We start from the raw sequence: 212,337 nt of genomic DNA, 5'->3' as shown, positions 1-212,337 counted from the left end.
ATTTATTATAATGTATATATGCTGAACAAATGAATGAGTCAGGAGACACCACGTGCTAGCTCTGACTCTAACACTGGTGCCTTGGGTCTCCTTTGCCATTTTCTATAAATGAAGCTTCCAGGCTGATATGTAATGCAAAGACTTAGATTAAGACATAGAATCTTCAAATTTTAGAACTAGAAAAGACTTTGGCAGGCAAGTGATGTGAAATTTTAGAAGGAAAGTGATCCCTTTGAAAATCAAATGAGATATGGACTCCTTTATCTAAATGCACAAAACACTGTGCATACAAATGCTGGGGATTCCTAGAACATTTGAAGCCTATTTGTGGACTTCCTAGCAATCCATATGCCAAGAACCTCACATCTGGGCTAACCTCCCATTATTTGGGTGAGAAATCTGAGACTCAGAGGAGGGAAGAGAAGTCTTACATCTCACAGCAAATCAGTAGCAAAGTCCATGCCTGAGATCTGGTCCCGTGCTCTCCCGCCACAGACCCCTGACTTGAAGCACATGGAATATGAGGAAACCAGTGCTGGCTCCCAGGAACACAGAACTTCAGGATGTCACATGCTGATATTTATTTTGTGTGAATATCTCTCAGGGACAGACAGAGTGGTTCAGACAGCCAACTCTGTCTCCAGTGCGAGGCTATATAGCACCTCTGGATGCTTCCTAAAATTGGGCAGTTGGAACTCTCCGGAGATGGACTGGCAGAGCTGGTGAGTCAAGGGTGGAGGGAAGCGGGAAGCAGAGGAGAGTCTGGTGGTCTGGGTACTCAACAGCGAGGCCTCAAGGACAGTCGGCTTCCCTCTGTCCACTGGCTGGTCCCCGGAGTTCAGGGGGCTTTTCTGCCACGGGGTAGTGGTGCACAGTAAGGCAGAGCCTGGTCTCTGGCTATCATGGAAAGAACTAACTTAGCATAGTGCCTGAGAGCAGGGGCACTGGTGCCTCACTGCCAGGGTTTAGAGTCATGTTGTTCTACTTCCTTGCTGTGCCACCTTGGGCCTCTAGCTAACCTCTCTTCCTGATCTGTAAAGTGGGGTCCGTGATGCCATTACACTATAAGCTTGTGAGAATTACATGTGTTCGTTTTTGCAAAATGCATAGAACAGAGCCTGACATATAATACATGCCATACAAATGTATGATAATTCAGGGAATAAAATCCATACTTCTTCAGGCATTAGTTTTCCTCTGCTGGATTCTTCACAACAGGCCACTACACTTGAAAACAATGTTACATTTAAAAAAATCAACTTTATCAAATTATAAAGTATATGCAATCATATGTAATAATATGTACCTGTTGTAATTGTACATTCAGACAAATTAGTTTTGGTAAATGTATGTATTTATGTAACCACCACCGCAATCAGGATACAGAATGTTTTCATCACCCCCAAAGCTTATTTCCTGTCCCTTATCTCAGTCAATCCACCCTTATCCGTAGCTCCAGGTGATCATGACATTTGCCACCAAAGGTTACGGTGGCATATCTCTATCGATGTGCATTTGCTGGGCTGCCAAAATATATGGATGTCTCCCAATATATGTATTCAGTTGTTATATAATATATATTATATATGCCCTGCTATCAGTCTGTATCATACTCACTAGGAAAGCTTACTTCATGGCTTTTTTTTCAGATAAAAATAAATACGAGAAAATTATTAAGCAAATGGTTAAGATGAGAACCGTTGGGGGACTGGTGTAAAGGGAACACGAGAGTTCTTTGTACAGTTCTTGAAAGTTTTCTGTAAGATTAACATTGTACCAAAATGAAAACTTACAGCAAATTGACCTAAGCGGCAGCCAGTAGAGCTATTGTTGGGCACTTTGCACACTGTCCTTTCTCAGAACCCCCTGGAAAGTTTCTGAACCCTGCCGAAGCCCAGGCCTCGCCCCAGCTCACAAGAATCAGAAGCTCCAGTGGTGGAGCTTTGGGCATCCACTTGGCTCACAGTGATGAAGTCAGGGTTCCTCAGGGCCATGGGCCTTGGCGGGAGAGGACTCCCTTCATCTGGCTGAGTCCACACTGGCCTTCAGAGGAAAATCGGCCAGGCTTGAGTTTGGCTAGAGAAGAACTGGCTCAAGTCGTGGGGCAGATGTGTTTGTGAACATGCTTTGTATCTGTAAAGCACTGTATATGTCTAAGGGCAAAATCATCCCACTCTGGAAATGAGGTAGCTTAAAAGTGAATAAACGCATACACAGAATAGATGTAGAATATAAAGCGTCGGCTAATTATTAGATCAACTCCACTGCTGCAATTACTACTACTACTAACTGGCCATCCTGGTTTTCCTGGAACTGTCCTGATTTTAACACTGAAAGCCTTGCATTCCAGGAAAACCCTCCATTCCAGATAAACTGGGATGGCTGGTCACCCCAGAGCCTGTTAATACCCTTTCAATTACCATGATAACTTTGACTACCACTGTATTAGTCAGCTCAGGCTGCCATTAAAAATACCATCGACTGGAGGGCCTAAACATCAGAAATTCATTTTCCCACAGTTCTGGAGACCGGGAAACTCAAGATCAAGGTTCTGGCTGATTCAGTTCCTGGTGGGGGCTCTCTTCCTGCTGTGCCCTCACATGGCCTTTCCTCTTGCTCACAAAGGATAAAAGGACCCCTGGTATCCCCTCCTCTAATAAGGCAGATCAGGGCCTCAGCCTTATGACCTCATTTAACTACAGCTCCTTTTGTAAAGGGCTTCTCTCCAGTCACATTGGGGGTTAGGGCTTCAACATGTGAATTTTGGGGGAGACACATTCAGTCCACAACAACCACCACCCACTCTGCCCACCACCATTACAACCATAACTGTGTAGCCAGTCTCTGGGGCTCTCTGCTTGGCTGCACCTGCCCCTCTTAGGATAGCTCCCACCTTCATGAGCATTCCCTGCCTTTGCTCTCTTACCCTCTTCCTTGAGCTCTTAGCATGTTGCTGCTCCCTGGGAATGTTGTATGTCTTTGAACATGCCTTCCCCAGGCTGCTTGCCTAGCCAAAGGAAAGCCAGGTACCTGGCATGACCAAGGAAAAGCCAGGCTTTCAAAGGAGCTGGATCTGCCTGTCCAGAAAAGGAATCCCCTTGAACCCTCTCTTACAGCTTCTCCCCCTGAAATTACTCCCCCACCTACCTGTTCTCCTGGATTTGCCACAACAATGTCCATCTCAGCAGTGGGCAGCCCACTGGCTGCATGGGTGTGGGGGGCTCCTGAAAGTTAATGAGGTTCAGGCTGCTGGTCCTCATGGAGGTCACTGTCACCCCCAGTTATGTCCCGGAGCCCTGTGCTGGCCTCTTCCTGTCGCCACGACATCATTAGAAATGTTAATTATTAATTATCACTAAAAGCCCTTTTTGCTGCATTGCTGTTCTCAATTGCTCTCACTATCTCTCTTTCTCCCTTTTTCTTTCTGTAACTGGATCCTGGTTCCTGGGTCTTCTGTTTTTCTTTGGGTCCTTTTCTCTGCTTGCCTCTCACCTGCAGGCTGGGGAGCTGGGGTGTCCTGGGGCAAGGAGTAGCCAGGGATACACACCTGGACACATCCTTTTGCAGAGTCATTCTGACCAGAGTACCCATTTCCTTCTTTCAAAGCACTGGGGACTCAAGGGCATAGAAACTGTGCAGAATCTGGGTGAGAAGTGGGTTCTAACGTTCTGAAGTATTTTTGGTGAAATCCAAATAACCCCCATTCTTTCCACTCTCTCTCTATTTTCAGCTCAGGTGCTAAGACCCATTTTTATTGGCAGACAAGGAGAGCCACCCAAAGAGATGTCATTTGAAGGCATCCTGGAAGGGTCTGCCTACCAAAAATGTTCTCTTCGTCCTGTTATGGTGTCATACTTCCACCTTAGGGAGGAGGCTTGCAGAGGGGAAGAGCGCTGGAAGAGTCAGGTGGTGACTCAAGGCCCAGAGTTGTCGCTATTTTCTGTGAGACCTTAGATCACTTCTTTTCATCTCAGACTACATAGTTCAGCGAAATAACATGGTCTGGGGGTCGGGAGACCTGGGTTTGAATCCTTGCTCTGCCACACCTACTGTGCAGACTTGGACAAGTTAGACAACCTCTCTGAGCCTCATCACTTAAAACATGGCAATAATCTTTCCCTCTTTGGGATATTGGAGAATTTAATGAGATCATATCTCTGGCTCCAAGCATGATACATTGTAGGTGCTTAATAAATGTTCATATCTTATCCATAAAAAAGAGATGAAAACTCCTGCCCTTTGTATGTAACAGAGCTGAGGGGGTTGAATTTCTGAACAATTGCTATGTGCCAGCCACTATTTTAAATACTTTATACATATTAACTCATTTAACTCCCATAACAACTTTACGATGGAGACATTATTATTATCATCACTATTTATGAAGGAGGAGAATCAGATAAAGAAAAGTTAAATAACATGACTGAGGCCACGGGCTAGTAAGTAGGAAAGGTAGGACATTTTTAGGGTCTTTTAGGGTCCAGAACTGTCTTGTCCAATAATGTGGCTCTTTCCCAGATATGGTTATTGACCCCTTGAAATGTGGCTGAATTGGGATATGCTTTAAGTGCAAATTATACATCCAGTTTCAAAGACTTATTTCAAAAAGAAAGAGAGAATGTGAAATAGCTCAGTAATAACTTTTATATTGACTGCATGTTAAATAGGTAATATTTTGGATATGTAGTGAGTTAGATAAAATATATTATTAAAATTAACTTCACCTGTTTCTTTGTCTGATTTTTTTAGCATGGCTACTAGAAAATTTAAAATGACAGGTGGCTTGTATTATCTTTTCTTTGGGTCACAAGGCCCAGAGCCCCCGCTCATAGCTACCTACTATACTGTGGCCAGCAGTGAGGATGTGTAGATACTGAAGTGCTAGGTTATATGAGAGTAAAGTCACCACCAGCTCCTAAATGGGGGTTCTTGGGGTTTTGTAAAGTCACCACCAGCTCCCAAATGGGGGTTCTTGGGGTTTTGTCAATATCAGGGGTTCACTTCCTAAAGTGTAGACACCTCTGAGAGAATGATATTCCAAGCCGTCTCTAGACCAGTCTAGGAAGAGCTTCACAAAGACTAAGTCTTTGACCTTGAGTCTTTACTCACCTTCCTGCTGCCCAAACTTGGAAGAGGCAGTGAAAGGGAAGAGAGTTTGTCCAAGACACATTTTTGCTTCTCAGTTCTGACCCTGGGTAGGATGAGGGCTCACATTTAGTAGAACCGACATCCCGACCAGCTGCTCAGAGATCCCCACGGTGGGAGAGGGAGGCAAGCTCTCAGCCTGGGACTGGCTTTCCTCGGGATAGCATGATCTGCTCTGCCCAAGGGTTCTCTGGTAGATTCCTGTATGAGTGTGCCTTCAATAACAGGGAGCTCAATGCCCCTGTCTGCCCCACCGCTGGACAGTTCTACTTTTTAGAAAACTCTTCTTTTTATTGAGCCACCCTTTATAGAATGCTTAGATTCTAAAAATAACTCTGTGTTCTATTTTCTGGAACTGTGCTTTTTCAAAATTCTAGAAAAAAAATGGCAAGGAGCTTAGTACTCCCTAAGACCTGCTGAATTATAATTTCCTGGAGTGAAAGTCTAGGAATTTGCATCTTTCCCTCTCTCAGCCTGTTTCTCTCTCTCTCTCTCTCTCTCTCTCTCTCTCTCTCTCTCTCTCACACACACACACACACACACACACACACACACAAAAGCAGGGGCTCTCGGTCTTGGTGTCACAGTGCCTAATACTGTGATCAGTTGTAACATGTGCTGCCAGTAATTTTTCCTATAATAAAGTGACTAAATTTTAAAATTATTTATCTCTTAAATTAACTTGCACAGACTCCGGATTATTCCTCTAGTAGTACTGCTTTTACTCACTTGCCTTCTGGGACACCTTCCTGATTAGAAGAGAAGGGTGTGGTGTTACTGCCATGATGAGCACTGTGCATACCCACATCTTATCACTGCCTAGGGATGTCAGCAATCAAGGAGGGATGGATGGGTCAGCAATTTACTAATATTGAGGCTGACTTTGTAACCAGCAATGTGCTAAGAACTTTATGTATATTATTTCATGTAACTCTCCCACTAATCCTTGGAGGGGGAACCAATATTGGCTTCATTTTCCAAGGAAGGAAACTGAGAAGAGAGGTTAGGTAACTTGCTTAACCCAGCTGGGAAACAAACAAACGAAACAGAATAAGACCCTGGTAGCTAAGTAGATCTGTCTGTCTTGTTAGACCTTAGTTGTTCCATGACAATTAGAGATGGCTGGGAGATTTATATAATCCTTGTCCAGGACCTTGATAAGGGAATGCTGCCATCTCTCCCTAAGAGGACCCCAGGGACATAAAACGGGACCAAGGTGAGGCAAAGGAACACATTATAATTCTGGGGACCCAGTGCAGGGTGCTGGGGAGCTGTCCTGGACCCCTTGGGGAGCTCTTACTTCAATGAGGACAGCCTAGAATCAAGGCCAGCTGAAAGGGCTGCTCTGCTGACGTCCATGCCAAAGTGTCTAGCCAATTATTGGCTTTTAACATTTCAATGTGAGGAAAGGCCACACTCACCAGAAAGAAGTAGACGAAAGCACCAAAGACCAAGAGAATGCTATATGTGTGCTGTGTAGATTTACTTATCCCCACCCCAGTCAGGCTCTGCCCTTCCTAGGATGCCAGATGGGGCGGCAGGCAGAGAAGCTGTGACATTTTCTCAGCCACCAGGCCCCTGCTGGAGACCACCAAGTCTCCACAACTAATGTGACTTTGTTGTGACAATGACACATTACTGTAAGTTCTTTACTTTCCTGCAACTATGCTGTGGCAAGGGTGTCTAAAATCAGGAGTCTGTCATGGGAATGTGTTGAGTATGTGAACATTATCTGTCACATGGATTCCAGTGAATAAATGTGGTTGGGAACGGCTGGTCTAGAGAAATCCTCTGAGGAAGTCCACTCTAGTTCCCACACAACAGCCCTTCACATGTTTGCAGAAGCACTCATATTCCCCTGAATTGCGTCCCCCTGGACCCAAGTTTCCCAGCCCCCTCACACTTTCTATGGGCATGGCTTTCAGCTCCTGCATCATCTGGCTGCCATTCTCAGAACATGCTCCAATTTCTCAGGGTTAAGCATGGTGTTCCAGACAGGACTAACCAGTTTTGGGCACACCGAGGCCATGCTGTAGTCTAGACCAGAGATATTTGCTTCTCTTAATTGTGGGCCAAGATTGTGTTCGCTTTATGTATCATGTATGAACCACATAACACAGTTGAATTGGACCAAGCTGAGCTAGTGGCCAACTTACAGAATAACAAACAAATAGGTCATTTTCACATGGACTGCTGCCAAACCAGGCCTACCCCATCTGGTACTCGTGCAATTAATTTTTAACCTAAATGTAAGACTTTGCATTTCTCTTTGTTTCATTCCATCATGTTGGTTTCAGCCCTGTGTTCCTTCCTGTTGAGGTCATTTCTTATTTCCATTCTGTCATCTGTAGTGGTAACTATACTTCCCAGCTGCAGACTTGATTAGAACACCTTGTACGTCGTCTTCTGAGTCACAGGTAACAATGCCAATGAGGTCAGCACCAAGGACAGAGCTCGATGGCATGCCCCTACAAACCTCTTTTGGGTTGACACAGAAAAACTAATCAACGTGCTTTGACTGTGGTGCTCATCCAGCTATGACTCCACTTCCTGTCCTCTGACCCAATTCTCATTTTCCCATCATGTTCTCAAGGGCACCAGGTAAAGCATTTGTCAAATGTCATGCTGGAATCAAGATACATTAGGTCCATATCACTGCTTTGATCTTCTGCGTGAATGAATTGCTGCTGACATGCAATGGGCAAAATATTTGCCTGGCTGGAGGGGGGAACGGAGAAAAAAAATAAATGTGTAAATGACTGAGAAGATAGGGATTCATTATGAAAATAGAAACTCATTTAAAGTTGAAGGATTGGTACATAAACCTGTCCTAGAAAGTATCATTTTACTTCCCCAAATATGCATATTGTTTTCTTATAATAGCCTATCATGTGTTGTGATTATTGCATACATTTTTATCTCCCCCATGAACCTTTAAATCTTTTCTCTTTTTTCTTAAACCAGCTCTATATCTCTTGTTACCAAACATTTTTAAAAATACCATCCTTAAGTCAAAGACTGCATCTTAATAATTGAATAAGAATATATGAAAAGTATCCAGTCCAGAGCTTGGACCAATGTAGGAGTCTAAAAAGTATTAGTTTCCTTTGTGTGCTCACAGCATTGCTCAGGGCCTTATACTCAGCACATGCTCAGTAAATGGGTGAATGGATGCACACGTGCTTGAAGGACCACAGTGGATGTGGACGTCTCATATCTCCTTGGCATTCAGACTGAAATAGTAAAGGCATGGGAATGATTACATGAGGAGACCTGGTACATGGATTTATAGTTGAACTGAGTTCAATCAGTTTATGTCTGATTCATGTCAACCAAACCAACTTCACAAGAGGTCAATTGTCAAACCAGAATATGACGTATTAATTTGCTCTGAGAACTATTATCTGACCGTAACTCAAGGGGAGATAGCGCACATCTGGCTAGAGGATGTAGATCAATTGAATAGGTGTTGGGAGAGGGACAGGGGATCCCAGAGAGGGCAAGAGCAGGATCAGAGATGACCCCAAAGAACAGTTGATAGAGAGGCCGGGGCTCCAAATGAAATAAAGTTCTGTTGGTCTTAGGTCCAAGAAGTGGGCATGGGATCGAAGTGGGAGACAATCCAAGAAAGCAGGTGCCAAGTAAGTGCTAGAAAAAGCAAGGAGCGAAAGTGCGCATGCTCTGAGATGGACCAGGACTTTTATTAATTAATAAATTAATTAATTAATAGGTCCATTAATGTGGTCCATTAATGTGGCTGATATGCCCAGATCTTGCTCTTATTGGGGCCAGCTGCATGCAGCCTGGGGTGGTTTGGCTAGGTTGGAAGACCTGGATCTGGGTAGGCTGTTATGACAGTTAGATGTATCTAAATAAACATTTCCCCCACTCATGTGTTGGAGAAATGCTGACACATTTGCATTATCCAAATTCTCCTTTTAAACAGAATCCTTTCCTTTGTTAACTGATCAGCCTGTTATTACAAAAATACTTTTTTTATATTCCAAGCCAGGATGGGCTTTGCACTAAGGCAGTACTGGGTTCAAATCTCAGGTCTGACACTTGTGACTGTTTGATCTTGGGGAAGTTACTTAGCTTTTCCAAGCCTTAGCTTCCCCACCTGCAGACTGGAAGTAATAATTTCTACCTCATGGTACTGCCGGGAAATTAGATTTAACATATCTAAAATGCTTGGCAGGTAGTTGTCATAAACTGTAGCCATCATTATTAACTGTGTGACTTTGGACAAAAGTCACTTAACTCCTCTGAGCCTCATTTCATCATGAACAGAATGGCTATAAGAATTGTGAGGATATGGGATGGAAAACATTTTGCAAAGTATGAAGTACTCAATAAACATAAAAAATTATTATTACTTACAGGTTGCTTAGATAGCGTAGGAAAGTCTCGCTATTTTATATACTCACCAAAGCCAAAGATGTGCCCTGAGTCAGAGATCCAGGGACAGCCTTCACGGAGCTCTGTGATGCTTTCAAAAGTGTTTGCAAAGTGTTGTGAATATTCACACACAACATGTTCTCCTGGTGAGAGAATTTATAGCTTTAATTCTATTTTCAAAGGGGTCCATCTTCCCTAAAAGGTCAGGAAACATGGCCCTGGGACAATGAAAATATAGGAAAGCTATAGTTTTCCAATATTGTTGTTAAATCTGGGTATGGGAAGTCCCTCAGAATGAATAGTCAGTACTGTGACCATCTGGGACAATTCCACATCCGGGTTCATTTCCCTTGGGTCTTTCTCTAGCACGCAGGAATTCAAGGTCCTACCCTGTTGGTCTGCTTGTTTCTGAAGCACTGTACATGAGCCTGAACTAGCTATTCATTCACTGTTAATAGTTCTGCCCATTTGCAAAGGCCTTTCATGCCATTCCTGAGTAATTGCAAACGAGCCTGTGAGTTCATTTAGAATTATGACCCTTACTTTGTCAACAGTGAAAAGGGTTCAGCAATGCTTGGGACAGTGGCCAGCAGAGTTTATGTGCAGAGCAGAATTAGCACGTGGGCAGTCAGGACAAGAGCTGGAGGATCTGAGTTAGAGACCAAGTTCTTTTCCCCCTACCCAACCCCCAGCCATGTGATTAATAGAACAGGCAAATTCGAGGACTCTTGTTTGCCACTGCGGGGTATTGGTGAGGAGGCTGGGGGCAGTTAGGGGTCCCTTGTCAGATGATAGTATCTCATCCTGGTCACCTCACTTCTTCACTCACCCCTGAGGATAATGAAGTGAAGAATGGTCCAGCAGCAGACGATGCCATTATCTCTTCCCCATCTTCACTTCTCCATGAAGCAGTCACACATGGATTACTCCCCATGCTTAAGGAGCCTTGGGGAGGAGGCTTAGACCAGCTTCACTCTAGGCATTAGGACAAGCTCCCTCTCTTGCTGTCTCATCCTTCATTTGATGTGAGGTGGCCTTGTATCCCATAGGAGCATCATGTTCTTACACCTGAGTTTGGATGTTAAGAAGAATAGATGGTTTCCTTTTGTACAAAGAAGGAGTATTCCTGCACAGTCCAGCATACTGGGATATAAGTTCAAACCCCAGCTAGTCATGGCAGTTATAGCTAACATTTATATAGTAATGTAGCATGGTGCCAAGTGTTTTGCCAGCATTAAATGCATTTAATTCTCCCAAACAACCTATCAAATAAATACTATTAAAACTCCTTCCTAAGAGAGAAGAGAATTGAGGCATGAGAAGAGGAAGCAAATGACTTGCCCAAGGTCACACAGTGAGTACTGGTAGTGTCAGGATTCAAACTCAGTTGGTTCAGTAAATCCACAGGCTTAATCACTACACACATTGCCTCTCTAAGAGGAAATCACCATTTCCTTGGCCCTGCCACATTTCTGCATATATCTATGCCAGGGTCTTGCTAGGAAAGGAGGTTCCTGGACCGAGGCAGAATTTATGTATTGCTAGTTTGAATGGTAAATGTGGCCTGTTTCCTCATTTGTAAAGCAGAGACTATTCATACGCTACTTTCTTACAGAATTATTGTGTAGATCAAATGAGTCCTTGGGTGTAAAGGCCTTGTAAACACTGAGTATTGCCCAATACGAGGCATCACCATTATTATGACTGGTTGAGCAGCTCTAAGAGTCTCAGCTGCTTGGGGTGACCTATGACTCTGCTAGAGCTGTGATTAGAGACCTCTTCACCTGCTTTTCCAAGGCCCAGATCCCCTTCATTCCTAGTTTTCCCTGAGAATAGTCAAGAGAAGGGGCCGGGCATGGTGACTCACACCTGTAATCCCAGCAGATTAGGAGGCCGAGGTGGGTGGATCATGAGATCAGGAGTTCGAGACCAGCCTGGCCAACGTGGTGAAACCCTATCTCTACTGAAAATACAAAAATTAGCCAGCACGGTGGTATGTGCCTGTAATACCAGCTAATCAGGAGACTGAGGCAGGGGAAATCACTTGAACCTGGGAGGTGGAGGTTGCAGTGAGCCAAGATCACACTACTGCACTCCAGCCTGGGTGACAGAACAAAACTCGGTCTCGAAAGACTAAAAAGAAGAGTCAAGAGAAGGCATTTTATCTTCCAGCCCAGAACATGACCCAAATCCCAGGAGGAAAAGATGTGCCAAGACACTGAGTTGTTTTGCCAACACATTTGCCCAGGTGCCCTGGGCAGCTCCTAACACTGGCAATCAATCATCGCCAGCCTCTACTAGCCACTTGCTGCCGTTTCCCCATCTCTGTTTTCACTTGCCCTCTACCCCGTCCTGCCACACAGTCGAAGTGTCTGTCATAAATGGATGCTGCACTGCACTTATGAGAAGTCCAAAATCCAGATCCTGGGACACAGGGTACAAGAAAAAGGAATGAAGAAGAAAGAAAATGGTTAGCTCTCCGATGTTGTGTTTCTAAGATTATCCCTTTCTGCCCTCCTCCCACTCTTTGGAGTGGCGGGTTCAACTGAGCATCTGCTTATTTGGCCAACAGCTCTAATGGAAGGACAAAAGAAAGCTCTGGCACTTGAGGAGGCCCAGCTTCCGCCAGGCATTTCACTCACTGAGGTGTGAGGCTTCTAGAGGGAGAAGGGGCTCCTAGTTGGTTGGGTTTTAAAAGATGGAGAGGGGAAGTAGTTTCAGTGAAGAAGGGGTGTGTAGAAGAGGAAACTCATGGTGGGGCAGTAGTTCTAGGAGTTGGGTGAGCAGGGATTGGAAAAGGCCATGTTGAGATCGCTGGACTCACTGTTTGCTAGCTGGGGTTCCAAGCTGCAGAGAGATGTGGGGTATCCAGGCAGCAGAAAGAGGACTGATGGGAGCCTGCCTGGATTGAAAGATAGATCTGGAAGTGGGGCTATACTGGGTGGGTAGTCTGTGAGTTTCCCATTTTACAGATGGGAAAACCGAGACCCAAGTAAGTAAAATGGCTTAGCCAAGGTCACATGGGTAGCGGCGGAGCTAAAACTAGAACTTGATTTCAAGTCAGGCTTGGAATAACTAGGAATTTGGATGCTTATTGATTGTGTGGCCTTGGACAGCTTCCTTAATGCTCAGAGCCTCAATTTTTCCCATAAGTATATTGGAGATGATAATATTTACCCTGTAGAGATGTTTTGAGGACTGAATGAGCACTGGGTGATGCTCCATCTGTGTCCTTTCCACTACGTTCATCAGTCTTCCAGGCTGGGCAGCCTTACCATGCAAGGGATCCAGAAATGCAAAATATTCATAATCTGGGTTGTTTTGAGGGTGGATTTTGTCAAGCATTTGGGTAGCAGAGCCTATCCAGTGAACAGAGAACACGGATGGGTCAGAGAAGCAGGAAAGGAATATGGACCTTTCCCCATTGCTGGTGCACTTTGCTCTCCCATTTTAGTGTCTCCTTCTCACTGTCTTGATGACTTTCCTTCCCGCATCTCCTCCCATGACCACTCTTACTTAGCCATAAATAAAAGTACATTCACCATGACTTTCTGTTTTTAATGAATAATATACTATAGCCTCTGATCTGAATTTTAAAATTAGCCACACCCTTCATCAATTTATTCAATACTCATTCATTCAACAAGTATTTATTGAGCATCTGCTATGTGCCAGTCATTGTGCCAGGAGTTGGGGATATAGCAGTGAACAGAGCAGTCTAAATTCCCTGTCCATGTGGAACTTATCCTCTAGTGGGATAATTACCCGCCTCCACCCACATCCCTCACTGAATATATTTAGTTTCTATTTTTATTGCTTTCTTCCTTGGCTGGTGTGTGTGTGTGTGCACGCGCGCATGTGTGTATCAGTGGTCCTCCACATAGAATCATCCCTACCATGGCTCAAATCTATTGTCTGGTGTAGTAAGACTTGGTTGACACTCAAAAGAAAGCAGAATAAGTGGCAAAGCCAATGACTCTCCTCCCCAGGTCCCAGACCGACCATGCTGTTTTCCAGGACTTGATCATTTCAGTTTAGATAAAGAGTGGTGGCAATCAGCTGTCTACATGGCCCTCTCCTCTGTTGTTCTATGGAGTCACTGGGGGCAGGGCCATGTGTGCTCTCTGGGGAATAGGGTTGGGTATACAGTAGGGGCTGAAAAAGATTAGTTGAATAAATATGTGTAAATGGATAAACTGACACTCAGAACCTCTTGGTACTGTTTGGGTGAGGACAGGACCAGGTAGTCTAGTGGTGTGCTTTGATCTGGGAGGTCTGGCCATGGCAGAGCTTATGCTAGAGCAGATCTAATCCTGAGCCCTCACATGAGGGGACAAAGCATGGCCCTTTTCTTCTTACTGGGTCTCTTCTTCCCAGAAGCCTATTTGTTAGCCTCCTCTGCAGCTGCTGGGAGTGTCTGTGAGTGAGGGAAGGTCGTGCTAAACCCAGAAATGCTTTCTGAAGAGCAGGGACAGACCAGAGAAAGGAAAGCTGGCTGTTGCTTGCACAGTAAGTGCCTATAATCTGCTCAGGGAGGTGAACCTGGGGCCTTATCCCTCTGAGCAAGAGATTAAAGGTCTGAACTTGTGATTGCTGCTCGGCTGGAGATCTCTGCCATACACCAACAGGGAGCCCCAAGAGCACAGCTGCCGCTGGAGGAAGTCAGCGTGGGGACCACCAGTGGCAGGCTGTTGAAAACAAATGGGGCAAAGAAACGATTCCGATGCTATCGATTGGAGCTGATGTTTGCAGAACAGCCGGAAATGACTTACTTGACTTCAAAACCAATAGGGAAACTGAAGTCAGTGAGCCTAGGACAGACCTTGCTAAGCCCTGCAAAGGGTTTCCATGACCCCTGCCCTTCTCCCCTCCCTCCCAGAAATACCAATTACACATTAGCCCAGCCATCTCAACACCATTGAAACCCCGGTCTGGAGGATGGATGGGATAGGTACTCCCAGCCGCCCCTGCTTCTCCCTCCCCACTCCTTACCTTGGATAGCCTCCAGCGTTAATGGCTTCCTCAGCCTCCCACCGGGCTGGCTGCTGCTGCCAGCACCATCTGATCTCAATTCCCCCTTGCAGCTGTCATCAAGGCCTCCACTGTGTGTCAGGATGTGGATGAACGCCTTCACCCCCTTGGGTTAGTGGAGACACACTGCAGCTTTTGTTGTTGTTGTCGCTTACTTAAAAGGAACTCCACTAGTAAATTATAAAAACAAATCAGGAAAACAAAGTATGAAACCCTAGAAATTGATGCATTTGCAGAGCAGGGATTCTTCTATCCGAGATAACTCAAGATTAGCTCAGTGAGCAGGGCCTACTAGAAACCTAGGCTCTTATACGTAAGCCTTGTGAAATGATTATTCAGTAATAAAAAGGAAGACAAATTTTTTAAAATTAAAAATTTTTTAAAGTAGCCCTTTTAAAGGGCTCTTAATTTTCTCTCTCTCTCTTTCTTTCTTTCTCTCTTTCTTTCTCTTTCTTTCTTTCTTTTTCTTTCTCTCCTTCCTTCCTTCCTCTTTCTTTCTTTTCTTTTTTTCTTTCTCTCTTTCCTTCCTTCTTTCCTCCCTCTTTCTTTCCTTCCTTCCTTCTTTCCTCCCTCTCTTTCCTTCCTTCCTTCCTTTCTTCCTCCCTCCCTCCCTCCTTGCCTCCCTCTTTCTTTCTTTCTCTCTTTCTCTCTTCTCTCTCTTTCTCCTGTTCTTGCTTTGTTCTTGGTCTCGATCTTCCTGCTCTTTGTATTGTCTTTTCTGTCTTCTGTCTTTTTTCCTTCTTTCTCTTCCATGCCTTCCGCCGTCTTCCTTCCTTCTTTCCTGCCTTCCTCCTTCCGCCTTCCCTACCTCCCTACCTTCCTCGCTATCTCTCTCTCTTTCTCTCTCTCTCTTATTCTTTTCTCCTCTCTCTTTCTTTCTCCTGCCTACTTCCTTATTACTTCCTTCCTTCTCCCTCCCTCCCTCCCTCCTTCCCTTCTTTCTTTCTTTCTTTCTCTCTCTCTCTCTCTCTCTCTCTCTCTCTCTCTCTCTCTCTTTCTGTCTTTCTTTCGCCTCCACTCTGTGTTAGCCTGGGTCTGCCAAGAAGCAGATGCCAAGATGGGATTAAAGGAGCGTGGATTTTACTAGGGGAAATACCTATGAGAGAGAAAATGGGGAGGGAACTATAAAAGGCTGGAAGAAGCAATGCAAGTCCAATCTCGAGTGAAGAAGAGGAAGAAAACAGGTCCAGTAGGGGCATGCTTGGCCGCCTTGCAGTCTGAGGAAGGCTCAGCAAGGCGATTGTAGAGTTCTCAAGCCAAAGTTGGCTATCAGAGGAGTCCGATGTCTCCAAGGAAGGGGCCTGCTTTCGTATCCCTGTTGTGCTTAGTCTTCTGGAAGGAACAGAACCTAGGAAGTATGGCTTCGGCAAAACCTAGGTGATGGATTTCAGAGTCCAGCACTGAGAGTGTTGGTCAGTTCTGCTCCCTGCAGTTGGAGGTCTGCCAGGCACATTCATAACCCTGTCTGCACTGGGAAGACTGAAACCAGTAGACAGATGAATTCTACCCTTTGTCAATGGACTCTGACTCTTTATCTGGTCTTCTTCTAGATAGCCACATGACTTACTTCCACCATCCCCTTTTCCACACAGTCTCCCCTGGCTACTTCTATAATCCCAGCACTTTGGGAGGCCAGAGTGGGCAGATCACACGGGGCAGGAGTTCGAGACCAGCCTGGCCAACATAGTGAAATTCTATCTCTACTAAAAATACAAAAAAATTAGCCGGGTGTGGTCATGCATGCCTGTAATCCCAGCTACTCGGGAGGCTGAGGCATGAGAATCACTTGAACCTGGGAGGCAGAGGTTGCAGTGAGTGGAGATCATGCGACTGCATTCCAGCATGGGCGATAGAACAAGACTCCACCTCAAAAAAAAAGAAAAAAACAAACAAACCAAAACTATGGTTTTCTGTCCAATGAAATATACATGCCTCCTTCCCTGTGTATATTTGCCCCAGCTCTTATCACTATCTAACCTACCATATGTTTTTATTTATTGTGTTTATTGTCTCTCTTTCCTACTAAGGTAGCATTCCATGAGGGCAGGGATTTTTGTCTATCCTGGTCAACGTTGTATTCCCAAAGCCAAACAGTGCCTGGCACGTGATAGCTATTTGTTGAATGAATAAAGAGTGGCTCTTGTTCAGAGTAATCTTTGGGCTCAGTGTCTCCAGCAGCTGTGTGGACCTCAGGAAAAGGGCTCCCTTCTTTAGAGCTTGAGAAATTCACACCCCCTTCCAGGAGCTATAGAGTAGGTGCTATGGTGCAAGGATTAATAGCATAGGATTTGGCATTAGACAGACTCAAGTATTGGTTCCAGCTCCATCACTTACAAGTTGTGTGACCTCAAGCAAAGCACTTAACCTCTCTGTGCCAGGGCTCCCTCATCGGTGAAATGAGGACAAAAAATCTACCACTCAGAATGGTTTTAAGGTTGAGAGGCTTCTGATTACCCCAAGTAAGCCTTATTGAAGACTTTTCCTTACTTAAGAGTCAGCACTCACTAATTGTTTATTGACGAACAATTTTTTCAATTGAGAGAGAACTTCAGCTCTGCCTACTTCCCAGGGTCCTCTGGGGCTTCTCCTACGCTTCCTCAGTACCAGTCATTCCCCCTGCCCAAATAGCAGTAAGGTTTTGGAATTCCTTAACTCTAGGTCTCCATCATAATGATAACTATCATTTTTCTGTGGGATAATTGCTTTGCATACACTGTTATACAACTTAAATAATTAGAGCTATATGATGATGGGGACTGTGTATCTGGTCCCCTGCTATGCCCCCAGGGTCTGATGCTAAGTAGGTACCCGGTCAACATTGTGAAGTCATCACAGTCAACTGGAAGGTTGGTATCATTCCTATTTTACAGATGTGGAGACTGAGACTTGCCCATAGTCACAGATTAAATAAGTGGTAGAGCCAAGACTGAAACCCAGACCTGTCTGATCCCCAAACCTGAGAGTTTTCTATTCTAGGAAGCTTCCTGAGGAAGGTGGCTCTTTCACATTATCCTCACGCAAAAGGAGAGCCCAGGTGCAGGCACAAACTCATGGTGGTCTCAGGACTCATCTGGTACCCTGGTTATAGAAAGTATCAGGGTATTCAGATTCAGTGGTGGGGAAGGGAGTATGGCTTCACAAACATTGTGCCTTTAGCCCATTGACTTTTATTGCCAGTACGTTCTTTTCCAGATTGGGTGAATCATCCTTGGCTGGCAGGTAGAACCTCTTTTAATTTTTTTTAGCTGCTCCTGAATTCTTGAATGTTGAGTCATTCCTTGGCAGGGCATTGCCAATGTTGTGGCAATTGGGACAATTGGTGTAAGCCAAATGGCTTAGTTTTCTAACCTATAGGTTTTCTTTAAACACAGCACAGAGTTTAACTCTGTTCTAGGGAGTGTTTGAAAGAGCAGTGGCAGTTCTTTAATCCTTGCAGAATGCTTTCAAAATCTCAAGGGTGGGTGGAGGTAGGTGGAAGACAGAGGGGGTATATTTGTAAACTGCAAAGAATGTCTTTTAACAATCCAAGCTGGGCTGTTTGTGCTTGAAATAAGACTCAGGCATGCACACAAATACACAAACACCCTGTGATGAAAAAACCTCAGTCTTTATTGTACAAACAGCTGTGTTTGCCTTTAAATGATGCAATTAAAATAATGTTAAGGATAAGTAGAGTGTGGCCTTAGCTAGGGTCCTATTTGAGAATCAGAAGAAGAGCTGCTGATGAGGCATGGTTTTTGAGAGACACCTCAAAGGCTGTTCTTTCTCAAAAACCTCTCACCCTAATTCTGCTCAGGGGGCTGTGACTTTTCACCATTGGTCACTAGTAGAAGATATAACATTGGACCTTTTATCGGGGGTACATATAGGTGATGAGTAAGTGGTAGCATATTAATGCACTCGTGCACAATGACACTCAGTCATTTTAGGTGTCAAGTTAGCCAGCTGATGCCCTGGGAAAGCTTGGGGAATACAGGTGATAAGCTACCGTCTGGATGTGGAGCGATGTCTTGTTTTTGTCCACCCAGCATATTTTTTCTTTTTTTGAGACAGAGTTTCACTCTTGTTGCCCAGGCTGAAGTGCAATGGCACAATCTCACCTCACTGCAACTTCTGCCTCCCAGGTTCAAGCAATTCTCTTGCCTCAGCCTCCTGAGTAGCTGGGATTATAGGCACCTGCCACCACGCCAGGCTAATTTTTTATATTTTTAGTAAAGAAGGGGTTTCACCATATTGGCCAGGGTGGTCTTGAACTCATGACCTTAGGTGATCCGCCCGCCTCAGCTTCCCAAAGTGCTGGGATTACAAGCTTGAACCACTGCACCAGGCAGCATATTTTTTTTCTAGACATAGGATCTTGATTTTAATTTGGGGAACCGTCCCTCCTCTAAGCTTAGTCCATGGAGTTTCAGTGGGCATGTGACCCAGGCTTAGCCAGTCAGAGCTCTGCATTCTCTTGGGCACTGTAATTGGATCAAGAATAGGCATGCTACCTGATTCAAGCCAATAGGAGGCCTTATCTAGAATTATGCTGGCGCTATTGGGACAGAGCTGTATTCCTGCAGGTTGCTAAGCTGGTGGAATGTAAGGCTGGAACACCTGGGTGGGAGTGAAGGCCATAATGGAGCAAGAGTCTGCCTGAGAGTAAAGCCAAGGCAGAGAAAAGGGGACTGGAAAGAGGAGAGGGACACGGTCCTTAGGACATTAGAAACCCTGGATCTTGTCATGCCTAAAAACATTTACTTTTCAACTTTTAAGTTATATGATATAATGAACTAATAACTTCATCTCTCTTAACACCCTTTCTTTTCTTTTTTACCTAAGCTTGTCACCTGAAACTGAATCTTGATTGATATATTTTACTTATTTGCTGCTTTCTCTCTCCCACCAGATTGTAAGCTTCCTAAAAGCAGGTATTTTTGTCTCATTCGTCTGTATATACTTAGTATCTAGCATAGTAGAACTTCAGTACTGAACTGTAGCAGCCAAAGAGAAAAGATGCCAAGAGTGTTCACTTTAAGCAAGCTGGTCTTGAACAACAAGATGGCCTGTTCTGCTTCCCTAGTGCAGAAGCAAACTGAAGAGATACGCATCTTTTCAGAGCCATCGTGCAAAGGGCTTGAGGGGAAAAGATCAGGATGGACTATCTGGAAGAGAGTGGTGCTTGATCCAGGGAAAAAGACCCACAGTGATTATCAACAAAGAGTGGGTGAGTGCTGATATAAGTACCCGGAGATCAGATGCAGAACTAAATGAGGGTTGGAAAACCAGAAAAAGCAAGAATGCATGCCCAGAGGTCAAAACCAGCAAATGGGAGGTAACTGGATGGATTTTGGAGACAGAAGTCATTATCTTCAGCTTAGCATTTGATAGAGAGGTCAAGCCCATTCAAAGGGAGATGTCTTAGTTCATTTTATGTTGCTATGACAGAATATCACAGACTAGGCAATTTAAAAAGAAAAGAAATTTACTTGGCTCATAGGTTTGGATGCTAGGAAGTCCAAGAGCATGTCATCAGCATCTGGTGAGAGCCTTCTTGCTGTGTCATCCCATGGCAGAAGACAAGATGGCATGAGAGAGTAGAGAGAAGTGCTTTTGTGATGAACTCAGTCTCACAATAACTCATCCACTCCTGAAATGATGAGAGACAGAGTCCTTATGACCTAACCACTTTTTATTAGGTTCCATCTCCCAATAGAGGGGATTTTCTGATTCGTGAACTTTAGGGCACACATGAAACCATAACGGGGAAAAGACAAGATGAGGAGGGATGAAAATTTGGGGTGCCTTCCCAGGAGGCTGGACTCAGAATGTGTAACAGAGACAACATTCCCCATTTTCATCATTTTTCTAAAATCTTTAAATTTAGTGAGAAAACTTGTTGGTACCCTTCTTCCAACTCTGCCTTTTATGGAGGTGAATTAACTTGGTGCGAGAGATGAGTAGTGGGCTTTATAAGCATATCAGTATATCCTGGATTATCCCATAATTATACATGACCTCATGGAGCAGCCCTGCCTGGGTACCCTGTCTTCCAAAGTAAATCCAACTGTTTGAGTCATTGAGTCGTTCCCATATACTGACCAGAAGAGACCACGTTCCATTTCAAACAAGCTCAGGACACCTAGTATTTAAAAACTTAAGAGCCAGGAGCCACTTCTTCTTCCATCGTTAAATTTATTGAATCTGTTCTCTAGTGTCTATATCTGGATATCTGGATGCCGTGCTCCTGTATAAAGGAAGGAGAAGGATGTCTCCAAGGCTGAAATAAGTTGAACATTTAATAAACCTGAGCCTTAAGTATTGCTGGGGGTGATGGAACAGGAACCAGCAATCAATAGTTGCTCTTTTTAGGGTTCCTAACTGCATCCCATAGGAAACTTGTTTAGTCTCCTTCCTTTTCCATCTTATGACTCCCCCCAGTCTTCACTCTGGCACCAATCAGGAGATTCATGGGAAAAGGTGAGTCAGCATAGCTTTTGCTCCCTACATGACTGAGTGAGAGAGTTTAATTGATAAGCCAGGAGATTTGGATCTAATCCTAACTCTTTAAGACTTTCATTCCTTGGCCTTGGGAAAGAGTCAGTCCTCTCTAAACTTCAGTGGCTTGTTGATTCTGTAAATAAAGCAATCCCCTCGCGCGTGTGTGTGTGTGTGTGTATGGAATGAAGTACTGTCCAGGGCTTGGAAGGCTGAGCACTTGGCCTCAGTGTCTGGGTCTTGCCTTGTGAGATATCTACAATCTCTTTGGGCTAACCCCCGCTTTCTATACATGTCCTCTCAGCCATACCTCCCAATAGATGCCTGGATTTTTTAGTTGGGAAATCTAAAGTTGGCAAACTTTAGAGGAGACCAAAATGTTGTGCCACCAGAGACCAACAGGGATTTCAATAAATGAAACTTTAGCATTTAAAAGGTTCAAGTCCAATTCCCTCAGAAAAGTTACTGAAAATAAAGATTATTCACTTAAACACCCAAAGATAGCATTTACAAAAAAGGCACTTTGCAGAGAAATCAATCTTAATGCTGCCTTTCATGATTCCAAATCCCTATGTGCTGTTAAGAAGTGGCCCTTAACATTTCCTTGGGTCTCTGTTCACCAGGACCCTCCCCAGATAGACCTGTTTTTGCCTTGGGGCTTTCTCTTCTTTTTTCTAATAAAGTTATGAGAAAACTGGAGGATTGGCAGTGGGACAGCCACCCTGTGATGAGCGCTGATATCAAGAAGGGTTCTTGTCATTTGGTTCCCATCTGGAAGTCATTATAAGGAAAGGAAAGGTAGTGATAGAAAGTCACAAGCTTCGGCTCAAATCCTTAACTTTGGGATTTTCTGACAAAACTCTTATGCTGAGAATGGTCTTTTAGAGTCTTTTGCTCACTACTCATGCACAAGTGTCTGAGTTTCCAAGGGAAAAATAAGCAAAACCTTCATGCTGTCTTTGGATTAATTTTTTGTAGCTTAGAAGTTGGCACAATATCAAGTGATTAAGTGAAGGATGACATTCTTTTCTCACCTTAGATCAGTTTTGTTTTTCTCATGACAATCTGAAAATAGATATCTGAATTATCTCTGTTTTATAGATGAGGAAACATAGGCTTAGAGAAGTAAAAGAATTCATTCAAGTTCACATAGAGAGTCAGTGGCAGAGTCAGGATTTAGACCCACATATTTCTGATTTCAAAACTCATGTTCTTTATCCCAGAACTGGCATTTGGCATGTATTGCTACATATCCTGTGTAACTTGCTACTTTGAATTTTGCTCTTTGCATTTTCTGCAGATCTTGGCATGTAGAAAAAGCTCAATAAATGCCTCTGAATTAGTTGATTAGTGGTAAGGGTTTTTTCTTAATTTGATTCCTATGATTTTATTATTTATTTCCAACTAGTAACATTTTAGCCTTCCTGAGTATAAATCATTAAAGATCTGGGATGGCCTTTGTTGACAAGTATCATTTTAAGTTCTGGGTTCCAAATGAGGAATTAATAGATAGATGTCAGAAAAGGAGCTCCTGACTCTTGATCTAATTACGGAGCTTGATGATGATTTTGTTTATAGATTATGAATCATTCGTTTCATTTCCCAGGACATTCAGCTAAGCTTCTTCATTACTACTACCACCACCACCATCATCATCATCACCACCAGTATATAGGTATAGAGATCCTTATGCTTGCAAGATATGTTTCTGGATTCTGGAATAGATATAAAGCAGTACAATATAGTTCCTATCTTTGAAGAGTTTTCAATCCAATTGGGAAAGCAGGGAAGGCTTCAATGTGGAAGTTTAGCCTGGGCTTTCAAAGTACAGTTGTTTGGAAGAGAAGAGGAGTTTTGTTAGAACTTATAATATTCCACATAGAGGGAAAAATATAAGCAAAGGCAGAGAGATGTGGAAGTATATGTTCTACGAAAATCCATATTTAAAGATGTGTAAGCACTAGAATGGAGTGTATTTAAAAGTTGCAATCCATCTGTAATACATTTTATGTGGTGTGAGGTAGGGATATGACTTTATACTTTCTCCCCTCAGCACCATTTAATGAATTGTCAATCGTTTCCCAACTAATTAAAAATAAGACCTTTTTCATACATCAAACTCCTTAAAGACTTGGGTCTATTTCTGAATTCTGTTTCTCTTTCATTGACCTCTTTGTATCTGAGCCAGTACCACATTATTTAAATTCATAGAGTTTTGTAATATGTCTTGACACTTGGTAGGACAAGACCCTCTCTTTGTTCTTTTTCAAAATAGTTATGGCTATTCTTGTACATTGATTTCTCCATATGAATTTTAGAGGTTGCTAATTAAATTCCCTGAAAAATCACAGGGGGCATGAAAGGAATGCCGTGAGGCATGGAGGAGTGTAATGGACCATGAGGCTGGTAAAGTAGTTTGAAGGTCAGATGATGGAGACTTCGATTGTCCAGCCAAGACATGCAGAGCCCACAGCACTTTCTGGGTATTTCTAAAGGAGCTGAGATAACTGTTGGCATCCAGGCCCCTCCCTTAAGAAACTTGTCTGTAATGCCTTGCATGTAGACTGCTACAGACTGGCCAGAACACCCATGTCTCCAGAGCTCTGCATGGCAGGCTGAAGAGAGATCTCAACCTGTCAGAGAAGCAAAGAAAAACTTGTCCACCTTGCCTATTCAGAATGCAGAAGTGACCTGATTCTAGTCTGGTGCAGTGGCTCACGCCTGCAATCCTAGCACTTTGGGAGGCTGAGGTGGGTAGATCACCTGAGGTCAGGAGTTTGAGACCAGCCTGGCCAACATGGTGAAACCCCATCTCTACTAAAAATACAAAAATTGACCAGGTGTGATGGCATACACCTGTAGTCCCAGCTACTCAGGAGGCTGAGACAGGAGAATTGCTTGAACACCTGGGGGCAGAAGTTGCAGTGAGCTGAGATGGTGTCACTACACTCTAGCCTGGGCAACAGAGTGAGACTCCATTTCAAATAAATAAATAAATAAATAAATAAATAAATAAATAACATTTTAAAAAGTAACCTGATTCTGAAGTCCCAAGGCAGTTCCTTTCTCTGCCTTGGTCTTTTGACTGCCTATGCTTTCCCTGGCCACCATCTGTCACAGTTACAGATGATTGGACAAAGCTAAGGAGAAAGAGTCAGCTGCACATTGTGTCTTCCTTGAGGACTAATGTCAGCTTTGGATCAGAAATCACAGGGAGAAACCCTGGCCTTTGGGTTTTGTGGAGAGCATGTGAGCCCCTTGAACAAGTCTCCAGGGAGAGGCTTCCCTCTCATTCACCCCATTGCATTAGCTACAAGACAGAGGCATGAGAGCTGGAAAATGCCTCTTCTCTGCTTGCCTCTCTGGTTTCTCTCTTCTTTTTTGTGTGTGTGTGTTTGTCTTCATTCAACATGTATTAAATGAACACTTGCTATGTGTCAGGTGCCGAGTAAACAATGTGAGCAAAACAGGCTTAGCTTCTGTCCTCATGGAGTTTACTGTTTGGAGGAGGAGACAGCCAACCATAAGTTAACTAACAAACATACACATACTTCCCGTCTTCTCCAAGGACAGCTCTCCTTCAGGAAGACTTTGCCAAAAATGGACGGAGGAATGTGGGCTGATGTATTTATTAAAAAGAGAGGGCTCTAGGCATACCTGGGGGTGCCCGAGTGAAGAATTATGGGTGGTTTCTATGTGTAGGAGGCAGTCTTGAAAGTTTCTATGTGTAGGAGGCAGACTTGGATTCCCATTTGTTTAATCCCACCAGGTAATTCCTGTCTCCCTTTCTGAGGGTCAGATAAAAGTCCCATGTCTGAATAACATCCCTCACTGGATGACATGAACTATAGGAGGATGGACGTGTTATTCTGTTCTAAGCAAGGAGGAGGAGAATGGTGAACACATTCTATATCCAAAGATGATGGGAAGGAGGACAGAATATTCTGGCAGGTGAATCCTGACTTATCAGAGGCAATCTGTAAAATGTCCTCCCCAGAGGGGTACCTGGAGCTGGTGACTACGATGTGATGTGTATGATTGAAATTCTGAGCCAGTTCTGCAGCCAGATGAATCTGAGAGACCAGGAGAGCAAGGAATATATGAAAAGGAGAAATGGGTGGTGGCATGACCTTGAACCCAGCCACAGGCCATCTCAGGAGAAGATGGAGGAGCAAGAGCATGTAGATCCGTGGAAGAGGTGCAGGGGGCTCTTGATGAGAGGGAAAATCAGGAAGGACTTTTATCCACTCTCAGAACTCCAAGGACAGAAATTTAATACTGAATATAGGCACATGGAATTTGTTAAAAAACAAATAGGAGTGTGGGAGATAGGGAGAAATTTGTTAAAGGATACACAATTACAGCTAGAGAGGAGAAATCTGTTCTAGTGTTCCATACTACTATAGAATAACTATAGTTAGCAATAATATATTATATAGTTTTGAATAGTTAGAAGGAGGATTTTGAAGGTTCCCAATACAAAGAAATCATAAGTGTTTGAGATGACAGATATGCTAATTGCCCTGATCTGATCATGACATATTATATATAATGAAATCTCACTACATACCCTATGCATAAAATGCAATTATTATTTGTTGATTAAAAATAAAAAATGAAAATAAGATAAAGTGGAAAATAACAAACTAGAGCTATGGCTTTGAGAAAGGCACAAGGCATCAGTTTCTGCATCTATATACAAATATATTGTGGGGAAGGTGGAATGAGGTGCTGAGTGTGGTATTTAATTATTTACAATGGTTTTCCCACCTTTAATATCATGTGTTTCTGTTTCCATGGGGTGGTCACTATATACCTAGAAATGTGCTAGGATCTTTAATTTTAGTTTTACTTTTGGAAATCTATAGACTCTGAGGATAATAGATATATTCTTAGCATAAAGTTGCATAAAGTTTTGTTGATGAAAAAATAAATGAGTGAGGAATGAATAAAACATATGAAAAGAGCCTACTTCTAGGTTAGAGCAATCAGAAAATACTTTTGAAGTAGTTTTTTTTTTTTTAAGTCTGCTAGACAATCCATATTTAAGTTGAAATTCTGACGGTACTGTCCAGTTCCAGAGAGTGCTGTGGACAGCTCAGTGGTGCTGAAGGTAGAGCTGTAATGAGGTGAATGCAATGTAGTTTCCAATTCAGTGTCCGTCAATTCACTCATCCCACAAACATTCTCCGAGGGCCCATTACATGCAGGCAGCATCTAGATATAATAGGGAAGAAGCAGTCTTTGAGTATTTTAAAGTTGAAGATAACCTTAGAGGAAATGACCAGAAACTATTACAACACAGGTTTCCAAGGAAAACAGGAAAGGAAACACAAAAGAAAGACTATTTAAGTTTAAAAAGTTGTATTTAGAAAGATTAGGAAAATCATAATAGATACAATTTGTTGAGTTCCTACTATAAACCAGGCTCTGTACATACATTATTTCTAAATAGCTCCATAAGATAGGGACACAGAGAGAGTATGAGTTCAGAATCACATGGCTTGTAAGTAGTGAAACAGGATTAAGACCATGCCTGTGTTCCTTCAAAGTTCGGATTCTTCCTATATCATTATGATTCCCCCCTTAGGGGACTATGGGAGAAAGAAACATACTAGTCTGTACAGTTTGCTTGTGGAGCTTATAGAGAGAACAGTCAGCTCCTTTGCTCCTTTTCCTCCTCTGAGTGTCTTCTTACCATCTTGGCCTTGGGATGGCACTAGCTTGGGGTGAGAGGGAGTGAAGAGACTCCAGAGCTATTTGAAATGTGTGAGGTGCATTAGTCAGAGATCTTTCAGTAAGATAATAGTTTCCTCAACTCAAATAAGCCTAATAAATGAAAGTCTATTGGTTCATAAGACTAAGAAATCTGGGTGTAGATCTAGCTTCAGAGATGCTGGATTTGTGTATGTGTGTGTGGGGAGGGTGTGTTATTATATGCTGTCATCATAACTCTGTCCCTTTCTCCAGTCCTTGTTCTCCACTTTGCTTTTCTGAAGATCAGCTTCCATCATGGGAGACAAAGTGGTTGCCATGAGATCCAGAATCCCACCATCCCTGATTTGCAGCACAAGCAGAAAGGTACCATCTCCCTTCCAATTTCCATTCATCAGTCACAGCAGAGATTCTGAGTGACTCTGCCTAGGTCCTGTGCATGTACTCTGATTGATCAGCCTCAGTGGCATGGCCTCACCTGAGGAGAGAAAAGAGCACACAGGGAACAAGAATGAGAACTCTGACCACATCCCCAAAGTGAGGGAGGAGCTCCCTAAAGAACCAGAAGAAAGACAATGGGGAATCCAGCTGGACAAACAAAAGTAAATACCCTGGCCCCCTGTGTAGAAATGCAGAGCCCAGCCAGTTAGGTCAGATAGGTCCCTCTCCCTATCTGCGGAGAGGGAAGTGCGAAGGCTGTGAAAAGCAGCTTGTGGGAAAGGTGAGTGGCCCTGTTCAGTGAACTTTTGGGGACAGAAGCAGTTGTGGTTCCTGGTTTTACCTGCAGAGTTCACCTTTATAAGCATATCCACAAAAGCAATAGCCTCTCTATTCTCTGCAGTTTAGTACAGACTGTCTGACCATCTTCTCAGAGCTTCATAACAACTGGCAGGTAGCAGGCAAGTGTCACTTCCCTATTTTACAGGTAAAGAAACTGAGGCTCTGAGATGCTAAGTGACCTGCCCAAGGTCACGGAGTTGGGTAAGTTGCAGAGCTGTGACTATCAATCCACTCTCTAGCACAATGAATTAATTAAAGTCCTATAAAAAAAAACTCCAACATGAACAAGATTGGAAAAGTGAGAAAGGGAGAAGTCTCATTGGCCAGACAAAAAGCTGCAGAGGGAACAGATCTGCCAGTTGGAAAGGCAAAAACAGGAAGCTTGGCCAGGTTGCCCAAGAAGAGAACAAAGAAATAGCCAGAATTTATAGGCATGAGAAGAGAAAAATCAAAGAAAGAAATGAGATGCAACCTGCAAAACACATAAAAGGAAATGGAAAAACATTCTTTAAAATACACTGGGAACAAGAGAAAGATAAGGGGGAATGTTTCTTCCTAATAGATGATGAGGGAAAGCTGATAATGGATGACAACAGAAATGCATAGGTTTTTAATGCTCTATTCCCTTGGTAGCTGGAACAAACTGCGTACAGACTAGAAGGCAAGGAAAACAACTAGAGTGCAGAGTGTGAAGGCACGGCACCTATAAGGAGCAAAAGGTCTGGGGTCACATTTAGGGTCTGGAGGGACCCTAGATGTCATGTGGCCCCATGCTCACTTTACAGACAATGAGAGTGAATATCAGTGACGGAGGGCGGGGGCAGGGTGAGCCGACCAAGGTCACTCTTAGTATTGGCAGAGCTGGGACTAGACCCTAGGCTTCTGGCTCTCAGTGCAGTGTGTCTTTCTGGCACACATGGAAGATGGGGAGAAGGGGAGAAACAGTGATGGATAAACTGAGGTGTAAAATCCAGTGTGAGTACACAAATAACTTTGGCTGAAGCCAGGGTAGAAGGCAGGACTTAGGGAGGGTTGGAGATTCAAGGTTAAGAGGAATCTGCCTTGACATCAGGGTTTGAGTCTTGCTGTGGCTTTGGCCTCCATTACTCTATCAGTCTGATTTTCCAGGGTCTTAGGGTCTCAGACTCCCTCAGATCCCAGAGTCTTTGGATCATATAGAGTATGGTCTAACACTTGAATTCTTCGTGTCTTGCATTGTATCTTACATTAGTTTTCTATTGCCACAATAATGCTGTCTAACAAACTGCCCCAATGCTCAGAGGCTTAAACCAATACTCATTTATTTAGCTTGCTGTAGGTCAGTTATTGAGACTGAACTCAGCTAGGAGGGTTTCCTATAATGGCTGGAGTATTTCACATTCATGGGGAGGTTGGCTTGCTATTGGCTGATCTAGGAAGCCTTTACTGGATGGCTTGGATGACTGGAATAAATGAGATGACTCAGTCCCTTACCAAGGGTCCAGCAGGCTAGACCAGGCATATTCTCATGGCATGGCAGTGGGGCATGACAAACAAGCTCAACTGTGCAAGGAATGGAAACATACCAGCACTTTTCAAGTTTCTGCTTGCAAACATGTTTGCTAACATGTCATAGCCAAAGCAAATAACATGGCCAAGTCTAGAATCAGAGTGGGCAGAACAACCAAATTATAGGATAAAGGACATAATTCAGTGAAACCATTAACTGGAGCCATGAGCTCAACTAGTCTACCACTGCACCTGTCTTCCCAGGGTCTTCAGTTCCGGTGTCTTGCTCTACTTCCCACCATCTTGGTCCTCCTGAGTGAACTGCTTCTCCGGCCCTCAACCATCATGCTTTGAGTGCTCTCTGCTGCTTAGGGTCCATCCAGGCTGGGTTTGCCTTTCCAAGGACACTCCCAGAAGCAGTACCCTCTAAAACCCTTGAGCTGGGAACTCCTAAACCCATGAGCATTGATCAATTGCCATTCACTTCCAAGTCCTCTCTGTCCATGGGTGTATGTCAAGGAGAAACCAGGTAGGATGTCCTCTGTAGCCTCTATCCTGTGTCCATACCACCTGACTCTGTCCTCTGAAAGGGTGTTATGGGCTGAATTGTGTCCCTCTGCCCCACCCTACCAATTCATATGTTGAAATCCTAAGCACCAGTACCTCATAATATGACTGTCTTTGGAGCAGCGTTTTTAAAGAGATAATAAAGTTAAAATGAGGTAAGTAGGGTGAACCTTAATCCAGTTAAACTGGTGTCCTTATGAGAAGAGGAAGTTTGGAAACAGACAAGTACAGAGCAAAGACCATGTGAAGACACTGGGAGGAGATGGCCATCTGCAAGCTGAAGAAAGAGGCCTCAGGAGAGACCAGCTCTTCCGACACCTTGGCCACAGGCTTCTGACCTCCAGGACTGTGAGAAAATAGATTTCTGTTGATGGTTTGTTATGACAGTCCTAGAAAACAAATACTGAGGGATAGGTCCAGTGTTGGATATTCCACTAAAGACACCAGAATGCTCGGAGATAGTCTTCCCTTCAGCCCAGAGCTCCAGACCCTGAGGTAGGAAAGAATACAGGGAGACACCAATCTGTGTGAATCCACCTCCTGGTTTCCATTCTGAAGGCTGAGTACACCCTGACCTTCCTTCTTGATGCATCCCTGGACAGAGCTTACTAAGTGTGGGGTAGATCCTGACCCTTGACCCCTGCTTCCCCAGACAAGGCTAAGGTTCTGTCAGTTCTGAGTCCTCTACCCTCTACTGCCTGGCCCTGCACCCCCTTCTATACCTCCCTTTTCATCCCCATCAGGCCAGTTCAAGTAGTTCCACATTTCCCAGCGGGGAATTCTCTTGCCAGGAGATGAGATCTGGGTTTTCATGAATTCAGGATGTCAAAGCCCATTCTTTTCTTCCCATCACCCTCAATAATATATACTATTCAGTCATTTTTCAGAAAAAAAATTAATGTCCATATAATTTGAAAAAGAAGGGAAAGTATGTTTCATTACCAGGAAATGAATAAGAACCCATTTTAAGTTCTGAGGCAGGAGATTAGCCTGTCAAAGGAAGCATCTGTTGGATGTTGAAGCATAGTTTAGATTGCAAAAGGATGGGCTGGTGGCTGGGAGATGAGCCAGGCAGGCACTGTGCTGGCAGGTGGAAAGAGCCCTGGACCAGGAGTCAGAAGCCCCAGCCATGAACCTGCTCTGTCAATTGAGCCCTGTGCATATTGAGTATGACGCTGTGTGCCACTTTGCCAAATGCTGGGGATAGAATTGCATATGGCTGACAAGGACACTGCCCTCGTGGGGTGTCCACTGTCTCTGGGTGACACAGTTCACTCAAGCCTCAGTTTCCCCATCTTTAAAGCACAAAGTTTGGGCTATGATTTCTTCTAATGTCATTTCTTCCTCTAGCATTCCATAGGGGCTGTCCCTTAGGTGTGAAGTAAGAAGAACCTAGGTCATAACAGTGCAACATTAAAAATGGAAAGGAAGGGATGAATCCAGAAACATCCTCAAGAAGGAATTGATTGACCAGCTATCAGGAAGGAGTGAATTAGAAGCAGCAAAAATGCCTGAGGTTTTTAACCTGAAGGTGTCATTGACAAGGAAAAGGAAATTAGGAAAGGAAAAAAGATGAATACTAGAACAAATTATTTCTTAGTAATTATACAAGAAGGTGTATTTTTCTCCAAAGAAGGAAAAATAAACTATACAAATTAAAAGGTGTATGTTCATGTGTCTGTATAGAGTTTGGGGTGGGAGATGCTCACTGACTATATATGCATATGGATGAAAAAGATCCAGAGGTCCTAGTAGAAGATAAATTGACTCCACACCAGAAATGAGTACTGCTGGGAGAAGACACTGGTAATATGGAGGTACAATGAGCAGTGGAAATTGCACATACAGGGCCGTTCTCCCATGTGCCCCGGAGGGTGCAGGGCTGGAGAGGAAAATTGCCAGGTCATTTTTCCATCCCTGAGGGATTGTGAACCTGAAATGCTGTCCTTCTCCATAAACACAGTTTTTCATCTTCTAAAGGAGCCGAGTGCGTGGTAACCTAGCCAAACCTTAAGTGCCCACCATTTAGTCAACTTGATAAACACTATTTTAGTTCTCTCCATGTTCCAGTCAATAGGCTAGGTGCCAAAGATGCAGAGATGAATAGGAGAGGGTCTCTGTTCATAAAATTAGAGTAGGCGTGGGGAGGCAGACATACAACTGACTCATGCAGGAAGCCTGTGACATAAAACAGTGTTAACACATCATGCTGGTGAGTAATTCTGATGGCCAGGCTCTCTGAGGGCCTCATGGAGGAGGCGATGTTTAAGCTGGGCCCTATGGGCAATCTGTATTGGAAGAGGTAAGCAAAATGTAGGGGCTTGCAGAAGTATCATCTACAGGCTTTGACAGGAGGAGAATGGCAGAGGGTGGCATAAGGCTTGGAGAATGTTACAGGCCAAGGACATAATTAAATTTGGAGGTGGCTTGGGTGGGGAGGCTTGTGGGTAGGGATCTTCTAGCACAACCCTGGGTGTCCAAGTGCTCACATAGGACAGAAACTCTGATTTAATTCAAAACTAAGCGGTGCCACATCCAGAGGATAGGAGAAGCTACTCTTGGTGATGGTGGGGAGTGGGTGTCAGCCCTAGGAAGAGGCAAGGGAAGAGGCAGTTACAAGCAGCAGGCGGGCGTGGGAGGCTTTGGACGGCGCAGCTGTTTGAGAAGGTGAAGCAGGCCAACACCACAAAGGCGTGGAAGGCTCCGGAGCCTGAGGGACAGCGCACTGATGAGCTGCTTGGGCAGTGAAGCAAGGAAAGGAGCTGGGATGGCAGCTGAAAAGACACATGGGGTCAGAGGAGGGAGGCAGTAAGCGGCCCGGGAGTTCTTAGCTCCTACCTATGCTGCCCTGCCTGGGGCCTGAGGCTGGAGGTGAGGGGGCCGTGGGGCTTGCCAGAATCTGCACAGCTGGGTTGTGGGACAGCTGTAGGCCCCTGAGCAACACGGGGGCTGAGCAGACTATAACACATACAGCCAGGCTGCAGCAGTGAGGCTGGCCAGATGCAGCTTGCCTACCTGGCAGGTACTGACCAGGTGCAGAGCCCAGACCTCGCGCTGCTCCCACTGGCTGCCTCCCTGAGTGACTGACTTCTTTTTCCTGCCCTACTCCCTTCCTCTTCCCTCTCATTCTCCCTATCACCCTTCCTTCCATTCAACAAAATTTTCTTAGGCACTGATTACATTGGTACTAGGCTTTCTTTTGCACAGAGGCTTAGAGATCGATTAAAGAGGAAAATCTCAGACCCAGTTCCAGTCACACTTAGCCTGTCAGAGTCTTTGCAAGCCCCTGCTCGCCCCACAGAGGCTGAGCAGGATGAATCTTGCCGCTGCTCTCGTCCTACACCCAGTCCTCTCATGGATGGCTGCCCAAAGGGGATTTGAGGGAGGGAGGGCGCTCAAGTTCTTGGGTAAAGTCTGCTCCTCACACAAGCCTATTTTCCTCTTAGTCATAATTATCTTGCTAATGCCAATCTTACCTTCTTTGTCCCAGTTTGCTTAACTTTGGTTAGTGGGCTTCTCTCATGGCTCTGAGAGAAAGCAAGAGGGTTCAACAGGGAGGGCAATAACAATAGGAGTAAGAATAGTCATGACTACTACTTACTGAGCAGTTACTAAAATGCCAGCACCGTGTTAAACAAGCCACTTAATGCTTACAGTAACTCTGTAAGGCGGATATTATTTCCCCAAGTTTCAGAATGGTACACTGAGGCTCAGAGAGATTAAGTTAACTTGCCCAAGGTCATACAGCTACTCGGTAGCAGAACTCATATCTGACCCCAGGCTGACCTGGTTCTGAACCTGGGCCAATGAACACATTAGACTGACTCCCTTTAGTCTTTAAACAAAGAGTCATAGGTTGTCTCTCCCCAGGGATGACTCTCGACCAGATGGGCCCCTTCCCCTCAGACCCATCTCTCCTCCCCTGTGCATCCAGCCACCTTCAGTTCCAGCCCCATCCACATCCTTAATACATTGAGGCATAACTGTGTTACCAACATAGGGGGATCATTCACCACCAGCTTTTCAGAGAGAGGGGAGGCAAAGGTAATTTGACAGCAAAAAGGACAGAGCTCAGACACATAGAACACCTGAGGACAAGGGCAAGGGAGGGAGTCGCTTCCATTTTTCAATCCTGGTGACTTTATTGGCAGGACAAGGTAACCAAGCGTTGCCAAGCTAGTTCATCAACCTCCTGCACTCTCCTCTCTAGCAGGAGTTGAAGCTCCCATCCTGATCCAAGCAGGATGATGTCCCAGGAGCAGCTGCTGGCTCCTGTTATGAGTCTGTGTCTGCCACCTTCTCTCTCTCCAAAGCCCCTAATTTCCTTCCTTGATAACCCAGAGATGAAGATGGCCGTGATATGTACAGCAGTCTAACAGTTATAATGTATTTTCACAGGCATCCTCTCATCTGGTATGTTTAGTCCATGTCACGTTAGTAATGAGACCCTGTTCCGGTGCGAGTTTCATGGTCCTTGCAGGGCCTGGATCACATTCTGAAGTGCTGTTCCCCGCCTCCTTGCCTGGATTCACCTTATCCATCACCTTAGCTGGTTTCAACCTCAAGTCCCAGCTCATTGGCAAAATAGGTAGACTCCACAGCTACCAGGAGAAAAATGTTGGGACCCTCATCTAAGATATGGAGAGACTGGGGCTCTGAGAGGTTGTCCTGAGTAAGGTTACCCAGCTACTAAGTAGAGAAGCAGAGATTCAAGCCCAGGGCTATCTCTGCTACACTGTGTTTTCCCTTTCTCTGCAGAGCAGTCATGGGGGTAATGTTTGAACTGAGCCACGATGCACAAGCAGCGTTCTGATGGTGAGGGAGGGGTGTGAGAAAGACTTGAAAGTGGGACAGTGTGTGGCAGCAGGTCCTGCTGGAGGATAAGCAAGGCAGGGGACGTGGAAGGAGGCTGGAGTCCCATTTCCAGGGCTTTCTCTGCCAGGTTAATGACTTTGAACCTCGTCACAGTCATGGCCAATGGGAAGTTTTAAGAGGAAAATGGGTTCATCTCATCTAAGATTTAAGGTAGGTGGAATTTCTGAGGGAAATATCTGACATTTCAGTCTCTGAAGAATCAGAAAGAATTAAAGTTGAATCTAGTGGTTTTGTCCAGTGAGAATGCTGTTGGTGCTGGGGCAAGTCTGAGGCTTCTTGGTCAACACTAGGGGACATATCATAAAATCTGTGTGTTCCAAGAGGCACTGGAAGTGGACTCTGGGTGATGTGGCTCTTGCCTGGAGGAGATAGGGGGCTTAGGGACTGTCTCATGGGGACAGGGACAGGAGGAGTTCACAGGGTTCGTCACAGCTGAAACAGCAAGTGTCAGGACTTCAGGAATGAGCCATGTGGTGCAGGGAGGGCTGGGAAAAGTTACTTACAGGCCTTGGGCTCCAAGGAGGCAGACTCCCATGGAAATAGAGAAAGGGTTCCCGGAGGCAGGGCTGAGTGGGCTTAATGGAACTCAGGGAACCTGGGATCTGGTCTTGGTCTCCTGTGATCTTCCAGGGAGAAGGGGAGGGAGCTCTGTCTTTCAACATTAGATCCTTTCAAGGAGGAGATCCAACAGATACCAGGGTTCCAGCCCATTGGAAGAAGATGTGGCTGTCTCCCAGGCCAGAGCTATGCCCCTAGGGTCAGGCTCCTGGGCTTCAGCAAGACAATTGTCAAAAAGCAGGTGGATTCTCAGGCATGGAGCTGAAGGTGGTTTTGGATTCTCTCCAAAAGCTGACCCATGCATACCCCCCACCTCGCTTCAAATCACAGCCCCCTGGCTTTCTGCACCCAGCCACACCGGCCTGCTATGGTCCCTGAACGCCTCTGCTCTTCCCTCCAGGGATTCACACAGCCTATCCTGTCTATCCCTTTCCCTACAGCCCTGCTTTAGTCACTGAGGCTGCTGTAACACAACACCACAGAGTGAGGGGCTTGTAAACAACAGAAATTTATTTCGCACAGTTCTGAAGGTGGGAAGTTCAAGATCAAGGGGCTGGTAGATTTGGTGTCTAAGGGTTGCTTCCTGGTTCACACATGGCCCCTTCTTGCTGTCTATTCAGGTGGGGGAAGGGGCAAAGAAGCTCTCTGGGGACCCTTTGATGACAGCACTAATCCCATTGATGAGGGCCCTGCCCTCATGACCTAACCACCTCCCAAAGGCCCCACCTCCAGATACCCTCAATTAGGCATTAGGTTTCAATATATGACTTCTGGAGAGACACAAACATTCAAACCATAGCAAACCTTACTTGTTCTTTGGTCTTTTATGTCTTGGCCTTGACTCACTTCCTCGTGGGAGACTGACCTGACTCCCTAGCCTTCAGCCAGTCCCCTGCCTGGATCTCACAGCTTCCTGTACTTCTTCACCATAGGTTCTTCTCAGTTTGCAATTTACGTGTATGTTTCATATCTGTCTCCTCAACTAGACTGTAGGCTCCCCAAGCATCAGCCTCTGAGCTTGGTTTGCTCACTAGCATCCCCTGTGCCTGGCATGTAGCAGACACTTTGTTAAGGACCCACCTCTCCAGGGTCAGCATTTCCCACTACAGCTCCAAGTCAGACACAAGAGTGCCCTGTGCTATCACATTGGCCTCACAGCTGTGAGTCTGTGGGTCCAGAACACAGGCATCACTGGACCAGCAGGGCCATCACAGCCCCTGGTGAAGTGTGAAGAAGCCACGGAAGGCTTTGGGGCCATTTCAGGGCATTCTAGGGGCATTCACTCAATCATTAAAGAGACTGATTCTTCTTAAGTTTGGACTTCTGTTGCGGTTGCCCTCCAAGTGACCCAAATTTTTTTGTGTGTGTGCCAATTTTCTCCTATAACAATATCCAGTAAGAGGTGCTATAGGATGTGGTGATTGTTATTAAGATTGTCCTCCTTTCATTGGATACAAGAACCCGTGAGATAGGCAAGGCAAGTGTTATCATCCCCATTCGACAGGAGGGGAAAGTGAGACTCAGAGAGGAAAGTGACTTGCCCTGGTCACAGGTTTTTTTTCCATAAGTTATTGGGGTATGGGTGGTATTTGGTTACATTTGGTCATTGGGGTACAGGTGGTATTTGTGAGGGTATTTGGAGGTGGGGCCTTTGGGAGGTGGTTAGGTCATGAGTATGTTCTTACTTGAGTAAGTTCTTTAGTGGTGATTTGTGAGATTTTGGTGTGTCCATCACCCGAGCAGTGCCCACTACACCATATTTGTAGTCCTTTACTCCTTGCCCCCCTCCCACTCTTCCCCGCAAATCCCCAAAGTCCACCATATTATTCTTATGCCTTTGGGTCCTCATAACTTAGCTCCCACATATCAGTGAGAATGTACGATGTTTGGTTTTCCATTCCTGAGCTACTTCACTTAGAATAATAGTTTCCAATCTCATCCAGGTAGCTGCAAATGCTGTTAATTCACTTATTTTTACAGCTGAGTAGTATTCCATCACATAAATATACCATGGTTTCTTTATCCACTCATTGATTGGTGGGCATTTGGGTTGGTTCCATGATTTTGCAATTGTGAATTGTGCTCCTATAATATGCGTGTGCAAGTATCTTTTTCGAATAATGACTTATTTTCCTCTGGGTAGATACCCAGTAGTGGGATTGCTGGATGAAATGGTAGTTCTACTTTCAGTTCTTTAAGGAATCTTCACATTGTTTTCTATAGTGGCTGTACTAGTTTACATTCCCACCAGCAGTATAGAAGTGTTCCCTGATCACCACATTCTTGCCAACATCTACTGTTTTTTGATGTTTTGATTGTGGCCATTGATATGGTTTGGCTGTGTCTTGCTCTGGACTTGCCCTGGTCACAGCTTCTTAAGGGAGGTAGGTCTATAATCCTTGTTTTCTGAATCCTTGAGTGGTTTCCTTTCCCCTTTGCCCATGGTGCCTTCAGTGGAAGTGGTCATCATTGGGACATACTTCTCCCTTATCCTCAGAACCCAGTTTGCATCCTCCTAATGTCCAGGGCAGCTGTGTTGCCTGCAGAGGAGAGGAGTGAGAGACAGGAAGAGGAACATTCCACTTGCAATCTTATGCCCACCCAAATGAAACTAACATGTCAGGGGCACTGCCTGTGTGCCAGGCACAGCACTGGGGCTGTCATCCTTGTTATTCCTTTAGACCTTCCACAATCCCATGAGCTAGAGCTGATGCTGAAAACCCATTTTGCAGATGTAGAACCTGAGGCCCAGAGAGCACCAGTGACTTGCCCAAGGTCACACCATTGGCAGCATAGCTAGGATTCAGCTTCCTGTCTCTTTGACTCCAAAACCTGAGGGCTTTCCACATCATCACATTGCTTCTCATGACCATGTTCTCTGGGAAGAGCCCAAAAGACAGAATGCAGGTGCTGGATAATGACTGTCTTGCTGGAGGCTGGGGTCAGCTGCTCTGAGAAATGTGACTCAGTTCGTCATCCTCTCAACAGGTTTGCAGAGGAACTGAACCAAGAGGAATTCTTCCCCAATCTGTTACCTAACTCTTCCCTGTACAGGACAGGCTATGCCCAGAGACCAGAAAGTTTATTTAGAAGTTCCAAGAGCATCTTCCCCCCAAAAAAGAGATACGAGCAAGCAGTGGGGGCATTTGTCAAAGGTAAAAAACAGAAAAAAAAGAACAAAGAGAAGTCAGTGGGAATTGGGGAGAGGAAACAGGAGTCAAGGGGATGGTGGACGACAGAAAAAGACAGAATGACTCAGGAAGAGGGATGGGTGCCCTGTGGGGAGGGGCTGGGAACAGGGCTGGAATGGCGAGCAGCAATTTGTGAAGTTTACAGATAAATCTTGGTCCTTTCAGCAAAGCTTATCTGTAATGGGCTCGGCTCGCTGAGGCCCCGTCTCCTGTAGACATAAATCATTTTCTAATTTATAACATGAATAATTGATTTTGCCTCTGTAGCCTCAACAATAAATCTCCCGATCACACATGCATAAGAAAATAATAATAATGAAAGCGATCAGGATATGCTGCCATCGATTAACTGTGAGAGGGGCCACTTGATTCGCAATTCATGTTTTAAGTATTCCAGGTGGCACTGTGCCCACAAGCCACTTCTGCCCCCTGCCCCTGAGCTCAGCCTGTCACAGTAGTAGGGCAGGGCAGAGGGAGGAGAGGGCTGTGAGAGGACGGAAAGCCAGGTCTGGCTATGACTGGCTGCCCTTGGGATCAATGCAAATGCTTCCTCAATAGCTGTCATTCATTTGTTTACTGAGCATCTCTTAGCTGGAAGGTCTTGGGAGTGGCGCTGTCCAAGGTAAAGTGAGACCTGGTATTTTGCTTCAAGATGTTTATGATCCAGTTAAAGAGCAAAACTCGGAACACATGTTTGGGTGCTCAGATGGGACTAAAGGAAAAAGAGGCTTTCACTCTTCTATTGTAGTCACCTCCAAGCCAGGGACCCTGGAGTCCTCCCTGACTCTTTCCTCTCCCTCTCCACAGGGTCCTGCAGATTCTGTCTCCCCTAGGGCCCTAGAATCCAGCCACTCTGGCCCGTAGCTGCAGCCTAGTTCAGGCCTTCATCACTTTTCTCTCAGTATTGCAATGTCCCCCTAAAGGGCTACCCTGCACCCCAACACCTTCCATTCTCCTGTAGCCAGAGTGACCTTTAAAACCATAGGTGGGCTTTCCCACAGGTCCTTGGATTCAAGTCTCCCGCGAACTCCAAGTCTGGATAAAATTTCCCTGATAAGTACCTCTGTTACATATGACACTGCCCCTTCGTATCACTCATCTCATTGGTAATTTCCTGTTCAGTAGTTTTTCTTTCTGTTGAGAATGAAGTTCAGAAAGCCTAGATCCAAACCATCTTTGCTGCTGCTTCCTTGGAGCCCAGCACAGTGCCTGACACACAGCAGGTGCTCCATAAGTGTTCGTCGAACGAATAAGTCTTGCTGCCACTAGCCTCTTATCTCTCTGGATCGTCCTACACGGGGTAGTTTGTGTGTTTTTTTTTAACTCCTCAGCCAGGTTATCTTTTGTTCAGGAATCATCACTAGCTGCCAGTGCCGTACATGAAGCCCAAACATTCTACCCTGGTCCTGGTTCTGGGAACCTATGCTGCTCAGTCATTCCAACTTCCTATCCCACGAGTCCTCTCAGCGGGTTCTCTGCTCACTTCCTGAAATCCTACTCATCCTTTGAGACTTGCCTCAAATGCCAGCTCTATTATAGTACTCATTCCTTGCTTAAAATCTACTGATGCTTCCCCTTTGCTACAAGATATAAAGGGACATTGAAGAATTTTAAGGAGAAGAGTGATTTGCCCTGATTTGGGTTTGGGCTGAGTGTTCCTAAAGCTCCATAGGGATGAATCAGAGGTGGCAGGTGCTGGAGGGAAGCAAACCTCTTGCTCTGAACATGACGCTCACCCAGTGCCTACAAGTCTGTGGAACCGGGGGCTTGCTCAAGGCCTCACAGTGATTCATCATCAGGCTTAGAGATTTACACCCAGTTGGTGCCAAGGCCGCTGCCATTTTATCCACTCAGTTCTGCTGCTGATCTGGCCCCTGGGAGTGTGGTTTCCCAACTCCCTGGATCCCTGGCCTGAATCCCAGGGTCTCCCTCACAATGGGACCTAAAAATAGAAGCCACTTTTATAGTGTAGGGGAAAAGGCAAAGGACCCAGGCAAGGTTTAAATGGAAGTGGTCCCTGGAGGGCTCTCTGGGGAACACGGGGACTGTCTCAGGAGGCTCTGAACATAAGGGACAGGCCTTTTGGCAGGGTCAAAGTGGCCCTGTTTGCTTTTGGGAAGGCCCAGCTCCACTTCCCTCACCTACTCACAATCTCTCTTCTTATGCCTTTCCTGGCTCTGAACCCATGCCTTACCCAGCGCTCTGTCCCTATCCCCAGGAAGGGCCTTTGTAGCCATCATGAAGCATTAGAGTGAAGCATTAGAGACAGCTAAGGAGCCATCAAACCAGAGTCAAAGAGGGGAGAAGAGGATGGGGCCACAGCGAGGGGAGGGCCAGGTGAAGACACCCAGAGTGTCTGAAGTGAACATCACCATCTCGAACAGCACAGGTCTCTCTGGCTGACAGTCCTGGGCATTCCTGCTTCCACCCACACATCACTGAAAATGCCCCAGATGGGCCCACGTGCCAGGAGACCACATCACACCCTCCCTAGCAGGTTCCATTACTGACAGTACGATCCTGGGTTACCTTCCTGAACCATCATCTTTCCATATTAACAATGAAAAACTCTAAAAAATTGTTTTTGAGATGGAGTCTTGCTTTGTCACTCAGGCTGGAGTGCAGTGGCACAATCTTGGCTCACTGCAACCTCCACTTCCCAAGTTCAAGGGATTCTCCTGCCTCAGCCTCTCAAGTAGCTGGGACTACAGGTGTGTGCCATCACGCCCAGCTAATTTTTGTATTTTTAGTAGAGATGGGGTTTCACCATGTTGGGCAGGCTGGTCTCGAACTCTTGACCTCAGGTGATCTGCCTGCATCAGCCTCCCAAAGTGCTGAGATTATAGGCATGAGCCACTACACACGACCTAAAAATATTAATAGTAGGATTTAAAAATAAAGATAAACAAACGGAGGCATAACTTCACATAATAAATCACAGAAATCATAAGTGTACAGCTCGCTGAATTTTTGCATATGTATGCACCTGCAGAACCATCACCCATACCAAGACACAAACGTTGCCAGCATGCCACAGGGCTTCCTCTGGCTCCCTCCCGGTCAGTACCACCCCCACTCCAGCCCCACCCCACCAAGGGTAACCACCATTTCTTTCTTTCTTTTTTTTTTTTTTTTGAGATGGAGATTCACTCTCGTTGCCCAGGCTAGAATGCAATGGCATGATCTCGACTCACTGCAACTTCTGCCTCCGGGGTTCAAGCGATTCTCTTGCCTCAGTCTCCTAAGTAGCTGGGATTACAGGTGGCCACCACAACGCCTGGCTAATTTTTGCATTTTTAGTAGAGGCAGAATTTCACCACGTTGGCCAGGTTGGTCTCGAACTCCTGACCTCAGGTGATCCATCCACCTCAGCCTCCCAAAGTTCTGGGACTACAGGCATGAGCCACTGCGCCCGGCTGGTAACCACTATTTCTGATTAGGTTGATGTATTTTTGAAATTTGCATGAAATCATATAATGTGTGCTGTTTGGTGTCTGGATTCTTTCCCTTGCAGGGTTTTGTAAGGATCAAATGAAATAGTCCACACTAAAACACCTAGTGCAGGACCTGGGATACAGTAGAAACTTGGTGAGTATTTACGGAGGTATGGGGTGGTTTGAATGAGAAAGACCTGGCTTCCAAACCAGCTCTATGACTTGCCAGCTGTGTGACATTCTGAGCCTCCATCTTCCTATCTGTAAAACGGGACAATTGCTACCTCATGGGGTTGTCATGGGGATTAAATGAGATAAAGAATATATTGCCCCTGGCAATAAGTGCTCAATAAATGTTCATTCTGTGCCCCTCCCAACTATGGGGCTGAGGCCAAGACCCCAGACTTTGTCCTAGAGAGCCAGTTACTTTGCTATATTCCAGTGGTTTTCAAATTGCATTTCCTGGAGCCTCAGGATTCTGGTCCTGAATCAGAGGCTGAGAGGAAGGGGCAAGTAACAGAAGAAGGAGAAAGCTTTGCAGATGGGATCTGAGTTTCTTCCCAGGTCAACCAGAGCAGTTCTGCTTTCATCCCTTTGGTAAGTTGTTCGGCGGGGCACAGGGGTGGGGGGCACTTGCAAAAAGAGTTCTGCTTCTAAAAATAATGTGAAAACCACCATTCCATTCCATAACCACAGAGTGTTGCCCAACAGGCCAATCAGATATTTCATAAGGGGGAAAACAAGTGAAAATATACCCATGTTAATTGGTTAGAACTTCCTGAAAACCTCTCCAGACAAACGCCCTACACTTCAGGCCAAGGACATCATAAGATGCATCAAATGAATGAAACAGTTTTTTTCTTTTCTTTTTAACTTTGCTCAAGTTATAGACTGCTTTTTAGGGACATCTACATTTCTATTTATTTAATGAACTGTAATACAGAAATAAAGTAAAAATTTAAAAGAAAACCTTTCAAGATTCTATCACTTTAATGTGGCAACTATGAAACTCATTTTTTAAAAAAGAGCCATAGTGGATGTCTGTTGTACTTGTCTGCCAACCATGCCTTTGTTTCTCCCCTGGCTCCAGAACCTCATTTCTTCCTCTGTGGAGTCACCCCTTTCCTATTCTTGGTACACGTCGGGTCAATCTGATTCCGAGAATGCACAGGTGTGCACCTGCATGGTTTAACTGTGGATGTTAAATCAGACTTCAAACTTTGAAGTTCAGTTTCTACTAAACACATGCCACTTTTGTACCACTATAAAGTCAATCTGGTTCCAAGAATGCATACGATGCCTGAAATAAGATTTAACTGTGGATGTTTCAGTCACTGGGCCAGTACTTTTTTTTTTTTAATCTTTAAGCCAGTTTGAGTTGGATTTCTCTCACCTTCCACCAAAAAAGTTCTGCTTAATTTACAAGTAGATCAAGGCTTTATCATGTAAGTGCATTTCCCTTCAAAATTGTCACCTTGGGAAGCAACACTTATTTCAAATGACCCAGTCGTGGTCACTCAGAGTATTCCATCTTCTTGGCCAAGGTGATTGCTCAGGGAAAGGCATCGCACCAGTCAGGCCAATGAGATTCTATCGCGGAACTTTTTTTTTTTTTTTATTTGAGATGGAGTCTTGCTCTGTTGCCCAGGCTGGAGTTCAGTGGTGCAATCTCAGCTCACTGCAATCTCCACCTCCTGGGTTCATGCCATTCTCCTGCCTCAGCCTCCCAAGTAGCTGGGACTATGGGCGCCCGCCACCACACCCAGCTAATTTTTTTGTATTTTTAGTAGAGATGGAGTTTCACCGTGTTAGCCAGGATGGTCTCCATCACCTGACCTTGTGATCCGCCCGCCTCAGCCTCCCAAAGTGCTGGGATTACAGGCGTGAGCCACCGCACCTGGCCCCTCTATCACAGAACTTCTGTTGAAATTGGTGGGAAAGTGGAACTCTCTTTCCATCGCATTCGAAGATTGAGCGGCTGGGGCCATCATGTTCAGAGGGCTTGCTTGAGAGTGAAAAGAAAGCACAGGGAAAACAGCTAAGAGATTAAGAACCGCTAGGTCCTGATGGCATTATTTTAGCTCCTGGGTCCAGCTATGCCTGAAACAAAATTTAACTGTGGATGTTTCAGTCACTGAGCCAATAAATTATTATTATTTTTTTAATCTTTAAGCTAGTTTGAGTTGGATTTCTCTCACCTTCCATAAAAAAAGTTCTGCTTAATTTACAATTAGATCAAAGCTACATCGTGTAAGTACGTTTCCCTTCAAAGTTGTCACCTTGGGAAGCAACACTTATTTCAAAGTATTTTTTAGAACTCCTCATTGAGCTAACCCTTGGTACCAATTTAACAATAAAGTCATCTGCTTACTTTGTATCACTGAGAGGGAGGAGAGGATTACAGATGCTCCTCAACTTACCATGGAGTTACATCTGGATAAACCTATTGTAAATTGAAAATACTGTAATTTGAAAATTCATTTAATACACCTAACCTGTGGAACATCATAGCTTAGCCTAGCCTACAACATGCTCAAAACACTTATATTAGCCTAAAGTTGGGCAAAGTCATCTAACATAAATCCTGTCTTATGATAAAGTGTTGAATTTCTCATGTAATTTATTGAACACAGTATACTGTAGAGTACTGGTTGTTTAACTTGTGACTGCATGCCTGGCTGGGGGCCCAGCATCACAATTGAGTATCATACCACATATTGTTATCCTGGGAAAAAGTCAGACTTCAAAATTTGAAGTTCAGTTTCTACTAAACGCATACCACTTTTGTACCACTATGAAGCCAAAAAACCATAAGTTAAACCGTGATAAACTGAGGACCATCTGTAGTCTATCTGAGTGCTTAGATTGTTCATCAGGCTCAACTCTAATTGACAATGTCCCAAAATCAAATCTACCCATGGAGGATGGAGACTTGCTGACCAGGACACCAGCTGAGAATGGGTTGGATCTTTGAATTGCTGTTTTGCTTTTCAAGGTGAACAGGAGAAAATTAATTTGTGCAGGTGAATTGTAGTGTGAAAGATCAACCTCATTGTTTTTGGTCATACTTCAAAACAACAACAACAAAACAACAGTGCTTCTTCCCCTGGCCTCGTTTGCTCAGAGAAACATATGGACTTCATCTCCCTCTTGTCTCAATGAGAGGACTCATATTCCCATTTCGCAAATAAGAAAATCAAGGCAAACTTGAGTTCTTCTTAGTGAAGCCACATATGTACTGGGATCCAGAATATTAAATTGAATCACTGAATAAAGAGAGCAGCCAGGAGGTCAGGCTGGAGGATAAATCTTGGGATCTGAGTAGAGACATACAGGGCCAACAGGAAGCAAGATGAAAGACAGGGGAGAGAGGACCAAGCAAAGGCAGTTACTAGCCAGGAGCAGGCTGAGACCAGCTAAGTTCAGAAGATGCGCCTAGCAGAGGGGTAAGGACCTGGCTCTGCTGGGATCTCCTTCTCCAGCTGACAATGGGTTGTGAGTTGGCCCCAGGTGCACAGTCTGTGCTCCCTGCAGGGTTCTTATCAGGGTATGCCTGAACCTGAGGAGCACGGTAGGAGGGCTTCCAAGGCTCCTGGCTCCAAAATCTGCTCAAGAAGAGGTGTCTCACAAGGTGGAGAGGTTTACTGCAGCCGGGGAATTTAATCCTACCAAGCATTTGGGCAGGCCCTGGAGATAATAAAGAAAGAAGGCAACAGAGTGAATCTGCAAAGCCTTTAATACGCAGCATTAAAGGGTAATGGGAAAATCGATGGGACTATACAACAGGGTCACCCCAACTGCCAGCAGTGCTGTCATTAATGGGACAGTTGGTGCTCCCGCTACTGCAAGACTGCTGGGCAGGACCCTATCACTGGGGATCCAGCCTGGCCTCTTCAGAGCTCAAATGGCTCCATGGACTCTGGGGCTTCCTACTTGGATAGGAACACAAGGGGATGGCCTTCTTCTCTCCCTTGGGTACATTGCACTCTCCTAACTGTGGCCAAGTGGCTTAATAACAGCTACCATTTATTGATCACTTTCTATGGGCCAGCTGTAGGCTGAGAGCGCTCTGAATTGTTGCATTTAATCCTTACAACAACTCTATAAATTAGTTACTATTACTGTAGTTTCCATTTCACATGTAAGTAAGGTGAGATCCAGGGAGATATGTGTGCCCTTGATCATTGGCTAGGACAGAGAGTGGATGGATTCGCTCAGATCATAGAATGTGGAGAAGTTGGGAAGAGTCTCATGGCACATCTGGCCTGACTCCTCAGGATAGAGAAGTGGAGTGACTTGCCCCAGATCATACAGCTGTACAGTAGAAAATGTGAGGTTATAAAGCAGGTGTTCTACCTTTAAGTCCTGTGTTCTTTGTCCCCATTATATCATCCTATCATTTCCATCCACAAAGCACACACTCCACTGGCTTTGGACTTCAGAGTCATTCATTGTAATTAAAGGGATGGTCATTTAGGAATTGTTTTAATTCAATGCAAAGTTACTAAAGCCACTTACTGTGTTCTGGGAGAGTAGGTGTTGAAGTGCAGGAAGGTCTGGTATTGTTCTTAAACACCTATAGCATCTGGCTGGGGAGAGAAAAACCACACAGACCTGAAACAACCTTAGAATAATTCCAAGACAACAAATAAATAAGTGTGAGAGTGTGTGATGCCAACCGTGTACACTGAGCATCAGGGAATTAAAAGGAAAGGAAGTCAGGCTCAGTTCGAGAAGGCTTTGTGGAGGCAGAGTGTGGACCTGAGTTGGTAAAGGAATGAAGGACTGGGATTAGAGAAAATTAGAGAGAACGGCTTGTCTGATGGCAGAAACCACATAGGCCAAGGCCCAGTGGCTAGAAAGAACATAGTATATCAAGTTGGACCTCCAGGGAAGGAGAATTTATTCTGCAGAAGGAGGGAGGCATGGGCTGGAGAGGCAAGAGTTTCAGACTCAGTGTGCAAGGCAAGGCTGAGCCAATATAGGTGGTTAAGGAGGGGCAGCAAGGTGACAGCAATGGGTTTATGAAGATGTCATTGACAGTAAATACCTCAGAATATTGGAGGCTGGGGGACTGGATTCTAGGTAGGAAAGTAATGAGGGAAATCTAGGCATGAGTAGTGGTGGCAGTGGGGGCTGGTGAGGAGGCCAGAAAGTAATCAAGAGATGACGCCCAGAGGCTGCAATGAAGAGGGCACCAGGGTTTGGCATAAGGGCTGAAGGAGAGAAGGCGTCCAGTTTTTTTTTTTTTTTTTTTTTTTTTGTCTTTTTTTTCAAGACAGAGTCTCACTCTGTCACCTAGGCTGGAGTGCAGTGGTGCAATCTTGGCTCACTGCAACCTCTGCCTCCTGGATTCAAGCGATTCTCATGCCTCAGCCTCCTGAGTAGCTGGAATTACAGGAGTGCCACCACACTGGCTAAGTTTTGTATTTTTTTAGTAGAGAAAGGGTTTTGCCATGTTGGCCAGGCTAGTCTCAAACTCCTGACCTCAGGTGATCCACCTGCCTCAGCCTTCCAAAGTGCTGGGATTACAGGCGTGAGCTACTGGGCCCAGCGTGAGAAGGCATCAAATGGAATCAGATACAAGGCCAGGGAGCATGGTGGCAAAGTGGGTAATTTTGTGAGTTGAGTTTGTGAGTGAGGTGGGGAAGGGAGAGAGAGTTTTTTCTGAGGAGGGATAGCAGGACTAGACACAAAAAGGCCTGGGGGAAAGTGAAACAATTGGGGCAATGGCCATTTTCTCTTGGGGACCATTTTCCTTTGGACAGCTTACAGGAAAAAGAAGTTTCCATAACTATGGAACAAATGTCTCCTCTCCTTTCGCCTCCCTCCAGTGTGCTTGTCTTCCGAGCTGTGTGGAGTGGGGTCAGGGGCACGGGCTTGGGAGATTGTCAGCTCAACTCTCAGTCCCAGCTCTGCTGCTACCGGCCTGGAGTCCCTGGGCACGTCACCTAAAGGCAATGAAGGAGACAATAAGATTGACCTCACGGCCCTGCCAGGAGATGAAATGAGAGGCAGGTAAAGTGCCTACTCGCGTTCCTTGTACTCATATGTTAGCTGCTGTTATTACAAAACCACTTTAACCCAGCATATGGTTCAAGTTTCCAAACCACCGAAATGGCTCAGGACTTACTCACACAGATTGTTGAAAAACAAAGGAGAGTTGAGGGAAAGGCTGTTGGATGAGGTTAGCCAGAGACTCTGAGGCAGTGATTTGTCCAGCCTCACCACTGTCTTTCTTGGAGTGGCTGACAGCCTCCTGCCCGGGTCTCCTGGGGGACTTGTGGAAACTGCAGTGCTTTGGGCTCTTTGCTTAGGGTGGGGTTTGGGACTCTGTTTTTAGTAAGCTCCACAGGTGATTCTATTGCAAACTGAAGTTTGAGAACCACATTTTTTTCTGCTAACACCAATCTCCTTGGCAAGATCTCCGGCCTATGTGGTCACCGCCAAAGTGACAAGGGGTTCCCATCTGGGGCCAGCTCATCCATCTCTTTGGACCAGGTTTCCTGTTAATAAGGTCCCTTTCAGCCCCATGACCAACTCAGGGACATGAGGAGTCAGAGAAGGAAGAAAAGAACAGTGGGAGAGGAATCTGACAGCAGAGCAGAGAAGGAAACTGAGGAAACAGGCAGACCTGGATCACTTTGGGGGTGGAGGGGCAGGCAGCGCACCGCTAGAGCGAGGAAGAGCTGGAGCTGCCTCCATCGCAGTCCAGTCGTGCAGGGTTATTAAAAGAAAGAGGAATGAGTCTCTGTATCTCGGCAGAGCAGGGCAAGAGTCATCAGCAGATGTTATTAAAATCCTTTCCTCACCAGTGAAAGACATTTATTGCTCTTCATCAGCAAAGCTCTCTTTTCGGAAAGGAAAATCAACTTAACAGGTGGGGACTGTCCTTTTGCTCCTCCCATGAAACACACCAAGGCTGCCACCCGTCAGCCCCCAAACCAGTGTGGGGCTCACGGAGCTCCCCAGAGTGGTAGGTGGGAAACCATGGACACTCGGCATCTTGGCACTGTGTGCGTGAGGGACCTCTCCCCTGCCGCAGGGGATGTCTGGATGCTGTGGGTACCAGTGATGACTGACTGCTGCAGAGGGGCTTTGGATCCCTCAACAAGAAGCAGTGGGGGCACAGCCTCCTCGCCAGTGTCCTTGCCCCAGCTCTGGCCTCCTCCCGTCTGTCCTGCGTCCCACCAGACTCATCTCGCCTGAGCGTGTCACCCCCATGCTGACAAACGCTTGGAGATCGCTCACTGCAGCAAGAACACATTCACACACGTCAGCCCAGGGTTCAAGGCCCTTCCCAGACTGGCCGCAAACACCCCTCCAGCCTGCTTCCCCACCCCTTGTCAGACTGCAGGCTGGAGCATCACTGGTCTTCTCCAAACCCCAGTGCCCTTGCCTGCCTCCCTGCTTTGCCCAAGGCGGTTGATCTGCCTGCAGCTCCTCGCCCCTCTTCTCTGCCAGGTGATCCAGTTAATGGCCCAGCTCAAATGTCTCCTCCTCGGGGAAGCCCTCTCTGACCTCTCCAGGCAGAACTAATTATTCCCTCCACTGGTTCCCATAGCAGGCGTGCTACGGTTTTAACAACGACCACACTATATTCTGGTTGGGTGTAATCCTTTGTTTCTGTTTCTGTCTATGTTTCCCCTCATCACAGGGAGTTCTGGCAGAAAGAGGGCTGTCTTCTGCTCCTCTGTATCCCCCACAGAATGAAGCACAGTTCTTAATAAAAATAATAGTTAGCATGTACTGAGGGCTTACTCAGCACTCTGGGAGGCCTTCATTCACGTTATTTTATGTTATCCTCAGAACAATTCTTCCAGGTTATTAGGCCTATTTCACAGATGAAGAAACTGAGGTTTGTAGAAGTGAAGTGACCTGTACAGGGACACATGGCTAGTATGTGGCAGAGCAGGGACTAGAAACCAGAACTGTCTGAGCTCAGCAAAGGTTTGTTGACTGAATGAATGAACCTCTACTCCCACCCCACCTCTGGTGCCAGCCGCCCTCAGGAAGACCAGCAGAAGGGCCCATGGTGGTGTTTAGCTCCTGAGCCAGTGCTGTCTGTCAATCCATCCCATCCCCATCTCTGTGACTCAGGCTTTCTCTGCTTCCAAGGGATCACACTTTTGTTTCTTTTCTCCTGGGCATGACCAGGAGGTCCTAGAGAAAGGTCTCTGCCACCTTCCCCAACTAGCCCCCATGACCCCACCACTCTTACTCTCCCGAGGACAGCAACCCCTTCTAGGCATTCCCTCCCCAAGGCCCCTCCCCAGCTCCTGCTGTGCGGTCAGCATTCCAGCTTCTCTGTCCCCAGCAACTTGGTCCCTGGTGTGCCTCCAGCCTCTGGTTAAGACCTGGAAAACATTCACAGGACTGTGTTTCAGACAGAGCCCTGGGCAGTTGTCATTCCTTCTTCGTTCACTGGGGAATGCGGGAGTAGCTCCTCTCTTCCTAAGCCCCAGTTTTCAAGACCAACTTCAATTTTACAGTCTTGTAAGCTTCCTGAGAATAGCAGCTGAGTTTTTTCAACTCTACAGGCCCTGCAATCCATCATCAAGAGCCATGCACCTAGGTAGATGCCCAGTAACTGGCAAATGAATGACTTCCTGGAAAACACCAAGAACATTCTGTGAATACTTCCTCAAACATAACACTTCCCATCTTAATATATTCCATCCCTTCATCAATCATTTTTTTTTTTTTTTTTTTCAGACGGAGTCTCACTCTGTTGCCTAGGTCGGAGTGCAGTGATGCAGTGGCACGATCTTGCCTCACTGCAACCTCTGCCTCAGGGATTCAAGTGATTCTCCTGTCTTAGCCTCCTGAGTAGCTGGGATTACAGGTGCGTGCCACCATGCCCGGCTAATTTTTGTATTTTTAGTAGAGACAGGGTTTTGCCATGTTGGCCAGGCTGGTATCGAACTCCTGACCTTGTGATCTGCCCGCCTCAGCCTCCCAAAGTGCTGGGATTATAGGTGTGAACCACCATGCCTGGCCTGCATCAATCTTCTTTTTCTTCCCTCTGGTTCTAGAAAGGATGGTGATATATCTCTTCTCTCTAAACCTGATCCCTCCCATCTCTGCTGAGCTCACCCCTTTGGGCAGCAACTCTCCCAGTGCTCTAATGCACCAAACCTGGGAGCAGGTCACCAGGCCCCGACAACCTCCCATCCCTGTGTTCCCAGGGCCCTAGCATACTGGATGGACCCTGCTTTAAAAGACCAAGAGAATTCATCGCATTTCTACACTCATTTAACAAAAGGTAGCAACACACACCAGGTGCTAGGACCTACAATAGAGAGAGAATGTGGTGCAGGGACTCAGTCTGTGGCAAGAAAAATCATACTGTCTGTTTTTTTTCACTGTTGGCTCCCTAGTGTCTAGAACAGTGCCCAGTGCATAGTAGGAGTTCAATAAGTGTTTGTTGGGTGAAAAAATGAATGATTGGCCTTTGTATTTACTTTTCTGCTCATTCCAGACATAGTTATCTAATATTACCATTTTTCAACCTCTTTTACTCCAGGGACCTCTATGCACCCTCACCCTCAACTCCCCCTCAATTTGTTCTCATAATCCCCATGACCCCCAGTTTTATAACACCACTCTCAGGAGCCCAAAGCTGCCATTTATTAACTTCCATTAGCATGACTCTTCACCTACCTTGGGGTCTTCAGTTTCTCCCCTCCTCCTAATTTCCAGGATTCCATTCTGCCTCTGCTGGCCTCCCTACAAAGCCTGCAACACCATAAGCCATTTCAGCAAAGAGCTTGATCATCTTTTGGTGACCCCTGCATTCATGACTCACTACCTTACCTGTCTTTGGCTCTGCATGTCCCCCAGTTTCCCTTTCTTTCTCTGGAAAGAGAGATTGCCCAAGAGTCCTGAAGATCAGCATTACTACAAATGCATGCAGACCAGCTTCAGCTGCTTGCCAACTCTTTAAAAAATGAGTAAACAGTTTTCTAAACTTAAAAAATGAGTAAACAATTTTCTTCTCCTCCTCACACCAACTATTTGCACAATTCAGTGACCTTTTATAAACCATGCCATTGTATAAGCATCATTTCAAGGGTAGAAATCAACTATTCATCCCATTTCATACTCCACCTCATTCACCTAACATTTTTCTGTATAAACATTCTCATGTATTGACAGAGTACTCGTATTTATCATTTGTAATGGTTATATAATATTCTATCATATTAATGTTTCATAGTTTGCTTAACAATTCCCCATTTGTGGAGCATTTGGGTGTTTTCCAGGACTTTCTTATTATGAACAGGGCAGCAATAAACATCTTTTTGCAAATAGCTTGTATTTCCTTTTCAGTTATTTCCCTGGTATGTATTCCCAGAAGAGGGATTATTAGGTCAAAGGCTAGAGACGCTTTTATGGCTTTTGTTGTGAGGTGCCAGACTGCTCTCCAAAAGACTGTACTAATTTGCAATTCTCCTGTCTTTTTATTCATGCTTTGTAGCCTCCTAATGAATTCCCCCAGGGGTTGTTCCAAATCTTCTGGGCCTGCCTGGGGCATCCAGCCACTCTCACCCTTCAGAGGTGATTTTACTGGGAAAGTTACATGCATGTCCCTGAGTTTCCTCAATTTCCTTCCACATCAACATTTCTATTTTTATCTGGGCTCCCCTCCTAGGCTGATCTCTGAAGAAGAGGTGTCCGATTTCCTCTCCAAACACACCTCCCTGCCTGCATATTTGACCCCGTTCCCTCTTCCTGTCTCTTCAGCACCATGCTGCATCACTTTTTCCACCCTTTTTACGTCATCTATCTCTCCCTCTTCTTCTGCTCTTTCCCCTCAGCCTGCAAATATCCTCATCTCCTTTTTCTAAAAGCAATAGGCAATTTCTCCTTCTCCCCGTGAAATATCTCTTTCTGTCACCACTCATCTTTCTGAAGAGTCTATACTTCACTGTCTCATCTTCTAGTTCCTTCTCAACATTTGCCCTCTTGTACTGGACCAACACTCAACTAAAGCTGCCGTTTCAAGGCCACCAATAATTTTCTTAATAATCCAAACAAATGGCCCTTTATTGGTCATCATTCCTACCACCTTGTTGACTATCTTGTCCTCATGGAAACATTTTCCTATCTGAGGTTCCGTGGCAGTAAAATTTCTTTAGTGTCCCTTCTATCCTACCAAAATTGCACCTCTATAAGAATTTGTCCTCAAACCTTTTAGTAAACTTTAAATGATCTCTACCTCCCACTGTGTAGCAGCCAGGAGAATTGGGAGGGACTGATCCTACCCTCAGCTCTAGTGGAAGCTAGGACTCATGTAAGCCCATTAGTATAAACCCATTCCTCCTACCACAGTGATGTCTCAGGGAAAACCAGACCAGAGCAATTAACATGTGACATTTTCATGTGACCTCTGGTGATCCAATTAGAGCAAAGCTCAGGATTTTTGTTTGATAGTTGAGGGAAAATAGTTATTTCTTTCCCCTTGGATATAAACAACAAAGCATGTAAACCTAATTGCTGTTGGCTACCATTGTACAACCTTGAGGGAATTCAGTATGAAAATGAAGTCACACACAGAATAAAGCAGACAGAACTGATGCATAATGGATCCAGATTCCTGACTGAACTATGCCTGAAGCCCACTCTATTATAGGATTTTTCAGTTACATGCGCCAATAAGTTCCTTGCATTATTTAAATCATGATGTGTAGGGATTTCCATTGTTTGCAATTCAAACATATAACCATTATAGCTTCCTTCACTGTTCTCCCTTTATATGTTATATCTCATTGCTCTTACCTATTCCAGTAGCTTCCATGTTTATATCTATGTAGATGATTCCTCTACACCTCTACCACCTGTCTCCTTACCTTCAACTCCAGCACTACTAGCTTTTCACTGAGTAGCTAAACTTGGTTTATGAAGCTTTAATCTTAGCATATTTAACACCAACATTTTTACCATCATCACCCAAGACAAATCAACTTCACCTCCCTACTTTCTTATGCAGGATTATTCAGTTGCCCAAGTTTGAAACTTCAGAGTTATCCATATCCTTTTCTCCTTTAGACCCCTCAACCAGTCAGCTACCATGACTTCACACTTTTGCCTCTAGCTGCGTCCTGACCAACATAACGTCTGTCTCAAATTGACAGTTTTCCCAGTTGGTCTCCCTGCCTCCTAGTTCTCCCAGTTTCTGATCACCCTGACAACACCCATCAGAAATATCTTCCTGAAACATCAAACCAATCAAACATTTTTAATGATTTCTCAGTGTGTTTTAGATTTAGCCAACACTTTCCATTCTAAACCCAAGAATGGATTTAGACCACTACAAGGTCTTTTCACTATCTTTCTGGTTTTATAATCCCATTACTCTCTTACTGGTGCCCAAGCTACAGGCAAATTGAGCTACGTCCCAGTTCTTCCACACCTTGCTGCCAATGAGATGAATCTACCTGGACCAACTTCCCTTCACATTTCATCTGTTGAAATCCTACTCATCCTTTAAGAACCATCTCAAAACCACCTCCATAAAGGATACTTTGATTTACCCAAATAGATATTTCTCTTTTTGAACCCTACAATGTCTCACTCTTGTGTTACTCATCAGAATAGGAAAGCTAACTTTTATTTTTTTATCCGCTAAGCACAGAACACAGGGCCTTGCAAATGGTAGGTGCTCAATTAATACTCATTCAATTAGTCTGATTCAAGGGCAAACTTATGAAGCAGAGATGCCACAAGAAGGTAGCTGAGAAGGAGTCTCACTCTTTTATCTATAGATTCACTAGAATCTTTTTCTCTCTTTTTTCTTTCTTTCAGTGACAGTTAGGAGTTCATCAAGTCAACAAATGTTTATTTAGTACTGTATACAAGTCAACACTGGAATCTGGGAGAAGCCAGTTTTGAAATCTTGTACTCTTGACTGGCTCAGAGCTGTGGTTCTCAGAGCATGGTTCACACGGATGTTCCTGGAAGCCAAGGGCAGATCTACCTTTCCACAATATCAATATTTAGGTAAGCTCTGAATAGTATAGCTATTGAGTGGGGAATGAAAAGCAAGAGACCAAGAGTCCACAGACCTGAGCTCTGGGTCTAGATATTTCACTAACCAGCTACGTGACCTCGAACAAGTCTTTTAACCTCTCTGCGACTCTATTGCTTCTTTGCCTGTGAAACAATGAGGTTAGACTGTAATGTCTCTCAAAATGTGATCTTCAGAACACTTGCAGCAGATTCTCCTGTGGCTTTTAGAAAATACAAATAATTCTGGGCTTGGTGTGGTGGCTCACACCTGTAATCTCAGCCCTTTGGGAGGCCAAGGCAGATGGATCACTTGAGGTCAGGAGTTTGAGACCAGACTGGCCAACATGGTGAAACCCTGTCTCTATTAAAAATACAAAAAAATTAGCCAGGCATGGTGGTGTGTACCTGTAATTCCAGCTACTCAGGAGGCTGAGGCACAAGAGTGGATTGAACCCAGGACGTGGAGGTTGCAGTTAGCCAAGATTGCACCACTGCACTCCAGCCTGGGCAATGGAGTGAGTCTGTCTCAAAAAAAAAAAAAAAAAAAAAAAAGGTATATATATACACACACACACACACACACACATATATATACACGCATATATATACACACACATATATATAATGCAAATTCCCTGGACTCAAACCAGTGCTATCAAAATGAATCTTTGGGGCCTTGGGAGTCTGTAGTTGAGCAAACTCCCCAGGCGATTCTTATTTCCACTCAAGTTGAAAACCTTTAAAATTTTATAACTAGCAAGGTTTTTTTCTGTTCTAAGATGTGGGCGTTACCGGACTAAGTAATCATTTGAGTTATTTTGAAGTGCCGAGTAGAATGGATGAGTGAGTAATCCAGAGGATATTTTGTCCTGACAAAGTGTCTCTGGAGAGAAAGATTAGAGAGCTTCTATTCCATGGTCTACACCTGAGGCCACTGCCCCAGGACCACATGCAGCTGCATGCCGGTTGGCTTGCTGGCCTCTCTACCCCTCCCTTCCACTCTCCCTTTCTTCTCTCATTTCCCTTATTTTCATTCTTCCCTATCCTCCCCCCTTCTCCCCTCCCTGTTCCCTCCCTCCTTCCTTCACTCCCTCCTTCTTTCCTTTTCTCTCTTTTTCTCTTTCTTTCCTTTTCTCTTTCTTTTTCTCTCTCTCCTTCCCTCCCTCCCTCCTTCCCTTCCCCCTTCCCTTCTTTCCTTTCTTCCTTCCTTCCTTTCCTCCTCTCTCCCTCTATCTCACTGTCTCTTTCTCTCTCTCTCTCTTCTTCTCTCCCTCCTTACTTTCCCTTCATTTTTCCTTTTCACTCCTTCCAAACTCCTACAGGTACCTTAGTAAGCACACCATTATCGATACATTTATTTGCACTTACCTAATAGACCTTTTTTCCACAAAATCTTTCCGGCTCCCTCAATCAGATGTAAACATTTCCTGCTCAGAACTCTCACAGCACTTTGAACTTCTCCTATGCCATTAATCATACTTTGCCATGTAATATTTCCAGGTCTACTGTATTGTATGCCCCTGGGGAAAAAGGCTATTTTATTCATCTTTATGTCCCTCCTTCTGCAGTGCCTAGCGTGATATCTTGCACACGTTGAGCATGTTTTACATTTATGTGATGTATAACTAGTTTAAGAAGTATTTTCACAAACACTAATGAATAATGTTTGTGAAAGTAAGTGAAATAATGGTCTGAATAAGTGAAATGTTATTCACTAACGTTTGTGAAAAACTTATTCAGACACTGAGTAAGTGTTCTGAACAGATTCGTGTATGAATTCCTTTTCCCCCCTCATCATATTGTTGACCTTGTCTTATCTCCTGTCCAGGAGGCAGGATTGTGCAGTAGTAAGGACACTGACCTTGAAGTTAGACATCTGAATCTGAAGTCTTATTTTAGCTCTTAATAGCTGGGCCATCTTAGGCATGTTATTTAACCCCTCTGAACCATAGTTTTGTCTATAAAGAGGCCATAACAACATCTTCTTTACAAGATTGGTGATGATTAATTGCAATTACTTGTGAAAACATCTGGCGCATAGCAGATCATTTAAAAATACTCGTTAAATGGAATTCTTTCCTTCCCCCAACTCTTCACCTCCATTAGAATGTCCCTTAAGGACAAACACTGGCTTTTCTAATTCTTTCTCTCCAGATTTTTATGCTGTGTCTTGGTGCATTGCATACAAAGATGTGCAGAATACATTTTTTGTGTACTCTTAAGAATAGTCAATGTCATAAGGTGAAACACGTATGGAAAGCATTCAAACTGAAATGAACAGGATTCCTTGTTGCAAGGGCCATACACCCAATTCAAACAAACTTGACAGGGAGAATAGAATTTATTGACTTTCAAAATTGGGAAGTTCCAGGGTAGATCTGCCTTTCAGCAAAGTGTTGTCCAGGGGTTAAAATACTGAAGACAGCATACTGTCTCCTTTTCTCCAGCTCTGGGTGGGCCTTGACTCTATGGCTTTATTCTCAGGCAAGATACCTCCAGCTGGCGGGAAGGATGGCTGGGGGCTTGTGAGTCAAAGGGGAGAAGCCCTTTCTCCCTTCGTGTCCATGTGCAAATCTCATGGAAGAACTCTCTCACTGACTCTGCTTGGGTTCTCCGCCCACATCTGAACTAGACATAGGTACAAAGGATATAACACTATGGCTGGCTCAGTCTGGGTCGCATGCCCACCCAGTAGCCATGGGGAAAGACACGGTAGTTTGAAGCCTCTCAGACTACAAGGAATGAAGGAGAGGTAGTTCTTCCAAATGAAGAGGTGCCAAAAGATAAAACCAACTTGTTGGGTGCACACATAGAATATACCGTGTTAAGGCTGGACGTGGTGGCTCAAGCCTGTAATCCCAGCACTTTGGGAGGCTGAGACGGGCGGATCACGAGGTCAGGAGATCGAGCCCGTCCTGGCTAACACAGTGAAACCCGTCTCTACTAAAAAAATACAAAAAAACTAGCCGGACGAGGTGGCGGGCGCCTGTAGTCCCAGCTACTTGGGAGGCTGAGGCAGGAGAATGGTGTAAACCCGGGAGGTGGAGCTTGCAGTGAGCTGAGATCCGGCCACTGTACTCTAGCCTGGGTGACAGAGTGAGACTCTGTCTCAACAGCAACAGCAACATCAACAACAAAAAGAATATAATGTGCTATTTCCCACAAGATGCCCTAAGCTTAAACCGTCTGTTTTGTGTCATTTAAAGGGCCCAGCTTTATTTACTCATCAATTTCCTTATTCACTGTTACTGGAAAAATAAAACCATCCTGAGGATCTCCTCAAGCCCAGACCCAGTGCCAAGGGTTGGGGTAAAGCAGTGACAAAGTCAAGCTTGGGCTTCTTCTCACAGATCTTCCAGTCCAGTGAGGGCTCAGGAACCTCTCACTGCATGGACCACCACATTTTCTGAAGTTTCCTCCACTAAATATGGTCTTTGGCTTCAAGAAGTGAGTTCCACAGGGTTCCCTTTATAGTGTATGCACTGGAAGGAGCATCACTTTATCCCATTATCACCTGTTTAGTGAAACTGCCTTTGCAAAAGTTATGACAGTGAGAAAAATCAGACCTGACTGACTCCATCTTGCTTCTAACCTCCAAGCCGCACTTGTTAATTCCTGGGCTTAGGCCAGGCTAACTACGGAAGGAATTAAGTTCATAGCTTAACTTTGAAACAAAGATAACAATAGCCCTTTCCTGAAACAAACTCTCTCCTTGCTTGTAGATCAGACCTCTTTTGTAAAACTAATAAATTAGCCACAAGATTAGAAATTATGGCTCAGGAGTCATGCAGCTAGAGGCCACAAGATTCTTAACTCCCCAGTTGCTCCTATAGAAGACATCATGATTGTAAAATCTAAGATTGGCGTTCAAGATATTTTTCACATCTTGCACTCTGATGAACCAGTTGACACCACCCAAACGGACAAAGTGGCTCAGCTGGTCTTGTGGCTCCTACCCAGGAACTGACTCAGTGCAAGAAGACAAGCTATGAATCCCTATGCTTTCATCTGTGACCCAACCAATCAGCATGCCCCATTCCCTAGCCCCCTGCCTGCCAAAATGTCCTTAAAAAACCCTGCCCTTCAAACTTTTAGGGAGGCTAATTTAAGTAATAATAAACTCTTATCCTTCTGCTGAGCTGGCTCTGCATTTATTAAACTCTTTGTCTATTGCAAAAACCTGCTGTTCTCAGTGATGAACTGTGCAGCAGGCAAGATGAACCCATTGGGCAATTGCATTAGCACACTTGGTTTGTTGGCTGAACTGGCCTCTCTTGGTAGAGATCACAGAATCGGACTCTCAGATGAAGGACATGGAGAGCCAACTCACTTCAGTAGCTAGTGCAGAGTTCCCGAGAATGGTGAAAGGGGAAGATCAGGGGGTTTTGTTGCAAGCTTTTTGTTTTGTTTTGTATGAGTAATTTTAAAAGTTTTTTAATTATAGAAAAATACCCATAACATAAAACTTACCATTTTAACCAATTTAAATGTATAGTTCAGTAGTGTTAAATATATTCATATTGTTGTATGACCAATCTTCAGAACTTTTTCGTCTTGCAAACGTGAAACTGTACCCCCATCAAACAACTCTTCATTCTTCCCTCTCTCCCCAGCCCCTGGCAACTTCCATTCTTTCTGACTCTGTTAATCTGACTACTCCAGGTACCTCATCTAAATAGAATCATACAGTATTTGTCCTTTTGGGGGTGGCTTATTTCACTTAGTATTATATCCTCAAGGTTCGTCCATGTTTTAGCACGTGTCATAATTTCCTTCCTATTTAGGCTGAATAATATTCCATTGTATGTAGACACCGTGTTTTGTTTATCCATGCATCCGTCAGTGGGCACTTAGGTTGCTTCTACCTTTTGGCAATCGTGAATAATGCTGTAAGCATCCTGGGGAAGATCAGTTGTGATGGCAGAAACCTGTGTATTCTGGAGGCCAGCAGCATTAAGATCAAGTAGGGCCTTTGTAGGATCCTGAACAGACAAGTTCTGAGTTCAAAGAGGCAGCAGAAGCTCTGGGGCACCCTCTGCAGGGTAGAGGAAGGGACAGTTTCCTGGGCCTGAGGAAGTATCCATGTATAAGGGAGAGGATCTAGAAGGAAGGGAAATGCCAAACTTTATCTACTTCCCCATTTGGCCAGTGCTGGCCCTGATTTCACACTTTGTTGACCAGTCTTAGGAACTCTTGTCAGGTCGTTGGAGGTGACTTCCAAGCAGTAACATTGTACTCGCTACTTTAGGAGAGGTCTTTACTCATTCGAGAGTCCTGCCCATCTCTGCTGAGCCTCCTACTAAAGCACTCTCAGCCCTATCCCACCCTCTGCAGAGCTTGGCCTCCCTCCTCCACCATCTCCCAGTCCCCATTTTAATTTCCTCTGCCAGCATTGCCTATATCGGACTTGCTCATTCATCTGTTTATCTGCCATCTACATGGGACTGAAGTGAGGAGCCAGCCTCATCCAAGTGCCCAGCTGTTCCAGGCATTGAAGAAGTTGCTGTCCAGTGCAGTAGGACAGGATGGTGACACAGATTAAACTGGGCACTGCTTCATGGTACTCAGCATAAGTAGCCTGTTAGCTGGAGGCTGAGCCAAATAGAAGTGAAGTATCTGGGGAACTTCGAAATGGCTGCTGAATACAAGGGAATTGCTTGTTGGAACTAGGTGAACCAGGAGCAGGTTTCATGGTACAGTAGATCAATATTGTTCCTTCTAAGGAAACAAACAGAATCAATGCCAGCTGCCCCAGGTCTCTAAGCAGATCTGAAAGCCACAGGGCCCATGGATGGAGGCTTCATGCTGATTTTGTAGAATACAGCAATGTGTACCTGGTTGGGAGACATTTTATTGAATTTCATACCAACAATTGTACCTGGGCCACCAGAGGCCCAGTATTCAAGCATAGAGTGAAGGAGGAGTATACAACTGAAGGGCTGAAGTAGTCTTTGGGGAGTGAGAACGGCATTCTTGTTGCCATTCCCTGCTCCTCTACCCACAGCAGACGTTGTTTCCTGATATCCACGTGCTTGCTAAGCACAGAGGCAGCCTCAGAATGTTCTCACCAGTGTTTCAGCAGCCATGACCAGATCATCACAGTTGGCACTCAATGTGAAGGCTTTTGCCTTTCCTGATTTTATTCAATCTAACATCATTCCAGTAGGATTCCTTCTGTAGCTTTCTGGAGAGCTGCTCTAGAGGCTTTGTGAACCTATTTTGTTGTTGAATAGCTCAAATTATTAAGCCTCTGATTCAATTAAAGCTCACTGTGTTCCTACCACAGGAAAAGCCCTGGGCTAGGTATTGAGAAGATGCTTCCTTAAGCAGGACAGAAACCTTTCTTCTTGCAAGTTCTCCCCATTGGTCCTATACCTGCCTTCTGGACAGCACGCAGTAAGGCTCTCCCTATGCCATATGACAGCCCTTCCAACACTAGAAGATGGCTTTTGTGCCTTCCCCTAGTTTTTATTTTTTCTGGAGGAAATCTAAGCACTTCCAGCTACTTTTTTATTGTTGTTTTCTTTTTTTCTTTTTTTACTCCAGACAGGATCCCACTCTGTCATGCAGGCTGTAGTGCAGTGGCATGACCTTGACACACTGTAGCCTCCATCTCCCGAGCTCAAGCATTCCTCCCACCTCGGCCTCCTGAGTAGCTGGGACTACAAGCGTGCACCACCACGCCCAGCTAATTTTTCTATTTTTTTGTAGAGACAGGGTTTCACCATGTTGTGCAGGCTGACCTTGAAGTCCTGAGCTCAAACGATCCACCTGCTTTGGCCACCCGATTGCCGGCATTACAGGAGGGAGCCACCATGCCCAGCCTCCGACTGTTTCTTTTAGTATTTGGTTTTCAGACTCCTCACTCCCTGGTTGGCTTCCCGTGATCATGCCCCAGTGTATCTACATTCCTCCTAAATTGTGGTGCCCAGCGTGTACATAGTACTTCATCTGTGATCTTAATAATTTGGAGTACAAGCCAGCACACAGGGACATTTAGATGAATCTCGAAAGGGATAAGGGGTCCACCGAGTTGACAGGGTGCACCAAGGCGTTCCTAGTAAGGGAGAAGTCTGTAAAAGTGTGACCATGGCTTGTTCGGGGTGAATTATGCAAATTCTTGTATGAACCAAGCCCGGTAATTTTTCATGACTTAAAAATTGTTCTTAAAATTATAGAAGCTTAGAGTTACAAAGATTCTTAAAAGGCATCATCACCCATCTGTTGATTAAATCACCAGGCTACAACATTCCTTGAGAGAAACAGGGGGTCTTGAGTATTCTATAATGGAAACTCTTGTTTTTTATGAAACAGGCCCTTCAGTGTTTTGACTTCTCATTCAAAAGTTTCTCCTTTTCATTTGAAACCTGCTGCATCGAAAGGTTAGTTGACCGGGTGCAATGGCTCATGCCTGTAACCCCAGCAGTTTGGAAGGTTGAGGCTGAAGGATCACTTGAGCTCAGGAGTTTGAGACCAGCTTCAGCCACATAGTGAGACTCCATCTCTACAAAAAAATAAAAAATTAGCCAAGTATAATAGCCTACAGTCCCAGCTACTTCGAAGACTGAGGTGGAAGGATCCCATGAGCCTAGAAAGTTGAGACTACAGTGAGCTATGATCATGCCACTGCTCTCCAGTCTGGGCAACTGAGCTAGACCCCATCTCAAGAAAGAAGAAAAGAAAGAAAAAGAAAGAAAGAAGGAAAGAAAGAAAGAAAGAAAGAAAGAAAGAAAGAAAGAAAGAAAGAACCAACGAACGAACGAAAGAAAGAAAGAAAAAAAAGAGAAAGAAAGAAAGAAAGAAAGAAAAGAAAGAAAGAAAGAAAGAGAAAGAAAGAAAGAAAGAAAGAAAGAAAGAAAGAAAGAAAGAAAGGAAAGAAAGAAAGAAAGAAAGAAAGAAAGAAAGAAAGAAAGAAAGAAAGAAAGAAAGAAAGAAAGAAAGAAAGTCATCTTTCAGAGTTATGGAGTGTCTACCTTGTGCAGCACTGTTCTAGGTATGTGTGTGGGTGGACATGGGTGGTCCATGGGGGTAGTCAAAGTGGAGGAAAAAGGACAAACAAGCTCAGACTTTGTCTCTAAGGAACTTGCACTCCAGTGGGGACAACCCAGAAAAGAGTAAAACAAATGCTATAATTGAGACATGGTAAATATTGTGGAAGCACAGAGGAGAAGGAGGTTGCTTCCAAAGAAAGGAGCAGAGATAGCCTGTTCTCATGTCTATTCAGCAGCCAGAGTTATTGCTTTAAAAACCAAAGCAGATCATATTTCTTGCTGTTCAAAATCCTTCAAGGCTTCCCATCACACTAAAAAATTAACCCCAGGGGCCAGGTATAGTGGCTCACACCCATAATCCCAGCACTTTGGGAGGCAGAAGTGGGAGGATTGCTTGAGGCCGGGAGTTTGAGACCAGCCTGGACAACATAGTGAGACCCCATCTCTTAAAAAAACAAAAAACAAAACAAACTAAACTGAACCCCATGTCCTTACAGTGGCCCGTAGGATCCCGCACTACCTGGCATCTGGTCACCTCTTCTTACCCACATGAACTTTCAAACGTTTCCACTTTGGCCACTCTGACTTCATTGCTGTCCCTTGAACCCACCAGATTCCTATGTTAGGGCTTTTATATTGAGTGTTTCCTCTTGGGAACTCTGCTCCTTTAGGCTTCCCCATGCCTTGCTCCCTCATATCATTTAGCTGTACAGGGAGACCTAAAGTCCCCTTACCCCACGACTTGTTGCTTGCTATCCCCTTACCCTGCCTTATTTACTTAATAGCATTTATTACTATCTAAATTTATCTTTTATTTACTTATTAGTTGTCAGTCTCCCAATAGAATGTGAGCTCTTTGAAGGCAGGATTTTGTCTATTTCGTTCACTGCCATATCCCCAGCGCCAAGAACGGGGCTGGCTCATGACATGTGCCAAATAAACATTTGTGGAGTGAATGAATGAGTTAATCTTCTTCATAACCTATTCTAAAAACTAGCAGCTGGCCAGGCTCAGTGGCTTACGCCCAGAATCCCAGCACTTTGGGACACCAAGGTGGGAGGATCACTTCCAGTCAGGATTTTGAGACCAGCCTGAGCAAGAAAGTGAGACCCCATCTCTACAAAAATTTAGAAATTAGCTGGGCATAGTGGTGCGTGCCTGTAGTCCCAGCTCCTTGGGAGACTGAGGTGGAAAAATTGCTTGACCCTAGGAGTCTGAGTTGTGGTGAGCTGTGATCAGCCACTGCACTCCAGTCTGGGCAACAGAGCAAGACTCTCTCTCAATAAACAAATAAAAATAAAAGTTAGCAGCATTAATATCCAGAGTACTTGTCTGTAGTTTCTAGAAACAAGTCCAATCTTTTTGAAAATGTGTCCAAATAGTTTCTCATCAGAAATCCTCTGGCATTTCCTACTCTTCATGATTTCTCAAAGATTTTGACTGCGGCTGTAAGATCTGGAAGTTCTTTCAGTTGTGTGTGTAGGAGATTTTCTACTTTGGCCTAGGGACCTAAGCAAATTGCATGCACAGAAGATTTTTATCTAGCATGAGGTTACATTCTCAAGTCAGCATAGGAAGGTAAAATTGACATATCATCAGGATTTTCCTTGAACATCCCAAGCATCACAACAGATTACTGATTCTGCAGTTGTGTGCCTGAGGAATTGGTTTGTTTGCATTAGCAGCCCTGTAGTATGAAAAAATATGGATCTCTGAACACCTGAATTACTCTTAGCCTGGTTAGGTGCTTTTCCTGTAGGAAGTATTTGGGAACTGAGGCTGACTGAGAGAACAGCCATTTTATATCCCCTAGGATAGCCAAGCGGTTTTGAGCATGGGTGCTGGAGCCAAACTGTCTAATTTTTAATCCTGGCTCTAACATTTACTTACTTGCTGTATGACTACAGGCAAGATATTCAACTTGTCTATGCATCAGTTTTCTCATCTGTAAAGCAGAATAATAATAGTACCTGCCTCACAGGAATAGTTTGAGGACCAAGTTTATTAATGTATATGGGGTCTCTAGACTAGCACCGGGCACATAGTATTTCTATGCTTTCTAATCAACATGAGCAATTATTTTATTATCTCCCATCTCATGTTCATACGGGGGCATACGTTCAATGGATGGAAGGGAGGCAGCATATAGTAGACTGTTTAAATTGTGATTTCTCCCTCATTCTTTTTCTCTCTGTTTCTCTTTTTCCCCAAATGCCAGTAGTTGAATTTGTATGATGTGAACTCTCTGTAAATTGCTTAGGTGCTTTCCCTTTGCTGGAATTCTAGGCACTCTTCTATTGATTATCATATAATTTCTCGTTTGAACACCTTTATAAAGACTGGGGAAGGTGAGTAGAAAACCAGACGTGAAATACTTTGACCTCTTTGTCTGTCATGCACACACATTTCCACACTTTCTGTAAACAATGGGGTTAGCCTTTTTCTAATGTTCTCCTCCAAACATAATGATTTGAGTCTCTTTGGTTGCTTTTAGCTTTTTCTGGAGCACTGGCTCGTCCTCTGGCTTCAGCTTTTTGGATACTTTTCTTATAGATTCATACTCTTCCCTTTCTTTGAGCACCGAGAAAGTAAAAAAGCCAGGAAGAAAGACAACAATGCAGAAAATGCATAAAAATAGCCAGCCAGTTTTTTTTTTTTTTTTTTTTTTTTTTTTTTTAATGTGAAGAATAGAAAAGAGAGAGGCCCGAGGAGTTGGCATGAGCAGAAAGGAACATTTGCTGTTATATATGGCAGAAGCTGCTGTTCTACTAAGGTGATGGACTTCCCGAGGCCAGAGATGCAGGAGACACGCAGGGCTCTAGGAGCAGCCAGCCTGGGATGCAAGTTTTGACCACATTTGGAAGGTTCAGTTATTACTGGTATTTGTTTTCCTACCAAGCCCTGGGACAAAATCCCTTGTTCCTGGGCTGATATTGAGAATAGTGAGGGAAATGTTATATAAGGGTTCAGTAAGTGTCATATATTATTAATATCATCCTTTAGCCACCCCGCCATACCTTATCTGATTGTTCTTTACCCTGATCTGCCTCTACCATTCTCCTGATTGAAAACAGAATTGTCATTGCAATTTTTAAAATCTAATTGAAACCGGGCATGGTGGTGCAGTCCTGTAGTCCCAGCTAGTCAGGAAGCTGCAGTGAGCCATGATCATGCCACTGCACTCTAGCCTGGGTAACAGAGCAAGACTTGAAGAGAGAGAGAGAGAGAGAGAGAGAGAGAGAGAGAGAGAGAGAGAGAGAGAGAGAGAGAGAAAGAAAAAGAAATCTAGTTGTTCCAACTTATCCTGATCTGTCCCTTAGGAGCAAAACTTCATGTAATTTGTATCTCCCCCTTTTCCTTGTTAGCTAGTTTACCAAACCATTTCCCATCCATTATATGACTTAATATTCATGATTACCCAATGAGGTAGGTGGTCTTGGTGGCTTTCCATTTTATAGATGAGGAAACTGAGTTTTAGTGAATCATTTATTCATTAGTTCATTCATTCAACAAATATTTACGGAGCACTTCTATTCCAGGCATGATGTAAATAAAGCGTTGAAGATAAAAAGATGAGGTAGACAGTCTCCTCCTGTAAGTAGCTCCTATCTAGTGAGGAAAAGAGGCACAAACAGATATCTCTCACACAGCAGGGTAAGTCCAATGTCTTCGGTTGGGTGCCCCAGAAACAGTCCTAGACAGTGATCCCAAGAAGTACCGGTAGAGGAGTGAGAAGCTGAGACAAACAAGGAGAGGAATTGAGTACAGGGTATGTTAATGCACAGGGTCCTGCTGTGGGCAACTGGGCTCAGTCCCACTGGGAACCTCTCAGAGAGTATAGAAGCTGTGTCAGTGATGTCCCATCTGAGGGTGAGAATCTAGGGGTATTTGCCCATTAATCTCTACCTTCTGGCTTGGCCTGACCTCCGGCCAAGTACATGCTTGGCCATCGGCAGTAGGGAGTCATAGGTGAGCAGAAAACGATGGTGCCAAGAGAATGTGGGCAGAGCACTGAGGATGTCTGTTATGTGGACTTATAGACACAAGCACAGACCATTACAGAAGCCCTGAAGAGGAGTTCCCAGCTCAAACTGGCTGGGTCCAAAAAGTCTTCCTGGAAGAGGTGATGGAGGAACAGTATTCTGAGGGAATGCCTTACTCCAGAGTTGTTTAGTGAGGGCATGTGCAGAGAGGCCCTGATGTCTGGCCACACTAAAGATTTTAGATTGAGAGTTCTGGCTAAGGTTAAGAAATTATCTACTTATCACCCTACCCAGGGAAATTGGGAGGTTAAGAACAGGACAAGAACTCAGATGGCTAACAGATCCTCAGAGTACTGTCCTCTCCAAAATTGAGGGATGAGAGTGAGTGAGAGAGAGAGAGAGAGTGAGAGAGAGAGAGAGAGAGCAGCAAGAAGTGAGCTTGTGTCTGCTTTTTGTAAAGAAACACAAGGACTTTTCTGGGTTTCCCCAAGACCCACCCCAGGCTTCTGTCTATTTATGGATTAGGTGGTTCCTCAGAACATCCTTCCTTCCAGAGCTGCCATCCACAGCCCTGCCCAGCCCCCAGATGCTTGCTGCGCTCACTCCTTCATAAGCACCACCTCCCAATTAGACCAAGGATGTGGCAATCGGGCTGCCCAGAATTACTCTCCCCACCTTCAGCTTGCCCTGAGCAGAGTTCAGATTGCACATTTCCCGACACTCAGAGAGACCCATTAATATTTAGCAAGTTACATTTCTAAAGCACTTTGCTAACATGAATTGATCTTTTCGGCACCCCCTTGTGAGGCAGCTCAGTACTGCCAGCCCTACTGGGGACATAAGGCTTTGAGAAGATAAGCTACTTAGGCTAGGGCCATGGCTGGTGAGCGATGGATCCAGATGAGAACCAAAGGTCGATGACACCAGTTTTCTGAGCCTGCCGGCAGAACTCCAGCATGGCCACAACACCCGCTCCTTGCTTAGGATATCTTGGAGCAAATCCAGCCCTCTGAAGGTTTAAATAGAATGGGCTTGTCATCTTTCAGATTGGACTGTTCACAAGCCAGCTACTGCTTATGGAGTGCTTATAATGTGCCAGGAGTTGGGCACTTCGCATAGTTTGTATCATTTAATTCTCACAACCCTTGCACACTTTCTATGGTATCACTACTATTATTTTAGGCATCAGAAAACTGAAGCACAGAAAGATTAAGTAACTTGCTTACAGTTGCACAACTAGTAAGAAGTAGAGCTAGGATTTAAACCTGGGCTATTCAGCTTCAGAGATTTTAACTACTATGAATCAGCCTAAAGGTGGGTAGAGAAACCAAGGTAAGTGGAATTGCACTTTGTGAAGTTCTGCCTACTCCCAGGCAATTCATCATATGCCTTGCAAAATTATTTCTAGAGGTAGAGGAATTAGGTGTAGGGAGAAGCTGTCTGCAAAAGTGATCTTGAGGAATGAGAGTATTAACTAAAGTTGTTATTTGATTTTTCTTTTGGATCCCTATTCCCAGGCCTCCCTAAAAGGACAGAGAGAGGACCAGTCCATTCAATAAACAAGCACGAGGCCCCTGTGCCATGCACTGTGTTTAACAATGATGCTGGCTTTGGTGGGGTAGAGATATGCATACATAATTATGATCTGGTGGGGAGCACTATAACCATGATGATGAGAGCCCACTGGGAAGGCGGATGGAGGGAGGAGGCAGAAGTGACTTGTTAGTCCAAGGAAGTTGGAAAAGTTTTGTAGACATGAGTTGGATCCTGATGGAGATGGAGGAAGGAGAGAAAGGAACAACACGTGCAAAGGAAGCAAGGTGTAAAATAATGTGTCTTGGAGAGCAGAAAAAAAGCAAGGAGAGCTGTCCTCCTTGCTTTCTTGAGATAAGTGGGTCAATTTGGGGCCTTATAACCCTAGATGAGGGATTGGGTTACAAATTTTAAGGTGTCCTAAGGATGTAACTCTGTGACATGTCTAGCCAAATTCTCATCTTGGTACACCATTGTTAGATAGAAAGGATAATTGTAGCCAGGTAAGGTGGTGTGTGCCAGTCGCCCCAGCTACTCAGGAGGCTGAGGCAGGAGGATCACTTGAGGCAGGAGATCCAGACAAGCCTGGGCAACATAGGGAGACTCCATCTCAAGGAAAAAAATAAGGATGATGGTGTAACAATAGTCTTTCTTCTATGCCTGTGGGGGATTGATTCCAGGACCCCTGCAGATAACAAAATCCATGGATGCTCCAGTCCCTTATATAAAATGGCATGTGCTGGGTGCAACGGCTTATGTCTATAATTCCAGCACTTTGAGAAGTTGAGGTGGGAAGATTCCTTGTGGCCAAGAGTTCAAGACCAGCCTGGGCAACAAAGCAAGATCCGCATGTCTACAAAATTATTTTTTAAAAATTAACTGGGCATGGTGGCATATGTCTGTGGTTTCAGCTACTCAGGATGCTGAGGTGGAAGGATTGCTTGAGCCCAGGAGGTTGAGGCTGCTGCAGTGAGCTATGATTACAGCACTGTACTTTAGCCTGGGTGGCAGAGTAGACCGTCAATAAAAAAAAATAAAGATGGTGTAGTATTTGCGTATAACCTGCACACATTTTCTTGTATACTTTATTTTTATTTATGTATTTATATATTTATGTATTTATTTTTATTTTATGTATTTATTTATTTTAGATGGAGTATCGCTCTGTCACCCAAGCTGGAATGCAGTGGCATGATCCCAGCTCACTGCAACCTCTGCCTCCTGGGTTCAAGTGATTCTCCTGCCTCAGCCTCCCGAGTAGCTGGGACTACAGGTGAACGCCAGCAAGGCTGGCTAATATTTGTATTTTTTGGTGGAGACAGGGTTTTGCCATGTTGCCCAGGCTGGTCTCAAACTCCTGACCTCAAGTGATCCACCAGCCTTGGCCTCCTAGGGTGCTGGATTACAGGTGTGAGCCACAGTGCCCGGCCTTATGTATTTATGTTCAATTTCAATAGGTTTTGGGGGAACAGGTGGTATTTGGTTACATGAACAAGTTCTTTAGTGGTAATTTCTGAGATTTTAGTGCACCCATGATCTAAGCAATATACACTGTCTCCAATGTGTAGTCTTTTATCTCTTGCCACACCCCACCCTTGCCTCTGAGTCCCCAAAGTCCAATGTATCATCCTTTGCATCCTCATTGCTTAGCTCCCACATATGAGTGAAAACATATGATGTTTGGTTTTCCATTCCTGAGTTATTTCACTTAGAATAACAGTTTCCAATTCCATCCAGGTTGCTGCAAATGCCATTATTTCATTCCTTTTTATGGCTGAGTAGTATTCCATGGCATATATACACTAGGATTTCTTTATCTCATTGATTGATAGGTATTTGGGCTGCTTCCATATTTTTGCAGTAGCAAATTGTGCTGCTGTAAACATGCGTGTGCAAGTATTTTTTTTGTATGACTTCTTTTCCTCTGGGTAGATACCTAGCAATGGGATTGCTGGATCAAACAGTAGATCTCCATACTGTTTTCCCTAGTGTTTGTACTAGTTTACATTCCCACCAACAGTGTAAAAGTGTTCCCTTTTCACTGCATCTATGCCAATCTGCATCTATTATTTTTTAAATTACGACCATTCTTGCAGGAGTGAGGTGATATCATATTGTGGTTTTGATTTGTATTTCTGTGGATGTTAGTGATGTTGAGCATTTTTTCATATGCTTGTTGGCCATTTGTATATCTTCTTTTGCAAATTATATATTCATGTCCTTAGCCCACTTTTAGATGGGACTGTTGATTTTTTTCTAGCTGATCTATTTGTGGATCCTGAATATTATTCCTTGGATGGATGTTTAGATTATGAAGATTTTCTCCCACTCTGTGGGTTGCCTGTTACCTCTGCTGATTATTTCATTTTCTGTGCAGAAGCTTTTTAGTTTAATTAAGTCTCATCTGTCTATCTTTGTTTTTGTTGCATTTGCTTTTGGGTTCTTGGTCACGAAGTCTTTGCCTAAGCCAATGTCTAGAGGGTTTTTTCAATGTTATCTTCCAGAATTTTTATGGTTTCAGGTCTTAGATTTAAGTATTTGACCCATTTTGGGTTGATTTTTGTATAAGGTGAGAGATGAGGATCTAGTTTCAGTCTTCTACATGTGGCTTGCCAATTATCCCAGCACCATTTGTCAAATAGGGTGTCATTTCTCCCACTTTGTTTTTGTTTGCTTTCTCAAAAATCAGTTGGCTGTAAGTATTTAGCTTTATTCTGGGTTCTCTATTCCGTTCCATTGGTCTATGTGCCTATTTTTATACCAGTATCATGCTGTTTGGATGACTATGGCCTTATAGTATAGTTTGAAGTTGGGTAATGTGATGCTTCCAGATTTGTTCTTTTTGCTTAGTCTTGCTTTGGCTATGCAGCCTCCTTTTTTGGTTCTGTATGAATTTTAGAATTGTTTTTTCTAGCTCTGTGAAGAATGATGGTGATATTTTGATGGGAATTGCATTGAATTTGTAGATTGCTTTTAACAGTATGGTCATTTTCATAATATTGATTCTACACATCCATGAGCATGGGATGTGTTTTCATTTGTTTGTGACATCTATGATTTCTTTCAGCAGTGTTTTGTAGCTTTTCTTGTAGAAGTCTTTCACGTCCTTAATTAGGTATATTACTAAGTGCTTTTTTTTTTTTGCAGCTACTGTAAAAGGAGTTGAGTTATTGATTTGATTCTCAGCTTAGTTGCTGTCGGTATATAGCAGAGCTACTGATTCGTGTACATTTATTTTGTATCCTGAAACTTTGCTGAATTAATTTGCCAGTCCTAGGAGTTTTCTGCATGAGTCTTTAGGGTTTTCTAGGCATATGATCACATCATGAGTGACATGGTTTGGCTGTGTCCCCACCCAAATCTCACCTTGAATTGTAATAATCCCCATGTGTCAAGGGCAGGGCCAGGTGGAGATAATTGAATCATGGAGGTGGTTCTCCCATACTGTTCTGTTAGTAGTGAACAGGTCTCACAAGATCTGATGGTTTTATAAATGGGAGTTCCCCTGAACAAGCTCTCTCTTGCCTGCTGCCATGTAAGACATGACTTTGCTTCTCATTTGTCTTCCATCATGTTCGCAAGGCCTCCCCAGCCATGTGGAACTGTGAGTCAGTTAAACCTCTTTCTTTTATAAATTACTCAGTCTCAGGTATGTCTTTATTAGCAGCATGAGAACAGACTAATACTATCAGCAAACAGTGACAGTTTGACTTCATGTTTACTGATTTGGATGCTCTCTATTTCTTTCTCTTGTCTGATTTCTCTAGCTAGGAGTTCCAGTACTATATTGAACAGAAGTGGTGGAAGTGGGCATTCTTGTCTTGTTTCAGTTCTCAGGGAAAATGCTTTCAACATTTCACTGTTCAGTATATTCTTGGCTCTGGGTTTGTCATAGATGGCTTTTATTACCCTGAAGTTTGTCCCTTCTATGCCAATTGCTGAGGATTTTGATCGTAAAAGGATGCCGGATCTTGTCAAATGCTTTTTCTGCATCTGTTGAGATGATCATGTGATTTTTGTTTTTAATTTTGTTTATGTGGTATATCACATTTATTGACTTACATATGTTAAACCATCCCTGCATCCCTGGTATGAAATACACTTGATCATGGTGGATTATCTTTTTGATATGCTGTTGGATTTGGTTCTCTAGTATTTTGTTGAGGATTTTCACATCTGTGTTCATGAGGGATACGGCTCTGTAGTTTTCTCTTTTTTGTTATGTCCTTCCCTGGTTTTGGTATCAGGGTGATACTGGCTTCATAGAATGATTTAGGGAGGATCCCCTCTTTCTCTATCTTGTGGAATAGTGTCAATAGGATTGGTACCAATTCTTCTTTGAATGTCTGATAGAATTCAGCTGTGAATCCATCTGGTCCTGGATTCTTTTTTTTTTTTTTTTTTTTTTGAGATGGAATCTCGCTCTGTGGTCCAGGCTGGAGTGCAGTGGCCGGATCTCGGCTCACTGCAAGCTCCACCTCCCGGGTTCACGCCATTCTCCTGCCTCAGCCTCCCGAGTAGCTGGGACTACAGGCGCCCGCCACCGCGCCCGGCTAATTTTTTGTATTTTTAATAGAGACGGGGTTTCACCGTGTTAGCCAGGATGGTCTCGATCTCCTGACCTCGTGATCCGTCCGTCTCAGCCTCCCAAAGTGCTGGGATGGCAATTTTGAAATGACCATTTCAATCTCGCTGCTTGTTATTGGTCTGTTCAGAGATTCTATATCTTCCTGGTTTAATCTAGGAGGGTTGTATATTTGCAGGAATTTATCCATCTCCTCTAGGTTTTCTAGTTTATGCACATAGAGGTGTTTATAGTAGCCTTGAATAATCTTTTGTTTATTTGTGGTATCAGTTGTAATATTTCCCATTTCGTTTCTAATTCAGCTTATTTGGATCTTCTCTCTTCTTTTCTTGGTTAATCTTGTTAACAGTCTATCAATTTTATTTATCTTTTTAAAGAACTAGGTTTTGTTTCATTTATCTTTTGGTTTTTGTTTGTTTGTTTGTTTCAATTTTATTTAGTTCTGCTCTGGTCTTATTTCTTTTCTTCTGCTGGGTTTGGGTTTGAATTGTTCTTGTTTCTCCATTTCTGTGAGATGTGACCTTAGATTGTCTATTTGCACTCTTTTAGACTTTTTGATGTAGGCATTTAATGCTATGAACTTTCCTCTTAGCACTGTTTTTGCTGTATCCCAGAGGTTTTGATAGGTTGTGTCACTATTATTGTTCATTCAAAAAATTTTAAAATTTCCATCTTAATTTCATTGTTGACCCAATGATCATTCAGGAGCAGGTTGCTTAATTTCCATGTATTTGCATGGTTTTGAGGCTTCCTTTTGGAGTTGATTTCCAGTTTTATTCCACAGTGTCCTGAGAAAGTACTTGGTGTAATTTTGATTTTCTTAAATTTACTGAGACTTGTTTTGTGGCCTATCATATAGTCTATCTTGGAGAATGTTCCATGTGCTGATGAATAGAATGTATATTCTGCAGTTGTTGGGTAGAATGTTCTGTAAATATCTGTTAAGTCCATTTGTTCTAGGGTATAGTTTAAGTCCATTGTTTCTTTGTTGACTTTCTGTCTTGATGACCTGTCTAGTGCTGTCAGTGGAGTATTAAAGTCTCTCACTATTACTGTGTTGCCATCTACCTCATTTCTTAGGTCTAGTAGTATTTGTTGTATAAATCTGGGATCTCTAGTGTTAGGTGCATATGTACTTAGAATTGTGACATTTTCCTGTTGGATGAGTCCTTTTATCATTATATATTGTTCCTTTTTGTCTTTTTTTTTTTTTTTTGAGACAGAGTCTTGCTCTGTTGCCCAGGTTGGAGTGCTGTGGTGCGATCTCAGCTCACTGCAAGCTCCACCTCCTGGGTTCACACCATTCTCCTGCCTCAGCCTCCTGAGTAGCTGGGACTACAGGCCCCCGCCGCCACACCCGGCTAGTTTTTTGTAATTTTTAGTAGAGACGGGGTTTCACTGTGTTAGCCAGGATGGTCTCGATCTCCTGACCTAGTGATCTGCCCGCGTCAGCCTCCCAAAGTGCTGGGATTACAGGCGTGAGCCACCATGCCCAGCCCCTTTTTGTCTTTTTAAGTGCTGTTGCCTTAAAGTTTGTTTTGTCTGATATGAGAATAGCTACTCCTGCTCACTTTTGGTGTCCCTTTGCATGGAATATCCTTTTCCACCCATTTACCTTAAGTTTATGTGAGTTCTTATGTGTTAGGTGAGTCTCCTGAAGACAGCAAAAACTTGGCTGAAGTTTTTAATGGATAAGTTAATTCTTATCCATTCTGCCATTCTGTATTTTTTAAGTGGAGCATTTAGGCCATTTACATTCAACATTAGTATTGAGATGTGAGGTATTATTCTATTCATTGTGCCTGAATACCTTGTGTGTGTGTTTTTTTACATCATGTTATTGTTATATAGGTCATGTGAGATTTATGCTTTAAGAAGATTCTATTTTGGTGTATTTTGAGCATTTGTTTCAAGACTTAGAGCTCCTTTCAGCAGTTCTTGTGGTGCTGCCTTGGTACTGGCAAATTATCTCAGAATTTGTTTGTCTGGAAAAGATTATATCTTTCCTTCGTTTATGAAGCTTAGTTTTGCTGGGTACAAAGTTCTTGGCTGATAATTGTCTCGTTAAGGAGGCTAAAAATAGGAACTCAACCCCTTCTAGCTTGTAGGGTTTCTGCTGAGAAGTATTCTGTAATCTAATAGGTTTTCCTCTATAGGCTACCAGATGCTTTCACCTCAAAGCTCTTAAGATTCTTTCCTTCATCTTGACTTTAGATAACCTGATGACTATGTCCCTAGGCAATGATCCTTTTGTAATGAATTCCCCAGGTGTTCTTTGCGCTTCTTGGATTTGGATGTCTAGATCTCTAGCAAGTCTGGGAAATTTTTCCTCAATTTTTCTCAAATATGTTTTCCAAACTTTTAGATTTCTCTTCTTCCTAGGGAACACCAATTATTCTTAGGTTTGGATAGTTAACATAGTCTCAAAGTTCCTGGAGGCTTTTTTCATTTTTAAAAATTCTTCTTTATTTGTCTTTGATGGATTGGATTAATTCAAAAGTCTAATCTTAGAGTTCTGAAGTTCTTTTTTATGCTTGTTTGATTCTATAGCTGAGACTTTACAGTGTACTTTGCATTTCTCTAAGTGTGCCCTTGATTTCCAGAAGTTGTGATTGTTTTTTATTTTTGCTATCTATTTCACTGAAGAATTTTACTTTCATATCCTGTATTATGTTTTTGATTTCTTTAAGTTGGACTTCACCTTTCTCTGGTGCCTCCTTGATTAGCCTAATAGCTTAATAATTGTCCTGAATTCTTTTTCTGGCAGTTCAGAGATTTCATCTTGGTTTGGATCCATTGCTGGTGAGCTGGTATGATCTTTGGGGTGAGGGGGGTAGTAAGAACCTTGTTTTATCATACGACCAGAATTGTTTTTCTGGTTTCTTCTCATTTGGGTAGACTTTGTCAGAGGGAAGATCTGAGATTCAAGGGCTGCTGTTCAGATTCTTTTGTCCCATGGGGTGCTCCCTTGATGGGGTGTTCTCCCTCTTCTTCTAGGAATGGGGCTTCCTGAGAGCCAAACTGTGGTGATTGTTTTTGTTCTTCTGGGCCTAGCCACCCAGAGGAACTACCAGGCTCTGGGCTGGTACCAGGGAGTGTCTGCAAAGAGTCTTGTGATGTAATTCATCTTCAGATCTTGCAGCCGTGGATACCAGCACCTGCTCTGGTGAAGTTAGCAGGGGAGTGAAGTGGACTCTGTAAGGATCCTTGATGGAGTTTTTGTTTAGTGTGCTGGGTTTGTGTTCGTTGGCCTCCAGCTATCTACTAGTCTGTTCTCACACTGCTAATAAAGACATACCCAAGACTGGGTAATTTATAAAAGAAAGAGGTTTAACTGACTCATAGTTTCACATGGCTGGGGAGGCCTCACAGTCATGGCAGAAGGTGAATGAGGAGCAAAGTCATGGTGGCAAGCAAGAGAGAGCTTGTGCAGGGCAACTCCCATTTATAAAATCATCAGATCTTGTGAGATTTATTCACTACCGCTAGAACCGTATGGGGACAGTGCCCTCATGATTCAGTTATCTCCACCTGGCCCCACCCTTGACACACAGGGATGATTATTACAATTCAAGGTGAGATTTGGGTGGGGACACAACTAAACCATATTATTCCACCCCAGGCCCTTCCCAAATCTAATGTCCCCACATTTCAAAACCAATCATGCCTTCCCAACAGTCCCCCAAAGTCTTAACTCATTTCAAGATTAATTCAAAAGTGCACAGTCCAAAGTCTCATCTGAGACAAGGCAAGCCCCTTCCACCTATGAGCTTGTAAAATCAAAAACAAGTTACTTCCTAGATACAATGGGCGTACAGGCATTGAGTAAATACACCCATTCTAAATGGGAGAAATTGGCCAGAATGAAGGGACTTCAGCTCCCATACAAGTCTGAAATCTAACAACGCTGTCAAATCTTAAAGCTTCAAAATTATCTTCTTTGATTCCATGTCTCACATTCAGGTTATGCTAATGCAAGAGGTGGGTTCCCATGGTCTTGGGCAGCTCCACCTCTGTGGCTTTGCAGGGTATAGCCCTACTCCTGGCTACTTTCATGGGCTGGCATTGAGTGTCTGCAGCTTTTCTAGGTGCACAGTGCAAGCTGTCAGTGGATCTACCATTTTGGGGTCTGGAGGATGGTGGCCATCTTCTCACAGCTCCACTAGGCAGTGCCCCAGTGAGGACTCTGTGTGAGGGTTCCCACCCCACATCTCCTTTCTGTGCTACCCTAGCAGAGAGGACCTAGCAGAGAGCTTCTTCATGAAGGCTCTGCCTCTGCAGCACACCTCTGACTAGACATTCGGGCATTTCCATATATCCTCTGATGTCTGGATGGAGGTTCCTAAACCTCAATTCTTGACTTCTGTGCACCCACAGGCTGAACATCACAGAGAAGCTGCCAAGGTTTGGGGCTTGTACCCTCCAAAGCCATGGCCTGAGCCATACCATGACCCCTTTTACCCTTGGCTGGAGCAGCTAGGATGCAGGGCACCAAGTTTGTAGGCTGCACATCCTGAGCAGCCTACATGGGCCTAGCTTAAGAAACCGTTTTGTCTTCTGAGGCTTCCAGGCCTGTGATGGCAGGGGCTGCTGCTCAGAGGTCTCTGATATACCCTGGAGACATTTTCCCCATTGTCTTGGTGATTAACATTTGACTCCTTGTTACTTATGCATATTTCTGTAGCAGGCTTGAATTTCTCCACAGAAAATGGATTTTTCTTTTCTTCTGTATCATCAGACTGTAAATTTTCCAAACTTTTATGCTCTGTCACCTCTTGAATGCTTTTCTGCTTATAAATTTCTTCCACTGTATACCTGAAATCATCTCTCTCACGTTCAAAGTTCCACAGATCTCTAGGGCAGGGGAAAATGTCACCAGTCTCTTTGCTAAAATACAGCAAGAGTAACCTTTATTCCGGTTCCCAACAGGTTCCTCAGCTCTATCTGAGACCACCTCAACCCGGACTTCATTATTCATAGCAGTATCAGCATTTTGGTCAAAGTCATTCGACAAGTCTCTAGGAAGTTCCAAACTTTCCCACATCTTCCTGTTTTCTTTTGAGCTCTCCAAACTGTTTCAACTTGTTACCTAGTTCCAAAGTTACTTCTACATTTTTGGGTATCTTTACAGCAGCACCCCGCTACCTGGTATGAAATTACTGTATTTGTCTGTTCTCACACTGCTAATAAAGACATACCTGAGGCTGGGTAATTTATAAAGGAAAGAGGTTTATTGGCCTAGACTCACAGTTCCACATGGCTGTGGAGGACTCACAATCATGGCAGAAGGAAAAGGAGAAGAAAAGTCACATCTTACGCGGTGGCAGGCAAGAGAGAGCTTGTGCAGGGACCTCCCATTTATACAACCATTAGATCTCAGTGAGGCTTTTTCACCACCACCAGAACGGTACGGGGGAAACTGCGCCCATGATTCAATTATCTCCACCTGGCCCCACCCTTGACATGTGAGGATTATTACAATTCAAGGTGAGATTTGGGTGGGGACACAGCCAAACTATATAAAACCAGGAGGTGGTGCTTTCAAGAGTGCATCAGCTGCAGTCCTATAAGGAGGATGCAGACTTGTCCTAGGTAAATATTGCCCTGGTTAAATATTCATGTTTCTCAGGTGGTGGGTAAGGCCATAGAGCTCCCAAGAGATTATGGCCTTTGTCTTTGGCTACCAGGGCAAGTAGAGAAAGATCACCAGATAGGGGCAGGGATAGGTGTGTCTGAGCTCAGTCCCTCCTTGAGCAGGGCTTGCTGTGGCTGCTGTGGGAGAGGGGGTTGTGGTTCCCAGTCCAATGGAGTTTTATTCCCAGGGGGATTATGGCTGCCTCTGCAGAGTCATACAGTCTGCCAGGGAAGTGAGGGAAATCTGGCCGTCATAGGCCTCACCACACTCCCATGCAGCCCACAGTTTTAAAGGCTGGTCTCACTCCTACTGTGCCCACCCCGTCCCCAAACAGCACCGAGTATATTTCCAGGCAGCCGGTGATTAGGGTTGAGAACTTGCCCCAAACCACAAGCCTCCCCATTGAGAAAGTAAGCAGACTCACAGTTTTTCCATGTCTCAGGGAGCCTGCAGCAGTGATCCAGTTCCTTTAAAGGGTCTATGGATTATCTTGGCTTTCCTGGTACGTTCCTGTGGTAGTTATTGGAGCAAAAGTTTATGGTATGAGTCTCCACATGCCGATCTGTCCCTCTAAACAGGGACTACAAGCTAATCCTGCCTCCTATCCTCCATCTTAATCCCTTTCTGTATGCTTTAAATCATCTCTAGGTTACTTACAATACCTAATACAATGTAAATGTCATGTAAACAATTGTTATACTGATTGTTTAGGGAATAATGACAAGAAAAAAGTCCGTACAGGCTCAGTACAGATGCAACCATCTTAAATCTAACCACATCTTCTATCCACCGTTGGTTGAATCTGTAGGTGCAGAGCTCATAGACATGGAGAGCCAACTGTATATGTAAGGCACTAGGTGGCAGTTGACTGGGGACCATGACTTTTTGAGTGGTATGGAGCCAAGGGAGAGGGTCTGGAACTGAGAATTTGTGTCCTGGGAAGGAAACCTTGAAGAAGAGTCACTTAGCCTCTACCAATCTCCTGACTGAAAAAAGAATCAGCATCGCAATCTGAAAAATCTAATTGTTCCTCACTCTGATCTGTCCCTTAGGAGCAAAACTTTATGTAATATACATTTACCTTTTTCCTTGTTAGCTAGTTTATGAAACCATTTCCTATCCATTATATGACTAAATATTCATGATTACCTGATGAGACAGGTGGTCTGGTGGGTCTCCATTTTACAGATGAGGAAGCTGAGTTTTAGTGAATCATCTAAGGTTATATGCTTTATAGCAGTAGACATTTGCAGGGTCCTAGTCTCAAGTTTGTTTCTATATCCATTTGCTTTGCCTGCTAGCTCCTTCCAGGTGCTTGGCGCAGCTTCTAATGAATGCCATGGGCCCCTGGCAGCACTTTGGGGTGAGAGATGTGGCTTGCTGCACTTCCTGAGACAGGAGTTGAGATGTCAAAATCAGGGCATGTTAGAACCAAAGAGTCCAGGTCTAAATATCTGACTGGCTTGGTCAGAGCTGAGCTGTGAGGTTCTAAGTGGAAGAAATTACCAGAGTAGTTATCAATTATAGCTCTAAGGAGTCTTTGTTCTCAGATAATACAGTCAAGATGAATGTGAGCATAATATTGCCAAGACCTACCCCTGAAATGGGCATTGTGGCATTGAATAGTTTAGACATGCAAGCCTTGATATCAAGAAGTGGATAGACCAGCCTTGGTGCAGGAAAGCTAATTGTGAGGAAGTGTATGGATATGGTGCAGGGTGGGGAGAAGTGCTGGTATAACTCACAATTGGATATTACCATCTGATGCTATGATGTCAAGCACAGAGATTCCACCCAAGCAGCAGTTGCTACCATGCCCTTCTTAAGGTGGCTTGAGTTAGAGCTAGAGCTCTCTGGGTTCCTAACTTAGACTTTGGGGTCTGTCAGAGTTCTCTATCCTGCTTTTCCTCAGGAATTAAATGGAAGCTACGTGTTGATACCCTGCCCTCCTATTGTCCCCCAAAATCATACCTTTACTCCAGTTGATGCCTGAGACCCCTGCAGTTCCAAATAGTAGCACTTGCCCACACTAGCCATGAGGGGAGAATCCAGTACCTAAAAGCCCAGTAAAATGTGGATCCTCTGTGCTCATGAGCTGAAAGTAACAAAAAGAAAGAATCCTCAAGTTAGGAGGGACCAATCACAGCCCACATTTCCAAGGAGAAGGCTTATTTAATCCTTCTCTCCAGAAAACATTTTCTCCTCCATCTTCCATACCGTATGGGTAATTATGGTATTATATTGGGAGAATATTGAAACTCAGAGGAGATTGCAAAATGTCCCCCAGCAAGATTTGGTCTTTTATATCACCTTACAAACACTTTTTTTGTCTTATATATCCCTTGTTCAAACTGTCCATTTTGAAGCTAGGCTGCAGATAACCCTGCCTTAATCACTGAGCAGACAGGCAACATACAATTCCTATGTGTCTGAGAACCAGATATCCTCTGTTAGCTATCGCAGGACTTGAAAGGGTCACACTGCTGAAACAGGGCACTTGGCACCAGGAACATCTGTATTAGAGGCAGCATACAACAGTAGTTGACAGTTCAGACTCTGGAGCCACACTGTCTTGGTTCAAATCTCAGGTTTGTCACTTATTAGCTGCATAGCCTTGGGCATATTATGTAATCTCTCTCTGCCTCAGCTTCCTCCAATGTAAAATAACGGCATTTATAGATCCTCCCAGGTAGGGCTGTGTGAGGATTGACTCCAATCAGGCATGTGAAGGGTTTAGCGCATCTCCTGGCACACATTGAGCCCTTGTTAACTGTTAAATGCTATTCATTATGAAGGGACAGTGCATTTCCTCCTCCAGGGTGTTTCCTTCTCTTCCTTATGTCTTTGAGACCCACCCCTGACCTTCTCCCTACTTGACATTTCTGAAGCCAGCTGCTCCAATATTTCTTCCTTCTTGTCCAGGATGCAAAAGAAAAACAGCTCACACGTGAGCAATTTTAAAAAAAATATTGCTTATAGCATCACTGTAAACCAATACACCACAGCTCATTTTATCCAAGAGCTAAGGGCCTTTTAAACCAGCCATTTCTTATTTATTCTGTTAAAAAAAAAAACACAAGGTCCTTTGGTTTCATGTTCCTTTATGGTATTTTGTAAGGCACTGAGCACATATTGGGTACTATGTAAATGTGAATTACTCTAACAATAGTAACTGAGACAGATGAGAAACTCGAGGAAGTAAAGTCACCATTTGAATTTAGTGTTTTATTGATGGGCTGAGTGATTTGGGAGAGACAGTGTGGCTCCGAGGCTAAAGAGCCCATAGAGATTCAGAGGGCAGAGGTTTGAATCTCAGTCATAGTGGCAGCTCTGAGTAGCTCTGGTGACCCCAGGCAAGCAGCTTCCTTCCCCTGGACCTCAAATTCTCCTCATAAATACTGGGCTTAATGCCACAAAACCATCTTCCAGGGATGTTAAGCCAGGGCTGCTGAATGTGGTTGTGCAGACTGTGCACTGCACAAGGGCACCAGCCAAGGGGGTAAGTGGTAGCTGAAATCTAGTCCATATTCTGCACCCTGATGATGGGCCATGACCATCTGGAGGAAGGGCACACTTTTTCCTAATTTTCATAACACTACTATACAGACTAGTAGAGGCCTTGTATTAAGGAATGTGACAGTGATGGGGCACAGAATTTAGCATGTAAAATGGATAAGTTTATTCAACACAGTTGTAGTATACCTACTATGTGCAAAGCCCAATTCTAGGGGCTGAAGATACAGAGATGGATATAACCTATTAGTGCCCTTGGGTCCTCTTTTTCCTTCATCAGTCCATCCTCCCCTATATTCAATCCTTCAGCAAGTCCTGTTGACTCAAAAGATCAAATCCACCCACTTCTCTCCATCCCACTGCAAGCATTTTGTTTCATTATTTCTCACCTAGCCTACCGCAACAGATGGGCTCCCACTTCCATTCCAGTCTTCTAAACCAAAGCAAGAGCAATTGTATTAAAATGTGAATCAGATAACATCATCCCTTTTCTGAAACCCCCTTTTTTTGATGGCTATAATTTAATCCAGGGTTCTTATCATGGCCTTGAGGCTGTGCATCCCTGGCTCTAATTACCACCTGAGGTCATCTAGACCACTCAACCCACACTCTCTCCACTCCAGGAAAATGGACCATCCTGTCTCTCAAGCAGGCTGGCTCTTTCTTTGTGTGGTCTGATCCCTTTGGCTGGAGCACACTGTCCCCGGTTCTCCATCTCTTTCTCATCCTTCCATGCTCAGTGGAAAGGTTGTCTACTCAGAGAGGTCTCCTTAGACCATCTTGTTAAAGTAGGGTAGTATTTTATGTCCACCACCATAGTCATTGGTTCTTGCATTCCTATAAAGAACTACCTGAGACTGGGTAATTTATAAAGAAAAGAGGTTTAACTGTCTCATGGTTCTGCAGGCTCCACAGGATGCATGGCCAAAGAGGCCTCAGGAGAAACTTACAATGATGGCAGAAGGTGAAGGGAAAGCAGGTGCATCCTACATGGGGGGAGTAAGAGAAAGAAAGAGAGAGGGAAGTGCCGCACACTTTTAAACCATCAGATCTCATGAGAACTCACTGTCATGAGAACAGCAAGGGAGAAATACACCCACATGATCCAATCACCAGGCCCCACATCCAACACTGGCGATTACAATTCGACATAAGATTTGGATTGGGACACAAATCCAAACCGTATCAACCATCATTCATGGCCAGGATGTTCTACTGCACAGCAGCCTTGCTCCGTTTGAAAGTACAGAGGAAGTAGGAGGAAGAGGAAGTGAGAAAGGAGGAATCAGGTTAAAAAGTGAATATTAATGAGTAGGGAGGAGGGGCAGTAGTTCACTTTTCTTTCCTTTTTTTTTTTTTGGAGACGGAGTCTCCCTGTGTCACCCACCCAGGGGGCTGGAGTGCAGTGGCACAATCTTGGCTTACTGCAACCTCCACCTCCCAGGTTCAAGCAATTCTCCTTCAAGCAATTCTCCTGCCTTGGCCTCCTGGGTAGCTGGGATTACAGGTGCCCACTACCACACACAGCTAATTTTTGTACTTTTAGTAGAGACATGTTGGTCAGGCTGGTCTCGAACTCCTGACTGCAGGTGATCCACCTGCCTCGGCCTCCCAAAGTGCTGGGATTACAGGCGGGAGTCACTGTTCCTGGCCCCAGTAGTTCACTTTTCAAAGACATTTGAGATATCTGTGGGCATGGATGAGGAAAGGTCTGTCTAGGAAGTTGAGAATACAAACAATGAGCTCAGGTGAGAAGGGGCTGGAGTGTCCCTTCTCCCACCCCAATTTTAAGAACTCTGGAAAACACCAGTGTTTTAGAGGTAAGTTAGAACAATAATTCTTGGAGGAAACCGAGTAGAATGAATTGAGAGAAGGAAAACCTGGATAGTGTCATAGAAAATAAGTGATAATGCCCAATAGCGTCAAATGACTAAAGCTTGAGTTAGATGAGTCCGAAAATACCTCCAATCAGTTTGGCAACAAGGACACCTATGACAGCGAGACATTTTCCATGGGAGCGGAAGCTGCAGTGTGGAGTGAACAAGATGAGCAAGGAGAGTCAGTGTAGATTATCTTTTTCAAGAAACTTGGCTGTTAACGGAATAAGTGAGATGGTATGACTGAGTGGGATGTGAGGAGATTTGAGCACGTATATAGCTGAGAGGAATGAGGGAGGGTTGAAGGGGCAGAAGCGTATACGCCCTCCAGCACTCGCCATTTTTCCAGCTTCTCCCCACGTGACCTGAACTCAGTGGGCGCAGCCGGGCTCGCGGAAACTACAACCCCCAGAAGGCCCCGCGGCGTTGGGGGGCGGAGCCGAGGCCTGGCGCGCGCCCCAGCGGCGCGAGCGGAAGAGATAGAGCTTCGCGGAGACGGCGGAAGCGGAGAGCGACGGCGCGCGGGTAACAACCAGCCCCAGATCCCCTCCCTCAGTACCCCAAGCTAGGACTTTTAATCTCTGCTTCTCCCTTCACAGCCCGGGACAAGACTTCCATTCCTTCGTTTGTTGCTGGTATTTTTTTTCCTCATGTGACGCGAGGGGCCGCCCCCCGCCTGGGGCGGAGGTTACTGGGAAGCTCCCGCCTTCCGACCCCTGCGGGCCCGCGGTTGAGAAGCGACCCTCCTGGGGCTCTTTTGCCTTCACCGGGGCTCGTGCTCGCTTTGGGCGCTCGCCCCAAATGCTCCTGGCGGAGAGGACGTGCTTTTTCTGGATTTCAGCAGGCATTGAGCGGGGTCCCTGGCGACCCCCTCGGGGCGGCGGGGGCTTGGGCCGCCGAGGCTGCCCCCGAGACGACCCCGGGGCTGCTGGCGGTTTCCGGGCTTCGCTTCGAGCCTAGCATTTGAGTCTTCTCCGCTGCCCGGGAGCCCCGGGCTACGGGCTGGGAGTGAGCAATCTATAAAGGAGCAGGTACTTCCTGCTTTTTCTTGGCAGGCCTTCGAAAAATCCCAAGTCCGGTCTTTAAAGTTTGTCCGTGCAGCCGCCTCTCGGTTGTTTACGGGAAGGAGCACAGGATTTGGAGTCTGATGTCCTGGGAGAAGTCTCAGTCCGGCTACTTGGCTGGACCTGTGATCTATTATACAGCAGTCTGTTTACGCCAGCCTCAGTTTCCTTGTTTGAAAAGTGGGCATAATGTTTTTTCCGCTGCTGCCTTCCAGGGTTGTGGGCTTCAGCAGAAGTGATATTCCTTCAAAAGCTTTGAACTCTAAAGCATGTTTCGGGTATAACCTTGCCATCCCCCAGTCTCCAGTCCAGGTCAGTTGAGTTTTAAAACCAGGTTCATGTCTATACGAAGATCAAATTAGTTAATAAATAGGGGGAAAGTGTCTTTGGAAACGAATCTGAACCATGCAAATGTTTTTATGCCAGGTTCCTCTTGAAGAGGTGACCTTAGGGCGTTACCACCTGTGGAGTCAGTTTAAAACTTCATCTGGATTTTAAGGCCCACCAGAATTTAAACTCTTCTTCCTCAGCACACAACTGCCTCTTGCTGTTATAACCTCCCTTCAGTATCACACAGGTGCAAGCATAAAGCAGTAAACGTTCCTCAGATAGGGTGATGCTACAACTAATACCTGTCTCCAGCAGGTCTTGTGCTTGTATCACAGTTGAAATTCAGAATATAAATAGACAAATATTCCATCTGTTTCATTTTTTTTTTTTGACATTAAGCTTTGAGACTAAGCAAGTTGCTTATTGTCTTATTTTTTCCCTTGTGTAGAATGGTAATTCTGCAATCAATTTTTTTTTTTTGGTAGAATCAGGATTTCACTATGTTGTCTAGGCTAGTCTAATTCCTGGGCTCAAATGATCCTCCCACCTCGGCCTCCGAAAGTGTTGGTATTACAGGTGTTTGCCACTGTGCCCACTGTGCCCGACCTCTACAATTAAGTTTTAAAGGGGTATGAGAGCGTAGTTAGGTACTTTTAGCCTGTGTTTGTTCTGAGTTTATTGATTGAAGAATACTTGAAAATGGTCCAAAAAACAAGAGAGGATGACAGTAAGTTGCATTAACTTAGTGTGCAAACTCGAGCAAATTTGAGTTCAAATCCTAGTGCTGTGTCTTACTACAGGTTGGAGTATCCTTATCTGAAACGCTTGGGACCAGAGTGTTTCAAATTTCGGATTTTGGAATATTTGCGTATACATAGATCTCTTTGAGATGGGACCCCAATCTAAACATGAAATTCATTTAGGTTTTATATATACCTTATATACGTAGCCTGAAGGTAATTTTATATAGTATTTTTAATAATTTGTGTCCAGATGCTGTGCCTCACGCCTGTAATCCTAGCACTTTGGGAGGCTGAGGCAGGCAGATTGCCTGAGCTCAGGAGTTCAAGACCAGCCTGGGCAACAAAGCGAAACCCCACCTCTATTAAAAATACAAAAAATTAACCAGGTGTAGTGGTGCACGCCTGTAGTCCCAGCTACTCTGGAGGCTGCGGCACGAGAATCACTTAAGTCCTGGAGGTGGAGGTTGCAGTGAGCGGAGATTGCGCCGTTGCACTCCAGCCTGGCCGATAGAGTGAGACCCTGCTGGGCATGACACTAAGTTTGGATTGCATTTTGACTAAGACCTGTCACATGAGGTCATGTGTGGAATTTTCCACTGGTGGTGTCAAAAAGTTTTTGGGGCTGAGCGCAGTGGCTCACGCCTGTAATCCTGGCACTTTGGGAGGCCGAGGCGGGCAGATCACGAGGTCAAAAGATGGAGACTATCCTGGCAAACATGGTGAAACCCTGTCTCTACTAAACTACAAAAAACTTAGCCGGGCGTGGTGGCGTGTGCCTGTAGTCCCAGCTCCTCAGGAGGCTAAGGTATGGGAATCGCTTGAACCTGGGAGGCAGAGGTTGCAGTGAGCCGAGATCGCGCCACTGCGCTCCAGCGTTGGGACAGAGCAAGACTCCCGTCTCAAAAAAAAAAAAAAGTTTTTAAGCATTTTGGATTTCGGATTTTCCGATTAGCGATTCTCAACCTGTAGTTTTTGATTTTGGGCCAGTTAGTTGACTTATCTGAGCCTGTTTCCTAATCTCTAAAATAGAGGTAAATAGCATTATGTCACAAGGTGTCTACAAAGATGAGATGTGACCATAAATGGCTTAGTAGTGCTGGGTACAAATAAAGTTCTCATTTTGTTGCTATTGTTGATGATTATGATAATAGTGATGATAATTTTAGGTATTTTCCTGAAATTCTATTTATCTGTAAAATGAGGATAGTCATCCTTAATTCACAAACTTTACAAAATACTCTGAATAGAAGTTCTCAGATTGCAGTTTGTTTTTTAGCAATTGCATTTTATATAAAAATTATATTAGATTTTTTTCAATTTTAGAGGTTCCTAAAATGCTGTTGTGCAAGGTTATTGAGCTTTGCTGTGTTTCTGTTTTTCGAGAGATTCCAAATGTTGATTTGTACCTAGTTTGTTGAAATTGAACTGGTGCTTCATTTACAACCTGTGGTAAGAATGCACTTCTGTATATTGTAGCTTGTGGCAGAACAATTATCTATCTTTATGACTCAGATATTGACTAGGATAGACGTTTATGGAACAGTTTTTTCTTCCTGCCTTATTTTTATTTTTTTTAAGCCAGACTATTTGACTTTAAAATTTAAGCCTGTTGGGTAGGGTTTGGGAGACTTGGTGACCTTCATTTTTTCAAGATGGCATTTCTTAGTGACTGATGCTAATGATGGCATTGGTATGTGTGTATCTGCAGGGAGTGAGAGTTGAGAAAAACCAAGGAGGAAAGCCTTATAGAGAAAAATGGTTTGTTGGTCAAGGCAAAGTCTTGGAGTTTAGAGTTGAAGTATGTATTTTTTACTTACTTCAAGTGCCATATTGACTACCAGATATCTGCCGATTCAGATGCTTAGGAAATATTGCCTTTACTCTCTTTTTTTGATGTGGTATGCCTGTGCTATGTTTTGCCAGCTTCTTTCTACCTTTAGTTATGAATCAGCAAGGTAACTATTTTTTCACACCAGACTTGTATACAAAGCTATGACAACAGGAAGTCACTTCCATTAAAATCTACTTTGTATGCTATGTGTTATTTTTTCCTTTATGTTTTAATCTTAAACACTTTTAGCTGGGGCGTAATAGCTCGTTCCTGTAATTCCAGCACTTTGAGATCCTTTGAGGTAGGCTCATTTGAGGCCGGGAGTTCGAGACCAGCCTGGGCAACAAAGCGAGACTTCATCTCTATAAAAAATTAACAACAACAACAAAAATCAGTTCAACACTTTTGTTCCTTGACTGTTTTTTACTTAAAAGGAATTTTTGGAAAGTATACTAATTCTCAGCTATAGTGTGTGACTATGCATAGTGGATGCTCAGTAATGAGTGTGCTGACTAGTTCTGAATAGGAACATTTTGTTGATCGTCCTAGGTCACTGAGGTACACTCTGGAGAGGCCATGTGGCATTGTGGCAGTAACCTATGCTTTGGAGTCAAGACAGACCAAGGTCTGAATCCAGGCTCACTAGATGTAACTTTGCTTCATATGATCATTCTGAATTGAGTTTCTCATCATCTGTAAGACAGATTAGACTAACCCTGCATGGTTGAAAAGATGAAAGATTATTTGAATGAGGCACATATTAGTCAGGTTTAGTATAATATTAGAGATTGGAGTGGTGTTGTTATTACTATTTTTAATTTGTATTATTTTTTCTGAAAGGTATGGATTTTGTTGATACATCTATATTCATTCCCCTAATGCTTCAGTGATCAGTATGTTTCTTAGCCAAGGTTAAGGTTGTTGACTGTTGACCATGGAACCTAGAAACACACAGCAAAGCTAATTGGCCAGCATGGAGTTTGAGTCTGTGACCTTGTCCTCATTAGCTCCATAGCTAACTAGCTAACTATTCACAAATAATCTCACCAGAATGAAAGAAAAGACTGGTATATTTTTTATTTGGCCCTCATGCAACTCATTAGACATAAGTAAATGAACTAGTGCCAGAAGCAAAAGTATAGATTTTTCATTAGCTTATATAAATATATGATTAGCCCTCACACTGTGTATAAAACTTGTGACCTGTAGGATGATCTTTGACAACTCCACTAACCTAAGTTTATAATTTAGACATTTCTTTTAGTTGTTGAATTGTATTTGTTGTAGACTTCTCACCTATAGGAGAAGTGAGAAGAAATGGAACTAGGCTATTCATGTCTTGAAAGAGTACCCTCCTTCTGTAGTGCTACCCGCAAGGAAATGTGCTCTTAGCTAGTGCAGAAAACACTTAGAGTTATCCAGTAATGAGCCCAGCAGGATGGATGAAGCTTGGGGAACTCCTAAGAGCTTATTGAATTACAGAGAAATTCCAGTTGTCAAAGCATTAGATAGAGGAAAAGTTATAGGGTGTTACTCAGCAGTAGTAAGCCTGCATTTGGAGAGAATTTTCTTTTCTCTTAATAAAACATGGACCAATTGCTTTGAGTTTTGGTGTCCATTTTTCACTGTCTCATGCTAGCCTTCTGTATAGTTTTTCATTCTTCAAATTCACCCTTCAGTTTTATTAGTATTTGTTTTCCTTCTTTTTTTTTTTTTTTTTTTTTTTTTTTAATGCCAAATGTGGCTGGGTTGGGACTAGGGATAAAAACAGAAGAAGAGGAGCACTGTTGGAAAATAGATTCTAGTGTCTAGTATCATGAGGTTTCCAAATAACATAGGTCAAACTGAACATGATGATACGGATTTCTGGGATAGGCAGATGGCTGACAGTTCATGACCATTTAACCTGTGCAGAGTGAATAATGTGGGCAGAAGGTGTGTAGCACTCCTTAATATCATATTTGTCTCTTAGAAAAGAATCTGAATGTGTGTAGTGTTACTATTGGCTTGCAGTTGTGCTGTTTCAAGTTCTTTGCCATGGAATGCCAGAAGAGTATTAAAGAAAGAAGGGAAGCACTTGGATTTACATCCTGACTTCTCAAATTTTATGCCAGTAGTCCTGTTTCTGTTTTCTTATCTTTAAAATAGGGTTAATAAAACCAGCTCTGCTTGTTTATAAATATTAAAAGGAAAATTAAACAGCAAGAATGTATTGAAAATGAGGTGGATAACGGAGAGAGTCAGAAAGGCAGAATCCAAGAGAGGCATTCAAAGACAGCTACACACATAGTCATAGAGACACATGCAATAGGCAGAGAGAGAGGAAGGTTAGTCAGAGACAGAGAAGTCAGAAACACGGAGCGGGACAGTCACCTAGGCAGAGTTAGAAAGCAGGGTAATCTGAGATGTAAAGAGAAGGGCAGAGTTAGAAATGCGCACAGATAGATACGGGGAGGGAGACAGAAAGAGTGAATGTCATGACCAATATGGAGAGCTTATTGAGTGTTTGTTATTTGAGGAGAACATGTAAATATAGTTGGCTAGGAAAGAGAAAATAAGCAGATATTAATAGTAAATCAAGTAACATACTTATGAAATTTTTATTACACTAGCATTTTTCCTTAAATACTAAATTTATTTTGCATATTCAGCATGCAAATATCAAGCCAATTTATGTATTACCTGTTAACTGCTTAAATGACCTCTCAAGTGTAGTTTAAACACATTTTTTAAAAAATTAAGGTTAATATTATTTTTTCCGTCAAAAAAATCTAATACATAACTTACTATAGAAAACATAGCAAATACGGTAAATTTAAAAGGACAACAGAAAACACTCATAATCTCACAATCTAAACATAACATACAACGAGGCCCACATTTTTCATTTTTTTTTTCCAGTCTTCCTTTTCCTAGGCATTTACTAAAGCCCATCTACTTTCCTAAAGGACCCAAATGCTGTTTTTAAGTCCAAAATGATGCTATAACTATTTGTGGCAGAGTTAACACTTTATGATCCTATTTTGGCACTTAGGTACTTTCATAAACTATTTGTGTACCCATTTTTTTCTCTCCCTAGATTTGTAAACTTTTAACTACAGACTATATGTTATTCATCTTTGTGTCTTAGGAATCTAGCAAAGTATCTTACATATCATAGGTATTCAGGGTATATTTGAGATAAATTGTTAAGCCTCCTAAGTAGAAACTGTCTTATTATTTAAACAGGTCTGCCAAATTGCACATTGGATTGGACCTTCCTTAAAGTTGAGAAAAACTTGATTTTAGGGGTGGTGTGTGTGTGTGTGTAATATAAAGCTACCGAACTGGGAAAGGGCACTTTTTTTCTCGTTACCTTTTGTTGTGTTTGTAACAAGCCATTCCAAAACATAATGGTATAAAACAACCATTTGTGCTATGGATCTGTTGGAATTCAGACAGGACAGTTTCTGCATAGATGGCTTGCTTCAGCCTTAGCTGGGAAGATTCAAAAGCTGGTGGTGACTTTATGGCTGGTACTTACAGCCTGGAGGCTTCTTCACTCACATGCCTGGTGATTGATGTTGGTTGTCCCTCAGAACACCTACCTACCCAGATAGGCTAATTTGAGCTTCTTTGCAGCATGGTGGCTGTTTTCTACACGTGAGCATCTAGAGAGAACCAGGTAGAAACTGCATTACTTTTTGTGACCAAGCCGTAGAAGTTCTGTGGTATAACAAGCTTGCCAGATTCAAGGAGTGAATGACAGTTACATGGGATCCGCTTCTCACAGGAGTGTCAGAGTCATACTGTGAGAAAAACATTTTGGGGGTGGGAGGTAGCAAGTTAAAAAATGAGTTAATAAAACAGTATCACTTTTTAAATGTCAGTGAATAAATGTTCTATTGAAAGTAAGGGTTTTTCCCTACTGCTAATGGTGTTTAGTTAAAAAATTTGTACTAGTAAAAATTTCTAAACCTAAAGCTATTTTAAATTATTTTCTTGGCTTTTAAGCTCTGAACAAGATCTTATTATTTCTTTTTAACTGAATTTGCAAGTTGGTCAGTTTTTATACTTGGGTCTTGCCTCACCTCCATTTAATAAAACAAGTCTTGTTTTGTAGATGATATACATGTTCACTGCAGACAATTGAGAAAATCAGGAAAGAAACAAAATCAACTCATGATCTCACCTCTGAGATGTAATCAGTTTCAGGTTCATAATTTCTTTCTTTTCTTTTTTTCTCTTTTTTCTTTTTTTATACCTGTAATCCCAACACTTTGGGAGGCTGAGGCAAGCGGATCATTTAAGGCCAGGAGTTCAAGACCAGCCTGGCCAACATGGGGAAATCTTGTCTCTACTAAAAATACAAAAATTAGCTGGGCATGGTGGCATGTGCCTGTAGTACCAGCTACTCGAGTGGCTGAGGCACGAGAATCATATGAACCCAGGAGGTGGAGGTTGCAGTGAGTGGAGATCGCGTTGCCGCCCTCCAGCCTGGGTGACAGAGTGAGACTCTGTCTCAAAAAAAAAAAAAAAAAAGGTAGACCGGGTGTGGTGGCTCACGCCTATAATCTCAACACTTTGGGAGGCTGAGGCCGGCAGATTACTTGAGGTCAGGAGTTCAGGACTAGCCTGGCCAACATGGCAAAACCCCGTCTCCACTAAAAATACAAAAATTAGCCGGGTGTGGCAACATGTGCCTGTAGTCTCAGCTACTCAGGAGGCTGAGGCAGGAGAATCGTTTGAATCTGGGAGGCAGAGATTGTAGTGAGTTGAGGTTATGCCACTACACTCCGGCCTGGGCCACAGAGTAACACTCTGTCTCCAAAAAACAAACACGAAAACAGAAGAAGAAAAAATACTAATGTGTTTAATTACGAAGTATTTTGCCTAGACCCTGGTTGGAATATTTTGTGATATATGGAACATTTACCATATTAACCTTTACTAAATCTGAAAATTTCTGACTTCTGAATCTTGTCTGGTTCCACAAGTTTTGGATTAGGGATTTTGAACTGCAATTAAAAACCTAGTGTTAGGAAAAGATGAGTTTATTAACTTGTTTTGGTAGTTCTGAACTTTTTTATCACATGAATCTTCCCAGAACTTCTGTGCTTTCATTTCACATTTTCATTTCAGGAGAAGATCCAGAAGGAAAATAAATAGTCTTGATTTGTTTATATGATCAGTAATTCTCTCTTACCATCCCACATAACTGTTTCAAACTTGTGACCATTTCTCAATACGTTCAGAATTTCTAGTGACTTTTGTGCCTCTTGATCCTTCATGTGAGCAGCAGTGATTTAAATTAAGTACCAGAGTTGACAAGCCCCTGGAGCCATGTAGTTCTTGGTTTTTGCCTCTGGTATTGTCACTGTGACATTGCTGTTCTTTCCCTTTCTGCCATAGTATTTCTTTTTTGTACTGTGTTTCTTGTTTGCTTCCTTGGGTATCCTGAAACTTTTCATTGCTTCTAACACTTTGGTGAGGGACAGTGCTTCAAAAACTCGGATAAGATCTTGGCTGCCAGTTTATTAACTTGCAGTTTGCCCCCCTCAGTGGAGAGAAAACATTAAAATGAAGGTTGAGGAGTGTATCTTTGACTTCATAACATCATGTAGTTTTAACTTTTTGCGTTATTAGTACTGTCATAAATTCAGTATATGACCATACATTATAAAATATTCCAACCAGGGTCTAGGGCAGTACTTTGTAATTAAACACATTAATAGTTCACATGTATTCATTATAGAGGATTTGGAAAATACAACCATATTTTCACCACCTGGAAGTAACTGTTACCATTGGGGTTTATTACCCCATTCTATTTTCTGTGTGTCTATTACCATAGTACACACACATACTTAAACTGGAATCTCTTGCTGTTATATATAAACTTTGTATCCTGCTTTAAAAAATATATAATGGGTTGGGACAGTGGCTCAGTAATCCCAGCATTTTGTGGGGGGGCCAAAACGAGAAGATTGCTTGAACTCAGGAGTTTGAGACCAGCCGAGGTGACATAGTGAGACCCATCTCTACAAAAACAAAAATGTGGAATGTAGTACGAATTATATTACTGGGCAGTATTATTTATTTATTTCTGAGATGGAGTCTTGCTCTGTCGCCCAGAGCTGGAGTGCAGTGGTGTGATCTCGGCTCACTGCAACCTCTGCCTCCCGGGTTCAAGCAATTCTTCTGCCTCAGCCTCTTGAGTAGCTGGGATTACAGGGGTGCACCACCACGCCTGGCTAATTTTTGTATTTTTAGTAGAGGTGGGGTTTCACCATGTTGGCCAGGGTGGTCTCAAATTCCTGACCTCGTGATCTGCCTGCCTTGGCCTCCCAAAGTGCTGGGATTATGGGTGTGAGCCACCGTGCCCAGCCGGGGCAGTAATCTTTAGATTTGTCTTCGTTTTGAATGGGAACCTAGGAGACTGGGATTCAAATTCTGGCTTTGTCCTTGCTAAACTGAAAACTAGGGCAAGTTATAGGACACCTCTGGGCTTCCATGTGTCAGCTGTCAGATTTCCAAAGTATTTGACACCACAGTCTTATGAAAGTTAACCCTCTGCTTAGAACATTATTCATACACAAAAGAAGTCCTAGTCTGGTCTATCTTTGAGATTCTTCCAGTTCTACTACTGAATGATCTCTAGGTTGAGGAGTGCAAAATACAGCAGTATTTATGTCAGGTTATTTAGGCCTAATGGAACAGAAGGATCTTGAAGGAAATGAAAGAGTAACAAATTGACTGGAGGGGACAGAAGAAAACTCTGGAGGGAATGATGTGAAGTTGGGAGCAAGAATGAGTACAGTATGTGAACTGAGTGAGACGAACAAGTGATCTTAACAGTATTCCACAAATAGAATGATTTTTACTGATGAGTAGTGAGGAGATATGATTTGTTAAGTTTGTATGTGTATGGGGTAATGAAGGAGAATTAAGGGACAATATTGAAGGCTAGGCTGAAAAACTTAAATTTGATCCAATAGGTGGCAGGACTTCTGTTCAGAGTCGTGTAATGAAAACCGTTTGACTAAGGCTGCCTTGGCAACTTTGTATGTTTGATAAACTTAAGTAGAGGGAGTTACTGAAGAGTACAGTATTTCAATTGTACTGTGGAATAATGTGGAAATAGAAATATTGTAAAAATAGAAAACATGATACCTCTTGTTTGTAAGATATGGGGTTAGAACTGGGAGTCAGAATACCACAGAATTTGAGCCTGACATATCAAGCATACTGTGTCATTGATAGTGGCATTGGGAAAGGATCTCGGATAGGTCTTGAAAGATAACAAGTTCAATTTCTAATATATTCAGTTTTAGGCATTAGGTTATTTAAGTGGTAGTTTTAAAAGTCTGATGCTTTAAAAATTTATTCACCTAGATGAATGCTGCCCCTTTTAAAGTAATGTTTTTGGGGACATGCATTTATTCTAGCAAATAAATGTTCTCTGGAATTTGTCTTTTGAAACTGCTTTTAGAACCTGTAGAGCCACAGAAGAAAACCATTCTCGCTGGGCACAGTGGCTCATGCCTGTAATCCCAGCACTTTGGGAGCCTGAGGCAGGCGGATCATGAGGTCAGGAGATCGAGACCATCCTGACCAACATGGTGAAACCCTGTCTGTACTAAATATACAAAAATTAGCTAGGTGTGGTGGCGCGCACCTGTAATCCCAGCTACTCGAGAGGCTGAGGCAGGAGAATCACTTGAACCCTGGAGGCGGACGTTGCGGTGAGCTGAGATTGTGCCACTGCACTTCAGCCTGGGCAACAGTGTGAGACTCCGTCTCAAAAAAAAAAAAAAAAAAGCCATTCTCATGACTTGATGGTCATATCCCTTGTGCTCAAAAGAATATGATCTTACTTGGTCATCTATTTACCATACATATTCCTAAGTAATAATTGGCAGTTTCTAAAAATTAATCTGCAGAAACATCAAATTTATTACTATGGAGGATATTTTAATGACTTGTGATTGTTGGGGACACTAAAAGTCTTGAGCTGTGATAGCATCTTATTTTGGTTATAGCTTTGTTGACAAATAATTTGCATACTATACAGTTCACCCATTTTTTTGGTGGAGGGGACATGTGATAAATTTATATAATTTGTAAAGATCTAATAAGAGTAAATAGGGATATCCATCACCTTACACAGTTGTGTTTTGTTTTGTTAAAAACGTTTGAAATATGTAATAGATTATTGTAAACTTTAGTCATCCTACTGATCTGTCAAACACTAGGTTGTATTTCTTCTATCAAATTATATGTTTGTACCCATTAATCAACCTCTTTTTATCTTCCCCATCCACACTCCTTGGCTTCTGGTACCCACTAGTCTACATTCTGTCTTCAAGACATGTGCTTTTCAGATCCCATGTATAAGTGAGAACACATGATATTTGTCTTTCTGAACTTGGCTTGTTTTACTTAACATAATGACCTCTAGTTCCATTTATGTTGCTGCAAATGACAGGATATCATTCTTTAAAACATTTTTTGTTTTATTTTTAAATTATTTTTATCAGGGCAACCTTCTGAGCCAGAATAGGTTCAGAGAGACTCCCAATTTCATTCTTCTTCATGGCTGAATAATATTCTACTGTGTATATGTACCATTTTTTCTTCCTACGTTTATCCATTGAGGGACACTTAGGTTGATTTCATATTTTGGATATTGTGAATAGTGCTGCAAAAAAATAACATGGAAGTCCAGATGTCTCTTTAATATACCAATTTCCTTTCTTTTGAATATATATCCGGTAGTGGAATTGCTGGATCATATGATGATTCTATTTTTCATTTTTTGAGGAACCTCCATACTGTTCCCCATAGTGGCTGTATTAATTTACATTCCTTCCAACAGTGTAGGAGAGTTCCCCTTTCTCCATATCCTCACCAACATCTGTTACACCCTGCCTTTTTTATAAAAGCCATTTTAACTGGTGTGAGATTACATCTCATTGTGGTTTTGATTTGTATTTCTCTGATGGATAGTGATGTTGGACATTTTTTTCATGTACCTGTTGGCCATTTGAATGTCGTCTTTTGAAACATCTATTCAGATCTTTTGCCTGTTTTTAAATCAATCTATATGTTCTTTTGCTGTTGAGTTGTTTGAACTCTTCATATATTCTCGTTATTAATCCTTTGCCAGATGGATAGTTTGCAAATATTTTCTCCATTCTATGGGTTATCTCTTTACTTTGATTGTGTCCTTTGCTGTGCAGAAACTTTTTAGCTTGATTTAGTTCCATTTGTCTATTTTGTCTGGGTTGCATGTGTTTTTGAGGTCTTACACAAAAAATCTTTGCCTAGATCAATGTCCTGGAGCAACTCATCAATGTTTTCTTCTAACAGTTTGATGGTTTCAGGCCTTACATTTAAGTCTTTAATCCATTTTGATTTGATTTTTGTATACAGTGAAACATAGGTCCTAGTTTCATTATTCTCAATATAGTTATCCAGTTTTTCCAGCACCATTTGTTGAAGAGACTGTGTTCTTTCCCCATTTTAAGTTCTTGGTGCCTTTGTCAAAAATAAATTGGCTTTAAATGTATGGATTTATATTTGGATTCTCTATTTTGTCCCATTGGTCTGTGTGTCTGTTTTAATTCTGATACCATATTGATGTGGTTACCAGAGTTTTGTAGTATAATTTGAAGTCAGATAGTGTGATACCTCCAGTTTTCTTCTTTTTGCTCAGGATTGCTTTGGCTATTCAGGTTCTTTTGTGATGCTGTATAATTTTTGTGTTTGTTCTTCTGTTTCTATGAAGAATATCGTTGGTATTTTGATAGAGATTGGATTGAATCTGTACATTCTTTGGGTAGTATTGTCATTTTAACTGTGTTACTACCTCTAATTCGTGAGCATGGAATATCTTTCCATTTTTGGTATCGACTTCAGTTTCTTTCATCAGTGTTTTATAATGTTTCTTGTATAGATCTTTCACTTCTTTGGTTAAACTGATTCTTTGTAGCTATCGTAAATGGGATTGCTTCCTTGAATTCTCTTTCAGATTGTTTGCTATTGGCATATATAAATCTACTGATTTTTGTATGTTGATTTTTGTGTCCTACAACTTTACTGAATTTATCAGTTCTAAGAATTTTTTGGTGGAATTTTTAGGGTTTTTCTATATATAAATCATTTTGTCTGCAAAAAGGGACAATTTGACTTCCTTTCCAATTTTTTTGTTTCTTTCTCTTGCCTTATTGCTCTGGCCAAAACTTCCAGTATTATGTTGAATAAAAGTTGTAAATGTGGGCATCCTTGTCTTGTTCCAGATTTTAGAGGAAAGGCTTTCAATGTGTGATATTAGCTGTGGATTTGTCATATATAGCCTTTATTATTTTGTATATTCCTTCTATACCCAATGTGCTGAGGGTTTTTATCATAAAGGGATATTAGATTTTATTGAATGCTTATTCAGCATCTATTAAAGTGATCATAGGGTTTTTCTTTCTTGGTTCTGTTAATGTGTCATGTTTATTGATTTGCACATGTTGAACTGTCTTTGCCTCCCTGGGATGAATCCCACTTGATCACGGGGAATTATCTTTTTAGTGTGCCATTGAATTTGGTCTTCTAGTATTTTTGCGTCTATGTTCATTAGTGATACTGGCCCATAGTTTTCTTTTTTTGTTGTGTCCTTGACTGGTTTTGGAATCAGGGTAATGCTGGCCTTGTAGAGTGAGTTGGGAAGTCCCTCTCCTTCAGTTTTTTGGAAGATTATGAGCAGAATTGGTATTCTTTGAATGTCTGGTAGAATTCACCGGTGAATCCATCAGGTCCTGGGCTTTTCTTTAATGGGAGACTTTTTATTACAGCTTCAGTCTGGCTATTCCTTATTGGTTTGTTTGAGTTTTTCTATTTCTTCATGGTTCAATCTTGATAGGTTGTATTTGTCCAGGAATCTGTCCATTTCTTCCAGGTTTTCCAATTTGTTGGCATATAGATGTTAAAATAGTCTCTAATGATTCTTTGTGTTTATGGTCTCACTTGTTTTGTCTCCTTTTTCATTTCTGATTTTATTTGTGTCTTCACTTTTTTCTTAGTTTAGCTGAAGTTTTGTCGATTTTGTTTCTCTTTTCAAAAAAACAATTTTTATTTTGTTGATTTTCTGTAGTCTAAATTCTGTTTCTTTCTGCTCTGATCTTTATTATTTCTTTCCTTTTACTAATTTTGGGTTAGGTTTGTTCTTTTCTAGTTCCTTGAGGCACGTTGTTAGATTATTTGAAGTCTTTCTACTTTTTTGATGTAGGCATTTGTTGCTATAACTTCCCTCTTACTGCTGCTTTTGCTTTATTCTATAGATTGTAGTGTGTTATATTTCCATTTTTGTTGTTTCAAGAAATTTTTAAATTTCCTTCTAATTTCTTCATTGATCATTCAGGTGGTACTTGATACCATGTGTTTGTGTTTCCTGAACTTCCTCTTGTTACTGATTTTTAGTTTTGTTCCATTGTAGTCAGAAAAGATAACTTCACATGCTTTCTGCTTTTTTGAATTTGTTCAGACTTGTTTTGTGGCCTAAGATATAGTCTGTTCTGCAGAATGTTCCATATCCGGATGAAAAGCGTGTGTATTCTGTGCACTTGGATGTTCTAGAAATGTCAGGCTGATTTGTTCTAGTGTATAGTTTAACTCTGATGTTTCTTTGTTGATTTTTTTGTCTGGATGATCTGTCCTTTTCTGAGAGTGGAGTGTTGAAGTCCCCTACTGTTACTCTATTGCAGTCTGTCTCTCCCTTAAGATATATTAACATTTGCATTTTATACTTGGCAGCACTGGTCTTTTTTCTCCTTTAATTGTGTATCTTCAAATAGCCTCTCAAGTTCACTGATTCTTTCCTTTGTGTGATCTTTCTGCTGTTGAGAGCCTCTAATGACTTTTTCAGTTCACAAATGTATTTCTGAGTTCCAAGATTTGATTTATTGTACTATTTCAATCTCTTTGTTAAATTTCTCCAATCAATTTCTGAATTGCTTTTCTATGTTATCTTGGTGATCACCAAATTCCCTTAAAATGGCTATTTTGAATTCTTGGTTAGAGGGTTCCCAAATTGCTGTCTTGCTAGGGTCAGTTACTGGTTCCTCGCTTTGCTGTTCGAAGAGGCCTTGGTTCCCTGTTTGCTATTGTTTCTTGTGGATGTACATCTGTATCTTTGCATTGACGGATAGTTCTTTGTTCCAGTCTTTTCTTTCTGCCTTGTTTTCTGTTTTGCAAGATCCCATGTTTGGATCTACTTGTTTTGGTTTTTATTGTGTTTGCTTAGTGATTCTTTGTAATATACCTCTTGATTTTCTTTTTCTTTTCTTTTCTTTTCTTTTTTTTTCCTGCTAGATTGCTGCCTCTTTTTCGGCACCAGCTGGCACCTTAAGCCCAGGTTTGCCTCGGTTCTAGTAACCAGTCAGTATGATGCCCCTCCTGCATGGGGGCGTCCCACAGGAGATATTCCAGTAGTGTGGGAAGACTGGCTGTGGGTTCATGCCCAGGTGACTTGTGGAATGAACTTCCTACAGTGTGGTGCTGCTGAACAGCTGTTTTGATTTGGAGTCACAGAGCAGAGTTTCTAGGGCTGGGAATAGTAGTCCCCCCTCCCCTCTTTGTCTCTGGCTGCCCTCAGGGATACTTCTTCCTTTACATACTCCCAACACTTCCTGTAATTTGAGGCAGGGACAGGTCTCCTTGCCAGAGATCCTAAGATGGTGGGAAGCTGGTTGTCCACTTGATTCTCTTTTTCCAGTATAGTGATTGTGAGTCGGGGGGAAGTTTTCTGCATTCTTGGTGTTGAGCATGTTGGGGAAAAGGGCATCATGGTTATGGAAGTTCGGTTTTTGTTTCCTGCTTAGGTTTTCTCACTTCTCCATGGCCCTGAGACTGTCTCCTCCTCATTTTTGAATTCTGGGACATTGCTGGTGATAATCTCAGCACTTTGTTTTTGGTTTTCTGTGGGGCAGTTGAATGAAGCCAGCTTGCTTCTATGCTGCCATTTTGGAACTGGAAGAATATGTGATAGTACTTTGGAAGAAGGTCTAGTGTGTGCTGGTTAAAAGGATGGGTTCTGGGGACCTAGGTTTGAATGATCTCTTTAGTACATTGTGTCTTGAGCAATTTATTTAATTTGTCTAGGCCTCATTTCCTCATTTGTAGAATGGAGATGGTGATAAAACTTTACTTTGTAGGATTGTTGTGAGGATTGGCTCTGAGAACAATGACTGGCAAATACTAAGAGCTCATAAATATTAGCTATTTATTACCACCACCACAACTACTATTATTGTTTCTACCACCACTTTGTCTGTTTATCTATTTTGTTTTAAAAATTAGTTATATTCCCATATAATTATGTCACATACTAGTGGAATGATAGGCAGCTGAATATAAAATTGGAGCTCAATAGATGAGACGTAGAGATGTTTTTTTAAGAATGTTTGGCCTGAACCTTAGAGAAGAGCAGAAAAGACTAAGGATGAAGAATTAGGGAATACCCATAGTAAGGGTGCAGGAGGCAGAAAAGGAGCCAGTAAAAGAGTAGAGAGAGATTGTTTAGAGAAAGAAGGAAAATAAGGCATATATATTAGTGTAGAGGTTATATGAATTGGAATTAGATTTAGTTGCAACCAAGTACCAGAGACTTAAATGTGATAGAAGTTCATGTCTGTTGAGTTAGAAATTCCAGAAGTAGTCAGTTTAGGACTCATGTGGTTTGCCATGGTGTCACATTTCCCCACTGTGCTCGGATTCTGTTATTTTCCAAAGACACTTTAGGGTCTAAGAGAGCTACTAACTTCAACTATTTCACGTACATTGCAGTCATCAGAAGGAGAAAGAGAAGAACACATCTCACTTCCTTTAAGGATACTTCCTGGAAGTTATATATTACAGGTTGAGTGTCCCTTATCCAATATGCTTAGATCCAGAGAATGGTTTCACATTGTTTTCACATTTTGGAATGTTTGATTACTCTGTGGATATCATGCAGACCTTTTCGATACTTTCAACCATATCATTATACTACAGAGCAGAGAATAAGCAAAAAAAAAAAAAAAAAAAAAGAAAGAAAGAAAGAAAGAGCATAGTAGCATAGTGAGTAATAGTAATGCAGTACATCTTGGCCCCATGTGAGGCATTGTGGGGAGCCTACAGTTGGTGTATCTGGTGTATACACATGTCGTTTTATTACCCATTGTGGGCATGCTTGTGTAGAGGAATCCGGGTGTGTGCAGATATATATTGCAGCTGATGGGGGCTGGGAGGGTCTTTCTTTCCTTGGGGACACTGAATAAACTATGTGTTGGGTGCCTGCATTGTGACTGCAACCTGTCACATGAGATCAGGAGTGGAATTTTTCACTTGTGGCATCATTTTGACACTCAGAACATTTTAGATTTTGTAGCATTATAGATTTTTGGATTAGGGAGTTCCATGTATACTACTTTTGCTCATATTCCATTGGTCAAACTTAGTCACATGGCCACACCTTGCTGCTGGAGAGACTGGGAAATGTAGACTTTATTTTGAATGGTCAGTGCCTGGGCATTCAAATAAAGAGCAGGAACAGTGAGACTAATCCCAGTGTAGCTAGATGAAGAATACAGGGTAGATAACAGTTAATTGTCTTTAGGACAGTTTAATTCATTATTGGTTATTCTTGATAGAGTTTTTATAATTACTGAACTATAAGTACAAATTCATTCTTGTCAAATTGCATCAACAGTATGTTGTTTTTAGGGTGTAATCTCTTCATGAATCCTTGCTTAATTAGGATTATCAGTTTCTCATAAAAAATTTGTATGTATACATATGTATGTGTTTATGTGCATGTGTGTGTACACATCCCCCCATTTAACATTAGTGTTGGCCAAATTATTTCATATGACAACAGTGTGAAGTAAAATTGATGGTAAATAAGCTGCTGATAACCCTCTTCTGTTGTTTTAAGCCTGTAATTTTACCCAGTATTCTATTTGGTAAATACTCTCCAATTTGGTTGTTTTTTTGGCCAATGTTTTTAATCTGTCTCTGTCCTTTTATATTACTACTCTGTCTCACTGCTGTTAATTATACTTCCTAAAATAGATAAATGAGCAAATTTAATTAAATGTGTTATTTGCACTGTCTCCTGATCATTAATGAATTTGTAAGTAAGGTCAGACCTATAATCTTTCTAGTATTACAATTCGTGAATCTTCACTGTCTACTCAATTAGTAATTATTTGCTTAAATTTTTTTTTTATTTTTAAAGCTTCTATATTTTGTGTGTTTATGCTCTTTCAGTATTAGAAATATAAAGATCTTCTAGCAAAAAGGAAACTTTTTCTGTAGGATATTCTGTCCCTTTCAGTTGAAAATGTTTTCTTTAGACATGTTTTTGAATGATGAACACTTAAGTTTATATGGTGCTATTTGGGTTTTCAAAAAAAAAATTAAAAATAATTTAAAATATTTTATCAATAGATGTAGAGTTTAAAATAGACATGTTTTAAAAAGTCCAATAGTGAAAAAAGGTTTTATAACAAAATATAGTGAGTAGTTTTTGTCTCACCACTTCCCATTCTCTCTAGTCCTCTCCCTAGAGGATACAGGGTAGATAACAGTTAATTTTTTATTAACTGTTAATAATTTAACAGTTAATAAGCTACTTCTTCTTAAGCTATTTCTTCTGGCATCAACCTATCTGTGTATTTAAAAGTAATGTATGTACAATGCTATCTTTTGATTTACCAGTTTTTTTCATTATATGTGGAGTTTCTATTATGGTAGAGAAAGTTTTAGTGTTATTAAATACCATCTCCACTACTGCTTCTCCCTAGCTTCTTAATTTAGTTCTATTAAAATATTTGGTTAAGTCTAATAATGTTATGTTTACATTACTATGCCTGTGCAAATTTTACTTGCTGATAGTGTCTTAAATAGCCCCTCGGTGCAGTTTTCCACAAGGTCAATCACAGTAATCTGTCAGTTAGAATTTTTTTTTTTTTTAATTCTTGTAAATTTCTCTTCTAGAGACTTCCAGTGTCCTACTATTGAAGCCTACTCTCTCGACCTGCTGCATTGCTCTTTTCCTAGTTTGATTTCCCCTTGTTGTTATCCTTAGATTTTTCTCTGCTGGGTTTGATTCTCCGAATATTGTTAGAACTCCTATCTTCTTTAGGCTTCATTTACCTCTTGCTTAGGTGGAGCACATCCTCTAGTAGTTGTGTTGGATTCAAAAGATGACACCATGCCAGACAGCATGAGGATGACAGCCTTCAGCATGCCTACCCTCTCACATAGCTTCAATCTGGATTGGTTGCTTTCTGCTGCTGGTGCACAGTTATCATCCTAGAGTCCCATTCACTAGTATTCCTTCACTTCTCTCTTGTGTTGGATGTCTTGTTTTCTGTATCTTATCTCTTCTTTGCTTTGGCTTGTTTCCTTGTTTGTTGTCAAAGGATGATGAGACCATCACTATCTAAAATATCTAATCAGGCACAATGTCCCAGAACAAAGCAGATTGCTAGTTTTATATAGTGTTTTGGGGGAGTGTGGTGCTCAGGGATTAGAAAATTTTAAGAGGCAGCAGAAGCAGATTAACATAATCTATAGACAAATGGTTACTTGGGTGAGACCATTGTTGATTGGTTGAGACCATTGTCGATTGGTTGGCATTTGGGTATTTTACTGTAGTGACTTTCTCCCTAACGTTAAATTGGCTGACTTTCAGAAGTAAGGGGCTAAGCTAACACTGATTGGCTTGTAAAAGAAAAGTAAGTTGTTTTTACAATGGAATGGGTATAAGTAGTCCTTGGCAACTTTTTACTATAGTTACAAACAATCAGTCTTTCCTAAATTTGTAAGAACTTTAAAATTCTCAATCTTCTATTAACTTTCTAGGAAAGCGTACATGGTAGGTAATTTTTTGAGCCTTTCCATGTCTGAAAATATTTTTGGTTTCTGTTTTCACATTTGATTAATATAGTTTGGGTGAGTGTAAAATTCTAGATCGGAAATATTTTTCTTTAGAATTTTGAAGGCATAGTTTCTTTTTTCTCCTCATCCTTTATTGCTTTTGAGAAGTCTTAAGCCAATGTGGACTCTCTTCTTTCGTTTGGATCTTTTCACTGGAAACTTGTTAGATCTCTGCTTTGTCCCCAGTGTTCTGAAGTTTCACAATGATGTGCTTTGGTGTGGGTCTGTGTTTATTTTTATCCACTGTCCTGGGTGTTTGTGGGTACCTTTCAATGTAGAACAGTTGGCATTTTTCTGGGACCTGGTGTATGGAATAGGGGTGGGGCAGTAGATTTTAGGTTCAATATGCTTACTTAATGACCCAGTTTTAAAGACCTCTGCACTTCCAGTCAGCCCCTGATCTACAGATGGTCTATTCTACATTTTAGAGATAATCCCAAACTTTTTTTCACAGAGGAGGAGGGGATCTCAGGATCGCTCCTTTCACCCAGTGCCCTCCCTGCATTTAACTTCCAGTTCCAGAGTTGGTATGGCCAGTCCCTGACTCTCACGAGGATTTCTGACTGTAAATTGGGTTGAGTGGCAACTTTCTCTACTGCTGGTTTGGAATTTGGCTTTTTCAGTTCTGCTACACATTGAGCATTCATCAGTACATAACTTCCAAAGTTTTGTTACTTTTTTTTTCTCTTCTCCGCTGTCTATCCGTGTGGATTTATGTTTTAAGACAAAACAAATTGACTTATTTCAGTAGAATTTTTGGAGAGAAGCAAAATTATATGCGTATGTGCATTCCATTCTCTTAACAGAAGAACAGCTATAAGACTAACTGCAATATTCTTTTTTTTGTTTGTTTTTTGAGACAGAGTCTTGCTCTGTCGCCCAGGCTGGAGTGCAGTGGCGTGATCTTGGCTCACTGCAAGCTCCGCCTCCCGGGTTCATGCTCTTCTCCTGCCTCAGCCTCCCGGGTAGCTGGGATTACAGGCGTGCACCACCACACTGGCTAATTTTTTGTATTTTTAGTAGAGACGAGGTTTCACCATGTTAGCCAGGATGATCTTGATCTCCTGACCTCGTGATCTGTGTGCCTCGGCCTCCCAAAGTGCTGGGATTACAGGTGTGAGCCACCGCTCCCGGCCCTAACTGCAATATTCTTATGTGAAATAATATTACAGTAGCATTACATGATTATTATATTTCTGATATGTGAAAGGTAGAGTAACAGAATATGTTGCTCAAATGCAGTAACACTAAACATAGGTCTGCAGAAAGGGCACTGCTACAGAGAATGAATAGTCATACCTTCCTTGATTGTGAGCTATTCCTTTAATTTCTAAAAATCATCATTGGAAAACCCACAAAAATGTTACATCTGTATTATAGGAAAACTAGAATACAGTGATAAACATGAAGAATAAAATAAGAGTCACTTTAATTACACTACCCAGAGCTGCCCACTATTAACAGATTAGTGTATATATTTTTCTAGTCTTTGTTTATGCATTTGCCTATGTATTTGTGGACATATGTTTAAATGGGGCATACTGTATGTATTATTTTGTTCCTTCCCCCATTTTTTCCAACCATAAAAGTATATGGCTCTTGAGTCGAGAATTTTTTTGCACAGAATCCTAGAGATTATATTCTCATTAACAACATCTAACTCCCATTTGCTTGATTGTACATTATGTGCCAAGCACTGTGCTGACTGGCATCTTTGTTTTTCTGTTTAATTTATGTTGACATTATTTCAGACCACAGAAAAATTCCAAGAGTGTATAGAGCGTTCACCCAAATATCCCAAATGTTAACATTTTACTACATTCCCTTTCTTATTTCTCTCTCATGAGAGTAAAATGTAGACTTTACTCCCTTTTATACCTAAATAGTTAAGTGTGCACTTTCTAAAAAACAAGGACATTCTTTTATATAAGTAAGCCACAGGGTAGTTGTCAAAATCAGGAAATTAACGTTGATTTAATGTTAATTATGTAACCTACAGACTTATTCAGATTTTACCCACTGGCCCATTGTACTTTATAGCAAAAGAAAATTCCAGGTCATGAGAGTGCATTTAGTTGTCATGTCTCTAGTTTCCTTTAATCTGGTGCAGTTTCTGTTTTTTTCATGACATTGACTTTTTTTTTTTTTTTTTTTTGGAGATAGAGTCTTACTGTTGTTGCCCAGGCTGGAGTGCAGTGGTGTGATCATGGCTCCCTGCAGCCTTGAACTCCCAGACTCAAGCAATCCTCCTGCCTCAGCCTCCTGAGTAGCTGGCACTACAGGCACCCGCCACCACACCTGGTTAATTTTTTATTTTTTGTAGAGACAGATTCTCCCTGTGTTGCCCAGGCTGGTCTCGAACTCCTGGGCTCAAGTGATCCTCTTGCCTTGGCCTTCCAAAAAGTGTTGGGATTATAGGTGTGAGCCACTGCATCCAGCCGACATTGATATTTCTGAAGAGTGCAAGACAGTTATTTTGTAGAACATGTACAGTTTGGGTTCATCTGATGTTTTCTCATGATTGGATTAAGGTTATTCCTTTTTGGCAGGAGTACCACAAAGTATCGTTATGCTTTTGCATCATATCAGGAGGCACAAGATGGTAATATGATTTTGGATCACTTGATTGTTACTATTTTTCCTTTTGTAATTTTTTTGTGGTAAAATATACATCATTTATTTTTATGTTTTGACCATTTTAAAGTGTATAGCTTAGTGGCATTATATTCTGTTTGTAATTCACATTCACAGTCCCTTTGTAATTTTAAAGTATTTTGTGAAAAAATACATAGAGACTTGGTAAATATCCTGTCACTATTTGAACTTTCACTCACTAATTTTAGTATCCGTTTGTTGTAAACATCTTGTTACTCCTTGAACTTTTGCTCACGAATTTTAGTATCTGTTGGTGATTTCTGCCTAATTTTCATAATGGTTCTTGAGTGGTGATATTCGAATTCCATTATTCCTTCTACACTTACTTATAATAGGACTTTATTTTGACACTGTCCCTGACGTGGCCAGTGGGAGCCCCTTCAGTTCTTTTGACATGCCACTGTCATTCTTGGAGCATGTATTCTAGGCTCATCTTGCACTTTCCCAGCCCCAGCCTTGGAATAAGGAATTTCTTCTCGAAGCCCTGATTCCTTTTAATAATGACTTTAAAAGCCACAGTCTGGACTCTAGATGTCCTGGTTGCGATTGTTATTGCTTCTAGGCCTTCTCAGCTGACATCTAGGAAATAAGTATGTGTGAGAGGAGGGAGTGTGTGTGTTTGTGTGTATGTGCGCACACAGTAGTGTATCTTTATTAAAAGCAATGAGTTTATACAGGTACCTCAGATTCTGACCCAACACTACAGGGTTTATTCTATCCTTTCCTCATTCCATATTTATAGCTCTGATTTCCAACAATGAGAAATTACTCATATTTTTGCTTATTGGTTCAATTCAAGAATATAAGAAAATAGTTTTAAGAATTATTAACTCATACCACCATTTAAAAAGATACCTTGTAAGTAGAATTCAATGTTTGTTTATAGTATTTTTCCTTTAGCCTAAGGACATGTAGTCTAAATCTGTACTGTGTAATAATACGGTAGCTACTAGCCACATGAATAGAGATGTGTTACAAGTATAAAATGTAAATTGGATTTGAAAACTTACTACAAAATAAATATGAAATAGCTCACTGGTATTTTAATAATAGTTTGTGTTGATTATGTGTTGAAATATTTTAAGTGTATTAGATAAAATATATTAATAAAATTAATTTCACTTTAATGTGACTACTAGAAAATGTTAAATTACATATGTGGCTCCATTATATTTCTATTAGAATGTGCTGATATGAAAACCATGTTCGAAAGTTACTTGGATTAATTTTCCTTCTCTAACATTCTTTCTCTCCTCCCTGGGGTTATGTTATTCATTTGAAATACAGTGTACTTCATTTATTTCTATTCGTATTCTGTCTTTTTCACTTGATCCTAATTGATCTTATTTATTCTTCAGTATGTGAAACATCAACATGTTTCCAAAAGTCAGAACTCTACAAAAATGTTTATACTCAGGGCACTGTCACCCATTCCTTCTGCCCTTCTCTAACCTGTCCTCTGTAGGCTACCAGTCTAATGATTCCCCCAGTTATCCTTCATGCATTTTTTTCCCCTCAGGATTGAGGATATAGATGCACATTTTCTTATTTTTCTTTCATTCTTACACAAAAGGTAGCATACTGTAGATACTCTTTTGTACTCTTACGCTCTTTCTAATATTTTGAATTTACAAAAAGTACTACAACCATGTCCATATGTATTTTGGTATGTTGGAGGTGTATTTTGGAGTAAATTTTCAAAATGGAATGGTTGGGCCAGAAGTTAAAAGCATATGTAGTTTTCTTAAATATTGCTAAATGCCTTTCTACAGAGGTTGTACGAATTTGAATTCCCATCAGCAGTGTATGAGAGGGTTAGTTTCCCCACAACCTCATCATCAGAGTGTGTTGGCATGCTTTTAATTTTTGCTAACTTGATAGGTAAGAAATAGTATCAGTATAGTTTTAATGTTTGTTTCTCTTGTTATCAGTGAAGTTGAACATCTTTTCATATGTTTAAGGGTCATTTTTTATCTTTTTGTGTGAAATATATCTTCGTTTTTCCATCAGGTTTTTGGTCCCCTCCCCTTTCTCAATTGTTGGGAGTTTTTAAATATTAGGAATATTAGCTCTTTACTGGTGATGTATGTTACAAATATTTTCTCCCAGTTTGTAGTGTTTATGCGTGGGTATGAATGTTTAGACCTTTATGTAGTCCAGTTTTTGAGTTTTTTGTTTTATCTGAATTTTGGATTAAAATTAGAGGTTTTCCTTGGACCCATGGTAAATAATTCACCTATGTTTTCTTCTAGTACTTCTGTGGTTTTAGTTGTTAATTTGGATCTTTGATCCATTTGGAGGTATGGCTTCTTTAAAAATGAATAAAAAGACCAATTTTGCCCCAGTGTTCTTTTTTTTTTTTTGAGACGGAGTCTGGCTCTGTCACCCAGGCTGGAGTGCAGTGGCCGGATCTCGGCTCACTGCAGGCTCCGCCTCCCGGGCTCAGGCCATTCTCCTGCCTCAGCCTCCCGAGTAGCTGGGACTACAGGCGCCTGCCACCTCGCCTGGCTAGTTTTTTGTATTTTTTTTAGTAGAGATGGGGTTTCACCGTGTTAGCCAGGATGGTCTCAATCTCCTGACCTCGTGATCCGTCTGTCTCAGCCTCCCAAAGTGCTGGGATTACAGGCTTGAGCCACCGCACCCGGCCATCCCAGTGTTCTTTGATATGCTGCCTTTATCATATATGAAATTTCTATTTGGTTTATTTCTGGACTTTCTATTTTCTATACCATTATCACACCGTTTCAATTATAAAGGCTTGATAGTATATCAAGGGCTAGCTTTTTAAATTTTTAGTGTTTTCCTGACTATTCTTGCATGTTTATTTTTCTGTTGAACTTTAGTATCAGCTTGTCTGTCTCAATAAAAAAGCTTGCAGGTATTTTTATTGGGGTTATGTTAAATTTATAAGTTAACATATGGAAAACTGACTTTTTAATGCTGTTATTTCGTGCTGAGATTTCTGTCCAAGAACAAAGAATATCTTTCCATTTGTTCAGATCTACTTTTGTATCTTTCAGGAACGTTTTAAAGTTTTCTTCATATTTAACTCCTTGATAAATTCTCCACTTTTTTTTCAGCTCAATAATACATCTTATAGATCTTTCTTTTGTATATCTACATAGTTTTCTACAGTGTGGATGCACCATAATTTATTTAACCTGGCTGATATGGGTGGACATTAAAGTTGTTTAAAAATTTTCACTATTGCAAACAGTTCTGGAATAAGTAAGTATCCTTGTAGAAGTCTAGTTACTTCCTTATGATAAATTTATCAGAGGAGAATTGCCTCGTCAAAGGTCTTTTGACACATAAAAATTTCTGAAACATATTGTTAACAGCTTTCCATATTAATAAAATGTATACCTCCACTAACACTGTGTTTGAGCCCTATTCTGTTGACATTCAGGAAAACAGAACCTTATTGCTCTTTTTTAATATTTGCCAGTTTGATAGCAAAACAAAGTATGTTTATATTGCATTACTTTGCTAACTGATGAGTTTTATTTTTTATCCATCTGCCATTCAGCTGGCCAGCATATACTCGTTGAGTATCCACCATGTTCCATAAGCTATCCCATGTATTAAAACTGTAATAATGACTAGAAGTTGAACATCTGTTTGTATCTCTCTCTCTCTCTCTCTCTCTCTCTCTCTCTCTCTCTCTCTCTCTGTGTGTGTGTGTGTGTGTGTGTGTGTGTTAGAGATAGGATCTCATTCTGTCACCCAGGTTGGAGTGCAGTGGTGCCATCACAGCTCACTGCAGCCTTGACCTGCTGGGCTCAAGCAATGTTCCCACCTCAGCCTCTTGAGTAGCTGGGAGTACAGGTGCATGCTACCATGCTTGGCTGATTTTTATATTTTTTGTAGAGATGGAGTTTTGCCATGTTGTCGAGGCTGGTGTCGAAATCCTGAGCTCAAGTGGTCTGCCTGCCTTGGCGTCCCACAGTGCTGGGATTACAGTCATGAGCCACCATGCCTGGCGTCTTTTTGTGATTTTTATTATTTTGTGTCTTAATGTCTTTTTGTTTTGTTGACGGTTAGTAGACTTTCCTGTCCTCAGGTCTGAGAATGACAGAAGATGGCATTTCCTTATTCTGTTTGGTTGATGAGCTTCTAAAAAGTGCTTTTGTATGTGTGTCTTCATTGCACATTCTATGGCACATCACTGTGTTAAACGCAGACTTACAAAATGAGTTAATGAAAGTTAAGTGCCTAGACAGGTGTCAAAGAAATAACTGTATATTTTTATAAAAATAACTTTTATTATTACTGTTTTTCAGGTGAGGCTGCTGTCTGTCAGAAAGGAACTTTTATACAGTTTGCCTTCAGAGACAGTCTATCTGCATGTTGTAGAGTTTTATTATTAAGAAAATAAATGTTACTTACATGGTAAGTTGCCTTTACTTATGCATATTTTATAGAAATACTGTCTATTTACTCTAAAGATTTGTTTGCTTGTATTTTGTTTCTTCAGCGTCGTTTTATTTTGTAACTGTCATGTAAAACAAGTTTGAAAGGTGGCAATTTCCTGAAAGGTGTGGGGTCTTTTGAAGATTTTCTTCTGTTTACTATCTGTCTTAATTTTATTGTTTATAGTAGAGAGGAGAACAGGGGCTGTTTAAATATTGGGATTAGTTTTCAAAGTTGGATCACTAGCTTTGGTCTGTCTCTTTCCACTGTAACAGCTGAGAATTAACATCCTTCTTGTCAAGCCCTGGCATCACTATAATTCATATAGTGAGCAGCAAAGATGCAGTGTTATTTTAAGGGTTTGATTAACTGATTCAGGAAGAATAGGTGGTCATTTAAATAGTAAAGTATAAAACAGAATGAATAATTTTATTAAATTACTTAGAAATGAAAAAAGATAACTGATTTTAATTTTTAAATATTATCCTATAGGTATTTGTTGTCAGTTAAAAAATTTTTTTTTTCAGGGAAAATTTAGTAAGTTGATGTGACCTGCTGTTTTGTGAGAGGTTTTCTTACATCCTCTGATGATCTTTTGAGTATATTCCAACTTCTGACTCTCCTGTGTGGCCAGTGACAATGGGCCAGCCGATGCGTAGGGTGATAGCTTTAGTGGTAACCAGAGGGTTGGTCACAGCAACTGTCAGAAGATAAATATACTCATGTGCTGCTGACGCACGTTGCAAAAATTGGATGGAAAGTATGACATGATACTGGTGATTTGCCGAATTTTCTCTCAAATAGTTTTGTGCAGCTAAACACAGTGAGACATAAATGTTGATGTTGAGAGCTGAGTTCAAACCAAGTAGTCTCAAATAGAATCCAAGGATGAGGAGCTATAGGCACTGAAAAAAGAGAGGAACAATATTATCCTTAGATTTGTTTTTTCTTAGTCTTTTTGCTTTTGTTAGCATCAGAAAACTGTCTTAGGTATTTCTGGATGTTTTGCATGGCTCATGTGAGTAGAAACATAGGATTTCGTTGTACATGACTGAAAAGGCCTGCATCTCAGAGCAAATCAAAGTGAGTTTTAATCTTGGTTATTTGAAATCTCCTTGTACCTGTCTTATTAGGAGTATTTTTTTTTTTTTAAGAAGAAACTAATTTGCAGTTGGCTATAAAGAGTGACATTGTGTCTGGGAAAATGCTGTACTAACACACTGTGCTGTCCCACAAGAGTACTTCTCAAGTCCCCAAACGCAGTGCTGACAATCTGTGACAGCCTGTGAATTGTTGGGCAGCAGTTGGGGAAGATGGACAGCAGAGTGAGGTGGTTGTGTGTAAGTTAGAGGAGGTGGGGAGGGGAAGAAGTAAGAGAAGAGCAGAGCAGCTTCTAAGTTTTGTGGGCAATTTGAATGGAAGGTGTTTTAGTTGTTGTGTTCTGCTAATACAGCTGTGAAATAAACAGCTAGAGGGTGGGGTAGAAATAGTGTATTTCACCTTTCCTTTCAAGGTATTATTGATTCTGTCATCAAAACTGTAAGGTTGCCTGGGCATGGCAACTCACCCCCGTAATCCCAGCACTTTGGGGGGCCCAGGTGGGCAGATTACTTGAGTTCAGGAGTTCGAGACCAGCCTGGCCAGCAGAGGGAAACCCCATCTCTACTATAAATATAAAAAATTAGCTGGGCATGGTGATATACGCCTGTAATCCCAGCTATTCTGGAGGCTGAGGCGTGAGAATTGTTTGAGCCAGGCAGGCGGAAGTTGCAGTGAGCTGAGATTGCGCCAGTGCACTTCCAGCCTGGGTGACGGAATGAGACTCTGTCTCAAAACATCAAATAACAAAAAACCCTGTAAGGTTCTGTGATCTATTGATGAGAGTATGGGTTGGATTGAATTAAAACTTTTGAGGAGACTAGAAATATCACATCATACCAGGAAATGAAACTATGAAGGAGGTAAGGGTAATGGGGATAGGGCGTATCTTTTCCAGGAATTATTATAGTAGTAGTAAGGCCAGTTACCATAGCTAGATCCACAAGGGCTAGGCCTTTATCTCAGACAAATGTACAGCTTGTTATTTATTTATTTGATTGATTTGATACATATACTATCAGCTGTTACTGTTTCTATAGCAAGCATTGTCAGACATCAAAGACAGGAATTTCTGGATATATATATTTGGATTGTGGAGTAGAATTTAATGTGGGCAAGTTATGGTTCAATTCTTTCTTTCAGTATGAGAGTAGTTATACAAAGTAAATAGCTTTGCTACAATGAACCTTTGGCTGTAGCCAGACTAATATTGGGGACTGAATGTTTGTGTTCCCCCTAAACTCATATGTTGAAATCTAGTCCCCAGTGTCATGGTGTTGGAGATGGGGCCTTCAGGGTGTAATTTAGTCATGAAGGTGGAGCCCTCATGAATGAGATGACTTCCCTTATAGGAAGAAGTCAGGGACCAGGTGCCGTGGCTCACGCCTGTAATTCCAGCACTTTGGGAGGTCAAGGCAGGTGGCTCACCTGAGGTCAGGAGTTCGAAACCAGCCTGACCAGCATGGTGAAACCCCATCCCTATTACATGCAAAAAATTAGCTGGCATGGTGGCACATGCCTGTAATCCCAGCTGCTTCGGAAGCTGAGGCAGGAGAATCACTTAAACCTGGAGGTGGAGCTAATATTGCACCATTGCACTCCAGTCTGGGCAACAAGAGCGAAAACTCTGTCTCAAAAAACAAACAAACAAACAAACCAAGAAGAAGCCAGGGAGCTAGCTTGCTCTATGTTTCTGCTATATGAGAATACAATGGGAAATCAACCTACTACAACCCAGAAGAGGGCGTGCTCCAGAACCAGGCCATGCTGGCACCCTGATCTTGAACTTCTAGCTATTAGAATTGTGAAAAATTTTTGTTGTTTTTAAGCCACCCGGTCTATGGTACTTCGTTATAGCAGCCTGAACTAAGACAACCAGTTTCTGTGAGTCTCCAAAATAACACTTTCCGACTTTTTGCCTTTTCACATGTTGAGTGTGTTCTTTCCACTTGTAATGTCTCCCCTCAGTTCTGTGTCTGAATATCTGCTTCTAAAGGCCTAGCCTCAGTTCCACCCACTTTATGACATTTTCCTCACCCATTCCAAGCCCTTAGTGATATTTTTCTCCTCTGGTTTCTATCATTTACTGCTTTTCTTTTATTTGGCAGTTAGAGACATATGTTCCCTTAAAACAACATGAAAATAGTCTTTCCAATTAGGTAGAGACATCTTAAGGGGAAGCTTCATTTTTACTCTCTTGGCTCACTGCAACCTCTGCCTCCTGGGTTCAAGCAATTCTCCTGCCTCAGCCTCCCGAGTAGCTGGGACTACAGGTGCATGCCACCATGCCCGGCTAATTTTTTGTATTTTTAGTAGAGATGGGATTTCACCGTGTTAGCCAGGATGGTCTCGATCTCCTGACCTCCTGATCTGCCCACCTCAGCCTCCCAAAGTGCTGGGATTACAGGCTTGAGCCACCGCGCCTGGCCCCTACTTTATAATTTCTACTACCCCAGCAGTGATGTCAATACAATATGTGCACTTAATAAATATTTGATGGTAAAAAAAAATGCCATTGCCTATTGTTAGCTTTTACCCATCTTTAAAAATTATCTTTCTCTTTGTATCATAAGAATACTAGATAAGAATTGAGTTTAAATACCTGAGCCATGTTTGTTCAGGAGATGATTCATTTTTGAAAGCCTTCTGTAGCCCTGTGTACAGGCGTTCTGTTCCTTAAAGTAACATTGCTTTGACAATGTTACTGTATTGTAATTATCTTTTATTCTTGAAACTCTAATTAATAAACTTTGAAACTGCATAGAAGAGAAACTCTTAAATTTATTAACTTGCTAATGCTTTTTTTGTCTGAAACTTGCTTTTGGTTTCTCAGTTTCTCACCAGGCACATTTCACACTTGCTGGTATAGCTCCAAGGAGGGAGGTGATAGATACGGAGCTGTAGCTATGTCTTTAACAGACAGACTCTACCTCATTTATAATTATTCATTTTTGTCATTATTGTGATGTGGTATTTTAAAAATTAAACTATTCTGTGCTATGCATTTTTACAAACATACATACAGAGTAAAGAGCTTTGCTACAATGAACCTTTGGTTGTAGCCAGACTAGTATTCTGTGCTGTGCATTTTTACCCCAACATAATTTTTAGAAGGTGTATGTTTTAGTCTAGTGCAGTAGTTAGGTGCAGGGACTTTGAAATCCAATCCAGGGACTTTGAAGTCCTGTCCAACACTTGGAACCTGTGTGATCTTAAGTAACTTAAGTTTCAGATTTCTCATCTGTAAAGTTGGGATAATAATACTACCTCTTAGTATTGTAGTTGGGATCAAATGAGATCATATATATGACACTTAGCTGAGATTGAGTCTGGTGGCCTCTACTTTCAAAATTTACCCAGTGGTTTATTAGCTTTACTCTGTGAATCTTAAAGAGGAAAAAAAAAAATCAAGTTCAATGCATGTCAAGGTTGAGGTAAAGCCCCCAAAGCCTTATCCATTTGAGCTCCTTTATTGTCAACTATAGGATGTCAGTTAAACCCAGAATAGACCCAGGAGAGGAACTAATTTCAAATAACTGTAGAAACAGACCAACCTCCAGATGTGTAATGAGGGAAAGAAGTTTTAAGAGGGAGTTTTTTCTTTCCTCTCTGCCCCCTACCACCAGTTACATATGCAGAGTAGGAAGCAAACTTTTCTCTCTGCCTTTCTATTACATATCATATTGCCGTTGTTCAGTATATTAAAGCTTTTTATCTGACTGCCTTTTGAGGTGGTCAATAATAGGTGCTAACATTAAACTTGGAGCAGTTAAATTGGTGAGCTGTGGGGTTACCTTGTCAGTGGAGTGTGAAAAAGACTAAGCTGCGGACTGTTTCCCAGCCTATAAAGCGTGAAATCAGTTGGTGCTGATGCATGGCGACTATAGCCAGTGGAGTATAAAATACGCTGGGGGCATGAATTGTGTTATGTTGTGAGAAAGACCTTTTTGTGCCAGTTTATTTATGTATTTTGGGACCTCCAAGATCCTACTGGAATCATGTATCTTGTATCTCTTGTTGTCTTGATACTTAGTTTTTTCATGAAATGTTTCTTCCAGTTGTGCAAGCTGTGTACTTTGTCCAGCTGCAGGCAGAGAGGCAGAGGCAATACATACAAATGTCCAAGGCGGACTAATACTAAAATACTGTATTATATTCTGTTTAAGATTGCATCTGAAAATACCATCTGCAGTTGGTATTTGATATACAAGTTTCTTCTGTTTTAGACTCAAGATTTGAAAGTATACTTTGCCTTCTACTTTGAGCTTCTGCCAGTGTGAGAACTGTGTTACCAGTTTCACTGGTTGGTGGTCCCGTGTTGAAATGTGCCTCTGGAAAAGGGACATAGAGAAGGACAGCATTTTCAAATGCTTGGAGGAGTTGGTAGGAATAAGTATAGAGATTATTCTTATGGGGAATAGAAGAGAGGGTGTTCCTCTCCTGACACCTGGTGAGGTTCTTTACCATATGGCTTTGAGGGTGAGGCAAGGTGAATGAGGAAGTTTCAGAGACAATAGTGAATTATTGTCAGCCTTTTTAAGTCTGGAAGGTTATTGGAAATAGGTATGCCATGAAAGCATTAAAGGTCTTTCATTCTTATCTTACTTGGTTTTCTCCTTTTACGGCGGCAGTCTTTGAACTCTTTTTGGTTGCTTTGCAGTTACATGGATTCTAAGCAAATTGTGAGTATTTATGAAACTAAGCATCATTGTGAGACCATTCTGCTGAGTATCAGGCAGTCTAGTATAGTAGTTAAGTGCAGAGACTTTGAAATCCTAACCAACACTTAGAAGTTGTGTGATCTTTAGTTATTTAAGCTTCAGATTTCTCATATATAAAATTGGGTTAATCATAGCTATCTCAGTACTATAGTTGGAACCAAATGAGATAGTGAATATACAATGTTTACCACAGTCCCTGTCACATAGTAAGCACTCAGGAAATGGTAGCTGATAATTATTCTTTCTCTTGCTCTGCTACTACTAATGGCACTACTCTACCACTACTTCACTTTTGCTTGTAGGGCCTAAACCGTAATGAAACAGAAAACACAATTAGACATGGTTCATTGCGGCAGATTTGGAAAAATATGTCATTGTTCTCTTGGGCATGGCTTAATAGTTATTTCTTAACTAAGTAGAAACGATAAAAAGACTTTTTATTTAAAATGAAAGATAAGAATCTTTGTCTTGGTTTAAGATAGCTTTGTAAATGAGTATAAAAAACTGGTTATTCTAAAATGTATTTGCTTAATGCAAATAAATCAGCCTTTATATGAGCTTTGGGAATATATAAAACTAACAGTTCAAAGAATTGTCATTCCTTATTACTCACCTAACAACCTTTTTTTTTTTTTTTCCCCAGAGTGAGTGCTTTTTTGGGGAATTGTTTGAGGTTTTTTTCTTGTGCCAAGAGAGTCATAGTAGAAGTCTTGTCCAGTGTATGAGGCACATTTTTGGGGGAATGGGATGGAAAAATCACCCCGATCATTTATCCTTGATGGTAATGAGCATTAGTGTGTATAATATATTTGGATTTGATGTGCATTATGTGATTATTTCTTCAGCACAATTAACTTCCTAATTAAACTTTGCTCAGCATATATCCTGAGCATATACTTGGTGGAAAACTGATAATACAGCTATAATGGTGGTAAAACTGCTAGTTTAGTTGATAGACAATCTGGGTTCTAGTCTTAGTTACTACCACTCAAATAGTCTTAGATAAATCCCTCAACCAGATGGTTTTCAAAGGCTCTTTTCAGCCATAAGCTTTTTGTTTGTTTGTTTTGAGACTGGGTCTTGCTCTGTTACCCAGGCTGGAGTACAGTGACACAATGATAGTTCACTGTGCCCTCAAATTCATGGGCTCAAGCAGTCTCCCTGCCTCAGCCTTCCAAGTAGTGAGGGTTACAGATATGCGCTACCATTCTCAGCTAATTTTCTATCTTATTTTAATTTTTTAGAGACAGTGTTGCTGTGTCGCCCAGGCTAGTCTTGAACTCCTGACCTCAGGCAGTACTTCCACCTCGGCTTCCCAGAGTGCTGGGATTGCCTGCGTGAGCCACTATGCCTGGCTTCAGCTGTAAGATTTGAAGATGGGTATGGAGGTAGCTTACAAACTGGGAAATGTAGTAGTGACACATTTTGGCCACCAGAGGGTGTGAAGTCCAGTCATTGAAGTTGTGCTCTGTAATTGACCAGAATGTGGCATTCTTGGAAATGAAGAGGACACATTGCTCCTCTGTTCATTTATGTTAAGTCATAGAGCCTCTTGTTGTCTGATTCTACTTGCACTTATTATCTTTCTGCTTTTTTCTTCTTAAAACTTTGTGGGTAGGACTGGAGCAGATATTAAAGAAAGGAGAAGAAAGGAATAGACATATCTAATTGTCAAGTAGTCATCCAGTTTTGTTCTATAAAATAGTGAATGGCTTTCAGATGACCTATGGGCAACCTCGATGGGAAGCACAATAGTATAGGTCACCACACTTAATTATTTGTGGCCATCTTCCTTCCCCAAAACACATTGGCACGCACACAACACTTAACCCTCGTTGCCTTCACTCTTTCTGAAATTCCAAGGATGAAAGCAGAATGTCTGAGAAATATAGCAGAATGAGCACAGCCCTTATAATTGTAACCAAGGTTCAAATCTTGCATTGTCACTTAATATCTATGTAACCACAGACATTACAATTTTGAATTCCAGTATCTTTATCTGAAAAACTAGGATGTTGAATTCTGATCTATACAGTCCCTTTCAGTAAGTCTAATTCTAAGGCTCTGTAAAAATTCTTTAATGTTTATTTGAAGGGCAGTGCTATTCTTTATACAACACTTTAATAAAGTAGTATCTTTAACAATAGCATGTTCTTTTTTGATAGAAACAGAGCTGTAGATGTTGTTAAGGCTTAAATATTAAAGTATTAAGTAAACTACCATAACACCAAGTAGAAAAACAGTTACTACTCCACCGGGGCATTTTTTAGCCCCATAAACAAATACAAACTAATTTTCTGTGAATGTAGGCTTAGGATGGCAGTGGTTCATTCAAGAGGGGCCAAGACTAGGGGGAGCCAGGCCAAGCTGATTTCGGGTGTAGTTAATAGTGAGACATTTTGAGAAGTCATCATTTGGGGATAAGTAAGCTTAGCAAAAGAGGGCATGTAGGTTCTGGGAACCTATGTCATGAAGCTGGAGTCAGAATCTATTTCTTCCAGCCACACCAGTGGAAATAACTTTGACACAATATTCAATTATACAAGTCCAAGTTGCTGTCTGAGAGCTCAGGATGATAAGATGGAAGGAACAAGGAAAGGCATGGTGGTCTACATACCCAGACAAGCTGAGATGAGTGTCTAGAATGTGACAGAGCAAATGGACTCAGAAGTGTGCTTGTGAGAGCAGGCAAGGATTAGTACTTACTACGATATGTACACAAGAGAGTAGAAGCCAGTCAAGCTGATTGGGTAGAAACAACATTTTAGGATTATGTTCAGAAGATAATTTTAATCTGTCCTGGTTTTAATCACTATCCTTGGTGTTGGTAGAGAAGGTCTATTTGGTATGTCTAAGGCTCTACACATGTTTGAGGCTAGTGATTATGTCATTGACAAACTCTAGGTTGTTTGATGGTTCAATAGCTTTATACTCCATGGGTTATACACATATTCACAGATCTGTTCACTACTGCTGCAGAGTTCATTTCACAGAAATGAACTGGCTAGTAAAAAATTTGGCAGACAAACTAGCTTTTCGAGAAGCTGCTAGGAATGGAGCCCAGCTGTTCCCTTTGGGCTTGAGCTGTTGGAATTCACTGGGTTAGCAGCTAGAAAGAATGAAACTGTAACATTCTTAGCTTGGTTCATGACAGCAAAGCTGAGGTGTTAGGATTTCTGTTCTGGAGGTTTACACTTGCAAGTAACTTAACTTGATTGTGTGTCTTAATATTACTGGGCTTCTGACCGCTGAAATATGGCTTGAATCGATGGTGGTTTGGAGAAAGTAGAAAGAGGGCTATCCATCATCCAGAGGCTCCATAGAAGCTGGCTGATAATGCTGCTTTCACCAGGCAGCCATCTGTCCATCCATCCATCAGTAGGATGAAATGAGATTTAGCGGAACAGGCAGCCGTAACTCTGAGCTACTTTCTAACCAACAGTTGCAGCCCTGGCCTGAGTCTGACCACAAAGCACAGCACTGGGGTTTGGCGGGATGTGGCAGCAAGTGCAGCCTCCTTCCCGTTACTGCCAGCCTAGAATGTATTCAGTATGAGGCTGTAGCCCAAGCTTACTTCCCATACAAAATTTGACTAAACTTGGGATGACAAGTAGACAGAAATAGTCTTTCAGCTCCAGACTATTTTACAGGTTGAACAGACCCTTTCGGTGGGGAATATTTTTGCTTAACACTTGGGGTACTTCTAGTAATTCTGTCATTGTGGTATTGAGGGATGAGGTAAAGGTAATTTACTGATTTCATTTTGTATAAATTCTTGTTTTTCTTCGTAAATATAAATTTTTACCTAGATTGTTAGGTTGCAAAAATGGGATTTTAATTCTCTCATTTCTCTCTACTCTCTTTGGTGGTGCTAATATGAAAGGCAAGAAAATGTAGATGGGGAAATGGGTAAAAAATTCGAAGCAAGAAACTGATGATCCCTCAAATGGACAATTAGGCTCTGAATAATTGGTTGTGTACCATGTCTTCCCTGGTTCTTTTGCAGGAACATTGAGCCTTCCGAGAGAGCTTCTTAGTATAGCTCTGTGCTCATGTTGCCTGTCCTGGTACCATCCCTAGTCATGGCCAGCTTTCTTGACTGCTTTCTCTCACTGGTCACTTTAGACCTCAGCTCCTGCTCTTTGTTCTGAAACCTTGCTTTTCACTTCAGATTGGGGGAGGGGTAGAGGGAGCCTAATGTACCGGAGATGCTTCGGAAATGAGAGCCTTGGATGAATTCCTGGGCCTATTGATCCACCGGCAGTTTATGCATCCTGACATTCATAATCTCAGTAGGCTGCTGATGTTCCTGATTAATGGGCCCAGGGGCTGTCCATCCGTCACTTCACATTAATTACTGAAGAGGTGTTTTTCCAGTGATTTACCTGACAGCGGGCTGTGATAAATACCCTGAAGCAGAGTGGGCAGTGATTAATCACAGGGCCACACCCCTCCCCCTACTCTTTTTTCCCCCTAACCACAGGTTAGCATTGGGACCTGACCAAAGAGTGCCCCCTCCTCATAAGCTATCTATCTCCATAATTGCTTGTGGATGCGTATTTATTGGGGCATGGGGCCTGGCAGGTAGCATTCTAGAACTTGTGCCAAAGATGATGAAAAATAAATCTTCCCAATAGGAAGAGTAACTAACATGTTTTTACATGGGGCAGAGAAGTATCTGTGAGCTGCCTGTATGTTGCTTTTTAAGAAATCTGATAGGACTATCGCCCACCTACTATGCATGCACTCAATACTGCAATGGTTGCTTTTTGAGCTTTAAAAAAAGGAGATAGAACAACTTTTGTGTTTGCTATACTTGTAGTATATTCAGGGAGAATATGTGAACAAATATGAGAAATTAGAGAAGATTTCAAAATACTAATATAATATTGGGAGAATTGGACTGCAACTTCAGGATTCCATTTCTTACTTTGTGGCCTTAGAAAGTAAAATTTAGTTAACTATTTAATTAATGTTTTTCATGTGTCAGACACTGTATTCAACTCTGGAGATATGAAGGTGAATGTGATACAGCTGAGATCTCAGGGAACAAAGTCTAGTGCCCCTTGCCTCAGTTTCTCAAAGTACAAAATAAACTTCCAGGCAGTTACTGAGTTAATTTTAAATTAATATAAGATCTAAAGTAATTTAAAATCAGTTCTTACATTAATTTTTCTGTGAATATTTATTGTATTCCCAGGGATAAAAGAAGTTTATGAAAGATACTATCTGCTCTCAAGAAACTTATAGAATGTGAGATGGCATTCATAAATGAAACAGTTGAATAAAAATATAAAGTAGTATATAATGAGAGTGATATAACGACAATGAGGTATCTCAGTTTAAACCCAACTCATTTAGGAGGGCGTTACACATTATCAAGGAGGGCGTTTCAGAAGTTGGAAGGAGCAGACAATGAGGCCATCCTGCCTAGAATGGAGACTTTGTGTCTGAGAATGATAGCTACATTATTGAAATAGTAGATTGACACCAAATCATGGAAAATCTTGAATGCAAGGTAAGCTTAGTTTTTATTTGTATGCTTTGTTGGTGAATCTAAGGTTTTGAGTGAGAAAGTTTGGAAAAAAATATATTTTAGAAAAAATTCTTACATATTGATGTTCCTAATGTTATTTGGAATTGCCAAATTACCTCAGCATTCTTGGAGCCCTCTTTTCCTCTGTAGTTCAAAATAAAACTGTTCAAATTAAAAATATAGTTTTATATATGTGCCTGAGTGCAGCGCAAAGGATTTTGTAGTTTGGTTGTATATGGAGGAGATGGTAGAGTTGACAGTCAAAAGAGACCAAGTTTCTCATTGTTAACACGTACAAAGTTGAGCAAGTCAATTAAGTTTTAAGTAATGACTGCAGAATTAAATTGGGAAAGACTGTTGCCTCAAGATTTAAGAAAGAAACCATCAGATTTACAGATAACTTCATTAAGGCTATACTGATTATTCACTGGCTACTAGATAGGCATATTTTAAAGCTAAGAGTCAGAAATTAAAGGGTCAGTGCTGTCAGCTATATTTTGGCAGGAATTTTAGAGGTGTCATTTTTTTCATTAAAAAACTTAAGATTATACATGGCAAACTTCACCTTTCATGGAGTACATTTTGTGAATTTTGACAAACATACAGTTGTGTAACTCCCACACAATTAAAATGCAGAGAGGGCAGTTCCATCAATCCAAAAAATTCCCTTGTCACTTTATAGTCAGCCCCTTACCTGATCCCAAGCTTCTGGCAACCAGTGATATGTTTGCTGTCTCTACAGTTTTGTATTTTCCAGAATGTTGTGTAACTGGAATTGTATTTCTCTAATGATAAATGATTTTTAACATCTTTTTTGCCATCCTTATATCTTCTTTGGTGAAGTATTCTTAAATAATTTTGTTGTTTTTTTTGACACTGAGTTTTGAGATTCTGGATGAAAGTACCTTATCAGATGTGATTTGCAAATATTTTCTCGCAGTTTGTGGCTTTTTACAATTCTCTTACATGTCTTTGAAGAGCAGAAGTTTGAATTTCGATGAAGTCGAGTTTATTGATTTAACACTCATAGGTGGAAGTTGAACAATGAGATCACTTGGACACAGGAAGGGGAACATCACACACAGGGGCCTATTGTGGGGTCAGGGGAGTGGGGAGGGATAGCATTAGGAGATATACCTAATGTAAAGGACGAGTTAATGGGTGTAGCACACCAACATGGCACATGTATACATATGTAACAAACCTGCATGTTGTGCACATGTACCCTAGAACATAAAGTATAATAAAAAAAAAATCATTTTATGGATCATGCTTTTGATGTTATATCTAAGAAACCTTTGCTAAACCAAAAATCCCGAAGATTTTGTTCTGTATTTATGTATAGCAGTGTTAAAATTGTAGGTTTACATTTAGATCTGTGATTCATTTTGTTAGTTTTTATATGTGGTGTGAGGTATAGATACAGTTTTTGTTGTTGGAAATGAATTTCTGCTTGTTTTGGCACCATTTTTTGGAAGGACTCTCTTTTTCATAGAATTTCCTTTATACATGTTTTGAAAATCAGTTGTTGGCCGGGCGCGGTTGCTCAAGCCTGTAATCCCAGCACTTTGGGAGGCCGAGACGGGCGGATCACGAGGTCAGGAGATCCAGACCATCCTGGCTAACACGGTGAAACCCCGTCTCTACTAAAAAATACAAAAAAAATTAGCCGGGCGAGGTGGCGGGCGCCTGTAGTCTCAGCTACTCGGGAGGCTGAGGCAGGAGAATGGCGTGAACCCGGGAGGCGGAGCTTGCAGTGAGCTGAGATCCGGCCACAGCACTCCAGCCTGGGCGGCAGAGCGAGACTCTTGTCTCAAAAAAAAAAAAAAAAAAAGGAGAAAATCAGTTGTTCATATACGTGCGAGTCTTTTTCTGGACTCTTACTCCGTTTCATTCATCTATATATTTACCCTTTCTCCACTATGACACCTGATTATTGTAGCTTTATAGTGAACTTGAAATCTATCTTTGTCCCTTTTCAGAGTTACTTTGGCGATTCCATTTCCTATGCCTCTTCATACCCATTTTAGAATCAGCTTCTTAATATCTGTAGGAAGTCCTTCTGGATTCTGATTTAATTCTAAAGATCATTTTGGGGAGAACTGACATCTTAAATATTGAGGCATCTCATTTATTATTTTTCTTTAGATTTTTGATGTCTTATCAGTGTATTTTAGTTTTCAGCGTAGATTGTACACATACTCTGTTAGTTTTATGCCTAAGCATTTCATGTTTTTGAGTGCTAATGTAAATGATACTCTTCAATTTTCAGTTTTTTTCATTGATAGAATATAGAACTGCTTGTATCCTTATGACCTTGCTAAACTTACTTAGTTTTGGTAGCTTTCTTATAGATTCTATGGGATTTCTATGCAGAAGATTATGTCACCCACAGATAAAGACAGTATTACTTCTTTATTCCAATCTGGATGTCTTGTATATTTTTTTCTGCCTTGCTGCACTGGCTGAAACCTCCATTTCAATGTCAAATAGTGTGGTCATCTTTACTTTGTTTTTGCATCTTATGGGGAAAGCATTTGGTTCTTCATCAAGTATAATATAAGCTATAGGTTTTTATTGCTCTGCTTTTTTTTGTAAATAACATTTATTAGGATGAGGAAGTTCTATTCCTAGTTTACTGGATGGATGTTGATTTTTGTCAAATATTTTATGTACATCTATTGAAATAATCATGTATTTTTTTTTTTTAGTCTTTTATGGTGAATTACATTTTGCCTGAACTTTTTTAATTAATTAGTTTATCTATTATACTTTAAGTTCTAGGGTACATATGCACAATGTATAGGTTTGTTACATATGTATATATGTGCCATGTTCATTTGCTGCATCCATTAACTCGTCTTTTACATTAGGTATTTGTCCTAATGCTATCCCTCCCCCACCCCCCCACCCCATGACAGGCCCCGCTGTGTGATGTTCCCTGCCCTGTGTCCAAGTGTTCTCATTGTTCAATTCCCACCTGTGAGTGAGAACATGAGGTGTTTGGTTTTCTGTCCTTGTGTTAGTTTGCTCAGAATGATGGTTTCCAGCTTTATCCATGTCCCTAGAAAGGACGTGAACTCATCCTTTCTTTTGGCTGCATGGTATTTCATGGTATATATGTGCCACATTTTCTTAATCCAGTCTATCATTGATGGACATTTGGATCGGTTCCAAGTTTTTGTTACTGTGAATAGTGCCACAGTAAACATACGTGTGCATGTGTCTTTATAGTACCATGATTTATAATCCTTTGGGTATATACCCAGTAATGGGATCGCTGGGTCAAATGGTATTTCTAGTTCTAGATCCTTGAGGAATTGCCACACTGTCTTCCACAGTGATTGAACTAGTATACTCTGCCACCAACAGTGTAAAAATGTTCCTGTTTCTCCACATCCTTTCCAGCACCTGTTGTTTCCTTTTTAATGATCGCCATTCTAATTGGTGTGAGATGGTATCTCATTGTGCTTTTTATTAGCATTTCTCTGATGACCGGTGATGATGAGCATTTTTTCATGTGTCTGTTGGCTGCATAAATACCTTATTTTGAGAAGTGTCTGTTCATATCCTTTGCCCACTTTTTGATGGGGTTGTTTGATTTTTTTCTTGCAAATTTAAGTTCTTTATAGATTCTGGATATCAGCCCTTTGTCAGATGGGTAGATTGCAAAAATTTTCTCCTGTTCTATAGGTTGCTTGTTCACTCTGATGGTAGTTTCTTTTGCTGTGCAGAAGCTCTTTAGTTTAATTAGATCCCATTTGTCTATTTTGGCTTTTGTTGCCATTGCTTTTGGTGTTTTAGTCATGAAGTCCTTGCCCATGCCTATGTCCTGAATGGTATTGCCTAGGTTTTCTTCTAGGGTTTTTATGGTTTTAGGTCTAACATTTAAGTCTTTAATCCATCTTGAATTAGTTTTTGTATAAGGTATAAGGAAGGGATCTAGTTTCATCTTTCTACATATGGCTAGCCAGTTTTCCCAGCACCATTTATTAAATAGGGAATCCTTTCCCCATTTCTTGTTTTTGTCAGGTTTGTCAAAGATCAGATGGTTGTAGATATGTGGTGTTATTTCTGAGGCCTCTGTTCTGTTCCATTGGTCTATATCTCTGTTTTGGTACCAGTACCATGCTGTTTTGGTTACTGTAGCCTTGTAGTATAGTTTGAAGTCAGGTAGCATGATGCCTCCAGCTTTATTCTTTTGACTTAGGATTGTCTTGGCAATGCGGGCTCATTTTTGGTTCCATATGAACTTTAAAGCAGTTTTTTCCAATTCTGTGAAGAAAGTCATTGGTAGCTTGATGGGGATGGCATTGAATCTATAAATTACCTTGGGCCCTATGGCTATTTTCACGATATTGATTCTTCCTATCCATGAGCATGGAATGTTCTTCCATTTGTTTGTGTCCTCTTTTATTTTATGGAGCAGTGGTTTGTAGTTCTCCTTGAAGAGGTCCTTCACATCCCTTGTAAGTTGGATTCCTAGGTATTTTATTCTCTTTGTAGCAATTGTGAATGGGAGTTCACTCATCATTTGACTCTCTGTCTGTTATTGGTGCATAGGAATACTTGCGATTTTTGCATATTGATTTTGTATCCTGAGACTTCGCTGAAGTTGCTTATTAGCTTAAGGAGATTTTTGGCTGAGACAAGGGGGTTTTCTAAATATACAATCATGTCATCTGCAAACAGGGACAATTTGACTTCCTCCTTTTCTAATTGAATACGCTTTATTTCTTTCTCTTGCCTAATTGCCCTGGCCAGAACTTCCAACACTATGTTGAATAGGAGTGGTGAGAGAAGGCATCCCTGTCTTGTGCACATTGTCTTGTGCCAATTTTCAGAGGGAATGCTTCCAGTTTTTGCCCATTCAGTATGATATTGGCTGTGGGTTTGTCATAAATAGCTCTTATTATTTTGAGATACATTTCATCGATACCTAGTTTATTGAGAGTTTTTAACATGAAAGACTGTTGAATTTTGTTGAAGGCCTTTTCTGCATCTATTGAGATAATCATGTGGTTTTTGTCTTCGGTTCTGTTTATGTGATGGATTACGTTTATTGATTTGTGTATGTTGAACCAGCTTTGCATCCTAGGGATGAAGCCAACTTGATCTTGGTGGATAAGCTTTTTGATTTGCTGCTGGATTTGGTTTGCCAGTATTTTATTGAGGATTTTTGAATCAGTGTTCATCAGGGATATTGTTCTAAAATTCTCTTTTTTTGTTGTGCCTCTGTCAGGCTTTGGTATCAGGATGATGCTGGCCTCATAAAATGAGTTAGGCCATCTTTTTCTATTGATTGGAATAGTTTCAGAAGGAATGGTACCAGCTTCTCTTTGTACCTCTGGTAGAATTCAACTGTGAATCCTTCTGGTCCTGGACTTTTTTTAGTTGGTAGGCTATTAATTATTGCCTCAATTTCAGAGCCTGTTATTGGTCTATTCAGGGATTCAAATTCTTCCTGGTTTAGTCTTGGGAGGGTGTATGTGTCCAGGAATTTATCCATTTCTTCTAGATTTTCTAGTTTATTTGCGTAGGGGTATGTATAGTATTCTCTAATAGTAGTTTGTATTTCTGTGGGATTGATGATGATATCCCCTTTATCATTTTTTATTGCGTCTATTTGATTCTTCTCTTCTTCTTTATTAGTCTTGCTAGCGGTCTATCAATTTTGTTGACCTTTTCAAAAAACCAGCTCCTGGATTCATTGATTTTTTGAAGGGTTTTTGTGTCTGTATCTCCTTCAGTTCTGCTCTGATCTTAGTTATTTCTTGCCTTCTGCTAATTTTTGAATTTGTTTTCTCTTGCTTCTCTAGTTCTTTTAATTGTGATGTTAGGGTGTCGATTTTAGATCTTTCCTGCTTTCTCATGTGGGCATGTAGTGCTTTAAATGTGTCCCAGAGATTCTGGTAGGTTGTGTCTTTGTTCTCATTGGTTTCAAAGAACATCTTTATTTCTGCCTTCATTTCGTTATTTACCCAGTAGTCATTCAGGAGTAGGTTGTTCAGTTTCCATGCGGTTGTGTGGTTTTGAGTGAGTTTCTTAATCCTGAGTTCTAATTTGATTGCACTGTGGTCTGAGAGACAATTTGTTGTGATTTCTGTTCTTTTAGATTTGCTGAGGAGTGTTTTACTCCCTATTATGTGGTCAGTTTTAGAATAAGTGTGATGTGGTGCTGAGAAGAACGTATATTCTGTTGATTTGGGGTGGAGAGTTCTGTAGATGTCTGTTAGGTCTGCTTGGTGCAGAGTGAGTTCAAGTCCTGGATATCCTTGTTAACCTTCTGTCTTGTTGCTCTGTCTAATGTTGACAGTGGGGTGTTAAAGTCTCCCATTATTGTGTGGGAGTTAAGTCTTTTTGTAGGTCTCTAAGGACTTGCTTTATGAATCTGGGTGCTCCTGTATTGGGTGCATATATATTAAGGATAGTTAGCTCTTCTTGTTGAATTGGTCCCTTTACCATTGTGTAATGGCCTTCTTTGTCTCTTTTGATCTTTGTTGGTTTAAAGTCTGTTTTATCAGAGATTAGGATTGCAACCCTTACTTTTTTTTTTGCTTTCCATTTGCTTGGTAGATCTTCCTCCATCCCTTTATTTGGAGCCTGTATGTGTCTCTGCATGTGAGATGGGTCTCCTGAATACAGCACACTGATGGATCTTGACTCTTTATCCAATTTGCCAGTCTGTGTCTTTTAATTGGGGCATTTAGCCCATTTACATTTAAGGTTAATATTGTTATGTGTGAATTTGATCCTGTCATTATGATGTTAGCTGGTTATTTTGCCCGTTAGTTGATGCAGTTTCTTCCTAGCATTGATGGTCTTTACAATTTGGCATGTTTTTGCTATGGCTAGTACCGGTTGTTCCTTTCCATGTTTGGTGCTTCCTTTAGGAGCTCTGGTGGTGACAAAATCTCTCAGCATTTACTTGTCCGTAAAGGATTTTATTTCTCCTTCACTTATGAAGCTTAGTTTGGCTGGATATGAAATTCGGGGTTGAAAATTCTTTTAAGAATGTTGAATATTGGCCCCCACTGTCTTCTGGCTCGTAGAGTTTCTGCCAAGAGATCTGCTATTAGTCTGACGGGCTTCCCTTTGTGGGTAACCCGACCTTTCTCTCTGACTGCCCTTAACATTTTTTCCTTCATTTCAACCTTGGTGAATTTGACAATTATGTGTTTTGGGGTTGCTCTTCTCGAGGAGTAATCTTTGTGGCGTTCTCTGTATTTCCTGAATTCGAATGTTGGCCTACCTTGCTAGGCTGGGGAAGTTCTCCTGGATAATATCCTGAAGAGTGTTTTCCAACTTGGTTCCATTCTCCCCATCACTTTCAGATACATCAATCAAATGTAGATTTGGTCTTTTCACATAGTGCCATATTTCTTGGAGCCTTTGTTCGTTTCTTTTTACTCTTTTTTCTCTAAACTTCTCACTTCATTTCATTAATTCGATCTTCAATCACAGATAACGTTTCTTTCACTTGATCGAATTGGCTATTGAAGCTTGTGCGTGCGTCATGTAGTTATCGTGCCATGGTTTTCAGCTCCATCGGGTCATTTAACGTCTTCTCTATACTGTTTATTCTCCTTAGCCATTTGTCTAATCTTTTTTCAAGATTTTTAGCTTCCTTGCGATGGGTTTGAACATCCTCCTTTAGCTTGAAGAAGTTTGTTATTACCACTCTTCTGAAGCCTACTTCTGGCAGCTTGTCAAAGTTGTTATCCGTCCAGCTTTGTTCCGTTGCTGGCGAGGAGCTGTGATCCTTTGGAGGAGAAGAGGTGCTCTGGTTTTTAGAATTTTCAGCTTTTCTGCTCTGGTTTCTCCCCATCTTTGTGGTTTTATCTACCTTTGCCCTTTGATGATGGTGACCTATAGGTGGGGTTTTGGTGTGGATGTCCCTTTTGTTGATGTTGATGCTATTCCTTTCTATTTGTTAGTTTTCCTTCTAACAGTCAGGGCCCTCAGCTGCAGGTCTGTTGGAGTTTGCTGGAGGTCCACTCCAGACCCTGTTTGCCTGGGTATCACCAGCGGAGGCTGCAGAACAGCAAATACTGCAGAACAGCAAATATTCCTGCCTGATCCTTCCTCTGGAAACTTCGTCTCAGAGGGGCACCCTCTGAGTATGAGTATGAATATGAGGTGTCATTTGGCCCCTACTGGGAGGTGTCTCCCAGTTAGGCTACACGGGGGTCAGGGACCCAATTGAGAAGGCAGTCTGTCCATTCTCAGAGTTCAGACACTGTGCTGGGAGAACCTCTGCTGTCTTCAGAGCTGTCAGACAGGGACATTAAGTCTGCAGAAGTTTCTGCTGCCTTTTGTTCATCTATGCCCTGCCCCCAGAGGTGGAGTCTACAGAGGCCTGCAAGCCTCCTTGAGCTGCGGTGGGCTCCACCCAGTTTGAGCTTCCTGGCCACTTTGTTTACCATTACTCTGCAATGGTGAATGCCCCTCCCTGAGCCAGGCTGCCGCTTGGCAGTTCAATCTCGGACTGCTGCACTAGCAGTGAGCAAGGCTCTGTGGGTGTGGGACTTGCTGAGCCAAGCGTGGGATATAATCTCCTGGTGTGCCATTTGCTAAGACCATTGGAAAAGCGCAGTATTTGGGTGGCAGTGTCCCTATTTTCCTGGTACAGTCTGTCACGGCTTCCCTTGGCTAGTAAAGGGAAATCCCCGGACCCCTTGTACTTCCCGGGTGAGGCGATGCCCCGCCCTGCTTCGGCTCGCCCTCCCTGGGCTGCACCCACTGTCCAACCAGTCCCAATGAGATGAACCAGGTACCTCAGTTGGAAATGCAGAAATCACCCATCTTCTGCATCAGTCACACTGGGAGCTGCAGACTGGAGCTGTTCCTATTTGGCCATCTTGGAATGGACCACAAGCCTGAACATTTTTTATTTCTTCTTCAATTTGAAAGATATTTTCATGGATATAGATTTCTGCATTGAGAGTTTTTTCTTTCAGCACTTTAGTGGCATCTGGCTTTCATAGTTTCTGAAAGTTCTTATCCTGTTCCATTGTATTGTGTCTTTTTTTTTTTTTTTTTTAAACTCTAGCAGCCTTCAAGGTTTTCTCTTTATCTTTGATTTTTTCCCCATCAGTTTGAATATGATGTGTCTAATTGTGAATTTTTGTTGTTGTTGTTGTTGTTTGTTTATTTGATGCTGCCTCGTGTTCTCTGAGCTTTTTGGATTCTTTTGTATTAATTTTGAAAAACTTTGGTTATTATCTCTTCATATTTTGTTTCTGTCTTACTGTCTTTCTAGAATTCCAGTTACACATATGTTAGAGTATTTGATATTGTCCCATAGCACTTGGATGTTCTCTTCTCTGTTTTTCATTCTCTTATTATGTTTCGTTGGGGTAGTTTCTGTTGGTCTTTACTGATTCTGTGACTGTCTTGGTCTTCTGATAAGGTTGTTGAAAGCTTTCGTCTCTGTTACTATATTTTTATTTCTAGCATTTCCATTTGATTTCTTCTTACTGTTTCCTTCCCTGTGCTTAAATTACACATCTGCGTATGCATGTTATCTACCTATTTTGTTAGAGCATTTAACCTATAAATTCCGTGTTTGATAGTTCTAACATGATGGTTGTGTCCAAATCTGGTTCTATTGATTGTTTTGTCTCTTGCCAGTGTGGTTTTGTGTTTTGTTTTTTTTCTTTGCTTCTTTTTCTGTGTTTTTTTTTTTTTTTTTGGTTGAAATCTGGACATTTTGTGTAGAGAGACAGTTAAATAGTATTTATACCTGGAAATGGACATGCTTTGTCTTTTCCTGAGACGTGTGTGTGTGTGTGTATAGTAGAAGGAGTGTTGGGGGGGTTGTTGTTGCTAGGTTACCTTTAATTTACCACAGGTTTCAAGTTTCTCTAGCATTACTTCGTGTTTAGGGTAGGATTTAGTTTGCCAGAGAGTTTTTCTTAATGTCTGCTCTACCCTCAGCTTTAGGTCTTCCCTTTGAACTTGCATCTCAGAGAAGGTATTTCTCCATGCTTTAGCTCTTTGCTCATGAACAGTCATGCGCTACATAACAATGTTTTGGCCAACAGCAGACTGCATATATGATGATGGTCCCCTAAGATTATAATGTCATATTTTAACTGTACCTTTCTATATTTACATAAACAAAAGACCATTGTGTTACAGTTGCCTACAGTATTCAGTACAGTAACATGCTGTACAGTTTAGTAGCCTAAGACCAATAATATACTATACTGTATAGTCTAGGTGTGTAACAGGCTCTACTGTCTTTGTCTGTGTAAGTATACTCTGTGATGTTCTCACAATGGAATCATCTAATGATGCATTTCTCAGACCATATCCCTGTCATTACGTGACACCTGACTGTAGTACATTGCTGTTACATGTTGTTTGAGACTTGCTAGCCTGCTTTTGATGGGAGATGGGGAGGACATTTTGTGTTGGATTTTTCTTTCTTTCTTTTTTTGAGACGGAGTCGCGCTCTGTCCCCCAGGCTGGAGTGCAGTGGCCGGATCTCAGCTCACTGCAAGCTCCGCCTCCCAGGTTCATGCCATTCTCCTGCCTCAGCCTCCCGGAGTAGCTGGGACTACAGGCGCCCGCTACCTCGCCCGGCTAGTTTTTGTATTTTTTAGTAGAGACGGGGTTTCACCGTGTTAGCCAGGATGGTCTCGATCTCCTGACCTCGTGATCCGCCCGTCTCGGCCTCCCAAAGTGCTGGGATTACAGGCTTGAGCCACTGCGCCTGGCCGGATTTTTCTAGTCTCAGTTTTAGCTAGGTGTTTCCATTTTCTCTGGGTCTCAGGTATGGGGCTTTTTCAGAGATCCTGCCCCTTCTTTAAGCGGGATAGAGGGTTTTTTTGTTTGCTTGTTTTGTTTGCTTCCCCTAGCTGCAGGTCCACATTTGGCTTGCAGTAATTAAAAAAATTTTTTTAACCAAGGTCTTGTTGGCTTGTATGGTGTCCGGTGTTTACTACAGGTAAAGTAATGCTCATGTCCCATCTCTCCCTTTGAAATCCTGTCTTTCTTTAGATTTTAGATCAGTTACTTAGATTTACGGTTACCTTACTTTTGTGCTGGGTTCAAGAAAATTTGTGATTTTGCACAGCGTCCATCTTTTACTTTGTTTTAAGGGTGAAAATGACATACTTTCTACCTTTCTACATCCTAAGCAGAATCTAGAAGTCCCATTTATTTCTTGAGGATATCTATTGATATGAGATATTTGATGGTTAAAATATCTTTTAGATCTGTTCCTTCCAATTTTTTCCTCCAAATTTTTATTTTTGTTTGTTCATTTATTCAGTATAAAAACGTCAAGTCTGTGCTATGTGTCTAGGCACTGTGCTTAGTGTTAGGGGATATAGGGATGGTCAAGAACCCATAATAATCCCTTTTCTAATGAGCATGTAGTTTAATGAGGAAGACCGGATAATTACAGTAGTAATTATACTGAAGTAATGGTAAGAGCTGTAACAGGAGAAGTATGTGGAAGGAGGCACCCAGTCTTATCTAGAATGATTAGGTAAGGCTTCTTAGAGAAAGAACTGTGATGTAGACATAAAGGTTATGTAGGAATGAGATTAAAGATGGCTGGGAGGCTGTGGGGAAGCAGAGTACGTGGGGAAGGAAGAGATTGTCCAGTAGCTAAGATGCAAAACAATCCCACAGAACCAACATGAAGAGTTTGAGAATCTGAAAGGAGAGCCATGTGGCTATAAAGCATATGAAGACAGAAGTGACAAAAGGTAAGACTGGAGAAATTGATTGGAGCCAGGTTAGAAAGAAGAGTCTTCTAAGCTATGTTAAGTTGATTTTATCATGAAAACGATGGCAAGTCATTGAAAGGCTTTAGGGAGGGTGACATCTGAGTAGCTAATGGTTTTGAAAAAGTCATTTTGGATGGAAGGTGAGGTGTGAATGGAAAGAAGCAAAGCAGTTACCAAGACTAGTTAGTTAGGTTGCCTCAGTAATCCAGGCATTTGCATGTGTTGTTTTAACTTGAAGTAGTGGCATTAGAGATAGGGACAACCAGGCAAATTAAAGAGATACTCAGATGTGAAGATCAGTGGAACTTTTCCATTGATTGAATACAGAGAGTGAGGAAGAGGGAAGACTTGGGATGTATCCAGTAAAAATCTTGGTATATTTCTGAAGAACCTCTAAGTTTCCTTCCTTCTTTCAGAGGGAGAGTAGAAGAAATGACCCCTTTTTACTTTAATAATTCTCTTTTATGTATGGCCCAAAATTCATTGAGGCCATGGAGGTAAGTCAGAAAAAGGGAAAAGGAAAAAAATATGTAAATAATATGTAAGTCATGGTAAATGAACTTCTCTTGCCTGATTGTCTGAGTGTTGAGAAAAACAGGACAGTTTGGTTCCTTCAGTTTTGATGTTTAGCCGATGGGTATATAAACAAAATCTGCAAACCTTGCTCTTTTGGAACAAAAATTGCATACAATTGATCTTCTCAAATAGCTGTTCCGTGTAGAGAGACATTTAACTATATTTAATCATATAATTTCCTTGTTTTTTCCAGATGGTTTTACTCAGCATTTGGTGTGGTGGATCTTACATAAACCTTTAAAACTTACATTAGGCCGGGCGCGGTGGCTCAAGCCTGTAATCCCAGCACTTTGGGGGGCCGAGACGGGTGGATCACGAGGTCAGGAGATCGAGACCATCCTGCCCAATACGGTGAAACCCCGTCTCTACTAAAAAATACAAAAAACTAGCCGGGCGAGGTGGCGGGCGCCTGTAGTCCCAGCTACTTGGGAGGCTGAGGCAGGAGAATGCGTAAACCCGGGAGGCGGAGCTTGCAGTGAGCTGAGATCTGGCCACTGCACTCCAGCCTGGGCGACAGAGCGAGACTCTGTCTCAAAAAAAAAAAAAAACTTACATTAGAGTGTTCAGGTCTTCTGAGACTCCAGAGTCACCTAAGGTAGTGATAATTGCCACTAATAGCTGTGACAAGCTTTATACAGAACATTGCTGTGGGTGCCAATAGTGTTTTTCATGGCAGTGGAGGGGCACAGTATGGTTTTCGGAAGAAGGATGTTAGTAATAAACAGCTCTCATATGATTCAAGATTTCAGTGGATAAGGTGGGAAAGTAGGTGTGGAGCTTATGGAGGTGATCAGTTTTCCTTCTCAGAATGATGGATGCAGTTAAAAGCAAGTATGGTGTATTATTACAATGTTAGAGTTAGGCAGTTATGATTTAGAAAATTTTTTGTTTTGTTGAGGGTATACTGTGGGATAGAGTTGTGAGTAGCTGAATAACTCAGGTATTAGTTAAAGTTGAGTGTGTATTCTGATTTCTATACTTACTAGCTAGGTGTACAACCTTGAGTCTTCATTTATTTGTCTGTAAAATGGTAATAATAATTATATACACCTTGAAGAGTTGTTACAAAGGTTAAATGAGATGATGTATACAAGCACTTAACCCAGTGCTTCGTTCATTGACTTATTTGGTAGGGTACAAGTTTAAATTATATTGCCGTGTACAGTTTGTTAAATCCAACATGCTACAGATTGAGTAGCCCTTATCTGAAATGCTTGGGACCAGAAGTGTTTTTGATTTTGATTTTGTTTGTTTTTGAATATTTGCATTATATTTAACAGTTGAACATCCCTAACCTGAAAATCTGAAATCTGGAATGCTCCAATGTGCATTTCCTTTGAGTGTCATGTCAGTGCTCGGAAAGTTTTGGACTTCGGAGCATTTTGGATTGCAGATTTTCACATTAGGGCATATCAACCCATATAAGGTGTTTATAATCTAAGAAGCAGTCATAATCTTAGGTCTCTTAATCATTTCTCATAATTGGATTATGTTCACATATTTCCCATCTGTAAAAAGGGCTAGTAATGTAAAAATACAGAGTATCATTTCTTTGATGGTGGCAGGAAATTATGGTTTACGAGAATGAAGTAGGTATTAGATGGAGGGCTTAAATATTGCTCTGGTTTAATTTTGCTGTTATCATTAGTTTACACATAAGGTCTGTTTCTATAAGTAGATATGTATCATATATACAAATTGAGAAAGGTTTGCTTTAGTAGGAAAATAGCTAGTGAGTTGAGTCAAAGAGATAAGATATAACAAATCTTTTTTTTTTTTTTTTAAAGAGATAAGGTCTTGTTCTGTTGCTCAGGATGGAGTGCATTAGCATGGTCTTAGTTCACTGTAACCTCAGACTCCTGGGCTTAGGTGATCCTCCTACCTCAACCTCCTAAGTAGCTAGGACTACAGATGTGCACCACCATGCCCAACTAATTAAAAAAATTCTTTTTTTGTACAGATAGAGTCTCACTATGTTGCCCAGGCTGGTCTCAAACTCCTGAACTTAAGTGATCCTCCCACCTTGGCTTCCCAGAAGTTCTGGGGTTATAGGTAGGATCCACTGTACCTGGCCAAAGGAATTCTTAATGTTGTTCAAGAATGCACATACCTTTTACGCGTGCGCACACACACACACACACACACACACACACACACACAATCTCAAATTAAGGAGAAACATCTGAATTGATACTGCTTTGTGCCGGGCACATTTGCTTTTGCGCTCATTTATTTACCAAACATCTTATTGAATGCCATATGTGCCAGGAATAGTGCGGGGTATTGAGAAACTAAAAATGGTAAGGTATTTCTTGCTTTGAAGGAGCTGTAGGTATGATTGTTAGTCAGACAAGCCTACAGTTTGGTATGGCAGCAGAGAGCACAGAATACCAAGCCCACATTTACTCAAGGAATATTTATTGAAAGCTAAAATATACAAGTGTTCGGTAGGCATTCAGAGATCATTTAGAACTACATCTCAAAAGGAACAGCCCTAAGTCATCCTTGGTAAGTCTTCAAATGGCAATGGAGAGTCCTGTGTCTGGATCCACTATAGGATAGGCTCAGCATAATAATGCTAGATAAGGGTAGACACTGGAAAACTTCCTTATCAGCTTTATTGACCCATTGGTGTTCCTTTGGCTTTTCATTTCTCTGCCTCAGTTATGTCTTTCGGAGTAGCTTTTGGAGAGGTGAAAGGAGGCAATTAGGGCTTCTCATCTCCTAGACATCAAGTAATTGATATAGTTATTTCTGTTTTTTTTTCCCATAAGATTGTTAAAGATATTTAAGTGGGGAGTACTAACCACACTGATATATTCATATTGCCATAGGCATTTATGAGCACAAACATAGGTTAAGATCTAGATAATCCTCTGCCATATTCTAGTCCCTTGGCCTTGGGGGACACAATTTAACACCCTCGTTGCCTCATTTTTCTCATTTGTGGAATTGGACTAGTAATAACTCCACTTCATAGGGTTGTTGGGAGAATCAAATGAAATGTTACTATTTTGAACGTAAAATAGTCAAGTGAGTTACTTGTCAGGTGAGCAAGTAAGATCTGGTAAGTGGCCAAAATAAATATAAAGGTTGTGTTTTTAAGTTCATATACTTTGCTCAATTAGGAAACACCTCAGATCCTTACTTAGAAGCCTTTTGTTGTTACTTTGTATGTAATTTGGACACTCTGGAATTTGCAGTGCCCTTTAGGTTGAGAGAAATAGAAATGCCTAGAGTAGCAAAAAGTGACAGATGGCGAAGAGAAAGAAACAATAAAAATCAGGTACTCTACTGGAAAAAAAATAGTGATCTGGAGATTGTAGTACAGCTGTGCACATTGCATGTGGGGTGAGGACAGCCTTTCACAATGAAGAAGGCCTTGAGTCATCACCTTATACATGGTACAGTTTGGCAGTTTGAATAGAACTGTTTGACTTCTCATTCTGCTTTCTACTAGTGATTGTGTTTCTTAAAAGCCTTTTAGTAAAGTCTGTCTACGTAAGGTCTCTCAATAACGAGTGTCTACCTGGGTTAAAAACTTATTTCTCTTTCGTCCAGATACGTTAAAGAGAAGACCTATAAAGTAATTTCTTTCACTGTAGACTTTAATTTTAGAAATTATTGTCTTATTATGTCAACTTAAATTGTAATATATATTTTGTATAGCCTGGTTTGAATAGAAGTAAAAATGAATCCCCAAGCAGATATAGGAATTATTTTGTGTTTTCAAGTGTGAAATATATCATTGTATTATAATAACTAGTGCAACTGCATTTATGGAAGGATGCATTAAGAAAACTACAGCAGAATCAGTTGTGGTTCATTAGCAGATTTTATAGTTTTTAAAATATGAAGCCATTTCTCTGCTGTCCCAGTATAATTTTTTATGTTATTATATCGCACACAAGTGCCTCTGTGCTGTGTTTGTATTGTATCTCTTTTAAAGTGAAGCTCCTATGCCAAGAGAAGGACATTTCTTGGTTTCTTGATTGCAAATGCAGTTGACTCTCAGTATCCCTGGGGAATGGGTTCTAAGACTTTCCTTGGAAACCACAGTTTAAGGATGTTCAAGTCTCTGATATAAAATGGCAGTATTTGTATATAACCTATGTTCATCCTCCTTTTTACTTTATATCATCTCTAGATTACTTATAATACCTAATACAATATAAATGCTAGGTAAATATTTGTTAGACTCTTTTGTTTAGGGAATAATAACAAGGAAAATCTATACATGTTCAGTACATGTACAGATTTTTTTAACTGAATATTTTTTAACATGTGATTAAAATATTTTTTACATGAATTTTTTAACATGTAAAATTTTTTTAACTGAATGTTTTCCATCTGTGGGTTGGTTGAATCCATAGATATGGAGCCCACGGATATGGAGGGCCAGTTGTACTGTACTTGTGATTGACATTGGAAGTGGGAAGACCTTAAAAGTGTGGAAAGGATTGGGTATATTTTTAATTTTATTATTTTATTATTCTGATTTTATTCTGCCAAAGAATCTTCTGATTTTTTACTCATGTTTTCTCTTTTACCTTGCTCTACAACCAGAATTACAAATTATTTGAAACAGAAAATGTTTTCTATGCCTGTCGTATGCATTTCTGACATTGAATATACTGTTTAGAATAGTATTTAAAAACTTTTGTTCAGGTGAAATCAACTTAGTGAATAAATTGATTTTAAATTATAAGAATTTTAAAAGCCTTAAATTGTAAAAAATGAGGGAGAATTCTAGATTAAAAGTAAGAGTAGTGCCTACATTAAGGGTAAGTATTTTATGGACTTTTTTATTATTATACTTTAAGTTCTATGGTACATGTGCACAACCTGCAGGTTTGATACATAGGTATATGCATGTGCCATGTTGGTTTGCTGCACCCATCAACTCATCATTTACATTAGGTATTTCTCCTAATGCTATCCTTCCCGAAGCCCCCGACCCCCTGACAGGCCCCGGTGTGTGATGTTCCCTGCTGTGCGTCCCATAGTAATGGGATTGCTGGGGCAAATGGTAATTCTAGTTCTAGTTCCTTGAGGAATCGCCACACTGTCTTCCACAATGGTTGAACCAATTTACACTCCCACCAACAGTGTAAAAGTGTTCCTATTTCTCCACATCCTCCCCAGCATCTGTTGTTTCCTGACTTTTTAATGACTGCCATTCTAACTGGTGTGAGATGGTATCTCATTGTGGTTTTGATTTACATTTCTCTGATGACCAGTGATGATGAGCATTTTTTCATGTGTCTCTTGGCTGCATAGATGTCTTCTTTTGAGAAGTGTCTGTTCATATCCTTTGCCCATTTTTTGATGGGGTTGTTTATTTCTTGTAAATCTGTTTGAGTTCTTCGTAGATTCTGGATATTAGCCCTTTGTCAGATGGGTAGATTGCAAAAATTTTCTCCTATTCTATAGGTTGCCTGTTCACTCTGATGGTAGTTTCTTTTGCTCTGCAGAATCAGATCCCATTTGTCTTTTTTGGCTTTTGTTGCCATTGCTGGTGTTTCAGTCAGGAAGTCCTTGCCCATGCCTATGTCCTGAATGGTATTGCCTAGGTTTTCTCATAGAGTTTTTATGGTTTTAGGTCTAACATTTAAGTCTTTAATCCATCTTGCATCAATTTTTGTATAAGGTGTAAGGTAAGGATGGAGTCTCACTGTATTGCCCAGACTTGAGTGCAGTGGCACGATCTCGGCTCACTGCAGCCTCTGCCTTGTGGGTTCAAGCAATTCTCCTGCTTCAGCCTTCCAAGTAGCTGGGATTACAGGTGCCCGTCACTATGCCCGGCTAATTTTTGTACTTTCAGTAGAAATGGAGTTTCACCACGTTGGCCAAGCTGGCCTTGAACTCCTGACCTCAGGTGATCCACCCATCTTGGCCTCCCAAACTGCTGGGATTACAGGTGTGAGCCACTGCGCCCAGCCTGGACTTTTTTTTTTAAGTCACGTATTTGTATGAGTCTGTTTACTGTGTTATTATATGAAATGCTTTTCTTACTATGGAATGCAGGAAAAAAATTGGAAAAACTGGCTTAGGAACCTGTGCTTTTAGGTAAGTCTTACAAAGCTTAAGAAAAGAAGGTCTTGGAAATAATATAGAGCAGAAATTAAAAAAAAATAGAAAATAGGAAAATAATAGAAAAAATTAAAGAAACTAATAGTTTGGCATTTTGAAAAGACCGTAAGATCAGTAAAATTGACAAACCCTTAGCTAGGCTAAGGAAAAAGAGAATAGACTCAACTAAAAGTCAGAAATGAAAAAGGAGACGTTGCAACTGATGCCACAGAAATACAAAGGATCATGTGACTATTATGAACAATTATATGCCAACATATTGGCTAACCTGAAAGAAACTGATAGATTTCTAGAAATTTACCAAGACTGAATAATGAAGAAATAGAAAATCTGAGCAGACCCATAAGCAGTAAGGAAATTCCATTAGTAATAAAAAATCTCCTAGCAAAGAAAAGCCCAGGACCACGTAGCTTCATTGGGGAATTCTACCAGACATTTAAAGGAGAATTGACACCAATTCTTCTTAAATTCTTCCAAAAAATGGAAGAGGAAGGAACACTTCCAGACTCATTTAATGAGGTCAGCATTACCCTGATACCAAAGCCAGAGATACTATAAGAAAACTCCAGGCCAATATCTCTAATGAATATTGTAAAAATCTTCAACAAAATACTAGCAAGATGAATTCAGTAACACATTAAAAGGATCTTACACTATGACCAAGTGGAATTTATCTCTGGGATGCAAGGATGGCGCAACATGCGAAACTCAATAAATATAGATTATATACCATATTAACAATTGAGGACAAAAATCAGATCATTTCAATTGATTCAGTAAAAGCATTGACAAAACATAACTTTTTATGATAAAAACACTCAACAGTCTAGGAATAGAAGGAAATTATCTCAACATAATAAAGGTAATATGTGAAAGGCTCACAGCTAACATAATCATTAGTGAAAAATGAAGTTTTTCCTCTAAGATCAGGAACAAGGCAAGAATGCCCACTCATCACTTTCTTCAACATTGTAATAGAAATCCTAGCTAGAGCAGTTAGACGAGAAAAAGAAATAAAAAGCATCCAAATTGGAAAGGAGGAAGTAAGGTTATCCCTAATCACAGATGACTTGGTTTTACATGTGCAAAACCTTAAAGATTCTTAAAAAAAAAAAAAAAAAAAAAAAAAAAAAAAAACTTTAAGAACTATAAACAAATTCAGCCAAGTTGCAGGATACAAAGTCAACTCTCCAAAATCAGTTGTGTTTCTGTGCACTAACAATTAAGGAAATAAAGAAAATCTCATTTACAGTAGCATCACAAAGAATAAAATGCATAAGAGTAAACTTAATCAGGAGGGAAAGACGTACATTGAAAACTATAAAACATTGCTGAAATAAAGATACAAAAAAATACAAAAAGACATACCTTTGATATTATTATGCTGAAACTAAAGGCAGACAAATACTACTGGTTGAGCATCTCCAAAAATCCAAAATTCAGAATGCTCCAATGAACATTTCCTTTGAGTATGACCTTTGAGCACTGTAAGCACTCAAAAAGTTACGGATTTTGGAGCATTTTGGATTTAGGATTCTCATATTAGGGCTGCTCAATCTGTACGAGAAGACTGATATTCCTGATAAATATTGATGCAATATGTCGTGGATTGGAAGACTTAATATAGTTAAAATGTCCATACTGTCCAATCTACAAAGTCAGAACAATCTCTGGCAAAATCCTTATGGCGTTTTTTGCAGAAACAGATAAAACCATCCTAAAATTCATATGGAATCTCAAAGGAGCATGAGTAGCCAAAGCAGTCTTGAGAAAGAAGAACAAAGCTGGAGGCCTCACACTTCCTGATTCCATAGTGTATTACAAAGCTATAGTAATCAAAACTGTGGTATTGGCATAAAAACAGACATATAGACCAATGGCACAGACTAGAGAGCCCAGAAATAAACACATATAGTCAAATGATCTTTGATGAGCGTACCAAGACTACACAATGGAAAAAAGGATAGTTTCTTCAATAAATTTACCAATAAATAAATCGTGTTGGGAAAACTGGATATCCACATGCAAAAGAATGAGGTTTACCGTATACAGAATTTAATTAAAAATGGATTAAATATAAGAACTGAGACTGTGAAAGTCCTAGAATAAAACAGGGGAAAAGCTTCATGATATTGGAATTAGCAGTGGTTTCTTGATACGACATCAAAAGCACAAGTAACAAAAGCAGCAAAAACATGTACATCCAACTTAAAAAACTAAAAAAGTAAAAAACATCCAACTTAAAAATCTTCTATGCAGCAAATAAACAATCATCAGAGTGTAAACACAGCCTAAGGAATAGGAGAAGATATTTGTAAACCACGTATTAGACAAGGGGTTAATACTGAGAATATATAAAGAACTTGACAACTCAGTAACAAATAATCTGAATAAAAAATGGGCAGAACCCAAATAGAGATTTCTCCAAAGAAGATACGTGCATGACCAGCAGGCATGTGAAAAGATGCTCTACACAACTAATCATTAGGGAGATGCAAATCAAAACCACAATAAGATATTATCTCACACCTGTTAAGATGGCCACCATCAAAGAAGAAACAGATAATAGCAAGTGTTGAAAAAGATGTAGAGGAATTGGAACCCTTGCACACTCTTGGTAGAATTGTACAGTGACATAGCTCCTATGGAAAACGTATGGAAATTCTTCCTGAAACTAAAAATAGAACTATTATATAATCCAGCAGTCCCACTACTGGGTATATATTCAGAGGGAATGAGATTAGGATGTTAAAGATACATCTGCACTCCTATGTTCAGTGCAACATTATTCACAGTAATCAAGATGTGGAACCTAAGTGTCCATCAGTGGATGAATGGATAAAGAAAATACGATATATACATAAAACAGAATATTATTCAACCTTATAAGGAAGAAATTCTTGTCATGCTGCTTCCTGGTTGAACCTTCAGGACATTTTGCTAAGTGAAATAACCCAATCACAAAAGGATGAATACTTGCATAATTTCACTAATATGAGGTATCTAAAGGAATTAAACTCATAGAAACAGAGACTCAAATGTTGGTTGCCAAGGAAACGAATTATTCAGTGAGTGTAGAGTTTCAGTCATGTAAGATGAAAAAGTGCTAGTGATCTGTCGTACAACAATGTGCATGTAGTTAAAATACTGTGCTATACACTTGAAAATTGTGAAGAGGTAAATTTATGTTTTTTTTTTTTACTACAGAAAATGCACAAAAGGTCAATAAGCATACAAAACAAAATGTTATCAGTGGTTTTCTCTGGAAGGAGAATACAGATTTTTAGTTTTTGCTTTTAGGTTTATTGTAAAGTCCTTTTGTATTAAAATACAAAAACAAACAAACAAACCCTTTTTTTGTTAGCTTTATACTATTAAAACTTTTCCTAAAAGTAGAGTATACCTTCCATTGTAGACCTTTGAGCCATCTATTATTTTTAAAACTGTACCCTGTTAAACCCCATCTTTTTTGACTTGGAGACCTCATTCTTCAAGTAGCCAGTAGTGACCAAGTAAAATAACTTTGTATCTAGTTTCGTCATCAGAACACTAAGCACTGTATAAAAATTCATCAGTAAATACTAGCTGCTATGTCCATAAAGTGAGCCAGTACTCTAAAACTGTATACTGGCTGTTGCTAAAGAAGCAGAGTTTATTTAAATATGTGTTCCTTAGACTGAATTCAAATGACTGGAGAACTGATTTTGTACAGGCTTTAATACTGAACTTTGCTAAGTCAAGAATAGCTTTTAAGGAAGATTTTGAATATGTGATCTTTATTTGTGTATAAATACTGAGTCTCAAGGTGCTTTAATTGACATGTGGTGAATAATAGAGGAGTGCAAAATACTTTATTCTACTTAATACTACCCTTGCATTTCTAATAAAGGTATGACAAAGCAGGTATTGTTAGAATTTCTAATCTCATAGTTGCTCACTTTTTGTTCCAGGTTTTAAAAATTATTTATCTATGCCTTTATTGCAGTTAACCCATTTATCTCCCATTTACATCATCAGTTTTTACCTTCCTATTGGATTAGTCTTCCTCCCCTCACACTTGCTTCCTAGACTGTTCCAGTGGGATATTTATCTCCCCAATTCCATGAAGCGTTCCAGTGTTACCAACAACCCCATGTTGCTAATCCAGTAGAAACTCTTGAGTTCGTCCTACTTGATCTTCCAACAGCATTTTTCTTATTTTATTTGTATTTATTTATGTGAGATAGGGTTGAAACCTCAACCTGCTGGGTTCAGGTGTTCCACCACCTCAGCCTCCTGAGTAGCTGGGACTGTAAGGCACATGCCACCATGTCCAACTATTTTTTGTATTTTTTGTAGAGAAAAGGTTTCTCCTCTCTACCTTTCATATCTCATACCATCAGTCCGTCAAGTTTTGTTAGCTTTGCTTTCAGATTCTATGATTAATCTGACCACTTCTTATGACCTTGTCTGCTACCACCCTAGACGTGCTGCAATAACTTCCTAACAGGTCTCCTTCCTTCTACTCTTGTCCCCCTGTACTCACATATTAGCTAGAATGATCTTTAGCAAAAGTAAGTCAGATCATGTTGAAACCTTCCTATAATTCCCCAGCACTCTGAAATAAAATCCAAAGCTCTTGACATAACCTACCAGCTACTACTCATTCTGTCCCTTAGCTCTCTTCCTGACTTCTCTGCCCTTTTTTTTTCTCTTGAGACAGGCTCTCACTCTGTCATCCAGGCTGGAGTGCATTGGCGCAATCTCAGCTCACTGCAACCTCCACCTCCCAGGTTTAAGCGATTCTCCTACCTCCCAAGTAGCTGGGATTACAGGTGTGTGCCACCATGTCCGACTAATTTTTGGTATTTTTAGTAGAGCAGAGGTTTCACCATGTTGGCCTGGCTGGCCTTGAACTCCTGACCTCAGGTGACCCACCCGCCTCGGCCTCCCAAAGTGCTGGGATTACAGACACGAGCCACCATACCCAGCCTCTCCACCCCTTCCTGTTCTGCTGATACCACACTTGTTTTCCTGTTACTTCTCGTCCATGCCAAAATTGTCCTGCCTCAGAGCTTTTGCACGTGTTCATTCTTTTTCCTGGATTTCTCTTTTCCCTGATAATTTATATGTCTCTCTGACTCAGTTTAAGCATCAGCTCAGGTGTTAACTCCTCAGAGTGGTCTTCCTCACTTTACAACATGGTCTTCCCTGTATTTTCTGGATTTTCATCTCTGCTCCATTTTACTCTGTAGCCTTATACATTATAGGATATGTTTAAATGTTGATTGATTGTCTTCAGCAGTAAGCTCCATGAGGCCAGGAGCTTTGTTCATTACTGTGTTCCCAATGCCTGAGATGGGACTTGGCACATAGTAGTTAATAAATATTTGTGGAATGAATGAATATTTAGTGATATAAATAAATGATATTTATTTAGTGCCAAATGCAGTGCTATGGCATTGTAGATACAAAGACAAAAAGACACTAACTCTACACTGAAGAAGAGAGGCAGATGTGCAAACAAGTAACTATAAAGCAGTATGTTCATTGCTTTAATGAAAGTATATGTATGTAAAGATGTGTGTATAGTAGAAACTTATAGGAAGGAGCTTAGACTATCAAGGAGAGTCAGTAATGAAGTTACAGAAAAGGTAACCTTTCACGTGAGACTTGAAGGATAAATAGGAGACTATCAGGCAGACATCCAACTGAGGAAATAGTATGCTTCAAACCACAGAGGTATGAGAGGTCAGCTGGGCATGTGTCTGGTACTACCAGAAGTTGGAATTGATGGAATATAAAGTCTGAAATTAGGAATAGCCAGAGATGAGACTGGGCATATAAGAAGTTTTGGGAGTGGTAATAGAGCTAAATTATGTAGGATTGTATTTGCTATGCAAAAAAGCTTGTGTGTGAAAAACCACTGAAGAATTTTGAACAGGGAAATGAACAGGAGAATCTGATTGGTATTTTAGAAAGTCACTGGAAGCAGTGTAGAGGTAGATGAATAGGGCTTGGTAATTGGTTGAAATATCAGGGGTAGTGACTTCCTGGGTTTTGGCTTGAACAGCTGGGCTGACAGTGATACTGTTCACCAAACCGTGAAGTTGGGGAGAGGAGAGCAGTGAATTTTTTTTTTTTTTTTTTTTTTGAGAGGATGGCTAGAATTTAGAAATATGTAATTATCTTAGGGCTCAGAAATGTTATGGTTTACTTGTGTCACTTAATATAATTTTTAATACTATACTTAATTACAAACATACTAAATTTGTCTTTAAGGTACTTCCATTCCTTTACAAACGGGCATATACACTGCTGAATGGAAGGACCGGGACATCTCTTAGTTTTGCCAGTTTGTAAGGAGACCAAAGAGAAGAAAGAATGGCCGGGCGCGGTGGCTCAAGCCTGTAATCCCAGCACTTTGGGAGGCCGAGACGGGCGGATCACGAGGTCAGGAGATCGAGACCATCCTGGCTAACACGGCGAAACCCCATCTCTACTAAAAAAAAAAAAAAAAAAAATACAAAGAGAAGAAAGAATACTCTTGGTAGTGTAGTGAAACCAAGGAAGTTCTTTTTTTAATATGCAAAGAAATGATTTGAAATTTAGGGCCTTCTACAGTTTCAAACATACATAAAAAGCCTTGATTTTCAGGGGAAAAAAAAATAACAAGTTGGGAAAAATGCTCCTAAATTTGTTGGAGCTGACTTTTACCTCTCAGATTGTTATCTAATTGGTTTTGTTTTCTGATTTATGGAACATGAGTAGACTTTACTTCTTTGGATCCTTTAAAAAATCATTATGAACTAAAGTGTTTGTATGCAGATAAGCTTATCTGTACATTCATGGTTTAGTTGATTTCTTGATTTGGTATGTTACCATGCTGCTGAAGCCAACAAAACAGAAGGCGAAAAGCAGATTGTATTTGTCCTGTGGCATTAGGGGTATGGCAAGATCTTAGACCAGTGGTAACCCATTAGCATTATTTAATGTGGACCACAAATGTGAACCATATATGTGATTCTTAAATTCTCTAGAAGCCACTTTAAAAAGTACAAAAGTAAACAAATGAAGTTAATTTTAATGTTTTATTTAAAGCAATATATCCAAAATAGTATCATTTCAATGTATAATAAGTATAAAAGTAATAGACAATTTGTATTTTTTTGTACAAAGTCTTTGAAATCCAAGTGTATTTTATATGCACAGCACATCAGTTTAGACTAACTACACTTCAAGTGCTTAATAGCTACTTGTGACTAATTGGACAGTATAGTCCTAGATCATTCTTAAACTAAAAAGTGGAGGTTGCTTGGCATTCTGCAACATTTGAGAGGATCTGTCCAACGTGGAGTAGTTTATGTGCTGCTTGTTACATTTTCCTGAGTATATTAAAGAGTTTCTTCTTTTGTCCTGTCATCATTTTCCTGCTTACAGTAATTTTGTCCAATAAATATCTGCTTATCAATATTCATTGCCTTTGCTTTCTCTTACACATTTATAGCAATGTCCTATTATGGCTAAAACAATAGCGTATCTTTAAATTTTAGTGATTTTGTTTTAATTACAAGAGTACTGCCTGTTCTTTTTGTAACACATTTAAACAATACTGTGGCATATGTTGTATAAAAAGATAATAATTCTTTATAATTATTTTTCCTCTTTCAGTTCCTGCTCTCCCGGTTGTAATCAGTGTTAGCAGTTTAGATAATAGCTTTTTTTTCCTCGTTAGGAATATATACTTAAGAGAAATTCTTGCTAATTGAGAAAATTAGTATTTGGAAAATACCTCTTAAAAGTAAACCTATTAAAAATGGAGACAAGATTTATTAGTTATTAATGAAAAAGATTTGTTAGGGACAGTATTCAGAAATGAAAACATTTTACTATATGTATTTTTCTATATGTTTAACAAAATTTAAATTGTAACTGCAGCTATGCTAATTCTCAGAATTAACAAAGAATGATGTGATACCTTCTTGGCATAATTTTTCCAGTAAAATTGTATAATTGTCTGATAGCATCCTTCATTTTGTGTTTCATTTATCTAGCATTTGTTATATAAAATAGACTTGTACATCAGTTTTATCAAAACTCTTGAGGGTTTCACCAGTTTCTCAAGATATTTTCTTACCCCTTTCTCAATTCTTATTCTGTCATCGTCCTTCTTTAGTTGTTGAGTGAATTGTCCTATCTTTAGTTGTTGAGTGGTTTGATTCTGCCAGAATCCAAGGATTTTGCTGTGAGATGAGCATTTTCTAATATTATTTTCATAGACTTTATGAAATCTTGCATTCTTTTGAGGGTTTGTATTTCCACATTACAACTGAGTTGCATTGTATTTACTTTGTATGATGGGTTATTTACAGCATTAGGCTATTAGTGAGAAATTGATAAACAAAACCAGGAAACATGGTTGCAGTAGGTGTTAGTGTCTAGTAGAAACAGATATCGGGGACATTAAGAATACTAATGTATCATAAGGGCCTTGACTCCCTCTGCAAACTTGTAACTTAAGGGATTCAATGTCTATTTAAGTAGTAATAGCTGACTTTTATGGAGACTTTTACCATGCCTGGCAAATTTCTGTACATGCGTATTTTTAGGTACTCTGCTCAGTGTGCCTATAAGTCTGTTGTTATCCCCATTTTATGCATTAAGTAAACTAAGGGTTGGAGCAGTAACTTTTGTAGTATAGAATCTGGCCCATTGAAGACTTATAAAGTAGACTTCTGTCGGGACTGCTCAACACAAAAGGAAGAAAGCCCAAATAAATAATAGTAAGCACAAAAAAGGGGACATATAGCAGAGATAAAGCAACAACAAGAAATTATTGTGAATAAGTTTTATATCAATAAATTTGAAAAACTAGGTCAAAGGCAGATATTCTAGAAGAAGAAAGAGAAACTGGAGTAGACCTTAGAAAACGAATCATTTTTAAACATCTTCACCAAAAAGTATGAGTCCCAGACAGTGCTGCCAAGGAATTCTACCAACAATAAGCCCACCCAGCCTTATTTTATAAATCTTTAACTTACATCGTGTGTCTTGCAGTAACCTTGGTAACCCAATCATATAACTCCCAATACTGGGAGGGAAAATCATAGACCAGTCTCATTTGAATATACATGCAAAACCCTCAATATTGACAAGCCAAATGAACAGCCAGCCATTTGTCCTGACATTGAATGTTCCATATTTTTCCATTGATTTGAAGTGCCACATTTGTTATAAAATGAATTCCATATAGATGTGGATCCATTTTAGGGGGGTTTACTTGTGTGCTTAATCTGTCATCTTGAATTAAAAGCCTGTCTGTTGAATCTTAACATTCAAGATATTTGCATTGGCATTTAAATGTATGAGAATTGTAATGGTCTGGTAATGGTCTGGTAGTGTATGCTTTATATAGATATCTTTCTGTCGCATAGTTTTTTGCATATCATTTGAAGAGGATGCCAGGATTAGAACTCAATATACTGAATTCCTCATTTGAGACATTTTGTAATTCCAAAGAATATATCATCATTCAAACAACTTTAAGTTGATAAAACTTAAAGATACTATTCAGAAAATAGATTTGAAATAAATATATTGTCTAAGTATTTTCCACAAAAATGTTTTCCTTCCATACCCTCCCATGTGCCTTGCCTCCTTCCCAAAGGAATTGGAGATGACTTTATAAAGGGACAGAGAAGCACATATTATCAGACACCTGAGATGGACTAGTCATTGCATTTGAACACCAAACTTAACTCTGTGTTTTCTAGAAAAGAAAGCAGAATGGGACATATGTTATGCTATGTCTGGTAAAGGAACTATGTGACTTTGTCTGAGAGACATGCTTTCTTTCCGTTGTTTTATAAGCGAGACACTGGAAAGATGGAAAGATGATAGTTGCCTTTAGCTTTGAGTTTGCAAAAGTTAGGACATGTTTTTCGGATAGATATTTTCTATATTGACCAATGACTATGAAGGATAAGATTTTGGTGTTTTTTTTTAAAAAAGAGACGGGCTCTCGCTACCTTGCCCAAGCTGGAGTGCAGTGGTTGTTCATCCACAGGCATAGTAATAGCACACTGCAGCCTTGAACTCCTGGCCTCAAGCTGTCCTCCCACCTCAGCCTTCCAAGTAACTCGGATTACAGGCGCATGCCTCTGGCTGAGATTTTAACATTAAATTTTAATTTAGGGAATCTTAGCATCTGTAGTGAGCTGAGATAAATGATTTACTTTTGCCTTCAGAAAAATTCCAAGGCCTGACTGGTATATGTGGAGGGACCCCTAAAGTTGGAAAATCATCTGTTTTGCAACCATCATAGTAAAGATGGAATCAGATAAGAATAATCAGATTTAGAATGCTACCTGGTTTTGATGAGGAAGAGAATTTGCATGCTTTTGAAGTACTACCCCACACACTGCTTATTAATTGCAAGGGAGAAAATGTGTAGTAATTATACAGTAGAAAAATCGCACAATACTTGGACTGGATGATCAAAGTTAAGAGCATCACTGAAGGACAGGTAGAAATCATGTCCCTCAAGATGTGATGCCCTAAGGACACATCACCACCCCATAAAGTGTTCTGACTGAAAATGTGTAACCTCAGTCTCATCACGGGAAGACATCAGACAAGCCTTACATAGGAGCATTCTCTTAAAAAATAGATTGGGGGCCGGGTGCGGTGACTCACACTTGTAATCCCAGTGCTTTGGGAGCCTGAGGTAGGCAGATCACAAGGTCAGGAGTTCAAGACCAGCCTGGCTAATATGGTGAAACCTCATCTCTAGTAAAAGTACAAAAATGAGCCGGGTGTGGTGGTGGGCACCTGTAGTCCCAGCTACTCAGGAGACTGAGACAGGAGAATCACTTGAACCTGTGAGGTGGAGGTTACAGTGAGCCGAGATTGCACCACTGCACTCCAGCCTGGGTGACAGAGTGAGACTCTGTCACAGAAAAAAAAAAAAAAAAAAGAGTGGGAGGGGAGCTGTTCTCCCAACATGTCAACATCATAAATGACAGCTTTCACTGTGGAGGTGTTCTAGAAGGTCGGAAACTTAAGACACCTGGCACTTAAAGGGACTACTTGACCCTAACTGGATCCTGTATGGAAAGGGAAATATTCTATAAAGGACATTATAAGATTACTTGACAGAATTGGAATACTTACGTTAAATGAAAGTATTTTATTAGTGTTAAATATGCTGACATTGATAACTGTGTTGTGGCTGTGTAAGAGAATATCCCTATTTATAGGAAATGTATTATACTTTGAAGTATTTAGGGCAAAGGGCCATGATGTCTGTAATTTGCCCTCAAAAACATTCGGGAAAAAAACTGCGTGCATGTGTGTGTGTGTGTGTGTGTGTGTGTATGTAAAGAGAGGAAGAGGAGGAGGAATATGCACGATTGCAAATGATAAATGAGGTGAAATATTAACCATTGGTGAATATGGGTAAACAGTGTAAGGGTACTATTTGTATTATTTTTACTTTTGTAACATCTATAGGTATGAAATTATTCCCAAATAAAATGTTAAGACAATATATATAGTTTAGCTATGGTGCATTCTGATGAACTAACAAATACCAAATTTGTTCTAGAAGAATGAATAGTTAGTATGCCCATTAGGCAGTTTCTCTCAAATATCAGATGTCTCATGTGAGTCTTTGGTGAATACTGGATTAAATCAATTCATGGTTGAATTACCCAGTGAGTGCCTTAAGTGCCAATACTCAGTTGTTGATTGAAGAGGGATCCATATGTTTTAGACACCAAATATGGGACAAACACCGTTGACGTTCTGTTGTGAAAATGTGAAAGCCCAATTTATTTTGTGCTTGTTCAATTTCTCATGAAGATGGATCAGAGAGGTACTTATAGGAAGTTACCAATATTTTCTCTCAGGGAGCCTTGGAAACTGTAGAAGCAATTGGACAGGTGCTCAGGTATGATCCCAGTGTTCAACAGTATAATATAAAAAAATGATTTGGCCTAAAATATTTTAAAGGCATGTGTTAGCAATTGACTGACCTCCATTATGAAGGAATCTGAATTTTTATCCCCTTTAGAAAGTGTGATTTTTTTGAACAGAGTGCATGCTGATGGTCCTTCAAGAATAAATTAGCTGCAAAATGCACCCCAAATAATGGATTCTGTCTAGTTAAGAAGCAAATTAGATGGATAAAAAGCACTTAGAACATTGTAAAAAAGTTAAAACTGTGTTAAAAGAGAGAAAATATCGGCCCAGTACGGTGGCTTACACCTGCAATTCCAGCACTTTGGGAGGGCGAGGCAGTCGGATCACCTGAGGTCGGGAGTTTGAGACCAGCCTGACCAACATAGAGAAACCCCATCTCTACTAAAAACACAAAATTAGCCGGGCATGGTGGTGGGCACCTGTAACCCCAGCTACTTGGGAGGCTTGAGGCAGGAGAACAGCTTGAACCCAAGAGGCAGAGGTTGTGGTGAGCCAAGATCGCGCCATTGCAGTCCAGCCTGGGCAACAAGAGCGAAACTCCGTCTCAAAAAAAGAGAGAGAAAGCGAGAATAGCAAGTGCTAATAGCAGGTAGCAGGGTGGGAAAAGTTTAATCCAAGGTACATTTTTAAAAATTGTATGGCAGACAGCCCCACTCCCAATGTGAAAAGCCTTTCATGCCTATAGTTGCAAAAGAAATTCATAAAAATGCAACAAGACTTTAAATTAAATTGGCAGTATAGTGTTCTCCTCTTTTCCATGGTTTTGCTTTCCATGGTTTCAGTTCCTGTAGTCATCCATGGTATAAAAATATTGCATACTATAATATACTTTGAGAGACCACATTCATGTAACTTTTATATATTATATGTAACAATATTACGTATTATACTTGTTCTATTATTAGTTATTGTTAATCTTTTCCTGTGCCTAATTTATAAATTAAAATTTATCATAGGTATGTATGTGTATAGTAAAAGACAATATATATGGGGTTTGGGTACTATCCATGGTCCAGGCATCCATTGGGGATCTTGGTACATATCTCCTGCAGGTAAGAGTGGGGACTACTGTATCTTGACAGTCCACAAGAATGGGGATGCTTCTCCTTTTTTCTGTCTGTGAGTTATGAAAGAATGGGCATAGTGGTGGATTGGAGTGTCTCCTACTGGCCTGAGAACTGATGGTTAAAATTTTAGGAATTCTTCAAACTGATTGTTAAACACAGCTGTTATTAAAAACTAAAGAACATAGGCTTACTATTAAAATTACATTTTTAAAAGCTAATACTCTAAACTCCTGACTTCCTAATTATTTTACTACACTTTATTATGATCTATGCTTTTGAAGTTATTTATTTAAGTATATCCTATCTCTGGTTGAAATACTATAATGGTGTGCTTTTGTACATTTTTTTCCCCCAACTCTGTGTTTGGTAATGTCATAGTGATAACTAGAAATTAGCTATGGCAAGAATCTCTACACTGCAGAGATTGTCAAATGCCATAAATAGGACTTGATTTATTATTTCTTGATTGTCTAGACTTAAAGTGATAGAGAGAATGCTGCTAATAAAAATGTATCATGCCTTTAGCTATTATATTGTGACTAAAAAAAAGTATATATTCTTCCATTATTAAAAAATAATTACTTCAGCTAAGAAGTCACTCACATCATTGACATCAATGACATAAAGAAAAACATCAAGTAATACTATGAAGGATACTTGGAAAGCTGATTGCTGAATATTTGCCAACACACTGCTAGTCATGGCACAGTCGAAATCATTGCTTTTGTAGGAAATATATAGTAATACAAATTTATTATACTGATTTTCAGCTACAGGAAATAGTATTATGACTGTATGTGAGCATTATTTAAGAAAAAAAGGTTGAGTTTGTAAAGTCATTAACTGTGGCACATGATAATTTTAAAGTAGATAATTTGAGGCCTTCGATAGGTCTATTGCAGATTAGAAATAGAATCATAGAATTTAGAGTTTCTCTAGTATATGTCAGTCATCCAGCCTTTATCTAAATTCTGCTAGAGATAGAGCTCATTTTCTAGTAATAACATTGGAGAAATCTAGAAGTAGAATTCTTTCCTATATTGAACTAAATTTTGTTTTCCTTTTATTTCTAACATTTGGTTCTGGTACTGACTTCTGGAGAAACATAGAAACATAAACAAGAAATTTTGTGTCTTTTATAGAGCAGCCAATCTTTCAGGTGTAAAGTTAGCTGTGGTTTTTTGGGCTCTTTGGGCAAGAGTTATACCTTTAGTTCTTTTAGCTCTACACTGTGTGACGTATTTTCTAAACTCTGTAATCTAAGAGTGTGTTGCCTTTTTAGAACATCACATCACTACTTTGGGGCTTTTATTGACCTTGTGAACAAAATAAAAGCCTTTAGATCTTTCTTTATGCAAATTGTACGGAAGTCACGTCTTCTGTCTTCTGTTTGATTCTTTAAAAAAAAAAAACGCTCTGAAAGAGATCCTTGTGTTTACTGTTTTATACCTTCGTATTGCTTTCAGCACAACGTTTCAGATTATAGAAAAGATACTGAATTTTAATTTTTTAATTTTTGGTATTCTGTCATTTTTATGTCAGTTGCAGATTTGATAAGCACTCCGTGTTTATTGTTTACATGTAAATTATTGTATAAAATGTTGAATTTCAAAGGGCTATATAATCCTCCTTTAATCTCTAAATTCATTTCTACCCATTATTTTTTGTTGTTTAATCTTTTGTGAGTCCACTTATCAGTTTTGCTAAGTAATCCCCATTTCATCATTTTATATCCAGAAGTTCATTATGACATATTTTGTCAGTTTTATTTACTGTAATCCAGGCGTGCTATGTCTCTGGTATCCCTTCCTATGAAACACACTTCAGTACTCCTGTCTTTGAAAATTAGGCATTTTTTGAAAAATCCTGGCATGGCTAAATGTTAAGGTCATATTCTTCCTCAAATGGAAGATATAATGTACATGAAGAATGTTGGGCTAGATATTAACTAAGATATCAAAAGAGAAAAAGAACAAGATAATCACTGGAGTTACTTAATGATCAGGGCCACGGTATTACTTGGGCTGAAAGGAAAATAAGCTGCGCCATGAGAATAGAGCTTTTTCACCAAGGAAGTATTCTGGACCAGGTGAAATTTTAGGGATCTGGAATAGAGTGGACAGGATGTGTTAGCCTTTTTTCCTCTCTGCCTTCGTATTATCTCCTTTTGAAATGTATGTTGTGAAATGTTAACAGTGGGTGCATCTGCATGTATGTGAGTGTTTCTCTGTTGTGTATTGCACCTCCTTACTCTGTCCTGGACAAACTTACCCCTACTTCATAGCATTATTTTGAAAATTAAAAGAATAATTCAATATGAAATTCCCTAGCACATTTTCTTATATGTAGTAGATAGTAGATAACGGTTTAACTTTTGTTATATTTCTTCTTGTTAAATTCCATTGAGCTACCATGGTGGAGGTTGTCAGGAAGTTACTAGAGTGAATTGTCTCATCACAGTTTCCTCCATCTTCTACCCTCCTTCATCCTAGCCAGATCTGTTTTATTACTGCTGGAAGCAAGGGAAATTCATAGCAAGTCACTTGACTAAATGGTATTAATAGAATAATACTTTTCTCTTTTTCACTACTTTCTCTTTTCTAAAAAATATTAAAAGCAACATCTTCTAGAAAGCATTCTCTGATAAGTCATTTCATTTTCTAGCCAACAGTCAAGTTACTCTCAAAAATCACTTTATGTGCATATATATTTATGTTGAACAAAAACAAAAAATTAAAGGAAAAAAAAAAAAGACTGGGCACAGTGGTTCATGCCTGTACTCCCAGCACTTTGGGAGACTGAGGTGGATTGCCTTGAGCTCAGCCTGGGCTTAAGACCAGCTTAGGCAACATGGCGAAACCCCATCTCTACCAGAAATACAAAAACAGACAAACAGAACCACAAAGCCAGGCACGGTGGCATGTGTCTGTGGTCCCAGCTACTCGGGAGGCAGAGGTAGAAGGATCACTTGAGCCTGGGAGGGCAGAGGTTATAGTGAGCTGAGATCTCTTCATTGCACTCTAGCCTGGGTGACAGAGTGAGACTCTGTCTCAAAAAGAAAAAAGAAAATCTTTGGTTCAATACATTGTAATTAGTGTCTGATAATTAAATCATTCTTCTCTTGCAGATTGTGTTGGTGCCATGCAGCAAGAAGCAGAGAGATGCAGAGTTCGAGCCAGAAGGCCTGACATGGCACTTTATGTACCTAAAGCTCGAAGGGGTGCAGTACTCCTTAAGACAGGTGATGAAGAAGAAAGCTGTGGTTCACCTAACTCTGTGGTGAAAGAAAAGCAAAAAGAAAGCTCTCTCTCCCAAAAAGAAGTCTTTAGAGACAAACCAGAGGCTCGAAGACTAGGTATCAATCCTGATAGAAAGGAGCATAATTGTAGAGAAGGAAAAAAATCTTCAACAAAGTTAAGAAAGGACACATGCCTTCAAAAAACAAATAGAGTTTGTTCTAAGAGAGGAACCACTGAATCTAAAGAGGTATTATCCCAAGGACATCAGCAGGGAGCCCCAAATGCTGGGGTTATAGCTAATGCACCTTTACAGAGACATTTTAAACCAAAGAAGGTGGAGTGTTTGGAAGTTGAAACTACAAATGTGACAGGACATGAGAGGATACTTCTATCACAGGCCTGTTCAGAAATCAGTGAGGCTCAGGTTCCAAGCAAACCATTCCAAAATGTGGAAGTCTGTGACTTCAGTAGGCATGAACCTGATGGAGAAACATTTGAACACAAAGATTTGGAAGGCAGAATTGAAACTGATACCAAGGTTTTGGAGATACTATATGAGTTTCCTAGAGTTTTTAGTTCTGTCATGAAACCTGAGAATATGATTGTACCAATAAAACTAAGCTCTGATTCTGAAATTGTGCAACAAAGCATGCAAACATCAGATGGAATATTGAAGCCCAGCAGCGGAGGCATCACCACTACTTCTGTTCCTGGAAGTCCAGATGGTGTCTTTGATCAAACTTGCGTAGATTTTGAAGCTGAGAATGTAGGTGGTATAGCCAATAGTACAGGTTTCATCTTAGATCAAAAAGATACAGATTCCATTCCTGAAACTATGGGTCACATCTCTCTGTCAGAGAGCACAAATGACACTGTTAGTCCAGTGATGATTAGAGAATGTGAGAAGAATGACATTACTGCTGATGAGTTACATGTAAAACACGAACCTCCTGATACAGCTGCCCTTGCTCATGAAACACATAGAGATAATGGATTTAAGAATGTAGGTGACATTACCAATAAAGCATGTATGATGGACACCACAGTTACGTCCTGTAGTGATCATGTAGCTGTTGATAGCTCTTACGTAGTTGCAGTTAGAATAGCTGATGAGATGTCTAATAATACACAAAGTTTCTCAGAGTTTATGGGAATGAATGCAGATGCAATCCCTCTTCATGTAGCTGGAAGTGGGAATGACACTGAAAATTTCAGCAACCTGACTGCTTGCTCAGGTATTTATGCTGAGAGTATTTCATCTTGTTTTACAGAGTCAACAGGAAAGTTGATAGAGAGCTTGTCAGATTGTGCTTCCTCCTTACCTATAAAAAAGATTGCTGGTAGTAATTATAACACTTTTTTGGACTCTGAACTCAGTATGTTAAATGGGACAAAAGTACTTTCAGACAGTGCTGTGGGCATTGATCTGGGTAGTACTGCTGATACAACGGAAGCATCGCACGAACTAAGAACTGCCGAAGAGTTCAAAACAAAAGAGCAAGATGACTCAGAGAATGTAGAATTTGGTGTATCTTTTCCTGATAGGGAATCATTATCTGTGGAAACATCCATTGAACCAGAAGCAAATGAAACTTCTCACACAGAGGGAATTACTGCCACTGAGGAGAGCTGGGAATCTATGTTTAACGATGATGGTGACTGCCTGGATCCACGTCTTCTACAAGAGGTATGTTTAATTGAAATTGCTTGATGCTTAGACAGTTTATAAATTAGGATTTCAGTGGTAATATTGATAGACATTGATGCACATTCACTGATGTTTGAGAGTTCCTGCAATAAACTAATAGACTTGTAGATTGAGAAGAGAATATCTGATGGATCTTTAAAAAATAAAATATACAGCATTGAGCTATATCTATAATAGCCAAGCCCTGAGAGATCTTATTGAATAAAGATGAATTTAATGGATTTTGGCTCTCTGTTGAGGAAATACAAAGGAAAACTTCTTCAAAAAGGTTTTTCTGTGTTAACAAGGTATCTTTTACATGGGCCTATTTAAGGGAAGGAGAATAATTTATTACTATTGTTATTTGTATTTTATTTTCTTGTGGATGTTGGAGTGTTAGACACTGTAGAGGGAAGGAAGTAGAGAAAGGAAAGGTAAAATACAAGAAAGTATCATTGTTTTTTAAGGAGTTTATACTGGGTTAAATTGAAGAATGAATTACCTATTTAGCATAAATAGAAAATGTAAGTGAATAATGATATGCTGGCCAATTAGAATTCATAAATAAATGTTAGATTTGAGGCATCTTAGAAATTACTCAGTTCAGTCTTTTTGTTTTCTTAATTTAAATGTTTACTCTGTATCCAACATTTAAATTCCTTACCATAAATAGGAATCACTGGCATTTCCTCACCTAAAGGGTTTCTTTTGAGGCATTCCAAAGACCCTTTTAAATACTAAGTGATGAGTCTTTTGTTTCTGAGAATTAAGCTAGAAGTATAGAAAAATTATCACATGCCTGTAAACCAGCCACATAATACTGAAGAGCGCAGCCCATTGGACAGAACTGACTTTCCAATACCAAGCAATCCCACCTCGTACATGGGAGGTGTTTGCACAGAAAGAATTTCCGTGTACAACAAACGAGCACATCCTACAGTCAGGTCAGGAAACACTGTATCTTAAACATTCCTCAGAACAAAATATAGAGCAGAGAATATCTATGAGTGAGCATCCATGAGCCCCTTGAAATTACATGCAAAATTATATGTATGTATGTGCGTTTTTTCATAGCTTTCATCAGATTCTCAAAGGCAGTGATTTCCAAAGTATGGTCCCTAGATCAGCAGCATGAGTGTCATCTGGGAACTTGTCAGAAATGCAATTTATTTAGCCCAGCAAACTATTTACAACTTTTTCAGGTGATTCTGATGCACATAAAGCTTGAGAACCACTGCTCAAAGGTAATACACTTAAATCTATATGAGAATGTGAGTGGGGAACTACAAATGACTTGTCAGCCCATAATTAGAAACATACTGTTCAGTAGAGGTTTGAGATCCAAATCAGGTTAAGAAACAATAATATGGTGGGAAGCTAGGTGAATATAGAGATGTTATTAAGAATTAAAGCATTGAGAGAAGGCTTTAGACTGAGAAAAGAAACAGTATTTGCAAGAGTTGGTGAAAGGACTGCATGAGGAATAGAGAGCACAGGAACATGGAGGAGAGATGAACAGCTTCTTCCAAAAGAAGAGCATGGCTCTCATGGCCTTTTACACATGGTGTAGTACTCAGTAAATATTTATCCAATGGATAGAGTTGATAGGGCAGAGTTGGGGACTCTGTCTTTTTAGGGTTGCCTCCAGGGGCTTTTAAAACATCAGGGGCTGGAACTTGGATTTGGTGGGGTAGCTTATGGATATGGCTTGTGTATTGGAAGAGGGGGAGTTCAGGTGTACAATTCAGTTTTTCAGGTCTTTGCAGTGTTTAGAGTAGGTGTAAAATAATTTAAGCAACAACTCAGTATTTTGAGGAGCATAGTAATATGGTTAAAAAGGACATTGGGATGACCTAAAGCTGGGATTGGGAGGAAAACAGATAATACAGTATTTTAAGCTGAAGTTGGACAGTGTCTGGTTGTTGTGTTTGGCTTATGTTTGGAGGTACTTGGAAGAGAGTAGGGTCTGTGTTGAGGAATGAGCATAAATAAGAGCAGGAAGGAAGGAAATTGAGGATACAAGTAGCAGATCCAACTGCAAAACTATGGGCTCCTCTGCTTTGAGTTTTAGAAAATGTAATAGTGATAATGTTATTAAAAGATGTCATAAATCCAGCAACATTAATAACCCTATGATGACTTCTGGTTTATTATTTTTATTGCTCCAAACATACTTTATTAAGTGCTAAACCAGAGTGAGTGCCTGCCTACCTTGAAACTTTTCCAACCAAAGGTTTTTGGCTATCATCCCAGCTGGCCTGTTTCTTGATACGATAACAGCTAGACATATGGAGGTATGTCTGATACTTCTAATGGTCAGGTATGCTGTAGAGCAAGGTGTGACAGCCATTGGCTTGTGAAGCAATTTCCTGTGACATTTGAACCTCCAGAACTGCCTCAGGGGGTTAGAGTATAAGTAGGTCATTATTGAGCTCCCAGAACTGCAACTCTTGATGAGTCTCCAAAAATCACAATTAGTCTTCTAAAGCCACGGTATGGAATGCCCAGAAACTTAAGGTGGTAATTGATGAAGGACACGATATTGGCATGACTTTTTTTAGCCTTCTGAATTCTTGGTAGAAGAACACAGGAGTTATTGTTCACTAGAAAAAACTTTCATAGCCCCTACTGCCGTCTGTACTGATCAGCAAATCTATTGGTAGGAGGATTAATGGGTTACCAAGAAGGTAACATTGATGTTGATAGATACCAGCATCTGTCACCGTCATTGTCATTTGTGGCACTGATTTGAATTTTTAGGGGTAAATATTTAAGTAGGTATCTCCTAAATTTTGTAAGAATTTGAGGCCTTCTTTTAGTTACAGAAAGCCACTAATATTATACAACCATATTCTATAATAGTATGTAGACCATAATGGGAAAGAGAAGAGTAAAAGGAATACCATCCTATCCCACTCGTCTTACTTCTCTGTGTGTGCTAACTTACATTGTTATACTCTCTCTGTCTCCCTATAGTATTTTGCAAAAATGGTGTCCATGTTATGTGCAAAACCCAAAACTGAAAGGAAGAACTTATAATCCAGTCACTAAAAGCAAATTATATAACCATACAAAGAGAGGAAAGCCCTTCATATCACAACCCCTCAATGCCTCATAAATACTTGCTAGCCTATCACCTTTCAGTTTAATAGCAAATATTGAACACTTAGAGTTTGATAAACTATAAATCCCAAATAGCTAGAGATATGTTGTTATCACTGCTATGTTAAAGGCACTGTGCTGCATGCCGTCTTTTGCTCTGAAGTTGTTCATGTTTTATTTGGAGAGACAATGTGTAACTAACTATGTGATTAGTTACACAGCAATCTGCAGGGTAATTAATATAAAACAACCTTATAACAGAGGTACTAAAACTGTATTTCATTGCCTGATAAGTGACACAGAATATAACTTCAAAAGGAGATTAGAGGGATAGGATGGGGGGAAAAGGAACAAAAGGAGATTAGATCCCCCAGTGCTGGACTGGTTGATGCAGTTTCATGTTGGTGAGGCTATAGAATTAAACTAGAGATTATAGTTCCCACTTTTACTATGCTGTTCTATGTTTCTAATTTCTGTTTTCTATTCTATTTTTTAAAAATGTATAGACTTTATTTTCGAGTAGTTTTAGATTTATTCAAAAAATTGAACAGAGTACAGAGTTCCCATGTACCCCCTCACCTGTCTAGTTCTAATTTTTTTCACAGTGTCTTTTAATAGTTGCAGCTCATTTTAACAGATTTATAATTCATATTTTTATAAAAATGTCTGAATTGACATGTTATTGACTGCCTAAGTGGGGATTTATAGACTCACTTTCCAGATGCTGTATATTCTAATGCAGTCAGTTGGGACATCCAGTGAAGAATCTGAGTGAATTATGTACTCTGTTTTTATTGTTCAATCCATTAGTGAATGATGACTAGATCTCTGGTCCAAACAGAAAGAGGGAACATTAAGTAGATTCCATCGCTCATAGTTTGTTTTGTTTTTGTAACTAGGTGACTCCTAAAATTAAAAATCCCCCTTCTGAGCTCTGTTATATTTGTTGCATAACATTTTTCCCTCAGAATCAGCATAGAAGCCAGCAGCATTTTAATTTCTGATCCTCTTTCAAAACTGGAGAAAGGTGAACAGTTCTTGGCCTATATTGTCAGTACAAGGAAACTTTTATTTAAGGATTCTTGTCTGAAGATTCAGAGATTCCTAGTATACCTTGCTGTGTCCTTGACAGTGCTTGTTTCAGTGAATTCCATGAGATATGGCATGTGGAGTATGGTTAGGGCATTTTTAAATTTGTTAGGGTTTATAGTAAATCATACAATTTTAAATTGATTTTCTTCAATAGAAAGTGAGTTAACAAGCAGTTAAGTGGAAGAGAAAAACAGAAATGAAGGACTTGAATAACCTCACCTACATAATTGAGAATTGATTATATGGGTTAATTCTATGTAAATAGATTTTTGAAGCAACTGTAGTAATTTTACACCACCAACTTGTGCCCAAATCTTGTTGTCCTTGTTCCTGTAACCCCCAGTGCCTCTCATTTAAATTTGTTATACCTATAACTGTAAAGTGGTTTATTATGTTTAATTGTGTTTAATTAAAAATACCCACAAAAATGTTCCTATTCGTATCTTCCAAGATGAGCCAGAATTTATATTATAGTCCTTAACATATAAGGACTCAGAACTAGAGCTTTATCCTGTCTTAGAGATAGAACTGCACAAGTCATTTTTAAAAAGTGGAATGTTAGTGTTTAAAATGATTTCTGAAAATAAGTCTCATTAGTTCCACAAGACTATCAACTCCTTAAACATGGATTCAGCAGTCTAGCCTACAAACTAGGCTGGCCCCTTCTTATTTTATAGACGAGGTAACTAAGACCCAGAAGGGTTGTAGCTAAAGTAAGTTAATGCCCGAGTTGGCATTAGAATCTGTGCCTCCTGGTTTCTAGCCCTTTGTTCTTTCCATGACATTAAGCCTTTGTCTCTACCTGCCAGGTCTCAGCCAGTCAACAGATAGTGAACAAATATTCTGTGCCCAGCACTGATCTTAGTGATGTTGGGGGTAAAAGAGAAGGATAACAGTAAACAGTGTACAGTCTTGTGGAACTAATGAGACTTATTTATTCTCAGGAATGACTAGAAAAAAAAGTATTCTATTTCAATGAATTGGAAATGCCTTTGATTGTGAAATATACCATTATTTTATGTATTACTAAGAAAAAACTTTGACACAGTGTTTTTCCCTTAGAATTTGAATTTTATACATATTGAAACAACTCTCCTAATTGGACATAAATTTTTTTTGTCATATTTCATCTTCATACATAAAAAATGTAGTAAAATAAATTGGTTAAGATTTTCCTAATACTTCACGTTCACAATCCAACTCTTTCTAATAATTTCTTGATTCAGCCACTGATAATGATGCTTTTCTATTCAGTGTCATTCATTTTGCCATTAAGAACTTTGATGATGCAGCATTTCTTAATACATAAAAGAACCAAAAATCTTAGTTGCTGGATTCTTAAGACACCTTTGCACTTGTGTAGAGCTGTTCTGATATCTGGAATTTTCCTCCACATTACTGACCACCCTTTCTGCCAGTTTTGGTACTGGTGCTTCTGATGTGCATGTGCAGGGAGCAATAACAATATGTTGATTGTGATGCGTCCTAATGTCAGTGATATTAAAATGTGAAAAAAAGGATATATCTTAGAATTGATGAAATGTGATATATATCCAACTGCTAAGTGTTAGGAAATAGCAATATAGGAAAGGAAAGATCGCCAAATTGGAGTAAATTGGGAAAGAAGCATCAACAGGAGTTAAAGATTGAAGCTGGATCTTGGGAGAAGGAACATGAGCAGAAAAAGCATTCCAGGTTGTGAGAACAGCTTGTGAAAAATACAGAATCCTTCCAGAATCAAGTCCTGAGTTTGTCACTATCAGAAGTACAGGTGATTTATTTTGAAATGTTTTTGCCTTTTTATAATTTATTCTGAATTTTCTTCATGATTTATTAACCAGGGCAATTAAAGTTGATTGGTAAAGGGAAAGAAAAAAGTATCAATTTTTTCCCCCCAATTTTAGAGTGCCATTTAGAATCATTTAAAAAATATATGTTGTTACCTGAGCATGGTGGCTCACACCTGTAATCCCAGCACTTTGTGAGGCCGAGGCAGGTGGATCGCTTGAGTGCAGAGTTTGAGACCAGCCTAGGCAACATGGCGAAACCTCATCTCTACAAAAAATACAAAACTTAACCGGGCGTAGTGGCATGTGCCTGTGGTCCCAGCTACTGGGGAGGGTGAGGTGGAAGGATCTCTTGAGCCTAGGAGGCAGACGCTGCAGTGAGCCAAATCATACCCCTGCACTTCAGCCTGGGCAACACAATGAGACCCTGTCTCAACATACATATATTTGTTGTTGTATAAATCAAATAAGTCTTGGTTTTTTTTGTTCATCTGTTTTTTAGGTGGTGGGGGTTGAGACAGAGTCTGACTTTGTTGCCCAGGCTAGAGTACAGTGGCATGATCTTAGCTCACTGTAGCCTCAAACTCGTGGGCTCAAGCAATTCTCCTGCCTCAGCCTCCCGAGTAGCTGGGACCACAAGTGTATGTCACCATGCCTGCCTAATTTTTAAAAAATTATTTTTTGTAGAGGAGGGCTTTTGCTGTGTTGCCTAGGCTGGTCTTGATTTTTGGCCTCAAGTGATCGTCTGAGCTCAGCCCCCCAAAGTGTTGGAATTACAGGTATGACCCACCACACCCAGCCTAGAATAAGTCTTGTTAAGCATGCATTTGGACAAAATAATTAACTTGAAGCATGTGCATTTTATTCATTCTATAAATATATATTGACTGCCTAGTTTGCAAGATAATATGATCGATGGGGGAATATAGGAATAAATATGACATGTCAGTTATAGTTGAATTTAAAATCAAAATGTTGGTGAGGAAATTGAAACTCCATTCTTCCTTTCCAGCGTTATTTACTGGAATAAGGTGTTAGTTTGCTAGGGCTGTCTTAACAGAGCTTTATAGTTTCAGGTCTTATGTTTAAGTCATTAATTCATTTTGAGTTGATTTTTATGTGCGGTAAGAGATAGGAATATGACTTCATTCTTCTGCATATAGACATCCAGTTTTTTCAGCACCATTTGTTGAAGAGGGTGTGCTTTCCCCAGTGTTCTTGGTGCCTTTGTCGAAAATCAGTTGGCTGTAAATGCATGAAACAGAATAGGGTTCTCTATTCTGTTCCATTGGTCTGTATGCCTGTATTTTATACCAATACCTTGCTGTTTTGGTTACTACAGTTTTACAGTATTTTTTGAAATCAGGTAGTGTGATACCTCCAGGTTTATTCTTTTTGCTCAGCATTGCTTTGACTATTTTTTGTCTTTTGTGGTTCTATTCAAATTTTAGTATTTTTTTTCTATTTCTATGAAGAATTGTCACTGGTATTTTGATAGGGATTGCAGTGAATCTTTAGATTACTTTAGGCAGTACGGTCATTTTAACAGTATTAATTATTCGAATTCATAAGCATGAGATGTCTTCCGATTTGTTTGTGTTCTCTCCAGTTTTCTTTCATCAGTGTTTTGTAGTTTTCCTCGTAGAGAGCTTTTGCCTCCTTGGTTAGATTTACTCCTAGGTATTTTATTTCATTTTTTGTATTTATTATAAATGGGATTTCTTTCTTAATTTTTTTTTCAACTAGTGTGCTGTTGGTGTATAGAAATGCTGAGTTATATTGGCTGACTTTGTATCTGGTAATTTACTGAATTTTTTTTTTCAGTTATGAGAGTTTTTTGGTGGAGTCATTAGATTTTTCTGTAAGATCATTTCATCTTCAAAGAGATACAGTTTGACTTTCTCTTTTCCAATTTGGCAGTTCTTTATTTCTCTTACCTGTTGCTCTGTCTAGGACTTCAAGTACTACGTTGAGTAAGAGTGGTGAATGTGGACATTGTTGCTTTGTTCCCGTCCTTAGAGGAAAAGTGGAAAGCTTTTCCCATTCATCATAATGTTAGGTGTGAGTGTGTCATATATAGCCTTTATTATGTTGAGGTATGTTTCTTCTATTTCTAATTTGTTGAGGGTTTTTTATCATGAAGGGATGTTGAACTTCATCAAGTGCTTTTTCTGTATCTATTGAGATGTTTATATGGGTTCTGACCTTCATTCTGTTGATGTAATGTATCACATTTTTTACAAAAATCTTCACCAAAATACTAGCAAACCAAATTCAACATAAAAAAAAAAGATATCATGATCAAGTGGGGTTTATTCTAGGAATGCAAGGATGATTCAATATATGCAAATCATATAATTTCACTATGGTTAGTCTAGCTGGTGTTTCATTGATTTTGTTTTTTGGATTAAAAAAACTTTTTGTTTCATTGATCCTTTGTGTTTTCTTAGTCTCTCATTTAGTTCCACTGTTACCTGTATTAAGTCTTTCCTTTTACTAATTTTGGATTTGGTTTGTTCTTGATTTTCTAATTCTTTGAGGTGCTTCATTAGGTTGTACTGATGAGAATGTATTCTGCAGTTGTTGGATAAAGTGTTCCAGTAATGTCTGTTAGGTCCATTTGGTTTACAGTGCAGTGTAAATCCGTTGTTTCTCTGTTGATTTTTCTGTCTAGATGATCTGTCCAATGCTGAGAGTAGGATGTTGAAGCCCCCAACTATTATTGTATTGGAGTCTATGTCTTCCTTTGTTGTATTGGAGTGTATTGCTTCCTTTAGATCTAATAGTATTTGCTTTATATATCTGGGTGCTCTTGTGTTGGGTGCATATATATTTACAATGTTATATCATCTTACTGAGTTGATCCCTTTATCATTATATAATGACTTTGTTTCTTTTTTCTTTCTTTTTTCCTTTTTTTTTTTTTTGGAGACAGAGTTTGGCTCTGTCTCCTAGGCTGGAGTGCAGTGGCATGGTCTTAGCCCACTGCAACCTCCACCTTCTGGATTCAAGCGATTCTCTTGACTCAGCCCCCTGAGTAGCTGGGATTATAGGCGCACGCTATTATGCTCAGCTAATTTTTGTATTTTTAGTAGAGATGGGCTTTCGCCATGTTGGCCAGGCTGGTCTCGAACTCCTGGCCTCAAGTGATCTGCCTGCCTTGCCATCCCAAAGTGCTGGGATTACAGGTGTGAGCCACCATGCCCAGCCCTTTTTAAAGTTTTTGACTTAAAGTCTGTTTTGTCTCATATAACTATCCCTGCTTTGCTCTTGGTTTCTGTTTGTGTGGAATATATTTTTCCATCCTTTCACTTCTAGGCAATATGTGTCTACAGGTGAAGTGTTTCTTGTAGGCAGCATATAGTTGGGTCATGTTTATTAATCTGTTCAGCCAAATTATATCTTTTAAGTGGAGAATTTAAAATGGTTAAATATGGTTATTATTGATAGGTTATTGAGAACCTATCAATAATAGGTTATTATTGATAGGTTATTATTGATAATGGTTATTATTGATAGGTAAGAACTTATTCCTTTCATTTTATTGTTCTCTGTTTTATGTATCTTTTGTTTCTTTCTTCCTATCTTATTTTTCTTTGCAGTTTGATGGTTTTCTGTGGTGGTAACATTTGACTTCTTTCTCTCATTTGTGTTTGTTCTGCCAGTGAGCTTTATACTTTCATGTGTTTTTATGATGGTAGACAGCATCTTTTCACTTCCAGGTGTAAGATTTCCTTAAGCATTTCTTGTAGGTCCAGTCTCAAGATAATGAATTCCCTGTTTTTGCTTGTCTGGGAACAACTTTATTGTTCCCGTCTGATGGGAATTCCTTTCTATATAACTTGAAGGTTTTCTCTTGCTGTTTTTTAGAATTCTTAGTCTTTGACTTTTGACAGTTTGACTATGGTGTGCTTTGGAGAAGACATTTTTGGGTTGAATCTATTTGGGAATCTTTGAGCTTCCTATATTTGGATGTCTATATCTCTTGCAAGACTTGGGACATTTTCAGCTGTTATTTCATTAAATAGGTTTTTTGTGCCTTTAGCCATCTCTTCTCTGGAACTCCCAAAATTTAAATATTTGTCACTTTGTGATGTCCCTCATTTCACGTAAGCTTTCTTTATTCTATTTATTTTCTGACAGGGTTATTTCAGAAGGTCTGTCTTTTAAGTTTAGAAATTCTTTCTTCTGCTTGATCTAGTCTACTATTGCCCTCAATTGTATTTTTTGTTTCATTCATTGAATTGTTCAGTTCAGGATTGATTTAGTTCTTTATGAACTCTAACTCTTTGTTGAATTTCTCATTGAGGTCATGAATTGTTTGTCTGATTTCCTTGTATTATTTATCTATGTTTTCTTGAATCTCACTGACCTCCTTTAATATTTTTGAATTCTTTGTCAGGCATTATAGATTTCTTTTTCATTGGAATGGAATAATTACTGTGTTCTTTTGGAAGTGTTACGTTTCCTTGCTTTTTTATGTTTCTTGTGTTCTTTTATTGATATCTGTGCATCTAGTATAATAGTCACTTCTTCATATTTTATGGATTGGCTTTCATAAGGAAAATACTTTTTCCTATAGATATATCTATTCTTTTGGTTGGGTCCAGCTCTTTGGTTTTAATTCTGGGTGGGTACAGTAGCATAGTTTCTGTATGATTTCTTGGGCTGTAATCAGTGTCATTTGTGTCTGTGAGTTTCTCAATGGCTTAGGCTGTGGTGGTTAGTGGAAGCTGTAGTAGAACTTTGTTGGGGATGAGGACACCAGGTAGAGGCCAGTCCTTGGACAACAGCAGGCTGAGTGTGCTGATCCTTAGGGCTTCAGGCAGCGTTCTGTGCACCAAAGGTAGGGAGTCTGGACAGGCTGATCCTTAGGCCTCCAGGCAGTTTACTTTGGTGCCAGCAGTGGCAGCAGTGTGCTGGGTGAGCAGATGGGTCCTTGAGCCCCTGGGCAATGTGTTTTGATGATGGTAGGAGCAGCAGTGGGCTATCCCTCTGGCTCCCAAGCAGCACGCAGAATGCTTATGCAGGTGGGGGATTGGGGTGGGTCATTCTCCAGGCTCCCTGATGGTGCACTTGAGTGCAGGCTGTGGCAAGTGGAGTAGGCTAATCCCTAGCCCTCAGACAGCGTGCTTGGGTGCCATTTGTTGTTGTAGCAGCGGAAAGCTGTGTAGGCTCATCCTTAGGCCCCAGGAAGGTGTGCACGAGTGACAGATCGGCAGGTCTGCTTTTACGTTCCCCTCATGGTGTGTGTGGGTGCCAGTGGCAGCAGCTAGGGAGGGCATAATGTAGCATGCATATATGAATATATATAAATATATTTTATCTGTGGGGAATAATTGGCATGTGACTTCAGAACTTCTTGTATTTTCCTTTTATATGTTGAAGAACTAAGTATTAAACAGAAAACAAAAAATAAAAACTCAGTGATGCATGCCTTGTTGACCTTGTGCTCTTTCCCCTATCCTTTTATCCCTCTGCAAATAGGCATCAGGGCAATAACATCATTACTAGTTGGGCAATAGTTTATAGACTTGTTTTCAAGACCAGACTGCTAGGCCCTAAGTGTCTTCAAACCCTCTATTTCAGGAAGTTAATTTTGATTTAGTTGAATGGTTTTGTGGAAGCTGGTTGTGCATATGAAGGAATACTCACATATCATTTATGCTTTATAAATAGCAACACAGACCACTATTTAAAATCCTAAAAATATTTGTGATTCATAACTCAAAATTGTTTTCTCTGAATCATTTGTAAACTTTCCCTTGGTCTATAATAGATCGATCAGAATGAATGAAATTCTAAACCTCTACCCTCTGTTTTTGCTGTATCATTCTTAGCCCTAATAAAAAATATTATGAAGGTTTGACATTGACTCTGGGAGGGATTGCCCAAATACTTGTGATTCTTAAGGTAAATGTTTCTGTTGTCTACAGCAGAAATACAATGCAAGTCACAAATGTGAACCACATGTATAATTTTGAATTTTCTAGTAGCCATATTAGAAAAGTAATAACAGGTAAAATTAATAATATATTTTAAACTAATATGTTCAAAATATTTCAACATGTAATCAGTATTAACAATTATTAATGAGATATTTCTTTTTGTATTAAGTCTTGAAATCTAAGGGGTATTTTATACTTACAGCATATCTCAATTTGAACTAGCCACATTTTACTTATTACATAGCCCCATGTGACAGGCAGCTACTGTATTGGATAGTCCAGGCCTACTGCAAAAGTGCATAATCAGTACATCAGATTGTAGAGCTTTTTCTTAAAGCTTTCCATACTGCTGTGTCTCATCCCTCTGTGTCAGTGGTTCTATCTCCCCATCCCTCTTCACAGTCTTTCTCTGCCTCACTTCCATCTTCATCCCATATTATCCTCTCTTTGACACTTTCTCCCTTTTATGCCACATATCCTCTCCTTCTTTCTGTCAAGTTCTCTTGCATGTTTTGCTGAGATTCTTAGGAGAGAAAGTTCCATTAACAGTATGATATCCTACCTCCACAAAAAAAATACGTTACTGAGGAAATGTGAGCTGATCCCAACAATATCAGTACCTTGGGGGAAATGAAGTTCTTCCTCCTCTAGGAAAAGTTAGGAATCTCTAGTGATAGTGGATTCTGAGTGATAGAGGAAGAACTGATCAGAAGTATGTAACTCGTAGCCTTCATTTGTTTCATGAAATGTAGAATAAGAATTATGTTTTTTGCTATTATTAACAGTTTTTAATCAGTGTCAGAAGCCAGATGTTTAATAGGTACCTCAGAAATGAAATATAAGTATACAAGTTTAGCTTTGCTGATGACTAGGTTAGAACAAAGGTGCATAATCAAATTTTCTTGCCAGACTATCCTGTCATTTCTTTCCTTTTTTAACGCCCCCCCCCCCCCCCCCCCCCCCCCCCCCCCGCTTTTTTTTTGATACAAAGTCTTGCTCTGCAACCCAGGCTGGAGTGTAGTGGCACAGTCTTGGCTCACTGCAGCCTCGACCTCCCAGACTCAAGCTATCCTCCGGCCTCAGCACTCCCACCCCGAGTAGCTGGGATTACAGGTGTGTGCCACCACACTCGGCTAATGTTTTGTAATTTTTGTAGAGGCAGGGTTTTGCCATGTTGCCCAGGCTGGTCTTGAACTCAAGCAGTTTGCCTGCCTGGGCCTCCCAAAGTGCTGGGATTACAGGTCCGTGCCACCACGCCTGGCTTATAACGTTTCTTAGGATTTATATTTCTAAGATATTTTGTGATTTACATTGTATCTTTCACAATGTATTATTTAGCCCCAGTTTATAAATGTACAAACATGCAGTTCCTTATTTTGTTTGGGTTTTGGAAAGTAACTCAAAGTCAATGCAGAAAATGAAGAAAGCAATTTTACAGTAACCTCAAAAAGAATAAAACATTTAGGAACACATTTAACAAAAGAGATATAAAACTTATACTCTGAAAACTGTAGAACATTGTTGGAAGAAATTAAGGACTTAGAGAAATGGGAAGACACCCATGTTTATCTTCTGGAGAACTTAATATTGTTCAGATATTTCCTAAGTTGATTTACATATTCAGTGGCATCCCAGCTGCCGGGTTGGCAGAAAATTTTTTGCAGAAATTGACAAGCAGATCCTCAAAATCTATGGAAATGCAAAGTGCCCTAAATAATCAAAAGTGATTTTGAAAAGAACAAAGTTGGAGGACTCAGGCTTTATAGTAAGCTTCTTGATTTCAAACAGTACTATAAAGCTACAGTAATCAAAACAGTGTGGCACTGCCATAGGGATTGAGTTGCAAGTTATCGCAGACTCCTTTTGTCCCTGGCCTCTGAGTTATTCCAAACTGTTACCACTAATCTACTCTAGATGTTTAAGAATTTATTAAAAGTTTAGCTGATATCTTCTTGGCCCACTTATATGGTGATCACTTCTCCCAGTGGTCTGCCAAAGGCAAAACAGTTTATGTATTCTGTTTCTCTTTGGGAGAGACTTGTCATTAAATGGATTTTAAGATAACCAGTTTCCCTTGTTATCTTACAAACTCAGCTCTCTGGTAAACTCAAGAAAAGTTATGATTTTATAGATCAGCTGGTCTTTTCTCTCGTTACGGTGGGGAGAACATTCTCTTCTGCTTTCTACATCCTAAGCAGAGTGGAACTAATAGCGCTTGGTTAAAATTGGTTTAAAGTGGGTTGAATTTACGGAATACTTATGTGCCAAGCAGTATGCTAAGCATTTGCGATATCATCTCCTTTAGTCCATGCACTTATCTATGAAGTGTAGGTACTGTTATTATTCCCATGTTTTACATGTAAAATTGAGGCTTAGTAGAGAAAAGGAACTGGAGGACAGGAATAAATAATAATTTTTATTGATATTATCCAAGTCATCTTCCTCCTTCTCCAAAAAAACTCTTGAATCCATTTTTCAACTTCTCCAAGGAAAGGAGATATATATTCCTGGCATTGCAAGTTCTTATTTTCCTCAGTTGATCGGAAAAGAGACACAGTATTAAAACCAGAGAAAGCTTGAAGGGACCTCCTTGAACTTTTGATTAACAGAGAGAGAGAGAAAAAAAATTATCTTAAGGATCTCTGGTGGCTTTGGGTCATCAGCAGCGTCTAGGTTTTATAACAGGTGAATGACAGAATGACTGTCATGGCTTTGCTGCCACTTTTCACTTTCCCGTTTTCTTTCTTTTGCTTCCAGTGTGAAGTTCAACTTTTTTTTATAGGATGGTAGAATTTTAATTTGTTACCTCCTTTATTTATTCCTTCACTAGCCTGCTGTATGCGCATTCCTTAAGGTAGGTCTCATGCTAAGGACATTAAGTATAACTACTTGTGCCACTTAATTTGTCTTAACAAATGTCTTTGTAAGCTGTCTCCTCACCCTTTAATACATTCAACAAAAAGTGAAGTAAAAAAGTTTATTTATTTATTTTTTTAATTTTCTCCATTTTTGTTCACTTCCAGAAAAGAAACTATGATATGAGCCTGGTCAGTAAGCTCAGTTAAAAGAAATATTACCAATTAATCTCTTCAGCTATTATCTGAGCATCAGTTTCCAAGATGTACCATTTATAACTCACCGCAGTATTCAGTCTGTTTTCTTGTGTGCTGGTTAGAGATGCAAGTTGAGTTTCATGCATTGCCTGTCTGCTGGAATTTTAACATTTTTTCAACTGTTCCATATGTATAGTATAAACTGGGTGATAAGCACCTGATCATTATTGTATCTATGAGTAGAATAAATACAGAGACTATGCCAAAGGTTGAGGAATGAGAACACGTGGAGAAAGGGAGGAGGATTGTTTATATATAGGAATATATTTTACAGTAGCCAGGTTTGATGTAACTGGCACTTATGTGCTTCTTCCTTTCTAGTTATCAGGGAATATGAAGGGCAGAGAGAGCATCCAGGAACCTAGATTTGATTACTACAACCATGAAGTTCCTGATATTGACCTCAGTGATTGTGAATTCCCACACGTCATTGAAATTTATGACTTTCCCCAAGAATTTCGTACTGAAGACCTTCTACGGGTTTTCTGCAGTTATCAGTGAGTATGCAAATGATTGTGGATGTTAGGGAGTGTGAGATGAAGTCTTTAAAAAATGTTTTCTGAGAAATCATCTCTTGTTTTTCATATCCCCTGTTTTTCATATTTTAGCATCAGGCTGGTTTATTGTCTTTTCCAGGTCCAGTAGAAATTTTCTATATTAAACTACTGTTCTAAGTTCCTTAAAAATGTCAGGTAGCCTTTCTAGCCCCCATTTTAGCATTTAAGAAGACTGTCATCAGTGATGACTTCATGGTGCATTTAGTCCATTGATATTTATTGTAATTGTTGATATATTTGGATGTATTGTCAAATTGCCTGCCATCTTTATGTGTTTACTTGTCCCATCTTTTTCTTTCTTGCCTTCTTTTGGGGTCACTGCAGCCTCGAATTCCTGGGCTCAAGCAATCCTCTCAGCTTAGCTTCCCAAGTAGCTGGGACCACAGGTGTGTGTCACCATGCCCGGCGAATTTTTGTATTTTTTTTGTAGAGACAGGGTTTCACCATGTTGCTGGGTTAGTTTCAAACTCCTTCACTTAAGCCATCTGCCTACTTCAGCCTCCCAAAGTGCTGGGATTAGAAGTGTGAGTTGCCACGCCTGGCCTCAACTAAGTTTTTACAGACACAATAACTCTTCTTTTTTATGCTCTGCACCTGTTTCATTGGTTTAATTTTATTTAATTCCATGGTGAAAATATCAGCTCACACTGATATAAGTGGGTTTGAGAACACTTGCCCTAACCCTTGGTGTGTGTATAGCTGATACTTATATAGGAGACGTTAAAAGAGTTAGAAGTATATAGCTCTGTATATTTAGCTTACAAGAAAAAATAAGCTTTAGGAATAAAGAGATGATAATCTAGAAAGAAAGTTATTAAGAGGATTTTCAGGGTCTGGAAGAAAATCAGTATCAAGAAGGATTATACTTTAATGTTTCAGTCCTGATATTTAAAATGAACCAGGTCTGTAGTGTGATACAACAAATTTAAATTTAAAATTCACCTTGAATGTGTAAGATTCTGTTATAAGTCAGGGTATAGCCCTTAACTTTCTCTTAAAGGATAAGTAAATATTTTAGACAACTCTGCCATTGTTAAACAGAAGGAAGCAAAAACAGTACATAAATGAGCATGGCTGTAAACTAAAACTATTCATAAGAACAAGTGTTCTATTTTCATATGAAGTTCTAGAACAGGCAAAACTAGCAGCCATGTACTTGTTTAGTCAGTTAAACGTAATTCGGCGGGGATCATCAGTTCTATAACTAACAGAAAGAAAGGGTGAATGGATCCTGGAGGACAGTTAATCTCTGCCATAAACTTTAAATGTATAGTGTGTAGGTCAGTCTTATTTATTAGAATTAGGTTTAGATCTAGTATCAGAACCTGTTCAACATAAAATTCATAATAGATTTTTAAAAAGCAGTCAGAGGGATCAAAACCCTTTAGAACTACCTTAGACTGTCATAAATGATGATTCTTAAAACCAAGGATCATTTTGTTGATGTCTAGAATTTCGTGAAGATTAGTTAACTCTCATAAACTATTTACTTCCCTTTGCTTTGTTTCTTGATAATCTGACCTGCAAGACCATTTTTCTATCAAATTTAAAAACATTCTCCAAAGAGAAAAATTTTAAAGGGTTATGAAATTTTGAAGTAGAAAAGGCCCTCTGGAACCCGTCTGTGATTTATAAAAATGAAAAAAAAGGTCATGGTGCAAAAGCCTGTAATAATGCCTGCGAGTCAAATTCCAGAGTCAGCTTCATGTTTTAATCACCGTCTTCATCAATATTAATATTGATGAACATTGCTATTAATAATAAAAGTAATGAACACCATTAATTTATTAGATGCCCATGAAGTGCTCAACACCATCTTCTTTGCCTTGTCATGGATGATCTCATTTCCATTTTCACAACAGCTCTGTGGGGGACATACTTTGCTCATTTTTACAAATGAGCCAACCTAGCTTCAAGAGAGGTTAAACTTGCCCAAGGTCTCAAAGTGGCAGAACCCTGAATCCATGAGCATTTTTAAGCTCTTAGCTGAAAAATATAACTGTTATGTCATCATCCTGACATTCCTTGTGCTCACTAGGTAGCTCTTCTCCAAAATAAAAGTGTTTCTGTAGTACTTAAATGTTCATTCTTTTGATCCTTTCTAATCTGGTCTGTTATTTCTCTTATCATTTCTTTCATCCTGAATTTTTCTGACTTTGCCACACTATTCTTTCCTATTTTTTTCTTATTTTTTCTTATTTTTTTAACCTCCCTTCTGCAACAAGTGAAGAACAGATCAGCCTCTCTGATTATAGTTGCCCCCTTTTTTCCCCATTACTTGACTTTTTAATGACATCTTGCAGTATAATCTCCCCTACCCCATTCTCGCATTCTGTTTCCGTCTCTGTCCTCAAGGACAGAGTTTACATTTGCGTTAAATCCAGGTGACCTTCCCTGCCTACCTACTCTTCTTATATTCTAACCCTCCTCTGCTTCCTCTTTCCATTTCTTCTCATTCCCTGCCCATAAGAACATCTCTTGTAAATAGTGCATTAAATACTTTACATCCCCAAGGGACTTGTGAGGATTAATTAGTTGATGTCTATAAAATGGCTGAGAACGTAAAATACTCCTGGGTAGTTCTTTATGATGGTATTATTGCTTTTAAAATTCAATGGCTTCTTCTGTCCTTCAAGCTGCTTTTGGTGTCATTATCCCCATTCCACCTGTGCACTCGTTGAGTGTTTCTATCTTGTGAAATGCTTTATGAGATTCTATTTGTGAGATGTTTCATAAAAGTAAATTTTATTTTAGGAAATAAAATTTTTTTTGTGTGTTGCAGAAAGAAAGGATTTGATATTAAATGGGTGGATGATACACATGCCCTAGGAGTATTCTCCAGTCCAATTACAGGTATTCACCCAATGGCTTTCAATCTTCCTTTCTTATTGTTCATTTTTCTCACGCTACTTTATCTATTTCCCTTCTATTTGAGAAGGTTGGCATTTTATTCAGCCAGTGTAGGTAATAGGACAGATAGTGGATTTTTTGAAGTAAGATACTTTGGTACCCATTCTCCTGTTTCATGTTAGTCCAGTGGTATTTGGAGAGATAGAGTCAACACCTTTCAAAGTTATTTGTACACATAACTGTCATGATAGTACATAAACAGATTAAGGTAGAGATTGAAGAATTCAGTGGGGCTAACTCTTAAAATATTGGTGATTTTTTTTTCCCCCATCCCAGACAAGTGAATTTAAGTAACACTTTAACCTATCTAGTGAGAAGTTATAATACATACTCTCTGAATATATGATTGGGCCTTTTTACATATATCATTGGCCTCATGACAGATCTGATGCAGAGGCATTCAAAGAAAATAGAGATATTAAAATGTTAGTTCCTGTCTGAACCACCTAGAATATGGGTCTGCAAAATTATTATATAAAGGACCAAACGGTAAAAACAGTATTTTAGGCTTTGTGGAGCATCAGTCTCTGTCACTACTTAACTCTGCTGTTGGAGCAAGAAAGCAGCCATAGACAATATACAAGCCAGATGGGCATGGCTCTGCTTCAGTAAAATAATAAAATTACTTTGTAAATAAATATAAAAACAGGTGGTTGGCTGCATTTGGTCACAGAGCCATAGTTTGCTGATACCTGATCTAAAATAATTACTGCCATGTTGATCCTCTAGATCTTACTGTCTCTTTTGCTTGCTTTGAAAAAAAAAAAAGCATAACATCTAGGAAATACTAAGAGCCATCCCTAGTTGTTCCTTTGCATCACTCTACTTCATGTCTTCTGCTTCCTTTTATTCCTCTTTGCAGCTCGTGATGCGTTGGGTATTAAACACACCATGGTGAAGATTCGTCCCTTGTCACAGGCCACAAGAGCAGCCAAGGCCAAAGCTAGAGCTTATGCTGGTGAGTCTATAATCTCTGGGGTTTTTTTTGCTGATGGTGGTATTATTGTTCTTTCCAGCAGTTTTATAGCATCCAGACATCTAAAGACATAACACTTTTATTTTTAGTGTTAAAAGAAGTACGTTTTTAAGAAAAAATAAATAAAAGAGAAATGACCATGTTGGAAATATGGCATCTGAGCAGCCACTTTGAGAGTCTGAGAACTAACTGCAGGCAATGCAGCAACCAGTTTCTGATGACATCCCTACCTAGTTTACCTCTGTGTTTAACTGCCTGATAGAGTCACTGTAAGATACTGTGTTAATGCAGATAATGAAGCCAGGGTTGTTTGTGCTTTGCCATGTTAATTTTCTCTGATCGTCATCTATCAGGCTTGTATTAATTACTGCTGATGCAGCCCTTGTTAGTCTATTTTGTATGTTAATTACTGAGTTAAATCACTTGAAGCTGGAGTGCTCTCTCTTCTTTACTCCCTCCTACTCCCTTCCTTTCTTCCATTCAGAGTTCCTCCAGCCAGCAAAGGAGCGTCCTGAGACTTCAGCAGCCCTAGCCAGAAGGTTAGTCATCAGTGCCCTTGGGGTTCGAAGTAAGCAGAGCAAAACCGAACGAGAAGCAGAGCTCAAGAAACTGCAAGAAGCCAGAGGTGAGCTGAAAGGATGGTGTTCTTCTTTAGTCCCTTTACAGCTCACTATAAGGCGTGTGTTTTTAAAAAAAAAAATGAATGAAGCCCATTCCATTTTGTCATTTCTGTTTCCTAGAAGCCTCCTAAGTGTGTAGAAAGTTTCATGCCTTACGTTCAGGAGAAGACGTTTCAGGATTTGTCTGCCTGTTTCACACACCAAGACATCCTAATCCATGCTCCTACTGTTGTTTTCCAAGAGATAGGTTTGGTCTTCTCAGCCCATCCATGGCTTTTCCTACAGTTTTTCTCTGAGAAAAATTTTCCTTTGAAAACTTATAGTGTCCTAGGCAGAAAACATTTGCTATGGTTTTACTGGGCCACGATTGCCATGATATTGCCCTAATGTTATCAAATGGTTTAGATCTGAGGTAGAAGACAAATTTAGGAAAAACCAGCAACTGACCTTGATAACAACTGTAGGAGGTATTTTTGTCTTTTTAAGGCAGTCCTGAGTGGCTCCATTAGAGTACATCTAGATTTACCTGTCTTCTGACTATTTTCCATTATCCAAGCGTTCTCAGAAAAATATTTCCCCTGATCCACAAGCAGAGTTTTTATTTTCTTATAGTTTGAGGTTGAAGTTAAAATCTGTCTCTTCTACAGGCTGTTGAATTGTATGTAAAGGCTTGGGACTCTGGTGTGGCACTTAAGTACTTTTTATCAACCTTCAGGCTTTAGACAGTCTCATTGCCTTAGCCCACAATCCCTGGAATCTGTGAAGGCAATTTATTCTGAAAACTCCACTTACCAAAAAGTAACTTCATTTTTCCATTAAACGAATTGAAGTTTCAAACTCCTTGTTTATTGCTGGTCTAACAAGGCCATTAATACTTCCTGTCCTCTCTGCTTTGGTGATAGCAGGCAGCTTACAGACTCTCAGCTGCACTGGCCAGATAACCAGTGACAGAGTGTGTCGTGGCAGGTGCTAGAGTTTCAGAGTTGAACCCAACTAATTTTTGAAACCTTAATGACTATAATGAGGCAGTTTTGATGTTTTCCAGTCATTGTTTACTCAAAGGCCTCCTACAGACTATAGAAACATAACTGGGTTCCTTGAGTTTTTATAGGTGGCAATAACAGAACTAGATTAAAGATGAATGTGCAGTGTCCTTAACCCTTTGTTAATTGGTTGTCTCTGAAGAAAATGATTTCTGTGTGATAACAGTGATATCTATAAAAGGGGATATGACTCCCTTTGCCATGTTATCATCCTTCTCTTTGGGTGTATATCACCTGTATCTCTACAGATCCTGCAACAGTGGTTTTGTGTGGATATCATCTTGAGTATTCCCTTTTCTTTCTCTAGGCGCATCAGCATGCAGCTCCACTTGAAGTATTTGTTTTAAATGTCTGGCTATACAAAGGACATTTCAGTGATGGAATTAAAATTGAGACTGTTGACTAAGTGGGTACTCTATTGCTTTCCTAAAGAAGGCCTTTATTTGTGAATAGAGACCCACTGTGATAAGTTCCTCCTACATATTGGTGCTGAGGCTGTATGGATTATAGAGGACTCTTCCTTTATTATGCTCCAGAGTGCTACTACCATTCTTTGTATCTGAGGAAATGCATCTGGAAAATTTCCTGATGTATCTCTTTCTGGCCTCTTTCTGTGTTGGGCAGATACTTATATGCTTGCCTGCATGGAGCCCAGGCTTTAAAGATTTTTTTTCGGTGGAAACTTTATTGTTTTAGGTATTAGACTCTGGAATCGCACTTCCTGGGTCCACATCTTAGGTCTGCCATTTACTGTCTGTGTGACCTTGAGAGGGTAGATAAGTAACTTACTCTCTGGAGGCCTCTGTTTTCTCATCCTTAAATGGAACTCAAGCAAGTTAATCCATGAAGGATACTTAGTCATCTTCAAAAAATCATAGGTACTCTCTTGCTCCTGTTTCTACAGGCCTATGATGAGTTATATGATAAGTGTTAGCTGCTGTTGTTTTTGTTAGTAACAACAGTAGTAGCATTATATGGTGAATCCAGCACAGATTTCAGTGCATACTTTTGCCATTAATTACTCTTTTTATTTTAAAATTCCTGTAATCTCTATTAGCTCCATGTGGCATTCACTGAGCACCTGCCCTGTGCAAAGCATTGTGTTCGCTGTTTAGGAGAATTAGAAAGGTGGCAAGATTTTGTTCCTCTCCTTAAGCCTTACAATCTAGTGGAGATAATCTGCCTTGAGTAGGGAAGAAAATATGTTCCTCTTTTGGGCATTTTAAGCAGTTGTTTTTCCTCTCACTTCAGTTTTGTAGATTTTAAGATTAAAAACGATAAATGATTTTTGTTGATTAAAAGGACAGGAAAGAAACTCCATCATAACTTATAGGTTATGATGATTCTGTGTTATGATAACTCTGTGACCAATGATACCATCTTGAGTTTAGAGCTGACCCAGAGAAGTTAAGTAACTGGCCTAAAGTCACCCAGCTGGTAAACTGAAAGAGAAGGCATCTGAATCTAGGTACCACTGATTAAAACCCATGCTTCTTCTGTAATACTGTAATCCCTCTTGAAGGACTTTTGGAGTTATTGACATTTTTTCCCAGAAAAAAATACTTACATAAAACATTTTTAAAAGTCTCCAGGAATAAAATATGACAAACTTCTTTATTATCTGTACCAATGGTTAGCAGCTGTTCACTCTCAGAAAAATCTTCCTTGGGTCTGAGTTAAATCTGCATGATAGTTTAAACCAGTGTCCTCTTGTGTTTTCCTTAGTAGAAATAGAGAATATCTGCGTACTGTTTTGTTCTAACAACTTTAACTGTAAAGATCAGGGGCAGATTGTTTAGAAATGAGGAAATCTGGGCTCTGATAGACCTTTTGCCATTACCTAGCTGTGTGGCCATGGGCGAGTCAGATACCTCTCTGCGCCCCCTGGTTTCCAGCAAAGTGAAAGTACTCCTCAGCCTACCTAATCATGGAAGAATGTTTTGAGCACAGAATAAGTTAACATATGTAAAAATGTTTGGTAAAGTGCTTTACAAATTCAGGATACGATTATTGATATGACTGTTAAGAATTTAATGTTCATTATAATATGAGCTTGTAATGACAAATATGTATTATATACTGCTACTCTCCATCCATTACACATGGCAGATATTGTTAAATCAGTCATGACATTCTTGGTGAGTTTTACATGACCATTGCCAAGGGATCAGAATTAGCATGGGAATTGAAATCTGTATATCTTCCTGTTATAATATGGTATGATAATCTCCCAGCCTTTCTTTCTCCCACTTGAAGAGTTCTGCTGTTTGGCAACAGTGCCTGGTACATAAAAAGGTACTCAATACATGTTCATTGACCAAATACATGGATGACATTGGTTACTCTAATTTTTCTTTGTAAATCTTAACTCTACCCTGAATGCTAAGTCCTCCATGTTTTTCTTTATAAAACCCAGAGTGTGAAACCTTCCTAATTAATGAATTTTGAATTCGTGATTTTGAGTTTTAAGTACTTTTCTGCTACACTTTTCACTCTACTTTGATTATTTATTTATTGAGACATTTATTGAGACACGGTCTCACTTTGTCACCCAGACTGGAGTGCAGTGGCACGATCACAGCTCTCTGCAGCCTCAACCTCCCAGGTGCAAGCAATCCTTTCACCTCAGCCTCCTGAGTAGCTGGGGCTACAGGCATGTGCCACCATGCCAGCTAATTTTTTCCTTTTTGTAGTGATAGGGTCTCTCTATGTTGCCTAGGCTAGTCTCAAACTCTTGGACTCCAGTGATCTTCTGCCTTGGCCTCCCAAAGTGCTGGAATTACAGACCTGAGCCACTGTGCCCAGCCTAAAACCACATTTTAAAGACCAAACTCAGGGCTGGGCATGGCGGCTTACTCCTGTAATCCCAGCATTTTGGGATGCCGAGGCAGGCAGATCATCTGAGGTCAAGAGTTTGAGTCCAGCCTGGCCAACATGGTGAAACCCTGTCTCTACTAAAAATAGAAAAATTAGCCGGGTGTGGTGGCATGCACCTGTAGTCCCAGCTACTCAGGAGGCTGAGGCAGGAGAATCGCTTGAACCTGAGAGGCGGAGGTTGCAGTGAGCCGAGATTGCGCCATCACATTCCAGCCTGGGCAACAGAGCAAGACTCCATCTCAAAAAAATAAAAAACAAAATAAAGACCAAACTCAGGAATGTATATACAATTTTCCCATGTTCCACTCATACAAATATTTGATTCCCACCTAAAACTGGACATAGATATCATTACCTTTCAGAATAAGCTACTTTCTCATTTTCAAAGCCCGCTACAATTTTATTTTAATTTATTTTCATTTTATTTTTGAAGGTAGGTGATAAATTGGCTGGTTCTGAAAGCCTATCTTTTGGGTCAGAGGCCTGAAAGGCAAAGTAAGTAAATAGTAATCTGCTCACCTAGTTTGATTAATTAAATCACAAAGAACTTCAAACCATCTCTGTAAGATAGTAATAAATTTAATCATAGTTGATACCTTATGAAAACCCTTTTTAGACTTTCCATTACTCTGCCTTAAAGGGCAGTGCGGCATTGCTGATTCATAATCTAGGTCTTAGGGTATTTTCTTGGTGTCTTTTCTCCCCTGATGTCTGAAGTTCATTTCTAACCACATTTTTTTTTTTTTCATTTTAATGTGACTTTTTTTCTGTGATGTAGCATTTACTCATTTTTTGGTATCAATTGCTGTTTAATAAACCTACTACCTTTGCCTAGATCAGAGATGAAAATGTTAACCTAGGACTAACTAACTGACCAGGTCACCAACTGTTGCTAAAATAAATAGTACATGGTTCCTTGTATTGACACTTAATACATTGATAATTATTCCACACTCTAGGGTTAAATGCCTCCTTATTGGATTCAGACTGTATTTTTCCATATATTATGATTATATAAATATTTGGTAAACTTAAAATCTAAAACTTTCCTAAAATTAAGAGGTTATTTAGATTACTTCTCCTTGACCTACTACATCTGTCCCTCTATAAAAGAAGGGAATAAGATTCGTTTGACCAGACGTGTTCTTCACGAAGCATGTTGTCTCTTGTTCTGTAGGTGACTACAGTAGATTTTGTGATTATTTTTCATAGACCTAGAAGTAAATTTTGAAAGTCTTTTAATTTACATCCTCTGTCTTTGCTTTTTTTAAAACATGACACCAAACTGGCCCTTTTACAATCTTCAGTGCTTCACATTCTCTTATGTCAAGTCTTGACTGCACTGTGATTCCAGGCAACTCATTTAATATAGTCATTTCTGTTGATTGATTTATTATATTGGAGAATGAAAGTTTTCAGGGCCAGCCGATGTGAATGTTTTAGGTCAATCACTTTGTGCTGAATTTTCTGTTTTTTCTGAATTCCTTGCCCTCATGTCTACTGTTGGGCTTTCTCTTTATTTATTCTTTTAATTGTTGGAGGTCAAGTTAGTAGGAGCTTTCTTTCATGCAGTTTATCAGCTATTATCTGCTTTCCTGTCTCTTTAATAAAGGGACATGTTTCTTTGTCTTTCTGTTCATACAGTTTTTTCATATTTTTTCCCTTGTAGATATTTCAGATGTCAGGATAGTAGAAGGTGTGCTGGTGAAGAATTAAGGATCTGGGTCCTAGATTCAGTTCTTTCACTGCTGTGTGACCTTAGGCAAGTCATTTCAGCTCTCCTAGCTTCTGTTTCCTCATCTTTAAAATAAAGAAATCATTATTTCCTATCCTGACCCACATTTCTCTATTCTATTCATGTTCTTGTATTTCTAAATTTACACCTCCCATTTTCACTATTTCTTTGTGCTTCTCTATTTGTCTTCCTACTCCTACTAGTTTTTTCATATGGCTTATCATTAGAATCTATTTGCTTGTATTAGAAAGTGTTAGGAAATGTTTCACACCGGGCACAGTGGCTCACGCCTATCATCCCAGCACTTTGGGAGGCTGAGGCGGGCAGATTACCTGAGCTCAGGAGTTCAAGACCAGCCTGGCTAGCATGGCGAAACCGTGTCTCTACTACAAATACAAAAAAATTAGCCGGGCATGGTGGCACATGCCTGTTACTCAAGAGCTACTCAGGAGGCTGAGGCACGAGAATCGCTTGAACCCAGGAGGCGGAGGTTGCAGTAAGCCAAGATCACACCACTGCACTCCACCCTGGGGACAGAGCGAGACTCCGCCTCAAAAAAAAAAAAAAAAAAAAAAAAAAAAAAGTTTAAGAATTCTGAACTTTCCAGATTTTAGAAAGCTAATATGGTATCTGTGTCTTATAACACCAAAATCAAGACACATTAATATTTCTGCAGCAGAGTGTGTGACTGTTCACATTAAATGGGATATGTTAAGACTATAAATGGCTTCATATCCTTTCAGGTTAGATTTGCCTCCATCAATTAATTTTGGCCCCAAGCTTTAAAGAAAGCAATAACTTTGTTTTCAGAATTGTTTTGATTTTGGAATTGTGTGTTATGGGCCAGTCATATTTTTCTGCTGCTCTTGGATCTCTTCTGTCTTCTCATATTACTCTTATGATTTAAGTTTCACACCTTATTGAAAAATTGGAGTTCTAATAATTTACTTTTCTGGTTTCTTCATTTTTCCTTGGGATGTAGAACCAGATTTTGATTGCTTTCATCCATTGCCTTTAGATCCCCTCCTAACTTCTCCATATTTGTAAGAATCAAGACCATACTGCCTTCCTAAGAAATTCTGGAATCCTTTAGACCAGCCAGTTATCCTTTGTGCTGTCTCCTAGGGCACCCCAGTGCAGTTCAAGCCTGCCTCAGTTCCAAGGCACTCTACCAGCCTTCATTCAGTTTGCAATTTGCAGACCACTGTTTTTTGCCTCAACTTTGCTGCTATATTCAGATAATGCCACAAGATGGTGCCCAAATAGCAGTGAATTTCTTTTTCTCATATTTCCAAGTGCCAGTCAGCTTCATAACCAACTTCTTTGCCCTTAAAGTATAGTCAGATATAGTGTAGGAATGTTGTAAAGGATTCTGCTGATGAGGAAAGATACATCAGAATAGCAAGTGTTTATTCTAAATTCATCTCGATTTCTGTAATCTCCCTGATTCATGACTTGCTGAATCTTATACAGGCATTATCAATTTGGAACAATAAGAAGGAAGCATTTAGGCTTACCATCTATCATGTAGGCTTATCACCATTTTATGGTTTCAAGATAAATGACTAGCCATGCAATTGGAACTGGTATTGTGGCACCTAAAGGAGTGCTTGAGTCACCAGACTGTTGTATGGTCCGTATTTTCTCAGACCTTGGTGAAAGTGTTAAATGGAGAACCAAGCTTCCATATAAAAATTGAAGATAGATTATCCAGATTTGTATATTTTTTGTTTTTAGAAATAGTTTTAGTTTTCCATATTATAATTGTATATTTCAGAAGATTTCTGGCTCCTGGAAGTACTCTGAAAATACTGAAACTTGGTTTGCCTCTGAAATATTTTTTCAATAAAGTTGTAGAGGGGAGATATGAGTAAAGCCCAGGGGCTACCATTTCCATTTAAGCAACAAAATAGCATATCAATACATATCCTTGATACCTATTGAAATATTTATAAAGATCAGTAAGCTGGGAATAATGGGCAATTATGTTGAAGCACTAAACATAGTTGAAAAGTAGAATTTAAATATGTTTTAGCAAGACTAGAATCTGAGTCCTACTAGATTCTGACTTATTCCATATACTTCTATTAGCCTCAGATATTTTTTATTATATAGTAATAAATGTAATGACTTATAGTAGTATCATTTTCACTTACAAAGCACTTAGGAAGTTAAAGGAATTAACTCTTGGAATCAGGTAAGAGAGACCAAGATATCCACTTGTCTCATGATGAAAGTTTGCCTTGTAATTTGGATTAAGGGAAAGTCATTGATTATATGAAGTAGACAACCATGGTTAACACTGCTCTTATTTACAGAGAGAAAGCGGTTGGAAGCCAAGCAACGGGAAGACATCTGGGAAGGCAGAGACCAGTCTGCAGTTTGAACATCACTCAATGAAAGGGATAATTCCATGAATCAGAAAATGTTTCCATAGTCTTCAGATAAGAGGATCCTTCCAGAGCTCTGTGTACATGCAGATGTGCATGTTAAAGAGATAAAGTGATCGAGACAAGGACTGACTGGGTATAGAAGGAAGACAGACTTCTGTCTTCACTCCTAAATGCAGTTCTTTGGAATCACCCTACTATGGTGGGCATAGTAGGGAGCCATCAACTAGGAAGAAACGTGGGAGATGTGAATTCCAGGAGTCCCCTGGACAGGGCAAGTCATGTTAGCGTGGGTCACACTTCCAAGATATTTAAAGCAAATACAAAAGAGAGCAGAGGATTCAAACCACAAGAATGGGAGATTTAGGCCCTGCAAAGGCAGAGCATTCCTTAGTACCTCACAAAACAGAATAATACTGGAGGCAGAGTAGGGGGTGGATAGAGAGTGGTTAGTACAAAGAGACAGAACAGTGTCTGGTTTACTTGGCCTACACAGAATCTACACTGCTGGTTCCAGAACTCCAAAGTTGGTGAACTACAGGAGATGTGGGTAGTTAGACTCCAAAGTTTGTACTGAGCTCAGTGCCTGGGACCATTCCAGCTATACTGCAGCCAGGGGGGATGCCAGCTTCATTCCTCAGAGTAAACCAACCTTGGGAGCTGTGTGCCAGTTCCAGTGTAAGCAGTAATACCATGTTGTAAGAGCAGACATTAAAGCCCATTTTATGACATAACACTGTGGCGTTTGTTGGGTTTTGTCATTCCAACAAGAAATAGGAGAGGAGCTTTCTTCTTATCCTCATGCCTATAGTGCTGTGCATAGGTTAAATGGATCTGTTGTTTTTCTTGAATCCCAGTGAGTAGAGAATTGATCATCTCTCTGCCTCAGTATACTACAAAAGTGATTATCCTGGGACTGGTATCTGGTAGCTTCTCTCCTCTTCATATCTTCCTTGTGCACCCTCATTCCAACCTTTTTCTTGCCTTCTGCCATCTCTGCAACTCTGATACCCTGAAGAAGACATGTGGCACACCAGCGTGTTCTTGATATGATCTTCTCAACCTATGCCAGAGGGACTTGGCAAGCAGCACCAGACCATCCGTTACGATGACGAGCAGCCAGGATAAAATAAACACCTCTGGGCACTGAGAGATTTCCTAAAGGATGTGGACAAGTCAAAGCCATCAACTCAGGCTTTATCCATCTCATATCTGCATTCTCAGTGTTTTTGGAAAGTAGTTCTGTGCTGAAGAAATGGTAGCACTAGACCTTAAGGTGCCGAGGTGGCAAGAAATAGTGGCTCATTGTGCTTTCAGCTAGGGCAACAGCCTCATTTTTTAATGATTTAGTGCCCATGACAATGATGGATTATTAGCATTATCTAGAACATGGTAGAGTAGGGCTCTATTCAGATGTTTCTCAAATGACACTGGCCTTGGATCTTGATCCTTACCCAACTATGCCTGCTGCTATTGAGATATTATAGCCTTCTCCCCTTTCCTCAGCATTGTTTTCCTCATTCGTGGTCGGTTCTACTAGTGTCCTTTGTTCATGTTCAGTGACTCCATTCCAAATTTAGGGATGAAATAAGTTGTTCTCTTGACCCTCTCCACTAATACTTTGTCCAAGTGCCCCTCTCTTTGGCTTTTAGCAACAAGACTTCTGCTCTTTGTCTTTATGGAACAGACTTCTCTAAGATAGTTCTGTTTGAACAGTACAGCTCCATTTGAAAGGAAATGCAGGGAATTGTAGCCTGACTTCATACTGAATGGTATACCTCTGAGTTATACCTTTGCTCTGTTTTGGTTCTTCAAGGCCAAGAGTGACCTTGGGCAGTACAAAAGAGATGACTACTCCTGTCACTTGTCTGTGAGGATGCCTCTTTCTGGCTACACTTTAGCTTTTAAAGGCATTGTTAGTGGTAACATATAGCCCCATGTTGATTTCCCAGTTTTCTTGTAATCTTCGTAATTTCAGTAACTTACTTTGGTTCTCATTCTAATGCTGTATGCTAGTAGTCTATCCTGTTTTTCAGCCAATAGTCAGCCACCTCTAACTTTCAGATTTATCCTTATAACCAGACCCAGAGAAAGGATTTTTTTTTTCGCCTACACTCGAAAATTATGGAGTGTTGCTGCTTCTACCATTAGTAGAGAATGTGCTTTTTAGTTACATTATTCAAGCAGTTGGGATTGATGTACACTAGCTGGAGGTAAGAGCTCCTGCTATGACCCAGCACAGACTATATTGAGCTGTTCCAGATGGGAAATAAATCCTTGGGCACATCCAAGCCATGCTTTCTCAAGATGAGTTAGCTGAAGAGCACCCTGTAGCTGCCACTGGCGCCCTTGTTAGATACTCAGGAAGATAGCTAATGTACTCTGCTGTGCATATGTGTTGAACATCTAAATCTCAGGAGTACCTAGAATTTAGTAGAAAAGTACATTTCCCATGAGTTCTGATATGCTCTCCATAGAGTGAAAGTCTTTGTAGAATAAAGGTAAGTTAGGCTTCTGAAGACTGACATTCTTAGCACCTTAGTGTCTCTGAGGCTAAAGTATGCTGAGGTGAAAGTCTTCTGACATTTTTGGTTCTGCCTGGAATTTGGTGGTTGGTCTTCTGTTAACATTCCTCATCTAGTTATAAGTCATGCCAGCCACCAGTCTTCCCATGTCCTTCCCTTTCAGCTCAGAGTTGTAACAGCACAACCCTTCTATGGCCTTTTGCAAGAATTAGAACTGACTGCACCTATCAAACGTGTGATGTGGCAGCAAGGCTGAGACCAGAGCCGGTGGCTGGCTGCCTGGCCTGCTTTTTTGGGCCCTCTTAGAAACTGGATCCAGCAAGCAGCTGTGAGTAACCACCCTGCCTGAATCTAGTCATCAGTCACCACATGCTCCCCTGCTAGCTGCACATTCTTTCACAGACCATTAGCTGCATGTGTGAGCATAATGTTGTTACTGTTCGGGGGATGTTTGCTGAATCCAACAGGAAATCAGTCCTTCCCTTGTTTACCTAAACTGCCATGCCAAAATATAATGCTCCCTCTGCCTAATGAAGGAGACGAGGGAGTTGAGGAGAGGTAAGGTCGGGGAGAAGGAAGAAAGCACTTCTTTGTATTCACAGAGGGTTCCCCTTTTTACTCCCTAAGGAGGGGGTAGCTCTTGTGATGTGGTGGCTCTTGTGATGTGGTGGGGGTAGTGCTGTTGTAAATCTGCTCCATCTGCTACCATTTATTTTGGCTTTGCAGCCTTTATTATTATAAAAGTTTACAATCCTCAGACTTTACCTTCTTGTCCCTATCCTTCACCCCTTAACCTTTCTAACCCATGTTTCAGCTCTGAGCCTGGGGAGGCTGACTGGGAAGCAGTCTTATGTCTGATTGGAGAAATGTAGATGGGCAGTCACGAGAAGCATGTGTGCCCTGTGCATCCCAGGCCCTGGCTCTGTGGGAGGGAAAAGGGTAGGACTGTGGTTTTGGGGCGTGTACATAATCACAGCTGGTCTGGTCTTTGTAGCAGTCCATAATGAGCAACCTTTTTTGGCATTAGGGTGTCAGTCCTGTAAGGATCATCACTAAAGTTTGTCTCAGTGGAGAAAAGATCAAGAATCATGTCAAGAAGACCATGGGGTTTTATTCTACTTGAGCGAGAGCAAATCACAGCCCCATCAAGCAGGAATGGTGGCCTTTCCCAGGTTCCATCCTTAACTACACTGACTGTTCCCCGTTCTGATTTCTCCATGGTCTTCTGTCTCTCACTCTGCCAGACTTGTTTTCATATCTTCATAGAGATGAGTAGCTTGTTTGATGTTCTTTCCATGGCAAAAATTTATTCAATGCAAAGTTCACTTCAGACACTTGGTTGGGACTTGAAGCTTAGACCAATCCTGAGATGCGTGATGATCCTGAGAGAGATCAGACTGCCTGCCAGGTAAATCGTCCATATTTTTTCCTTGGCAGAGGCCCTGACAGGGCCCGGGATCCATGTTACCTCAGCAGTCTTTCTGCTTGGCCTACTCTTGCTGCTCTGTGGGAAGGCCCTGTCTGGCCATTTCTGTGAAACTTGCCCCTTCTCAAGCACTCAGTAACGGTGTTGGCCCATCAGGCAATAAGGGGATGCCCGAGGTCTGTGCTTCCAAGGATAATAGAAACACCCATGTGTGCGGTAGGATAAAGGTAAGGACACTAAAGAACAGAGTGTGAGAGGTGACTTGTAAATAATAACAGATGAAGAAAGGATCGGATCCACCAGCTTCTCTGCCAGTTGTGATTTTGATACAAGTTGTGTTGCTTTGAGCTCCTAGCAGAGAGCTAACACTACCTGCTGTGTGTTTTGGTACTCTGTCCTATACTCCTCCAAGACATTTGCAAAGCACCACTTAGATGGGGGACTGGGCCATAGTCCATCCCTAAAGAACTGAAAGCTCCTGAACCCCGCATCTCTGTGGCAAGATTCAGGGATGACTGGGTTTCCTTATAGAAGAGGAGCTCAGCTGAGCAAAGCCTGGAAGCCATATTCCAGGCCCTTAGTGGGTAGGCTCAGTGCCATCCTGAAGAAGCAGTACCATCTGGATTGGTGATCTTGCCATCAAAAGGCTTCCTGAGCAGGTTCTTGGTGCCCCTTGGCACTGGCCCTTTTCCTCTGAGTTGGGACTCTGAAGGGCATGGCTCCAGTAAGCTGAGGTATCTGGTGTATTGGCAGCAGCTAGGAGTGTGCAGTGAGGGCTTCAGATGAGGTTGTTCCTGAGACGCTGTTCTTGCTCCAGGGAGAGTTCTGCATTGGCTGGGTATGAATTCCCTGTGGGCCAAAGGAAAACAGGTAAGCAGCCAACCTTACCACAGTCTCATCCCGTCCCTGACAACTTACATAGATCCACTCTGCCCAGCTCATCCTTTATATCAAGTCAGTCATGGCATGGGCACAGACACCAGTCATTCTATAGAAATAGGGCTGGGACAGTTGTGTGGTTTCAGGAACATCAGGAAGAACAGGCTGTTGATTGGAAAGGGTTGTGCTAGTTATTCTCCTTTGCCTCCCTCCCCAGGTTCATTCTCTGCCCTTTTTTTTCTCTGTGCCCTAGGAAGCTGACCCCTAGCGATTACATCACTCTGGTTCCTTTGTCTTCTTTTTTTTCGTGTGAGTTGGGTCAATGGAAAGCAACAGCAGAAGGTCAGAGGGTGGAAGGAGAGAGGCCAAATATTCTTTCCCCTACTTTGGCCCTGTGGTTCTGGCAGTGATGGTCTATGACTCCTGCTCCAGCTAGGTTCACCTTCCTTCATAACTCTGGCTTGCACCTGGCTGCAAAACAGCCCTTGCCCCTCTTCAAGCCTAAAGCAGATAACAGTTTTCCACTTTATTTATGCTTGATGTCTCAGCACCCCTTGTTTCGTTATAAATAGTGCTTTAATTAAATAACCTCAGACTCTCACCTGAGTGTGCCTTCTGTTTTCTGTAGGGACCCTGTTGGGTCCTAAACACTGGCAAGATGACCTGCAGGACTGCATTATTTTTCTTGTCCTTGTCACTGCCTGGGAACCCTTGCAGCCTGATTCCAGCATTATGGAGGATCTGCTGTCTCCGTGTGTGTAGATTTGGATTCTAGTTCCTGGTTCCTCTCAATATCCCTGTTTCATTTAAGTGGCAGCATAATCTACTCAGCCACACAAATTCAAAACCTTAGACTGTTCTTCCTTTTCTCATTTTCGTCCATCTGTTGCCACGGTTATTTTTTGAAAACCTAAATGATCTTTTGCCTCCTTGACTGAAATTTGTCAATAGTTCCCAGAAGCCCACAGGATAAAATCCATTATCTTAGAACTATCACAACCTTCCCTGCAAAAAGCTCTAGTACTTAGTAGGTTTGAAGTATACAGCCTCATTTTACAAAACAGAAAACTCAGGTCGTGATTTCCTCACTGTCTTCCAGCTAGAAAGTGGTGGGACTGGATTCGGGAACCAGTGACACCTTCCGAAGCCCAGTCCTGTGCTCTTTCTTTACTCCTCCCATCTTTGACTTTGGCCCCTCCTTCAAAACTCAGCTCAAATACTACTTCTGTGAAGCTTGTGCTAGCCCCCATCCGGTTGCTTTCTGTCTGTGCTTGCTCAGCATTCAGTCCACACATTAGTAGTACTGGGGCTATTTGCATGTGTGCATACCCCATCTGACACTTAGATTCCCAGTGTCTGGGGCACAGCGTTCAACACAACAGTGAGCCTTAATAAATGTTTGTTGACTGAATGAACAACTCTGCCCATCCCACCGCACATATGCAAGTATGGGTGTGAATGCACATCCCATAGCAAATATAGGCATTTTTAACCCTTGAAGATAGAGGGAGTCTTTACTGACAGGTAGAACAGCCCCTCTTCTCTGACCCCACTGGATGATGATGCTTCCTTTGATGCTACCAATCCTGTAAGTGGCCCTGTTTTCCATGGTCCCCTTCTTGCAAGCAGTGATCACAGCTGGAGACAGCAACACAGAGCAAGAGGACTTCTACTTTTACCTGTGAGGACCCTAACCCTAACTTCTACATGAAAGAGAAAGGAAAAATAATGGACTTGAAAATACTGACATGGCTTGAGGTGACAGGAAAGATTCTAGGACAGATTGGAAACTGAGTTTACAATCGAACAGCCTTAAGTGCACACAGGGATATAGAAGATGTAGTTATTGGGTGAAGCCAATGGTCTGACCAGTTCTAGAAGTCTGCCTTGTAAGATGTCAAAGGAAATGCATCTCTCTTCCATCCATAGGCTTTTACAAACCACACACATACAAGTCACACTGGAGTGTGGGAGCAGAGAGTAGTACATTTACAGTCTTCCAGCTCCCTGAGCCTATACATGACTGGTTCCACAGTGGCTCGGAGTTACCTGTGTGGCAGTTGTGCAGCCAGACCCGATGCCCATCATACTTGCAGTGGCACTGCATCATATTGTTGGAGAAATCTGACTCTGCCACCTCATAGTGGGGGTTCACAATCACCTGGAGTGAAAGAGGGGACAACTGAAAATGGATGGTTTGGTTTCTGAATGAGTTGACTCTGGCTGTGATAATCCCTTACATGTGTTTCTATTTGCTTCATTAATTCTTACAATTACCCAGGCGGTAGGCACTGATGTTCCCATTTTACAGATAGGGACTGAGAAGTTCCAACTGAGAAGCTGATTTATCCAGTGTTCACTGAATCAGGACTCAAACCCAGGTTCGCTGGATCCAGCTTGAGTGTTACTTCCCTAATAGGACAGCTCCTTTTAGTGACAGGCCTGTCAGAAACCCTATATGGGAAATTCTCTCCCTTCATTTGCCCTCAGGGAAAGTTTTAGAACATCTGGAGGAAATTGGGCTCTGTGGGGAATCCCCCAGCCACCTTACCTGGAAGATATAGTTCCCAGGGCCCACGTCTGTGATATCCACCCATTGGCAATCAATGTCATGCCGGTAGGTGTCCCAGCATCCTACAGTCACTCCCTGTTCCCCAAAGTTGGCACACGCGTAGCGCCGCTGCAGTCCTGTAAGGAAGGGGACAGCTTTTCAGACAGGAGCAAGCACTCTGCTAGGTCTTTTATTTGCTTTACCAGTTCAGTGTCATCATGCCTGGTTCACAGATTAAGGACTGTCAGAGCTAGAATCCTGCTATGAATCCAGCACCATAACAAACCACATTTGTGACAAAGGTATGATTCATTTGATTCGTTTGACTGCTCCAGTGCAAATCCCTGTTGAACTAGGAACTGTGGTTGGAAGATTCCAACCCTCCTGTGCTAATTTATTTATGCATCTGCCTATCCATCCTTCCAACCCTCTAAAGATCCAGTGTTTACCATGCAGTTCCTAAGGGTTAGGGGCTGCGGGTATACAGACAGGAAGCAGACAATGCTTGCCCTCCGCGAGCTCAGCAGAGATAGGACAGGTCTGCAACTCTTTTCCAAGACAGAAAGTGCTGAGTGTTTTAAAAGAAGAACAATGTGCGTGGGGAATTCAGAGGAAGTAAAAACCTCCTGTGTAAGATTTCAGAAGGTAAGAAATTGCCTTGATTGCTAACTTTTCAAGCCAGGGTCTCCAGGTGCCTTGGGCTGCTGAACAGAGCGGAGAGAAGCCTGATCCCAAAGGGGCTGAAGAACATAACAAGAGGAGATGCTGGTAGGTGCTGACAGGAAACCACATACCTGTGGGGCAGTTTGTGTCCTCCAGACAGAAGCTGGCCTTGTGCCCCTCAGCCACCTTGGAGCCATTGAGAGTGAGGAGGTCGTAGTGGGTGAAGACTTCAATGCTGTGGTAATGCCTGCAGAAGGGATAGAGCTGTCAGTGCGGCAGCAACAGGAGAGAGGGGCCTCTCTGGAGGGGCTGGTAGGGAAGACAGGCACCAGGCCCCATCATGACCCAAGAGGAAAGTTATAGCAGGCAGTGCCCTTCTCCCTCCCAAACCCAAGATTAGTATGACACAGAGCCTACTTTGCTGGCATCCCTGCCTAGGCAGCAAGCACAGCTGTCCCCATCACCTAGGGTCTCAACCCAGGCAAGAGGTAGAAGCCCTGCCCTGGTCGCCTCCAGGAGGCTGGTGCCTGACAGCAAGGCCTGAACTGGGGGGAGAGGTGGGGCACCAGGTCTCTGAGCAGCCTAGGAGCTGAGCTGCTGGGAAGAGGGTCCCTGTCAGCCTGGGACCAAATTGCTGCCATTGATTCCAATCCAGTTATAATGACAGCTCTGTTCATGCTACAGGGAAAGGTGCTTATTATCTCAGGCGAGACCAAGTCCCAAAGTCATTGCCCATTCCTCTCCACTTTCTCCACCCATGACTATGTTCTGAAGAAAAAAGAATGCTGCCTTTGTCACAGGCATTGTCTCTCCCTCTCTCTGGTCTGGAAGCTCCTGATAGGAAAGAATGTTCATTGTCCCTTTTTTAGTGCCAGTCTGTTCATGCTGTTCTTTGAGGGCCTTGCCTTGCTGCTGAAGGAACCAGCGAGCTTTTCCTGCAGAGCCAGCACCCTGGATGGGATGTCTATTTTGGGCCTCCAGGTTCCTGGGAGTCCCCACTTTACCTGGCTTCTGAAGACAAGGCCTGTGATCCAACATAGGAAAAGTGTCAAATACCATTCTAACAGAACAAATCTGCTGGCGGTGACGCCTCTGTGGGATGTTGCTGTGGGAAACAGACCCCACGGGCACCACTGACATAGTGAAGGTGAGAGCGATGGAGGGGCAGGTGGATGCCGCTATCCTCACTGCCTCCTGCAGGCAAGGCCAGCAAGGAGAGCGCACACCCCTCCCTGGAAAGCGTGCCTGTGGCCAGGGAAGGACCAAACTGCTCCCTGGACCCAGCTTTTTGTTCCTAACCCTCTAGTGCCAAGGCATGGGCAGGCTCTAACCTGTGGCACTGGTGCCAAACCCAGCTATCGCGTCCAGTCTTTGGACGAAAGTCTGTCCGGCCCAAGTTGTAGATCTGTGTGGAGAAGCGCAGTAGGCGCCGGTATCCATAGGGCCAGTCCATGTGATCCGCAGACTTGGAGAGGCAGTTCTCCTCGTGGGCACAATACAGCTGGCTGAGCGGGCGGTCCTCCAGGTAGGCTGTCTCCTGCACTAGCTGGGCGTTCATCACCAGGTCTGGTGCACCTGGGGCAGCAGAGGTCATGGCAGTGACTTAGAGGGTGGAAAGGCAGCCAGTCTTAGTCTCCAGCACAGAGGGCAGGCTTGCCCCTGGATTAAACCCTCTGGGAGGACCCCAGAAAAAAAGGGCAGTTTTAAGTGTCAGGAGATGGTGAGTTCTAATAACAGTTAAAGGAAGTCTATCACCTTAACCTGGGAGGCAGCTACAGTGTCATGGTTAAGCTTGCTGGGTTTGGAGCCAGGCCACCTGGGTTCGTTCTTGGCTTTCTGACTGTATAATTCACCAGCTGTGTAACTGCTTAACCATTTTGTCTCTCATTTTCATCATCTGTAAGATGAAGATAATAGTGATATTAATGTGATGACACCTGTAACATGTCTGGCCCACAGTAAACATGTGGTTGAAGTAAGCTAGTATTTCTTTTGTAAAATGCTTTTAAGTCTGTAAAGTGCCTTTATGTAGCTTAGTTCATATAATCCTCTCAGAAAGCTCTGCTGATACCTAACTTGGACACTTTGCCTGTACTGTCACTAAAAATCATTATCACTAAAGTAGTCCTGGGCGGAAGTGAGGCCCTGCCACACCGCTGACCACAGCGTGCATGCTACCTGGGCCGGCCGGCCGCAGCTTGCCCCAGGCTGGAGCCATCTGCTCCTGGCAGTTGGCCATGTGGGGCCCTGTGGTATATATTGGAGAGAGCCAGGAAGTGCCCACTGACAAAGAGTTCCTTAGGGAAAGAAGGCGAGCTTTCAGAAAGAATGAGAAGAGAAAAGGGAAAGAAAGCAATGTGAAAAGCCAGGGAGGAAAAGCAGGTGGTTACAGAGGCTGCAGGTTGGCTGGCTGTGCCCAGCTGCCATGAAGCATCCATCAAATGTGTTCAAGAAGAGAGCTGCCACTGTAGGCAGTGGAGCAGGGAGGGGTTCGAGGTTCCCAGGAAGGGGAGTCGAGTGGGGAGCAGGCTCCCCACGTGCTGGGAGGCCGTGGTGATGAGGAGACCCACTCTGATGCCCCATCCCTGCAGGGGAGGGTCTGATGGATGGGCCCAGGGTTCTCACCAGGGTTCCCTGGACAGAAAGGAAGCCAAGAGCTCACTGACAAAGGTTAAGGATGTCTTGGTGTTGAAATTTGGCCAAGAAGAAGGTCAAGTGGCCACTTGGGTAGATGTTATCTGTAGCCTTTGGACTGGGTATAGTCCATCTTGGCACTGACCTGGTTGGGAGACGTCAGAGTTGCTGCTGCCGTAAGAATCTGGGTTTGTGGGGCAGAGTAGTGCCACAGATGGCCTTGTCCCAAAACCTTTTGGGTAAATCCCACAGCTCAGGAAGAGAACACACAGCTGGGCCTTGGCCCCCCCGGGTGTGCTCGTATTTATATGTCCTCTACGACAGCTTTCAAACTGCTTTTCTGACTACAAACCACAGTAAGAAATACATTTTATGCTGTAACCCAGTACACACATAGTTCCAAGGAAAAACTGCCCTTGCTGTTTTCTGACCTGTTCCATTGTTTGAAACTGTTGTTCATAACCCAAAGTTGAAAACGGCCGTTCTGTGTCCTTGTGCTTTCTCATGTTCTCAGTGTTCTTTCTCACAGTAACTCCGTGAGGGGGCAGGGTATGGATCCTGATGGGACGGGTGATTTGGCCACACAGCTGGGAAATGGCAGAGCTGGTACGTTCATTCCCCCATGCTGCTGGTCGTAGGCCTGGGACCAGCATGCAGGGCCTTCCCTGAGGAGGAGCACAGGCCTACCTGTCCCCAGCCCTGTGAGCCCTCCGTCACTCACTGTCCATGCAGGAGACTCCAGCCAGGAAGCGCCCGCTGCCATGGGAGCAGTGCACCGGCCCGTGCCTCTGGCACTGCTGCAGGGCCAGCTCTGTGCCTGAGCAGCGCACCCCGCTCATCACCACCTCTTGGGCCCTCGGCATCCCCGACCAGTACCAGGTTTCCTAAGAAAACAGCCAGTGTCACCCAATCAGCGTGACTCCCATCTGAGGTGTGGCCCCAGTCATACCACCCCCACCAGGTGTGTCCAGCCTGGGCCCGAAATCTTTAGTGATGAGAACCCATATTCCCTGGGGCAGTCCATGACACATTTGGACCCTTGTGATGTTAGAAATCCCTTCCACGTATGGAAGTAAAAATCCACCCACCGTAGCTTCCACTACTAGCCCTACACGCCTCCCTCTTCCAGACAGCAGAGGAGGGTCCTGTTCCCCATCCTTCTGCCCAGGGGCTGTGCTCCCATTTCCCCAGCTGCTTCTCAAGTGGCCCAGATCGTCATTTGTGCTCAGGGTTGCCCAGTCGGCATTGTGCGGCAGCCCAGTGTGGGTGCAGGTGCAGAGGTTTCTCTTGCAGTCACACCTAAGTCCTCTTGATTTTATTTTTTGATGTATTTTAGATCTATCCACTTATTTCCCCTGGACTGCCTGGTCCAGTCCAGCCTCATTTCTCACCTGGGCTACTACAGTAGCCTCCTGAGTGTGTTTCCTTACATTCATGTTAGTCTCCACCCAACTGTTTTCCAAACAGCAAAGGAAGAAATCTTTTAAACATGTGGATTGCAAGTTTTGAGTGATCTTGTCCCTGCCTCCTCTGCCCTCATGCTTGACAGCACTCTCTCCAGAGCTACTCTACAACCCCTGGCCCTGATTTCCTCAGCCGAATCAAGCTTTCTCTGGCCACAGGGCTTTTGCATAAGCTGTTCATTCCTCCTCCACCTTGTCTGACTAACTTCTTTCATCTTTCCTGCAGACACAACTGTGTCCCTCATTGACCATTTCATTAAGGACTATGTCTTCTTGTTTACCACACTGTTCCCAACACTCGGCATCATGTCAGCTCATAGTTTCACTCAGTAATGAATTGCCAAATGGGTAAAGAGGCAGCAGCTTTAGCACAGGAAGTTTTGGGCCTCAGTCCAGGAGGGTGAGAGGTCATGCGGAAGAAACAACACAGGGACCTACCTTGTGGGCATGGATGGCAAAACCCAGGCCGAGCTGTCGGCAGGCCACCATGGCTTCGGTGAGCCCCCAGTTTTCACTGCACACACTCCCCCAGCGTGGGACCCCGTTCACCTCCACCTGCACCTCCAACAGCCCCTCCTCAGGGATGCGCCCACCAGCCAAGCGCACCTGCAATGGTGAGGGGTGTGTGAGGAGTAGGGTAGCCTTGCAGGGAAGAGCTCAGGGCTGTGAGCCTGGAGGGCTGCTCAGACCAACTCACTGTGTCGCCCTAGACAAGATAGTCCCCTTCTCTGCCTTGGTCTCCTCTGTAAGGTAAGGACAGTGTAGCAGGTAGTCTAATGTCCCTGCCTACTAGAGAAATCTGACTCAAAGTGCCTGGACCAGGGGCTCTTCTTCCTGCTCTGGCACTTGTCCTCCACCATTAACGACAACTGGCAATTTGCAAAGGGCTTTCATGCCCCTCGCCTCATTCACAGTGACCCCCTGAGAGTGTGAACCCCGTTTTACAGTGGCACCAGCGACTTGCTCACAGTCCACATTAGCACTGACACTGCCCTGAGCATCCCACACAGACTCCCTTGTGCCGACAGCCCTGTGGCTGTCTTTCCCAGGCACCTTCTTTCTCAGCTTCACGGGGGACCCGAGACGGGTGTGGGAGAGCACATCCATCTGCAGAGCCCCTGTGACCCCTGACATTTCGAAGGGGCTGCAGCCAGGCCGGCTGTAAGGGAAGGCAGACTGGTGCCCAAAGCAGAAGTGCTAGCCGCTTCTCCTGGACCTCTCCCTGCTAGCTTGATGTGGTGTCCTGGGGGCTCCCCAGGGTTTCCTGGCCCCCAGCCTGAGGCCTTGCTCAGACCCAAACTCACCTGATTCTGAAAGCCCATGTTAGGGACATTGCACCTGACAGCAGCATCATTCTCATGTTGACAACCATTCTGGGACCCTTCTAGGGCAGGGCAGTCGCTGAGGGTCCGCTCATACCCCCTGCAGCGCACCTCACTCAGGTGGATGGGCCCTAGCCCTAGACAGGGAGAGAGGTGCTGTGTGCAAGGCTCCATCTCCGTAACCCCGCACTTGTGGCTTCCCCTTCACAGAGGGGGAGAATTTTCTGTCCTGGCCCCGTCACCCCAGGGCCTTCAAGACATGGACCAGTGGCATACCCAGGCCTTCTCACCCCTCCCCAGGCCACCTCACTCACCTTGGCCCAGCCGGGCCCCAAAGAGGGCCTCCCGAGCAGAGCCAAAGCCCAGCTGACGACACACGACACTGGCAGAGATGAGGTTCCACCTGTGGTCACAGACCGTGCCCCACTGGCGGTTCACGAGCACTTCCACCCGGCCCTCGCCCATCTGGGCCCCGGAGCGCAGGCGCACCCTCAGCTCCTGCTGGGAGAAACCTGCTTCAGGGTCGGCCGAGGAGGAGGCAGCCAGCAGGGGCTAAGCCACCACAGCAGAATCCCAAACGGGACTCCTTCAAGCTCCATGGCGGTGGCCAGAGCTAATGGTGGGGAGTTCCAGTCCTGCCTCTGACTTCCTATAGCTGTCATCCTGGATAAGCTGTTTTTCTTGATCTCCATTTCTTCAATAACCAATCACCACCACAGCCTCATCAAAGATGTCGTCTCAAGTGTGGCGCTGAGGCATCTGTACCACCTCATGAGGCCACCCCAGTGTGGCGCTGAGGCGTCTCTACTGCCTCATGAGCACTGGCTGATCTCTTTATAACAAAGGAGTAGGCTCAGTACTGGCCCTCAGCGGGATGTAGTTAGGATTTAATTACTGTTTTTATGGTCACCTTCTATTCAAGGCGGGTGATGTCAGCTTTCCATTTATGGTAGGGCTATATATGATTCCCTTTAAATACATTCCAAGGTTCTACAGTTCTGTGATTCACTCTCCTCCTCCCAGTCTGGTTCCTCTCTCCTGCATGTCCTGAACCTCCCTGCATCCCTCACCAGGCAGGGTCCCGCCCGTGCCTCCAAGCTGTGGTGTGGGTGCAGGGCCCCCAGGGCTCACCTCTGCCCGGGACCCTTTGCGTTGTGGCTTTGTCTTTCGTGGGCGGAAGCGAGGCCCTGCCACACAGCTGACCACAGCGTGCATGCCACCTGGGCAGGCTGGCTGCAGCTTGCCCTGGACTGGAGCCACCTGCACCTGGCAGTTGGCCATGTGGGGCTCTGTTCCCAGGCAGGTGACCTGGTGGATCCAAAAGGAGTTCTTATTCGTCAGGCTCTTCAGCCTAGAAGACAAGGGAGATTGAGGGTGGAGGAAGGGCTGAGGGAAGAGCGTGAGGACTAAGGGAGGCCAAGGTAGAAAGGAGGGGATAGAGGCCCTTCATGCCACACCCTGTTGCTTCCTCCCCCAAGGGTGCTGCTCCTCACCTAGATTTAGGGTCCCTCATCTTCAGATCCCAGACTTTCCTGTTATGGGAGAAAACAGATAGGAGATGGAAGGGGTGTGGAAGTCCCACCCCCTGCCACCTGGTTCCTCATAGTTGTCCTTAAGTTTGCACAGGACTTTACATTTTGTAAACTTGTTCATAAATCTTATTTCAATGCTGAGTTTCACAGCAGCCCTGATGGGGTGGCCACCTGACAAATAACAATTTTACAAGGAAGGCAAGCAAGGTCCCTCAGCCAGGCCTAGAGTGGGGACAGGCAGATCAAGCTTGCCCTCTCCCAAGTCCAGAGGAAGGGGAGCATTTAGGGAGGGCCCAAGAGAAGGGGACCTCTGGGGACAGGTGGGAGGTGAAGGCCTTGCTGGTGGGGGCGGCCCCAGAGACACCCAGGCTATCATCAGGCCTGCCCTCCTCATGGGTGGCAGGCGAGTCAGCGAGACCTAGGTGTGCAATTACCAGGCAGGGGGAGTCGGGCTGCATTCCAGGATCCCCAAGGATGGAGCCAGGGGCTGGCCACCACTCATGTTTCCTCAGGACAGTGGTCCTCTAAGTCAGAGACACAAGGACACTGCAACAAGGGCCTTGTAACCCTTTAGGGAAGCAGGATCAAACTGATTGGGGTGGATGAAGCAGATGACTCACATGTACTATGGGAGATTTCTCCCTTGATGAGAAACACAAGTCTTCCCTGACACGGATCTGGCAGAACCATGACTGTGGCTGTCGTTTACTGGTTGATGGAATCAGCTGTGACAGTTCAGCCATGTTTCTGACAATATTTTTATGTCTCCTCTCTCTAGGCTCCCACCCCATGCCTTGCTTACACGCAACCCAGTCACAGTCTGGCTTGGACCACACCTGAGGAAATTCATGAGGGAAGAGTTGGGATATTCACAATGGAATTGAGGATGGAGGCCCAGAGGCCCTACCCAAAGCCCTAAAACCAGTCACTGGCTGAACTGAGGCCAGAACAGTTTGTCTAAACTCTACATGTGGGTGTCACTGAAAGTATCTGCAGGGAAGTCTAGGGTTTTAACCAGGGACACGCAGTTTTATGTTTGATTGTTTTCACGGGGCCGGGAGGGGGCGCACATTCTGTACCTAGTCAGTTCTGTTTACATAATTCAACAGTGCAGTGTTTACTTTCTGACTGTTTCTAGGTATTTCCCAGGATCCTGAAGGTCCTCCTCATTCACTTTCCTGTTTATTATTCTGAGGCACCCATGAAGCAGGAAATCCGGGCACATTCCTCAGTAGGGCCTGTTTTCTCTCCCCCAGTCCCAACACCTGCTGGATGTCCTGCCACAGACAACACCACTGCCACTCAGTCCTCACTGAACTCTGCGAGGTCCCACATGCCACACACATCACACACTCACCTGTGTGCACACTTACTTGCCCCTTACATGAGTCCACACTCAGGCTCATGCACACACCCTACATCGCATGCAGGCACATGGACATACACTCAGTCCCTGCCCCACAACCCTGCCTCCTGTGGGGCTTACACCAGCCGCGCTCCTACCTGTAGTAGTGGCTGTCGACAGGCACCTCGCTGGGGAAGCCCAGCATCCCGCACACCACCCTGCTGTTGTTCATGGTCCAGCCCTGGTCACACACCTGCCGCCAGTGGCCCTCATACTTCACCTCCACGGCTCCCTCAGTCACTGGGCTATGCTGCTTGGCACTGGCAAGGATGGGCTTGAGCCGCACCTCCTCCAGCCGCCGGCCCTGCAGGGTGCACAGTCACCTGTGGGCCTCGGGACTCCCCGCTGCAGATCTTCATGCAGAAAGGCTGGGGCTTGGAGCTTGTAGAGACCATCCCACCCAGCCTCATCATTGAACAGGCCAGGAAACTGAGGCCCAGAGAGGGGGAGGCATTATCAAAGGCCACAGAGTAAGTTCAAGGCAGAACCTCAGCTTGTCTAAGCCCTTTCCCTCAGTTCCTTGAATTTGTCAAACTGGAGAGAACTAGGCAGATCTGGCCCTCCCTGGGATCAGGATGGGAGCCCTTGGAGTTTGGGAGGCTTTTGCTGGGCATGGAAGGGCCTTCTCCGTGCCACCCTGAGAGAGCTGAGATGGGCATAGACCAGCCACTTGAGACCATAGCAGGATCCTTTGGCCCACAAGACCCCCCAGCCCTAGCCCTGGGATGACTTAGACCAGTACAGAGTCCCCTTCACAACGTGTTTCAGTGACCAGCTGTCCTGAGGCTGGAGGCTGCCTGGCAGCAGAGCCCTGCCCTGCCTGCTCCTGTTTGGCTTGGGCTGTTTTTAGCTCAGGGTTGTTTGTGCTGGGACGAGGCAGCAATTGTGGCCCGGCCTCGTGGATGAGGGAGCCCCTTACCCCACTGCTGTCTCCCTTATGGGAGCAGCTTCTGTGATTCCCAGTGGGGTCAGCTGTGGTCCTCTGGCCTGCCTTGCCTCAGGCTGGGGCCCTCTATTTATGTACCTGCTGCAGGGCACACTCAGGAATCGGGGCCCATGGGATGATGCTCAGTGCAAACTGCACCCTTTCCCCTTGCTCCTATAGGCCTACCTTCTGGGAGGCTCTCTGTCCTCTGACCCAGCCCTTGGCTCAGACCAGAGCCTGAACAACCCCCTCACCTGGGGCCCAAGGGCATTGGAGACGGTTTCAGAAAGGTAGCCACGATGGCGCCTGGGGTGGCATATCACCCCTACGTCTTCAGAGTGACTGCAATCACTGACACCCCAGCCATTAGACCCGCACTGGTCCAGGGAGCTCTCCGTGCCCACACAGCGCACATTGTCCAGCCAGATAGGTCCTGTGGAGTGGGGGTGATGCTCAAAGATGGCACAGAGAGGCAGGTCACAGGCTCTGCCTCCTGCATAGGACCCCATGCTTACCAAGTCACCTCTTCCAAACCCTGGGAGAAAGTGGCAGAGAGGAGGAAGTTTGGGTCTCCTGGGGAATTCGTATTTATAACCCTGCCTGCTACCTCCTTTGGGTACTGGGTCTTAGAAAATCTGTTTTTGGAAAATGCCAGGTAGCTCTAGGAATCAGACCTACCCGTTTGCCCATTTTTTCATTCAACATTCTCTAAGCACCCACTGTGTGCCAGTTGCTATGTTCGGGGAACTTGGAGTTTAGTGGTGGTGACGGCAGTGGCCTTATTACAGGAGAGAATGGGAGGGTGGGAGCAGGGGCTATGTGCAGCTGAGGCACTCAGGAAATGCCTTGTGGAGGAGGTCACGTGAGCAAGGTATCAAAGGATGGGTGGGTGTCAGTGAGTCCAACCCGAGAGAAGACTGTTACCATCTCCTTGCCATCCCACTGGGTGGCACCAGTCACTCACCCTCCCCTTGGCCATACTTGGCACTGTGGGCCCAGGTCAAGGCAGCTTCGAAGCCCAGCTGGCGGCAAGCCACTGTGGCCTCCTGGAGAGCAAAGTTGTCATCACACACGGTGCCCCACTGGCCCTGGTGCAGCACCTCCAGGCGGCCCTCCTCTGGCTTGCTCTCTGGGCCCACCAGCCGGAGCTTGGTGGTGCCCAGTGACTGTGGCCTGCTGGGAGCGGGCTGGCCTAGCAGTAGCAGGAACAGAGAGAAGGTGACTGGTGGGGACCACGCCATGGTGACTTCAAGGACAGCTGAGGTCAAGATACCTGAGGAATGAGTAAACATGACAGTGATCACCACCTCTACCCAGATCTCAGGCCTCTTCAGCAATTTGGCAGCTCCTGGCAAGACAAACGAAAGAAGACCCCCTGAGAGAAAGAGAGTGAGTGAGAGAGAGAGAGAGAGAGTGTGTGTGTGTGTGTATGTGTGTGTGCATGCATAGTGGCATTAATTGAGTCTGGGCCAGTTTAGCTGATTTGGCTCAAATCCACCACATTCGCCATGTGACCCTGAGGAAGTTTAAGCTTAACCTCACTGAGTCTCATTCTCCTCATCTGTAAAATGGGGATAGTAATCTCCATCTCACAGTGTTGTTGAGTGTTAAATAAAACACTGTATGGAAAGTGCTTAGCAAAGTCCTAGCATTGGCAAGTACACAATAAACAGCTGCTATTACATACCTAAAGTCTTATGTGTAGGTAGACGAGGTCATCCACCCTTTGAGTCATGGGGGAGCCCCCAGGGTGCCCTCAGGTCAAGACTATCTACCCCAGGGGCACTGCCACCACCTTCTGATGTTCCTAGTACCCTAATCAAATGTGTGAAATGTCGCCTTCACCCTAGAAGGCACATGGAAGGCTGGAGCAGAAAGGGCTATTAGAGGGGCATCAAGGACTCCATCGCTCATTGGCTGTGTGGGTCAGGCAAGTCTCTTCAACTCTCTAAGTCCTGACTGTCTCTTTTTCCTTTTTTTTTTTTTTTTTTTTTTTTTTTTTTTTTTTTTTTGAGACAGAGTCTCGCTCTGTTGCTCAGGCTAGAGTGCAGTGGTGCAATCTCGGCTCACTGTAACCTCCGCCTCCCAGGTTTAAGCAATTCTCTGCCTCAGCCTCCCGAGTAGCTGGGATTACAGGTGCCCACAACCATGCCCAGCTAATTTTTTTGTATTTGTAGTAGAGACGGGGGGGGTTTCACCATCTTGGCCAGGCTGGTCTTGAACTCCTGACCTCGTGATCCACCCGCCTCGGCCTCCCAAAGTGCTGGGATTACAGGCGTGAGCTAGCGCACCTGGCCCTGACTCTTTATTTCTAAAGGGAGGAGATGGAACCACGTATCATCTGATCCCTCCTGCAGCTTGGATAACCTATGATAGCCTCGCATCCATCTAGGTGTATGATTCATGCAGATTCAATACACATTTTTGGAATACTTGCTTCAGGCCAGGTGCTGGGACACAGAAAAGAAGACATCAAACACCCTCCCTACCTTCATGAAGCTCAAGCAAGAAGAATTAGGGAAGCCTTTCAAAGAAGGGACACTTAACCTGAGCCTTATTGTGCGAATAAGATTCTCCCAGGTGAGAAAAGGGGCATTCAAGGTAGAGAGAAGAGGACTAGGAAAGAGGGAAAGAGGTGAGTTTGTGCAAGAGCAGGAAGTGCCCTTCTCTTACCCCAGACTATAGTGTGGGGGCTTGGAGGAGAAAGAGATGGAGGGACGAGCTGGGGCCAAAGATCAAGGGCCTTGTGTACCACACAGAGGGTTTGCCTTCATCCTGTAGGAAATTAGGGGCCAGGGGAGGGTTTCAGGCAGTAAACAGAGAGGGCCTCTGTCTCCAGGAGGCTGTAATCAGATGTTCTTTGGGTCCTTAGAGAGAGGATGAGGCTGGGGGCAGTTCCTCTCCCCCTCACACAGCAGCCTTGGTCCTGGGACCAGCAGGTGGAGAAGGGCATAGAGGAGAGAGTCACAACTGGTTAGAGCTGTCAGAGACCTCTGGAGCCACCAAAGCTGAAGCTCCTTCACCCCGAGGCTCTGCTGCTGAGGGGAGCTAAGGCCAACCTGGAACGGGATGGAGAAGACGGGCTAAGAAAGCTCATTCTGATGAGACCTGCCTCTTCCACGGCCATGGGGGAAATCCTGCAGCTCATCCGCTTGAGTGGGAAGGCTCTCACAGGCCCCTGCCACTCTCACTTCCATGGATGGCATCTGCCTCACTCCCTCTCAACAGCCTTGGCCAGCAGGGCTGGGTGGAGTGGGCTCCTAAAAGTGCACTAGACAAGTCCTGGGAATGAAGCTCCACGGGAGTGGGGATGTGTCGTGTCCCCAGTGTCCAAAATAGTGTCAGGTGTGTAGGTGGCGCTCATTCATATCTGTGGTTGCATGGGTGGGAGGTGGCAGCACAGTGCTTGAGAGCGCAGGCTGGACGGTCAGACTGCTGGGGTTCAAATCCTGCCTCCACCAGTTCACTTCTAAGTGATCTTGGGCCAGCGATTTAGTTTCTCCCTGCCTCAGTATCTCCCTCTGAAAAGTGGGGATAATAATAGCAACTATCTCATAGGATTTTTGTAAAGATTAAATGAAGAAACATTAAACCCTTAGAAGGGCAAGCATTCAGTAACAATGAACTACTACTACTATTATTTTTATTATTATTATTATTGAGATGGATTTTTGCTTGTCACCCAGGCTGCAGTGCAATAGCACAAACTTGCCTCACTGCAACCTCCGCCTCTCGGGTTCAAGTGATTATCTTGCCTCAGCCTCCCAAGTAGCTGGGATTATAGGCATTCGCCAACACGCCCAGCTAATTTATTTGTATTTTAAGTAGAGACAGGGTTTCACCTTGTCGGTTCTTGAACTCCTGACCTCAGGTGATCCACCCACCTTGGCCTCCCAAAGTGCTGGGATTACCAGTGTGAGCCACCACACCCGGCCAACAATGAACTATTATTAACAGCTACTGTGAGAGCTATGATAGAACCATTGGTCTAGATTGGTCCTACCTCCTCTCTATACAAAGAAGGAAATGGAGGCCACGTCCGATCTCAACTGCAAGTCCTTGGCACTCCTCTTTGCAGCATTCTCTAGATTTGCCCCTTTTCCCTCCATGCACACTACAGAGCCTAGATGCTCCCCTCTCCACTCCCTGAGACTGTGTAGGGGCTGCCTTCCCATTCTCACCTCTGCAGCTCTCCCGCTCTGACCCCTCCCACACTTCCTTTCCAGACTGAAACACTGTCTTCTGCATGTCAGGGCCTGTGGGGGCTCCCAGCTGGCTGTCCCACGAGCAGAGTGCTCTCCATTGTTTCCCATTCCCTCCTCCGTGCTCCCCGGAAGAGTAGGTAGATAGCCAGGGACTGAGCCAAACCACTCCCCAGATGGCAAGAAAGGATGGGATGGATCGGGCTCAGGTCCCTCAGCTGTTAGGACCCAGTGGTCACACTGGGTCTCGGCTGAGTGATGACCACACCTCCTCTGCCACCCCCAGGAGTCAAGATGCTCCTATCTCTGCCACCAAATTGTGTCTGGTGTCAATTGTTTTCCTTTCTCTGAGTCTCAGCTGCAAAACCTGTAAAATGAGGGGGTGGCACTCGAGGGCCCCCCTATACAACATGCTCTGATGGGGCCCAGGGTAGGCTGGGCAGGTCTGCTGTTTGACTGGTGGCTGAAGTTCCCGCCCCGCTGAGGAGGTCTTATTACAGGCTGTGGACAGCCCCAGGCCAGCAGCTCCTTTCTCTCCAAGGGACCAACCTGAGGGCTTCTGCTGTAGGACCCTGGGGTCTGGGCCAGGGAAGCTCTCTTCCATGAACGCTGCTGGAAGATAGGGGGATGGCAGCGGGAACCAAGAGTCAAATGCAGGGAGAGCCCCTCTTATCGGCCTTCCTGCCCACTATAGGCCCCCCAGAGCTTTTGCTCACACCAAACTATAGCCTTCATCTCCCAGCCTCTAAGCCTTTGCTCTCTCTGTTCCTTTCCCTCTAAGATTGTTAAACTCCTACACATCCCGCGGCACCAGCTCAAATGCCACCCCCTCCATTAAGCCCTCCCACTAAGCCTTCCACAAAGCACATTGTATGTTTGCTTCCTGACGCCACCACCAGACTGCACGTATCTGTTCCCCTAGCACTGAGCACAGAGAACCAAGCTGTGCATCCTCCCTCAGAGAAGGAAGCAGCCTCAAAAGTGGCCGTTACTTTCCCAAATGAAGGAGAAGGGGACAGAGGAGGGAAGGAAGGTGGAGGGGAAAGAGGAGGGGAGGGAAGTGAGGATAATAATTACAAATTTTAAAATACAGATTAAATACTTATCTCCATTTTACAGACGAGAAGATAAGGTCCAGGGAAGTCAAGTAACTTGCCCAGTCAGGATTCAAACCCAGGCAGCCTGGCTAGACACCAGGCTCTCAAAACCACCAAGAATGAACATTGAAAGAGGGGAAAGAGGAAAGGAAGGCAGGGAGCAGACTGAAATTCCACCGTGTTCTCGTGGATTTATGACCCAGGCCCTGATGTGAGGGCACTGCGCAGGGTGCTCTTTGCTGAATGCCACCGAGTGACAGATCCAAGACCTTGCCAGCTTGAGGCACAGAGGCACCTGCTCCAGGTGTGCCAGGAGATGCTGGGACCTGGCCTGACCTAGCACAGGTAGGGAGGGCTGGAAGACAGCAAATGCCTGTATTCAAGAGAGAACATGGAGGGTGATGTCCTGAGGGCGCAGCAACTTTGGGATGGCTCATCTCTTCCCTGCAGTTCGGCAGCTCTTCTCAGCAGCCTCCTCTCAGCCCTGTGGCCTCCCCGGGGTTACTGACTCTGTGGACCCGAAGCAGTGCCAGCAAATGGTCTCTGAGCTGTACCTGTCCGGGCTAGGAAAGGGGGGGCTCAAAGTCTTCTGTCCCCTTCCCTTCCGTGTTTCTGTCACACGCTGACCCCCAGCATAATCAGCTCCGGTCTGGATAGTTGGAGAGCCCAGATCAGCCCTGGCTCTTTGTTCCCCAAGTCGTAAGTGTGACATCTGAACCTGCCTTGCCCCTTCCCTGTCTCCTCCCTGGGAGAAGGTAGAGCAATGGTTACACACGGCCACAAACAAGACATGCAAGCACCCCTGAGGCCTGGGCGCACCACTCAGGGCGGGACTTGGGCCAAGCTCCCAAACGTGGTTACTTGTCCAGTTGGAAGCAGGTTGGCGAGCGACTGGAGGGCTGGGCTGAGGGTCCATGCGACCCCCTAGGCCCAGTCTCCAGGAATCCTCAGAGGCCTGCAGACCCACAGAGAGACAGAAGTACAGACGGGACAGCAAGAGGCAGACCAAGAGGCAGACGCGGGGCCAGGGGCCAGGGGCCAGGGCCAGGCCAGGCGGGGGCTCACCAGCTGGAGCGCGGACGGTCCGGGGCTGGGCGGGCGCCGCGGCGGAGCAGCGCTAACGGGCTCCCTCCCTGGGCGCCCTGGGGCCTTTTTATCCGCCTGCCGCCGGCGGCCCCCCAGCCCCCAGCTGGCCGCGGAGGAGGCCCCGCAGGCCCCGCCCCGGGCGGGCGTGGAGTCCGCGGGCGCCCCGCCCGGCTTCCCGCGCGGCGCCCCCCGTCCGGACACGGGCCAGGTGGCGGGGGCGCACAGCCGCAGCCGGCGGGGCCGGGAAGTCCCGGGGGCGGGAGCCGCAGGGGTGGGGGGAGCGGAGTTCCCGGGAAAGGGCGGCGCGGGGCCTGCGACTGTTTTGCAGGGAGGGCCGCTGCGGCCTCGGGAGTCCCTCTCCCAGGCACAGTTGCCTCTTTTGCCGAACGAGGTAGTGACGCTCACCTAGAGTCCCAGTCCGTGAGTCCTGCTGAGTGCCAGGGCCCCCTGCACAGCGCCCTTCGCGCGGGAGCGCCCGGCTGTCACAGGGGCCAAATCCCATGAGCTCGGTTTCTTAGGACAATGTGGACGCTCTTTCGGGGAGGCCCGGGGCTCAGTTCAGAGAGGTCGAGGTGGCGCGGTGCAGCGGTGCCCTACTGCAGGAACACGCGAGTCCCCCCGAAGTTTACTGTACTAAATACCGCCCCCCGCCCTCTGTGTGAAACTCCGTGCTGCCCATTGTGCAGTTGGGAACACTGAGCCCCAGGCGACGTAATTCTAGGAAGTTTGGGTTTGTGATAGGCAAATACACAGTGAATGCGAGAACCCCTTCACAGAGCTGAGTGATGTAGTCCTGGCCCTTGTCAGACTCACGGGAGGAGGGTGTTAGTACAGAGAGCAGGGACTGTGGAATTGAAGAAATGTAGACATGGCTGACAGAGAGGAGTCCCATCAGCTGAACTGAGCACTTAGGTGCCTGAACCCCAGTCCCAGCCCCCAGTTTCTTTACCCTAGACCTGGTCCTGCCCTGAGCCTCAGT

The 212,337-nt window shown here is 42.0% G+C and overlaps 2 protein-coding genes across 7 annotated transcripts; one reads left to right on the top strand and one right to left on the bottom strand.

The window, feature by feature from the left end:
• The first annotated feature begins 84,233 nt into the window (after positions 1 to 84,233).
• R3HCC1L (R3H domain and coiled-coil containing 1 like) lies at positions 84,234 to 188,382 on the top strand. Of its 5 annotated transcripts, XM_030941147.1 has the most exons (10): positions 84,272 to 84,315; positions 85,070 to 85,166; positions 111,647 to 111,755; positions 122,957 to 123,113; positions 157,700 to 159,498; positions 174,862 to 175,037; positions 177,880 to 177,950; positions 178,870 to 178,965; positions 179,468 to 179,608; positions 187,577 to 188,382. In XM_030941147.1, exons 4-10 carry the CDS (start codon positions 123,107 to 123,109, stop codon positions 187,642 to 187,644), a joined length of 2,358 nt encoding a protein of 785 aa, XP_030797007.1. In that variant the 5' UTR covers positions 84,272 to 84,315; positions 85,070 to 85,166; positions 111,647 to 111,755; positions 122,957 to 123,106; the 3' UTR covers positions 187,645 to 188,382. The 5 variants fall into 5 exon arrangements, with proteins under 5 accessions (XP_030797005.1, XP_010387839.1, XP_030797007.1 ...); XM_030941145.1 differs by lacking the exon at positions 85,070 to 85,166 and having other exon boundaries at positions 84,234 to 84,315; XM_030941146.1 differs by lacking the exon at positions 84,272 to 84,315 and having other exon boundaries at positions 84,802 to 85,166.
• Positions 188,383 to 191,160: 2,778 nt separating this feature from the next.
• Positions 191,161 to 211,780, bottom strand: LOXL4 (lysyl oxidase like 4). 2 transcript variants are annotated; one of them, XM_030941382.1, is made up of 15 exons: positions 211,764 to 211,780; positions 205,938 to 206,246; positions 205,228 to 205,406; positions 204,147 to 204,352; positions 202,605 to 202,643; positions 202,243 to 202,462; positions 201,426 to 201,609; positions 201,094 to 201,248; positions 200,228 to 200,395; positions 199,048 to 199,210; positions 197,024 to 197,267; positions 195,824 to 195,939; positions 195,030 to 195,166; positions 194,528 to 194,639; positions 191,161 to 192,448 (listed from the first exon to the last, which is right to left on the bottom strand). In XM_030941382.1, the coding sequence occupies exons 2-15, from the start codon at positions 206,212 to 206,214 to the stop codon at positions 192,378 to 192,380; spliced, it is 2,271 nt and encodes a 756-aa protein (XP_030797242.1). In that variant the 5' UTR covers positions 206,215 to 206,246; positions 211,764 to 211,780; the 3' UTR covers positions 191,161 to 192,377. The 2 variants fall into 2 exon arrangements, with proteins under 2 accessions (XP_030797242.1, XP_010387838.1); XM_010389536.2 differs by lacking the exon at positions 211,764 to 211,780 and adding an exon at positions 211,338 to 211,456.
• Between the last annotated feature and the right edge of the window lie 557 nt (positions 211,781 to 212,337).

Source organism: Rhinopithecus roxellana, chromosome 11, assembly GCF_007565055.1.
Source record: "Rhinopithecus roxellana isolate Shanxi Qingling chromosome 11, ASM756505v1, whole genome shotgun sequence".
NCBI classification, from domain to species: domain Eukaryota; kingdom Metazoa; phylum Chordata; class Mammalia; order Primates; family Cercopithecidae; genus Rhinopithecus; species Rhinopithecus roxellana.
The sequence above is the reverse complement of the archived record's forward strand: the minus strand, read 5'-3'. Positions and strand labels throughout refer to the sequence as shown.

What these genes read in the sequence shown, in the direction of transcription:
- LOXL4 (XM_030941382.1), bottom strand. Translation starts at nt 206,214, where the DNA reads ATGGCGTGGTCCCCACCAGTCACCTTCTCTCTGTTCCTGCTACTGCTA. An exon ending in CCAATGCCCTTGGGCCCCAG is followed by an intron (nt 204,353 to 205,227) that starts GTGAGGGGGTTG and finishes TGCACCCTGCAG; the next exon opens with GGCCGGCGGCTGGAGGAGGT. An exon ending in TTGCCATCCATGCCCACAAG is followed by an intron (nt 199,211 to 200,227) that starts GTAGGTCCCTGT and finishes CTGTTTTCTTAG; the next exon opens with GAAACCTGGTACTGGTCGGG.
- R3HCC1L (XM_030941145.1), top strand. An exon ending in CAAAGCTAGAGCTTATGCTG is followed by an intron (nt 178,966 to 179,467) that starts GTGAGTCTATAA and finishes TCTTCCATTCAG; the next exon opens with AGTTCCTCCAGCCAGCAAAG. An exon ending in GAAACTGCAAGAAGCCAGAG is followed by an intron (nt 179,609 to 187,576) that starts GTGAGCTGAAAG and finishes TCTTATTTACAG; the next exon opens with AGAGAAAGCGGTTGGAAGCC.